Raw genomic sequence first — 244,111 nt, forward strand, 5'->3', positions numbered from 1 at the left:
GCATCTTGACTTTTTAGCATTCCAAGTTTCTGTTTCTGTGACTTTCCTCAGCAATATTCAGAGGCCCAAGTGTAGCAGGTGATCTGGTATCTGGGACTGAGGCCAGAGGCTTCAGGGCAGGAGAGGGTGGGATGAAGTCTGAGAGGGTGGTAGGGCTTAGAGGAAGGCAAAACCCAGGCCAGGGACTGGCAGTGGAGGCTCATAGAGGGTGGGGTGAGAGAGGTCCACTCCAGCTGCAGGCCATAAGGGGGCGCACTGTCTGTGGAGAACATAAAAACGTAAGAAAACCAAAAGTCAGTCTTCTGTTTACTATTATGCTGTACAAGCAATTTAAAACACCAACAGCAGTAAAATACTATTCTCTGAAAAAGTCTTGGTCTAGGACCTAAACAATTGCCTGAAACTGGGTACACTTACACCACTGAGAGGCAGATAAAGAGATTAAGATTGAGGGAGTAGGGCAGGGCTTGCAATGGTGCCGGCCAGGATGTGGCTGAGGGGGTGTGGGTGCCTGCCATGGGTGCTAGGGTAGAAGACGACTGTATTAACTGGGTGTCTGTAAGCAGCACCCAAGTCAGTGCCTTTCATCTTCTACAACCTAGACATTGCCTGGAATCCTAAATCCTTTTCTTCACTTAACAAACGTCTCCTCTGCTCAAAGCTGCAACTGCTTTGATATCACACTGCCTTTTTCACCCCTCTATTATAGATGGCATTTATTTACTTACATATTTTTTCCCCACTAGACTATACTCCTTGAGAACAGCAATTGTGTCTTATTTATTTCTGAATCGCCAATTCAGAAAGGCATGCAAACACTTGTTGAACCAATGCACAAATATATTTTGCTCTTCTTTGTAGATTCCTCTGGCCTCAGATGACCAGGCACCACTAGATACAGCATACTGCACTTTCCTTCTCCAAGGTAAAGGAATAAATATATGTTCCCCTTCATGAAGTGTCACCCTTGGGCCCTTATGCCATCCTGAAACCACCAGGATGTGGAACCAGATCAGGGAGGTCCACAGTTACAACCTCTTGTATCTGTTAAGACGATCAGGACATTATCTACAGAGTCCTGCTGCAGGGCCCCAAATGAGGACAGCATTTTGCTGCTTTGTAGCGTGAGCAATGGTGTAACAGCAACGCATGGATGTTCCTCTGGTGTCCTGAAAGAATTTAGGTGCTTCTTGAAAGCTCTCTGCAACTTATTAATTGGGAGTGATTATGCAATGGAGAAAAAAGAGTCCCTCAGCCCCCGACTCTTCCCTGGGAAATCACAAGAGGGCTGATAGCTCTCGGTGAGGTGAACCGTTTCTAGAATCCCCACCGTCTCGTCCTGTTCTTCCACCCACCCAGTTCCTCAAGATAGCCCCTGTGGGCTTCTGATGAGGTCACCACACCACTGGCTAATGAAGTAGATAAACCAGAACAGTTTGGTTTAACATTTAAGGTCAGAAACAGGAACTTTCTAGAGGAGAAATCAAAAAAGCAAAAGAAGTATAAGGGCAGCCCTCCAACCAGTCAGAATACCGTGACCACCTGAGAGGCCCAGGGCCCAGCAAACACGGACGCATGTCGACTCCGGAGCAGGTATCTTCAGCGCAGCATCTGACCTGGGAGCACAGCCACACACCCTCATTCCTAAACAGCAGATTGACTACTGGAACCGCACACAGTCTCCAGGCAATGTGGAGACATGTCTAATATTTAGTCAACATAACCCAGGGTGCCACAGTCTTCACAACCGTCGTGAGCGCTTGAGGATGCTCCGTTTGAAGATAGGAATTTGCCCTCAAGCATCTGGGGTTTGGGTACAGAATAGCGCTTCCCCCGCCACCACCTGCTAATTTTATAAAATGTACATTCAAAAAAAATCCTGCCTGTAAGAAGGAATTAAGCCACCCATTAAATATAACAGCTGCCTGTGCAATCTACTGCTGCTCTTTATAGGAAATGCTTAAATAATTGAGATACTTAATTGGGTTAAAGAGATCCCGAGCACATAGATGTTCTATAAATAAAAGAACGAGTAAATAATCTAGTAACCTTCCTTTTCATGTCCTTCACTTAAAGCGATCATTCTGTTTTGTTTGCACCAATGAGATCACTGCTAGAGGACTCCAGAAAGGTTTGATTGCAGGTGGGGTGGGGCTTTCCCAAGGAAATCCCTTTTCATTTGTTTCAGGTGTTTTGCCACCTTTTTCTCTGGCTCTTTCACTAAAAATGAATAATTTGTTGATCTTTGCTGTAAGTAGGTAGGCACCTGGGCTTTGCTTTTGCAACTGGAGTCAAAGAAGTCAAGTTATCAGTCTGACCTTGCCTTACTATCTAGAATCAGAAAGGTTTAAGTAGCCCAGGGACTACTTAAAGACAGCTGGAGGAGAAAGGGAGAAAGAAAAATGCTTATAAAGAGGTGGGTAAAAGAGCGGGACCTTGTCTCAAAAAAAAAAAAAAAAAAAAAAAAGAGGAAGTGGTAGGAGGTGTCTGAATTTCAGTGTGACCTGTTCTGTCAGGTGATTTTTGGTGGGGCGGGGACATGAAAAAAAAAGTTAAAATGTCCTTATAAAGACAAAATCTTTTTCTTTCCTGGCTGATGATTTGTCATTCTAGTCACTTCCTGCCTTGTGACCACACACCCGGGCTTGACAAAGCTGTTCTGCAGATCAGAAAGAAGGGGTTCCTGGTCATACACCAGTACTACCAAGGACAGCTTTTTTCCTACAAGGTAAATTTTCTTCATGTGTTTTTGTTTGTTTTAAGTGCTTGTGATGTCCTTCGGCACTGTTTCTGTGGATTGTGGGTTTTGCCTTCAGGGGACCAGACATCTGAACAGGTCACCTGAGAACTCTGTGATTCCTGCCTCTGTCTAACTGGCCAGGACATCTGCTGCCACCTCGTGTGGCCATCCAAGATGGAGCACCTCTGCTCTCTGGGCTGAGTTCTTCTCAACTTATCTGCAGTTATCACCCCTGCCCAAAATTAAGGTTTCTTTTTCCTTTTAAAACTAAACCATGTTGCGGTTTATGTCTATTCCTCTATTTCAGGAAGGCTATTTACTGTGATTTTATCTTCTTTAAAATGTTTTCAGGAAAAGCGTACATTGATAATTTAGATTGTACTGCTTATTGGCCTAATGGGGGTAGTTTAATTTTAGTTCCTGCAGTTCTGTTTTTCTTAAAAACTTCTTTACAGTACTTTAGTGGATATATTAATATCTTGAGTCATATGTTACTGAATGTGATACTGGCTATTTGAGTGATTTTTGGCGCCAAGGGTTTTTAATGGGTGTGCTGTATAACCACATGGAATTAGAGGTTTTCTCTTTTCCATTTGTTCTCTAAAAATAAAAGCAATTTGTGTAATGCTTAATTGTAGTGTTTCTGTAGGATTATCTGAATTGTTATGCTTATGACCATACCAATGAATATTCACTCAAATTCTGGGAGAAAGGCTTTTTATCTACAATAGAAATTTTGATACAGTTGATATAGGATATTTATTGCAGAAACTTTGCCCATAGACACTTCAAATTTTGTAGTATAAGCTTTTACTTAATTACCGCTATCATATAACACTAAGAACCGTTGACAAATGATAATCATAAAAGCCATTCAGACTGGAAATGGAAACATTAATCAGGATATTTCCCAAAACCGAACTTTTCTTTAACATAGCAACTTGTTTTCTAAAATTACTCTGTCAGGACTATCAGTAAACAAATAAAGGTGGCTTATTCACACACATCTTGATTTTGAATTGACATACATTTGTCATATGTTTCTATTTGGTTTCCATTAAGAATAATTGTTTAAAGAATGTCTGTGTAGACAAATTTGAATGGAATTAATCATTTACCTATAAATGTGAATTTCTGGAAACTGCAAAATGTGACCACCAATGTTACGTTGCACATCTCACCTGAATAGTTTCAAATAAGCAAAAATGTGAAATTGAGAGAAGAGGGACTTGAACCCCAGGAAAGAACAGACTAAAAATATGCTGTGTCTTATTTTAAGTAAAACTATTAGTGAGAATAAAATAAATTAGAATGCAAAGGAATGTCAGTATTTTTCTTATATTTAAGAAGGAATAAAAAGGACTACGAGAAAGTTAATTCAAAATAAAAAGGTCTCCTGTTTAAAATTAAGTTTACATTGCTAAAGCATCAATCCCATATGTTACGAAGATATTCCTCTTCATTCTAGCTCACCCCCAGGAACATGAGGGGAAAAATCTTCTAGGTCTTGCCCTTTGAACAAGCACTGCTGTGGTGGGATGGAGCTGTGCCTAGAAGGACATTTCCTTAGCAATCCCAGAGATGCTTTTCTTTGTAGCATTTAAATTTTCGACTCTTTTGTAAATTATGCCTTGGAACAATCGGTAATTTGGGAAACAATTTCGGTGCGTTAACTTCATTTATAATTCTATCTCTGAACCCTTTGGGGAAGGAAAGACCAACAAGTAGTCTCATTTGAATGTAACCATTTAACTTGGAGAGGACGGGAAATTAATAATAGCACTCAATAATTATAAGCATGTAGTGTAAGCAGCTATTCTTTATGCATCACCTCGTTTAATCCTCTCAACTACCTTTAGAGATAACGAATGGGCTAGACGGTTGAAGGAACTGGCCATAGGTCACTGGGCAGTTAAGGTGGGGGCAGTAGATGGTCAGGACTTCAGGCTCCTACTGACTGTGTCTATTACAGATCCTGCCTTCCAGGCCAGCATATTTTTCTCAGAGTTAGGTGTTTGTAGACTTTCCTTGTTGAATCTGGCTAACAAGATCTTGGCACTCACAGTTTTAAGAGAGAGAGGATAAAAGAGAGAGAGCAAGAGAAAGAGAGAAAAGAGAGAGAGAGAAGAAAAACTTTGTAATAAATTTACAAACATTTTTATTTTTCTAAATAAGAGGTATCATTGCAGGTTTTATATAATAATGGGATGAATAACTATTTTTAAATTAATGCATAATTTTACTAAAGAATTGTGTGCCTTTACAAACTTGCCTCAACCCACTTCCCCAATCTTATTTCTTGTCACTTCCTTCTGTTCAACCTCCCACTACCCCATCCCCTCCCCCACCACTGCTAACCCACATTTTGGTGCACCAGACCACAAGCCACCAGAAAGTTCCATTCTCTTTCACCCTTTTTCACTCCAACTGTTTCTTTAATTGCATTCTTCTTTATTTTTAAAACTTCTGATCATTTTTCAAGGCTGACTTCAAGAAACATACCTTTTGGAGGCCTTCCCATCTTCTCCCTGCCCCCACTAAATGTTTCTTGGGTGTGCATTTGCTTAATGCTCTGATCTCAGCGTAAGTGTAGTATTAATCATATTGTCTTAGTTTCAAGTCCTTATTTGCTGACAGACCTGAGCTCCTTCTCTATCTTTTCTGGCACATAGTAGATACTAATGGTATTTACTGAATTGAAAACTTGTCACAAGTATTTTTTCTCAGCTTCTTACATATGCATGAAAGACTTTGATTGCACTTATTAACTTAATATTTACTGAGTTTCCATTTATTGCTATGAATGAAGATACAACAATAATTTAATATTTTGCATTCTAGCATGCTTCAGCTTTGCCAAAGCCCTAGTCTCATTTTAGCTTCAAAGTATCATATAGACATTGACCTCAAGAAATTTTAAAAAATGTACAATGACTAGCAAACAGGCAAAATTATAATCTCATTATTTTAGTATAAATACATTGGTTGGGCAAAAACTTAGCTACCCTTGCCAAAACTATATGCCCGATAATGGACTTATTTGATGACAAAGAACACAAGAGCAGTTGTTAACTTTTACTTAGTCACTTTGGATTATTCTCAGCAAATTCTCAAGTCAACTTCTCCTTGTTACCTAAAGAGTACAGGTCCTTTTGTGTATATGGGAGAGATGACAAGCAAATTTTAAAATCAGGTTAGGTAAAATAAAATTAAGATATCTGCTTATAAGGTTATATTTATGAAGAGTCAAATACTTATAAAGTAAGACTATGAAGGCTTGGATTTTATGACTAATAGTAGATTTTATAGCAGAGTGACATTATTTCAGTTAATCTAATTTTCTTCCTAGTGTTTTTTTATCTGCTAGTTTCCCAACTTACAGATATCAAATGAAATGATACTATTTCATCTGTATATTGAACATTGCAGAAATAAAAATTAGAATTAGAACCCATCAAAATATAAAACTAATCAGTGTCCGCAGATATGAAGAGTTTCAAGCGTTCCTATTTTGCCAGGTGGAAACGCACTTCTTAAAAACGTGTGATGTTCCACAGTGTCTTCATTTTGAGGCTCTCGGAAGTCACCTCCTGATTGGATGTTGGTTTCCTAGGGATATCTCCCTACAGCCGCTGTGGCCATGGTGATCCCCACATGGCACCTCCTTGTTGCTTTCCTCAGTTCCCTTCTGATCCAACTTCCTGCCTTATACTATTGACTGTTCCTGTTGTTTTGGTTTGTCAGTTTCAATGCTTACATCAGTCTGCCCAGAAATTTCATAACTGCTCCATCTTGTAAGACATTGGTGTGGGGGGAGTGGGAGAAGTTTCAATTAATCATCCTAATAATAACAGCTAATACTTACATTGAATCAGGTGTTTTTCCAAGTGCTTTAACCCTATGAAAGCATCTGGTTGTCATACAGACCTGTGAGGTAGTTTCTGGTGCCTTTACATATTTGAAGGCACGTTCATTCATTCACGTGTTTTATTTATTTTCTACAATTGGATCAATTTTGTCTTAACTGTTGAATTTCAAGGCAACTTCCTGAGATAAACGGAGCAAACCATGGTGCTTATTTGTACCTAAGCCCTCAAGTTGAGCCCAAATAATCATAATCCCCCCAAATAAATGCATCTATATGATAAGTGATTTTATTAAACAGACTATTCTGTGTCATCACAGCAGCAGCAGCAGCAGCAGTATCTGTAGTCAGCGCCTCTGTACACTTGACTGAGTAGTAGTTGGTTGTTAACAATTATAGGCCTCTGCATGGGTCACAGAACATGATCTCCACCCTCAAAAACTTTAAAAGGTTCTTAGTCTTTTTGTTTGTTTGTTTGTTTTGAGACAGAGTCTCGCTGTGTCGCCCAGGCTGGAGTGCAGTGGCGCAATCTTGGCTCACTGAAACCTCCCCCTCCTGGGTTCAAGCGATTCTCCCGCCTGAGCCTCCCAAGTACCTGGGACTAGAGGCGCCTGCCACCATGCCTGGCTAATTTTTTGTAGTTTTAGTAGAGACAGGTTTCACCGTGTTAGCCAGGATGGTCTCAATCTCCTGACCTCATGATCTGCCTGCCTCGGCCTCCCAAAGTGCTGGGATTACAGGCGTGAGCCACCATGCCTGGCCTTTAAAGTTTAGAATAATTTTAGCCGAGTGGCATTCACATTTTCTAGTCTGTTGTGACTCATAGACATGAATAGATTAAACATTCCAGTTTTTATACCCAAGCATACATATCTATGATTGTATAGTAATGGCCAAATATAGGTGTCCTAAAAACTGAGAAAGAATGAAACATTGTTTTAAATGTTAGTGGAAGAAGAGAGGTAAAAGCGATCCACTTACTGGGTTTAAGTAAGTTTTGCTCAACTTTAGAGCCACGGCTGTGTCAGCCCCACTTACAAGTACAAGGAGCCTGTTTCTCAAAGATGGTCAGTTGTTCTTTCTGGCGGAAGGAAAAGCTATGTTAAATTGGGGAACTAGCAAACCCACAGTTCTGTGGTTGCAGCATTGATTCTTGTTTCAGCATCAGTTGCATGGACAGAAGGGAGGGTCTCCCTCTCTCTCTCTTTCTCTCTCACACACACACACACAGACACACAGAAACACACACACACACTCACTCACACTCCTTCTTGACTGGATAAGCTAAAGTGGAAAAGAGATTATGTTCTCCATAGCAGAAAAGCTGACACCAGATTCAGCAGGCAGATTAATTATGCATGTGAATTGCAATCTCCTGGATAATTTGCTTTCCTTCTTTTTCTGGTTGCACTTTCTAGAGGGAAGTGAATTAATGGAACAATTACCTTGTATTTAAATAATACCCTGCATTTTGTTTCCTCAGTCTAGTAGTAGTCACTAAAATTTATCCAAGCTGTGTATCCAAATGTATGAAGTAAAAGGATACACAAATGTTATTTGTATAAAATTTGCATGTTTTCCCTATTCAGCATTCCTTAGGCAAAGTTTAAAATTAGAAGTAATCTTTATTAACCTCAGGTGCAACTTTTTTTTTCCATAAAAACCTTTTTATAATAATTCATGAGACTATAATAGATGTGAGTGCATTCAATATAGCTTCCATCCTGAAAATGTTTTTAAAGTTTTTATTTATTTTTAAATTGACATATAATAATTGTATATATTTATGGGGTAGCTAGTAATGTTTCAATACATACAATGTCTAGTGATGACATCAGGGTAATGAGGATATCCATCATCTCAAACATTTTTTACTTCTTGTGCTGGAAACATTCAATAGCCTCTCTTCTAGCTATTTTTTTTTTTTTTTTTTTTGAGACGGAGTCTCACTCTGTTGCCCAGGCTGGAGAGCAGTGGCGCGATCTCAGCTCACTGCAAGCTCCGCCTCCGGGGTTCACGCCATTCTCCTGCCTCAGCCTCCCGAGTAGCTGGGACTACAGGCGCCCGCCACCGAGCCCGTCTAGGTTTTTTTTTTTTTTTGTATTTTTTAGTAGAGACGGGGTTTCACCGTGTTAGTCAGGATGGTCTCGATCTTCTGACCTCGTGATCCTCCCAAAGTGCTGGGATTACAGGCTTGAGCCACCGCGCCCGGCCTCTTCTAGCTATTTTAAAACTATGTACTGTTAACTGTAGTCATCCTGTGGTGCTATAGAACATGAGAGCTTATCCCTCCTGTCTAGCTGTAATTTTGTATCTAAACAAATCTCTCCTGTCCTCCACCTTCCCCCTACCCTTCCCAGCCTCTAGTAATCTCAGGTGTAACATTGAAAAAGTAGATCCTTTGTACCTCCTTGACATCATCAGCTCGTATCACCCTCACCAGAAAGGCCAGCTTGAACAAAGAGTGGGATACAAATTCTTTATAGAGAAAGCTAGGTAATACGTGCAAAGTGAGAGTAAGGACAAAAGAGAAGATCATGCATGCAGTTTTGCACTGTTGAGCACCCTTTCCTCGTTTTAAAATAGCGAACTGAACTTCCCCCACTGTTTCTAATGCTTAATAAATAGTGTTAAAGTTTCCCCTTTGGAAGGATGGAATATATGGTAGGCACCTTGGAGAACTTTTTGGATTTTTTCCTTTTCTTGTTGTCATTCATGTTGGGACTGTTCCTCAAAATATCATGAATTCTGTTTCTTTTCTGTGACCACTGAGAATGACGGTTGTGATACTTCATCCACCTGGTGATGTTCACACAGTTTTTCTCCTCCCTCTGTACCCACCCTACTGGTCACTGCACGCCGTTCTTCCTCCAGAATCGTATCTCCAGCACCAGTTCTTTAAAGCTGAGTGTCTGCAGCTCCCAGGCACAAAAGAGGCAAATGTGGTATAAAGAAACGGGAGCAAAGGTAGAGACGGATTTGGATTTATATTCTGGCCTCTTAGGAAATGTGGAGCCTGAGCAGGTCTCTGGAGCCTCTGAAGTTCAGTTTCATCCTCTATAAAATCAGGCAAGTGCTACCTACTCGCTAGGTGTGATGTGGGTTATTTTTCCCTTCTGTTTTCCCATGTTGTCGCCTATGTAGACATGGAGCATATCTACTCCACCCAGCATCACCACTGACTTACTGAGCCCCTAATATTTACTAGGCATCATGCCAAGCACTTGAAAGATAATTACTCTTTTATTTTCATAAATAGCTAGGTAAAGCTGTTATTATTTATATCCTTATTCCGGATGACCAAGCTGAGGTTCAGGGAGGGTTAAGTGACTTGTCTGGGGTCACAGAACCAGTAACTGCCAGAGTCAAGATTCACACCTTTCCTGTCTCTCATTTTGTTAGCAGTTTCTTAAAGGAATGATCCATGTCTATTTAAACTGTTTTGTATCTTCTATCTGGATCCACTAGTTGCTTCCTGATAATATGTCTATATACCTTTTTGTGATTCCATGATTATGGAATGATTATTTCTAACTCCACATTTTCTTTTTCTTTCTTTCTTTTTTTTCTGAAGATGGAGTTTTCGCTCTTGTTGCCCAGGCACAATCTTAGCTCACTGCAACCTCCGCCTACTGGGTTTAAGAGATTCTCCTGCCTCAGCCTCCCGAGTAGCTGGGATTACAGGCATACACCACCACACTTAGCTAATTTTTTTTTTTGTATTTTTAGTAGAGACAGGGTTTCACCATGTTGGCCAGGCTGGTCTTGAATTCCTGAACTCAGGGATCCCCCCACTTCCCTCCCAAAATGTTGGGATTACAGGCATAAGCCACTGCACCCGTCCTGTAATTCCACATTTTCTATCAGGAAGACATCCCAAGTCTCCTTTTGTTAGGTCTGCTGGTATACCAAACATATTTGAGAAATAAATATAAATGCTTGAGGATTTTATGGTGGCAAGTCTTTAAAATAATAGCTATGAAGATATTAGATTAGGCTATTTGGCCACTTAAAATTTTGATAAAAGAAATGTTACACATATTCCATTGTACGTTGGCAATAGTAAATATTTACCAACTAAACTGTAGCTTTCAAAAAAAAAGAAGATAAAGAGAGCCCATCAAATTAATACAAATTTCCTGCCTCAATTTATCTGTAACTCCTCCTTTTGTTTTTTTCTGCAAATCAGCTTGTCATTAGAGATTCCAAAATAACAGCTCCAAGGAGCCTATTGAGAATGAGGTCACATTATTAAAAATAAATAGAAGTTTCTGTTATCGTTGCTTGTATACAAATGTCTGCTGTACATTGTCTCACTGTTTTTCAGCTCAAACTACAATGGTGAAAATGCCTGGAGAATTAGAGAGTGGAGAAGCAGGTAGAGAGTAGTGCAGGGTAACGGAATCAGTTCTGAGCATTGGTGCATCTGACAGGGAGGAGATGGTGCTCAGTGGTCCTCATTACAGACGCCCAGAGATCTCTTTTCTTTTCATGGCACATGTGTATGCGGTTGGGCTTTTCTTAAGATTGCTGTACATTTTCCCACTCTGGCCACACTTCCTCAACTGTAAGAAGGTACTTTCCACTGCCAGCATCTCAGGCAAGGCAAAGCCCAGAGCCCCTTCGCCACTCAGGATGAGCTAATACCAATGCTGTCTGGCTTTGGGTTGGTATCATCTGCCAGTTCCACAATACCTGACTGCAAGGACTCTGAATAAGAAATGTGGTACCAAAGCCAAAATAAGCCAGACTGAGAACATTAAAACATAGAGCATGGATGTGAGATCTAGATTTACGTCCACACAAAAACACATAACATACACACAACTAAGCGTTGCTTTTAAGTTGTGACTTGACAATATTTCCTACAATTTATACTAGAAATTGGGGTTTGTTTTCCAAGATAATTTTGCAAAAGTTCTAGTTCTTGTACATTTTCTTTTAACTTCCTCTGTTCCTTCCCTCTTCCTTCTTTCTTCCTTTCCTCCCTTACTCTCTTCCTCCCTTCAGTCACCAGGCACTGCTGTATATATTTTCAACAGTCTGTCTCACCCAATCCTAACACTGCCCTATGAAGTGAATGGTGTGGTTGCATTATTAGCACTCCTTCTTTAAAGATGAAGAAACTGAGGCTCAGAAAATTTAAATAACACATTCAAAGACACACAGCAAAAAAATAGTTGAGTCAGAAAATTCAGCATTTCACCATACCATGTCACTGCCTAGTTGGTTCATTTTTAAAACAATATATAATGATCCTAATTTCATAAAGGAAGCGAGGAGCATTCATAGATGTATCCCTGTATCCTAGATCCACACATCTAAGAAGTAAAGCACATTTCACAGACCATGCATCTCAAGGGTTTTTTAAATAAAACTTTAGGTTATTAAAATGCCAACTGACTTGTGTTTTTTCCACCCATTGGTTAGACCAAACTAAGACTCCGGAGGTTCCACTTACTTCTCTTTTTGGACCAGTCACTGACTCACTTTGAGACTTTGGGGAGTGATTTCACCCTCCATGGCCCCTATTTTCCCATTCTAACATGTTCAGTTCCCTCTTGTCTTTGCAGTGTTTTCTAAATGGGAGACAGTGACTTAAGGAGAAAGCTATGCACACACAAACAAACCAAAATGGTTTCCGGGCAGAATTATTATGTTGTTTGCATTCACATTACCTGTGGTGGGCGGAGTATAGCCTGCATCACCGAGGTTTTGCCTCTAGAAACAAGCTAGTGAGAAGGAGCAGCACGTTGATACCACCTCACCAGCCTCTCATCCTGGAGGTCTCCTCCTGCATCCCTGGCTTTAGCCATATCCAACCTGCCACAGTTTCCTCTGTGTGCTTTTGCTTTGCACTTTGTAGAGCCATTTTCTTCCTTCCCTTCCTTCCTTCCTTCCTTCCTTCCTTCCTTCCTTCCTTCCTTCCTTCCTTCCTTCCTTCCTTCCTTCCTTCCTTTCTTTCTTTCTTTCTTTCTTTCTTTCTTTCTTTCTTTCTTTCTTTCTTTCTTTCTTTCTTTCTTTCTTTCTTTCTTTCTTTCTTTCTTTCTTTCTCTCTCTCTTTCCCTCCCTCCATCCCTTCCTTCCTTCCTTCCTTCCTTCCTTCCTTCCTTTCTTTTCTTTTTTTGGTAATGGCCCTCCCTCCTTGCCTTCCTTCCTTCCTTTCTTTTTCTTTTTTTTTGTAACGGAGTCTCGCTCTGTGGCCCAGACTGGAGCGCAATGGCGCGATCTCGGCTCACTGCAACCTCCGCCTCCTGGGCTCAAGCAATTTTCCTTCCTCAGCCTCCTGAGTAGCTGGGATTACAGGCATCCATCACCATACCTGACTAATTTTTGTATTTTTAGTAGAGATGGGTTTTCACCATGTTGACCAGGCTGGTCTCGAACTCCTGACCTCAGGTGATCCACCCATCTCAGCCTCCCAAAGTGCAGGGATGACAGGCGAGAACCACCACGCCCGACCCTGCAGCGCTATTTTCTCTGCCTGGAATGCCCTTTTCTATTTTGTCTGTTTGGAAAACTACTGGGTCCCTAAAACTTAGCTCAGTGGGCATCATCACCTTCTCTGGAAAACCTTCTCTTCCCTTCCCAGGCAGAGTTCAATACAGTCGTTTCATGGTATCCACAGGGCGATGGTTCCAGGAACCCCCTCGGTACTAAAATCCATACATACTCAAGTCCTGCAGTCAGCCCTGTGGTACCTGCATGTACCAAAAGTCGGTCCTTGGTCTCCCTGAGTTTCGCATTCTGTGAATACTTGTATTTTCCATCCACATTTGGTTACAGATGCTGAACCTGAGGACAGTGAGATCTGACTGTATTGAAGAAAGCTGCATATATTTAGACCCACACCATTCAAACCTGTGTTATTCATGGGCCCACTGTACTTCCTTCTCTGTGCTCCTGTAGCTCCATGCAAATAATATCTTTAAAATATTCATATTAGTGTAGTCTTGCATTTGCATGACTATTTCGTTTACTGGACTGTGTGCCCCTCAGGAGCAGGGATTCTCTGCTGTTCATCTTGGTGTCTCTAGTACCTAGGACAAGGTCTGTGCTTTATGAAATGTGAGTGGATGACTGAGGTGCGGAGGCCACTGGCAAAGAGGACACTTTTCTCCCCCAGTGGCAGGGGGGACACAGGCAGAAAAGATCAAGCCTGGTTGTGTTCTTGCTCTTCTTAATACTTCCTTTAAAGATGTTGAGAAACTGAAGAGAAGACACATTTAGAACTTCCCCAAAGAGCCTAGGTAGGGCCCCAGTCCTAAGTAAAATCTTGCAAAAAGATGTGCTTCCCTAATTAACATGAGGTCAGAACTTTGACCTTCAAGGGTTTCTTTTTGTGTAACCCCAAAAGATGACAGGAATCCCATAGCCAGAAATGACAGGAAAGGCAGGAGGCCACTCCAGTTTATAGCTGTGTGACCCTGGGCCAGTTATTTAAACCTCAGTTTCCTCATCTATAAAGTGGGAATCATAGTAATATCCTATAGGATTGTGATGAAAATTAAATGTGAATGCGTATAAAACATTTGGCACTGAGTTAACCACTCATTAACGTTAATGGCTATTATTATTGACCAACTGGTCTTCTCATTTGTTCTGGTCTTCTCATTTGTTCTTTAGCTATTTGCCCTTTCTCTGACTCCAAATAGGTAGACTTTCTATAGAGAGAACATGGAGTAATACTCTCAGATGAATGAAGAAAAAAATAGACTGACTTTTAAGCATCTCCTACTCCTCTGTTGAAATCTAGGTCAAATGTCACTTCCTCTAGGGGGCCGCCTTTGGCTCTCCAGGGGAGAGCTATTTTTTCCCTCTTCCTGTGGACCTAAAACGTTCCCCTGTATTCTAGTTACTGTGTCTCTCTCTCCTGCTCAACAGGCCAGAGCCACATCTCTGTGTTCTCAGCATCTAACACAGGACCTGGCATATAGTAGGTGTTTGGCAGATGTCTACTGAAGGAAGAAATTTACAAATGCATGAATTTGTTTAGTGACAGACATTTAGAATTCCTGGAGGATGAATTTCATAGTTCAGAGAGTGAGACTCAAATTACATGCAGGTAAATGCTAGCACCTATATTTCCAGCGTTCTCCTTGGTACACCACACATGTCCATCCCAGATGGGTTTGCCCCGCGTTCAGTCACTGCTCTGTCTCCACAGTTCCTTTCCCTCCCACCTCAGCAGCACTCAGCTTACAAGCAGGCCCTACAGAGTTGGATAGAGACCCACTGCCAAGCATTACCGGCAGCCAGCAGGGTTTACAGCAACAGCGCCAAGAAGCCCAGTCTCAGGATCTGTGATCTCAGACACAAACGCTTTTGTGTCTGGCAAGGCAGGGCTGGGGAGCAGGTACAGGTGCCACTTCACAGACTACCTCGGGCCAGCAGCTGCCCTTTAGACACCAAATTAACTCACCAAAGTTGTCTTTGCAGCAAAGTGGGTTAATGTGAATTTGAAGCATTTATTAGCCTTGTTTTAGGTGTCTGTACCTTTCAGTGGATGGGATTGTCTAAGTGTATACACAAGAATATTGCAGGTGATAGGGGACTTTTCAAGTCCTGTAGACCATTAGTTTATAGATTGTTTTGTTCAGGTATACAGCTCAGTTACTGAGTACCTCACATGTGCCAGACACTAATCTGCTAGGAGAGATGAGTGGAAACAGGGGCCACACTGCAGAGATCTGGACCAAAGCTCCAAGGAAGAAGGGCTCACTGATTCTCCCCAGCCTCCAGAACAGGATGCCTGAAACCGTGATGATTGTTGTGATAAGTCTGAGGTGTCATTTTAGTATTGATCTATGAATTTGGCTGTCTTGTCTTTTGAACATTTCATCTCGTGGTGAGTTGTTTTAATTGAGTTTGCTCTTTGGTTGCTAAGGAAATTTGGAGGGCCTTAGTGCCAGGTCAAGAATCAATGTACAAGGTGTGGTGGTGCATGCCTGTGGTCCTAGCTACTCGGGAGGCTGAGGCAGGAGGATGGCTTGAGTCCAGGAGTTCTGGGCTGTAGTGTGCCATGTCAACTGGGTGTCAGCACTAAGTTTGGCATCAATATGGGAGCAGGGCACCACCAGGTTGTTTAAGGAGGAGTGGGTGTGCTGGCTCACATCAGAAATGGAGCAGATCAAAACTCCTGTGCTGATCAGTCGTGGGATCACACCTGTGAGAGCCACTGCACTCCTGCCTGGGCAACATCGTGAGATCTGTCTCTTTAAGGACAAAAAAATAGAATAAATGTAGAGACAAATGCAGGGAGGGAAGAGTCATCGTGACCTGAAAGATGCCAGTGTACACAGTATTTGTATGTGATTTGGCACATGTTAATTGCAGCCTAAACTTGAACAGTGCCTTTGCCATACCTAGATACATTCCCCTTCGTGTACAAGAAACATACATGACATTATATTCGTAAGACATTTGAAATCTTGGGGGATTGTTCTTACTCATGTGGAGAAGGTCTTAATTAAAGAGAAGAGTCCTATCTTAGGGTTTAAAACTTATTAAAGCGGAAAGGAGAGAAATAAGGAGACCTGGACTCTGGTCCCAGCCACACCTCCATAAGCTCTGTGATGTTGGGCATGTCCTTTAACGTGGGTGTCATTTCATGCCTCTGTGACAGGGGTGTGGCCAGATAGATCATCTCTAAGATCCCTCCACCTCTACGTTCTATGACTGCTATTCTTACTACATTCATTCTGTAAGGAAGTTGGCGTAGACCCAGAAGATAGCAAAGAAAATATGAAAGATTTGGAGAATAAGCCCTAAAAAAGCAGGTTACAAGAATCTGAAGAGACCAAGGCATGTGATGGAATGTTTATGAATTGAACAGCTCCTGTTATTTCCTCTGAGAATAACCCAAGAAAGAGAGACCTTTGATCGTATCAGAAAAGATTTAGGTTACAAAAGTAGGGATATGAGACACCAGCGAGGTTGTAGGATTTCCTTATTTGGATATTTTTTAACAAAATAGTAGATGGCTCTCTTTCTGGGACAGTTTGCGTACCGTCTTGCCTAGAAGCTAGGAGTGAACTGGATCAACGTGTCTTAAGCTGTGTGTGGTGACATCCCATAAAACAGGTCTCACGTGCTGCTCTGGTAACTTCCCTGTTCTGTGTGGGGCAGTCCAGCAGCTAGGGAGCTGAGTAGCGGGCGTCTGCCTGGGGCCAGTGAGGAGAATGCATCTAGACAGAGCTTTACGTGCTGCTGAGGTAAGAGCTGGAACACAGCCCCCCAGCCCCCAGGAGCCAGGCTGGGCTGGGAGCTACCTACTCCCTCACTTGCTCCATTTCCCAGGAGTCACCTCCAGGTCAAAGCTGCAGCTGCTGATGGCGCCAGCACCTATTTCTCAGCCCATTTGCAATACTTTCTAATCTAGCTCTAATTTGTATGTATACTTGTCAGCTACCGCATAGAATTTTGGAAGTTTTAACATAGAAGGGACTCTGCTTCTCAGTTTACGAATGAGAAAACTGAGTCCCATAGGGGCAAGATGGAGCCTGAAGTTACACAGATAGGAAGCAGCCTAGGTCTCCTGACTGCCAAGCTTGGCACTTTCTTCCATTTCCTGCCAGTTATTTCCATTTTGATTTCTTTGGAGATGTTCAAGTATATTAATTATTTCAATATCTTAATTGCCTGGGCTGATTTTGGTATTTCATATTTTTATTTTTTTGATAAGCCTCTGTGCCAATTTCTTACACTTATCTAGTTTTGTTTTTCCTTCAGAGTCCTATGTTTAACCTTTTCGCTTGTTTGTTTTTGATAGTCAGAGCTCTTTTCATTGCGTTAACCCTTTCACAGTAAATTAGCTGTAATCCATGTGCTGCATTTGAAACTTGACATTTGACTGTGGGCTTCATGAAGCTCCAGTCTTTGTATAACTCATGCCTGCAGCCCCTCTCCAACCCCCTAGCCAGGACAGTACTTCGCATATAGACACATATATGGAGTGGAAGAATGAATGGATGACATTTGATATCAAGGTAATAGTGCAATCATGGTTAAACAGCTAGCCCATAATATTCAACTTATTGAAAAGATGCATTTGGGGTACTCTGAACTTTCAGTAGGGGAAGGTCTGGATCTTAAAGTGCTTCTAGTAAAATGTGGGCTAAAGGGTAGCTGTAGAATTTAAAGATGTTAGTACCACGAGCATCACTCTCTATAGCTCAGGGAAGGCGAGAGATGCTAAGGCAGAGAAAGGCCTCCCGAAGCCCCAGCCTGGAGTATCCCCTTTTCCTGCAGGAGGCTTGTTCTTGTGTGACACTCTTAATGGGATTGGGCAACATGGTAGAAAACAGAGGTATCAGGAATGTACTAAGGGAGAGAAGGCAAGAATGAGAACTCCTTAGATGGTGACAGAGCCAGGCTCTGTAAGATGGGCTACGCAGCTTCAGAAGCCCCTCAATGTAGTGGTCAAACCAGAGGCACCCAGAGCAATATGAGGCTGATGAAGTTTGGAGTCATCTGGCTTGCTAGCTTCCCATGACTGTTTATGTGGCCTGAGATAACAGTGTCAGAGGAGAGCCGCTGAGTCTATGCTGTGAATAGCCTTCCCCCTACCTTCCACCCTATGACATTTACATCAGAGCCTGCAGAGAGAAGAATTCTGTACTCTGGAGCAGGCTTTGAGGGAATCCATGTATCCACAGGGAGAAAAAGGACAATCTGGAGGAGATTCTGACTTGACAAAAAGATTCACAAGAGTCCCTTTAACTGGCCATCTGTATTTAAGGCCATTTATAATTATTTGGTTTCTCAAAAACAAGTCATTTTAAAATTATATTTTCTGAATCATCCTTTATGTAAAAGTCAGGCATACCTGTATCCATAGAGATATAATATCCCAAGAATATACAGTAAATTCCATATATTCTCAAAGTAAGATCTCCTATAGTGGTCTACTTTATAAAATGAAGGGGACAGGATGAAGTAAAAGCAATGTTTTTCCTTAAATAGATTAATCTTGATGGCTTTTAAAAAATGTATGGGTATTTTATTTTGCTTCAGAGTCCTACATATTTTATTTTTCGTTTCTTTAGTTGTCACAGTCTAATGCTAAAGCTTACAATATGAATGTTCTTCTAGATGATGTGTTGTTTTGGATTACTGATTGTTCTTGAGATGTTTGGAAGTAGTATGATTTCTCCTCTGAAAATGTACTGAAATTATTGAGGCAGAGCTTGGAACTTGAGTCCTGAGTGTCCAGTTTTACTTTAACTACTGAATCAAGTTGCAGGAAAAGTGGGGCACATTCAAAAGAGTCCTTTGGCAAGGTGATACCGGGTCACCAATGCCTCCCTGATCCTGTCAGGTTGTATGATTCGGCATCAGTATATTGAATCAAAATACCGACTAGCCCAGCACTACCATATTTCAGAAATGATTCCAGCCCGTGAGCCTCTCTCTCTAGACAGGTCACCGTTTCCAACCTTTCTGCTTCTTTTAATGATCAGTTATGAAACTCCTCAGAGAAAATTCCATCTACATTTTTACATTTACTTTAGAGGATGTTTTTTCTTCTGTAAATTCTGCAGCACTGTGTTCAAGAGAAAACCCCCACAAATTGTTTCTGTATGCAGACTTCAGAGAACTTAAGTGCAGGTACTTTTATGATAACTCATCCTCAGAAATTCCCTTCGCTACTGACTTGGGAAATACCAGCACCATTTAAACAGAAGCTCAAAACTCACTGACTTAAAGAAATGAGTGGCTTTTGCAGTTTGGGGTGGGGCTATTTTTTTTTTCTTATGGTTTAAAAAATAATAACAGTTTTAAAAAATGAACAACCAATGCTTTTTTTGTTTTGACCAATGTCTTGAGATTCTACAACTATTGATTTAATAAATGTAAGTGCTCTCACACGCACAAACACACACAAAAAACTAGCAGCTCAGACATGACCTTGATGAATGGTTTGTCTTCTTGTCATAGATTTTTGATTTGGGCAGTAATTCAGGAGGGGAGTTCCCAAATTGACCACGGATTTGCAAAAGACCTGAAAATGGTTTGTGGCGGGGCATGTTTAGACGACGTAGTTATTAAAAAGGACCGTACTCAATGCAGGAGCACTTGGGTAGAGCTGAAGATAGCACTCATTTATGCCTCAGAAGATACATGCTTTCTTTAGCCCCTCCTTTTAAGCTGCAGATGCCTCAGCATGCCCATTATGGCAGCAATGGCCCTATAGTTTGCTGCCTATAAGGTGCCAGTAATTTGCAAACTAAAGCCATCACCAGTTAATCTTACTTATATTACTTATTAATCTTACTAATATTATCATAACCCATCTTTTCAAATATGCATGAATAAAAATGGGTGCATTTTTTTCCAGGAAAACACATTCGTGAACTATGTAAAGTACCCAATATTTGATTCCAACACCATTGGTGTCTTTTGTTTTGTTTTGTTTTGTGTTTTTGAGATGGACTCTCGCTCCGTCACCCAGGTTGGAGTGCAGTGGTGTAATCTCAGTTCACTTCCACCTCTGCTTCCCGGGTTCAAGTGATCCTCCCACCTCAGCCTCCCGAGTAGCTGGGATCACAGGCATGCACCACCACACCTGGATAATTTTTGCATTTTTTGGTAGAGATGGGGTTTCACTGTGTTGCCCAGGTTGGTCTTGAACACTTGAGCTCAAAGCAATCCACGCACCTCGGCCTCCCAATATGCTGGGATCACAGGCATGAGCCACTGCACCTGGCTCAATGTCTTTCTTAAAAATGATCTGGTCTGCCTGTTTTTACATTAATTATGTCCTCTTCCTGCTGCTTTGCTTTGCAAAATTGCTGCTATTTGCGTATTCAGTTTAATTACTTAAAAGTCTCTGCTCAGTTATGGACCTTAGGGGCCCTTCTAATGGTAACTCCATCCTTTCCCTGCTCTGCTCATCAGCACCTGCATTTACAAGCTCTAGCTTGGCACTGCCTTGAGAATCTGTACATGGATAAAATATTTGTTCTCATTGGACCTTCAGTTTCCTTATTTATAAAATGAGGACATTATAATAAATTATTTATGAGGTTCCTTCTGTCTCCAGAAGTTAGGTTGTGTTTCTAGGATATGCTGCTCATGCTGATGGTAAAAGGGACTCTCTCCTGATATCTATTCATGTTTCTGCCCAGCACCGACACACGGTATCACAGCAATGTCAGTTGCTGATTATCCCTTCCCCACTTTACCTTTTAAACGAAGTCAATCCACTTCTCTTTTGCATTTGCTGTTAAATCACTGAAGGGTTTTGGGTTTTTTAAATTTAAAGGTGTTCTCGCTGTTTGGCTTCTCAGAATTGATCCTCTCCAGTCATAAATCTCGTAGAAAAATATTGTTACAGATGCTCAAGGCTTTTCATCTTGACCTGCCTGCTGTGGTTTAACAATCATATGATTTTAAAATAATGCGTACTTTCTATGTCTTTTAAATGAAGGCGCCGTTGCAATTTTTATGGTAATAAAATTACCCATTATACCGTGATCTTTGGATATTCTTTAGATTTTCTTCCTTTACCCAACACTATAATTGTTTTGCTTCTTCGTTGGCCCTACTTGTGACACTTAGAATGCAATCTTGTTCTCTGCTTCTACTTATGTTTATCACTAGCTACTGGTAGTGCTCTGAAATCTAACATTCTTGTGTCAAGGGGTAGGGCCAGGTTTAGAGTCAGAGATCTTGTTTGTCCTCCTTACCTTTGACATTGTTCCATGCTTTCAGGGTAACTAACTGGGTCAATATAGACGTACTTACCTAAAATGAAGAACAGCGCCTGGCTTATAGTAGGCATTCATAAAATATTGGTTAAATGAATGAATTTATCTTATAATCCCATAAACATCCATGAACCAAGAGGTCTTAAGACATTTAAAAACATGAAGGGCTGGCCAGCCGGAGAGCTGGAGAGCCTTCTATTCATGCACATGTGGATATGGTAGAAGGTATAAATGAGACCCAAGCCAAATTAGTCACAAGGATTTGGCAAAGTATATTAATACAAAGTTATATACTAATTCTTTAAAACAGAAGCCTTGATTTCTTAACACAGGAAAGCAAAAGTTTTCTACTAGAATGCCTGGACAAGCTCACTATATTGTAGTTTTAAAAATCTCCCGTGGGGCTATCTATAGTCCATATACTTAATAACCCATTGCTGAGTGAATAAATGGATGGATGGGATGTGTGTCTAACAGGAACATGAAGGCAGAGAACCTGAGTAGACAGCCTGGGAGAGGAGAAAGGACTTGAGGATTAGAGTCTTGGCTGCTTCTCTACCCAGCTGTGTGATTTGAGATCTGTATCTTAACTTCTCTGAGCTTCTGTTTTCTGATCTATACAATGAGAATATATATACCTATGCCATCAGCCTACACTGAAGGTCATTGTAAGAAACACAAAACCTATGTTTACCCCATTCCACAAATGGCCTCTTCTTAAAGCCTGTGTGAAGATTTTGCTGTCAGACATCAGATCTGCTGCCCTAAGAAAATTGGTTTGTCTCATAGATAGTGAATTGTATAACCAATGATACTTCCCTTTTTGCCTTAGCTTCTAGAGAACTTGGAGTTAGATTTTCAGCCTACTTGTAGCAAAACACGCAGGGTCTTAGGCATGTATTTTAAGTATTAGAGTTCCTCCCAACCATCATCCTATTTCAGTTACATTTTCTTTCTTATCAATGACATCATTTAGTTGGTTTAACTCTTAGGTTTGGATATATCTTTGTAACTTAGCACAAATTATTTTTGGAAAAAGGCATTCTGAAAAAGTAGAAAGAGAAAGGAAGGAAGGAAGGTAGGAAAGAAGGAAGGAAGAAGGAAAGAAGAAAGGAAGAGAGGGAGGGAGAGAAAGAGAAGACAAGAAAACCAGATAGCCAGTGCCTGTCTCTTAGGATTACTGTGATGTGTAAGTGAGATTGTATTTTTAATACAATTAACCCCTCAACAGTTTCTGTTATCCTTTAAAAGATCCAATGTGCCAATACTTTCTTAGATATGTAAGACAAATAATAATAAAATAAAATTGTTATTAATATCAAAAATATATTTTTAATGAATACATTCAAATTTAAATGAATACATATATAATTCTATGATTTTAAAATCATGCTCCCTGGAGTTCCCACAGATGAAGGTGACAAGGAGATAAGATACCAGGGGCAGGGGGACATTTGGGTTTTTTCAGCCAAAGACTCTCAGAGTTGTTAATTTTATTTGTTTGCTTACATGTAAGGTTTCTGTCAACAAAGCGTTGCTTGATGAAACGAAAGTTTGAAACCACTGATATATGTATGTGGCAGGATGGTAATTTGGTGGATAATGGATATGGATTTACAAAATTGATTGTAATGCATTTTTGGCCTACAGGTTTCGACGTTAAGACTGTTTTCTGTTGGGTGTGGTTGTTGGTTGCCAGCAAGAACAAATACAGCACTATAGAATAATATGAAAATATAAAAAAGAAATCTATTGAAAACAACATCCTGTCACAAATGTATTTTTTAAAATCGATAACTTCCCTGAACCATCCAAAATATAACTATGCTTAGAAACACCCCAACCCCCACACTCCCACTCAGCGTATCCCCTCTGGGCCAGTAAGTTCAGCGAGCTTCAGTGGGTCTCCGATTTTTTTTGTTTTTCTTTTTTTTGAGACCGCCCAGGCTGGAGTGCAGTGGCCGGGATCTCTGCTCACTGCAAGCTCTGCCTCCCGGGTCCACGCCATTCTCCTGCCTCAGCCTCCCGAGTAGCTGGGACTATAGGCGCCCACCACTATGCCCGGCTAATTTTTTGTATTTTTAGTAGAGACGGGGTTTCACCGTGTTAGCCAGGATGGTCTTGATCTCCTGACCTCGTGATCCGCCCGCCTCAGCCTCCCAAAGTGCTGGGATTACAGGCGTGAGCCACCGCGCCCGGCCGGGTCTCTGATTTGAAACATGCTCGTGTGGATTAATTAGGGGCATGGAGATTATCATCCATTTTGTTTTATTTTCTTCTCACCCACTAGAGGGCAGCAGTAATGCACAGGAAAAGGGAAATTACTCAAGCGCTGTGTCTCAGCAAGACTGTCGCTTTTCTGAGAACACCTTGAAAGCGCCTCAGATTCCCATAGCTGAATTATAAGAGGGTCAGCTTCCTTTTGTTCATCCCTAAATAATATGGAGAATTTTGATTAACTTCCTTTGAAGTTATAAACTGTATCTGTTTGCTTGGTCAAATACTAATTTTAAATATGAACATGAAGATACCTCTTTAAAAAGACATTTATGTAAAAGTTAAGTGTTTTAGTTGCCTATCGCTGTGTAACTACTCTAAAACGTAGTGATTTCAGACATCACTCGTTTTGTCTTCTCTGTTCTTTTGGCTGACTGAGCACAGCTGGGCGATTCTGCTTAATGTGATGTTGGCTGGGAATGTGGTCATCTAGGAGCTCAAATGGGCCAGAAAGCCCAAAATGGTCCTCTCAGGTTGCTGGCATTGATGCTGGCTGTCAAATGGGATCTCAGCAGGGTTGTTAACCAGAGCACCCAGTTCTCCTTCATTGGTTTCTTTATGTGGCTTGAATGGCTCATGTCATGGCAATTGGGTACCAAGGGGGAGCTTCTTGAGAATAAGCATTCTAAAAAGAAGGAGGCAGAAGTTTCCAGCCTCAGACATCATTTTACCACCCTGTAATGGTCAAAGCAGTTAAAAAACCAGCCCAGATTCTAGGGGAGGGAAATAAGCTCCACCTCTTAATGTGAGGAGCAGTCTGTATAGACTGGGAGGGAAGAAATTGTTGAGAGCCATCCTTGGAGACCACCACATGGAGGATTGAGAAAAAGCATATTTCTGACTTACATTTTGGAAAGATAGTTCTAAATCATGGGGGATGCAGAAGAATATTTCTTCATGTAATAAATGGGAATTGCTTCTTAATGTGGTATTTTAAAAATTCAGATGCACAAAAGTTATCCCTTACGTTCTTCTTCTCTCCAGATCTGTTACCTAAAGCAATAAAAAATGGCCAGAGGATCAGTGTCCGATGAGGAAATGATGGAGCTCAGAGAAGCTTTTGCCAAAGTTGGTGAGTAGACCTGGTACCCCAAATTGCATCATTCTCTTCTTCACTGAGTAGCTTCAGGGTAGATTCAATGAAATGGGAACATGAACAAAATTACAGAGGTGACAAGAAACCAGTAGTGTTCGTTTAGAGGAGCTGGGAGAACTTATTTTTGAAAGATGTGCTTCAAGAAAATTACTTTCTCTATGAAAACATGGAATTTGGACTCTACTCTTACATAGTTTGTTCCTAGAAATGGTTCCTAAGTCTCATCTTTTATATCTTGTCTTTTTTGCTGTTTCCTTGATTTTAATACCATCACATACTTTCTCTTGCTCTTTAGCACTAAACCTGTGGTTTCCTTAAGAGTTTCTATAAGAGTTCTTTGTGGAAACAGAGGTACCTCATAGATGACTCTTTTACTGTGGATGTTGAAAGTAATGCCAGTGCCCCTATTCAATAGTAACAGGCGTCTTGTGAGATTCTGACTCTTCCATGGGATCATGCCTCAATGCCTGAATGATAGCCTCTCTCATCCATTCACCTTCCATCTAGTCTTCCCTCACCTCTCTCTCAAAGTTGTTGCCTGAATTGTCCTGCAGCTTCAGTGTATTGTGTACATTACAGATACTGATGGCAATGGATACATCAGCTTCAATGAGTTGAATGACTTGTTCAAGGCTGCTTGCTTGCCTTTGCCTGGGTACAGAGTAAGAGAAATTACAGAAAACCTGATGGCTACAGGTGATCTGGACCAAGATGGAAGGATCAGCTTTGATGAGTTTATCAAGGTGAGTACCATGTAGAATATCAGGAGACACATTTGAAACTCTTGGAACTTGAATTCCATTTTTAAAAATATCCAGAAAGACATTCCTTCCCTCCTTGCTTCAACATTACATATTCTTTCCTTTGTGATTTTCTTGATCACTGCTTGAGTTTCTAAAGATACGTTATATTTTTGCAGATTTTCCATGGCCTAAAAAGCACAGATGTTGCCAAGACCTTTAGAAAAGCAATCAATAAGAAGGAAGGGATTTGTGCGATCGGTGGTACTTCAGAGCAGTCTAGTGTTGGCACCCAACACTCCTATTCAGGTAGGCTTACCTCCTGGGTGGGAGCAGGATTTCAGGATTACAGATTCTAAACTTCATATTCAAACCTAAGGGATGTAAACAAAGACAGAAGCAAACACAACTTTATGGATGACTCCCGATCTTCTTGTGACTAAGTGGGTCAGTTCCAGGTACATAATACGGGAGCAGTCCTAGCTCTGGGTAGGGTCCAATACAAAATGATTTGATCAGCATTTAAACAATCATTAAAGGCTGCCCAAATTCCTTTCTAAATCTTATGGACAAAATTAGCTACTCAAGCTTCTATCTTTAAACTTCATGATAATTTTTAACACCTGCTAAGTGATCAAAAAATTATGTTTTCATTGATTTGGAATAAATGTGTATATTTATTCTGAAGGCTGCCATCCGACAGCCATAATGGAAACTTCCAACAGGCCAAACAGTATAGTTATTGCAACATTTCCAAAACTGAGTTCTTCAAAACGCTAGTTGATCTTAAAGATAAGCTCATGAGGCCGGGCGCGGTGACTCACACCTGTAATCCCAGCACTTTGGGAGGCCAAGGCGGGTGGATCACCTGAGGTCAGGAGTTGAAGACTAGCCTAGGCAGCACGGTGAAACCCCGTCTTTACTGGGTGCGGTGGCATATGCCTGTAATCCCAGCTACTCGGGAAGCTGAGGCAGGAGAATCGCTTGAGCCTGGGAGGCAGAGGTTGCAGTGAGCCAAGATTGCACCATTGCACTCCAGCCTGGCGACGGAGCAAGACTCTGTCTCAAAAAAAAAAAAAAAGAAAAAAGATAAGTTCATAATTAAATACCATCTATAGTTGCTAAGAGAATGTTTGGCCTTTTGTTTTTAAATACAGGAATTTTCAGAACCTTTGCTGGGGCAAAGGTGCATAAGGCAGAGACACACTACACAGCGTTTCCCGAACTTTTATGACTCAAGATTTCTCTGAGGGACACCACTGTTTTCAAAGACAGTTTGGGAAACACAGTGCTAGGCTATGAAGACATAACTTGAGCTTTTATTAAAACATCTAAAAATCACTTTCTAGCAGCTTTACTGATAGGAAAAGAAGAGTACATCCAAATGATTTTGTTTTATAGCAATTTAATTATAATTGTATCAAGAAACTCAGAAATACAATGAGGATTGTCCACAGTGATCCAGCATTTAAACCAGCAGAGCAAAAAGAGGAATCCTGAGTTTTGTCCTGTAAGAATTAGATCACATTTGTATTTATATGTGCATGTATACATATATATACACACATATAAATAAAATATTTTTTATTATTTATGTATTTATATATAGAAAATAAACATATGTATATATTTGCTTCTAAATATAAATATATATCTGGATTATGCATATATATAGAAATAGAGAGATAGTTTTGGCCGGTGCGGCCTGCAATCCCAGCACTTTGGGAGGCTGAGGTGGGTGGATAACGAGGTCAGGAGATCAAGACTGTCCTGGCTAATACGGTGAAACCCCGTCTCTACTAAAAATACAAAAAATTAGCCGGGCATTGTGGCGGGCACCTGTAGTCCCAGCTACTGAGGAAGCTGAGGTAGGAGAATGGCGTGAACCCGGGAAGCGGAGCTTGCAGTGAGCTGAGCTCGCGCCACTGCACTCCAGTCTGGGCAACAGTGCGAGACTTCATCTCAAAAAAAAAAAGGAATAGAGAGTTTTTAAATCTGTTTGCTTTATGTTTTATGACTTGGAGTAAACATAGACTCAATGCCTATTTCCCAAGTGCTCTGAGATTTTTAAATGTTAATAAATATGAGATGATAAGATAATGGACTGAATAAACTCACATCTTTCTGCTGGGAATGAGAATTTAAGATCCACATCATAATTTTGTTTATAATAGAGTTTCACTTTGCAAATGAGCCAGTTTAATCATTTACTTGCAGAGGAAGAAAAGTATGCCTTTGTCAACTGGATAAACAAAGCCCTGGAAAATGATCCTGACTGTCGGCATGTCATCCCGATGAATCCAAACACGAATGATCTCTTTAATGCTGTTGGAGATGGCATTGTCCTTTGGTAAATAATACTTCTTTCTTGGTTGCCAAAGAGTTGCCCGTTTTCTAGACCATCAACAATTAATTGTATTTATCCCAGGCCAACGTTGTTTGGTGCTCAGCTGCACCTAGAAGGCTTTTCTACACTTTCACTTGGCCAGGTCCAGGATGGCAAACGAAATTCAAAAACAATTTATAATGAGAAATGTAAAATTGCTACTGCTTGAGTGGAGGGGAGGGATACACATTATAGAGATAAACATGGAAGGTATAGTAACACCAAGCCAAAAGCATTAGATGTCTAATCAATGTATTAGATAATTAAGTGGGGGAAATTTGTAAAGTACTGATTAAATAATGACTATAGAAGGACATTAAAAAGTTTATCTGATGACAAGTTAAAAGTATAAAGGTGGATCAGGCATCAAATAGAAATGTTGACATTATACAAGCTCAGAAGTACATAGATAGTCTTTTATATAATGAGGACAATTTTCCTGGTTATATATTTTTGGAATATATGCTGCTTGCTTCATCTGAGCATGGCTCACCATGAAAGCAGATAGAATTGATAACAGCAGCAGGATGATGGAAGGAGTCCTTAAACTGTGGTCCTTAAGCAAAAAAACCTTTGAGTGGGGCACAGAAATCCACAACTCAAACATTGAGGACACCTGGAAAAGGGGGAATGCATCCTATCCACAGGAGGCCTCTAAATACGGTGCTGGTCAATGCAGCATGACGTCTTTGAAAATCCCTCTGTAGCTCTTGCTTCAGCAGGTTCTCTGTCTTCACAGGCCATGCTGTAAGTAAGATGACTTGAGGTGCTCAATATGTGGGAGACTCAGGACTTAAAGGAAACAATGGGTGGGCAAGACATTGAACTTTCTCCTCTGCTCTGACCAGAGCAATTCTACTTTTGATATTTTATTTATCAGAGTTTGTCCTGATAATTCATTTTTAAAAGGTTCAATTGCTATTTTTAAAAAATGAAAATTCTAGTTTTTAGGTTGCTATCCAAGGCCCCCCATGGTCTTCCCTCAATCTCCTAGTTTTACCTTCTAAGACCCCTGTGACTCATTGGTAGTCAGCCTAGGGCACTGAGAAGAATATAAAAATGTTATAACATGATTAACTGAAGATATAAAGTTTGGTCTGGTGTCAAATAGAAATGTAGGTATTATATAAGCTCAGAATTTTATAGATAGTCTTTTATATAATGTGGACAATTTTCATGGCTAAGAAAATAAAGTATTTATGGTAGAATTACTTTGGTTATCCACCCAGAATTTCCTAATGTGCTAAGAAAATCAGGATAATTTTGCAGCTGTTTAGGTGAGAGAATGAAGCGGGGTCCTCATTTCCAACCTCAATATATTAATATGGCTTCAGTAGTATTCACCTTTCCCGCAGATAGTTTGAGTCTAGTCAAATGGCATAACTGATTTTATGTCTAAACATCACAGAGTCTGTTGCTGTCTTCTTTGATTATGGTCTTGCTAGAATTTAAATTCAATATTACTGGGCTCTGTTATTCAGAAGACAGCTTTCTTTAATTTAAGTGTTTCTCTTTCAGTAAAATGATCAATCTGTCAGTGCCAGACACAATTGATGAAAGAACAATCAACAAAAAGAAGCTCACCCCTTTCACCATTCAGGTATGTCTTCCCACCATTACCGTAATACAGGATTTGTTTGGCATCAGTGAGCATCATAACTGCTGAGTCAGCCTTTTTCAGGGGCTAAGACATCATTCGCAAAACCTGGGCTTTGGGCTGGTGACTAGTCATACTTCAGGGATAAAGGGATACATTTCTGAGAAGCAAGGAAGGGAGACTGGTGGAGTGGTAGCAGCTGGGGCTTTGTATGTTTTGTTTTGGCCACTTAGGAATAAAATTCACTTTGGCTAAAGTTTTAACTCAAGCTTTTCTTAGCAATTTATCTTTGATTTGATGCCAAATAAATAGCATTTCAGCTGAAAACATAAGCCTTTCTAAGAAGCAAGGGGTGAAAAATGGGAAGTACTCTGGCAGCCTTCATAGCAATATTGGCCACAGCCACAAGTATAATAGATATAACTTGCTTTTATTCCATCAATTTGTTGATTAACTGGAATAGTAACCAGCAGTAAGTGTATTTCTGTGTAGTGTTCCAATATTTTAACATTATTGTAATTCTCTTGCTAAGAAACCATATCTAACTTCTTAAATCATCAACAATACATTATCTCCTGTGTGGATTTAAGCAACCTTGTGTACTTTAAAAATGGAAATGAACCAAATTGAGAACAATGATTAAACACGTATGAATGCATTTAATGTTAAATTTACTCATAATCTTGACCATATATAGAAACAGTATTTTTCACTCATCATTTGAGCACTAGAACAAGGACCCACTTTTCTTCCGATACTTATTTTCCTAATTCACTGGTAGCCTTTGCTTTGTTTTTAATTTGTCAATTAAAATAATTTCTATACATCTCTGACACTGATATCTCTTCCTTTTTAAACCCAAGAATAGTACATAGAGAGTCTGGACTGAAAACTTCCTTGACTCTGTCCCGACTATATGTGAGTTACATTACCTGCATTGTTGTTACTCATAAGAACATAGACTCTATGAGTGTGTGTGTGTATACTCGGGTTCCCTCGTTATTACGGATACTCAACAAATCGACCTAGTAAAAACCACTCCCATCTTTTCCAGGAATTTTAATTGTATCTATTTTTCATTTTCATTTTCTTTTTTCTTTTTTTTTTTTTTTTGAGATAGAGTTTCACTCTTGTCGCCCAGGCTGGAGTGCAATGACGCGATCTCGGCTCACTGCAACTTCTGCCTCCTGGGTTCAAGAGATTCTCCTGCCTCAGCCTCCTGAGTAGCTGGAATTATAGGCACCCGCCACCACACCCAGCTGATTTTTGTATTTTTAGTAGAAATGGGGTTTCACCATGTTGGTCAGACTGGTCTCAAACTACTGACCTTAGTTGATCCACCCGCCTTGACCTCTCAAAGTGCTGGGATTACAGGTATGAGCCATCGTGCCCGGCCTTTTTCATTTTCTTAACACCCAATCTGCAAGTCAAAAACCTCTTCTGCTACTCTCTTTTATGATCTTGATTTACATCAACAATCATCTTGTTCATGATGGCCAGTGACAGGACAATGACTTCCTCAAAGGTGCCCCTTTATTGTTGGCTGGTAGAGATGTTGTGTGTGTCAGCTTCATCACAGAGCAAGATGGAAAAATATAGGCCTCATTAGTCTCATGCCAACCAGAATGGGCCTTCAAGTTACAGTGCTGGTTTGATTGAATGGACCACTGCAGGAGCTCGGTGTCTGGGTTACTGGATTTTTTCTTCTGGTTATGAGTCATTGTTTTTTTCTCAATGTTAAAATGAGTGAAGACCATGACTCTAAACCTGTGACCTTCACAGAAGGAAAACATTGTTGCTGTTGCCATCAGTATTGTTTGACATCTACAAAGTAATAGAACAAAAACTTGCATACTTTTTCTCCCTCAGGAAAATCTGAACTTGGCTCTGAACTCTGCCTCAGCCATTGGGTGCCATGTGGTCAACATAGGGGCTGAGGACCTGAAGGAGGGGAAGCCTTATCTGGTCCTGGGACTTCTGTGGCAAGTCATCAAGATTGGGTTATTTGCTGACATTGAACTCAGCAGAAATGAAGGTAAGAGCAAGTCCCAAAGGTCATGACACAGCTTTCTAATAACTTATGCGTTGGGGACTGTAGGAGGAAGATGTCAGAAATTCTCAAGTTTTGAAAACTACACGGTTATATTGATTCCGTGGTGTTCATGTAACAGATTCTAGACACACAGACCAGACATTTGTTAATGATAGAGCAAAAGCTTTTTAAGACCACAGACTAACAATAATGCTTGTTTGGAGCATAGGGCTCAGTCTTGAATATTTGGCACTGTAACCTCAAGAGGTTTCTTCAGAGCTCACTTTGCCTTTAGATACTTTGTAACAAATAAGAGGACTTTTAACTTGCATTTTGTGAAGCAAGCAACTCACGTTCATATGCTATAGCGATGGTACCAGATTAGGAGGAACTTGGTCTATTTCTTATCAAAACTATAGAGGAAGGTATAGGTCAAAGGGTTCAAGGTTGCAATTATATGGGATGAATAAGTAGAAATCTAAACAGCGTGAGGGCTATAGTTAATAATATTGTGCTGTATACTGGTAATTTGCCAAGAAAGTAGATTTCAGGTACTCTTCCTACAAAAAAAAAAAGAAAGGGAAGGGAGGGAGGGAGGGAGGGAAGGAAGGAAGGAAGGAACGAACGAAGGAAAGAAGGAAGGAAGGAAGGAAGGAAGGAAGGAAGGAAGGGAGGAAGGAAGGAAGGAAGGAAGGAAGGAAACGATATGAGATGTGGGTATGTTAATTTCCTTGACCAACAGTAACCACCTTACTATGTATGTGTCTACCAAGATAAGTATACCAAAACATCACGTTATACACCTTAAATCTATACAGGATAGAATAAAAAATTTTTAAAGACTGTAGAAAATTCCATTTAGGGTTTCAGAGTTCTCAACTAAATATGTAGCTATCAATCTTATTGTGTCTTCTCTCAGCATCTTATCTGTGTTTAAACAGTGACAGCCCCATGGCTTAGACAGAGGTAGCCAACCTTGGTAAGTATCATACAAAACACAATGTTATCTTTTAGTTTTCAGGTAGGAATCCTACCAATATGAAATCTGTAGCCAAGTTCTAGTCTTTAGTTACACATACTTTTTATTTGCATGTCCAAATCACAATAACCAATGAAGAATCCTAAAATATTATTTAAAAACCAGTGTATTAAAAATAATATAAAGAAGGCGGGGGAGAGGAAATAGGGATCTTAGAACCTCTGAGAAAGAATATTGATCTTCAAATAATGACCTCAGCTAAATTTAAACCTTCTAGCTAAGCAAAAAATATTTACTTGTCTGGGAAAACATAGAGGAGAGTTGATTACATTAGAGAGTTGCTATAATTAGGCAGGTAAGCACTTGAAATATAAAACACCTATGGGAATAGACAAGAGAACATTGTTATTATTACAAAATTGATCTCTTAAAAGCCAGAGTGTTGTAATATTGTGGAATGTGGTTTGACAGACCCAGCAAAACATCCGAGCCACAGCCTTGGTTACTTTTATGGCTCTGCCCAAATGTTCTTAAACATAGCATTGAGATTCACTGTGCCTTGTTTTCTCCATCTGAAAAATGGGGACAATAAATAAGCTCACAATAGCTTACACCTCTTTTAAGGGAATAATAATAAAATATTTAATCCTTGGGAAAGGCTACAAGAACCTTTACCCCAAAGAGGTAACGTTGCTATCTTTAGCTTTTTAGCAGAGCTCAATGAAAGTTACAACCAAGCTAAGCTGGGAGCAGTGGCTCATGCCTGTAATCCCAGCACTTTGGGAGGCCGAGGTGGGCGGATCATGAGGTCAGGAGATCGAGACCATCCTGGCTAACACAGTGAAACCCTGTCTCTACTAAAAATACAAAAAATTAGCTGGGCGTGGTGGCAGGTGCCTGTAGTCCCAGCTACTCTGCAGGCTGAGGCAGGAGAATGGCGTGAACCCGGGAGGCAGAACTTGCAGTGAGCCGAGATCACACCACTGCACTCCAGCCTGGGCAACAGAGCAAGACTCCATCACAAAAAAAAAAAAAAAAGAAAGCTATAACCAAGCCCTCCCTCCCTCAACATCACTGCATTTATTTTTCTTTGTTTTTTTGTGCTTCTTTAGCTCTGATTGCTCTTTTGAGAGAAGGTGAGAGCCTGGAAGATTTGATGAAACTCTCCCCTGAAGAGCTGTTGCTGAGGTGGGCTAATTACCACCTGGAAAATGCAGGCTGCAACAAAATTGGCAACTTCAGTACTGACATCAAGGTAGGAGGAGCGTTGTTTGAACATGACTCTTTGCAGCAGTGAAGGGGAATTCGGGCATTAATAAAGACAAAGATTTGGGGCTTCGTCTCTTCAGAAGCTCCAGGGTTAGTCTGGTGCGGTTTTGGAGGTGCTCACTGTCCTTAAGGGCCCATCTGCTGCTCTAGTCCTGGGCCACACACAGATCTGCCCGGAGTCCTAGTGCAGCGTCTCAATTGGAGTTTCCATATTAGAAAGTAGAGGGACAAAGGTGAGCTAGAGGAAGAGCAAGAGAACAGTCTGCTGTCCAAGTAAAGGGAATATATGTAGGTCTGTAATGTCTCTGGTTTCATAAATGGGAGCAGCAGATGGGAATTCATTTTAAAAAATTAAATGAAGATGACTCTTCTAGTTACACTAATAATAGCAAACATGGTGTCTGCAACATGCCAGGCACTGTTCCAACTGATTTATATGTGTATTCTCTTACTGAATCCTTACAACAACCCCATGAGGTAAGGGTTATCATCCTCTCATTTTACAGATAAAGAGACAAAGAGGTCCATAGGGGAAAGGCTGAGGCAGGAATACACTGTGGTTTTCAAGTATATGAAAAGTTCCATGTCAAGGTGAAAGAAAACAGCTCTTGGCCATGATGACAGATGGATGAAGATAGAAAGTGGTTAAGGAGTAGAAAGGAGTGGAAAGCGGTCCCTAGAAGGAAAGAGAGGAGATGCTGGGATGCAACACCAGGAAAATACTTCAGTCTCCACTTTCTCAAAAGTTAAATAACTTTTCCCCATAGAGGAAGAGTCAGAGGAAAGTTCACATGACTCAACAGGAGTACACCTAGGCTTGTAATTCTCTGAGTAACAGTTTCCCACTGCCACACGACGTGCATTCAGTGGCATTTAGAACTCAGGGTGTGTCAGGCACCATGCCAGTCAGAGTCAAGCTTCTAGATGGAAAGCCCCCATTTCTTAGGATCTAAGCTAAATCCGTCTTTCTAACTATGCATCTTTCGTGGGTTATTAACATTTTTCTAGCACCACCAACCAAACTGGGGTTTAACAGGAGCTGGCTATCATGATCTCCCTTGGTGGTCAACAGTTAAGCTCTACAGTTGTAAAACATTTCAGCCAAAATGAGGCTGTCTGATCTCAGCTGTAAATTTACTTAATTTCCTATCATTAAATGGCTGTATTCTCTAGAACAACCGTTTTGTGCTTTGGGAAGTGTCTGTATGAGATGGGAACTGGCCAGATGAGCACTTACTTATGCAGTGTTGTGCCTGTTCTCTGGCAGCAGCTGCATGGCGACTGACCGCACTGTCATGTGTATGGCTGAGTAGCCAGCAACCTTGGGTGATGTCTTTAAATCATGTAGAATTGGCAAAGGTGAGAACACCCAGGCTAGAGCGAGTGAGAAAGGCTCATAAGAGTCAGGTGAAATGAGGTTACTCTTAGCCAAAATAAAAAGACGTAACCCGGGGTAAGCAGATGGTATTGGTGCCTACCACCTGTATGTGACTGTCACTGACTTCAAAAGAGCTACAGTGAAATGTCAGAGAAGGGAGGGTAGAAAGAAGAGAGATGAAGATCAGTTTTCCCAGGTGCAACATCAATGGCTCACACTCTGGTTCTCATCTTTCTGATGCCAAAAGTGGGGAGCATACCTCTCCTCTGCCCATGCCTTTCCTACCCTAACCAGTTGTAGAAAAAAAACAAAAGCAGCTGATTTTTCAATGTTTAAGAGAAATTGAGATACTATTAAATGATTTAAATAAACTACCTGAAAATCTGTATGCTTTCATTGACTAAAAATAAATTTGTATTTCAAGACTATAATTCTGAGAATTCTTTTTGCCAATAACCATATTTTCAGAATCTAAGAAAACTTGAGAATTTAATACCTGTATCTAATCTGCTGTAACTAAATTGAACCATTTTTCTAGCTTCTAGATAAACATGAAATGCACTTATCTTAATATTTCTCCTTTTACATAAAGATTGCTTGTTAATGCTTCAGTCTTCTGTCTTTGACATCTTTGTTTTTCTCTTGCTGATTGTTCATTTAAATGTATTTTTAAACTCTGCTTTAAACTTCTGCTTCCTTTTTCTGTCACTTTTTTTTTAATTAAACCTTAGCTGACTGACTTCTACAGCAATATAAAGGTATATATATATTTTCCTGTATACAATTTAATACATGTAAATAAGTTGTTTTTCTCCCCTAAAGACAACAGAATAATATCCACTTCTTTAGGGTGACTTTTGCGCATATCTTGTCTATTTTATTGTTACACTCCTTTTAAAAAGAAAAACAAATGTGATATGTAAAGAGACACATAGAACATTCAAATTAGTGAATGTTTCTAGCTTTGTTAATTAAGTTACATTCTTGAATGATAGCTGAATATGAAATAAAATGTTTACTTTTGGGAAATCATTGTTGTGCTAAGTATGTAATTAGCTGTGCTATTTTGAAATTGGAATTTCTTAATTTCTCACAGGACTCAAAAGCTTATTACCACCTGCTTGAGCAGGTGGCTCCAAAAGGAGATGAAGAAGGCATTCCTGCTGTTGTTATTGACATGTCAGGATTGCGGGTAAGGCCAGGTCCCGGTTGTGTTTGGAGAACATGATGCTGCTTTCACGTTGGCAGTTCCATTGCCCTGTGTGGCCCTGACTCTGGAGTTCCATGACTGGGCATTTCTGCCTAAAGCCCTGTTAAAACTGTAAAACTGGGCAGTTTGGGATAATAATTGATGAAAACTGAATCTGGAAATACAACATTAAAGAAAGAAACCAATAGTAATTAAACGCCATCCAGCATGCTAGGCAATTCTGTATACGTTCATCTTTTAGTAGACTCTATAACCCCACATGGGTCTGAATGTTATGATGAAACCTCTGTTTTGCCGCCACTTTAGTATTGATCTTGAGAAGTCACTTTGCCTGTTTGTGTGCCTCATTTAATATCATTGGAGTTAGATCCAATGAGTTCATACTGAAGTCAACTGATTCCTAATGAGAAGTAGAGTCAAAGTAAATGAGAAGTGAAGCTCATAGAATGCATAATGTGTAGTGTTATCTAGTAAAGTGTCATTTTTAAAAATTTTTTATTTTTAGACAGTCTCGCTCTGTCGCCCAGGCTAGAGTGCGGTGGCAAGATCTTGGCTCACTGCCAGCTCTGCCTCCCGGGTTCACGCCATTCTGCCATTCTCCTGGCTCAGCCGCATGAGTAGCTGAGACTATAGGCGCCTGCCACCATGCCCGGCTAATTTTTTGTATTTTTAGTAGAGACAGGGTTTCACCGTGTTAGCCAGGATGGTCTCGATCTCCTGATCTCGTGATCTGCCCGCCTCGGCCCCCCAAAGTGCTGGGATTACAGACATGAACCACCGAGCCCAGCCTAGTAAAGTGTCATATTGAGAAATAATCCTAATTTAAAGTTTTGTTTTCTGAAAATTGGTGGTTTCATATACTTTAAGGACAGTGGGCCATATTTCAACAAAATTTTAGTGTTTTCAGAGTCACTTACAAATGGCTGGAGGTTCTGTAAAATTATTTGAGCACATTGAGTGGTTCAAAATCTGAAGTCTGCAAAAATAAAATTGACATTATATATTTATCAATAACAATATGTAGGTTAACTGATAAAATTTATTTTGTTTGGGTTGCAAGTATACCAACTCAATGTGGAGACGGTGGTTATGCTAATCACATGCTCTTATTGGCAAGTGTAAATATCTTTTGTGAACTGGTTATGGGAATATATAAATAAAATTTTTTGATAGACAATCTCATGACATCTGTGGAAGAAAAAAATAAAAAGGAATCTTAATGGTTGGAAATAATTAAGATAAACTCAAATGATAAATTTTCGGAATCTACTGCATCTCTTTTGAAACAGGGCAACCAACCATTCCTCTGAAATAGTTTGATAATGGAGATGAGAGACCTTCATTACTTAACCTCTGAGATTCCTTTTACTTGTGACTTTCTGATTTTGGTGCAGGTGCGTGTAGGTAACAATGTGCTGTTATTAAGTGTTTGCCTGAGACTAATGGTTTCAGTAAGATTCCCATTTCTTTTCACATTATGCAATCTGCTTTGTGCATGGAGAGTCTTGACCCAGCCCTGAGACATCCTTTTGCATTGCAGGAGAAGGATGACATCCAGAGGGCAGAATGCATGTTGCAGCAGGCGGAGAGGCTGGGCTGCCGGCAGTTTGTCACAGCCACAGATGTTGTCCGAGGGAACCCCAAGTTGAACTTGGCTTTTATTGCCAACCTCTTTAACAGATACCCTGCCCTGCACAAACCAGAGAACCAGGACATTGACTGGGGGGCTCTTGAAGGTAACTAACTGCAAACTACTTGCTTAAGATGGGGAAAGGCACTCACAATTCTAATTCAATGGCAATTCAAACTCACTTCCTAAGCAAATATAAACTATTTGCACGTGCAAACAGGCCATTAATTCTCTGGTATGCAACAAAGAGAATAAATAGATTCATCAAGTCAATTTCAGCAAAGCAGGAGTAATTAAATACCATTATATCATGTCCATTATACAAAGACTTCATCCATTATCAGAATTAAATGTTTTAGGAAAGATAATACATTTAATTATTAGATGAAATAAATCTGGAGTTTCAAAAAGATAATTTATGTACTTAATAGACTGTGTTGATTCCTAGGGCAAGAAACTGCCACCATTCATTATCAAAAAATGATATTTAATGTATGCTGGGATATGCTTACTGAGTTTTGGTTTGTTTTGTTTCTTATGGGAGGTACAGAAAAGAATTTTGAGGCAGAATCCCTAACAGTTGTATTTTTCAGGTTAATGCTCTAAGATTCAACAAAAAGTATATAGCTTTAATTATATTCTACCAGCTAGAGGCGCCAGAGATGTTTACTTGATTTTTTTTAAAAAGTCATGAACTAGTCCCAATATTGAGACAAAAAGGTCAATTAATATTAAATGAATGTCATGCAAGCAAGGAGATTCAGATCTGAAGTCTGAGTTGATCCTTTTCCACAGCACTTTACTCTCACTAGAAATGCAGCATAATCGTGCTTCCATACTCCTGCATTTGTGTCATTTGCTGAATTATGGTCAGGGGGTTGTGTGCATTTTGTTGACTCCCAAATCTATATATCCAGCCCACTAATCACCCATTTCAACTGCTTCTAGAATATTTCTGTTTGGGTCCTTGGCTACCATTTGAGGTGCAGCATATGCAAAACGGAATTGATTGTTTTCCCTCCCACCCACAACCATTGCCTTTCCAGCCCACCTCCCATCCCATTTGCCCTCTTTTAGAAATGCTCCATTTCCATTAATCATACCATTTTTTTTTCTTTAGTCACGAAAACTAAAGACCTTGGATCCTACTGTATCTTCCTATCCTTCATCCCTACATCCACTAAATCAGCAAATACTAATAATTCTTCCTTTGGAACATTTTCTCAATTGTTACATTTCTTTTCTGCTCTTCCAAACTCATTACCTCATACGCCAATTATTTTAATGGATCTTGGAGCCTCCATTTATCAAATGCTTGAGTGTATCCCACATGCTAATGTCAAACACTCTGCCCTCTGCTGTGTTTAATTCAAATGCATATCGCCTTTCAGTGATTCTACACACTGCTGCCAGGCACATCCCAGTACTGATTTTATTATATCTCTGCCTTGCTCAAGAATGTATTGTAGTAATTTTACAAAGCCATAATGACTGCCATTGTCTAATATGTCAACTAAAATGTGCTACCTGGTATCCAAAGATTGAAATCCTGTCTCTCCAAAAAAATACAAAAAATTAGCCGGGCGTGGTGGCGGGCGCCTGTAGTCCCAGCTACTTGGGAGGCTGAGGCAGGAGAATGGCGTGAACCCAGGAGGCAGAGCTTGCAGTGAGCCAAGATCGCACCACTGCACTCCAGCCTGGGAGACAGTGAGACTCTGTCTCAAAAAACATAAATAAATAAATAAATAAATAAAATCTCCAATTCTGACTCCTTCTTCCAGATAGGGTTACCTCATTGGACTGCACAATACAGACCCCTGACCAAACCAGTTCCTGATGTTCTTAACAGAGACCTTGCCTGTTGCTCCCTTTGTATGCATGTTTATACTGTCTTCTACTCCCACCCCTTGCTATCTCCCGAAATCCTCTACTCTTTCCTTTTTCTGATCCAGATTTTGCTAGTTATCCAAGGGCAAGTTCAAATTCCACCCCCTCCAAATTCAGTCTATACTGTTCTTTTCCCTGTCTCAGCTCAAATAACAGATATATCTATCTCCTAAGTGAGTTCTGTAGCTTGTATGATCTCTGTTTGATGCCTAAAAGTCCTGTTTTTTCCAGCCAGAAGGTAAGCCTTTGAGAGCCAACTGAACAGCTACCCCACACAGGATTCCACACACTACTAATAGATGCTATAGAAAAACATGTGGAATTGAAATGGAAAAGAAAAATTAACACTGTATGAGAACCCTCATCCAAATCCAATAGGGTTTATTTTATTTCTTTCTTTCATTCTACTTTCAGTTTTTATTGCATCCTCTTTAGTTAAACTTTGGTCATAAAAAAAGGCATGTTTTCTTCAATCCCAAAAGATAACCCGTCTTCCTTCATCCAGGTGAGACGAGAGAAGAGCGGACATTTAGAAACTGGATGAACTCCCTGGGTGTTAACCCTCGAGTCAATCATTTGTACAGGTAGGAATATTGGGAAACTCATTCTAATGTAAGATAGAGACCTTGAAAGAGCCATAGGATTCCAAATACCACCATGATGTGCATTCTCTTCACAAAATGTGCATACCTTGATGGAAGGGGAAAAGTGCCAAGTTGAGCTTCAGATGTTGGCTATTCAGCTGAAAAACTCACCTACATACATCAGTCTCACTGTGTGCTCAATACATAAATCATACCTCAACAAAATGAAACATTTACTCTACGTCATAAGTGATCATACGTCTAATCTGCTCACAAGCAGGCAAAACAACAGATGGTAAGTTTGTGGCGAAGCGTCTCCTACGCCACTTGTTAAAGCCGTCTTTGTTTTGCTTTTTTAACATTTCTTTTACATTTACTTAGTTTTACAATTTTTAAACCTTTAGGTACAGGGGTACATGTGCAGGTTTGCTATACAGGTGAATTGCGTGTTGCAGGGGTTTGGTGTACAGATGATTTCATCACCAGAGTGCTCTTTCTTTTCCTGAGGCAGCATATGTTGGATGGAAGGGCACAGCTGGTCACACCTGGGAAGAGTGAGTCCCCCAGTCTCTCTGAGTCGTGGTTTCTTCACTTCTATAGATGGAGCTACGACTACCAGTGTGCGGGGTTGTTGTGAATATTCTCTGAACTAATATGTAAGAAAGTGTCTGGCCCATTGTAGGCCCTGAATAAATGTGGGATATCTGAGAATCCTTTTGTGTTTGTTTTGTTCAGTGACTTATCAGATGCCCTGGTCATCTTCCAGCTCTATGAAAAGATTAAAGTTCCTGTTGACTGGAACAGAGTAAACAAACCGCCATACCCCAAACTGGGAGGCAATATGAAGAAGGTAAACAATGATGGTTCTGATGTTCCAGCAGCCAGGCAAAGTCATAGCCTGCAAGAGCACTCTAAATACTTTATAAGGCAGCCAAACAATGTTTATCCAGAAATTAAATTCTAGTACAGCAATCAGAAACCTGAATAGGTTTATTAAAGTGTGTGCATTATTTCAGTCGATTACGTATTTATAATTCCATGTTGGATGTCTTCAAACATTATCATGCAAAAATTCTAATTAAGATAATTAGAGCAAGCAGAGAGCCACAGGGATTTTTCCCTCAGCAGGATCTTTATTCTAATTTCTAAAGAATTGGAGCTTTGTACTGACAGCTTGACTTGTTCAAATAGTTTGTTGACTGTCAACACAGTGGGAACATTGTTTTGAAACAACAGGGTTGACACAGCCATTTCTCAGCATTTCTTATTGCTGTGGCTGTTAATGATCCATGCGTAGCTGCAGGAATATCTGTTCACATGTCCGTTTGCTATGTGTGCAGAGGATGGAGACTCCAAATTTTCCATGTCAATCTCTGTGTATTCACCTATTTTAGAAATATTACATGTAGGTAACTAAGGATGGCTCTCAATTTATGCAGTGTGATATAGCGGTGAACATATTCATAATAATGAATTCATTTCGGTTTTCCACATTATGAATTTTTTTTATGAAAGTGAGGGGTTTCTAAGGAAAGATGAAAAATTCTTTACTTTTGAATCCTAGAATGGCAGAACCAGTTGAGACTTGAGAAGTCATTCAGTCTGACCATATTTATTTCATTTTTTATCTTTATTTTTATTATTTATCTGGTATTTATCATAATACTGACGTTCAATCGTTTTCCTTTCTGCTCGTTCAGCTTGAGAATTGTAACTATGCGGTAGAATTGGGGAAGAATCAAGCGAAGTTCTCCCTGGTTGGCATCGGTGGACAAGATCTCAATGAAGGAAACCGCACTCTCACATTGGCCTTGATTTGGCAGCTAATGAGAAGGTAGCATAGCTTATGGAAGTGGCTTTTTCTTGAATGCATTATTTACCTGGAAAAATATTAGCACATTTTTAACAGTATGAGTTAATTCAGTAAAAGTATGTTTGAAGCTAATCTTAATAACCAGAGAAGCACTTTTTACCTTTCTGCTTTTTGTTTCAGTTCTGTCAGTTTTTGTTTCAAGTATCGTGAAACTCTGTGATTAGGTTCATAAACAGTTTAGATTGTTGTTTCACTCTGATTTAATCATCCCTTTGTCCTTATGAAGTAGTCTTCTTTATGCCTACTAATATTCTTTTCTCTGAAATCTATTGTTTCTGACATTAATAGATAATAGCTACTATTGCTTCTACAGGCTTCCTATTGATTAGTGGTTAGCATGGCATATCTTTTTACCATCCTTTTACTTCAACTGATCTGTGTAAATAACAATTACTTTTAAAGGGACTTTTAAAATAAAGGTGAAATTATGCTATATTTATCTACATATTTACTATTTCTAGTGCTCTTCCTACTATTTTATAGATTAAGATTTCCATTTGATATCATTTTCTGTCTACCTAAAATATTTCTAATAGCGCAAGTCTGCTGGTGATGAATGATTTCAGCTTCTGTATGTCTGAAAATGTCTATTTCATTTTCAAAAGATTTTTTTCTCTGAGTGCAGAATTCTAAGTTGATAGGTTTTTCTTTCAGTACTTTAAAGATAGTTTCACTGTCTTCTGGCCCACATTGTTTCCAAGAGGAAATCTATTGTCATTCTTATCTTTGTTCCCTTGTATGTAGTATTTCTCTTCTGGCTTAAGATTTCTCTCTATTACAGGTTTTAGGTAATTTTATTATGATGTGTATGTATATATATATATATATATATATTTTTTTTTTTTTTTTTTTTTTTTTTGAGACAGAGTCTTGCTCTGTCACCCAGGCTGGAGTGCAGTAATGTAATCTCTGCTCACTGCAATCTCCACCTCCTGGGTTCAAGTGATTCTCCTGCCTCAGCCTCCTGAGTAGCTGGCTACAGGTCCACACTACCATGCCCAGCTAATTTTTGTATTTTTAGTAGAGACGGGGTTTCACCATGTTGGACAGGCTGGTCTCAAACTCCTGACCTAATGATCTGCCCACCTTGGCCTTCCAAAGGGCTGGGATTATAGGCGTGCCACCCCACCGTGCCCAGTCCCATTGTTGTTTCTTATGCTTGAGGTTTGTTAACTTATAGGATCTATGGATTTATACTTTCCATCAAATTTGGAAAACTTAACTCTCATCTCTTCAAATATATCTTCTGTACCCACCAACCCTGGTTCTGGGGGATTCCAAGTGCGTGTATATTTGATCATTCAAAGTTGTCCCTAAGCTCACTGATGCTTTATTTATTTATTTTCTCTATGTTTCATTTTGGATAACTTGTATTGCTATGTTTTCAAGTTCACTAATCTCTTTTGTGTGTGTGTGTGTGTGTGTGTGTGTGTGTCTAATGTTCCATTAACTCCATCCAGTGTACATGTTTTTTAACCTGGATCATCTCCAGTATGGAAATTTTGAGTCATTTTTATATCTCCCATATCTGTCCTTTCCTTTACCTTCTTGAACATATGGAAAATAATTACAGTAACTTATTTTGGGATCTGTTTCTACTAATTTATTTTCATCTTCATTATGAGTCATATTTTTTGGCTTCTTTGGATGCTGCTAATTTTTTAATTATATGTCGGCTATCACGAATTTGACCTTGCTGTGTACTGGATATTTCTGTATTCCTTTAAACATTCTTAAATTTTATCCTGGGATAGACTTAAGTTACTTAAATACAGTTTGGTCCATTTGAGGCTTACTTTTAAACTTAATTAATCTAGAGCTCATTTTGCTTGTTAGTAATGAGAAAATAGTCTTCTGAGTACTTTACTTGATGCTCATGTATTATGAAATTTTTCCACTCCAGCTGGTAGGAACAAATTATCACCAGCCTTGTGTGAGCCCCAAGGATTGCTCTACCAGCTCATTTCTGGTGGGTTTTTCCCCACAGCCTCTAGTAGTTTCTTCACACATGTGCACTGAGCGGTCCTCAGCTGAAGACTGAGGGAAACCCTCTGAAGGCCGCTGAAGCTTTCTTTCTGAATGACTCTCTTCTCTCTATACAGGTCTCACCGCTCTGGTAGTCTTCCCCCTAAATCCTAGGCACCTGGGCTTCCTTCATTTCTCATTCCTGTTTCCTCCACTCAAGAGGATGGCCATGCTCTGTTTGGGTTTTCTCCTCCTCTGCTGCAGCTTGGAAACTTCTTCCGTGCTGGGAAAATCTTAAGGCTCACTTTGTTTTCTTCTTTTCAGGGGCCACTGTCCCGCACTTCCTATTGTCTGATGTCTGAACAACATTGTTTCGTATGTTTTTCCCTGTATTAGAGGTGTTTAAATGTGGTTCCTGTTATTCCATCATGGCCAGAAACGGAAGTTCCTTTCATAGAGAACTTTAGAAACACTTTGGAACTGAATATAAGCTTGACTAATGTGAGAATTATAGGGTGATAATAGTTAAACAAAAATAGAATATAAGAAGATACGCAAACAGAAAATAAATTATAAGAAAAAGAAACAATTTTGGTACAAAATCATAAGCTTGGGAAGACTTTTAGATAGGAATTCTGTAAGTAATAAAATGATTTACTTGTAAATGCTTCAGTCTTTCCCCTTGTACTAATAGCTCTGACAAAGCAGGAATTTTACATCCCCTCATTAGAGCCTATGTTAGTGTGACATAATTCATTTTCCTACCTGGAAGGAAGCCCCAGAAACTGCATGTCACATTACATTCCATCTGGCAAGATAATGGCAAAGGCAAGGTTTGTGGTGTGCCTAGGCACTGCGGCTTTAGTTACAAGCCACTGTCTGCAGATCCTAATAATGGCCGGCTCTGGATGTAATTGTGGCAGTATTTCGAGATAAGGTAGGATAATCGGAAGTGATCATAAAAGATTTCACTCCCTGATTCACATTTACTTTACTGAGTATAGAGCTCCATTACCCATTTCTAAACTGGGGTCCTTTTAATGATGGAGGTGGATGTCATAAGGCTCCCCTATTGCATAAAACTCCAGAGCTGAAGAATCTCCAACTCTATCTTTTAGTTTACTGCATGTATCCAGAACATCATTGAAAACTGCTTAGGGCTGTTCTCACCAGTGTATTTCCAGATGCTCTTTCCAAGCTATCTTTATTATCTTCCACAAGTTTTAAATTTTTAACAGATTAGCAATTCATACTGATTGCTTTAAAACCAAAGCAAAAGTCCTTTTAGTAGCAACAGTTAAACTGACTCATGGGTTTCAATATTAAATAATCTTTAATATATTCTTTTTTGATGATTAAAAAGCTCAGGGCAGCTGGGTGCAGTGGCTCATGCTGTAATCCCAGTACTTTGGGAGGCTGAGGCAGGTGGATCACCTCAGGTCAGGAGTTCGAGACCAGCCTGGCCAACATGGTGAAACCCCATCTCTACTAAAAATACAAAAGTTAGCCAGTCATGGTGGTGTGTGCCTGTAGTTCCAGCTACTCAGGAGGCTGAGGCAGGAGAATTGCTTGAACCTGGCAGGTGGAGGTTGCAGTGAGCCAAGATCGTGCCACTGCACTCCAACCTAGGTAATGGAGCAAGACTCCATGTCAAAAATAAAAAATAAAAAAACTCAGGCCAGCTCTATTCTGTGTTAAATTTGATAATATCTGAAAAACATCTTGCAATATGATCTTTGGATGTTTTATAAAAATGTGGCTCAAAACCCTATTTAATGGCTGGCACATACACAATAAGGTCTACTCTGCTATTGCTATCTCCACCTGGTTAAAAAGTCGTATTTCTCATGAGTGTTTACTACACAAGAATTGTGCATTTAAGAAAGTAGACAGAGAAATATATTACTGTGGAAGGAGAAGAAACGACTGATAATTATATAAATGGCACCAGAAGGGATTTTTTTTCCTTGCATGCCATATATTAAAAGATCTATTAAATTTACAGCCAGTTCTAGCTGGAATGTATTTCATTGAATTGTGCTGATGTGTTAATTTGGTCATTTATCTGGACAATAAATAGCTTGTCATTTTTTCCCATGAGAGCAAATGAGAGATATGTACTTAAACTTCCCTTTCCCCTTCAGTAGCTTGGAAATCATTCTCAGGGTGGACAGTTGGCAAACAGCGTATGCATAAACTTGCAGATAAAACCCTTGAAGCAAGCAGGCTGCCAGCACATGGCAATGATAGCTCTACTCAAACAAATGAACAAAGAATCTGAAGCAGACAAATGGGAAGCTCTCCCCAAGTCAAACAGGCTGTGGATGGTGAAGTCAGGATGGGTCCTTCAAAAACAAAACACCACGGTTTGTTCCTCTGTGCCAAATAGTAAATAAATAAAACAAGTGTTGGAAGGCAGGAAAGTAAGCAGGTAATAATCACATCCCTCTGGTGTCTCACATCCAAACCTCATCAATCCTCTTGTTGAAGGAAGAACTGGCTAAAGCTGGAGCTCATAATGCTGTTTCATTTTGACAAAGAGCTTTTCAGCACAGCACATTTTGCAAACACTGGTAATACTGAGATCGTGTCTGGAGGGCTCCATTTAACAGCACAGTCATCCCAAAGCAGGTTTGATGATATGCAGTAATTATCTCAAAAGGAAAAATCTAGAAAGACACAGACCAAATTAGTTTTTGTTTTACATTTTGAATTTTTATTTAGATGAGCAATTGCTTAGTGTACTATCTAGAATGGAGGCTCCAGCCTAATTTTTTTTTTTTTTTTTTTTTTGAGACAGTTTTGCTCTTGTTGCCCAGGTTGGAGTACAATGGTGTGATCTCAGCTCACTGCAACCTCCACCCTCCGGGTTCAAGCAATTTTCCTGCATCCGCCTCCAGAATAGCTGGGATTACAGGCATGTGCCACCACACCTGGCTAATTTTCTACTTTTAGTAGAGACAAGGTTTCTCCATGTTGGTCAGGCTGGTCTCAAACTCCCGACCTCAGGTGATCTGCCTGCCTCAGCCTCCCAAAGTGCTCAGATTACAGGCATGAGCCACCGTGCCGGGCCCAGCCTAATTCTATTCTTTCTTCCCTTTGTGGTTTTTTTTTTTCCTTTTTTTTTTTTTTTTATCATTGTACTTACAAGTGGGTGTCTGATTCCATTTCAAACCTCTGCATCTCATTTGAGGTGGTAGAAAGACCGCCTTGTGTTCACTGGAACTCTGTGCCACTGTGAGAGGCTGTTCTCAAACCCCAGAATGCAGTAAGTTGCCTCCACAATTTGCCATACGTCTATAAGGTTCCCTGTTCCTTAGTAGCTTTTTACTCTTGCAGATGGACTTTAGTGTAAAGGTGGGCTTCTCCTCTGCACCATTTAGTTCCCAGGCTTAGCAGGTGGGTCAAGAACACCAATGCTGTTTATATGAGCATGTGGACAATGCAGGGCTGCAACTCCTGATGAAGGGAAGTGAGAACTAGGTCCTGGGACAAGAGAAGCTACCAGAAGATTAAACTTAGTTTGTTCCATCAGGTTATATATGGAGAGGACCTAATGAAGCAAGCACTAACCTACCGTTTTTTTATTCAGACATTCATTAGGCAGAAATTCTTAGATGTTACAGTAAATGCTAATAACTTAATATGCATGCTATCTAGAAATAAGAAGCCAGTTATGCCATAAAATGTAACCTTTATGAACAGATTGAAAGTAGGATCTTTTCCAAACTAGAAATATTTTGAAAATCTATCTGCACTTATCCCATTTCTACTCATGATTTCTCAGCAATTTGTTCCCATCTCTGGGCCCAGACTAAACATCTTTATTATCCCCTTGCTTTCCCTGGGAGAAAGTCACTCCATTTATTTCACCCGCCACTCTGTGCCTTCATTTACTAGATGCCCAGTAGTGCTAGGCAGTCTGCTAAGCTCTGATAAACAGGGCACATGGACCCTGTCTGAGGGCACACAGTGGATGCCAATGCCATCAAAAGTTCCGGGAAACAGGTTTCAAGCAAGTGTACCAATACTGATTAATACACTGTGTAAGCTGGAAAAGTGATACTTGAGCTGAGGATTGTTCAAAAGATTAGGAATTCACTAGAAGGGAAGAGGGCCCAGGCAGTGAGTACAGCTGAGTCCCAGAAGCAGGAGGCAGAAGGAGGATGGAGGTGTGGCCGGGAAGCTGCTGGTGGCTCTGTGTGGTTGAAATGTGTATAGGTCTTTGTGTGTGTGTGTGTGTGTGTGTGTGTGTGTGTGTGTGTGTAGGACACGATGAGCAAGGAAGCAGGGAGGGAAGAAGGAAATCACAGATGTGCTGGAAAAGAACACTAGAGCCAAATTGTAAAGGGTCTTGTGTGCTGTATGCTGGAGCTTAACCTGTATTCTTTGGGCCATGTCGAGTCACTTTAAATGACGTGACCAAGCATGAACAGTGGCATGTGTCTGTCGTCCATCCCATACTGAGGACGCTGAGGTGGGAGGACTGCTTGAGCCCAGGAGTTCGGGGACGCAGTGAGCAATGACCATACCTGTGAATATCCACTGCACTCCAGCCTGGGCCATGGGCCGCATACTGAGACCCCATCTCCAAAAAAAAGACCAGAACTGTACTTCAGAAAGGAAATTCTGTGAGATGGAGAAACAGAAGGAAGAGGAGCTAATTGATTTGAGGGAGACTTGGGAGGTGTAATTGATAGGACATCACTTAAATGTGAATTTTGATAAAGAAAAGTTACAGAAGCCATTTTCTTTCCTTTCTTCAATAATGGGAAGGTGCTTTAACCTAGAGGAAGCAAGGCAATGCTCTTATTTCAGGGACTAAATTTGAAAACCATCTGGAAAGTCATGGGAGAACTGTACTGTCCATAGGAGCAGTAACTAGAGGAAGATACCCAAAGGATTATGTAAGCAAAATCCTAGAGCACCCAAGTGGAGGGTGACCTGAATTTAGGTAGACTGGTCAGATGAGATTCAGTCACAGGATTCTTGAGTTTCACTTTGGGAAGCACACACTGCAGTTCTAGCCCTGAAGGTCTTTCGTGTGTAATTTGATCCCCTCCTGCCAACCTGAACCTTGAAGTCGACAAGCCCATGTGTTCCTGGACTCTGGGCTTTCCCCCCTGTATTTCCCTTTCAGAAGGGAGTAGCTTTAGGGAGTGGTGGTTTTTCTCTGCTCCAGAGAATGTTTGGGTTGTTTGATTTTTGTTTTTTTGTTTCTTTTCTTTTTGAGACAGAGTCTTACTCTGTCACCCAGGCTGGAGTGCAGTGGCACTATCTCAACTCACTGTAACCTCTGCCTCCCAGACTCAAGCAATACTCCTGCCTCAGCCTCCCTAGCAGCTGGGACTACAGACAAACGCTGCCATGTCCAGCTAATTTTGTGTGTGTGTTTTTGGTAGAGACCGGGTTTCGTTATGTTTCCTAGGCAGGTCTGGAACTCCTGAGTGCAAGCGAACTGCTCACCTCGGCCTCCTAAAGTGCTGAGATTACTGGCGCCTGGCCTACTCTATAGAATTTTAAGAGGTTAAAACATCTTCTTAATAAATGTCCCCCAACCCCTCCAAAACAACAAACAAACCAATTCTGACAACAGTAGGTATCTAAGGTAATTCTTACCTTCAGACTAAAGATTACCCTTGTCAGCATATTTCTGACATTTTTACTTATACAAGGAAAAAAATATTTTATACTTTTTCTTTATCATGTAGGCTATTCAGACTTTTCCAATGTTGAATTATTTCTTGATTTTAATTATTTTTTTCAATTGTCACAGGTTGAAATCTTTTCCTTCATTTGCCTTTCCTTGCATTTTTTTCCCTTTGCCTTTTTCTTTTTGCTCAGAGCAATGATCGTGCTTAGAAGGAGGTATTTGCTTTACATTTCATTATAATAGCCATCAAGTCACATCTTAAGTTATTCTAAAAGGAGCTAATGTTGTTATTTATTCTTTTTTTCTCTCAAATGTAATGGTGTCTAGACTGTCCTCTGTGACATACCTGAAAAAAAACTTCCATCCTTAGCTACTTTCTGTTTGTATTAAATTCTTTAGCCACTGTTCTCCAGAAAGCGTTCTTTATTTTGTTCAGGTATACACTGAATATCCTCGAAGAAATTGGTGGTGGTCAGAAGGTCAATGATGACATTATTGTCAACTGGGTGAATGAAACGTTGAGGGAAGCACAGAAAAGTTCATCCATCTCTAGTTTCAAGGTAAATGTCTTTGTCTTCTGCTAGAGGCCATCTGAGCTCTATGTGTTCAAGTGACCTTCAGTGTTAGGTATTAGCGCCTCCGCCTCCCATTTCCATTCTGCTTAAATGACTCGTTGTTGTTTTGATGTTCATCAGCCATTTCGTTGATGAATTTCTCAATACTTCCCCCTTAATAGTTAATCATAAAAGCCCATCATTAAAAAAAATTTCAACTTTTATTTTAGATTTAGGGGGTACATGTGCAGATTTGTTACATGGGTATATTGAGTGATGCTGAGGTTTGGGGTAGAAATAAATCCACCACCTGGGCACGGAGCATTGCACCCAGCGGGCAGTTTTTCTAGCCCTTGTCCTCCCCGCTCCCTCCCCATTTGCGTAGTTTCTACTGTCTATTTTTAATTTTTATTTTTATATTTTAAATTTTAATTTATTTTTTAATTTTACTTTTTATATCTGTTTTTTGTGACAGGGTCTCACTCTGTCACCCAGGCTGGGGTACAGTGGCATGATCGTGGCTCACTGTGGCCTCAACCTCCTGGGCTCAAGTGACCCTCCTGCCTCAGCCTCCCGAGTAGCTGGGACTACAGGTGCACACTACCATACCCAGCAATTTTTTTTTTCGGAAATGAGGTCTCACTGTGTTGCCCAGGCTGGTCTCAAATTCCTGGCCTCCAGAGATCCTCCTGCTTCAGCCTCCCAAAGTGCTTTGGGACTACAGGCGTGAGCCACCATGCCTGGCCTATTCCCATCTTTATGTTCATGTGTACTCAGTGCTTAGTTCCCACTTAAAATCCATGATTTTAGAAGCAAGATTTTAGGTATTGTTCTTTCAAAGTAATATAAACTATGATAGTATTCGTAAAATATGGGCACCTCCATGATTCAGATTAACATTATAATGGTGACATATAAAACGCTCAAAGATCTCCCTTGTGATTTTTTTTTTTGTAAAAAAGCAGTTGTGTACTTCTATCTAAATCCCATTTTTATTAATAGCAGCATTTCATTAAATGTCTTGACTCATGTTTCATACATTAACTGGATTCCTCCTCAAGGGACCTGTGCACTCGATCCACATCACCATAATGCCTGGGCCGTCTTAACTACATTTTTCCAGCTTGAAGGTCAGGATTAGGGGGAGGAACCCCTTCAGACTTGTATTAACAGGGTTGGTGAGGCGGTTCATCATGATATCCATCCTGCGTTTCAAAATCAAGAAAAAATGCAAATCTCTTTCCACAAGCAGTAGCAGAAGATATTGTCAGGGCAGGGCTGTCGCAGGGGTGTCCACCTGCTGTGAGCTCATCACCGTCACCTCTGCTCCATCTCCAGCCTACTGTTCAGTCTGGAGAGCTGAGCAGTCAGGAGTGGATGCTGGTCACTGATGCAAGCAGATTCTTCCAGAAGGAGATTTGGAAAGGCAGTAAAGAAAAGCAAAGTCGAAAGGAGCTCTAAATATTGAATGTGCTCTGGCTACCAGGGGCTCCTTGTTCATGTCTCAGGGTGTCTTCACTGACATTGTAAAGCTGGCTTTACTGTTTTCCTCATTTTATAGGTGAGGACATCAACGCTTGAGTAACTTCCTGAGAGTATGGTTAGTAATTGTATGTGATGATCCACAAATGGGAGGAAAATGCCTTTTACCTGTTGGGGTGAGGCTGTAGAGTGTAGTGTATCTATAGGCAGCTTAGCTGTTAATATGAAGTGGCCAGTTACATAGCCCAGGGGTGCTTCTCTTCCTAAAATAACTGCTGCTCCAGCCCATTACATTAGGCTGTGGCTTCTGGGGTGTTGTTATGGGGACAAGATTTGGTAAGCCATGCTGGGGTTCACTCTCAGACAGGTTTGGCAATTCTTTTGCTCCTTGTAACACTTGGGGCTCATTTTCTCCTGTCTTCGTAGTAAGTCATTGCAGAATTGGTTAAGTAAAAGAGGCCACATAGTGTACTGAAAGAAATGTCATACTAGCCCCACATTCCTTTTATGTGAAGCCCTTTAAAAAATGAACACAACCCATTCTTTAAAAAAAAAATCGATTCAGAGAGTACATCTGCAGGTTTGTTGCAAGGGTATATTGTGTGATGCTGAGGTTTGGGCTTCTATTGAACCAGTCACCCAAATAGTGAGCGTAGTGCTGAACTGCTGAACAGGTAGTTTTTCACCTTTAACCCACTTCCACCCTCCCACTGCTTTTATTCATCAGTGTCTATTTTTCCTACCTTTATGTCCATATATACCCAGTGTTTAGCTTCCTCTTATAAGTGAATAGATGCAGTATTTGGTTTTCTGTTACTGTATTAATTCACTTAGGATAATGGCCTCCAGTTGCATCCATGTTGCTGCAAATGACATGATTTTATTCTTTTTTATGGCTTCATATTTTATCCTTTGTTATGGCTCCATAGTATTCCGTGATGTATATGCACCACATTTTCTCTATCTAGTCCATCGTTGATGGGCACCTAGGTTGATTCCATATCTTTGCTATTATGAATAGTGCTGTGATGAACATGAGCATGCAGGTGTCTTTTTGGAAGAATAATTTATTTTCCTTTGAGTATGTACCCAATATTGGGATTGCTGGTTCAAATGGTAATTTTATTTTTGGTTCTTTGAGAAATCTCCAAACTGCTTTCCACAGGGGCTGAACTAATTTACATTCCCACCAACAGTGTATAATCATTCACAACCTCACGATATCTGTTATTTTTTGACTTTTTAGTAATAGCCCTTCTGAATGGTGTGCAGTGGTATCTCATTGTGGTTTTGGTCCTCATTTCTGTAATGATTAGTGATGCCGAGCATTTTTTCACATGGTTGACACAATCCACTCTTTTTAACTTTATGTCTTTCTCTAGTTGTGCTAACTTCCTTCCATTTATTATTTGAGAACGACTACCGGCTGTTGGTAGACAGTGGGTTTTCTGGGAAGTTACTGATGCCCCTACAGAAACTACAGTTTATATGAAACGCTGTGCGGAATACTGCTGCATTTCCCAGACCAGGCTGTGTATAGTGCTTATTTAAGAAGAAAAAGCCACCCACTTCCTTTGAGCTGAATGGGAGTAACTTTGGGACACGCTGATGAACCCTCCCTTTCTCTCTGTGTAGGACCCGAAGATTAGTACAAGTCTGCCCGTTCTGGACCTCATCGATGCCATCCAACCAGGTTCCATTAACTATGACCTTCTGAAGACAGAAAATCTGAATGATGATGAGAAACTCAACAATGCAAAGTACGTAAATGGAAATAAACCTAAGATCGGGAGGGAAGGACCCAACTGGCAGCTGGATGGTTGTGAAGTCTAATGCTCATGCCTTTATGCAAACATTTCGTTTTCACTATCCATGCCTTTCCTTCTCAGGACTTACTGTAGTCTCATCATCACTATTTTGGATATGGTACAATAGTAGTTTTAAGCTCCTAGTGCCAGAATGGAAGCAAGACAAAAAAAAATAATAATAATAAGAGTATGCTTGTCATTGATAAGCAAGCCTATAGTTCCATAAAACCAATTTCCTAACCAAATGCCCCATTCATGAATATTCATGGATAAGAATGCCCAGGGCTAGGGTTCCACAGCAGAGCCTTTGCCAGTGTGAGAGCCACTGTCTTGTCCTTTACCATTCAGGTCATCTGCCAAATGATTCCTCTAGAGTGAGTGTCAGCATATTACAGTTTCTGAGCCAGATCTGCCCTGTTGTCTGCTTTTCTAAATAAAGTTTTATTGAAACACAGCCTATTCCTTTACATCTTGTCTAGAGCTGCTTCCCTGCTACAACAGCAGAGTTGCGTAGTTACAACGAAGCCTAAGATGTTTACTATCTAGTCTTCTGCAAAAAAAGCTGATGAACTTCTGCTCCAGACAGATGCTTTTCTCAGATCAGGTTCTGTTAGTTTCCTTGCACTGCCACAACAAAGTACTAGACAAACCGGGTGGCAGAAGTGTCTTCTGTCACAGTTATAGGAGCTAAAGGTTTGCAATCCAGATGTTGGCAGGATTGGTTTCTTCTGAGGGAGAATCTGCCCCATGCCAGTCTCTGCCTCCGTCTTCACATGGCATTCTTCCTGCGTGTCTGTGACTTCACACGGCTGTCTTCCCCCTTTGCGTTTCTCTGTGATGCTTCTTTTCTTAGAAAGACACCAGTCCTATTGGATTAAGGTCCCACCCAACTCCAGCATGACCTCATCTTAACTATTTACAACTGCAGCAACCCTCTGTCCAAACAGGGTCACACTCTGAGGTGCTAGGAATTAAGACTCCAGCCTATGAATTTCGAAGAGACACAATTCAGCTCATAGCACAGGTCTAGAAGTGACAAGGATCTGGTGCCCAGCATCCCTGCTTTATAGTCTCAACAGAGCCCTTCTTTCTGTTTCCAGTTTGGGAAAGTGGGAACCTGTGCTCCCGGGATGCCGACGTTTAACACAATCTAACGGAGAGAAATAAATAAACTGAAATCACAATAGATTGTGATGAGAGGTGTGGAAGGGACAGTATGAGGCATCCCTGAAGGGACAGGAAGGGGACTATAGCTCTTTAGAGCAAATAGCAGCTCAGCTGAGCTCAATTGAAAAAGACAAGTAGGAAGGAAGTAGACAGGTGAAGGAGCGAGGAAGACTGTTCCGGGCAGAAGGAAAAACACATATGAAGACCCAGAAATTGTAAAAAGCCTTCAGCCCAGATGTTCAAGGGGAATGTGATTAGGTTTAAGAAACTTGCCAAGGCCATACAATTTTTCAGTTGTGCAGCTGAGATTCAAAGTCCAACTTCAGAGCCCGGACTCGTAAGCACTCTCCTGTGAGGGCAAGATACAAAATTATTTAGGAAAAGGGGTGAAAGAAATTACACAAAATGTGAAGAACGGTTATGTTATGGTGGCAAGATTGTGTGTGATTTTGTTTGAAGCTCCTTTCTAGTTTTCAGACAATTTTCCTTCTGTGTTTTACAATGGGGAAGAATTAATTTTACTTCATTAATAATTAATATAGAAGAAGTTATTGAGAGATAGACAAGGAGAAAAAATGGGTCTACTTCTGCCTGATGCTCTTAATTTAATTTGATCAATAAAGTAAAAGTAAAGTAATTTGAGGAGAGCAGGAGGTAGTAAACGTGGGTTTGGGTACAGTGAAGTGTCTGGTGTAACCACAGTAAGAGGTCACTAGATAATAAATGAGGTGAATAAAAGAACTGCCAGGTAGTAGTGTGAGCTCATTTGAAAATAGATTATAATTAATAAAATTTATCTTCATATATCTACAAACAGAGCAAAAACGTTCTGATGCAGCTATCATCATTCTATGTGAAAATATGGAATATATGTCTCTGGCTACTCTACATTGCAGTGCCATAAATAAGTACAAATATATGTTGGCAAGAATTGGAATGGAACAAAGAATAAAAAAATTGATGTGGAAGGCCAGGAGTTTTTTTCTTTGTTTGTTTGTTGTTGTTGTTGTTGTTGTTGTTTTGAGACGGAGTCTCGCTCTGTCGTCAGGCTGGAGTGCAGTGGCACGATCTCGGCTCACTGCAGCCTCCACCTCCCAGGTTCAAGCGATTCTCCTGCCTCAGCCTCCAGAGTAGCTGGGACTAAAGGCACATGCCAACACACCTGGCTAATTTTTTGTATTTTTAGTAGAGATGAGGTTTCACCATGTTAACCAGGATGGTCTTGATCTCCTGACCTCATGATCCACCCACCTCAGCTACCCAAAGTGTTGGGATTACAGGCGTGAGCCACCACGCCCGGCCAAGGTCACGATATTATACACACATTTTTCCTCTTTTGTTCCTTGTAAAAATGTTACTGTAGTTGAAATGTAGTCTGCAAACTTTTCCTGGCACACATTTTAATTAGTTCTGTGACTCTTTCTGCCATGCTGCTATGCAGCCCAAGAGAATACTCCTGGTGTGAGTATCAAAAGTGGCAGCATGTGCCAGGTGTAGTGGCTCACGCCTGTAATCCCAGTGCTTTGGGAGGCTGAGGCAAGAGGTTCTGTTGAGGCCAGGAGTTCAAGCCCAGCCTGGGCAACATAGTGAGATCCCTATCTCTACAAAAAAAAAAAAAAAAACTTAAAAAAAAAAAAGGCAGGAGCTGAAGAGGTCTCCAAGGACAAATAATACACTTGATAGTGATCACGAGACTAGCCAGCAAGTCTGATGCTTTGTCAGAAGCTTTGGTTGAGCCAAAATTTGTCCACAAAAGTGTGAGGATGCTGGTGACTGACTCCAGCCACTGCAGGAGTGAGTTCTGTCCTGAGTATGGAGCGACTGTGACTGTGACCCTCCAGGGTCCCATTCATGCTGTGCTTCTTAGGCTCTCCTTATTTTTCCTCTTTTCTCCCTTTTAGGTATGCCATCTCTATGGCCCGAAAAATTGGAGCAAGAGTGTATGCCCTACCAGAAGACCTGGTTGAAGTGAACCCCAAAATGGTCATGACCGTGTTTGCCTGCCTTATGGGGAAAGGAATGAAGAGGGTGTGAGGCCCGGTGGGGCCGGGTGGGAGGCGGTGCACTCACTCCTGACTGCCCAGCACAGATGCTCCGGGATGATTCAAGCCATTCCAAAGTTCACCTTGGTGACATTCTACAAGATTCCAAAAAGCACATATTAGGGCAGCCAAGTAGCCTCTCCTGTATTTAACAAAAAGTGCTTCATTCTTTGCAGGAGGCGCAACCTCCTATATATAGGTTTCTATTTTTGATTTTTTTGCTGCTTCGAAAATCTAGAGGAAAAGAAAGAAGTTATTTTCCAAGTACCCTTCTCGCTTTTGCCATTAGTCGAGGATAGAAGCTGCAGTGATATTAATTTTGATGTAATCTTTCAAACCCGCTTCATGTGGCTTCCCTTTTCTTTGTTCAAGATGAGGGCCAGGAGGGGAGTCATCACACCTGCTCTAAACCCTGTTCCTGGAGGTCAGCCTTTGATCTGTTGCAAGCCCCTCTTTCTGTCCCTTCTTCGTACCCTGCCTCCCATGACTTTACTCCTCATGCACTTGGAACCATGCCTTCTGGAGGCCCCATCTCTTCTGGCCATCCTTGTCTCTGGGCCACTTGGAGCGTCTGATAAATCAGTCAAGCTGTTGAAGTCTCAGGAGTCTCTGGTAGCCTGCAGAAGTAAGCCTTATCATCAGAACCTTTCCTCAAAACTGGAGTCCCAGATGTCATCAGGTTTTGTTTTTTTTTCAGCCACTAAGAACCCCTCTGTTTTTAACTCTAGAATTTGGGCTTGGACTAGATCTAACATCTTGAAAATACTTTGCCCTCTAGAGCCTTAACTCTTAATGGAAGGTTGGATCCAAGGAGGGTGTAATGGAGCATCAAGCCACTCGGGGGCAGCATGGAGCTGTAACTAAGCATCCTTTACGGTGCTGCCTCTCCAGGCATTCAGCCCTCACATTAGATTCTAGTTACTGTGGTATGGCTAGTATCTGTCCACATTTGGAAGCAATCCTGCCTTGCTTTAGCTTCTAGAGCTTAGCATATCTGGTTGTTGTCAGGCCATATTATCAATGTTTACTTTTTTGGTACTATAAAAGCTTTCTGCCACCCCTAAACTCCAGAGGGGACAATATGTGCCAATGAATAGCACCCCTATGCACATACACACACACCTGGCCAGCTGTCAAGGGTAGAATGAATCTATGCTGGATAAGAAATGGCGGGATTGTGTTATGAAGAGCTAATTTACTGGACAAAGAATTCCAAAGCAAAACAAGAACAATATGAATTTGAGCAACTCTCATAGGTTAAGCAATTTCCCCCTAAACCAACTGAAGGCTAAAACGCAACAGGCCATTGTGAACCAGCACTAGACTCCCTCTATCATGGTGAAAGGCTTCATCAATGAGGTATCTTCTTTAGTAGTGGTATGTAATGGAACTTAGCCATTTTTCAAAGCAATTGAAACGCATTGCTCTGGATCTGTTCCTTGGCAGTGGACTCAGAAAGCCAACATATGGCTCCTCCCAGCCCATCACCAGGATTTTTGCTGCTTCTGAATGCAAAGTGGTTGGTTTTGACTTCAGATTGGACTTACTGTAGCCTCAAATGATTTCCCCCATCCACCTCCGGGAAAAAAGAATGTTACTGCCTTAATAAAAAATGAAAAGAGAATGATGCTCAAAATCTTTCCAAATAAAATGTTCCCTATATTAGGTGTCTCTGGATGTTTCCTTTTGAAAGTTTGCGAACGGTGTGCTATAAATCATTCATTCATTCATTCCACCAACATGTTCAAGTGCCTAATATGTGCTAGGCATGGTGCAAGGTTTTAGCAATGTGCCTATGAATTAAACAGGCACCGTGTTCAACTGTTGCCTGTCTTTGGAAAGACAGAAGTTAAACAATTAAAATAACAGATGTGACAAGTGATAAAAAGAAGGGCAGGGTGAGACATGAATTTATGACAGGAAACAGTCTGAGGAGAAATAGTTTAGCTAAAAACTGAAGAATAAACTTCCATTAGGTAAAGCAGGGAATAAAATTAAAGCTGAGAGCCAAACTCAGAAATACACTGAACTTGTAGGAGTGTAGAGGTGTGATACCTTTCCTCACCTATCATAATAATCACGGCCAATACTACGACGAAAGATCAGTTAACAAGAGAAAAGGATAACAAATTTCTTTCATCAAAGTTTTACGTGACATAGGAGCTTTTAGAAATGAAACCCAAAGATCCAAAGAAAACTGTTCATTTTTGTGCTTAGACTTAATGCAGAATGAACGGCCATGCAGAAACGTGATTGGGCAAAAGGCTGTGATCCAAGGCTAATAAATGGAAGGGGAAGCCCAGCAAGGCTTGTCTGTTCTAATTCTTCTTGGCCGCAGTCTGTAGCATTTTTTCCTCCAGGGATCAGGGCAGGACCCCCCTGGAATGAGGGTCTTATTATCTACTATCAGGCAAGGTGGGCCAGAGAATTTCTTTACCGCCACTGCCACTGTCTACACAGAAAGGGAGGGAAAGGTTAGAGCAATTTTTCTAAGGTTTTATGACTTGCTTTGGGGAAAAGGGGTTCTAGTTTCTATGACCCTCCTTGAGAAAGAGGAATTCTGCTTTCCATGGGTTGCTTCAGGGGAGAAAGAAGGGCAGGAGACAGGAGGGCAGGAGAAGGTCAGAGAGGGAGACCTTGTTTCTGAGGTTACCTTGGAGGCTTTCCAGTCTCCTTTAGTTCGAAGTCCTCTGCATACCAAAGTGCCACACCGTGGGGTTTCGTTTTTTTCTGGGCCCCAACCCAATCATAAAAAAAAGTCAGACTTAGAGATTGGTGCAAAACAATGTCTAGACTGAGTTGAGGTGGAATCTTTGGAATTAGCAGTGCCCGAGGTCTCCTCTCCAGCTTGGTGGGGCCTTACTTGGGAGGAAGTGGGGTGGCAGTGGGGGGGAAGCAGAGGAGTTCTGCTGCAGCCAACTTCCTCAGTTGGGCTGCTATGACAGAGAAGTTGGCTATCGATTTGGCATGGTCACACTTGGACCTGCAGAGGTCCCACCCACCCACCCACACAGCAACTAGGAAGCTGGGCTTTTGTGCCTAAGCTCTGTGTCCAGGTTTTACCAGCAACTTCTTCTTGGAGGTAGCTCTTTCCTGGCCTAAAGACTCCTGCATCTGCACCTTCTATACTTAGGAGGTCACTGTCTTCCCAACACATCAAGAGGCTATAGATATTGTTTTTTTCTATTTGTACTAGACGGCACTGAAATTTCCATCCTAATCAGCAACCACTGTTACCAAGTTCTTTTGTATCCTAGAAATATTCTGTGCACATATCACACCCATACATCTGTTTTATAACAAATATTAGCGTACCATAACCATCACTCTGTATTCCATTTTTTTAACTTAATACCGTGTCTTGAAGGTTGTTTCACATTGGTACATACAGACCCGCTTCAATCTTTCCAACAGGTACACGGTCTTCTACTATATAGGCATAGCAAACTCCGTTGAACCAGTGGCCTCTAAATAGATATTTAAGTCGTTTTATCTTTTGTCCCCAAAATAAGGCCACAATGAATAATATTATACCCACTTCTTGAGCACATTCTGTTAATTTTAATTCAACAGGTACTTATCAAGTTCCTGCTTTAGCAAAAATATTGCACATTGGGTAGTCAGACATGGATCCTCTTAAGTTTCCTCAAATTATTTTATTAAAAACCGTAAGCTGGGACAGATGCTCTAGCCAATCCCAACTTCTCTGTTTTATGTCTAAAGAAGCATGTTAACCAGCATGCAGGCACACATAAACCATAATAAAAAGCAGAATGTGATCAATGCAATACATTTCTAAATTAAATATCACAGGAGCTCAGGGAAAGAATGAATTCAAGTGAAGAATCAACAAAAGTTTTTGGAAGAACTCAGTTGTGATGAATGAGAAGTGAGCAGGGACAGGGCCTTACTCAAGTAGATGTTTCCTAGAGAGCCAGGCACATTTCTAGATTTTTAATAAGAGCTTCATAGCTTTAAAAAAAATTGATTTATAGTCATCATAAACAAATGTTTCCTGAACGTAGGAAATGCTGAACAGAAAGAGGTAATTATGAGATAAGTTGTGAAATAGACTTACCTGCAGAGTATTTAGAACAGAATGGATTCCTGTCTGTCTGGAAATTATGACATCAGGGCTGGTCTGATGCAATGCATTGGATTAAATGACCTTTCAAAGTCTCAGTCACCTTAGTGATTTTGTTCACCTAGACTCACATTCACACACACACACACACACACACACACACACACACACAGCCCTAGTCTGTCCCTGGGAGCACAGTTGTGATCTCCATTATAAAGACTGGGTAAACTCTCAGCCTGCCTTAGACCAACCTATTTCAGACTGAGGCTTAAAGCACGAGACATTTCCATGTGCTCTCAGTCCTTGGGATGAGCCCTGGGCCCACCTTCCTTACATTTACTATACCTATTGTCACTGACCTCTGTTCTTTGTCACACCCAGTGTGCAGATGGGCTTGCAGTAAACGCCAGCAGTGCTATCTTGGCGAACTCAGCATTGTTTTGCCCAGTATGTTCATGCCAATTTCATGATCCAGAAAGCAGAGCTGATGCTCAGAACAAGTTAGAGGCATTGACCGATCCTCTTATGAAATCTAGTTACTGTGACAGTTTCCTAATAAAATTCCTGTAATTAAATTTTAAGCTGTCAAAGAGGGCTTCTTACTCAGTATGCTTTCTCCCTATTTCTGAAAGACAGAGTTTACCAACTGAGCCTGTGGATGGGTGACAAAAACAAAACTGTGTAAATGTTTTCTCATGTTCCTAACATCTACACACATTTAATAACCCACCTTAGGTCAGGGACAAAAACAGATAACCTAGTCAATGTTGCAGGTCATCATTAGCAACTCAGAGACAGGTCAGTAAAATGACAGGAATTTTTTATGTTATTTGGCAAGTTGGAATTGGAGAGTTCCATTTAAACATATATTTTGGTTAGTGGAACTCTTATCATACATCATGTAGAGAATTAGAATGCACACAAACACTTAATTCTAAAGGTATGTGGAAGCTAACATAAAAACTGATGATTCAGCCGTCATTTCTGGACTTGTCTACATCATGGCTCCACTGTTATAAGTCCCATTGTTCAAACCTCCTTGCTCTAAGTGTAGTGCTCAGACCAGGGGCATCTAGGAGCCAGTCAGAAGTGCTGAATCTCAGCCCTTACCCCAGACGTAGTGAATCAGAATCTGCATTTTAATAATATTCCTACATACATTAAAGCTTGAGAAACACTGTCCTAGAAGAATAGAGGTCTCGTTAAAGATCTACAGTTGATGGAAGGCTAAATTAGACTCCTTTAGATTAAATTACACTTTCTCACTCACACTGGACTCAAGAGAGTGAATTAACTTTCCACGAACGTTTCCCCATCATCAGTATTCACTTGAGGTGGCCAGAGTGGCTCTTCCCTCTGAGCACATCTTTCCACCACCCAGCTCTGCCCTTTGCTGTGCCCCTTCCCTTGGTTTCCCTCTTCCAGGTGGCCCTCGCTCTGAGAATCTGATCTTCTGGTCCTGCTGGCACCTGCATGGTGTCTCTTGACATGATCTCTTGCCAGCTGCCCAGGGCTGCCTTGTTAATGGATCTGACCCAGTTTGTGCCACGTCACTCAAGTCTTCCCTCTTATCCCTCACATTCGCCTATGTGAAACTGGTTTTTCTCTCACCGTCCCTGGAGCAATCTCTCTATGACTTCCAGTGACAGTTAGGGAACTTATTAAATAGGAAACCATTACTATCCCAAGGCCCTCCAGTGTCTACTCTTAACTCCCAAAACATGTACCTTGCAATGACTTACTGGGGTTACAATATCATCATTGTTGACTCTGCCAAATGCCTAATAACAAGGAGAAAGAGGAAAACGTCTTCCAAGTAGAGCGACTATCATATGCAATGATCCTGAGGACGAATGAAACTTGATATCTCTGAGGAACTGAAAGACTAGGATAACTGATGGGAAGCAAGAATGGCCATATCATAAGAAGCATAAGAAGCAGGGGGACAAGCAAAAAGCTTAGGAATCACTGGGGGAGCTTATTAAAACACATTGTCCAGATCCCACCTTGAGACTCAGGGCCTATAGGGCTGGTGAACCCAGCAATCTGCGTTTTCCACAAACATCTGAGGAGATTCTGCAGCTGTGACTTACAGACCATACTTCAAGAGGAACTGGTGTAGACCAGCTGTTCTCAATCCTGACTGCACATTGGAATGATCTCAGGAGCTTCCATCAAGGCTGATGCTTATACTCCTCCCTACCAGAGTCTGCTCTAATTGATCAGATGTGCAGCCAAGGCAGCCGGAGTTTTAAAAGATCCCCAGATGACTCCAATGTGCGGCCAGGTTTGAGAAATGTTGGTCTCTAGCCTGGAGTACTGCGCCAAAGAGCAGGCACAGGTGGGATATCTTAACAGTTGGGCAGAACAATAAAAGGCACTGTTGATTCAGGAAGTAGGAATCAAGGTATGGACACGTTGCACAGGTAAGCTTTGCTTTCTTCACCATTTAACCATCCAATCAACAGGCATTTGCCCGTCTGGGTACCCGGTAACCCTCTTAGTGCCACAGGCCTCAGGCTCAGTCTTGCTAGCCAAAGCAAGGTCATTAGTACCCGGGACTGAGTTCTCTGCGTTCAGGCCTCAAATCCCCTTTTTAAATGGCTTCTGGGATAGCCCCATCTTTCCTGCCCCTTAGAAGTACAGGAGGTCAGGTACCCCAAGACACGGCTTAAATTCTAAGACTGGTTCACTTTTCATGAATGAACATGAGAGATCATGTGTGAAGGGGAAAAACATTGACCAATTATGTGTCTTCAAAACCTTCCAAGATTATGCAGCTTTAATGTCTGAATGATTTTGAAAGAAAAACTTGTAAATGGAGCTGCACCTGAACTCATAATAAAAAGGCATTAAATTAATTCACTCTCAGAGCTTCCCTAACAATAAGTCTGACCTGCCTATCCAAGTTGGGCCGGCCAAGGCCAAGATGGCATTTGCCCTTAGTCTCAGGCTGCTCCAGTTTGACAGAAAGTCAAGACAGGCCACTCCTCACAGGGTAGACTAATAAGGACAGAGGGTTAGGGCTCTTCAAGAAATACTTGCCATATTATTTTTGCTACTCATCCTTCTAAACTGGCTGGAGAACAAGTTAGCTGAGTCCCAGGGTCCACAATTCAATCAGATAGATCTGCCAGAACTAGATGGCCTTTTGAGGAGGAGACTCATCACCTAACTCTCAGAATGCAGCAGAGGAACACTAACTGTTCCCAAGGTCCTGATGAACTAGATAAGCCTCCTGCAGAGAACACAGTAGTCTCTGCCAACTCCCTTCCTGGTTCGTCTTTTTCATGTGAATTTTCATATATCGAGCACCTGCTTTTGCCAGTTAGTTTAAATGTTACCCCATTCAATCCTCACAACAGCCCTCTGAGGTAGGTTACAGAAGAAGCTGCAGTTCCGGAGGCTAAGAGATTTGCCTGATTACACAGCTAGGCGTGGGATCCCTCAGCTCCAACTTCTGTATTCTTTTCGCTACCTAGTAGGGGTGCCGGGATCCACAGAGAGGCATCTCAAAGAGGGATAAAGAATGAGAAGAACTTTGTCTTTCCCTCCCTTCCTTTCTTCCTCCCTCCCGCCCTTTCTTCCTTCCTTTCCTCATTCTTTTGTTCTTCCATTCTTTATTTTTACATACAATAAAATTACAACTTTTAAGTGTTAAATTTGAGGAATTTTAGCAGTTTTGTAACTGCTAAGTAATTTTAACAGTTGTGTAACTACCACCACAATCAAAATATAGAATATTTCCACCACTCCAAATCAATTCTGCTTTACCTTTTCAGAGGTTAATCCTCTTTCACCAGCTCTACCCTCTGGCAAAAACCAACCTATTTTCTGTCTCCGTCATTTTGCCTTTTGTAGGGTGTCATGTAGATGGAACCATACAATATAAATCTTTTAGCACCAGCTAGTTTTATTGGCATCATGCTTTTGAGGTTTTTCCACCTTGAGGTTTTTTCCACCTTGTTGCATGTATCCGTGGTCTTGTCCTTTTCACTCTTGAGTAGCATGTCATTGAATGCACCACAATTTGTTCATCCACTCCCCAGTTAATGGTCATTTGGATTGTTTCAAATTTTTTTATTGTTATGAATAAAGTTGCCGTAAACATTCAGCTTATTGAGCATTCAGCTGCTATGACACTCAGGTCTTTCTGTAGACAAATGTTTTTATATTAGGTAAATATCTAGAAAGAGAATTACTGGGATATATGGTAAGTGCATGTTTAACTTCATGAGAAATTGACAGACTGTTTTTCGAAGTGGTTGGTTGTACCATTTTGCAACCCCACAAGCAATATATGAGCATTCGAGTTGCTCCATATTCTCACCACCACTACATAGTCTCAGACTTTTTCATTTTAGTTATTCCAGGAATGTGTAGTAGCAAATCGTGGTTTTAATTTGCATTTTCCCTAACAGCTAATGATGTTGAACATGTGCTTACTGGTCATTTGATTATTTGGTAAAATATCTGTATAATCTTCTGCATACCTTATATTGGGTTATTTGTCTTCTTATTCTTAATTTATAGGTGTTCTTTATATATTTTGGATACAATCCCTTAACTGATAAGTGTTTTGCAATTATTTTCTCCCATCCCATGGCTCATACACTCATTTTCTTAACAGTGTCTTTTAAAGAACAAGATACTTTTAAGGGTAAATTCCAATTTTTCAATTTTTCACCTGTGATTTGTGCTTTTTGTGTCCTACCTAAAAATTTTTGCCTAACTCAAGGTCACAAAAATTTTCTGTTTTCTTCTAGAAATTTTATTGTTTTAGCTCTTACCATTAGGTCTGAGATCCATCTTGAATTATTTATAAGGTTTAAAGTCTAGCTCCAGATGATTTCTTTTGCACATGGATATCATATGTTTTTGGTACCATTTGCTAAAAATATCCTTTCCCCCATTGAATTATCTTGATAACATTGTTGAAAATCAGTTAATTTTATATGTATGGGCCTATTTCTGGACTCTCTATTCTGTCCCATTGATTGCTATTTCTGGACTCTATTCTCATGCCAATGCCATATTGTCTTAATTATTATAGCTTTATAACCAGAATATTCAAGTGCTTCAACTTAAAAAAAATTTCAGCTACTTTAGGAACTTTGAATTAACTGTTGTGCCAGGGATTTGATTTTACTCTATTTGGAAGCTAACAAGTTAGTCTATTACTACTGTTTCATGGATGCTGCCAAAAAACCAAACCAAACCAAAACAGAAACCTCAAGAATCCTAGGTCTATGGCAAAGAACTCTATTACCCATGACATGGTAAGCATTATGAGCATTATCCACATCAGTTTCCCTTGCTCCCCATCCCCAGGACCCATGGGGTGATGTGACATGGGCCCAGATGGATGCCTGTACATGCAATTGGTTGCATTGCAGGAGAGGAACACTGGACGTGGGGAATTCATCTCTTTTATATCAAGGTGTAAGAAAGCCTGTTCTTTGTCCCAGAGTGAAACATTGTCTCATACCTCAAAGTTGCTCTCTGCAAACGTAACTGTAAGAAACAAACATGATAAGAAATGGTCAGGGCCTGGCTTCTGAGCCTTCTAAGTAAGATGTGTAGCAAGCAGTACAAGAGACACATGGAGGACAGTTTCCCAAAAAAAATTTAGAATAAGCTTTCAAATTTCTATAAAGATGCTCATTTGAATTTTGATTAGGATTATGTTGAGTCTATAGATCAATGTGGGGAGAATTGTCATCCTAACAAAATTGTCTTCTGATCGATGAAAATGGTATATTTCTCCTTTTACTTAGATCTTAATTTCTCTCAGCCAGTTTTTCTCTTATACTTTTAAAAATATTCCCCCTAAAAAGTTCACATTTTTGATGGCATTTTAATCTTTACTTTCCTTTGATTATTGTTATTATATGACAATACAACCAATCAACTGATTTTTGCATATTGCTCTTGTCTCCTGCAAATTTGCTAAACTCATTAGTTTTGCCCTACTAACTTTTCTGGGGTATTCCTTGAGATTTTCTCTGTAAGTGATACTGTCATTTGTGATTAAAAGACAGGTTTACTTATTTCTCTCCAGTCTAGATACCTTTATTTCTTGCCATTGTGCACTGGCTAAGATCTTCAATTTAATGTTAAATAGAAGTAGTGAGAGTGGGCACATTTGCTTTGTTAGTGACCTTTCAGAAAAAGCATTTAGCCTCTCCCCATTAAGTTTGATGATGGCTGTAAGCTTTTCATAGATGCTTCCTTTCAGACTGACGAATTTCCCTACTATTTCTGACTTGCTGAGGGGTTTTATTGTAAATGAATATTGAATTTTGTTAAATTATTTTAATTCAGATGGGCTTTTAAATTTAATCTGCTAACATGGTGAATTGCATTAATTGATTTTTCAATATTAAACAAACATTGCATTCTTGTGAAAAATCCTACTTGACCATAATGTATTATTCTTTTGCTATATTACTAAATTAAGTTTGCTAAAATGTTGTTAAGCATTTTTGCATGTATATATATGAGGGACATTAGTTTATAGTTTTCTTCTTTAGATGTCTTTATCAAACTTTGGTGTTGTACCAGGGTAATGTAGACCTCATCAAATGAGTTGATAAATGCTTCCTCTTTTTTCATTTTTTGAGAAGATTTTGTGTGGAATTAGCTTTCTTACTTTCTTTCTTGTCTTTTTCTTTCTTTCTTTCTTTTTTTTTTTTTTTTTTTTTTTTGACAGAGTCTTGTTCTGTCACCCAGGCTGGAGTGCAGTGGCATGATATCAGCTCACTGCAACCTCCACCTCCCGGGTTTAAGCAATTCTGCCTCAGCCTCCTGAGTAGCTGGGATTACAGGAGCCTGCCACCACACCAGACTAATTTTTGTATTTTCAGTAGAGATAGGGTTTCATCATGTTGGCCAGGCTGGTCTCAAACTCCTGACCTCAGGTGATCTGTCTGCCTCAGCCTCCCAAAGTGCTGGGATTGCAGGTGTGAGCCACCGGGTCTGGCCACATTGTTTCTTTCTTCAATGTCTGGTAAAATTCACCAGAGAAGCCATCTAGTCTGGAATTTATTGGAAAGGAGATCTTAAACTATGCATTCAATTACTCTAATAGATACAGGGCTATTCAGGTTATCGATTTCATTTTGAGTGACCTTTGACAGTTAGAATCATTCGGAGAATCTGTACTTTTCACCTAGGTAATCAAATTTATAAGCATAAATTGTTTATAATATTTTCTTATTGTATTTTAGTGTCCGTAGGATTTGTAGGGATGTACCTACAAATTCATTCCTGATGTTGGTAGTGTGTATATTATTTCTTTTGTTCTTGATAAGTCTGACCAGAGGCCTATATCAATACTATTGCTATTTTCAAATAACCAGTTTTTTTGTTTCATTGGTTGTATCTATAATTCCCTTTTTTCGCCAGGCGCGGTGGCTCACGCTTGTAATCCCAGCACTTTGGGAGGCCAAGGTGGGCGGATCACGAGGTCAGGAGATCGAGACCACAGTGAAACCCCGTCTCTACTAAAAATACAAAAAATTAGCTGGGCGTGGTGGCAGGCGCCTGTAGTCCCAGCTACTCAGGAGGCTGAGGCAGGAGAATGGCGTGAACCCGGAAGGCGGAGCTTGCAGTGAGCCGAAGTTGAGATCGCGCCACTGCACTCCAGCCTGGGCAACAGAGCAAGACTCCGTCACAAAAGAAAAAAAAAATTCCCTTTTTTCTACTATATTGATTTCTAATCTTATTTTTATTGTTCCCTTACTTGTTTTGGATTTACTTTGCTTGCTTTTTTTTTTTTTTAAGTTGCTTGAGGCAGAAGCAGCTTAGGACATTGGTTTAACATCTACTTTTTAAGTATCTAATCCCATATATTTTTCAGTAGGCACTGCTTTAGCTGCATCTCACAAATTTTGATATGTTGTGTTTTAATTTTCAATCAGTTCAAAGTATGTTCTAATTTTTCTAATTATTTTTCTTTGTGTCCCATGGACTTTAAAAGAGTATGTTATCTAATTTCTATACCTCTATAGAAAAACTGTAATTAACCATAATATATTGTGTAGTTTCAAATAGCTAGAAGATAATATTGAAGATTCCCTACACAAAAAATGATAAATGTCTGGGATGACTGATATGCTAATTACCATGATCTGATCATTATACATTATATGTATTGAAACAACACTATGTACTCCACAAATATATACAATTAGTTTTCATCGATTAAAAAATACAATTTTAAAAAATAAAAAATAAAAATTTCCAAATATTTGAGGATTTCCTATATAATTTTTTGTTTTCTATTTCTAGCTTAATTCCACTGTGGTCAGAGAGCATGCTTTCTGTAATTTTAATCCTTTTAAATTTCTCAGTGTTTTTGTACATGGCCCATAATACGATCTGCCTTGGTGAATGTTCCATCTACACTTGAAAAAGTATGTATTCTGCCTTTGCTGCATGGGATGGTCTATTAATGTCAGTTAGGTGATGCTGGTTCATAGTGTCCAAATATGTTACATCCTTTCTCATTTTAGGGGGAGTGACGCTATGTAATTTCCATGCTTAGAGCATAAGAGATGAACCTTGCTTGCTAGAATACTTGTTCTTGGAAGCATCAACCCCTAAACGGTTCACATACCCTGAGGTTACCACGCTCTGAGGAAGCCTAAATTAGCTCACATGGAGAAGTCTCAAAGCCAGATAAAACAAAAGCGACATCTGACCAATCCCTAGATTCTCTAAGCCCTCTGTGGTTCTGGCTGCAGCCACTGATCACAACCATATGGGAGACCTTGAGTCAGAATCATTCACCACCTTATCCTCAAATTTCTGACCCAGAGAAACTGTGAGAGATAAAAGATAATTATTGTTATTTCAAGCCACTATGTTTTAGGTATTACACCGTAATTAATAGTAGTAGTATTGATGATGTGTTACCCTGTAGTAGCAACGGCACCACCACGTTCCTCCTTACTCCATATAGATAAGCTCATCTCTTCCTTACCTAAGAAACTAGAGGTTATCAGCACTAACTTATTCAATGTCACGACTTCCTCAACTATAAATATATCTGCCTCCATATGCCTTTATATGCATCTGTATGTCCGTCTTTCTCAGGTCAGCAAAAGAGTACTTGGATTCTCTCCTACACTACTTGTCATCACCCGGTTTTCCTTGCAAGCTCATCTTTCTTCACTTGTGGCTTAACTTTCTGTGCTCCTCAGAGTTTCCCTTTTCTCTTCTCTTCTCAAACTCCATATTCTTCCAGGCCCATCTCTTCCTATCCTTCTCTCCTTTGTTAGTTTATAGCATAACCATCTACTCAGCTGCCCATGCCAGAAATCAGGAAATCATCTTTCCTTCACTATATTCCTCATTGCCTATATCCAGTCAATCACAAAGTCCCATCACTGCTAACTCCTTCTTCATTACTCTCATATCCATATATGTCTTTTCATTCATGGAGCTAGTATTTTAGTTTGTTCCACCAATCATTTCTTGCCTGCTTTGTGATCAAAGAATTTAACCTAGAAAATTTTTACAGTTAGGAATTTATCGTATTTTTAAATTGTAGCCTTATAGTTTGTGATCAAATTTTGCAATAATTTCACAGAAAATTGGAAAAATTATACATACTCTAAAAACTAAGTTCAATACATGTCTATTAATTTAACTTTGTTATTTATATCATTCAATTTCTGAATTCTTTGAGTTCATCCACGGGAAGCTCAAGCAAGAGAACAAAGGAAGGGAAGAAAATGAGGTGAGGATTTTTATTCTCCCAGCTCTCTTCCTGCAGAATTAATAGAAACTGCCTGAGGACTGGGTGCGGTGGCTCATGCCTATAGTCCCAGCACTTTGGGAGGCCACAGCAGGAAGATTGCCAGGACTTTGAGATCAGACTGGGCAACCTGGTAAGAACCTGTCTATAGAAATACAAAAATTAGCCAGGTATGGTGGTGTGTGCTGAGGGTGCTGTGAGTCATGATCACACCACTGCATGGCAACCTAGATGATGGAGCAAGACCCTGTCTAAAGAAAAAAAAGAACTGCCTGAGTCCTTCGATGGTAAGTCACAGCTCCAGCCAGGCAGCCCTGCCCTGTGGCTCTGTCGGTCACCAGGTTCTGGTCACTCATTCTTTTCCTTTCCCTATCTTTTCAGTGCCCCATGTTACTATTCTTGGGACACTGCACTATACTTGTAATTTCCCTATACCCTTCCCACATCAATATAAACAATACTTTTATTAAACTCCCCACAAATTAATGAAATTGAGTATGCCACGTTGCAATGCTCACCAGGGAATCTTCTTAGGTTCAACCTGGCATTCAAACTCACAAGACTTCCAAGAGCCTCATTTGGCAACAGTTTATTCAGAGGTATGTAAGGTAGAAATCAAAGCTTGATGGCAAGGCACTGTTGGGAGCTCCTCTCCCGGGGGAGTAGTTCTTGGAGCAGCCATGCAGTAGCCACACTGCTTCCCAGTGTTCCTCAAATGATGTTTCAGGTGTGAAGCAACAAGATCCACATCAGGCCAGTGTAAGAATCACCCTGGCCTAGCAGCTCCATGTACCACGGTGGCCAATATCTTGTAATAACTTCGTAGATACAACTTTCAGGCTCCCTATGGAGGCACATGGAGTTACAGGAATCACCACATTCAGGGGAACCAAAAGCTCTGATGTCCCAATCAGATATGATATCCCAAATAATTGTCCCAATCATTTATGGTTATCCCGAGTCCAGATGCAATTTATCCAATAGGAGTTATTCTACTAAAAGTAATGTTGCCTAGAGACGTGGTTGACATTTTCCCTTTATCAAGTTCTTAGAGAAACACAGTAAGGAAGATAAGTGAAGGTCAAATGTTTATGCAGAAAGAGGCATCTATTTCCCATTGAGACATGGGCTATATATTCCCATCGTCTCATTTTGTCTAAGTCATCCTAGACAAATGGGAGAGTGCTACAGTCTCCTCCTATGTTTTTATTTATTTCTCCTTGATATTTCTATCATGTGTTGCTTTATATGATAATGGTATTTGGTTTTTTTCTTTTTTTTCACTCTGTCTTATGGTGCTGAGGTATTTTTCAACTCATAAAGTTTAATGACTGTTGTGTATTAATTATGTCTGTTGTCAATTCCAATTGAACTTTGTCACACTTTTTGCATTGCATAGCTTAATTTTGCTTTGTCTGATTTTAACCGTGCCATGTTTTTGTTTGTGTTGTTTCATTAATAGACAGCAGCTTTAGATTTACAGAAAAATTGATTGGAAGAGAGAATTCCCACATGTCCCCTCACTCCCCTACACTCACCCACCCCCAACACACATACGGTTTCTCCTATTATTCACATCTTGTATTAGTGTGACACATTTATAATACTTGCTAAACCAATATTGATACATTATGATTAACCAAAGTCCATAGTTTGACTAGGATTCACTGTTTTTTTTGGTTTCTTTTTGATGGGGTCTCACTATGTTGTCCAGGTTGGCCGCCAATTTCCGGGGTCCAGAGATCCTCCCATCTCAGTCTCCCAAGTATCTGGGACTACAGGCACACACTACCATGCCTGGCCAGGATTCACTCTTTGCATTGCACATTCTTCGGGTTTCAACAAATGTAGGATGACATGTGTTCATCATTACTATGTCATACAGTGAGGTTTCACTGCTTTAAAAATCCTGTGTGGTCCACCTACTGAGTCCTCCCTCCCTCCCACCTGAATCCCTTTTTGAGAATGTCATATAATTAAAATCATACTATATGTAGCCTTTTCAGATGGGCTTCTTTCACTTAGCAATGTGCAGTTAAGTTTCCTCCAGGTCTTTCCCTGGCTTGATAGCTCATTTCTTTTTGTTTCTTTACCCCAGCATTTGTTTCATTGATATCTTCTTCTACATATCTACTATTTTTAACTTCTGTGGATCATTTTATTTTAGTATAAGTCGTAAAAAGCATAGAGTGGAGTAAAAAGTTATTTGAGAGTTTGACTTTTAGTGGGAGGGTTCAAATTATTTTTCCTTGCACATATTCTTGTCTTATGTATCATGTCTAGTCTTTCTCTTTGGAAAGTGAAGCACCAGAGGTGAGGCTTGGAGCCAAGAAATAATCACTAGAATGAGCAGAGCAAGAGAGAGGAGAGACAGATAGAGGATAGCAAAAGCAAGGAGAGAGCAAAACTCAGACCTAAAATGAAGGCAAGTAATTAAGGTCACTTAGACGGTGAATGACTTGGGAAGTGGATTGGAAATCTTGTCAGATTTACACCAATGCCATCTCTTTGTCTCGTTCTCTGGAGGGACATTTTGGAGAAGGAGCTCAAATGCTAGCCCCACCTCTTCCACTCACCACCAAAATGATTTCATTTCCTCCAAAGCATAATTGGACAAATGTATTTTATATCTTAATATAAAAGATTAATTTAATGTGTTAAATATTAAGATTTAATATTATTTTATATTAAGATTAATATAAAAATGTGAAGGTAGAAATAAACTAGGAAAAGAGAGAGAAATACAAGCTAAAGCACCAGAAAGTAAAAGCAATTGAAGATGGACACAGAGAAAAACAAACTACAGGAATACAAATAAAAATATAGAAGAAAAGAACTATCCTATTTACTCTAATGAAGAGATCCATAGACAAATGCAGGGAGGGTGATTTCCAAGTCAAGACGACTCGAAGAGATTTGAGGTTTAATGAGACTTTCCCCACCTCTCCCCAATCACACAAAATTGGAGGAAAAGATATAAAAGGACAAAACCCCAAAGACAGCAAATGAGAGACAATCTCAGATGTAAGAAATGGAAAGTAAATGCAGAGTGGTGGCAGATGTTGATGGCATGAGACAGGCAGTGGTGGCCACTGTACGTCATAGAGACATACTAGGGTGCTACGGGCAAGCTGACTGCTCAGAGCCAGGGACCAAGTACATTCTTCCCAGCTTGTGGAATAAAAGAGCAATAGGCTGGGCATAGTGGCTCACGCCTATAATCCCAGCACTTCGGGAGGCTGAGGTGAGCAGATCACCTGAGGTCGGGAGTTCGAGACCAGCCTGACCAACATGGAGAAATCTCATCTCTACTAAAAATACAAAATTAGCCAGGCATGGTGGCACATGCTTGTAATCCCAACTATTCAGGAGGCTGAGGCAGGAGAATCACTTGAACCCTGGAGGCAGAGGTCACAGTGAGCTGAGATTGTGCCATTATACTCCAGCCTGGGCAACAAGAGTGAAACTCCGTCTCAAAAAAAAAAAAAAAAAAAAAAAGCAATAAAAGTTGTGCCAGACTTTTGCTTCCATTTAGGATACAGGAAGTTGCAGACAAATGTTCCTACCTTAGTAAGAACAAGCTGGACAACCTCCAAAATCATAATTTTTGCAGCTCATCAGAGAGCTGATGCTGCAAAGGAAACTAATGAACCAAAATTGAGGGAGGGACAGGAGAGCAGAAAACGCCCTGTCTGAGGCACGGACATGCTGGTCTGCCAAAGTCTGACAGCAGAACAGGGACATTGGAAGCAACTCTGTATTAGTCTAGGTTATCCAGAGAAAGAGAACCAATAGGAGATATATGTATGTATAAACATGTGTGTGTGTGTGTATACATGTACATAAAGAGATTCATTATAAGAAGTTGGCTCACATGGTTATGAAGCTGAGAATGCCCAGAAACAGCAGGCGACAAGTTGGAGACCCGGAAAAGCAGATGGTCTAAGTTCCAGTTTGAGTGTAAGTCTGAAGGCATAAGAATGATATCCCAGCTCAAAGTCAGCCAGATGGAGAGAAGAAATCTTTCTTACTCAGCCTGTTTTCCTATTCAGGCTTTCAATGGATTAGATGAAGTCTACCCTCTTTGCGCCTGTTTTATAATCAACTGATTGAAATGCTAATATCATCTTGAAACACTCTCACAGACACATTCAGAGATAATGCTTAACGAATATCTGGGCACCCCATGGCCCAGTCAAATTCATGCATACAATTAACCACTGCAAATCCCAAAGCACTCTGAGCCCCAGACTGAGAACAAGACAGTGGTCATCTGCACTGGGGAAGAGTCAAGAGATCGGAGAGAGATGACCTCTTTGAAGCTCAGAGCCTGCTGACGTTTGAGGTTAGGGCAGGAAAACAGAGAGAAAACCCACAATGAACTCAGCCTTATGCTGCATAGGAGGCAGCAGCTGCCTGTGGTTACTGGTGGGGAAGAGGAGAGCAGGAGAGCAGGAGAGCTGGGCCTGGCGATGGGTGCAGGCAGGGCAGGAGAAGTAAGACAAACCCTCCAGGCACTCAGATCTCAATCCCGACTAGAGGAAATAATATGATCTTGCTATAATAATATAACAAATAAAATTTAATGAAAATAACAGCAAAGCCTGGACCCAGCTCAACTGCAGCCTAGATTGGCTCCAATCCTTCACACTGGTGGCATGAAAGAAGAAGATATATGACCTATTCTGGGCTTATCTGCTAGTTACTTTAGTCTATACCATCCTTTTATACATAACATCTGTGATTCAATAAAAAATTACAAGTATATGAAAAAGCATAAAAAGTGACCCATCTTCAAAAGAGAAAATGGTCAAAAGAACTGGATGCAGAGATTGCTCAAAGACAATCTTTGTTCATACATATGTGAACAAATGGGAAATGCAGCAGTGAAAAGTAAACTCTAAAAAAATAAAATTCAAATAGAAGTGTCAGAAATGAAAAATATATCAGAAATAAAGACTTCTTTCTATGGACTTATCAGCAAACTGGAACTGCTGGTAAAAGAATAAGTGAACTTGAAGCCAGATCGATAGAAAATATCCAAATTGGAGCATAAGGAGAAAAAAGACGTAAGAAATAAAACAAAAGCACTCCAGTTATTATTGTTGTGGGGAAAAAAAATCACTGCAAACTTATAGATGTAGACTCACATGTACAGAGCCAACGGATTTTTTCCCAAAGATGGCAAAGAAATCCCATGGGAGAAAGAGAGCTGTTTTCAGGAAATGATGCTAAAACAATTGAATATCTATACGGAAAATTAAAGAACCTCAATCCCTCCCTCACAATATACACAAAAATTAATTTGAGATGAATCATAAACCTAAAAGAAGTCAAAACTATAAAGCTTCAAGAAGAATATTTGCATGATATTGAGTTAGACAAAGCTCCTTAGACAAGACCAAGAAAGCACTAACCATTAAAGAAAAATTGATAAATTGAACTCGGCAAAATTAAAAACTTCTGCTCTGCAAAAGACATCAATAAAAAATGGGAGAGCCACAAAGTGTCAGAAAATATTGACAATGTATATGTCTGACAGAGGAATTGTATCCTGAATATATAAATAACTCTCACAAGTTAATAGTAAAATGACAAAAAACTAAATTTTCCAAAATGGTCAAAAGACTTTAATAGGCACTTCTCAAAGGAAGATATATTTACAATACAGATATCTGACAAAGAACTGATGTCTAGAAAATGTGAATAACTCCTACAAATCAGTAATAAGACGAACTATCAAATTAACCAGGCAAATGATCTGAACAAACACTTCACTATATATATATATATAAAATCTAACTGTATGCTTATGATCTGTGCATTTCAATGCATGTACCTTAATACAAAGGAAAAAAATGCTGCTCACTTTTCCATAGGACTGGGGAGTAGCTGCTAGTAAGTATAAGACAGACAGGTAACTACACCAGGAGTAACCAAGCCAGTAATTAAGTCAAGTCATTGCTGTTTGGTGACTGAATCTTTGAAATCTGCTCCAAAAACCAGTATAAGACAGGGCTCTGGACTGGAAGCACAGGGACTTCTTGGAGGCATGTGCCAAGCAGAGGGAAGTAAGCATAGAGGAAGAGAGAAGGAAATGAAAGACTTCCTACTCGAAGGAAGACTTGCTACTCAAAATGAGCCTGCAGAGTTCCAAATCACAGAAGAATTCAAATACCAATAAAGGCAGCTAACAAAATCAATACTCAGAACATAAATTTACCCAAATATAATTAACCTCGTAAAGTAGTGCAACACCAACTTTAAAATAAGTATTCTGAGGATTCTCAATGAGAGATCTAAAGGAATCATATCCACTAAAAAATTGAAAAAAATCTTAAATGATATTTTAAAATACTGGTATAAAAACAAAATCGGTAAACATGCAAAAGAACCAGCTGTAAATGATTTATACAGTCATCGAGATAATTATTTAAAACACCTCAATTGACTATGTAGTCTATATTAGACTCAAAGAACGAATTAGTGGATTTGAAGACAGTGCTGAGAAACTCACCCAGAATACAGCATAAAGAGACAAAGATGATGAGTTTTTAAAACATGAAAGGACAGTTACAAGACATGAAAGATAGACCAAGAAGCTCCAACAGGAGCCCCTACAGGGCACTAGCAGAGATACAATAGCTGAAAAAATAATAAAATGATTTTCCAAGACTGAAGAAATGTCTGAATCCTCAGATCAAAAGTACATTCTGTGTACTGAGCAAGATAATAAAACATAAATCCACATCTAGACCAGAGTACTGGATCTGAGAAGCACCAAGGATAAAGATAATCCCTTAAAAGTCACCAAGGAGAAAGGACAGCTAAACTGCAAGGGAACAACAATTACCTGCCTAGGCAGTAGATTCCTACCATGCAACAGGAAACGCCAAACAGCAATGGCGCATCCGTCACACTTGAATATTACATTCAGCTAAACTAGTACTTGAAGGTGAGGGCAAAAGAAAGCTATCATTAAAGACACAGAGCATAAAAGATTTTATCACCTGTAGACTTTTGCTATAGGAACTTTTAAGAGATTGCTTCAGTAATAAGAATTGTAATTTAAAATTTATTATTTTTTGTGCAGTCCATTTCTTTTGTATCCTGTGTTTCTGTTTCCCCAGAGAGGAAACAGGATAAAATAAAGAAGAAACACAGGTACAAAATAATTAGCACAAAAATTGATAGAATTTACTACCGTATTTAACTATTTTGACTGTTTAAAGTTACTTTTTATGTTAAAAAGATAAGGTAAAAGTTACTTGGGTTTTTCTCTCTCTCCTTCGGTGTGATTATGTTATTCATTTGAAACACAGGTTCATTTGTTTTTATTTGTATTCTTTTTAAAAATTTGTTTGCTTGTTTTAAGTACATGTGTGAAAACAACATGGTTCTAAAACTCAGAGTAGTTCTAAAGTTCAGAACTATTCAAAAAGCTTCACCCAAAGAAGCGACCCTCCCCATCTCTTCTACCCTGTATTTTCCACTCTGTTTCCACTCACCCCCTTTGGATAACCAATCTCATTGATTTCTAGTCTATCCTTCCTGTGTTTCTTTCTCCACAAATAAGCGGACACACACACGTATTTTCTTATTTCTTCTTCTTTCTTATACAAAAAGTGGTTACAGTGGAGGTCACCTGAATTCATTAAATATTCAATAGCTTTGAATCTCAAAAGGAAAAGTTTGAAATCTCAATCATTTTCTTCTGGCCGGGCGCGCTGGCTCATGCCTGTAATCCCAGCACTTTGGAAGGCAGAGGCGGGTGGAACTCTTGAGCTCAGGAGTTTGAGACCACCCAGGGCAACATGGTGTAACCCTGTCTCTACTAAAAATACAAAAAAAATTAACCGGGTGTGGTGGGGCAAGACTCTGGTCCCAGCTACTTGGGAGGCTGAGGCGGGAGAATTGCTTGAGTCCCAGAGGTGAAGATTGCAGTGAGCCAAGATCGCACCTCTGCACTCCAGCTTGGGCTACAGAGTGAGACTCTGTCTCAAAAACAAAAACAAAAACAAAACAAAACAAAACAAACAAACAAAATCATTTTCTTTTTAGAAGTTAATTGTGGGCAGGCTGATTTATTTTGCAAATTTGCCAATCCTGACTTCAAGAACATTCAAATGCATTAACCAATGGGAATGTAGGGAAAGAGGGCTCCACCCACTTACAGAGGGTAGGATATGGCCTCATACTAGACAAAATGTTATTCGATGCTACTTTCAAGATTATAGGGGATGGGCCTGGATTTAGTTGATGGCTATTATGGTGACCTTTAAATAAATGAGATTCAAAGTGACCTGATATCTTATATTGCTTGAACCAGCTTTCATGAAATAGTATTCTTATCAGGGGTGGGCCCATCATTCCATATGATCAAGGAAACATCGTTTTGAACAGAGATCCTGTCATCATCCTTACAAACTGCACTTCAACATTGGATTGGATTAGCCGCATTTGAGGATCTCACTTTTTATGTCTTCATAAATTTAAAATGTTGAAAAAGTCAGAGGCAAGGGAAGACATTTATACTACTTCACAGTAGACCTCCCTCAACATGGGCTATGTATCCATTAGTAAATATTCTATCGCTATTGTTCTGCAACAAACCAGACAAGATCCTACAGTCTTACTATCCTTCTATTCTTGGCCCTATCTTCCCCAAGGAGTTACACATATTCTAGATAGTCTAAATTAAGAGCAACTCTCATCATACTCTTTTTGAGTGTTTAATTATCAAGCAACAGTCTAACTAAGCCAAAAGTATTTCTCTTTTTGGGAGTGGAAATGGAAGCTAAGTTGATTGACCCACAGGAACAAGAGGGAACATGCCATTATATTTTAACCAGTGTGTAAAGAAGGCTGTTATGCGATCAATGATCTGGGTCTTTCTCTTCAGAGAAATTTGTTGTCCAGAAAATTGCTGTTGGGATGAAGCTTTGCAGTCTTGCAGTCCTTGTACCCATTGTTCTCTTCTGTGGGCAGCATGTCTTCGCGTTTCAGAGGTAACCCAGTAGAATCCTAGACTGCGGTGGGCCACTCTCCTCACTGGTTTGCCACAGGTCGTGTTAAGTCAGTGCACTGAGCTGGTGGGCAAAATGGTAAACTTTGAAGGCCAGGTCTTTGAGAACTTTCCAAGTTGCCCTGACAAATAAGTAGACTTTAGCATAATGGGCTATCACGAAAGAGAGGGTCTTTTTTCTTTCCTGGCTCTGGTTTTATTATTGGGAGAACGTTGGATGATATGCATATCCAGTGACTATGAAGATTCAAGAAATTAAATCTTTTATAAACATAATTATTTATATTCTAACTTGATGTATGATTCATATTCTTCCTGTCTTCACATTAAAAAAAATTAACTATGGATCATTTATTTTCTCCTTGTACATGGAACACAGGAGGAAGAAGAGGGTGAAGTGTTAAATAGGAAGTTTGGATCATGCATGATTATTTAGCATGGACTATGAAAGGAAGAAGAGTTGTGTGATAAAGAACTATTATCTAATTCTTATTTTGCTTAGTAGACTCCCTCAGGATAAACTATCTAGAAGAACACAAATGAGCTCATGCAATGCATAGAGCGAATAGTTCCAGGGTACATGTAAGGTAATTTATTAAGTAGTCAGTTTTTAGTCTTTAAAACATTGATATTGTTTCCTTTGGAATTATCTTATTTTTCCCCTTTGTTTTGGTTCTATGATCGCTTTCTCCTTCAATTATCTTTGAGACAGATCCCTCTCCTCATGTTAGTAAATGACAAAGAAAGAAGAGACATAGGGCAAAGGAATGTACCAGGGACACTTTTTCTACCACCAAAAAAAAAGTTTGTAGTAATAAATAACCATAGGACAGCAGTTTGGAAAATAGATCTTACCTTGTGAGCCTGAAGCTGTGTTTTTACATGATCCCTGAACTGTTTATAGTTGATTGATCTTCTTTTGTTCAATATGATTGTCAAATGTCAAGCAACAAATTCTGTCATAAAATAATGGTTGTTATTTAATCGACATGGGGGTCAAGATTGCTGCATTGATCAGAAATGTCTTTCTCTGTATTGTATTGGTGAATCATATGGTCAGGATTTCTAAGGTTCCTGTTAGTTCTAATATTCTATAACTTGATGATTGGCTTCAATTAAGGGAAAGGGGGAGAAGAGAAAAATTGGTATCAACATGTCCAACTTGGCTATTGTACACACTGGCAGTACCATTGACAGTGAGGGGAAAGGGAGGAAACCTCTGCTTATTTAGTGCCCGTGTTTGTGCCAGGCACTCAGCTAGTCACTTAGAAATGTTATCTCTTTAAATGCACAAAATCCTACATGCTAGGAATCTTTACTGACATTTTACAAAGGAGGACACTGAGCCTCAGGAAGAATAAATCATTGGCCCAAGATCAAACAGTAAGTGTAGAGCTTGGATTCAAACCCACTTGAGCCTCATTTCAACTCTGTGCACTGCACAGCAGTGCCTCTATAAAATCTGGAAAGTAGGAAGAGAGCCAGTTTGAAGGGAGGTCAGATTTAGTCAAAGAGAGTTGGAGGCAACAGTTGGTTTGGAATGTAGCTTGGAAGAGAGGTTCAGGATTGGAGATCCAGTTTCATGGTCCTCACCCCCTACCAGATCTAATTATGGCCTCAGCGTCAGCCCAGTGCAAGTATCCTCAGCTGGCTGTTGCAGAGGTTGGCGGGCAGGTGGACTCACTGCAGACCGCCATCTTGATCATAGAGTAACCCAAACTCTTAGATCGGATAATCAATAGCAAAACACACCAAAAGCTTTAGCACATCTCTTCAAATGAGTACGTGTATAGCAGCTTAGTGACACTAAATATAATGCAAATAAAAGAAGTAGCCAAAAATAAAATAGTGAAAAAACGAGTGAGAAAATATCTTCATGCATGGGTTTTCTTACTATTTGTTGCTTCAGCTTATACTCTGAAATCTGACTGATACATATGCTTGAAGAAAGGAACGAGAATGTGACTATATTTTAACCAAAGAATATCACACTAAAAATATCTAATACTTTTGTATACTGCGAGGGTCCCTTTGTAGGGTAGGGGAGGTAGGAGGACCTCGGTATTGTAGACAGATGAATATCTGAATCCTGGTTCCCATCCCTTCACTAGAAATAACACTGCAAATTATTCTTTCTGTGAGTAAAAATAAATTTTTGTAGCAAATGTTTCTGAGCTCCACTTTTCCAGGAATGGCTTATTCCTGAAGCTAAAAAGGAAATCTAATTTCACTCAGAGCAACAGACTTTGACAAATTATTGCTGGTGTTGAGAATATAAACCCTTCTAAAAAAAAAAAAAAAAAAAAAAAAAAAACTCTGGCTTTTTCTTAAACCTGTTCTTTGTTATAATTTTTTTTCCGTGATCATTTTCCTAATAACAGTTTTTATTCATGTAGTCTCTTAGTGGCTGATTTGTAGGTTCATTTTGATCAATTTCATCAGCGAAATGCCCTGGAACAACAACAACAGGTTTTAAAGGCATAAATGTCATATGCCAAAGACAAAGGCAGCCAAAAAATCATGACTCCCTATTCATTTGCTTTTAAAAACCAAACACCATAAAGGGTGAAAATAAAATACCAGCAAGAATCTTGTAAACAGAGTCAGTAATTGTATTGTGCAGTGATTACCTAAATGCAGCCTGCCAGCCCAGGCTATTTGGAAAGAGGAAGTAAGAGAAACTAGGAAGAAAGAATTAGAGAGTGGAAGAGGATTGACGATAAAGGGCTTTTGAATTATTAATAGACCACAGCAAGTTTTCCTTCTGTTGACTTCACGTACTATCTGGGTACCTGGAGACCAGTTTACTCTCTTTCACTTAGCTCCTACTAATGTATTGTTTTCATCTCAAAGAACAGGCCACCAGTGGCCTTAGAACACTGTAATGTGTATAACCAAATTGTAGCCTTGGGCTATGTTCCATTGTTCATAGACATCTTGCCAGCTTTTTAAATTCAAAATAATCTTTCAGAACATGAAAATGTGAACCCTCCCCTGTAAACCACAGTAGGGAATACACCCCAATGAACATAATCGCATTCTCAGAAGGGAAGGAACAGAGGAAGTGTTGCATAGGTATTAAAAGCTCAGGATCTAGACTCGAGCCCCAGATCTGCTACTTACCACCAGTGCAGCCTTGGGCAATTTGCTCATCCCCTTTGAGCCTCATTTTACTTTTTGTGTAAAGTGACCTGTTACTTCATTGTGCTTGTACTTCTCATTCTGTTTTTGGTGTAAGGCTGTTCTTTTTTCTCAAGTGGTTATTGTGTAAGTGCTATAATTGTATCATTCAGAGACGCAATTGAAACACAGCTGTATTTTTGTCTCCCTTAGCCCCATGACATTTTGCGTAGTGGGGTTATCTATCACTGCTCTTGCATGGAAAGTTAGAAAATTCCAAGGCTTTTTAGCCTGCTCTTAAGCGACAGTCCTTGGGTCCTGCTAAAAATACAAATAGCCTCAATTTAGAAATTAGAATGTCAGTTCCATCTTTGTTGTTAAAAGAAAATCTTTAAACGAATTATATTTAGCAAAGTTTAATTGAACAAAGAACAATTTTCTAATCAAGTAACCCTCAAAAACGCAAGAAGTTCAGAGAGTTCTGCTCAGCTAGGTGGGCAGGCAGCGTTTACAAACAGCAAATGGAAATGAGGTCCAGAAGCAGCTTGAGTAGTTACAGGTGAGCAGTTGTCTTACTGGGCAAGGGCTGATCAGTTGGCCACATGGGATTGGCTGTAGCTTGGCTGCTGTGATTGGCTGAGGCTCACCTCGTTAGTACAAAAAAAAAAAAAAAAAAAAATACTCCTAAGTTAGGTTGCAGTTTGTTATGTAGACACTCAAGTTACGAGGCATCCTCAGACCAAATTTAGTTTAATTTAACATTATTTACAGGAAAACAACTGCCTCACCTCTTCCACACACACACACACACCTTACTCTTTTTCTCGTTAGTCTTTTTCTCAAGTTCTAACTTCTTAGAGTTGTGTGAGACATCTTTATTGGGGAAGCCTCTGGACCAGGACAGATGCTTCCTTGTCCAGGTGTTTACTTGTGACTCCATCCTTCACCCCTACGAGTCTTATTTCTACCTCTGGGCTCTTGCCGCTGAGAACCTTCCATCCCTGTAGGTGGTCCTATTGGACGGCATCTAACATTAAGTGTTTCTTTCCATTTTAACAACTACTATCTAGCCAACTAGAGACCAGCCACATGCAGGTTTAGCTTTATCAGGAGAAGTCAGGCACCAGTCTTTGCGTCTGTAAATTGAGGAAACATTAAACTCTCTCATTCTCTCCTGGAAGTCCCCCTACTAGGCTGAGGTGAAGGGAGTACACCCCGAAACTTCATCCCTTTGGGAGGGTGGTTTATTACAGAACCATAACAACTTGCTAGAAAAAAAAAATTCACAAATCCTCTCCCTCTTTCCACTCTAACAGCTTTTTATATAGCCTGTCTATGACTAAGTAAGGGGAAGCAGTCATGAAACCAGTTTCCAAAAATAGAGTGATCTGACCCTCATCCCATTACCTAACTCTGTTGTGTTAGCACTTTGCTCAAATTCCGCATAAGAAGAGTCTGTTCACTACAAGCTGAACTTGGACATATCAATACATTTTTGGTGAATTTTTAACTTCATAATTTTACTCACTATTTCCTAACTTATTTTTTGAATTTCCTTAATTTTTTCTTCTTAAGAAAGAGGCCTCATTTGGATAATATACATTTTTACCTTTATATTTTCTTTCTTTCTCTGCTTGTTGACTACTTTTTGGACTTTTCTCCTTCTTTAATACATTAGGATTTTTTTTTTTTTTTTTAGTTTAATACTGTCTACTCAGCATGTTTTCCTTCCTTCCTTTCTTCCTTCCTTCCTTCCTCTCTCTCTCCCTCTCTCTCTCTCTCTTTCTCTCTTTCTCTCTTTCTCTCTCTCTGTCTTTCTTTCTTTCTTTCTTGACCTAGTCATACTCTGTTGCCCAGGCTGGAGTCCAATGGTGTGATTTTGGCTCACTGTAACTTCCACCTCTGGGGTTCAAGTGATTCTCATGCTTTAGCCTCCCAAATAGCTGGGACTACAGGTGTGAGTTACTACACCAAGCTTATTTTTGTATTTTTAGTAAACACAGGGTTTCACCATGTTGGTCAGGCTAGTCTTGAACTCCCGACCTCAGCTGATCCACCCGCCTCGGCCTCCTAAAGTGCTGGGATTACAGACGTGAGCCACCATGCCGGGCCCATTATTTTCAATATAATAGATTATCTACCATACTGCCTTGTGAGGATTAAATAAGAATACCTGTAAAGCACTTAGCAAAATATCCAAGTTAGTAAATATCAGTAAAAAAGAAGAAAAGTCCCTCCAAACATCTTATATTCTAGTCAACACAAGACTTCCTCTACATGGACTTGAAATTTAGCTTCTGTTTAGATAATGGAGAGCTCATTGCTTGATAAGTTGTCCTATCTCATGGTTAGCTCAAATTGTTAGGAAGTTCACACTGAAATTACAGTGATTTAATCCTATGAACCTCCACTTCTCCATACTTTCCATGAAAAGGAAGCTTTGAGTTTGCCACATCTTTTGTTAAAACTCCCAGAATCATGCCCAACCAACTTGTAAGTAAAGGCCATAATCTTGACCCCAGCATTTAAGACCCTCAACAATCAGGTCCTACCCTGCCATTTGTCCTGGCTTTATTTCCTGGTATATCTCGATATAGGCCCCATGTTTCCCCCCAGCTGGATCACTTCCCCTTCCTTGAGCTCTGATTTTACTTTTCTACTTGTGCACCTGCACTTACGATGTTTCATCTCCAATTCATTTAGCAAAATTCTGCCTATGTTAGTCTTATGCCATCTCATCTCCACTTCACCTATCAAATCCCACTATCTCAGAAGTCCAACTCAGAATATCTCCATTCTCTGACTACCTAAGCCAAAAAAGATATTTGACTTTGTATTCCTGTAGCAGAATATTTATACCACTCGCATTGCACTTTTAGTGTTTTATCTCACAGAACAGGCATTTGTATCAGTTGCAGGTTAGTTTCCCCAGGAAATAGACTCTGCGATGAAGATTGCATGGAGGAAGTTTACTGGAAAGGAGTCTCAGGATCAACATCTGTGGAGGAATGAAGGAAGGAGGCTTGGGCAGAGGAGAAATTGAACTGTGATGTAGTCACAACTATGGCCTCACCTGTTCCTGCAGAGAGCCTTGAGGCTGGGTTGGCCTGGTAAAGTTGTCCCAAACTGGGGCAAGCAGGCATGCCTTTGTAACCCCTGTTTATTAATCACTGGGTGTGGATTGTACCTTGGAGGAGGCATCATGTTGGGCAACACAGCTCTCTTCAGACAAGGGCAAGTCCTAGAAAAGTACTCAGGTGAGAATGGCAGCTGCCAACCCTCCCAGAAGCTGAGGACATAAAGAAGCTGAGGAAATGAAGAAGCTGAGGAAATGAAGAAGCTGAGGAAATGAAGGTGCATCCCTGGATGGAGATCTAGGCAGCAAAACATGACATCTACTACAATCCAACCCTTTGTGTCACTCAGGTCAATTTTCTTCATAAAATAAGCTTTGAGATCAGCTCTTCTGGGATTCTGCTTGGTCTCTCTTCCTAAAGAAAACATACAAGGGGAAAGTTAGTGAAATAAACTACAACCTTCACAGTTATAGCTAGTCTTGAGGCTGTAACCAATACTTGTCATTCCTCTTCTCCCCTGCCCAGTCTGTTTCCCCCTCACCCTTTGCTAGCACCTCTTCTACTCTAGGTGGTTTACCTGGTGAGACAACCCAGAGCCTCAGCCTTCAGGATCTGAGTCATAGTCACTGGGCCCTCTTGGGCCATGGCTGCTGCAATTGTCTGTATACATCAAATTTGGACGAGGAAATATTACAGAATGCCTAAGCTGGATGCCACATTCAGTATGTAAGTGCAGCCTTCAATGTCCTTCTGACTACTGGAGTCAAATACCCTTCCTGCATGGCTAGAAAACCCCGGTAACTCCTCTCCTTCCTGATAATCGATCAACATGAGGAAACTGAAATGACTCGACAGGAACAACAGCTTTCAGTTTAAAGGAACTCTTCCTATGCTTTCTGGAAGCCAGAACTTTTAAAAGTACAGAGTCCATATTTGTAGATTTAAAGTACTAATTCTCCAAGTGGGTTACCTGGAGTGATGGTAAATGGAAACACTCCAACTTGGTTCCTGGAATCATGTATACTAACTAGTAGGGACACAGCACCATATGAGTATTCATTTAAAGTGTGTACTGGAGGATGTTGCCTTCCAAGTTAGCACCTCAATTGATCCTTCAACAAACCATTTGTATTGCAGTATCAGGCTAGCAGCAAGTTGGTATTGTGGTAGGTGAGAGGCTAAGTGGATTCCATGGTAATGGACCCATTTCTGTAATTTCCTTGTTGTAAAGTGCAGCCCGTGATCTGATAGGATGTTATGTGAGCTCTTGTATCAGTGGGTCAAACTCTCTGCAAGCCCTTGTATGGTGATGCTTGCCTGAGGCCCTGCGGGCAGAAGAGACAAACCCATACCCAGAGTGGAAGAGGACAGATGTAGTCAACTTACCACCAAGTGACTAGCTGGTCTCTTTGAGGAATGGTGCTGATTCTGGGGCTCAACTTTGGTCTCTGTTGCTGGCAAGTTAGACATGGGGCAGCAACAGTAGCTAGATCAGCCTTAATGAGAGGAGTCCGTGCTGCTGGAGCCATGCACATATCATCTCTGCCATCAGGCTATTCTGTGCAAGTGCCCTTTGTGCCAGCATTGGGGTGGCTGTTGACACAGGCTGACTGACATCAACTGGCTGAGTCATTTTGTTTATGCAGTTGTTTAATGTCTATTCTGTTGTGGGTGCTCCTGGTTAGGCATTAATAAGTGATACAAAGACCTTCACACTTTCTGCCTACTCCCATAGTTCCATTCACATCCCCCTTTCTCCAATCTGTCAATATTTCTTCTTCCAGGTTCTTGAGGGGTTTTCCAGTCATGTCACTTGCTACTATCCATGAATTCCTGCATATTCTAACACTGGAAACACCTTTTCCACACAAGGTGTATGATGAGATGTAACACTGAAGCTCTGCCTATTTGGGACGATTGCCCTCTCTGCTATCTTTCCGTCACCCGAGTGAGTCCATAATGCAGAACCCCTTACATTTTTTTTTTTCTTTTTTGAGATGGAGTCTCCCTCTGTCGCCCATGCTAGAGTGCAGTGGCGCAGTATCAGCTCACTGAAACCTCTGCCTCCTGGGTTCAAGCAATTCTCCTGCCTCAGCCTCCCAAGTAGCTGGCATTACAGGTGCCCGCCACCACGCCCAGCTAATTTTTTGTATTTTTAGTAGAGATGGGATTTCACCATGTTCACCAGGCTGGTCTTGAACTCCTGACCTCAGGTGATCCACTCACCTCAGCCTTCCAAAGTGCTGGGATTACAAGCGTGAGCCACCGTGCCCAGTCCACTTCATTTTTTACTTGCACCCATGCACTATCAACTTGACTGTATCAGACTTCCTCTTCCTACTTGTGTCAGTTATGATCCTCTGAGAAGCAGACACCAAGATGGTATTAGCTGTGCAAGAGGTGTGTTGGGGAAAATGCTTAGGTGCAAGAAATGGGGAGAGGGCTGGAGGAGGCTGGGAGAGCCATGAGACTGCAATGCAAGCTTAACCCCTGTGGAGGAGAGAGGAAAGGAAGGAAGTGGGTAGGGAATATTTCAGGTCGTAGTGCAGTTCTAAGAAAGTTTTGGCAAAACCAACAAAGAGCTCTGGCCAGGCACAGTGGCTCACGCCTGTAATCCCAGCACTTTGAGAGGCTGAGGTGGGTGGATTACCTGGGGTCAGGAGTTCGAGACCAGCCTGACCAATATGCTGAATCCCTATTTTTACTAAAAATACGAAAATTAGCCGGGCATGATGGTGCGTGCCTGTAATCCCAGTTACTCAAGAGGCTGAGGCAGGAGAATCGCTTGAACCCACGAGGCGGACGTTGTAGTGAGCCGGGATTGCTCCGTTGTACTCCAGCCTGGGTGACAAGAGCACAACTCTGTCTCAAAAAAAAAAAAAAAAAAAAAAAAAAAAGGTCCTATAGCCAAAGTAACTCATCAGAAGAGTTTCCAGTTTTGCAGAAAGAGCCTCCCTTAGTATCCCCACCATACTCAGTTATTAGCTGCAAGCAGCCAGTGGAAAATGTGGTATTAGCACTAACACGGGGACAGATTTCAGAGCACAGTGGTTGGGGGCTTATATCAAGTACACATCTTGCAGCTGGAGAGTAAGAAAGTTAATTAAAGCTGAGGCAAGACTGTAAATATACACTGGTGTCTGTCCCAAGTGGATGTGAACTGTTCTGGTGCTTTTTCTGACTGGCATATCCAGCGCAATAGCTGAATACCATATGCCTGAGACTCTACCCCGGCAAAGATGCCACATCAAGCACTATGGCTGCAATTGAGAATCCTGCTTGGTTGAGTTTGATTGTTTGCTGTCGTTTTCCGGGATCCAGATGGCAAATTAAATGTGGATTTGATGGGATCTACCATCCCTGCGTCTTTTAGGTCTTTAAGGGTGGTACTGATATTTGTCATTTCCCCCCAAAGATGAATTTTTTTTTTTTAATTTTGATATCTGACTGGGAGGTTGGGCAATTTCAGAGGTTTCCTTTTGGCTTTTCCCACTATGATAGCTCTTGTCTCACAGTCAAGGAAACAATGTGGAGGTTCTGCCAACTATCTAGTATGTTCGTGTCAATTATACATTTGGTGACCAGGGAAATAATCATGGGGGAATCCATTGACATGGTGCACCCCCTATAAGCTAGACTTAGGCTAGGACTCCAGATACCCAGGTTTCAAAATCAGCTTGGACATTGACCCTGCATCCAACTGACCTGAAAATATTTGAGTATTACCCTTTCCCCAGTGTGCAGACTTACCTGAGGAAATTTCCATAGGTCTCTTTGGGAAAGGACTAAAGGAGTCACAATCTTTTTAGATTCTTTTTTAATACAGTTGCAGGGTCTTTCCTTGTGGGGACCTGACTCCTCCTTCAGGCAAGAAATTCTGGGTCTAAGAACAGCTCAGATCTGGAAAAAGGCAATGGATTATGACTTTTGATTAGGATAGCTGTCCTCAGCCTCTCTCATTATCCAGCTTTGATTTATTTTTATTGTAAAGACTGAGCAATCCTTTTGTTGGCTGCTTCTCTATCTTGCGCCTAAGAACTCTGTGTTCTCCTAACCAACTCGACAATTTTCTGAGGGTCATGGTCCTCTGGCTGCCACTCTGACCTTACTGCTCATTGTAATAACTGTGCCCAACTTGTTACTGGTGGTTAAGCCCTCCTGCCTGGCTTCTCTATATAGGGATCTTAACATCCCCATTGCTATCAAAGAGCTCAGTTCTGTAATGGCATGTCCTATAGTTAGCCCTTAGGATCTATTCCCAGCTCCCCTCCTGGCCTCCAAGCCAGTAACTTAGGGTAGTCACAACTTACACTGGCTGTGGAAGTGCTGGGCATGTTAGCAAAGGAAAGGGACTATACCCCAAAGGAGGTGCACTCACCCATGCTGCAGAATTTAACATTCTAGTTAGTTCCTTAAGAGGTGGCACAAACATGCTGCTAGGATGGTTTTTGGAAGCTTGGAGAAAGCATGGCCCTCACCACCTGAACTAGAAATGTCAGAGCGAATGTGGCAGATGGTGAAAAAAGAGATGGAGCACACTAGAATAAAAATGCTATGTAAGGCTAGAAAACCCACTGGGTGACTATGCTCCTCTAAGGGCCCAGAGAACATTCTGTTTATGAAAACAATAAGGAATGTGCTGGTGAGATGAGAGGGTTACCAGCATCGCTGAGAAGCTTGTTAGTGGCTTTTTCACAGTCAAAGGAGATTTTTCTTTAAATTTAATTTTCTTGAATAAATATAAGAATAAGAGTTCTTTTGGGTTTAAAAAGTAAATAATACAGAAAATCATAAAATCAGGGAGAAAAACACTGAAATTTCACCATCCTGGGAAAATATGAACATTTTTGTGATCATCCTTTCATGCATTTCTCTATGCAGTTATACATCCCCATGTATAATTGTACATTCGTTGAATGTCGTATCTCCTATTGGTACTATAGGAACCTTTCTTTTAAAAAGAATCTCATTTGTTCTTCCCCTGTCACTTACTGAAGCTTTCAATTGCCATTTCTCACCCTCCAAATCAAAGCTAACAATGTGTTGTTTATTTGTGTATAATTTTCTCTTGCTTTTAACACATACAATTTTTCTTTACCTTTTAACTTATTTTTTCCAAAAATAGGATCATATTTCATAAAGTTTTCCACATCTTGCTTCTCTCCCTTAATATGTCATTTAAAGCCCCCAAGTTAACTTTTATAAATCAAACTCATATTTTATAATGACTGAAAAGCATTCTAGAATGCGGAGACACTACCAACATTCGACAGTTCTGTTACTGCTAAGCATTCACATGGTTTTTAGGTTTTGTTACTATGAATAATGCCGTAATACATATCCTTGAACATATGTCTTTAATCACTGGTTTAATAGTTTATGCTAAACTTGTACCAGAGATTGATATAAAATTTCTCAGTCTAGCTATTTTTCCCCTCTTCTGATGATCAAGTCTCCATAGGCTTATTTCCAGAATTCAGAATATTTTACTAAGGATTTCCAAAATAAAGCCACCCTCCACCCTTGTTAAAGTTATCCTTGGTGGGTGTGGTGGCTCATGCTTGTAATCCCAGCACTTTGGGAGGCTGAGGTGGATGGATCACCTGAGATCAGGAGTTCAAGACCAGCCGGGCCAACATGGTGAAACCCCATCTCAACTAAAAATACAAAAATTAGCCGGGCATGGTGATGCATGCCTGTAATCCCAGCTACTCGGGAGGCTGAGGCAGGAGAATCGCTTGAACCCAGGAGGTGGAGGTTGCAGTGAGCCGAGATCGCGCCATTGCACTCCAGCCTGGGTGACGGAGCGAGACTCCATCTCAAAAACAAACAAACAAACAAACAACAACAAAAAAACAAATAAAGTTATTCTTATAAATCACAGCTCAAATGTTACCCTTCTAACTTCTAATTGCCTACAAAATAAAGTCCAAATTTCTCAAAATGCATCCAAGACCTTCTCTAGGGGAGGACGAACATAACTTCCCACACTCATTTCTGTTTAGCTACCCTTCTTCTCTTGCTTTAAACACCTGTATCCTATACTTGGCAACAATGAACAAGAGCCATTTTCCCAACAATGCCCTTTATCTCTTGCTATTGTGCCTTTACCCACTCTTAGACATTCTTATGCACCCAGACATCCCTTCTATGAAGCCTTTGCTAATAAAGACAAACAGAAGTTATCATAACCTCTTTTGTGCTTCCAGAGCTCTTGGTACATGGTTTTCTTAAATAAGATGATTTATTTGGAATATTTTTGGATTTATAGAAAAGTTGCCGATTGTAATACAACTGTAAACCCCTCACCCAGTATACCCTAATGTTAACATCTTATATTATCATGATATATTTGTAAAAACTGAGAAATCAACATTGTTATATTACTATTAACTAAACTCCAGACTTTTTTGGATTTCGCCAGTTTTCCCACTAATGCCCTTTTTCTGTTCCGAGATCCAATCCAGAACACGTGTTGCATTTAGTCGTCATGTTGCTGTGGTGTAATGTCTTGAGTGCCGTTGTTCCATGCATTTTATCCAGGTTTTTAGTTATTTCATAAAGGAGGGTATAACTGGAAGCAAAGTCTAAGATTAGCTTTAAATAAAGCAAGAGGAAAGCATTTTTTTTCTAATTTAAAATATATCATCATATTTCAAGGGCAATATCTGTTTGAAAATAAAAGAAAAATCTTGTTCAGTTAAAAAAAATGGGGTCCCAGCTGGCAAATGCCACCAACATAGCTTAATTTTAATTTAAATAAAATAGTTCTTTGAGGTTACTCAGTGGTATACTGGAAACCTAAGAATGCCATTGCCATTAACAGAGTCCACAATCCCTCACCTCACTGCTTCCTTTCTCTCCTTATCACTTACCTATGAAACTGGATGGAGAACTGCAGAGATGAGGACATTTACTAAGAAATTCTTTCCTAAGTGGTATGTGAAAAGAAAGTAAATTCATGTTGAGTCACATTAATCTATTGCCTTGGCTGTGTAAGAATCACTAAGAATTCTCACAACCTTAGCAAGAGTTGCAAAATAGAAATACAACAAAGCAAAGGTGAGAAAACAAACCACGTGTCTGCTTTTTAAACAATCTCTTGATACAATTCACCACATTAAGAGATTAAGCCAGAACACCCATATGCTCATCTTACAGAAAGCATTTAAAATCCACACCTATTCATCATAAAAACTCATAACAAAGAGCGAGGAGTTTTTTTAAACTGATAAAAGGCATCTACCAAAAATCTAAAACAAGCATTCTAATGGTAAAATATTATAAAGTTTTTCTTAAAAATTATGAATCATGCATTTTATCTCCATTTCTATTCAATGTTGTACTAAAGTCCTAGGCAACACAGCAAGACAAAAAGGAAGGGGAAAAAGGGCTCTATAAACATTGAAATTAAAGAAGCAGAATGTATTAGAAGTACATTAAATACATTAAAAGTAATGGCAAACAGCGCACTTACTTTTGCACCAACCTAATAGTATGCGTAGATGTAATGATTAATTGCAAAGAGAAAAATCGCCCCAAATATCTACACTAAAATTATCAAAACTATCAAGGGAGCTGAATAGAAAATCAACACCAAAAATCAATTTTATTTCTATATCTCAGCAAAAAAGAGCTTAGAGGCGGCATATTAAAAGTTATCATTTACTAATGAAAAGGCAAATTTGTTAGAAGAAAACATAATTTAAAAATGTGCGGCCGAGCACGGTGGCTCACGACTGTAATCCCAGCACTTTGGAAGACCGAGGCGGGCGGATCACAAGGTCAGGAGATTAAGACCAGCCTGACCTATATGGTGAAACCCCATCTCTACTAAAAATACAAAAAATTAGCTGGGCTTGGTGGCATGCACCTGTAATCCCAGCTACTCAGGAGGCTGAGTCAGGAGAATTGCTTAAACCAGGGAGGTGGAGGTTGCAGTGAGCCGAGAATGCACCACTGCACTCCAGCCTGGGCGACAGAGCAAGACTCTGTTTAAAAAAAAAAAAAAAATTATATGGATAAAATTATAAAACTTTTGGAAAGGCATTAAAGAATAGACAGACAGGCCGGGTGCAGTGACTCACGCCTATAATCCCAGCACTTTGGGAGGCAGAGGTGGGTGGATCACAAGGTCAGGAGTTTGAGATTGGCCTGACCAACATGGTGAAACCTCATCTCAACTAAAAAATACAAAAATCAGCCGGGCATGGTGGTGTGCACCTGTAATCACAGCTACTCAGGAGGCTGAGTCAGGAGAATCGCTTGAACCTGTGAGGCAGAGGTTGCAGTGAGCCAAGATTGCACCATTGCACTACAGCCTGGGTGACAGAGCAAGACTCCATCTCAAAAAAAAAAAAAAAAAAAAAAAAAAAGAATAGACAAATAAACAAATTCCCTATATTTACTGATAAATGACACTCAGTATCATAAGTATATCTGTTCTCTCCGAATTATTAATCTATTGATCCAATATAATTCTAATGAAAATACCATTTTTTTCATGAAACATAACCAGCTGATTTTTTAAAATTATGTGAAAAAGCAAAGGATCAAGGCAAGAGGCTTGTGAAAAAAGAATTGGGCAGGGCAGAGGGGAAGCAAGAGTTTGTTCTCTAAGGTATTATGATGTAATATGAAGCTACTATCACTAAGACGAGTGATATTGGCTCATGGGTAGACAAATATATCAACATAATAGAGAACATAATAGAGAACTAAGAAATAGAGCACATTATATTAGCAAGGGTAACCCTTGCATAATCAAGGGTAATCCTTGATTATGCTACAATCACTAATAAAACCTGAAATAGCTTTACTTAACACAATAAAGGGTTATTTCTGTCCATTTGGGCAGTTATAACAAAAACTGCCTTAAATGGTGTAGCTTATAAACAACAGAAATTTATTGCTCACAGTTCTGGAGGCTGGAAAGTTCAGGACAAAGCACCAGCTAATTCTTGTGTTTGTGGAGGGGCCATCTTCTGCACAGACAGCACCTTCCTGCTATATATGCACGTGGTGGAAGGGGGAGGGGGTCTCTTTTTTAAGGTCACTAATCCCATTCATGAAGCCTCTCCCCTTATGACCTAATTGTCTCCCAAAACCCTCACCTCCTAATACCTTGGAGGTTAGGATTTCTACATATGAATTATGGGGGGAAACAAACATTCAGATCAGAGTAATTTCTCACTCATAATACTAATTGATGAAGGTCATAGAACTCTCCCTGGTGCTCTCCTCCAACTTGGAGACCTTGGCTGCTTCCATTATGCAACTCCACATTAGGGGCTCTTCACTTCTGGCCGCAGGATGAGAGGGAGCATATGCACATGAAGACACACCTACTCTTAGGCACCTATGACACTCCCACACATTCCCATTGGCAGACGCTCAGGCACCAGCTCTCAACACAACCACACGGAAGGCTGGGTAATGAAGTTTTCTGTGTGCAGGAAGAGGCAGTGGTGTTGATGTGCCAGCATTTTCTCTGCCAAACAGGATGGAAAGTTGATATATGACCAAATTGACATAGTGGATCCCTGGGGAAAATATCGATGATGTAAAAAATCATAATAATATACGATGCTAAGAAGAAAACAAAAGTCTATTTCTTCTTTACACTGCACACAACCAAATAATTTTCAATTGAATTTAAAATTTAAATAGGAAGGACAGAAGAAATATAAGAGAATATCTTTATATCCCAGATATCTAGAAAGACAAACCACACAAACCTGGAAGGAAATGATTAAAAAATAAAAAAGCTGGGCGGAGCAAGATGGCCGAATAGGAACAGCTCCAGTCTCCAACTCCCAGCGCGAGCGACACAGAAGACCGGTGATTTCTGCATTTTCAACTGAGGTACTGGGTTCATCTCACTGGGGAGTGCCAGACGATCGGTGCTGGTCAGCTGCGGCAGCCCGACCAGCGAGAGCTGAAGCAGGGCGAGGCATTGCCTCACCTGGGAAGCGCAAGGGGGAAGGGAATCCCTTTTCCTAGCCAGGGGAACTGAGACACACAACACCTGGAAAATCGGGTAACTCCCACCCCAATACTGTGCTTTAAGCAAACAGGCACACCAGGAGATCATATCCCACACCTGGCCGGGAGGGTCCCATGCCCATGGAGCCTCCCTCATTGCTAGCACAGCAGTCTGTGATCTACCGGCAAGGCAGCAGCGAGGCTGGGGGAGGGGCGCCCGCCATTGCTGAGGCTTAAGTAGGTAAACAAAGCTGCTGGGAAGCTCGAATCGGGTGGAGCTCACAGCAGCTCAAGGAAACCTGCCTGTCTCTGTAGACTCCACCTCTGGGGACAGGGCACAGTAAACAATAACAAACGTAGCAGAAACCTCTGCAGATGCAAACGACTCTGTCTGACAGCTTTGAAGAGAGCAGTGGATCTCCCAACACGGAGGTTGAGATCTGAGAAGGGACAGACTCCCTGCTCAAGTGGGTCCCTGACCCCTGAGTAGCCTAACTGGGAGACATCCCCCACTAGGGGCAGTCTGACACCCCACACCTCACAGGGTGGAGTACACCCCTGAGAGGAAGCTTCCAAAGCAAGAATCAGACAGGTACACTCGCTGTTCAGAAATATTCTATCTTCTGCAGCCTCTGCTGCTGATACCCAGGCAAACAGGGTCTGGAGTGGACCTCAAGCAATCTCCAGCAGACCTACAGCTGAGGGTCCTGACTGTTAGAAGGAAAACTATCAAACAGGAAGGACACCTACACCAAAACCCCATCAGTACATCACCATCATCAAAGACCAGAGGCAGATAAAACCACAAAGATGGGGAAAAAGCAGGGCAGAAAAGCTGGAAATTCAAAATATAAGAGTGCATCTCCCCCGGCAAAGGAGCGCAGCTCATCGCCAGCAACGGATCAAAGCTGGACGGAGAATGACTTTGACGAGATGAGAGAAGAAGGCTTCAGTCCATCAAATTTCTCAGAGCTGAAGGAGGAATTACGTGCCCAGCGCAAAGAAACTAAAAATCTTGAAAAAAAAGTGGAAGAATTGATGGCTAGAGTAATTAATGCAGAGAAGGTCCTAAATGAAATGAAAGAGATGAAAACCATGACACGAGAAATACGTGACAAATGCACAAGCTTCAGTAACCGACTCGATCAACTGGAAGAAAGAGTATCAGCGATTGAGGATCAAATGAATGAAATGAAGCGAGAAGAGAAACCAAAAGAAAAAAGAAGAAAAAGAAATGAACAAAGCCTGCAAGAAGTATGGGATTATGTAAAAAGACCAAATCTACGTCTGATTGGGGTGCCTGAAAGTGAGGGGGAAAATGGAACCAAGTTGGAAAACACTCTTCAGGATATCATCCAGGAGAACTTCCCCAACCTAGTAGGGCAGGCCAACATTCAAATCCAGGAAATACAGAGAACGCCACAAAGATACTCCTCGAGAAGAGCAACTCCAAGACACATAATTGCCAGATTCACCAAAGTTGAAATGAAGGAAAAAATCTTAAGGGCAGCCAGAGAGAAAGGTCGGGTTACCCACAAAGGGAAGCCCATCAGACTAACAGCAGATCTCTTGGCAGAAACTCTCCAAGCCAGAAGAGAGTGGGGGCCAATATTCAACATTCTTAAAGAAAAGAATTTTCAACCCAGAATTTCATATCCAGCCAAACTAAGTTTCATAAGTGAAGGAGAAATGAAATCCTTTATGGATAAGCAAATGCTTAGAGATTTTGTCACCACTAGGCCTGCCTTACAAGAGACCCTGAAGGAAGCACTAAACATGGAAAGGAACAACCGGTACCAGCCATTGCAAAAACATGCCAAAATGTAAAGACCATCGAGGCTAGGAAGAAACTGCATCAACTAACGTGCAAAATAACCAGTTAATATCATAATGGCAGGATCAAGTTCACACATAACAATCTTAACCTTAAATGTAAATGGACTAAATGCTCCAATTAAAAGACACAGACTGGCAAACTGGATAAAGAGTCAAGACCCATCAGTCTGCTGTATTCAGGAGACCCATCTCACACGCAGAGACATACATAGGCTCAAAATAAAGGGATGGAGGAAGATTTACCAAGCAAATGGAGAACAAAAAAAAGCAGGGGTTGCAATACTAGTCTCTGATAAAACAGACTTTAAACCATCAAAGATCAAAAGAGACAAAGAAGGCCATTACATAATGGTAAAGGGATCAATTCAACAGGAAGAGCTAACTATCCTAAATATATATGCACCCAATACAGGAGCACCCAGATTCATAAAGCAAGTCCTTAGAGACTTACAAAGAGACTTAGACTCCCATACAATAATAATGGGAGACTTCAACTCTCCACTGTCAACATTAGACAGATCAACGAGACAGAAAGTTAACAAGGATATCCAGGAATTGAACTCATCTCTGCAGCAAGCAGACCTAATAGACATCTATAGAACTCTCCACCCCAAATCAACAGAATATACATTCTTCTCAGCACCACATCGTACTTACTCCAAAATTGACCACGTAATTGGAAGTAAAGCACTCCTCAGCAAATGTACAAGAACAGAAATTATAACAAACTGTCTCTCAGACCACAGTGCAATCAAACTAGAACTCAGGACTAAGAAATGCAATCAAAACCGCTCAACTATATGGAAACTGAACAACCTGCTCCTGAATGACTACTGGGTACATAACGAAATGAAGGCAGAAATAAAGATGTTCTTTGAAACCAATGAGAACAAAGATACAACATACCAGAATCTCTGGGACACATTTAAAGCAGTGTGTAGAGGGAAATTTATAGCACTAAATGCCCACAAGAGAAAGCAGGAAAGATCTAAAATTGACACTTTAACATCGCAATTAAAAGAACTAGAGAAGCAAGAGCAAACACATTCAAAAGCTAGCAGAAGGCAAGAAATAACTAAGATCAGAGCAGATCTGAAGGAGATAGAGACACAAAAAACCCTCCAAAAAATCAATGAATCCAGGAGTTGGTTTTTTGAAAAGATCAACAAAATTGACAGACCACTAGCAAGACTAATAAAGAAGAAAAGAGAGAAGAATCAAATCGACGCAATTAAAAATGATAAAGGGGATATCACCACCGACCCCACAGAAATACAAACTACCATCAGAGAATACTATAAACACCTCTACACAAATAAACTGGAAAATCTAGAAGAAATGGATAATTTCCTGGACACTTACACTCTTCCAAGACTAAACCAGGAAGAAGTTGAATCCCTGAATAGACCAATAGCAGGCTCTGAAATTGAGGCAATAATTAATAGCCTACCAACCAAAAAAAGTCCAGGACCAGATGGATTCACAGCTGAATTCTACCAGAGGTACAGGGAGGAGTTGGTACCATTCCTTCTGAAACTATTCCAATCAATAGAAAAAGAGGGAATCCTCCCTAACTCATTTTATGAGGCCAACATCATCCTGATACCAAAGCCTGGCAGAGACACAACAAAAAAAGAGAATTTTAGACCAATATCCCTGATGAACATCGATGCAAAAATCCTCAATAAAATACTGGCAAACCGGATTCAGCAACACATCAAAAAGTTTATCCACCATGATCAAGTGGGCTTCATCCCTGGGATGCAAGGCTGGTTCAACATTCACAAATCAATAAACATAATCCAGCATATAAACAGAACCAAAGACAAGAACCACATGATTATCTCAATAGATGCAGAAAAGGCTTTTGACAAAATTCAACAGCCCTTCATGCTAAAAACGCTCAATAAATTCGGTATTGATGGAACGTACCTCAAAATAATAACAGCTATTTATGACAAACCCACAGCCAATATCATACTGAATGGGCAAAAACTGGAAAAATTCCCTTTGAAAACTGGCACAAGACAGGGATGCCCTCTCTCACCACTCCTATTCAACATAGTGTTGGAAGTTCTGGCTAGGGCAATTAGGCAAGAGAAAGAAATCAAGGGTATTCAGTTAGGAAAAGAAGAAGTCAAACTGTCCCTGTTTGCAGACGACATGATTGTATATTTAGAAAACCCCATTGTCGCAGCCCAAAATCTCCTTAAGCTGATAAGCAACTTCAGCAAAGTCTCAGGATACAAAATTAATGTGCAAAAATCACAAGCATTCTTATACACCAGTAACAGACAAACAGAGAGCCAAATCAGGAATGAACTTCCATTCACAATTGCTTCAAAGAGAATAAAATACCTAGGAATCCAACTTACAAGGGATGTAAAGGACCTCTTCAAGGAGAACTACAAACCACTGCTCAGTGAAATCAAAGAGGACACAAACAAATGGAAGAACATACCATGCTCATGGATAGGAAGAATCAATATCGTGAAAATGGCCATACTGCCCAAGGTAATTTATAGATTCAATGCCATCCCCATCAAGCTACCAATGAGTTTCTTCACAGAATTGGAAAAAACTGCTTTAAAGTTCATATGGAACCAAAAAAGAGCCCGCATCTCCAAGACAATCCTAAGTCAAAAGAACAAAGCTGGAGGCATCACGCTACCTGACTTCAAACTATACTACAAGGCTACAGTAGCCAAAACAGCATGGTACTGGTACCAAAACAGAGATATAGACCAATGGAACAGAACAGAGTCCTCAGAAATAATACCACACATCTACAGCCATCTGATCTTTGACAAACCTGAGAGAAACAAGAAATGGGGAAAGGATTCCCTATTTAATAAATGGTGCTGGGAAAATTGGCTAGCCATAAGTAGAAAGCTGAAACTGGATCCTTTCCTTACTCCTTATGCGAAAATTAATTCAAGATGGATTAGAGACTTAAATGTTAGACCTAATACCATAAAAATCCTAGAGGAAAACCTAGGTAGTACCATTCAGGACATAGGTATGGGCAAAGACTTCATGTCTAAAACACCAAAAGCAACAGCAGCAAAAGCCAAAATTGACAAATGGGATCTAATTAAACTAAAGAGCTTCTGCACAGCAAAAGAAACTACCATCAGAGTGAACAGGCAACCTACAGAATGGGAGAAAATTTTTGCAATCTACTCATCTGACAAAGGGCTAATATCCAGAACCTACAAAGAACTCAAACAAATTTACAAGAAAAAAACAAACAACCCCATCAAAAAGTGGGCAAAGGATATGAACAGACATTTCTCAAAAGAGGACATTCATACAGCCAACAGACACATGAAAAAATGCTCATCATCACTGGCCGTCAGAGAAATGCAAATCAAAACCACAATGAGATACCATCTCACACCAGTTAGAATGGCGATCATTAAAAAGTCAGGAAACAACAGGTGCTGGAGAGGATGTGGAGAAATAGGAACACTTTTACACTGTTGGTGGGATTGTAAACTAGTTCAACCATTATGGAAAACAGTATGGCGATTCCTCAAGGATCTAGAACTAGATGTACCATATGACCCAGCCATCCCATTACTGGGTATATACCCAAAGGATTATATATTATGCTGCTATAAAGACACATGCACACGTATGTTTATTGCGGCACTATTCACAATAGCAAAGACTTGGAATCAACCCAAATGTCCATCAGTGACAGATTGGATTAAGAAAATGTGGCACATATACACCATGGAATACTATGCAGCCATAAAAAAGGATGAGTTTGTGTCCTTTGTAGGGACATGGATGCAGCTGGAAACCATCATTCTTAGCAAACTATCACAAGAACAGAAAACCAAACACCACATGTTCTCACTCATAGGTGGGAACTGAACAATGAGATCACTTGGACTCAGGAAGGGGAACATCACACACCGGGGCCTATCATGGGGAGGGGGGAAGGGGGAGGGATTGCATTGGGAGTTATACCTGATGTAAATGATGAGTTGATGGGTGCAGCACACCAACATGGCACAAGTATACATATGTAACAAACCTGCACATTATGCACATGTACCCTACAACTTAAAGTATAATAATAATAAATTAATTAAAAAAATAAATAAAATAAAAAAATAAATAAAAAAGCACATCATCAAGAAAGAGAAAAGACAAATTATAAACTACTAAAAGATATTTGCAATACATATAACTGACAAGAAATTAGTATTTAGAATATATAAAGAAATTATACAAATTAACTATTACAAAAATACAAGTAAATTAGAAAAAAATGGGCAGATGGTCTGAATAAACATAACACACAAGCAAAAATATGAATGGCCAATAATCAAATATAAACAACTCTACTTCATTAGTAAGTCAGAAAATCAAAATCAAAATCATGAGAAGATTTCATTTCATAAAAATTTGATTGGAAAAGTCGCAAAGTCAGAGAGCATCAGGTATTGGCAAGGAGGAAGAACAATAGGAAATCTTTTCCACTGCTACTGACAATATAAATTGATACAAAAAACTTGGGGACTGATATGACACTATCCTGTGAAATTAAAACTGTGCATATCCCATGAAATGGCAATTCCACTTGTAGGAAAATGCTTTCACGTGTGAACTATGGCTAGATACTTCAACACAGATGATAATCTTGAGAATACAATACTGAGAGAAAAAAAACAAGATTCAGAAGAATACATATGGTATACCATTTTTATAAAGTTGAACCAGGAAAATCTAAGGGTACTGTTTCAGAATTCACACATACATGTGTTTAAAAATCTATGCTATAAAGAAAAACAAGGGAATGAGCAAAAGTCAAAATTTAAGGTGGAGGATACCTTTGACGATGTGGCAAGGGGGTGGGGCAGAGAGGAGTACACAAGGATCTTCAGGATGTCAAGGAAGTTGGACTTTTAAGTGGGGTGATGGGTTCAGAGGCATTCATTTTATTATGTAATAAACCAGGATCGGCATAAATATTACCTTATGCATCAAATATTTAATTTTTAAAATTAAAACACACATGCATGCACAAGAAAAAAGAAGTAAGTACTCTGTAAACTGACCTCCCAGTCAAGAGAGCTGTTGATTTTGCAATTGCCTAGGAGCATAAAGACTGAGAGTATACGTTCTCTTTTTACACTGAGTCTATAGTGAGATACTCTGTCCTAATAACATTTTAAATTTTGTTTCCCTTTTGCAATTACCTAAAAACTCCTCACAGTATAATGTATTCCATCTTTACTCTTTATTTAATATCAAAATCCTCTTTTATTTTTTTCTCTAGTGGCCAGGTTCTAGCTGCTCTTCCTAGAACCTCTAGGCAAGTTCAAGTGCTACAGAATCTTACTACAACATATGAGGTAATTTCTCCCTAATTTATGTCTATATTGGTTTCATTTTGTATAAGCACTGGGTGTTGAGTTTCCTCCTGTATGTTGTCTGGTTTATATGTATCTGGTATGAACTCTTCTTCTCATAGCCTTCTCTCCCTTCTCACAATCACATGACTTTGTTGGTTCCCCAGATCAAAACTTCTTCACTTGTGCTATTGGCTTTCCAGCCAATTTCATAATAGTACCTTGGGATTTAATGTGTGCACTTACAAAGATGCTACAATAACAGAAATTAAAATATTTAGAAATAAAAGCTTTACTCATAAAACAATGGTTCTTAACCAAAGATGTACCAAAAACACAGAGTACATTTATTAAAATTCTCACCCAGGGACCCATCTCGACCTAATGTCTAAGATGTAGAAAATTGACAAGATGTATAAAATTACAGAATATTAATGGCAGTGGTGACCATTGGGGGAGGCATGGCCAGTTGTAGTGGGGGAGGCACGACTGGGGCCGTGTGTTCCACGGAGCCAGCAGAAGTCAGGAAGAGGTGAAAGTCCCGCCCCCTTCTGTGATAGCAGGGCGGGAGCCTCATGCTCTCCTGGCGCAGCTACAGCTGCCCAGCTGCAGCTACAGACCTGGACATCCCTGTGCTCTTGGGGGCCAGGAGCAGGCAGGAGCCCTGCCCTCCTGGGCGCAGCTGCAGCTGCCCAGCTGGGGTTGCGGACCCAGGCATTTCTGCCCTCTCACTGTTTCTGAGAAGACCCCCCATTCTCCTACAGGCTCGGAAGTGCCTGCTCCCGCTGTCTGGCCTCTCCGAGTTCCTGGTGCTCACTCCAATCTTGGAGCAAAATTGAGGCTGAACCTAGGTGCTGTCACAACCTGGCTGGCTGTGTGCATCTCAGGGCAGCACTGACATGCTAGCCTCCTGGGTACTGACGAGCACAGGAGGGAAGCCAAGGGGGTTGCTGAGGGCATCTCAGCACTGGCCTGCAGGCCCCCTCAGCTGGAAAAGTCTGGGTGCCATAAATAGCTGTAGGAGGCAGACAGGCTCCTAGGCAGAAAAGGGCGGGTCCCTGGTGAAGCCCCACCTTCAAGCCCAGGAAGGTTGCCAGTCCTGTGGACCACAGTGGGAGCTACTGGTGCTTTTTCCACACCTGCCCATGGCCATCCATGAACCAATCAGCACCCACTTCCTCCCATCTGAAGCCCATAAAAACCCCCAGACTCAGCCAGAGTCTCTGGAGAGACATCAGGGACCAGCTGTAGAGAAGAGCCACCCGCTCCAGGGTCTCCTCTCTGCTGAGAGCTAACACTCCTCAGGACACCCTGGCTGCAGAGAGGAGCTACCCACTGCGAGTCTCCTCTGAGCTGTTCTATCACTCAGTAAAGCTCCTCTTCACCTCGCTCACCCTCCGCTTGTCCACGTACCTCATTGTTCCTGGGCACTGGACAAGAACTTGGAACCTGCCAAATGGTGGAGCTGAAAAAGCTCTAACACAAACAGGGCTAAAACACGCCCCTTGTTTGCCACATTGTGGGTGACAAGGAGGAGAGAAGAGCTGCAGCCTTTTGGGGAGCTCAGACCTAAGAGCTCCCCGAGGCAGGACTATGATACCCTCTTTAGGGCTCTGTGGTTCCTGACGTCTCCAAACTTCTGAGTGCCACCACCTTCCCTGGTGCCAGCCATGGAAGCTGCTTGCGGGACACCTGGTCCAGCCACAGCCTTGCAGGGAGCCAGAAGATGCCCACCCTGCCGCAGCCAGCATGCCTCGCTGTGTGCAGTAGCTGGACCCCACACCTGCTGGCTCACACACCCCTCACCGCTCAGCTTGCCCTTGGCAGAAATGGGACCCAAGTCAGTAGCACGAGATGAGCACAGCCTGCCAGGCCAAGTGGGCTTAGTGGACCCGAGCAAAACTTAGGCAAAAGCGCCACTGACCAGAGGTTTCTGCTGGTAAAGCGACCCCAGGGATCCCGTAAAAATACCATGGTAGAAAATTAATAGCTCCTTGTTTGTTAGTGTTTTCCAAGAAGCAGAGGTAAAGACCAGACTGGAGGAGCAAGTGATGAGGGGAATGCTGTTGGAGGATAGAGGATGGAGCTGAAGAAGGCAGGGAGCATCATCAGACCATATTGTAGCTCTGACACCTCTGCAGAAGGGAGCATTTTGTGTGGAGAATCTCAGACGGTAGGGCAGTTCCAAGGAAGGCTGGGCTAGGTCAGTCTCAGTGGTGAGTCCTTCAGCCAGTCACCTGTTATGGGAACCCCATATCTGGCAAGAAGGGGCCTGCATTAACACTTCCACAGGTCTCAGTTATTGGCTGGCTGCAGCCCTGAAACCACATGGCCTCAGCTTCTAGTGGGTCACCAGGGCAGCCACTGAAAACACCAGCCAACTGTGCTTCTCCCAACCGAAGAGCTGAGTGGTGCATATTCAGGACCACCACATCATGGTAAAGAGGAAATACTACAAGAGGCAGCATCAGAGGTTTAGAATTCGAGTTCTTGTTCTGTCACTTCTAGCTGTACGATTTTAGATGTTAGGTATGAACCTTAATTTCTTCACCTGAACAATGCAAATAATAACACCTGCCTAGTCTATATCAAAGTGTTATAATTATCAAAGGAAATGAGTATGAAAGTGCCTTGAAAAAGCACATTAAGGGCTGGGCGCGGTGGCTCAAGCCTGTAATCCCAGCACTTTGGGAGGCTGAGACGGGCGGATCACGAGGTCAGGAGATCGAGACCATCCTGGCTCACACGGTGAAACCCTGTCTCTACTAAAAATACAAAAAATTAGCTGGGTGTGGTGGCGGGTGCCTCTGGTCCCAGCTACTCGGGAGGCTAAGGCAGGAGAATCGCGTGAACCCGGGAGGCGGAGCTTGCAGTAAGCCGAGATCCCGCCACTGCATTCCAGCCTGGGAGACAGTGAGACTCCGTCTAAAAAAAAAAAAAAAAAAAAAAATACATTAAGAGAGAAAAAATAAAGTCCATAATTAGATATATATATATATTTTATTACATACTTTTTAAAATTATACTTCAAGTTCTAGGGTATATGTGCACAACGTGCAGGTTTGTTACATATGTATACATGTGTCATGTTGGTGTGCTGCACCCATTAACTCATCATTTACATTAGGTATATCTCCTAATGCTATCCCTCCCCTCTCCCCCCACCCACAGTAGGACCCGGTGTGTGATGTTCCCCTTCCTGTATCCAAGTGATCTCATTGTTCAGTTCCCACCTATGAGTGAGAACTTGCAGTATTTGGTTTTCTGTTCTTGCCATAGTTTGCTGAGAATGATGGTTTCCAGCTGCATCTATGTCCCTACAAAGGACACGAACTCATCCTTTTTTATGGCTGCATAGTATTCCATGGTGTATATGTTCTTAAAAAGGAACAATGACATGATAATTACAAGAACACGAAATTTTTATTTAAAAAATCAATGTTTAATCAACTTTCTAGACAAAATTTTGTTTCCTTTCAAATATCTGATGTACACATGCAATTTTACAGTTAAGTCATGAATATAGTCATTCATCAATGTCTCATCAAATATTTATGGATTATCTTACATGTTCCAGGCTTTTTTTTTTTTTTTTTTTTTTTTTTGCAACTAGAGTTATGGAAAGGAATTTTTAAAAGCTCACTGCAAAATAAATGTTTATATTACCGTGTGTGGATGGGGACCAGCACCAGGTAGTGTCCTTTTCATGCTCCTTATAGATAAAACTGTCATGGCTGTAGCTACAGATGAGAATGATGTGAACAACTCTTTTTTAATTTTATCAATTTTGCCCCTTAAACTGTAGATTGTTCTCTGGCAGCCGGTAACATCTGACCTTATTGAGAAGAAAAAACAAGTCCATTTTTTTGTAAATTCATCTGATGTCGACATTGTGAAAGCCCATTTAAATGTGAGCGGAATTCCATGCAGGTAGGCACTATTCAATGCATATTGAGTAGCTATTATAAACACCTACTACGCACTTGACTAGGGTATGGTATAATTGCTTCCTGGAACAATAAAATGTATTAACCATGACAGCATAGAAGTCTCTGACTGGACCGAATGGACTGGTGATAAAGCCTAAGGTCCAGCTCTGTGATCTTGGATAAGTGGTTCAACTCCTCATGTCCTTGGTCCCTTATCTAAAATGCAGGTTAGACTCAATGATTGGTAAAGCCTCTCATAGTTCTTTTTTCTCTGGCGACTCTGTACCCAGACTCAGGGAGCAAAATTGTCATTTGCCTTGGTAGGCTTTGTGGTATCTCCTGAAAAAGCAGCTGTGGGAGGGGATTTAGCTTCTGCTAATTCTTCTTCACAAAGACAGTGACCATTTCTGAATGTCTGGCTTTAAAAAGTGTAACAGGTGGTTGGACTCTGCAGAGATCTCGGGTTAGTCTGGCACTGCCCCTTACCACCTACATGACCCGGGGGAATTATTCACCTCTCTGTTCCCAAGTTTTGTATATTAAGGGTAAAAACAGCACCTACCATGTGGATTAGAAATGATTTCCTTTTCTTAAAAAGTGTATCAGGTGCAATTTCTGCTTAGAGTCTAGCCTTCTTCCTATGGAGTCTCCTGTCTAATATCTCCTCTCCATATCCACTGCCCAACTGCCAGTACCTTCCTGGTGGCCTGGCCCCTTCCTTGAGACCATGCTCTCTTCTGTGTATCAATGGGTGCCCCCTGGATAATATGCTATGTTAATTATTAGTAATATATTATAGGTGTGTACTGTTTTCCAGGAACTGTGTGCTGAACCTTCCTATTAATTGACATTGTGTCTATTAATCTTTACTTAACCCCAAATAGTAGATGCAATCCCCATTATATAGATGAAAAAATATCCTTACTTATAAAGGAATGTTTCAGGGTAAATCAGAAAGAACATGGCAGAGTTAGGAGTCAAACTTAGACCTTTCTGATGTCGATGCTGCGGCTTTTATTTATTGGCCCAAATAAAAGTAAAGAACCTTTTATTAATATGACAGGTAACTTTCAACTTGTTCATCTTAGGTGATAGAATGCCTGAATTCAGTTAAAATATTTGCCTGGTTAACAAATGTGGTGCTCTGAAGAGAACTTGAACGAGATGCCTTTCCTGTACTTCCCTTTTCCTGTTCTATTTCTTTGGCTCTGCAGAACATCTGGTGCAGGTCAATGGGGAAAAAATAAGAAAAAAAAAGAAAAGGCTTTTCTGCTTCTTCTTCCTCTTTAACTGAAAACGGCATAATACAGTGATATTCTGGATTGAAGAAAGGTACATCAATCCATATGCTCATATAAAAGTCACTGAAGAATCACCATTGAGTAATGTTGGTAATGGTGGGAAAGGGTGGTTTTTATGGAGGTTCTGAAAATATACCTAATAGGAGCTACTTTTTCTCTAGTGCCCATGTAGGCTCTACGGAAAGGGTTTGTCGATCAGTTTATCACAATGTGAGATATCGTGCTTTTACCTTGATGAAATGCTTATTAGGTTTCTTAGTGATTTTTTTCTTCGTGCTCACCTGCTGTGCCTGCAATGCGCCATGTGGGAAGATCTACCCTCTGCTTGGAAACTAGCTTACTCTCTGTTTCATCACCTAGTGTCCTGCTGGCAGATGTGGAAGATCTTATTCAACAGCAGATTTCCAATGACACAGTCAGCCCCCGAGCCTCCGCATCGTACTATGAACAGTATCACTCACTAAATGAAGTAAGCCATCACACAGCTCTTCAAAGCTACTATTTTCATTTAACCAGCATTGCTATTTCAACCAGGGGAATATCCAAGGATCATAACTGGTAGAAGATGGTAAAACACAAACACACACACACACACACACACACACACACACACACACACTCTTAGGTTAATTACATGGTGGTCATCTTCCCTGAGAAGATTGCATCATATCTGGTAAACTGCAGGATGTTTGTCTACAGCTAAGAATATCTCTAACTGCTGGGAGTAACACTTTATTCTATGGAACAACAGAAATTAAACAATAGGGGCTTTAATTAAAACTGCCACCAAAAAATCACCAGTCCAATTAATCATGTCTCTTTGGACCATCACCCTAATTTTACTAATTACCAGATTAGCTCGCTGAATTAAAGAAATATATTCATTTACATTTAATACACTATAACTAATTGCATTTTATTCATTAGAAGGAAGCTATTAAAACTAATAATAATAATAATGCCTTTGTTCTAATCTTTAAGAAATTGGATTTTTTTATGTCAGTACTTACAGGTTCCACTCCTTTTAGAGGGAACTTCAGTAAGGTGTTGATGTGTAGGTGAGACCTCAGCAAGCTTTCACATAATCCACTAAAAGCCATTTCCCTATATTTGTTAGTTGAAAGAATAAATTCGCAGGAGGACTTTCTTTTTTATATGGTATTCTCCAAGTAGTAAAAAATACCTTGATGCCTTTTTATAAGAGTATGCCCCTATATTGCCTAATATAACTATTTTTGTCATCTTTGACTAGGTGCCCAGAAACTATTAGGGACCATATCCATATTTTTAAGACATCTAAGACTTAGGTAATGAGAATCAATTTTATGTGTATACTCTTTAAAAGCATCTGCTCCTTCCCAGTTAATTAAGCAAGAAGTCAGTATGCTTCTAGAATGTGTGCCTGGTTGATTGACGGGGTCTTACAATTGCACCCCCCCACTTTTTTTTTTTTAATCTCTCCTACATCTATCCAACTTAGACCACCTCTCTCCAGCATCCATCAGCAGGACTGCATGAGCAAACTCGATGCAGAGAGGTTTCGTAGGTGGGATTTGCAAAATACGGAAAGTGAAACTGTCACTGCTGTGATGAGTTTGGTGGGGAGAGGGGGATGCCATACACAGAAGTCTTTTAAAATATTTGTCAAAACATATTTTAATTATTTTGTTCAAAAAAGTTATATTTTCTTACCATATCTTCAGGAAAGAGTTGGAATGACACACGAGGAAAAAATAAGCTCACGGCTCTATTAGTTTGTTAGGGCTGCAGTCATAAAATACCACAGACTGTGTAGCTGAAATCACAGAAATTTATTTTCTCCTGATTCTAGAGGCTAGAAGATCCAGATGTCAGTAGGTTTGGTTTCTACTGAGGCCTCCTTCCTCAGCTTGCAGGTAGTTGTGATCTCACATTGTTCTTCCTCATATGGCCTTTTCTTTCCTTTTTTTTTTTTTTTTTTTTGAGACAGAGTCTCTCTCTGTCGCCCAGGCTGGGGTGCAATGGTGCAATTTGGGCTCACTGCAACCTCCGCCTCTCGGGTTCAAGCGATTCTCCTGCCTCAGCCTCCAGAGTAGCTAGGACTAGCACACCACCACGCCCAGCTAATTTTTTGTAGTTTTAGTAGAGATGGGATTTCACCACCTTGGCCAGGCTGGTCTCGAACTCTTGAGCTCAAGTGATCTGCCCGCCTTGGCCTCCCAAAGTTCTAGGATTACAGGCGTGAGCCACCATGCCCAGCCTCTTATGGCCTTTTGTTTGTGCACATGCATCCCTGGTGTCTCTCTATGTATATCTTAATCTCCTCTTCATATAAGGACACCAGCCAGATTGGATTTGTGCCCAGTCTAGGGGCCTCATGTTGACTTGATCATCTCTTTAAAGGCCCTATCTCCAAATACAGCCACTTTCTAACCTACTGGGAGTTAGGGATTCAACATATGAATTGGAGAAGGGGGTGTAACATTTAGTCCTTAACTATGACATTCTAGAAAATATCTTGTACTTCTCTTTCCACTCCCGCCCCTATTATTTTCTAAGAGGTTCATAGGAACCATAACAATTTTGCTCCCAGAAAATTCCTCTAAGTACTTCTTTCCCTTTGATCAGTGGTCTCTTGATCAGCCCTCTCTACAAGATGGCCTGGTGGGTAGCACAGGTTATTTTGTCATTGACTCACACCAGGAGATCTTAGATGATCCAGTGTAGGGAGAAAGAAACAAATGGCCAAAAATTACTTCTTAGAATGGCGAGAGAAAAGAGTTATTCGAAGAATGTTGCATTACTACCTGAGCTTAGTTTGAGAAATGTATAAAGTATGTCGGTTAAACTGCCTTCAGATTACACAGCCTCTCGTGTTAGAGGAAACCTACTGAAGTATCAATGAATAAATTAATTTTTTTGTGGTAGCTTTCTCAGGTGTATTTATGCCTAGAGGAGTAACACGGGAAATGGAGTTTCAACTAGGAAATTGCTGATGGTTACATTTCTGACACCCCAGACACTGACAGGATCAGTACTTGGTGGCAGGTGGGCAGGACCCCTTAATTCTTGGCATGGGGACAACCACTCACACCTACCACTCATGCTGGGTATGCGATCTCAGAGAACCCAGGGATAAATGGTGCTCCAGTTTTTACCAGCTAGGATTGCTATTTGAAATCACCTCTAGAAAAGTTCCCAGAGATAAAGCCAGGATTTGACTGTTTCCATTTCAGAAGGCATCAGAGTTTAAGAATGGACCCTCGAAAGTTGGTCCACATTAAAACATAACCCAGTTCAATCCCAGCAATCTCAAAGCAGACAATAATGCAATGCTTGCTTTGAAGTGGGTGCCAGCCCTAAAGTCAGCTTTTTTTTTTCTTTTTCCTTCCCCTATTATCTTGACAGAACCTCAAAAACAACTGGACTTCCACCCAAGAGAGAGGTCCAGAATCTGGGATAACTGAGTTAGTTTGTTTGTTTTTCCTCCAGATTGTCCCCACCTTTGCCTCTCATCATTCTGCCAATCTCACTGTGCTTGCACAGGTCTTTAGTGGGAAACAGCGATGCTTCCCTTTATCCTGCTTTGTAAAGACGGTGCTCAGGGCTCCCTTCATCTTGAAAAGTGCATTGTTAAGTCCCATATAAAAGCGAACTTTTGAATGAATGATAACAAGAATTTGTTATCATTGTGATGACTTTAAACATAACTTTCAGGGGCCATAGTTTAAAGATTAACTTTTCCTACCTCGTTATAAGTATCTTAGCACTTTTTCACTCTTTCCCAAAACCTTGACACTTATGAAAACTGTAATTTTATTAATTTCCCTAAACATCAGAAGAAAGCCCCCGCCATCAGTGCTTTAGGTCCTCATGCATTCCACATACAGAGGTTTTCCTTTCTCTGAAGAAGTTAGCTGATTCCTTTGGTCAGGGAAATGCTTTGAACTTGCTTCGTGACTAACCTCTGGTTTCCATTTTGCTAGATCTATTCTTGGATAGAACTTATAACTGAGAAGTATCCTGATATGCTTACAAAAATCCACATTGGATCCTCCTATGAGAAGCACCCACTTTATGTTTTAAAGGTATGTTGTGGGGAAAGTCGTTGATCTTTCCATGTGAGGGGAGGGATTCATTCTCCAGTGGTGTTTGTTAAAACTTGAGTTTCTTTTCTTGAGTTCTGAAAATATTTGCATTACAGGTGTTCCTCAACTTTAATACCTGGCTATTTAGGGGTTGGCTATTTTTCCCATTAATAATACAGTCTTGTCCTGGTCTGTATGTCCTAATCTCTTCCCACAAGGACACCAGTCAGTCTGGATTAGTACCCACCCTAAGGGCCTCATGTTCATCACCTCTTTAAAGGCCCTATCTCCAAATACAGTCTCTTGGGGGTTAAGGCTTCAGTTCTAGATGAAACCCAGTTCTAGAATTAACTCTGTTTCTGTTTATGTGACATTAGATAAGCCATTATAACATTTCCATGAAATGAAGGAAGTGGTGTTTATTGTTTTCAAGTCCTGGTTTTATTTTCTGTTATCCAGTAACAGAAAATAAAACCAGGACTTGAAAAAAATAAAATTAAAAATTAAAAAAGTGGTGCAGCTTTTTGATGCTAATTTTTAAAAATTGATACATAATAATTGTACATGTTTTTGGGGTACATGTGATTTTTTTTCTCCCCCTCTCCCCACATGTGATGTTTTGATACATGCATACAATGTGTAAATCAGGGTATTTGAGATATCCATCATCTCAAACATTTATCATTTCTTTGTGTTGGGAACATTTTAAGTTTGTCTTCTAGCGATTTTGAAATATACAATAAATTATTGTTGATTCTAGTCACCCTACTGTGCTACTACACACTAGAACTTATTCCTTCTAACTACTTTGTCCCCACTAATCAACCTCTCTGTATCCTCTTTTCTCAGACTCTGGTAGTCACCATTCTACTCTCTACCTCTATGAGATCAACTTTTTCCACTCCCCATGTCAGTGAGAACATGTGGTATTTGTCTTTCCCTGCATAGCTTATTTCACTTAACATAATGACCTCCAGTTCCATTCATGTTGCTGCAAATGATAGGATTTTATTCTTTTTAATGCCTGAATAATATTCCATTTGTGTATATGTACCACATTTTCTTTATCCATTCATATGTTGAAGAACACTTAGGTTGATTCTATGTCTTGACTATTGTGAATGGTGCTGTAATAAACATAGGAGTGCAGGTATCTTTTCGATATACTGATTTCCTTTCTTTTGGATACATACCCAATAGTAGGACTGCTGGCTTACATGGTAGTTCCATTTTTAGTTTTTTGAGGAACCTCCACACTGTTTTTCATAGTGGCTATACTAATTTACATTCCCACCAACAGTGTACAAGGGTTCCCCTTTCTCCACATCCTCTCCAGCATTTGTAATTGTCTGTCTTTTGGATTAAAGCCATTTTAACTGGGATGAGATGATACTGCATTGTGGTTTTAATTCACATTTCTCTGATGATTAGTGATGTTGAGGATTTTTTCATATACCTGTTGGCCATTTGTGTGTCTTCTTTTGAGAAATGTCTGTTCAGATTCCTTTCTCATTTTAAAAATTGGATTATTTATGTTTTCCTTTTGAATTGAGTTCCTTATATATTCTGATTATTAAATAGCTTGCACATATTTTCTCCCATGTTTTTCTTTTCACTCTGTTATTTCCTTTGCTGTGCAGAAGCAAGTTTTCAGTTTGATGTAATCCCCTTTATCTATTTTTGCTTCTGTTGACTGTGCTTTTGAGATCTTACCCCAAAAAAATCCTTGCTGAGACCAAAGTCCTGAATTGTTTTCCCAATGTTTCCTTCTAGTAGTTTTATAGTTTCAGCTCTTACATTTACGTCCAATCTGTTTTTAGTTGATTTTATATATATAGTGAGGGACAGGGATTTAGTTTGAATTTTATGAATAAAATTTTTCCCAATACCATTTATTGACAATACTGTCCTTTTCCCAATGTATGTTCTTGGTGGCTTTGTTGAAAACGAGTTGACTGTAAATCTGTGGATTTATTTCTGGGTTCTCTATTGTAATCCATTGGTCCATGTGTCTGTTTTTATGCCAGTACCATGCTGTTTTAGTACTCCAGCTTTGCTCTTTCTGTTCAGCATTACTTTGGATTTTCAAGATCTCTTGTGGCTCCATAAGAATTTTAGATTTTTTTTTTCTCTTTCTATGAAGAGTGTGTTGGTGTCCACAGGGACTGCATTGAATCTGTAGGCTCCATTGGGTAGTATGGATATTTTAACAATATTAATTCTTAAGCCCGTAAGCATGAGGTATCTTTAGGTATCTTTTCATTTTTTTGTGTGTTCTCTTCAGTTTCTTTCATCAGTGTTCTATGATCTTAATTGTAGGTCTTTCACTTCTTTGGTTAGATTTATTACAGGTCTTTTTTTTTTTTTGGTCATTGTAAATGGTATTTCTTTCTTGATTTTTCTTTTAGGTTGTCTGCTATTGTTGTATATAAATGCTACTGATTTTGTGTGTTGATTTTATAACCTGCAATTTAGTTTTTTGGTGGAGGCTAGGTTTTTCTAAATATAAGATTGTGTCATCTACAACCAAGGATAATTTGATTTTTCCCTTCCCATTTAGATGCCTTTTATTTCTTTCTCTTACCTGTTTGCTCTGGTTAGTACTTCCTGGTACAACTTTTGAAACTAAAGTAAGACCAGGACAACAAATCCCAGCAAGGGACGAACAGCAGGAAAAGGCTGAAGTCCTTTGCAGTAGGGTTATTATGATGGTTTCTACTCCAATTGCCACCCATTTGGTTATATATTTTCAGTTGCAAAATGTTATGGAAGAGAAGTTGATTAACCTATCTTGGATTGGATGTCTTCTCTCTTGAATAAATTGACCTTAGTAAAGGTCAGTGAACATAGCCACAGCCAATTGCTTTCAGAACTAGGAAACAACTCTATGGTTCTGTTTTCTACCTCTTTCTCTTAAAGTCCTTTTTAAAAAGCTCTGGAAAATAATGTAGTCACTAAAAATGTACATTTAATTTAGTAACATATAATTTATGCACAGTATCCCAACATTATCTAAATTGTGATAGGTGAGCTTCCGGTTATTCAAAGATGAGACTTTGGGTTAGGACTTCTCAGTTTTAATCTGTCGTTTACAAGTACTTGCAATGCAGACTCAAGGCAGACATATGAAATGTTGGATCCCCTTGGTCACTGAGTTGGTCAATCAGATTGGATCCATGTATCATGGCATATCCACCCATGACATTTGCTTTCAGCCATGCTGTGTGTAGTCCTTGGAACATGCTTATCTGGAACCTGTACATGTTGAAAAATCATACATTCTGGATGGTTTGGTCCTACTCTTACTTGATCAAGGATGTGCATATAATGTGAGTCTCTGGGATTTTGCCAACCTTTCGGTGCCAGAACCAGTGCCAAGAAAATTGGCCCAGGACTTAGAAAGGTCAAGTAGACAACTTAAGATTTTCTTTACATTGAGTAGAATAAGCTAGGTAGTTCTCTTTGACTATACAATTTGACGATTAGTGGCCAATGCCATTGGGCTTTCTTGTTAAATATTGTTAAATATTTTGTTAAATCTTGTTAAATATTTACTATCTTGTTAAATATTGCTAGCTCTAAGTTAGGAAAAAACCTCCTGGAGTGGTTCAAATGACAATCTAAATATCTAACTCTTTCTTTTTCTTGTTTTGGAATTGCAAGTCTACATATTTGTTTGATTTTACAACACTCTTCTTCCTTCCCTTTATACCAGTGGTCCTCAACCCCTGGGCTGCAGACAGGTACCAGTCCATGGCCTGTTAGGAATGAGGCCACACAACTGGAGATGAATAGCCAGTGAACAAGCATTACTGCCTGAGCAATGCCTCCTGTCAGATCAGCAGCAGCATTAGATTCTCATAGAAGCACAAACCCTGCTGTGAACGGTGCATGCAAAGGATCGAGGTTGCACGCTCCTTATGAGAATCTAAGGCCTGATGATCTGAGGTGGAACAGTTTTATCCCCAAACCATCCCAACCCCCGATTCCACCCCACCTCTGCCCCATCCATGGAAAAACTGTCTTCCATGAAACTGGTCCCTGGTGCCAAAAAGGTTGGGGACCACTGCTCTATACCCTAAATTGTGTTGTAGCTCACTTTTAAAGGCAAATACAGTATGATTAATTTTGGAGGTGTTCTTGATAATTCTTCTAAAGACATCAAAGGCTATCATTGAGAAAAGGTTGACAATTCTTATTCCAGAGTTAGCAGCTTGTATTAGTCCATCATACTGGGAACACAGCCTCTGTCCCTAGATTTATTTGCTGGTAATCAGTTCATGAGAAGTTAGATGTATGCTTCTTTTTGTATGAAATAAAGAAATAATCCACACCAAAAAAAAAAAAATTGCACTCAGAGGAAAATCTTGAGTGAGTTTCTGCTCCTGGTGTGTCTCTACACCTCCCAGGGAAGATTGCCATCCAACTCACACCCATTTACCTCTAAATGAAGCATGAAAGTACAGCCCAAATCATTAGTTCTCTGGTCTCCTCTTCTAAACTTCCACATGCAGCTCTGACATGACTGCATAATTGTGGGAGGATAAAAAGTTTGAAATCAGAGTCCTGGCTTCAAACTTCAGTTTCAATTCATACCAGCTTTGCTACCTTAACTAGTGTCACTTAATCTCACCAGTGTTTAAATTTCCCTTGAGAATTTTCAAAGAAATGCAGAACAATTCATATCTCAGAGATTTGCTGAAACTATTAAATAGAAGCACTATATAAATGAAAGTTATTATCCTGAAGCTTATTGTTATTGTTTTTGCTACTTTTGGGGTTTCTTTGAGCAGGTTTCTGGAAAAGAACAAACAGCCAAAAATGCCATGTGGATTGACTGTGGAATCCATGCCAGAGAATGGATCTCCCCTGCTTTCTGCTTGTGGTTCATAGGCCATGTAAGTATTCACATTCTCTTAACCATATTTCTCAATATGGTGCCCAAGATCACCTGTGTCAGATTCAACTGGGCTGTTTATTAAAATGCATTTTCCTAGGTCACATCATGAAGCTTGGGAATCTACAATTTTCACAAGTTTCCCAGGTGACTTTTATGCATTAATGAGTTGAAGAACATGACTTCAAGCATTTAAATCACCCAAAATATTGTTGGTCTTTTTACATTTCTGCCTGGAGCTAAACAGTGAAAAATGATTAAGAAATAGTATATTGATTATAATATGTTGACCTAAGTAGAGGAAAGGACTGAAGGAATTATCTAAGTTGGGGCCCAATTAATTTATTTCTCTTTTGGTTTTAATTATCCAGACATCTTTTGCCACTTTTACCCTTGGAAATTGAACATAAGCACAACATTACAGAGGTGAAACAGAGTATGTTTTCTCATATGTCATAATAGGGAATTTTGTCCCTGAAGAAGGGTTTTGCATCAAAAAAGTCATATATAAGACAAATCGTATGTTGGAAAGGTAAAAGATATAATGACTATTAACTTCCGTGATAAATGAAAACACTAAAAATTATGCTTCAAATCCTATAAAATGGGCATATATGTTCTCTACATTGATTTCTATAAAGAATCATTGCCACTGGAAAAATAACTCAAAATATGTGTCTTTCTGATAATGATTTTTGTAGTCTTTGCATTCACAGATACATAGTAACAGAATAAATGAGTTAGGAAATTAAGATATTGGCACTTATTAAGTACATCAAGATAAAACTGTTTCTGCCTTTGCTGGACCTTGACAAATGCAACATCTCTATTTGCCTTCATTCACTGTGAATCTTCCATCCTCCATCCCCCATGGATGGGAGCTGCAATCTCCCTGAGTCTACTGGAAATTCCCAAACACCATTGGTACTATCTTGGCCAAAACAGGATGATTCCAACTGATCAGACCCTTAACATAGCCCAGTCACATCATGATCTGGAACCTTCCCCAAGTTAAGTAGTTTGGTTATTTTAGGTAGTGAAGGGAACAGCAGTTAATAAACAGAGAAGGGTTCAAAGTAGGAGAGTAAGAACATTTATTTTCCATTCCATCACTGAACATGAGAAGGGCCAAGAAGAAACTTCCATTCATATTGGCTCTAATTTATATTGGTGAGGTTGTTCCTAATTACTGCCCTTGTGCTCCTGACACCTCTGCCCTCCTATTAGATATCCTACCCTCTACCCAAGCCGCTTGCTGAATCTTTGTAAGATTAAATTATTTAACCCACAAATATTTATAAATTGCCTATGATGTTTCAGATCTGGAAATACAAGGATGAACAAAATATAGCCCAAGGATCTTATAGCTGAGTATTTTGCTCCAACAATGTGAACCTGATTTGTGTAGCCCAAAGAAACATAATCAATAAGGTCTTTCAAAATGGACATTTAAACTCCATTCTCGCCTGCCTAAAACTAATTCAGATCATCTGACTCTCTCAGTGCTTCAAAGCACTGGAGGAGGGAAAGTAAAATAAAATATTTATCTTTCAACAATTGTGAAGGTAGGTTTTATATTCAAAAACTAAAGCATCCAAAGGCAAAGTAAAATCTTAGCTTTTAAGTCTCTCACTCTTTTCTGCAACTCAATAAGGATTTCAAAAATCTTATAGTCTAGTTTCAGCAGAAATCCACTACACTACCCTTTGAGAAGCTTGAGGCCAGTCATTTCTTTCTAAGCTTCTCATTCACATACTCTCAGGAGGCAAATTTAGATCCTTCTCTTTTTGCAAAGGCAGAGCTGAGACCAATTTCTGCATGGCTGCATCACCAAGCCAAAATCCAGCACCGGGGCTGGCACATCGTAGGACTTAGTGAATATATGTTAACCATCACAACTCGCCAAGAACTTTTTCTGCCAAATGGCTTTTCTCACTGCTGACCTCCTGCCAAACCTCTGCCCTAGAAAACTCTCGTCTAATTGCACACAAAGTTAGAGCTCTACCACCTCAGGGCCTTCACAGAATTCTCTCTGTCCCTCCTCACCACGGGTGACACATAACCTAAGGACACTGCTCCCTGGTGGCTCCTTCAAGTAGAGGGGCTGCTCTTTCTTTCACATCACCATGTGCTGAGAGGCCTGGTGGAGTGGATCAGCATTCTCCTGTCTTGACACTACCAATGATTCTTCTCTTCTCAGAAACTTACATAATCTGGCTGTACTCTTATTTTATTGCTATCCTGCACTGACCTTCAGATAATTTCCTGGTACCTGGTTCATGATTCTTTTTTCTCCTCCAACTCTTGCCATCATTCTGAGTGAATTCAAAGTCCATATGTGAGAGTCACCTAACAACGTATCTTCACAGTTCCTTGTTCTCTCTTCCGCTAAACCTCATCTCAACTCCTCTTTAGCAAATTTCTCCTGTAGCCATCCTCTGGATCTCAGAAGTAATGTTTTGCTGTTCCTTAGACCCAGAATATGGCCATGGACAGCAACAAGGAAGGTTAGAAGAAGCCATCTAGCAATATAACTTCTTAATTTCCTGTCTTCTCTCATTTCTCACCCCTACTATGACTGCTTTTTTTCCCCCAACTTTAGTAGATTTGTAGTTCCTACATAGATGTACATCCTTTTAATTTATCAGTCCCTTTCCAGGAATACTTGCTTCACTAACTAATTGGTCCCATCATAAATTCACCCCAACCCTCAATTTCTTGCCCCCTGACCTGCTCTTCAGGAGTTCCAACCCCAAACACTCCACAGAATTAACCATCCTTTTTCTGAGCCACCTTGTACATCTTGCCATTGTTTATTATCATACTTATATCAATAGCATTGAATTGCTGCTTTTCCAACTTATCACTTCTATTAGCTTTTTGAAGGCAGAGACCAGCTCTAAAGTAATTTTTTTGCTCCCCATAACCTGGTATATTGTTTGGTCAACATAATTGGTGCTCAATATCCCCTTGTGGAATTTGAAATTTAAATTAATGTTGCAGGTTTAGGCTGACATACAATTTTGGGTTCCAGAGAGTATCTAAACAGTACCTACTGTTGGGATAAATATTTTATTGTCATTGGCTATGGTTCAAACTATACATACATATATAGAGATTGGAGTAAAAACTGAGACAGATAGCTCTCTGATATATTTGTAATGGTAACATTTTGTTACCATTACATTTTAATAGATGCAAATCATGCTGCATCTATTAAAAGTTTAGGCCATGTTGTAGAAATGACTGTATCTCAGTCCTTACTCACTCCTTCTGTCTGGAGTCCTACCTATTAGATAAAGAAATAGGTAACATTGTTCTGGGCCTAACATTGGTCATCTCTCAGAGCATAACTTTTTGTGGAAAGATTTCCATCCAACCGGACAGAGGTAAAGGTAGGAAGGAAATTTTAAAAGTGAAGCATAAAAAGAAACTCATCATGCTGCATCTATTAAAAGTTTAGGCCATGTTGTAGAAATGAAAATGAGAAATGCTTTATTATTTTGAAAGGAACAGGCTCTCCTAATATTTTTCTAATAATGAATGCTACATGATTACTGAAAAGTGATGCTAACATAAATTTATAAATTTGTAGCATAAAAATATATTTAACTGGTTGCTCAACTATTTAAAACATGGCTTCCCTGGAAACCATCATTCTCAGCAAATTAACACAAGAGCAGAAAACCAAACACCGCATGTTCTCACTCATAAGTGGGAGTTGGACAATGAGAACACATGGACACAGGGAGGGGAACATCACACACCGGGGCCTGTCGGGGGTTGGAGGCTGGGGCGTTAGGGGTTGGGGGCTACATTAGGAGAAATACCTAATGTAGATGACAAGTTGATGGGTGCAGCAAACCACCATGGCACACGTACACCTGTGTAACAAACCTACACGTTCTGCACATGTATCCCAGAGCTTAAAGTATAATAAACAAACAAACAAAACAAAACATGGCTTCCTTCATTCTACAAATTTTGCTTCCTTTTCATTAACCTTTTGTTTCTGACTTACAGTAGATTTTAAAATAACATTTTTCTTTCCTTTCTCTCTGATTTCATAAGTATTTCTTCATGGCAAAGAACTTTAATGTGACTCTTGTGATTGTTCTAGGGAAATATGAATATAATATTTTAAACATTTAAAGGGAAAATAGTAAAGTTTATAAAAGGCTTGTTTTTATTTTGTCAATAATAATAAAAAAGACATTTCTTAACAATGCCATGAGTATACTTTAAGGCAATTTAAATATTTATTGAATTGTAAGCCAAATTAAATATTTAATGTAATTAATTGTGAATTAAATTAAAATACAGCAATGTTGCCACAAATTAAGATTTTAAACCAAAAGCTTTGTCCTAGGTGAAATGATTTGACCAGCTAAAATTTGTCTTTATAGTTCTCCTGCCTGTACATTTTGGCATTTTGGGGTAAATTTCTCAGCCACCAAATTTGGAGGCCATTGGATCACATTGTAATATGTGCCGCTAAGCTGGATGACTCTAAAGTAGAGAGGAACAAGTTTGAGATGATGTCTGTCAGGAATTCATAGCCAGTACCTAGGAGAAGCTACCCCAATTCTAAAGCTAGATGATCAAATGCTTGGGAAACACACTCAATTCTAGCAAAACTTGAGCTCCACAAGTTCTAAGGACAATGTAGCAAATATCAGGTAATCACCTCTGGGGATAAAATATGGTAGGTAGTTTAAGCTCTGATGAACATGAATTACGGAAAAAGGAGCTACACTAGATCTACTTTTTTGTTTCCTTAAATCTTTGTAGTGGGCTCTATGGCTTCAATAAAGAGTTAATATTATTTCTTAAGGAAAATTTAGGAAGTTTATGGTTCGATTTTCTGCCTTCATTAATTAGGAAGACTGCACCATGTGTAAGGCATTTATCACCACTTTGTAGCAGAGTACCCTAAGTTCAGTTCTTTTGAGGAATTAGCACTCTCTGAAAGTTAAATCTGCAAATCTAAACATGCCAAATGACAAACTAAGAAAAAACACACACACACTAAGTTTAGAAGAACTTAAAACAGATCTAATTAAATATTCTTCATTTAATTTGCAGATAACTGAACACTATGGGATAATAGGGGAATATACCAATCTTCTGAGGCATGTGGATTTCTATGTTATGCCAGTGGTTAATGTGGATGGTTATGACTACTCATGGAAAAAGGTAGGAGAAAAGGCAAAGAAGACAAATCATGCTCTCCTTGGAGATATAGGATATATAGGTTGAATTATTCAGAGAAGTTTGGATCTAAGCACAATGGCTTTATTATTACATTTTTAAACTTTTATTGTGGAAAATGTCAAATATATATAAGTTCACATAATTGTGTAGTAAACTTCTATCTACCCATCACAGAGCTTCAACAATAATTAACTCATGGCCAGTCTTGTTTCATCTGAATTCTCTCTACCCACTTCTACCTTACTCATTTTATTTTGAAGTAAATCCTAGGTACCATATCACTTCATCAATAAATATTTCAGTATGCATTTCTAAAAAAAAGAACTCTGAAAAAAATAATTACAGTATAATTATACCTTGAAAATTAACCATTTCTGAATACCATAAAATATTGCCAGTATTTTCAATTGTATCATAACTATTTTTTCTTTTTGAGATGGCGTCTCGCTCTGTTGCCCAGGCTGGAGTGCAGTGGCACGATCTCGGCTCACTGCAACCTCCACCTCCTGTGTTCAAGAGATTTTTCTGACTCAGCTTCCTGAGTAGCTGAGACTACAGGTGCCTGCCACCACACCTGGCTTTTTTTTTTTGTATTTTTAGTAGAGACGGGGTTTCACCATATTGGCCAGGGGGCCTCAAACTCCTGACTTTGTGATCCGCCTGCCTTGGCCTCCCAAAGTGCTGGGATTACAGGCATGAGCCACCTCGCCCGGCCTCATAACTTTTTAAAAAGTATGTTTCTTTGATTCCGGATCCAAATAAGGCTCTTACATTATGATTGGTTTATAGGTCTTTTAATTCTATTTTAATCCACGGACTCCCATTCCATCTTTTGCTCTTTCTGTTTTTTGTTTTTTGTTTTTCCTTGCAATTTATTTGTCAAAGAAAAGAGTTTCCCCTTATCAGGATTTGCTAATTGCATTACCATCTTGTAGTTTAACATACTCTTCGATCTGTATTTTCTGGTTAATCAACATAGTGATTCATGTAAAATTACTCAAGCAATATGAAATACTATGCTTTCTAATTTTTTTTTTTTTTTTTTTTTTTTTTTTTTTTTTTTTTTTTTTGAGACGGAGTCTCGCTCTGCCGCCCAGGCTGGAGTGCAGTGGCCGGATCTCAGCTCACTGCAAGCTCCGCCTCCCGGGTTCACGCCATTCTCCTGCCTCAGCCTCCCGAGTAGCTGGGATTACAGGCGCCCGCCACCTCGCCCGGCTAGTTTTTTGTATTTTTTAGTAGAGACGGGGTTTCACCGTGTCAGCCAGGATGGTCTCGATCTCCTGACCTCGTGATCCGCCCGTCTCGGCCTCCCAAAGTGCTGGGATTACAGGCTTGAGCCACCGCGCCTGGCCTATGCTTTCTAATTTAAAGGGGCACATAGAAACATAACTAGGTATATATAAGTTTAGAAAACCCTATTTGAGTAGCACATATAAATACTAAGAGGAAGAAGATTAGTTGGCGTGATTGGAAACATACGGAATTACACATGAATTATTTCATATAGGAGGTAATTTATGCAGAAGAGATAGACATGGCACAGGAGACTGAGGAAAAAGTCATCTCTGGTGAGAGGAATACTGTAACTGAAAATTTTGTAGGTGGAGGTGGGCAAATGCCAAACTAAGTAATTGAGAATTACCTAGCATAATGCCTAACACAAATTTGGTGTCCAATAAATGGTCATATCTGTAAACTGATAATAAAGTATATTTACACCTTAACCTGAATCACAGTGGAATTCAGTCACCCTTTAGATTTCCAACTTCCCAACTGTTCTTTGTATCATTACCCTATTATTAATTCCCACAGTTTGAGAACTTGATATCCCCAGGGTCTACTGTTGCCACTGAACCACAGGCTTGGGAGTGGTAACAGGCTGGAAGGCTTGGCAGAGGGTTGGTGAGAGTAGGAGAAAAGGGTGCTACATCATCCCAAACTCAGAACTTAAACAAAGTCTGTGCAACTCTTTACATGACCAAACTTTCCTGGTTTGCCCCAATAACCCAATAGGGAATTTGCTTTATATTTAAAAACCAGAGCCAAATCAGTACAATTGAAGAAGTCATCAGATTAGAGGTGTCTTCACATCTCCACCTTTTCTAGCTTTGAAAGAGGAGTGGTGAATTCAACCTAAAGACAGCATTTTAACTTATGACTCAGTGTTGAGTTGAGACACAAAGATATTTTGCTTTTCTTCGAAGGAGCTCAAAATGACCCTGTGCATAAAATTAATGTAAAGGAAACAAGACTAAACAAGAAGGCTAATAAGCAGCCTAGTGGAATGAAATGAAATCTTTATTTTTATCAGTCAAAATTGATCAAATATTACCATTTTGTTTGGTTCAACTAAAATAGTCTGAGTGGATGTGATTGAAACCCGGATAGCAATAGGGGCCATGCAAAGGAATATTACAACGACAGCAATGTGATGAAGCCATGCAAGGTATGGGGTTGAAGGAGAGAAAGGCAACTCTGGTTTCATGGACTTTCACATGCGTGTTTTTCCTTGGGCCCTGAACGTGGCCACCCAGGTTGTCTGTATTTTGTTTATGTAGAATCGAATGTGGAGAAAGAACCGTTCTTTCTATGCGAACAATCGTTGCATCGGAACAGACCTGAACAGGAACTTTGCGTCCAAACACTGGTGTGGTAGGTTGTTGGCTTTATTTCTTGCAATATCTCTTCACTGAAAGGGTGATTGTCACAGAGAAAGGCCCATGAATTCAAATTAAATACAGAGCTAGCCTGTCTGAATCAGGGAATAATTTAAATGATAAACGCTTAGGTAAATGTAATGCTACGAATGTTGGCCAGAGTCAGAAAATCACTTTGGCCTCTCCTCTCTCCTGTTTTCCTATCTTCAAAATAAGAAAGTTGAATCAGTTCTTTAAGATTCCTTCTAGCTTCAAAATTCTAAAATCTGTTATCCTGGAATAATAAAGAAGTGACAGTTAAAGATCCTATTTTAATAAACAAAAACATTCATCATTAGAATATCAAAGACCTGAGATGGGGGGAGGACCTCTCTTTTTTCTTTTTTTTTGAGACAGTCTTGCTCTGTTGACCAGGCTGGAGTGCAGTGGCACAATCTTGGCTTACTGCAGCCTCTGCCTCCTAGGTTCAAGGATTCTCCTGCCTCAGCCTCCCGAGTAGCTGGGACTATAGGCATATGCCACCATGCCTGGCTAATTTTTGTATTTCTTTTTAGTACAGATGGGATTTCAACATGTTGGCCAGTCTAGTCTCAAACTCCTGGCCTCAAGTGATCCGCCCACCTCGGCCTCCCAAAGTGGCTCACAGGAGTGAGTCACTGTGCCTGGCCTGGACCCCTCATTTTTTAATTGCACAAGTAAATGTTTACTTCTATAGTGTTTGAAGACATTTTTTTCACTATTCACTTTCTTAATTTCTTTAATAAATAATATAAAGAAAATATAAAAATAATATTAAAAACAGTATAAAAAGAAGCACAGTGGGAATTTATTATTTCTTAATTTGAGTTAAGGCATTAGATGATGTTGAGTTATGCATTTAAGAACAGTCTGCTTTCAGGAGTTTGAAGATTTTTCAAAGAACTAAAAGTAGAATTACTGTTCGACTCTGCAATCTCATCACTGGGTATATACTCAAAGGAAAATGAATCGATCTACCCGAAAGACACATGCAATGGGATGTTCATTGTAGCACTATTCACAATAGCGAAGACATGGAATCAATCTAGGTGTCTGTCAATGGCGGATTGGATAAAGAAAATGTGGTACATACATACCATGGAATACTACACAGTCATAAAAAAGAACAAAATTATGTCCTTTACAGCAACATGGATGCAGCTGGAAGCCATTGTCCTAAGTAAATTAACACAGTAACAGAAAATCAAATACTGTATCGTCTCACTTATAAGTAAAAGCTAAACACTGGGTATACACACACATAAAGATGGGAACAATAGACACTGGGGACTCAAAAAAGGAGCAGGGAAGGAGAGAGGGGGAAAGGGTTGAAAAAGTACCTACGTGGTACTGTGTTCACTATTTGGTGATGGGTTCAATATAATCCCAAACCTCAGCATCACACAATATATCCATGGAACAAACCTGTACATGTACTCCCTGAACCTGAAAACAAAGAAGTTTGCTTTTAGGAGGGTAGGTGTTACTTCACTCTTTCTTCCCACCCACTCAACATTATTTTTCATAGTACTACATTTCAGAAACAGCTATGAAAGTAAACTAACCTAACAAGGAGTATGCAACATCTGTATTTTTGGGCTCTATGGAGCCCATAAGAGAGAGAAGCTACTGTACCCACAGAAACATCCTCTTCCTCCCAGACCTGGATCCTATACAATCCTATGCACATAATTTTGCCTATTTCCTTTAAAAAATGTAAAATTTCATGATTTTAAACATTTTATCAAAACCCCAGAATACCTATTAAAACCTCACAACATTCAGCCCGGGAAAGCTGATTGCCAAAACAAAAGAAAACCAAACCTCACAACAAAGTACTTACCTTATTTCCTTATTTTTTTCCCTGTCTAGGTTTGAAACTCCATGCGAACAGAAATCAATACCCATTACCTAGTGCAGTGCCTGGCACTAGGAGGGTCCTCATAAAATATTAACTAAATGAGTCCATGAATGAATTAGTTGCTCTAAGAGCTACAGATTTGGTAGGAACTCAGAGGAAGAGGTAGTTCATCCTGACTTAGGTTCCAGGGAATCATTTAGTGGTTTCTCCCTAAGAAACCACTCGTGTCCCCAGAGGCCCAAAGTTGCAGTGGCACTAATAGTGGGCCAGGGGCTCCCAGGAACAGCAGCGATGTAAAAAGAATCTGAATAAATAGAGCTGACAGTTACTCAGTGCTGAGCCACTGACATAGTTCATCTCCCAGATTTCATTATCTACGAATCATAGATGGAGAAACCCAGGCTGAAAACAGTTAAGTCCCTTTCTCAAGGGCACGTAGCAAGTACGCGCAAGTACGTGACAGAGCTGGGATATAAACCCAGGTTATCAGTTCCTTTTTGGAACTTTTTATTTATCTTTGAGCTCTTTTGGTGCTTGATTTTACCTAATACGTTTCTTGGTGAAGTCAGTGTTATTTAATTTGGATAGCCAAGTAGTCAAAATATATTCTGTTATTGTCATCAAGAAATGTCTCAGTCCCCTCTTAGGCATGGTGCTATATTGTTAAGTATCACAAGAGTGAAAAACAGAAACAGAAGCAGCAAGCATATGGGTTTTTAATTTTAAAAAACCCCAAAATAAAAAATAATTGTAAGGAACTCCTTTTATTACCAACTGTTCCAGTATGTATTCTGTATTATGTAAGCAAGACAGTGAGAAAAAAGAATTTAATCTTATCTTTCTCATCCCTACAACTAGAATGTGCCCCTACGATTCTTTATATAAAGGATCTAAAAACCACCTCACTTATTAACAGGAAGTGACATATCAAACCTACTTACTCATTTTATGCTCCTCTGTATTACAATTTTGCGTGTGTGTATTGGAGAGGAGAGTGGAGGGTAGGTTGTAGGGGTGTCTTTGTCTTCTCAGGCTGCTACAACAAAACACCATAGGTTGGGTGGCTTAAACAACAGAAATTTATTTTCTCACCGTTGAGGATTGGAAGTCCAAAATCAAGGTGCCAACAGAGTGAGCTCTTCCCAAGGATTTTCTCATTGGTTTGTAGACAGCTGCCTTCTCTCTGTGCCCTTACATGGCCTTGTCTTTCTACACAAACCTCCCTGGTGTCTCTCTTTATTCCTATAAGGGCACCAGTCACATTGGATTATGACTTCATTTCACCTTATCTCCTTAAAGGCCTTGTCTTTAAATACAGTCACACTGGGGCTTAGGGCTTCAACACAGGAATTTCTGGAGGATGCAATTCAGTTGATAACGGGAGCACATTATGAGAACCTTTGGTCTCAAACTACCTAAGACAGCCCTACACGTTTTCTAAAACACGGAGTTCAACTACAAAGTTTTTGCAACTGGCTTGAATGGAAAATCCTTTACTTCTTTTTCTAGGAGACTATAGTGTTTTTTAAAATTATTTTTTATTATGATAAAATACATGTAATATAAAATTTGCCGTTTTAACCATTTTTAATTGTACAATTCAGTGGCATTAAGTACATTCACAATTACTACTATCTATTCCTAAAATTTTTTGTCACAAAGAGAGATTTTTGCCTATTGTTACCAGTAGGCAATATCTCCTCATCCCTACCTTCTCCCCAGCCCTTGGTAACATCTTATCTACTTTCTGTCTCTATGAATTTGCCTATTATAGATATTTCACAGTGTGCTTGGTTCCATGTCTATAGATGAAATAATGCTTGAACTTGGAGGGATCCAGTGGCCCAAGTTCCTTCGTGGTACAGATGAGGCCCCTGAGGCTGAGATGGATGAAGTAGTTGCCCAAATTAACATGACTGCTTAATGGTAAAGCAGAGTTTCAACCTCAAGTTTCCTGCCTCTTCAAGGCTCTTTCCACTAAATGGCTTGAAATCTCTAGGATGACAGTCATAGAATGAGAATCCGAGGCTGTCCAGGACAGTAGCCACTAACCACATGTGGCTATCCAGTGCTTAAAATTTAGCTTGTCTGAATTGAGACATACACTGAGTGTTAAATACACACTAAAATTTGAAGACCTAGTATGAAAAAAGTAACATAAAATATTTCAACGATAATTTTTATATTGGTTACATTTGAAATGATACTTTGTACATATTTGGTTAAATAAATTATAATATTGAATTAATCTCACATATTTCTTTTTGTGTATGTGTGGCAGGGTCTCGTTCTGTCATCCAGGCTGAAGTGCAGTGGCACGATCTCAGCTCACAGCAACGTCTGCCTCCCAGGTTCAAGTGATTTTTATGCCTCAGCCTCCCAAGTAGCTGGGATTACAGGTGTGCACCACCATGCCTGGCTATTTTTTTTTTTTTTTTTTTTTGTATTTTTGGTGGAGACAGGGCTTCACCATGTTGGCCAGGCTGTTTTCAAACTCCTGATCTCAACTGATCTGCCCGCCTCAGCCTCCCAAAGTGCTGGGATTATAGGCATAAGCCACCGTGCCTGGCCTTTTTATTTTTCTTAAAGTAGTAACTGGAAAATTTAAAGTAAATATGTGACTTGCATTATATTTCTATTAAACAACCCTGGTCTGAGGATTCATATTAGGGCACCACCTCTCTATTCAATGGTTATGTCTTCCCCGACCTCCATATCCAATACATAATCTCTATTCTCTAGAATTATATACCACATAAAAGGGCAGGAATATTCAAAGGTGACCAAACTATGAAAAATGGTTTATCCAATCACCTTATTGGTTAAAAATGAAATACTTCAGAAGACCTAAGATGTTCAGCACATTTCCTCTCAGGGAAACAATTTTTTAACAAATATTAATGTTATGCCTGTATAATAACAGGAAGAAAGCAGAATGAACTTAAATAAGAAAAGCAGGCTCTGTAAGGATAGTAAGTGGCCCATGGAACCCTGAGGCAGGGATGCAGCTGGACTCAGAAACAGAAGGGAACTGGGCCTGGAGCCCTAGAGACGCTCAGTGAATCCTTTCTCTCCCCTTTTCATCTCTGTGATGCACACTGGCTTCCTTCAGGTCTCAGTCCACATGATGATGATGATGATGATGATAAACAGCAACAGTTATGAAATGCATACTACATGCCAGGCACTGTGCAAAGCACTTTGTATGAACTAACTCATTTAATCCTCATTCAATCAGCATTTAATGTGTAATTTTTCCATTTTGCAGATAAGGAAATGGAGATACAGATAGATTTTTAAACATTTACCCAAGGCCATATAGCTAATAAATGGTAAAATCAAGATTTAGAATCCAGTAATTGGGTGCTTAACAATATGCTGTATAGCCTCTTATTTTGAAGAATGGTTATCACCAAGAATATCCAGATTGCATCTCCTAAAATAACAGTATTTACTTCATCAGGCTGCTGTAAGAATAAATTTTTGCCACAAATCCTAGCAGAGTTCCTGACGTATAGCATGTGCTCCACAGGCGTCAGCTGGTAGTATTACTATTTTTAGTGTCTGTTCAAGACAGCAGCTAGACTGAGATGAGACTCTTAGTATTGATTTCAAGTTATCTTTGAAGGGATTCAGATTGGCAAAGCACAAGAGTCAGACCCAATCCTGAGCCCTCAACTGTTTGCAGGAAGGGATAATCTCTTGTGTCAGATGCAGCATGCTGGAGCTTCACCCTTGTGAATTAGGGACAGGGGGAGAAGTATTGGAAGGCAGGGTACCATCTGAAGTGATGCAAATTATAATCTATTAAAGGAACGAATGAACGTTGGTCTGGCAACAAATACCATCATCCCATTTTATTTACTAAACCACTTTAGCAAGTTAAAAGTAGCACTGAAGGCGGACTTACATATTCTGAGTTGTGAAGCGAGGCTTTTCTTTTATGGGCTATATTAATGGTAGCTTTAAAACTACAAATATCAGAAAAACTAAATTTACAGTGGATTAAGGAAAATGGGGTTTATTTTTTCTCACATATCCAGAAGTCTGGAGATAGGGCTGGTATCTCTGAGACTCTCTTAGCCACTTTCTTAAGGTTCGCAAGGGAGACAGGTGCTGGGAATGACTGTTAGAAGGTCAGCTGCGTGAGCAGATAAGTATCTGACTTCAAAAAAAACGTAAACAACACTTAGTGGAAATATGTTCTTTGCAGAGCCCTACCTAATCCATTCATCTAAAAATGTTGCAACATAGATAGGAGAATACGTTGTCTGGAAAACCACAAATTACAGAACTATGTGCATCCCCTCATAATTTCACCTTATCAATTTCACTGCAGAGGAAGGTGCATCCAGTTTCTCATGCTCGGAAACCTACTGTGGACTTTATCCTGAGTCAGAACCAGAAGCGAAGGCGGTGGCTAATTTCTTGAGAAGAAATATCAACCACATTAAAGCATACATCAGCATGCATTCATACTCCCAGCATATAGTGTTTCCATATTCCTATACTCGAAGCAAAAGCAAAGACCACGAGGAATTGGTAAGTGCTACTTAATTATTTTTCTCATTAGCATTTTGGAAATAAAATAACACTTAGTTGAAGAATCAAAAACTGCGAAAATTTTTGTCCTCTAGAAGGCAAATGATAGATGTTTTAAATCATGGTGTGATCCTGTTGAGAGTCACCCTGGGTCAGTGTTCATTAAGGGAATGTAAAGAACATGCCTTACCCTAACAACATGCACTTTATTCTAGCACATGGGCTTCCTAAGAAAATGTCAGACAAATTCCTTGAAGGTTAGGAAGGAACTATTCCACTTGACCTGATCTGTATGTGAAGCCATATAAGCAAGGATGAGTATGGAATCATGCGACAGCTTTGTGGTCACTAGCTTCCTGCAACAGCGAACCACAGATTCAGTCTCAACACAACACTCATTGTTTTGGGATTAGCAGCAGGAATTGTTCATGCCCTGACTTCTCGAACCCTCAAGGTTTTGGTCCCATTAAAGTACCCCCAATTTTAGCACTGAGGCAAGAGTGTTTTTTTGGAACATAATGGACAATACAGGAAGTTCAAAGAGGACTCATACAATTTGATACTCCCTGAGCACTTTTTGGCCCAAGATACTGTATGTTTGGGTTGATGGCAAAAGATGCAAGGATTCTTGAAGGATTGTAGCTAGGCTTCGACAAATCCTCATTGCAGATGCTCTCCAGACAGTGGAAGTGTTACATCAACAGCCCCATTCTTGGGAAGGGACTAATTTTTAGGTAGTAGCTTGTTTCTTAGTGACACATTTTTTTTTCTGGCTCTCTTAACAGAATAAAATATAGTCACATTACAGGAGCTAGCAATTGCTGATGACAAATATAAGATTGTTTGCGTTTTCTGAAAGTAGCCCATTTAGAACATAAACATACTTGATACTTGAGCTTTTTACTTCTCAAGGGAAAACTCTTAAGGAAAGCACCTTTTAAAATATTATCTTTGAAGAAATAAAAGGAAATTTATCATGATTTGGGAAATAGAATTAGTCTAATTATGCTTTTTTTTTTTTTTTTTTTTGCATTACTGTCAGCACACATATATGTTGAGAGCCATTACGTGTAAAATACCTTGTCAATGGATGTTTAAAGAAGCATTAGGTAAAATCTTGCCTTTTAAGAGAATGTGTTATGGTTAGGGAGCTCAACCACTAGCAGATGTTACAAACAGCTGTACTCTAAGGTGACACAGAGTAACTACTAAATAAGTGGCACAGACAGTACAACTCCCAACTAGAATATCAAGGGATGACTTCATTAATGCATTCAGAGGGAAATGCTGAGATAAGTGAGGAGATAAAGTAGTTACTGTCCTTGAGAAATTTACAATCTATTAAGGGGGAAAAAAACCCATAAACAATAAAGTGCTGTTGATGTCAAAGATCAGCTACATTTTAGACAGGCATTGAAAGAGGATTTCTATAGGCAGACAGGGAAGGGAGGACCTTCCAAGCAGAGAAGTGGGTGTTCCCCGTAAGACGATGCAAAAGTGGAGGGTGATACCATCAGAAAGTAGATTAGGTTAGCTTCTGATAAGCTTATGATAAGGGGTGTGACTGTCAGATGAACTTGTATTTCATTCTGTAGACAATGAGGTTCCATTAAAACTTATGTTTTGAACAAAGAGATGGCATAAAATAATATCCACTGATAAATCTCTGAGTTTTTCAAGAAGATGACAGTGTATACCATGATGCTAGTTCCAATTTCAGAAAAGTTCCAGATAAGTGAGAACTTCAGAATAGATTTTTACAAGCTAGAACAAAATGAAGTCAAATGGGGGTCTTAGTTATTGTCCTGCTCCATACCAGAGGCATAATCTTTTTTGATTTGATGAATCTGTGGAAGTCATTAGACATTTTACACAAGAAGAAAATAGAAGTTGTGAGAAGGATAAGAAGTGAATCATGCATGCATTAGGTGTATGTGTGTGTTTAGAGAGGTTGGATTTAAAGTTTGGTGATAATTTTGTTCAGAAATGGAGTACCTCTAAGCCTTTGAAATGTAGTTATACTTCATTTTCCATAATAAATGAATTCCCAAAAAGGCATACGATTTTTTTCTGCAAATTAATATTTCAATATATTGAAATAGTTTATGTTTAAAGCCACCCAATTGTGATTGCCATAAAGTGCACATTTTTAATTTGTTTATCTTATTTATTTGCCTTTTAGATGAATCTAGATTTTCTACATGTACATTTTGATTAAATTAATGTATGATTGTTTTTTGGAAACTTCTACTTGTCATGTTTCAAAGTTGCACATTAACTGAAATTCCATATGTTATTGCTTCCAGTCTCTAGTAGCCAGTGAAGCAGTTCGTGCTATTCAGAAAACCAGTAAAAATATCAGGTATACACATGGCCGTGGCTCAGAAACCTTATGTAAGTATTTTTTCTTATGATCTTAGGGAACTTTGAGCTACTAAAGAAATCTGTGTGATCTGTTTTTCTTTGTGTATTTAATTTTTCCAAATTAAATAGGGTCACATGTAATACAACTGAATTGTAATAATTAGGAACAGAAGCATAATAGCTATGACAATGCTAAACAAAGCTATATTAATAAATGAGTTCCTAAAAAGAAGCCAAAATGCTATTTAAGTAATTATATTTATCGCAATAGAGTAGGAATTACAGAATTGGCATCATAATAGTTGAGTGAAGCAGAAACTAGTTCATAAAACTTTTGTATGATCCCCAGGGCCACCATGGAAGGTTGTGCAGGTTGTACCCTACAGTAATCTAGTGCATACCATTTGCATCAAGTGTTTTTTAGTGTTAGCCTGCCCCCAAGAGTATTAGCTCATAACACATTACAGTTGATTGTCTTTAACATATATTACACATACAAGAGCTTGTGACACTCTTAACAAAAAGTTTTGATTAATTTTTGCTGAAAGATATTTTGTGAGCAACTCCTATCTACACACAGTGGGAGGACACACTGATTTTGCCCTTTTGAAGTTTGAAGGGAGATGGGAAAAGAGGATCAGAAAAATCAACCTGTAACCAGGCATCAGAAAATGACAGCCTGAAGGCCAAATTCAGGTTTTTCCTTTTTTTTTTTTTAATGATTAGAAAAAAAACAAAAAGAGGCAAGGTGTGGTGGCTCATGCCTGTAATACTAGCACTTCCGGAGGCCCAGGTGGGAGGATCGCCTGAGGTCAGGAGTTCGAGACCAGCCTGGCCAACATGGTGAAACCCCATCTCTACTAAAAATACAAAAATTATCTGGGCACGGTGGCGGGCGCCTGTAATGCCAGCTAATCGGTTGGCTAATGCATAAGAATCACTTGAACCTGAGAGGTGGAGGTGGCAGTGAGCCGAGATTGTGCCACTGCACTCTAGCCTGGGTGACAGAGCAAGACTCCATCTCAAAAAAGGTTAAAACTGTATTTAGCATGAACATTAAAATGTGTACACATTTTAGTTAACATGCATTAAACTGCAACAAGTCTTCTGGCAATTGTAGCTTTCATGTGATGCTCCCCAAACTGTACTAGATAGATGCTAAAATTATAAATTAAAATTTTGGGTCAGACTTTGCCATAACCCTGGACTCAATTTAGCACTCAAAAAAAAAAAAAAAAAAAAAAAAAAGAATGTCAGATTATTCAATTAATGGGGTTGGAAAACCTAACAAGTTACCTAGAAAAAAAATTAATTGGATTATTAATATGCCTTTCACCAAAGTAAATTCCAGGTACAGCATATATTTTCATATGAAAACCCCGCATAAACTAAGTTGAAAGCTCAGTAAGGAGAAAAAATTCCTTATGAAAGGAGAAATGAATGAAAGGAGAAAAAAAGGTCTACATGCCAAACAAAACTGATAACATTAATGTTGTTTTTATAAGCAATTGATAAAATGAACCAAGTAGACAAATGAGTAAGGACAATTGATAGGAAATATAAAGATAACCAATAAATATGCCAAACAAAATGTGCAACTAACTGATAATCAAAAAAACATAAATTAAGACAGTTGGATATTATTTTTCACCCATAAAATTATCAGAATTCATAATTCCTATTGATGGTATGGGAAGGGGAAGCGGGCAAATTCATACCCTGCTTGTGGAGGTATAAATTAATTCAGTTCTTTTAATGTCCATTTGGGAACATGTCGTAATTGCAAAAAGTGCAAAGCCTTAGACTAGCAAATCTATTCTAGGGAAAAATATTCTAAAGAGACAAAGCAGCAATTATGTATAAACAAGGGTACTCATTGTAAAATTGTTTATATTAATTAAAAACTGAAAAAAAATCTAAAGGTATCCAAACAAACATTTAAATCAAACAATTCCCAGTTTGTTAATTAATTTGAAAAATCTGTATTTCAGAAATTTCTTTCTTCTTCTTTTAGACCTAGCTCCTGGAGGTGCGGACGATTGGATCTATGATTTGGGCATCAAATATTCGTTTACAATTGAACTTCGAGATACGGGCAAATACGGATTCTTGCTGCCAGAGCGTTACATCAAACCCACTTGTAAAGACGCTTTTGCCGCTGTCTCTAAAATAGCTTGGCATGTCATTAGGAATGTTTAATGCCCTTGATTTTATCATTCTGCTTTCGTATTTTAATTTACTGATTCCAGCAAGACCAAATCATTGTATCAGATTATTTTTAAGTTTTATCCGTAGTTTCGATAAAAGATTTTCCCATACCTTGGTTTTGTCAGAGAACCTAATAAGTGCTACTTTGACATTAAGGCAGACAAGGGTTCATGTCTTTTTACCTTTCAAAAAAAAACTGTAAAAGTCTAGCTACCTACTTTTTCTTTGATTTCCGACGTCTGATTAGCCATCTCAAGCAAGTTTAATAACAAGTTTCATGCTGATCATTGGATCCTACTCAATAAAAGGAAGGGTGGTCAGAAGTACATTAAAGATTTCTGCTCCAAATTTTCAATAAATTTCTGCTTGTGCCTTCAGAAATACAACCATGCATTCCGTTTGCTCCACGGTAATTAGGCGATGGCCCGGGAAGGGGAGGGGTGTCAAAAACGACAAACATAGCCTCTCATTCTAGCTCAGCTGCTCCATAAACACTGTTGAACAAATGAATGAATGGCTCTAGGTACTGTCAACAACAAACGCCGCATTTTGCGCATTTACAACAGCAGTTTATGGCAAGGAATTATGTAATAAAAAGAGAAAACTCACTTAAATTCACTTTTAATTGGGAATTTTAATTCTCCCGGGCTCCCAGTTTCCTCTCCCAGCATCTCTCACAGAGTACGGATTCTATTTCCACGTCCCGCCGCACTCTCACTCCTCGCCTGGGATATTACGCCTAGAGGGCGTGTCCACGGAGGGCGGTGTCTGCGCACTGACGACTAATCAGACGGCCGGAAGCTGCCTGGGCCTGTAGAGGAACAGGGCAAACCTCTGACTTCCGGCGGCGTTTTGAGGCGGTCCTCCTAGCGGCCTGGTAGTGTTTTTGTTGCCTTTTCTTAATCTACAGTCTCTTCGTTGTTTTTCTTCCTACAACCGAGTTTCGCTTGACCCTGGCGAGGCGGCGGGCGGGTTCTGCTTCTGAGCCATCCTGGGGGCCACTCGCTAGCCGAGGGCCGGTTCCCGGGAGCCGCGCGCGCACCGCTTTCTCCTCGTCGTCGTCCTCCTGGGTCCAGGCGCGGGGACAGAGAGTCGCCTCCCCCGCTCCTCGGAGCGGCGGCGGCGGTGGTGCCTCCGGATTGCACTTGCGAAGGGAGCTTGGGGAGGAAGTAAGCGTTCTGTGAATTGGTGTGGGTATCTGGGGAAAGGCATTGGGCGGACCCGGAATGTGGAGGCCCAGTTACCCCCATCTTCGCTTGAGTCACTGGGATTTTGAGCTTTCCTTGAGCATCCCACCCTTAACTCTGCAATAGCCCCGGGTGCTCAGATATAATTTCTCGCTCTGTTTATGATTCTGGCATTTGTCTAAGGGGGATAGGTAGACTCAGACAATAGGCTGTGCCCTTCGTTACCATTTGATGTAAGCACGGGAACCTTTGTGCGGTATTCGTATGTGTGTGCGATGGAAGAGTGCAGCAATTTGCGCTTAAATTTAGATCTTCCTCTATACGCATTCCAGATCTGTTAGAGCAAAACGTCTTACTTGTGATTGGTCTTTTTTTTTTTTTCCTCAGCAGTGATAACGATTTAGGTCCTGGGAATTGAGTGCTACTTTTTCTTCATATGCTTTAGGTAGGTAGTTTTGGCAACTGTCAGAAACGGGGGAAAGTGCAATGAAAGGAGAGAGTCTGGCGGCATTATCTCTCTATAATAGGCTAACGCAATTTATGTGGTTTGAAAATTATACAGAGTTGGTAATACTTGAATTATATTGGTGGGATCTTGTTAATGAAGGGTAGTCTTAAGGTATTTGGTTATACTATGGGGCTTTCAGGTAATTCGAACTACTTTGGGAGTATGAAGTCTAAGATTTTTGGATTTTTAAAGTAGTTTAAAAAGTTTGGAAAATATCTTTACACCTCAGGGTTTCAAAGTCCGCGATACCGTTGGAGAATATTTAATGCAGTTCAGTCTATGGGTATATGGTGCCAGTTAGCGGGGTCTAGTTCTGTAACATTTGAAATTGCTGGCTTTAGTACAATATATTGGAGCTTTTTGTGAATACAATCTATAGGTTTTCAAATAATTTCTATTTTCTTAATGAACTATGTAGATTGTAACAGATGTCAGTTTCAACTAGAGACTAGCAAAGTTGATGCAAGCTTGTAACAATTTGTGGCTTTAAAAATAGTTGCACTGTGAAACTAAGGCTTTCACTGTGTGCATCTGGTAGGATTCAGTTTTATCAAATGTGTGCCTCTTACTGGCTTCCTGATTACTGGTCATTCTAAATGAACATTGCATATTTTGAGATTTGCAAGCTTATATGATTTTCATATTTGTCATATGAATTCAACATACTAAAATCCAGCAAGTGGATGTATCTTAACATCTATACAAATTATTAAAATTGTAATAAGTCATCAGTGTTTATTTATAATATGCATTGGCATTTACATAGAGTAAACACATTGTTTAACTTACATTTACTTAGAGAGTTGATTTTCAGTGGATGTTAGTCTTCCCATCTCCTCATCTCTCCCAACTCCATCTCATATAGAGGTGGAGCTGTTTCTTCAGCTGTTAGTAGTAGTTGAAACATTCACTGCTGTTGATATCCAGAGTCTTTCATTCATTTTTTTTTTTTTTGTATTTTTGTATGTTTGCAGTTCTTTTTAGTTCACTTTAGAGTAGCTACCAGCCTGGGATGTCCTCTGTGCATAGTCTTTTTAACAAATTATTTTTTCTGCGTAGTGCTACAGTGTTGCTTTGCTAATTCCTATGTAGTCAGCTTAGTTCTGTCAGTTGTGTTTGGAATTTTCGTTTGGAATTGTTTTACTATTAAATTTACGGAAGCAATCCGAAAGTTCGTTTTAGAAAGTTCTTTTTAAAAAGTTCTCTCAAACTGCACATCAAATAAACTTAATTTTTTCTTTCTAAAAATAAGAAGTATAAATGTGAAGATATCTTATTTTTAGTATCACCTTTTTAATCTTAGAAATGCAGAATATAGGGATTTATCCTACTAGTTAGTACATTCGTGTGGTTTTAATTGCCTAATTATTTGAAAATTTCCTAATATTATGCCACTACTCATCCAGATTAACGTGTTATGCTTTCACTTATGCTTCCAGTAGATGAGACATGAAAAAGATAATTAATTATGGATTGAAGTGAAGATACTAGAATGGATATGTGTTTATTGACAAGATTTTAGTAATTGAGCTCCTGGAGGCATTATTCAAGAAGAGACCCTTTTGTATGCTTCCCCTTTCTCAGCCATAATTATAATGTGAACCTCTGAGTACAGTGTTAGAAATTCTAAGTTTCCCGGGAAGGGAGCAGTTCCCATTTAAGACCCTCTTTTGTTGTGTCTTTATTAATAGACTCAAACTTTGTGTCCCAGATTTTCTTTTTCTTTTTCCATTTTCTTTTTTAATTGAAAAGAGATTATAAATACTAAAGATATTCATTTACTCTGCAAATGGAGAGGAGAAATAGGAAAATAACGGAATAGACTTTCACTAGTGCCACTGTCTTTGATAATGCTCATGTTTGGGAAAGACTTGATGGTGTGGGCAGAAGTGTGATGGCAACTTAAACCAAATAATAATTTGAAAACAAAAATGGAGGAAAACCTTCATAGAAGAGTAAATTAGTAAGTTATTTGTATGACCTCGATTTCTGTTCTCTATGATAGGAAGGACTTTAGTGTTTACATTTTTATCTTATTGTTTCTAATTTTTCTCATATACTTTGAAGCATTTACTTCTCATGTTCAGGCCTGTTCAGACATAATTTGAAAAAGTTTTCCCCTGCTTAAAATCTATATTTTAACTGTTGTGGTGTTCATTTTCCTTTATGGGCCCAAAGTTTTAAATAGGATTGAAAATTCTAATTGTCACGTTAGTTGGTAACGTTTAGTTTTAATATATGAAAAAGGAAATGTTTTTCTGTTGTAGATAATGTGTATATTTTTAGACAAATGGGATTTTTAAAGTTATGTTCTTTGCAAGCATGAAGCATTTTGTTTATTCAACCTCATGAATGTCTCATTAGTAATATTTAAGTGACATTTTATTGTTGACTACTTGTGGAAGTTTTTACATGGATAATCAGAAGAATTCTTTCAGTTAGAAATCTTCAGTTTCTACTTTTTTCACCAGATGTTTTACCCCCACACACATATATATCACATTAAAGAACATTTTATTAAGAATATATGTGTGTGTGTTTGTGTATTATTGTTGTTATTATTATTCTAGTTTTAAATGTTCTGTCCAGGACCTTGCTGTAAACCAGACCTTGTACTCCGATGCAGTGCTACTTCAGGGCAAAGTCTGGTACTCTTGGACTCTGAGAAAAAGGAGAGAACATCTTCTTTATTTATTTATTTATTTATTTATTTAATTTTTTTGAGACAGTCTCACACTGTGGCCAGGCTGGAGTGCAGGGATGTGATCTCAGCTCGCAGCAACTTCCGCCTCCCGGGTTCAAGTGATTCTCCTGCCTCAGCTTCCCGAATAGCTGGGATTACAGGTGTGTGCCACCACACACAGCTAATTTTTGTATTTTTTAGAGACGGGGTTTCACCATGGTGGCCAGGATGGTCTCGATATGTTGGCCAGGAATGGTCTGGATCTCATGACCTCGTGATCCGCCCACCTTGACCTCCCAAAGTGCTGGGATTAGAGGCGTGAGCCGCCGCGCTCGGCCACATTTTGGTTTTTTTTGTGTTTTTTTTTTTTTGCCACATTTTTACTTAATTTCATTTCTTCCCTAAATTGGAAGACTCAGTACAGTAGTAGCTGGAAGTGAAATTCCTGGGATAATTACTATGTAGATGAGTCTTGAATAGTTCTTGATGTCACTGGTAAAAGCAATTTTGTCTCTGCAAAGAATATGGGGGTAGGGTGACGGAGGTGAGGAGGTGGATCATTAGTCTTCACTCAAGTCTTTGGTAGCAAGTCCAAACCCTTGAAGTCTTCAGAGTTTGTGTTAGGGAGTCTAGGATTGGAGAGAAGCTCTCAGACCAGCAAAGCAGTAGGTCAAGGGAGGAGAGTAGTGCTAAATCAAGCAACAGAGGACAGAGCAGGAAAAGAAACTGTAGAGTTAATACCTGGAACCCTCAAAAAATAAAAAGAAAGGAGATGATAGATGACCAATGTTTTAAGTATACTAAGTACAATAATAAATAGCCTGTTGTCCTAACTGGAAACCATTACCATTGAAATTTTTGAGGAAGACTGTGCTGGGAGTGGAGGCATGTTGGGGGTAGTAGAGATGTTAGGGGCAGAACTAACTCATTTCCAGTGACAGTGGAGGGAAAAATAAAAAATTAATGTTAATGCACTTGAGGCGGTGTGGTGGGATGGTGTGCCTGTTTTTAACTTTAAGGAAATTTTGGAACCTATTCAATTTTGTTTATTAAGAAATGTTTTAAAAATTGAATTAATGGTTGAGGATTACACTGTATATTTGTATATTAATATAGCAATATATAATGAAACTTTATGTTTTTCTGAAACTTCTTATACATTGTGTGATACATTTACTTATTATTGAATCATGCTTGGATATATGTTGTTAAAAAAGTGTTTTTCTCAGTTAATGAAAGCTCTACATTTTCTAGATCTTTCTCAGCTCCACTTCTCTTAGCTTTCAGTTTTTTTATGCTCAGTAAATCAAATAGACATAGGAAATTTTACCAGCTTCTCTGTATGTTCACATTTCGACTGAGAATGAGTCTAAGAAAAATTAAATCAAAGATTGTCTTATAATGCTAACACCAGTATGTAGGAATGGTGTCTAGTTCCTTACTTGGAGAACAATTAATATGTAAGTGATTTTGTGTTGCAGCCGATTATTGTTTATATGATGCTCTCCACTGATTCTTAAATTTATAATTACTGTGACATAATTCTCTTTTTAAAATCATTAAAAATTAATTGCTATTATATCAAAAGAATTATTACATTTTATATTAAGAAGAATATAGATTTTCTAGTTTAAAATCACCATATATTATTTCATATTTTCCTTCCTTGATGCACCACCTTTTATTTATCAAATGTTGTTCTTATTCTTTGGATTCTTTTAAAAATTGAGCTGAAGTACCTCATTGAACCAAACATTGTTTATAATTTTTTATTGCTGTTTCAATTAGGTACTACCATGATTTAATTTCCTTTAAAGTAATATGTCTTTATTTTGAAACCACATTAAAGAACATTTGTGATCTTTATAGAGACTAAATGAAACTTTTTTAGCTACTATGGTTCATTCTAGTAACTTTTGATGATTGATAGGATTTCAACTAATATTTAGTTTGTATAAAGTGAGATATAGTATGGTGTTTTTTTTCCTTTCCCTTGCGAGGCAGTTTCTACCCTCTTCCCACAGTAGTGTGTGCTCTGGATTGTATCTTGGTCTAGAATTTAATATTGTTTTCTAATGTCATAATATCATACTATCATTATCTGATAGCATCACTAGTTGAATTACCCAATTATGTCATTGGATTAGATTTTTACTATAGTTTCAGTTTTTGAATGTGTTATTTACATATATATGTATATATACACATATATAAAAATATATATACATATACAAAATACATATACATGTGTATATATACCTATATAAAATATATACATGTGTATATATACATATATAAAAATATATATACGTATGTATATATACATATATAAATATATATACACATATGTATATATACATATAAAATATATACATATGTATGCATACATATATACACATATAAAAATATGTATACATATATACACATATATAAAAAATATACACACATATATACACACACACATATATATATTTTTCTTGAGGCGGAGTCTTGCTCTGTCGCCCAGGTTGGAGTGCAGTGGTGTGATCTTGGCTCACTGCAAGCTCTGCCTCCTGGGTTCATGCCATTCTCCTGCCTCAGCCTCCCAACAGGCGCCCACCACCACCATGCCCAGCTAATTTTCTTTTCTTCTTCTTTTTTTTTTTTTTTGTATTTTTAGTAGAGATGGAGTTTCACCGTGTTAGCCACGATGGTCTCAGTCTCCTGACCTCATGATCCGCCCACCTTGACCTCCCAAAGTGCTGGGATTACAGGCATGAGCCACTGTGCCTGGACCTTACAAAATATTTTTATGTTTACATCAAATCTAACAGACCTTAAACATAACATAAAATAAAAATATTTTTACAATTTGTCTTTTTTCTTATTACTAATAGTGGTAAAATAGTCTATTAATTACTTTTAACACCTTTGAATTTTATGTCAGTATAGTATAGATTATAGAAATATCTTGACTTTTTCTAGTTCTACAATCTGTCCTGTTTTGAAAGTTGTTTTTATCAACATTGAGTTTTGTTTTGGTTTGGTTTTGTGTTACTGGAAAATAAATATGCTTGATCAGATTGCTTTGACTTCTTTTTTTTTTTTTTTTTTTTTTTTTTTTGAGACAGAGTCTCGCTCTGTCACCCAGGCTGGAGTGCAGTGGCGCGATCTCGGCTCACTGCAACCTTCACCTCCCAGGTTCAAGCGATTCTCCTGCCTCAGCCTCCTGATTGGCTGGGACTACGGGCACGTACCACCACACCCGGCTACTTTTTTGTATTTTTAGTAGAGATGGGGTTTCACCGTGTAAGGCAGGATGGTCTCGATCTCCTGACCTTGTGATCCGCCCACCTTGGCCTCCCAAAGTGCTGGGATTACAGACGTGAGCCACCACGCCCGGCCGCTTTGACTTCTGTAAGTCAAAGAAAATACTAAAATATCGTTCATTTTTCTCAACCTGATTTTTGGAACATAACTATTGTCACTTACATTATGAAAAATAATTTCTGCTGTCAAAAATTTTACCGAATTTTTTTTTCCATTTTCAATAACATAACTTTTTCAGTTAACCAGTTGATGGTTAACAACTTTTTCTTAAAGGATAGAGTTACTAAATTTTGAAGCAATTTTTGTAAGTAACTTTTATAAAGTAAACGTTTTATACTATATCTTCTGAGGTTGATTGTACTATGAAAACTTCACTGTGTGAGATCATATTCATTCACTCCCCAGAAGAGGTGCAATTGTAGCCAACAAATCTCACAGCTGTTATAAATTCACCAGTAAGGCATGCTTTAGAAGATACTATCTCGGTTTACCTGTGACCTCTCCTATGCCTTTTTTTTTTTTATCTCCCAAGGAAAATCTCCTGTAATTTTACACTGTTACCTATAGTTTTATCTACTTGTAAGCTGTGGGCTCAGTTATTTAAAACTGAAGAATTTTACAGTTTTGCCTCTTTCTTTTTTGGTTAAAGTAGTACAAAATGTCAAAAATTAGAAGGAAGGTCACAGTGGAAAATACCAAGACCATATCTGATAGCACATCCCGAAGACCCAGTGTATTTGAGAGGCTTGGACCCAGCACTGGCAGTACAGCAGAGGTGAGTTGTCACTAGCATAGTCACAGGGGGGGTTCTCTTAGAATTCTATTATTGAAATGCTCATTTGTATCATAAAGGTGAACAGGTTGTTTTATTGTAGGAATGTTGGTTCAGTAAATTTTTTAAAGTGTGTTTTATAAAAAAGAGTGAAAAAGGTGATAAGGTTATGGGTTTTTCATATATTTGTCCTGAAGTTTTTATTATTTGGGGAGTAATATATCACAGTTAGCTGGAATTTTGGTAACATTTGTTTTAATTTTGTCCTGCTAGCACTTTTTTTCTAGAAATCAATATGAAATTTACATAGTAATATCTGTCTCTTAGACACAGTGCCGTAACTGGCTGAAGACTGGCAACTGCCTCTATGGAAACACATGTAGATTCGTACATGGCCCTTCACCTCGTGGTAAAGGTTATAGCAGCAATTATAGAAGGTAAACTGAGAACTTTGAATTGTTCATGTACTATTAGAAGATGACTTTTGTAATTTCTCTAGTGTAAAAATCTGAAATACAACCATATATTTGGTCAGATTTTCTATATTGGTGTTAGTCTTACCAGTGATCGAAGACTGACAAGATCTTTTTGTTACTATTTTCAAGATTAATAAAATGTTTGCTTTAAAATTAACTTATTTGTTCATTATTTATTTGTTTTGACAATAGGTCTTTTTGTAATATGTGTATGGCTTACTTTTTTCCCCCAATTATGTATTAAATTGCTGCTTAAGACAGCAGAATTCCATGGTATCTGAATTTCTTTTTAGTGAGGCTATTTTTAACTCTTAAAATAGTAAAATTCAAATAGGGTATAATTTTAGCTGTTTAAGATGTCCTGAATTCAAATTTTGCACAAATTCCGTGGGTTAAAATGCATTTGCCAAATCCCTTATCACAGTATGTTAATGAAAATATGTATTTATATGTGGATAAGTGTACTCCATATTTCAAACATTGTTTTGCCTTTAATAAAGGCTTGGCTAGATTAAACTTGCTTAATAAAGACTTTTTATTTTTCTTTTGGCTCCCTCATGATGATGATTTTAGGGTGTTTAAAGATGTAATATACATAGAGTTTGTCACAGAAACAGTTTTAACTTGATTGGTAAACAAATAATTTACCTAGTTCCAAAATTGGTTATGCTGATTGTTTTGGCTATAGCATAGCAACACTATAAAAACTGAACATTAGCAATTGGAAATTTTTTTTTTTTTTTTTTAGTTGGGTGATTTTTTTTGGGTAGTGTATGGGTAGATTTTGTTTAGGAGAATTTAAAATTCAAACCCTCAACATTAGCCAACTTCCTTTTCACGTAAACATTGTACATTTTAGTTTATTTGTGATTCTGAATACTGTTTTATTTGTATTTAGATTGTCATTTGTCACTTCTGTTAATGTGGGAAAATTAGTGTTTGTAGTATATGTGTGATTAATTGTATATATACATGTAGATACATACCTGGTGAAACTATTTCAATAATTTTATTGTTTTGCTTTCAATAATACTGTACTTTTAATACATTTTAAAATGTATCTTTGAATTTTATTAGCTGACTCAGAATTTTTATTTAAGCAATCATTTTGAGAAAAATGGTCAGAGAAATTTGTCTAAAATGGGAAAAAGTAATGTCATTACTAGACTTAGAATAAAGGATATTTATTATAATTTTGCTATTTTGTGTGTGTTTTTCCATCTGATAATTTCTTTAGTATTTGTGCTTTTTTTTGTCGGGAGGAAAAACATAGTTCATAATGTGAGTCAAAGATGAGAAGAAAAGCAGTGTATTTTACAAAATGCTTATTTATATGTTTATATTACAAGACTTTTAAGTAATTCATTGAGAATTCGCTGTGTGTAGAACATTCACTCTGATGGGTGCTGTTTAGGATAGAAACAAGTTCATACTAAACTGTTTCATTATATAAAGGAAACCGGGGCACATAGGATTTACATGTACATCATAATTATAATTTAGAGCACTTAAGTACTGGTTCTTAATAAGAGATTCCAGTTTCAAGTTTAGCTTTAACTATTAAAACATTTAATATAAATCTATTAAATATGCATGTAAACATCAATGAGATCCTTTAAAGTGAATTAACTCAAATTATTTCTATACTAACCTTATGATTTGTATTCATATAATCAAGGAATTGATTTGATTGCTCAATGACTGCTTGAAATAGATGTGAATATTTATGTGATTTGTTTATATCTTTTTTATATATAGTACTTTTTGGTAGTCAAAGAGGAACAGAGCATTCCTTAACTTCTTTTGCCCTCTTTTAAAGGTGTTCTAGAAATAGTCTTTCAAGGCAGTGTGTTTTCCATCTCTCCTTTGTTTTTTCCCCACTGATAGTAAAAATAATTGCATAGCCATATACTGTCAGATTTATAGTATAAATAATAAAGCCTCACCACTGTTGAGTTTAGATATGTATTTTTCCTTTAGTTAAAAAATTTACAGCAGAATATGAAAATCACTGTTGTAAAATTGCTTTGAATCCTTTATTCTGAAATAATTTAAAATTTAAGAAAAATTATAAAGCTCCTATATTTGCTTTGATTCTTAAAGTACATAAATTATTTTCTCAGTTGTTGATGTTACATCCAACCACATGCATGTATATACAAGTAACTTATTTCTTGTAATACTTATTATGTCTTTCATGTATAGATGATAATGCTGCTACCTGTAGATTAATTTTGCAACTTTGTAGTTTAAAACATTGTGTTACTACTATATTTTGCTCCTACATGTAACTAATATATTTATGTGATTAACAGGTAAACAAGTCAAGCTATTAGTTCCTTTTTATCAGTTCACATATAATTTCTTATTCACATCACCAGTACCTGCCACTTCATGGAATTTAACATATAAATTTTAATGTTATTGGGAGAAAAACTATAAGTGTTGCTCATGTTTTGCATATTAATATTTAAGGTGAAATTATTTTTCAGAAATTTAGGAGTCAAGTTCAGTTAGAAAAAGTGTATTGAGATTTGTGAGGTTATTTCTGTAAATACATTCTTATAAAATGTTATTAATATATAAATATAGATTTCTGTTGTTTTGTTTTGTTTTTTGTTTTGTTTCTCTGTTTTGGTTCAAAGGTCACCAGAAAGACCTACAGGGGATCTTAGAGAAAGAATGAAGAACAAGCGCCAAGACGTGGACGCTGAGCCCCAGAAACGAAATACAGAGGAGTCATCCTCACCTGTTAGGGTAGGATTGAATTTCCCAAAACCAAGTTAAACTTCAGTAGTAATTTGTTAATTTAAGTTTCATTTTAAATATTATTTGTGTGCTAAATATATGGTAAATGTGTAATATGGCATTATAATGTTCTATATGGATAATGTAATTTAGAGGGGAAGAGTCCCCTGGGAAAACTGTGATTGGTTCAGTTCTTTATGGTAGTTAAGATAAAAGGGATTATTTGGCAGAACTCAAGCTGAACTTAGTAGGAATTTTATACCTTGATGAGGATCGTGAGTATCTTTAAGTTTCCGGAATTCAGCCAGCCATCACATCTGCTCCAAGAAAGGTTGAAGTGGCTTGCAGTAGAATGCTTACACAAATTAAAACAATGAAAGCAAAACACGTGGGGTTAACAAACTGAACTAGAAAGTTGAGATAAAAGAAAGCAAATATGACCACAAATTTTAGCTGTGAATTTGTTGGCAGTGAAGCCAAGATAAATAAAATTTATAATGTAGTTCATTGAGTAAAAGAAAACAATTGTTTGTCAGGAATGGAAATCTTTCCCAGAGCTAATTGTTTTCTAGAAATTTATCATACCATATTTCACATACCATACAGTTCACTCACTAAAAGTGTACTCCTCAGTGGTTTTTAGTGTATTATTAGAGTTGTGAAACCATCACCATAGTCAATTTTAGAATATTTTCATTGCTCCATAAAGAAATGCCAAACTTTTCAGCAGACGCCCTCCTAGCCACCAGCCCTAGGCAACTGCTAAATCCTCTTTCTCTTTCTAGAGATTTGCCTATATATTTCATATAAATGGAATAATAAAATGTGATCTTTTGTGACTAGCTTTTTTCACTTAGCATAGTTTTTCAAGGTTCATGAAACAGTATGGGATGCATCAGTATTTTGTTCCTGATTTTTGTCAGATAATATTACATTGTATTAATAATATCACATTTTGTTTATCCACTTGTCAGTGATGGATATTTGGGCTTTTTCTACTTTTTGACTCTTGTGTGTAATGCTGCTGTGAACATTTATGTACAAGTTTTTGTATGGAAATGTTTTTATTTCTATTGGGTTTATATTGAAGAGTGAAATTGCCGAGTTCTACAGTAACTCTGTGTTTAACCTTTTAAGGAACTGCCAGACTAAGTGGCTGTATCATTTCACATTTTTGACAGCATATGAAAGTTCTAGTTTCTGCACATCATCATCAACACTTTTGTTATCTAACTTTTTGATTATAGCCATCTTGGTGGGTGTGAAATGATAATCTAATTGTGGTTTTTATTTGCATTTTGGATTCTAATTATGTTGAGCATCTTTTTGTGTACTTATTGGCTGTTTGTATATTTTGTTTGGAGATCCTTTTCCCATTTTAAAAATTGGGTTGTCTTTTTATTATAGAGTTATAAGTGCTCTCTTTATTTTGGATACAAGTCCCTTATCGTATATATAACTTGCAGATCTTTTCTCCCATTCTGTATGTTGGCATCACATTCTTGATGGTGTCCTTTAAAACATATACATCTTTAATTTGATGAAATCTGACTTACCTGTTTTTGTTTTTATTGTTATTGTTGCTTGTTTGTGCTTTTGATGTCATCTAAGAAACTATTTTTTAGTCCAGGGTCACAAAGATTTACATCTATGTTTTCTTTGAAGCATATTATGGTTTTAGCTCTTATATTTAAGTCTTTGAAACATTTTGAGCTAATTTTTATTTATGACGTGGTAAAGGTTCAGCCTTATTCTTTTGCATGTGGATATCCAATTGTCTTCTATTATAGTCTTTTTATGAAAGTTACTGAACTGTATAAGCAACAACTTCTTTGATAAGGTATGTAGAAGCTTTCTACGGCTGTTTTTGACCCATGATAAAAAAGCCCTGACAGTATTATAATTTGTGAAACTTATTTCTTATAATATAGTTTTAAGTATTTAGTTTTCTAATGTCTAATGTGATACAGTGATATAATCTTAAAAATCTTAAGTAGTTCTCAGCTGGAGGTTTTTATCAAAATTCCTTTTTTAGGGAAGATCTTTTTCAAAATACATATGCCAGTATTCCACTCCTAATCTACTGAATCAGAATTTCTGGGTTGGGGACTAAGCATGTGTATTACATTTTGAAATAACCTATTGATTCAGAGTAAGAGATGCCTCAGTGGTCTGCTGGTAAATGTACAGCTACTGTGAAAAAAAGAAAGCCATGGTTTCTCGGGTTTGCCAGTTCTTTTATGTAAATACTCCCACCATGGTGAGTTTCAAGTTTTCAAAGACATCACTGACAGATGCATAGTTGGGAAGAGATGCTAAGTGACATTATATACAGTGTTCCCATTATGTATATTACAAACACACAAAATGTAAATAACCTCAGGAGTGAATTTACCATGAGTTCTGAGTAATTATTACCTTTGTTTTTAATACAGTTTATTTGTTTAATCATGGCTGTGTTTAACAGTGACTTCCAGAATTCCTAAAAATTTAAATCAGCTCTTATGAGTCAGTACAGACTGACTCTAGCATACTGCTAGATGAATTGTTATTAGTATAAGGAGCAAACATCTGGAATCCATATTTAGAGCATATTACTTTAGGAATTGTTAAACTCTTCTTGTCTCCGTGTCTGTAAAATGGAAATGCTGGCTGTCAGTGTTGCTGTGAAGAAAATACATGTAAATGATTTACTATTCCATGATGACGTGTGCATAATAAATGGTATATACTGGTATTGAAATGGCGCTTAGCATTTTCTAATATAAATTGTCTTTAGGCTCGTATAGAAGATGAACGTCAGCCTTGGAGATGTAGGTTGTTGACAGATAACTGAATGTAAGTGTGGTGTTTATCATAAAGGTTTTTATGTTCATCAAATAAAGTTAGTACAGTCAAGTTGGCATTTTGTTAAGAAATTTAAAGCCTGAATCTTGCTTTCCCTAGATGAGAAAGCCCTCAAAGGCACTGAGCATCGTGTATACTGAAGTGATAGAGTTATAAGTTTCAACAGTGATCAGGTTTTAGGTAATACACTATCTAAACTTAAACAGAACTGTTAATAAACTAGGACACCAGGGTATTAATTATTATTTATTATTATTCTTTGAGACAGAGTCTTACCCTGTCTCCCAAACTGGAGTGCAATGGCGTGATCTCTGCTCACTGCAACCTCTGCCTCCTGGGTTCAAGTGATTCTCCTGCCTCACCCTCCCAAGTAGCTGAGATTACAGGTGTGCACCACCATGCCTAGCTAATTTTTTGTATCTTTAGTAGAGACAGGGTTTCACCATGTTGGCTAGTCTGCACTCGAACTCCTGACCTTGTGATCCACCCGCCTTGGCCTCCCAAAGTGCTGGGATTACAGGCATGAGCCACCGTGCCCAGCTAGTATTATTTTTAGTGTTATATATGACAGGTAACAGATACTGATCATTTTTATTGTGCATTCCTGCTGCAACACGTGACTGTTGATCTTCATGTAATGAATTTCTGTAGGAAGATCAGGCCTATGTTAGGTAAGGGCAACTGTGGAATAGATTACATAGGCATAGCTAAGATAGAATGGGTGTGATTTTCAGCAAATTAGCTGTAATTCCTCTTCTTCTCTGTCACTGATGTCAACTCCAATGTGTCTGAATTATGAGGTTGATAACTGCTGATCTTGTAGTGAGACAGATTCATAAATGGATAACTTGTAATTCTGTAGCATGTGATAGTATGTCAGAAAGATATGAGCAAATGCACAATGGAGAGAGTAAATACCTGGAGAACCAGGGAATGCTTCAGGCAAAATGACACTTGGACTGGTGTTGAAGGAATAGATGGGGTGTCAGAGGGGAGGGAAGAAGAGAAAACCAACACAAGAAATGTAAGGAGTTTTAAAGGACTAATGTGTTTGAGAAACTTGTGAAGCTGTGTGCCTAGGTTATAAAAATGATAACATGTGGATGTGAGATGAAGGCTGAAGTAGATTAGGACCAGATTATCAGTGGTCTTGTGTGCCAAACTCACAGTTTAGCAATAGAGAAAAGAGACTTACATGCTGAGATCTGTTTTGCTCACCAGTTTACCTCCAGACCCTGGAACTAGTAAGTTCACTTATTGAATTAATGGAAAGTGGTTCTGATATGCAGCCGTGATTGAGAACCCCCGCTGATCTAAGGTCTGTGCTGTGTCAAATGTGGGTAGTTTGAATTGAAGTGTGGTATAAATATAAAATACATAGTGAATTTCAGAGACTTAGTATGAAAAAAAAGTAAAATATCTCAAATTTTAAAATGTTGATTTTATGTTGAGAGGACAATAATTTTGGATATGCTGGGTTAAATAATGTTATCAATATTTTAATTTTACCTTTATCTTTTTTCTTTTTAATGTTACAACAAGGAATTGTAAAATTACTTAAGTGCTTGCATCATGTTTCTATTGGAAAGGGCTGGTCTAGGTGATATGAATCAGACTTAATACAGTGGAACTGAAAAGTGAGAGGCTTATTTGAGGTAATCAGTAGCAAATAGTTGCATTTAATCAGTAGAGATTTTCAGATTAAAATGGAATTGTATTTTCATTTTGTATGACAGAGACTTGTTATTTTATGGAATTTGAGCACAAAAGATAAATTAGCTTTGAAAGCAAAATTAGACCCCTAAATATAGTCAGGAAGAATATTCAAGCATTTATTGATGACGGAGACATAAAGGTGTTGTAGAGCGTCCTTATCTCTTAATAGAAGCTTTGTGACTGCATTCAAGAAAGAATTAGATAATTCGCCATCGTGGGAAGATACCTAGTTTAGGAGTTAGAGATGCCCTTGAGTATTGCTTACGTAAGTCTTACGTCAGAGCAAGTGGGCAAGAGCAGTGGTCTGTTTATTTTTCTTTATTGATCTCTGTTTTTATTTTCATTTTTTTAATGTGGTAAAATACACATAAAATTTACTATTTTAACAATTTTTTGATGCACAGTTTATTGACATTAAGTGCATTTACACTGTTATGCTAACGATACCACCATTCATTTCCAGAACTTTTTCAGGATCTTTGTTTTTAAAGTGTTAAGTTTTTTGTTGTTATTTATTCGTCCTCATATACAATATTAAAACAATTGGGATAGCTGGGTGCAGTGGCTCACACCTGTAATCCTAGCACTTTGGGAGGCTGAGGCGGGCAGATCACTTGAGGCCAGGAGTTTGAGACCAGACCGGCCAACATGGCAAAACCCTGTCTCTACTGAAAATGCAAAAATTAGCCAGGTGTGGTGGCGCATGCCTATAATCCCAGCTACTCAGGAGGCTGAGGCAGGAGAATTACTTGAGCCTGGAAGGCGGAGGTTGCAGTGAGCTGAGAATCACACTAGCCTGGATGACAGAGTAAGACTCTGTTTCAAAAAAACAAAACAAAACAAAAATGATAATTGGAATAATATTTTAACTGATGTTAATTTTCTAAATGTTAATTATTTCAACTGGTTAAATACTTTTTCTTAACCTGCTATTTTAATAACTTTCTGGTTCCTGAAAAAGCCATTTTTAGAGGTTTTTTTTTTTTCTTTTCCACCTCGCGGTTTTTCTTTCGAGACTTCACAATGTTGTTCTCTTTCCCTTGTCCACTATTTTTTCAAAGGACCATTTCTGTCATTTGTTTACGTTTCCTACCCCACCCCAACCTAATTGCTTACCTTCAAACAGAAGATTTAGACTTGATACTTATCCTGAATTTATTTAAGATGACTACACTCAAATTACTTTTTTAGATCTCAGTCTATAGGTGGATCTCAAGTCGATTATCCAACTTTAAACCTATTCCAGGTGTCTTATACTGAATTGAAAATGTAATTTTCTAGTATGAAGTTTACTGTCTCTTGAAACTGTGCCTTCTAGAATGTCCATGCAATTATTAGTTTTGTTTCACAGTTGCCTCCTCAGTTCTCTTACTGCCCCCTGATATCCCCTACCTTGTTCTTTTTTTTTTTTTCTTGACACAGGGTCTTGCTCTCCTTCCTGAGCTAAAGTGCAGTGATGCAAACATGATTCACTGAAGCCTCCACCTCCCAGGCTCAAACAATCATCCTTCCTCAGTCTCCATAAATGTTGGGATTACAGTCGTGAGCCACTGCACTTGGCCTTACCTTGTTCTTTTTCTACCTCTTGATATTTCTGGCTAGATGAGAAAAAAAAATGGCACTGACTGTAGGGGAGGGGATAGTACTGTAGCTGTTATAATTAGCAGGACTCCTGCAGTGGAGGACTTTTAAGTTAGAAGGCCTTAACGTTGTTACTAACTATATCTTGAGTAAGTCTCTTGACTTTGTCTTTTAACTTGTAGGATAGATGTACCTGCCCCAGTTTATCACAAGTTATGGTGAGAACCAAGTGAAGAAGTACATATGAAATTCTTTGGAAATAATAAAACATTGTTTAAATGCAGAATAGAAATAGTAGAAAGTCACCAAAGTAAAAATTTAGGAAGCTGATCGCTGTAGGGGTAAACAGATCGAATGAGTGTTGTTTGTTTATTTCAAAAGAAAAGGCTTAGAAGGATAAGAGTATAAATAGAGATATAGTATATCTACCACCTGGTAGAAATTCGGTAATGAATATATAGTACGGAGATAATTATGGTGATTTTCCAACATAGCTATATATTTTCATTTTATATGGAAAAAACTTTTAAGTTTTAGCCTAGTATGATATGCAAATATATTCTTTGATAGCTTTAAGAGTTGTTCCAGTTGCTGTTCCTTGACGTAAAACAACCATTTATTATGTGCTCAAATTCTGTCAGGAATTCAGAAAGGGCACAGCAGGGAAGTCTTTTCTGTTGCTCTCAGCTAACGTACTGGAAGCACTTGAAGGTTTATTCACTCACCTGTCTGGCAGTCGATGCTGGCTGTCACTAGAGGCCTCTGTTTGTCTCTGTGTGGTCTCATCACTTGGGCTTCCTCATGGCCTGATGACTGAATTCCAAGGATGGGTATTCTGAGACACATGCACACTGCCACACACAGCAAGGGAATGAGCATGTGCTTGTGCCCTGGTTTCTTTTATTGTAGAATGGTATTAGTAACCAAACCTGGGCATTAGCTGTGTTTGTGCTACTGGGGTATTGTTTCTTTTAGAACCTCTCAGCTAGCAGAGCAAATAAATATATGCGTGTATACTAACTGGTATATATAAATAGATGCCCCTTCCTTAGCTTGTGGGTGATCTTTGTATTGGATCCAGAGCCTTTTTTTTTCAATTTACTTTATTGAAATATAATTTTCAAACATTGAAATGCACCCATTTGAAGTATACAGTTTGAGTCTTGACAGATGTGCCACCTGTGTAACTACCACCACAATCAAGATACAGAACATACCTGTCAACCCAAAACATATCTTCATGCCTTTCTGTAGTCAGTCCCCTCCCAAACTCACTCCTGATAACCTCTGATCTGTCACTGTAATGAAATCATATATATTCCCATGTCTTGATTCTTTCAGCATAGTACTTCTCAGATTCAGCCACATTGTTGCATATGTCAGTAGTTCATTCCTTTTATTGCTGATTCATGTTCTATTAGATGGATATATCAAAATTTGTTTAGCCATTCACCAGTGGATAGACATTTGGGTTGTTTCTAGTTTTCAGCTATTATGAATAAAGCTGCTCCAGCTATTATGAATAAAGCTGCTGTCAACATGTGCATATATGTTTTTGTGTGGACAAGTTTTCTTTTGGTAAATATATAGGGGTAGAACTGTGTCTTATATGTATTTTTAACTTTATAAGAAACTGCTGAACAGTTTTCTGAAGTGGTTGTTCCATTTTGCATCTCCACTTCACTGAATAAGTTTCTCTCTGTGTTCTTACCAACACTTGGCATTGTTGGTCTTTTTCATGTTAGCCATTCTAGTGGGTATATAGTAGTTTTAATTTTCATTTCTTGATGGTTAGTGATGTTGAACATCTTTTCATATGTTTATTGGCTCTTTTTTATCTTATGTATATCTTGTATTGGCTATTTATTAACATCTTTTGCTTATAAATTAGGCTCTTAGTCTTATTACCAATTTGTAATATTCTGTATACCAATCCTTTGTGAGATATATGTATTGCAAATACATTTCCCCAGTGTGCAGCCTGCCTTTTTGTTTTCTTTGTGGTGTCTTTCAAAATGTCTTTCAACTTGAATGAAGTCCAGTTATATCCTATGTTGTTTTGCCACCACTTTAGTAATCCTCTGTAGTTTCTTTGTTTCTATGAAGATCATGTATTCCCAGCACATTGTGTATTTCATACTGTATATGCGGAATCAGCCATTTTCCTCAAAAAACTTGGTTCCTTTTACTGAGAGTATTTGCAAGGTTTTACCACTAGATTAGTCATTGTCTTTGGGGCTTTTCATTAGGTATATCTAGGAAATTCATATAGATCTTCTTTTTAGAAACAAACAGACATGAATTCAAATAATTCAGATTTGGACTGCAGGACTTTTACTTAACTTTGATTTTATTAGTTGTATGTTTTTTCTCTTCCGCTGAAAATTCTGGTCCCTGTTGACATTATTCATTTGCTTGACCTTACATTACATTTAGTAGCTTCAGAATAACAACTGTATTGTTGTTAATAGTGTTATTACTGAGCTCAACTTAAGGTTTCTAGGTAGTTCTTAAGATATATCCTATTAGGATAATGTTGTTAAATCTGTCTATTAGGAATATATAGTCAAATTAGTATATTTTAAGTTACTTGAAACGGTCTTCTCTATATGGTTAAACTGCCAAATTGATATTTAGTTGGGTTAACCGAAATAATCAGATAATTAAAAGTAATTTTGAAGTTTTTAGATTTCTTTTTTCTTTCATTTTTTAATTATATAAAACATTTACATGATTTCAAAGCTAAATTACAAAACAGTTTTATATTCAGAAAAGTCTAACTTCTGTCCTATGATTACTGTACCCTTTTCCCTATGGGTAACCACATTTATGAGTTTTTGGATAATTCTGCTGTTTTAAAACACACATATAATATATATATATTTAATATTTACATACATTTATATATGCACACACAAATTAGTATATATAATCATCTTTTTTCTCTTTCTTAGATAAAAGGTAGCATTACTATATACATTTTTCTTCACCTTGCTTTTTTAACACTGTACCAGAGATCATTCTATGGCAGTATGTAAAGCTATATCTTAAGCTTTTTCATAATTACGTAGTATTTCATTGTGTGATTGTATGGTACATTATTCAGCCAGTCTTCTATTAGTGGAGATTTTAGGTTATTTCAGTCTTGCCACTAAAAGTAGAGCTACAGGGAATATATGCAATTATTATTTTGTATTTTTGTGTCTGTGTCTTAAGGAAATATAAATCTCCAGAAATGGGATTGCTGTATCAAAAGGTAAATGCCTGTATAATCTTACTACATAATGACATTTACGTTGTTGCCAGCAGCACACAGAGCCAACTGACTTCATCTTTGCTTTGTTAGTATGTGTTTTCAAACTTGTCTTTTTGTCAATTTCATAGAAAAAGTGTTATTTCATTATAGTTTTAATTATGTTTCTCTTATGAGTGAGATTGGGCATCTTCGTGTATTTACAGGTAATTTACTGTATCCCCTGCCCATTTTCTCTCTCTCTTTTTTTTTTTCTTCTCTGTTTTAAAAATTCTGTATTTTAGGGAAAACCTTTTACTTAAGATATCGAGTACAGGTAATTTTATTTGTCACTTTTCTGTTTTTTTTTTTTTTTTTTAAAACCACTATGTTTTATAACAGTTTTAGGATCACAGCAAAAGTTAATGGTAAATACAGAGATTTCCCGTAACTCTCCCCCAGCATATGCAGAACTTGCACCACTATCAGTGTCTCACACCAGTGGTGCATTGTTGCGATCAGTGACCTTACGTGGACACATTATTATTACTCATAGTCCATAGTGTAAAGTGTGGCTATTCTGTTTATTTGTCCATTGACCTACCAAAGGACATATTGGTTGTTTCCAAGTTTTGGCAATTATGAATACAGCTGCTATAAATATCTCTGTGTACCTTTTTGTGTGGACATATGTTTTCAACTTCTTTGGGTAAATAGGAGTGTAATTAATGGATTGTATGATAAGAATATGTTTAGTTTTGTAAAAAACTGCCAACTGTCTTCTAAAGTGGCTATATCATTTTGTATTTCCACCAGCAATGAATGAGAGGTTCTGTTGCTCCACATCCTGCCAGCATTTATTGTTGTCAGTGAATTGAATTTTGACTATTCAGATAGGTGCGTAGTGGTATCTCTTTGTGGTTTTACTTTGTATTTCCCTGTTAGATAAGCTGTTGAGCGTCTTTTCATATACTTATTTGCCATCTGTATATCTTCGGTGAGATTGTTCAGGTCTTTTGCCCATTTTTAAAAATCAGGTTGTTTTCTTATTATTCAGTTTTAAGAGTTCTTTGTATGTTTTTGATAACAGTCCTTATTGAATAAGTCTTCTGTGCTGAGACCAGCTCTGTCGGGGAGACCCTAACCCAGCAGCACTAGAGGAATTAAAGACACACACAAAAATATAGAGGTGTGAAGTGGGAAATCAGGGGTCTCACAGCCTTCAGAGCTGAGAGCCCTGAACAGGTATTGACCCACATGTTTATTAACAGCAAGCCAGTCATTAGCATTGTTTCTGTACATATTAAATTAAGTAAAAATATCCCTTTTGGGAAACGAAGGGATGGGCTGAATTAAAGGAATAGGTTGGGTAGTTAACTGCAGCAGGAGCATGTCCTTAAGGTACAGATCGCTCCTGCTATTGTTTGTGGCTTAAGAATGCCTTTAAGCAGTTTTCTGCCCTGGGCTGACCAGGTGTTCCTTGCCCTTATTCCCCTGAACCCACAACCTTCCAGCGTGAGCATTATGGCCATCATGAACATGTCACAGTGCTGCAGAGATTTTGTTTATGACCAGTTTCGGGGCCAGTTGATGTCCAGATTTTGGGGGGCTTCTTCCCAACACTTCTGAGCTTATTTTACCCAGTCTATGGTTTGTCTTATACTTTTGATGGTTTTTTTTTTTTTTTTTAAATAGAGTAGAAGCTTTTAATTTTAATGAAGTCCAGTTATCGGTTATTTCTTTCATGGATTATAGTTTGATGATGTGTCTAAGATGTCACTGCCATACCCAAGGTCATCTAGATATTCTCTTATGTCACTTTCTAGGAGCTTTATTGTTTTTTGTCTTACGTTAAGATCTAGGATCCATTTTAAGTTAATTTTTGTGAAGGCTGTAAGGTCTATGTCTAGATTCTTTTTGCATTTGGTTGTCCAATTGTTTCAGCACTGTTTGTTGAAAAGACTATCCTTTTTTCATTGAATTGGTTTGTCTTCTTTGTTAAGTATCAGTTGATTATATTTGTGGGAGCCTATTTCTGGGCTCTTATTATTTTCCACTGATCTGTTTTGTCAGTTCTTTGCGCATCCCACACTGTCTTGATTGCTATAGCTTTATAGGAAGTCTTGAAGTCAGGTAGTGTCAGTCTCATGACTTTGTTCTTCAGTATTGTGTTGGCTATTCTGGGTCTCCATATAGAATCAGTATGTCAGTACCTACAAAATAACTTGCTGGGGTTTTTTGGTGAGGATTACATTTAATCTATTGATTTGGGAAGAACCGACATCTTGACAGATATGTAGTCTTCTGTCCAAGAGCATGGAATAACTCTTCATTTATTTAGTTATTTGATTTCTTTAATCAATTTTGTAATTTTCCTCATGTGTGTCTTATACATATTTTGCTAGATTTATCCTTAAGTATTTCATTTTTTTGTATACTGATGAAGATGGTATTGTGTTCTAATTTTAAATTCCACTTACTGTTGTATATAGGAAAGTGATTGGGTTTAAATCAGAACTTTGAGTTTAAAACAAAACTTTGGGTTTTATGTATATTAGCCTTGTATTCTGCAACCTGAACTAATCTATTTGTCAGTTCTTTTGCCTGTCCCACACTGTCTTGATTGCTATTGCTTTATAGGAAGTCTTAAAGTTCTTGAACTTTATAGGAAGATCTTGAAAAAAGAATTAATTCCTGAAGTTCTTTTGTTAGTTCTTTCAGAATTTCAACGTAGATAATCATGTCTTCTGCAGACACTTTTGGTCTTCATTCTTTTTTTTTTTTTTTTTTTTTTTTTTTTTTTTTTTTTTTTTTTTTTGAGACGGAGTCTCGCTCTGTTGCCCAGGCTGGAGTGCAGTGGCCGGATCTCAGCTCACTGCAAGCTCCGCCTCCCGGGTTTACGCTATTCTCCTGCCTCAGCCTCCCGAGTAGCTGGGACTATAGGCGCCAGCCACCTCGCCCGGCTAGTTTTTTGTATTTTTTAGTAGAGACGGGGTTTCACCGTGTTAGCCAGGATGGTCTCGATCTCCTGACCTCGTGATCCGCCCGTCTCGGCCTCCCAAAGTGCTGGGATTACAGGCTTGAGCCACCGCGCCCGGCCGGTCTTCATTCTTAATAATCTGTATTATTTTTATTTCCTTTTCTTGTCTTACTGCATTAGATGAAAGCAGACGTTGTATGATTTCTTTTAAATTTGTTAAGTGTGTTTTATGGCCCAGAATGTCATCTGTCTTGGTGAATGATCTGTATGAGCTTGAGAAATTTCAGTTTGATGAAAAGGAATAGTGAGAGGGTACATCCTTGCCTTGTTTCTCATGTTAGCAGGAAAACTTCTAATATTTCACCATTAGGTGTGATGCTAGCCGTAGGCTTTTTTGTAGATGATCAAGTTGAGGAAATTTGCCTCTGTTTCTAATTTACCAAGAGTTTTTATTATGTCTGAGTGTTGGACTTTATCAAATGCTTTTCCTCTAGCTGCTGATATAATCATGTGAGTTTTCTTTGTTAGTCTCTTGATGTGGTGGGTTACATTAATTGATTTTTGAATGTTGAACCAGCCTTGCATACCAAGGATAAATTCTTCTTGGTTGTGGTACATACATTGTGGGATTTGATTTGCTAACTTTTTATTAAGTTTGACTTTTAAAATTATATCTAATTTGCATAACATGTTATGATACAAATATATATAGTGAAATGATTCCTTCAGTTAAGCAGATTTCCATATCCATCATTTTATATAGTTACTTTTTAATTTGCTAATATTTTTGATAAGGATTTTTTCTGTTATTCATGACAGATATTGGTCTTTAGTTTTTTTGTAATGTCTTTGTCTGGTTTCAGAATTAGGATAATGCTGACCTCATAGAATGAGTTAAGAAGTAGTCCATCTCTTCTATCTCTGAAGAGATTATAGAGGATTGGTATAATTTCTTCCAGAAATATTTGGTAGACTTTACCTGTAAACTATCCGGTGCTTTCTGTTTTGAAAGGTTATTAATTATTGATTCAATTTTTAAAATAGATATATACCTACTTAAATTGCTTGCTTCTGCTTGTGTGAGTTTTGGCACCCTGTATTTTTCAAGAATTGGCGCATTTCATCTAGGTTGTCAAGTTTGTAGTCATGCGTTATTCATAGTATTCCTTTATCATGTTTTTCATGTTCATGGGATTTGTAATGAGATCCCTTCCTTTGTTTCTCTTATTGGTAATTTGTGTCTTTCTTTTTTTCTTAATTAGCCTGGTTAGAAGCTGATTAATTTTATTGTTCTTTTCAAAGAAAACAGCATTTGGTTTTGCTAATTTTTCTGTATTGAATTTCTGTTTTCGATTTCATTGACTTTTTTCATTATAATTTTTAAGTTTATTTTCTTCTGCTTACTTTGGGTTTAATTTGTTCTTGTTTTCTGAAGTGGAAGCTTAAAGTAATGATTTTTGGTTGTCTTTTCTAATATATGCATTCAATGCTATAAACATCTATCTTTTTGGGTACAGTGTTCACTGCATCCAATAAATCGTCATAAGTTATATTTTTATTTTTGTTTAGCTTAAAATACTTTAAAATTTTTTTGCAATTTATTCTTTGACCAATGTGTTTATTAAAATTGTGTTGTTGAAGCATTTGGGGATTTTCGTAATCTTTCTGTTACGGATTTCTAGTTTAATTTCATTGTGGCTGAAAGCAGATGTTGTATGATTTCTTTTAAATTTGTTAAGTGTGTTTTATGGCCCAGAATGTGATCTGTCTTGGTGAATGATCTGTATGAGCTTGAGAAGAATGTGTATTTTGCTGTTGTTAGATAAAGCCATCTATAATCAATTATATCAAGTTTGTTGATGGTGCTGTTGAGTTCAACTATGTTTTTACTGACTTCCTGTTGAATCTTTCCATTTATGATGGAAGGGTGTTAAATCCTCAACCATAATAGTGAATTTCTCTTTGCAGTTTTATCAGTTTTTGCCTCAGGTATTTTGATGCTTTGATGGTAGGGTCATAGACATAAGAATTGTTATGTGTTTTTGGAGAATGGACCTCTGTATCATTGTGCAATGCTCCTCTTTGTCTCTGATAACTTACCTTGCTCTAGAGCTCCTCTTTGTCTCTGATAACTTACCTTGCTCTAGAGTCTACACTGTCTGAAATTAATATACCTACTCCTACTCTTTTTTGATTAGTGTTAGCATAGTATACCTTTCTTCATTCCTTTACTTTTAATCTATTAATATATGTGTTTATATGTGGGTTTCTTGTAGACAACATACCATTGGGTCTTGTTTTTTCATCCACTCTGAGAATATCTATGTTTTAATTGGTATGTTTAGACCATTGATGTTTAAAGTGATTGTTGATGTAGTTGAAGTAATATCTACAAGATTTGTTACTGTTTTCTCTTCATTGCCATTGTTCTTTGTTCCTGTTTTTGTTCTCACTCGTTTTGTGCCTTTTTTGGTTAAAAATTTGTGATTTTAATTGAGCATTTATGTGATTCTTCCTTCATTCTTTTTTAGCATATCAATTATACTTTTTTTTTTCTACTTTTTTTGGTGGTTACCCTAGAGTTTACAATGGACGTTTACAGCTAATTCAGGTCTGCTTTGAAACAGCACTATACTACTTCATCTATAGTACAGATAATAACAAAATATTCCCAGTTCTTTACTCTGGGATATTTTAAGTGCATTTAGATTTTCTGCTCTTTAAAGGATTGGTAAAATTCCCCTGCGAAACCCACTGGGTGTGGTAGTGTTTTATGAAGGAGTTCTTTAACTGACTTTATTTTTTCTTTGAAAAATGATGTAGACTTTTGATTCTGTTAAAGTCAGTTTTGGCAAATAGTATTTTTCTAGAAATTTTATCCGGTTTTTTTCTAAGTTTTCAAACTTGTTTGCATAGAGTTATGTAAAGAAATCTTATCAGACACAGTATCTCACCGGGCACAGTGGCTCATGCCTGTAATCCCAGTATTTTGGGAGGCCAAGGCAGGCAGATTGCTTGAGCTCAGGAATTCAAGATCAGCCTGGGCAACATGGCAAAATCCCATCCCTACAGAACATACAGAAATTAGCCGGGTGTAATGGTGTGTGCCTGTAGTCCCAGCTACCCGGGAGGCTGAGGTGAGAGGATGGCTTGAGCCCAGGAAGCAGAGGTTGCAGTGAGCCAAGATTGCGCCACTGTACCGCAGCCTGGATAACAGAGCTAGACCCTGTCTCAAAAAAAAAAAAAAAAAAAATTAATAAACACCTCATAGTTTTATTTTTTCATTTTGCTTTGTTCTTAGTCATGACTAATTGAGCATTTATGTGATTATTTTACTTCGTCATTTAGGATTTTGAATTTGTGCTTTCTCCCTTTTTTCTTGTTTAGGTTAGCCAGTGGTTTATTTTCAGAGAATCAGCTTTTACATTTGTATATTAGTTCCTTCTTTGTGCTTTCTAACATTTATTTCTGGGTTTTTAAATTCCTTCTTTGGTTGCTTATTTTTTTCTTGTTGTTGAATTTGTTGAACATTTGTTTTCATTTTTATTTATGTTCTTTAATGCTGTAAGTTCTCATCAGATAACTGCTTTAGCTGAATCTCATGGATCTCATATGTCAAACTTTGACAGTTATTTTCAGGAAATTCTCCTCTCTAGATTTGGATTTCAGCCATTATCTAAGAATTGTTTAATGGAATGTTTTAAAATTTTCAGGTTGAAGGGTCTTTTGTTTTTTATGTGTTTATGTGTGTTTTCTTTTGATTTTTAAAAAGTAACTTTCATGTTATTTTTCATATTTTTGAATTTGATGAGATTTTCTTTGTAGCCTAAGACAGTCACTTTTTCTCAGTTTTCCACCCATGCTTTAAAAAAAAGGTATATTTTCTAGTTCTTGGTTTTTAGGTTCTATAAATATATATAAAACATCTATTCTTTGGGCATCTTATATTTTTAAGATCCTTCTCTATTTGATCTATTTTGGTTTGAGAACATTATGTTAAAGTATCTTATTAGTAGGTTTCCGTCTCTTTTACTCCATCTCCTATAGTTTCTGCTCTTCACTACTGTATTATTAGGTACATAGATACAGAAGTATTAATAACTATTTCTTTTTCACTTTAATTCTTTTCATACTTTTTAGAAGTGATATTATTTTGGTTATCTGTATATTTCTTGGTTTTTCTGAGATGAGCTAATTTAATTTATATGAGCACTTCATAAAAAGAATCTCTGATAATCCTATTTGGGTATTTTTCTTTAGTATAAACAAAATAAACTACAGCTTCATTAAGTATAGGACTAAAATACTGTCTTTGTTTCTGTAATATTGAAAGGAACTGGAAATGCAGATCTGTGAATAATTTCAAAATTTCAAAATATTAGGTGTATATATATTCTAAAACTATGTATAGACTGAGCAGGCTGTTGGGCTAACGTTCAGGCCAAAGCACAACAATGGACCATTTTACTAGATTAATAAAGTGTTTTTTTTTTTTAGCTTTAATCAGATGTGTCCAATTATAAAGGTTTGAAAACATTAAGGTGGAAACCCTAATCTTTTTAAAATTAATAGTTGCTTCACTTGTTAATAATTTTGAGATACCACGTGGCACTAAATGACAGAGAAGAAAAATTGGTATTAACATTAATTCTAGAGCTGCCCAAAGAAAATCCAGAAATTCATTGGTAATGTTAGTGTTCTATAACTAAGTTTATTTTTAGAGCAGTAGGATTTGGAATAGCATTATTCTTTTAAAATAAAAGAAGAGGTTAGACCTAGTATCGTGGATCACACCTGTAATCCCAGTACTTTGGGAGAGTGAGGTAGGAGGATTGGTTGAGCCCAGGAGTTCAAGACCAGCTTGGGCAACATAGAGAGACCCTGTCTCTACAAATAAAAAAATTTTTTTAATTAGCTGGGCATAATGGTATGTACCAGTAGTTCCAGCTATGGGAGGCTGAGGCGGGAGGATTTCTTGAGCCCAAGAGGTCAAGACTACAGTGAGCCATGATTGCGCCACTGCTCTTCAGCCTGGGTCATAGAACAAGACCCTGTCTCAAGTAGATAGATGGATAGATAGGATAGATAGATAAGATCAATAAGATAGGTAGATAGATGGATGATAGGAGAAGAAAACAAAGTTTTGTGAAAAACATTGAATGTTTAAAATCCTCTGATGTCAATATAATAAATATGGAATTATTACTTGAATGATAACTTTAGTAATAGATAGATTTGTATAGATGTTTATAAGTGAATATTAGTGGCAGATGAGAATGTTATTGACATACAAATAATTGAGTCATTCTTTGACTAAACGTTCTGAGATAATTTTTATATATTAACTTCAAAGGAAATTTCTCCAAGTAATTGTGGAAAGATGTAAGTAAATCCAATATAGGAGGTGTGGTTATATAGGAAGCTCAGAAACTGTTCGGGATAAACGTAGAGTTGATTTTAGGCATAGAAAGTTAATTGCACTGGTATGGAATAGAGTGACTTGACCTGACAATAGTTGCCAGCTGAAGAATTTCTCCAGAATTCGTCACATAAAGAGAAGTTATGGAAAGTATTGACAAGGTTTAAAAACATGGGGGCAATACTTAGAAAATTCAATATGCATCTAATTGGAAACCCAGAAGGAAAACAAAAAAGAATGTTGGAGAAGCAACATTTTAAGAAATAGTAGCTGAGAATTTTCCATAATTGATGAACCATAAATCTACAGATACAAGATGTGCAGTACATCACAGATAGAATATTATAATGAAACTGCAAAACATCAGAGATATAGAGAAAATACTAGAAACCTCTAGATATAGAAAGACAAATCCCCATGCAAAAAAGCAACAGGATGGCATCAGTAACAAATAATGGAAGCTAAAAGGCAGTGAAATAGTATTTTCAAAGTACTGAGATAAACCTGTGAACCGAAAGTATGTACCAGAGTCTGGCTTTCAATAATGAGAATAAAATAAATACCTTTTTCAAATAAAATTGAGAGTGTTTACTACCAACAGATCTTCACAAAATAGAGAATGTTTAAAAGTATATGTTTAAAAGATGGAAAAAGACCCTAGAAGAAGGGTCGGAAATGTGAATAGTAAAGGAGAAATTTTTATTAAGTTGGAAATTCTGTCTTGTTATAGCCGTTGAAGTTATCAAAAGTGTGGCATTGTACCATGAGGAAGTGAAGTGCAGTATGAAGTGTCATGCATATCGCTTTGGATTCCCCAGAACCCGTTCCACCATTTTTTCATTTTGTATCAGCATTGTGATTTGGGGAATTGATCCCACTTTCATGGCTGGGCCTTGATTAGTTAAATCCAGTTATAATAATCCCATTCCCCTTGCTAGTTCAGTTGATTCAGGAAGCAGGCCTAAGCCGTTTATCCCATGGCTATTACCTTGATAGCAATTATTCATACAGAGGTGGCCATGTGACTGAAGTTGGCCTGGTTGCTCTGAAGGAAATAATAATTCTTTGTGCTTGTGGGAGAGATACATTGAGGAGACCCAGATTGCTGCTTCTTATGGTAAGAAATAAACCTTAATGTGAAGTCAACATTAAGAATAGCGGAGCTGTAAGAAATGAAAACAAGAGTGAATATTTGGTCTTTGATGATTTCACTATTAGTAAGTCACTTAGGCCTGAAGTTTACCCTATTTATAGGCTTCATTTTATGTGAAATAATAGTTCAAATTTGTATAGTTTAGGAGATGATAGTTTCTTAGTTGAAGCTCCATTCTTCTCTGCGAAAACAAGTTAGACTTCATTAATACAAGTAGAATTTCAATTCTAAGGGGAGTTGGAAGATGTATGCTTTATGCTGTTCTGACAAGACTAGATTAATTTGGGGTATCATATTTCATTGAAGCACACTGGCAGATTAGTATGCCCAGAGAAGATGAAAGAGTGATGAGGAAAGGTCTAGCACATGAAAGAAGTATTAGATTTGTTTTGCATGATTCCAGAGGTTAGAACTAGTCCCAATCAGTAGAGATTCTAGAGAGGTATAACCTCTAGAGAGGTTAAGAAAGATGGCGCTGGGCATAAGAAATAATTTTCTAATAATTAGAACTGTCTGGAAATGGGACAAAAGGGTGCAAGAGTAGAGAGCCAAGATTTTTGCGCCCAAGAGTCTTCTAACAGAGGGCTTCTATAGCTATACAAATGTTCTGGAAAATTGTTCTGCGTAGAGTAGCAGGTTGGATTATATTACTTACACAGGCTTCTAACCATTTTTAAACTTGGTTACTAATAATGGTTCTGAACTCTCTTAGTCTTGACACTTCCTTTTTATTTCATATTCTTTGTAATGCCTGCTTTTTATCTAAAATTGATGATAAACATAATCTGCCCACACATATAATGTTCAAGAAATAAACGTGCATATAAGAGTGGAAATGAAAGTAATATAAACATCTAAAATCATGTGTTACATTTCTGAAATTCAAGAAACTTAAAACCAAACATTTTTCCTAAGGCACAGACATGTGGGAGCAAGGCCTGGTCTTAATTGAAATAAATTTAATTACGGTTTTTGTAAAAGTGGTGAATTTCTGTGTTTTGCTGCAAAAATGTTAGTATGTTTGGTCACAGGCTACTGTTCCAAACTCCACTGGAACAATAGTACTACTTAATATGCTTTGAAATGCAAAAAAAAAAAAAAAAAAAAAAAAATCTAAACTCTAGAATATCTGGTCCCAAGGGTTTTGGCTAAAATACTGTAGCTCTTCAAGTATTTCAACCCTTTGATGTTCCAGGATGACTAATTTAGAACACATAGTAATCAATAGGTTATACTTTTAATTAATATGTTTGGATTTAAGAGAAGATGAGAAGCCATTCTGTTCAAGAAATACAGCAAGGTGGAATAGTAGACCGTGCTACACTATGTTGGACAAGTAATACTATACCCTCTTTATTTGAATATAAGAGAAAACGGGAAATAACTTTATTTGATAAAAGGAATAACATACCTAAACAAGTATACACATTGTTGAAGTGGAGAAAGTTAAGAAATAAGATGTTTTTTAAATGCGCTAGACCTTCTTAATAAATGTTACCAAAGTAATTTCCTGTATTATGATTTGAAGTAAGAACTTGAAATTCCATCACCTGTTTAAGCGTGCATTCAGTCCCTGGTACCTAATAGAAGTTATATATGATCTCTGGGAGTAGCATCAGAAAACATGATGCTAGTCCATGTTGAAAAACATGGACAATTCAAAAATTTTAATTTTAATGTTTAGGGTAAATATGAAATATTTACATATATCATTATTAATGACATTTATTGATACAACATTTCTGGCTCTAAATCTGATAAAAAATAATGTTACAAATTTATAGATTTATTTTGCAGCACTAGCACTACTGCTGTGGCACCCTTTTTAGCTAGACTTGCAGTTGGATTTCACATACTTTTAAGTGGACAAAAAGCACAGAATATGTTATTTAATAATTTGGAGATAACCTCCTATTAAATATTTTTGGCATAGTTATTCAGTAATGTCTATTTATAGCGAGTTTAATCCATAGAACATTCAAAAATTGTTTGGGATGTAGGATAGTTCTTCACTGATGTTCCACAGAATTTTTTAAGAGTAAAAATAAATTATATTTCTTCCTTTTGTCTTCTGTGCAAGTAAAGGCCCATTTCTATTTTCTTGACTCTTTACCATTTTTTTCACGGCAGGTTTTACTCTCATATAACTTACAAATTATTTTCGTCAGCCTCTGTTGTCTTACCAGCAATCAAATACAAATTTTGTCAGTAATATTTACAATATGACTTCATGCCTAAATATGTAGAATTTAGAGGCAGTTATTTATACTAGAGTTCTTTAAAAAGAAAACTACAAAGAGAAATTAATTTGTGTTTTAAGCAGCCAAATTTTATGATTAGTAATGCTCAGAAAGAAATTTGAGCACTTAATATCCTTGTGTATATGTGTCTTTCATAGTATTTACAATGTTAGTAAAAGTGAGACTTTTACTGTGCTGGAAGATAACAATTACATAACACTGGTTACTTTTATTTTCTCACCACCTAGTAAAATATGATTTGGAGTTCTTATGTAATAGGACATTTAATTGACTTTTATAATCTGAATTAATTTTGTCCTTTTTTGTGAGCTGGTTTTATACCTGGAATAAAATGTAAAACCTGTTTTTTAGCAGCAGTAGTGAGGACTAATTTGCTGACTGTTTTAGGTACCATTTGGTTTCATCAAAATGGGTAAAATATCTTTTTGTAAACCTTTGTAATACTATTAAATGAGTTTGGATTTATCCCTAGGTGTCTAGGAAAATGGCAATTACTTGAATATATGACAAGTCCTAGATCAGTTATTTTTAGAAGTCTGTGATGAATGGCTTATCCCTTTTTTGTCATTTTAAAATATAATCACTTACAAATCCTTCCATTGTATTTTATTCATTTTAAACTGTCTTTTCCCCAGTGATTTTCACATGGAAACTTAGTATGTAGCTGAATGTCACAAGCTTGTTAAAGTATTAGATTTGCATTGCATATTTTCACATCTTAGCTACTCTTTAATATTTAAAGTTTTTGTTCTTCAGTAAAATAGATATAGTGTAGTCTATATCTCTTTTAGTTTTTGTTCTTTAGCAAAGTTTTTGTTCTTTAGTAAAATAGTTGGAGTATAATCTTTTCATTGTGGTGCTCAACTAGAACTTGTCACTTTCTCTACTTAGTAGATAAGTGACTATTTACAAAACTGATTCTTTGATGAAACAGATAAATGAAATTAAAATGTTCTCTATTACAATAAACTACCTCATATAATTTTTAAAAATATAGTAATCTGAATGTATGTATGTACTTTTTTAGAAAGAATCTTCAAGAGGGAGACATAGGGAAAAGGAAGACATAAAAATCACTAAGGAGAGAACTCCGGAAAGTGAAGAAGAAAATGTAGAATGGGAAACTAATAGAGATGGTGAGTTTCAGAATCTTGGTTTAAATGACGAATTCTTGATTATTTACTTTGTAGAGTTTTTGTGGGCTTCAGAACACCTTTCAACTGTGATCTCCCTCTTGTTTCAGAATCATCTTATTGACATGTTTTTATCTTACTGAATTATAAGGCAAAAACTGGCATATAGTAGCTCTACAAAGGCAGGGAAAGTGGTTTGCATTGCATATTTTAATTTTCCCTTCCTAGTTTTTCCTCTAGAACTTTATTGTGCAGCATTACAGCCCTTCAGGATTGTATTGCATATGTAAATTTAAAAATTCCTAACACTAAGCTTAAAAGGAAATCTAAATTTGTTTTACATAAAATATTATAAATGAGATTTTTAAATCTTAAGGACTTAGGAAAGTTATTTCCAAGAAATGTTTGATTTGTATCTTTCAGAAGAAATCAAAATCAGATGGAGACAGAGACCTGGATTTATTAATAAAAAATTACCCAAAATTTTTTTTTCTTGAGGCATGGTCTCACTCTGTCATCCAGGCTGGAGGATGGTGGTATGATCATGGCTCACTGCAGCTTAGCCTCTTGGAGTCAAGCAATCCTCCTGCCTATTATCTCAGCACTTTGGGAGGCTAAGGCTGGAGTACCACTTTAGCCCAGGAGTTTGAGACCAGTGTGGGCAACAAAGACCCCATCTCTACAAAAAAATAACAAAAAAATTAGCCTGACACGGTGGTGCATGCCTGTGATCCCAGCTACTTGGGAAGCTGAGGTGGGAGCAAAGTCATTTTTGAGTCATCATCTTAACAAATAAGCATTTATTTTCCACTCCTTGAATGTTTTCTCCACCTCTTTGATGTTCTGAAAGATGGGTACCATAACGTCGTATTACCAAACACAGAGAAAGAAAACTTGTATTTGTTAAATGCATTGAATGGGGGTGGACAATTTAATGTAATTTATATAATTGTCTTATTATCTCAATAGTTTTGTTACTCTACTTACAGATGACAAAACTAAAGATCTTAAGAATTTAGCGACTTTTTCAGTGAGAAGCTGAAAACTTAGACCAGGGATTAGAAAACTAGAGTGTGTGGGCCAGTCACTGGTTTTTGCACATAAAGTTTTATTGGAACACAGCCATGTCCATCCGTTTGGTTACGTACTGTCTGTGGCTGCTTTTGAGTTACCGGGGCCAAGTCGAGTCCTTATGACAGAGAACTGAGAAGCTACAAGACTAAGATATTAACTACTATATTTCAGAATTAGCTCTAAAGACTTAATAGACTAACACTTGTAAAGTATTATAAATACATTTTTCTGGTAATTGTTACATCAGTACTCAAAGGAAACCTGTTCCATCTTTGGACAGTGCTGTTAAAAAATTGCTTCTAAGAACAAATAGGAAACTTGTTTATGGTTACTCAGGATGTCATAATCCAACGTAATACCACTTCTATAAAATAGCAATAAAGGCAGCTATACTTTCCCATTTTAGTTGACTAATTAGTGTGTGTGTGTGTGTGTGTGTGTGTGTGTGTGTGTATATATATATATATATTTTTTTTTTTTTTTTTTTTTTTTTTTTTTGGAGACAGAGTCTCGCTCTGTCGCCCAGGCTGGAGTGCAGTGGCCGGATCTCAGCTCACAGCAAGCTCCGCCTTCCGGGTTCACGCCATTCTCCGGCCTCAGCCTCCCGAGTAACTGGGACTACAGGCGCCCGCCACCTCACCTGGCTAGTTTTTTGTATTTTTTAGTAGAGACAGGGTTTCACCAACTAATTAGTATATTTAAATAAAATATTATAAACCATAACTGTTCAAGTTTGGAGAGCTAACTTTTCCTAAATACTAAGGGATTACCTCTTAACACAGCCGAGCATCCTTTCTTTTCATTTTACTTTTTTTGCATAAAAAACATTTTAAAATGTATTTGATACTTCTTATCTTTAAGTTTTTTTCTATTGTTGTTACAATAATTAATAATTGTTGAAAATATAAAAGGTTCAGAAAAGCCCAAGTGTGTTATTTTTCTTCATAGTAGGTATGTCAAACCTTCTCCATAAATCTATGCTTTCATTTCTCTTTTTTGCTATCTACTAAGCAGAAATGATGGAAATCTTTAGGAATTCCCTCAACTTCCTCCTACCACACTTTCAAATTAATTTTTTATTCTTGCCTAAACTTTTTTGCTTCCCTCTTATGCTGTGTAAACGGCCTCCTTCCTGCTGTATAAGGTTGATGAATAATTCCTTTGTGTTGTAGATCTAATTTCCTCCCACCTCAGCAATCTTGTTCATTTATGATACACTCCTCCCTATATTACTGTTAGTCGCTATCCTGCTTATCCCCACTTAACAACTAAATTCTTAAAACAGTTCTGTACCTTACTATTTCTACTTGGTACTGTTTCACCTGATACTTATTATTCAGTTTTCTGACCCAACTCTCCACTAAAACTGCTTTTGAAAGTCACTAATGACCTCCTCTTTGCTGAATAAATGGAGAAGTACTTGTTTCTATCTTAAACAACCATTCTACAGCATTTGACACATCAAGAGCTCCTGTTTTCTTGAAAAAGACTCTTTTGGCTTCTATTTACCACTCTTCAGTTTTCTATCTTCCTGTTCAAGCCCTTCAGTCTTACATATTGTATTCTGTCTGCCCCTTAAATGTTGATTCCCAAGGATTTGCACTTAACAGTGATTTTACTTCAAGAGCCTTTTATATAGGAAATTCTTCTAAAAGGTGAGTGTAAATGTCTTTAATAGGAATTTCTTATGCTTTCCCTTGATTGAAATGCACAGGTTTTGACCATTGTGTATCTCTGTGATTTGAAAGTATCTGTTGAGGGAATATTGAAAAGCATTGAGTTAGGTGCCCCAGTCCCCAGATAGTGAGACTAAACTGGAAATTTCATAGACTTACCTTCTGCATTGTCATTCTAACCAGAATAACAGTTTTAGCTGGGTTCAGAAGAAATTGGTATATTTATAAACTTTCTGGTTTTTAGGCCACTTTTATATGCTTTGTCAGAACCCCCAAATAACTTTTGTCTTTGTGTATTTTATGTTTCCATAACTTCATATTATGAACCTGAGAAAATTTTAAAATATTTATTTATTCATTAATTTAACAATGACATATAAAAATCCAATATACGCTATTATGAAAAATAACTATTTTGCAAAGTAAAAAATAATAATTGTGAGGAGGTGGCAGTGTTTTGCATCATTTTGCAAATTGTTTTAATGTCTGGCTTTATAGTTGATAGGTAGATTTTCTTACCTGCTTCTACATTCCACCTGTTAACCACATCACATATTCTGGAAAACTTCACTATCTACTCATGGGAGAATGAGTACACCAGGCAAACAATATAGTGTTATAGGAGTAGTTTGATTTTGTAGAACTCCTGAAATTGTCTCAGGGACCTCCCCACTATCCTCAGACCCCCTCTGAGAATCACTTGTCTATAAGAACAGCTTTGCAAACTTGGTGGTTTTCCTATTGCCTACCTATCTTCTTTTCTCACTTTTAATTTTTTCTTCTAGATGAAATCATGCTCCCAGTGCTTCATTAACATCGTATGTGTAGTGACTCCAAAATCTGGAGCTCTCAATTTAGCATTGACCAACTGGGCATCTCCATCTGAGTTATGTATCTTAAGGGCATCACTTTTCCTACCAGATACCAACAGTCCTGAGAGTCATCACTGACACTCCTTCTTTCCCTCCATGCAGGCGTTTACCAGATAGTTTTATGTACCAAATACCATTGAAAACCATCTGTTTCTCTTGATTTACTACTAACATTCTCGTTCTTAAGGTATTTGTTTATTGTCTATAAATTTATTTTACCAAAATAACCTCCTAATCCCATCCCTTGCTTATAGTTTTGTCTCCTAATTTATGCTCCACTTTAAAGCAAGAATAATCTTTCTTAAAAAGTTTTTTTACTGAAGTATACTATATGTTCAGAGGAATACACATGTGTCCAAACCATTGGATTTTCACAAACTGAACGCATTTGTAAAACCATCACTCAGATCAGTAAGTAGTAAATTACTATTTTCCCATAGTCTCCTTGTGTTTTCTTCTAGTCACTGCTCCTTACCCTCACCTCCCAAAGGTAACTGCTGTCCTGATTTCTAGCACCATTGATTAGTTTTGTCTGTTTGAGCTCTATATAAATAGAATTGACAGCATGTACTCTTTTTGTGCCTACCTTCTTTTGTTAACAGCATTATCTGAGATTGTACTTTATTTCACATATCATTCATTAGTTCTTATTGCTATATAGTGTTTTTTTGTATGAACGTGCCATAATTTAGTCTACTGTTGATGAACATTTAAGTAATTCCCAGTTTGGTGCTATTATGTATAACAAGGTGCTGTTACTATTCTTAAACATATTTTTTGGTAAACATGTACAGACACATACCCATTCCTCTTGAGTTTATGGTTCAAAGTGGAATTTCTGGGCCATTGAGTATGTATCTGTTCCTCTTTAGTAGATAGTTTCAAATCAAAAATGGTTGTACTAGTTACCCATATGGTATTTTTGCCTTTTTCATCGTAGCTATTCTAAAATTTTGTAGTGGTATCTTACTGTGGTTTTAGTTTGCATTTTCCTAATGAAGTTGAAAACTTTTTCACATGTTCACTGACCATCGTACACCCTATTTTGTGAAGTGTCTATTCCAAATGTTTGCCATTCTTCTATTGTGTTACCTGTTTTGTTGTTGTTGTTGTTGTTAATTAGAGGAATCTATGTTTTCTGGATATGAGATTTTTATCAGATATATAAATATATTGTGAGTATTTTCTCCCACTCTATGAATTGCAGAACAGTCTTTTAAAAGATTAAATTGAATGTTCATTTTATTTTCCTGTTTCAAATTCCCTAATTTCCCATTGCCTTAAGGAGCAAGTACAAATTCTAACTATGCCTGTAAAACTTTTGATTATCTGGTTGCTCTCTATATTTCCAGTCCCCACTCCGAAGTCTGTGGTTTTTATTTGGTTCCTTAAACTTCTTGTATTTGCTCAGCATGTGTTCTTAAGGACTAATGAAGTAACATAAAAAGCAGAAGTATCATTGCAGTAGAATGTGTGAAAGTATTTTGGTAATCTTGGAGGTTAGTACATCCTCCTTAAATAGGGCATAAAACCCAGAAGTCACAAACATTTGATTACATAAAACTGGGAGTTTCTGGGTAACAAAATGCAGGAGTTAAAAACAGATGAAAGGCTAAAAGAAAATACTTGACACGTGTAACATGTGTAAGCATTAATAAAGACACTATATAGACATAATGAGTTTCTACAAATACATAAGAAAAAGACAGCCTAGTTAAAAAATGAGTAAAAATATATATGTATCGGATAGGTAACTCACAGGAGAAAAAGAAATGGCCAATAAATGCTCAATCTTACTGCAGGGAAATATTGATGAAAATAAAGAGATAGGATTATTCACCCATCAGTTTGGCAGAAATGAAGAATATTAATGTTTTCAAGTGGGGGTTTACATTGGTAAAGCAGTTTGGAGTACAGTTTGGTGATACTAGAAATAGAAATACAGTTATTTTCAGTCCAGCAATGTAGTCTGAGAAATAATGTCATAGAAAAATACTTGTACTCGAACCAAAGTAGAACCAAAGTATATATCAAAATGTTCATCTAAGTCTTGTTTTTAACATCGAAACATTGAAAACAGTTCATCTGTCTTTAAGAAGGAAACCCTTTAAGTAAGCTATGATAAAGTATGATCATATTAATGAAATGCTTTGCAGGCGTTAAAATGAAGATAGTTGAACTCTATGACTTGGAAAGACCTTGTTTATAAGGCAGTGTTGAATGTTAAAGGGAAAAATGTAAGGCATTATTTTCATGCATATGACACTAAACTGTTAGTAGTGCTATCACTGGAGTAAGGATGGCCGTAGGAGGAATATAAGGGAAATTTCATATTTTACTCTGCGTATTCAGAATTATTTAAGACTTGCTAAAGTAAATGAGAATGTATCATAAAGATAGAAAGTACAAAATATAGAATGAAATTCAAAAACAAGTGTCTGAAATCGGTTAATAAATTTAGAAAACGTCTCAGACAGCTTGAGGTTATTGCTACAATTGCCTTTTAAAAACTGATACGCATAAATGATTCTAATTCATTGGAAAAAGGTTAAATATAATTCGAATGGTATAACAAGGCAATTCACAAATATTTATAGTTTTTAATCCTTACACATAAACCTTTTATATATCTATGATTATTTTTATACAATAAATTACTAGAAGTTGCTGTATTAAAGGCTATTGATGTTCTTAAGTCTTTTACCCATATTGACGAATAATTTTACAAGATAGATGTGCTAGTTTACATTGCTACCACCAGAGAATGAGTATGTCCTTTATTTGTACCTTTACCAACAATTAATATTATAATTAGAAAAAAAGGCTCCTAAATACATGAGAAAATATGTATATACTTTCTTCATTTCTTTCTCTTTGTGAATTGCCTTGTAATATCCTTTGCCTGTTCTGTTAATTAGTAAGAATTCTTTATATAGAAAGAATCTTAACCTTTTCTTTTGTGTTGCATATATTTTTCTGTTGTATATTCTTAAAAATACCTACCTTGCTAAATATACCATTCTAATTATACTTAATATTTTTCTGATGACTTAGAATCATTTATGTGAATCAATTTTTATAAGGCAAAATTTTAATGATAACCTGAAGCTACATGAGATACATTTTCTAAATGTATTAACTTGCTTCAGACTCTTGTTTTTGAATTCCATCCTGGATTTTGTACTTCCTGTTTTTTCTTTCGCTGTCAAAATACTGTCAGTTGCAATGTGCCTGTCTTGTAGTCCATCTCTTACAGGTTAGGAACACATCTGAGTTTTTGTTATATGCATAAAATAAGCACCTTCAGAATAAAGACCTGAGAGCTTTTGTTCTGAGCAAACTATATTAGTTATGTTTACTACATTGACTAGACTTTTTTTTTTTTTTTGAGATGGAGTCTTGCTCTGTCGCCAGGCTGGAGTGCAGTGGCGCAATGTCAGCTCACTGCAACCTCCACCTCCGGGTTCAAGCGATTCTCCTGCCTCTGACTCCTGAGAAGCTGGGACTACAGGCGCACACCAACATGCCCAGCTAATTTTTGTATTTCTAGTAAAGACAGGGTTTCACCATGTTGGCCAGGATGCTCTCGATCTCTTAACCTGATGATCTGCCTTCCTCGGCCTCCCAAAGTGCTGAGATTACAGGCGTGAGCCACTGCGCCCGACTGACTTAGACATATATTTTAACTGCTCAGGCCTCTCCCCCTTGGTTGGATAGTTGAAGATTGAGAACTGAAAGCTGGTTTTTATGTGTTCTGTATTGGTGATATTTCCAGTTGCGAATTATTAGATTGGCAGTGCGTTATTGATAACACAGTACCTTCAGAAACACTGTTATTCATTCTTCTCTATTAACTACTCTTTCCTTTGTTTTACCTGGGCATTTGGTTATGAAATTTTATTGAATTTAAGAACATAATCAAACTAGATCATTGACTCCTATTATTGACTGATGTAAAGTATCTCAATAGAGGACAAAATAATAACTGGAGATAGCTAGTATTCACTTAATTAAATTCAGTATCTTCATTTTATCTAGTGAAAACTACTTGCCCTTAATTATTTAGTAATTGCTTTCTGACTGAAAAACATGATTTAGCCTATTTCATATATTTGCTGAGAAATTGTCATCGTTCTTCAACATAAGATGAGTAGTATATCAAGCTTAGTCACAAAGGGAGTGAATATATATGGTTACCCTCTCAGTCCCCAAGCATGAATGATGAATAGTTGTCATTCTAATGCATTTGAGCAATATATAACAGCAATGTTCATTTTCTTGGGTTTTAAGCAGTCAAGTAGGACTTCTTATGTTTGTTGTTTTTTAGTTCTTCATTTTATTTCTTTACCCAAAGTTAAGACATGATCTAAAGTGCTAGAAGTATAGCTTGAAAAGGCACCTCAGTTTGTGATCAGTCAAATCCAACGTGGTCAATGAAATTCCCACCTCTAGGCTCCTGGGCATTTCTGGCAGATGAGGGTGATGGAGCTGGGTGCTAGTGCCAGTAACTTCTACATATTTTAATGAAATAGATCTACACACCACTCTTCCTTTTTGATTTTTTAACCAATCTTCATAGCTTTTTATCAGAAAATATTAAATGGAAATAGAAATATGGCATCAGATCCATTGAGATGGATGGTTGTGATCTAAGGAAATAGTACAAACTTGTGAAGAAAATGTTATAAATCCTTAAAAATTAGTTTATGTACACATTAGTACTAATATTACTTTAGTTTTTGATGTTAATCAGTTGTCTCACAAATTTTAAAACTGACAAGCCTATAGAAGCAATGTTGCACATGTAATACAACCTCACTTTGAATGATGTATTTTAGTAGTGTGTCTTTAGGAAAATCAAGGAGGTAATGAGTCACATCATATACAGCATGAAATATTGAAGGTTTTGGTATCTTTAAGACTTAGAAATGCAACTGAGCGCCTTTTGTCTTTTAAAATTCCATCTCCTAACAAAAAAACCCAACTTGCAACCAACCCAAAACTGTTTCCAGAAAACCCAGAAACTTTGAAAATATTTGGCTTTTCTTAAAGAAATCAACCATGGTGATTTTAATCCTTTATAGAAATGGTATCTATTTCTTTTATCTTTTAGAAGTATGTCATTCTGATGAAAGACTCTGCCATTTAGATTTGCATAAGAAATTAGTTGAAAAAAGTCTGTATGATTTTTGGCATAGATAATTATGCTAGTTTATAACAGTAATGCAATTTTATTTTAAAGATTCTGACAATGGAGATATTAATTATGATTATGTTCATGAATTATCATTGGAAATGAAGCGTCAGAAGATACAGAGGGAATTAATGAAGCTGGAGCAAGAAAACATGGAGAAGAGAGAAGAAATTATCATTAAAAAGGAGGTATGCTATTTATTGCAATAAATATATTAGTACTTAATAGCAGCATTTGTATTGATCAGATAATGCAGCTTCTTGCTACATCTTAAATTATACTAGCATACTGATATATTGATCAACCCACTGTATATGTACTGCTCCATATATATTCATTTAATCTTCACGTTATTCTGTTAGATAAGTATCAAATATTTGTGTTATTGAATAGGTGAGCAAAGCTGAGAGTTTGTTGCCTAGAGTCACCAGCTAATGTAACATGGGGTTTGAATCTACATAGGTCTGTTTCAGGTCCATGCTATTTCTAGAATACCTTGTTTCTTTTCTGAAAAGTGAAGATACAGTTATTTTAAATATAATTTATGATTTTTCTGAGGAGATTTTGAATTTTTATGATTTTAATTTACTTAATTGAAACTGGTATATGTTAGAACAGTTATATTGCTTAAAATCATGGATTCAGGAGTCAGACTAATATCAACAGATAGTGGCTATTGTAATTTATTATTTTTATTTCAAACTTTTTTTGTAGGGATGAGATCTTTCTCTGTTACCCAGGCTGGAGTGCAGTGGCACTCACTGCAGCCTTGAACTCCTGGGCTCGAGGGATCTGCCCATCTCAGCCTCCCTAATAGCTGTGTCCACAGGCACGTTCCATGCCTGGCTTTTTTTTTTTTGTATAAGAGATAAGGTTTTTTTTATGTTACCCAGGCTGATCTCAAACTCCTCACCTCAAGCAATCCTTTCACCTCAGCCTCCCGAGAAATTGGGATTACAGGTGTGAACCACTGCACCCAGCAATAATATTTAATTTTAATCTGAAGTTTGGTGTGATTCTAAAATACTGTAAGCCTTGTTGTACCATAAGTGGAGGGATTTCTGAATTGACTTACTGAATTTTTTAAAGGTTTCACCAGAAGTGGTTAGATCAAAATTGTCCCCATCACCTTCTCTAAGAAAGTCTAGCAAATCTCCGAAGCGAAAATCAAGCCCGAAATCGTCTTCAGCTAGCAAGAAAGATAGGAAGACATCTGCAGTATCTTCTCCCCTGTTGGACCAGCAGAGGTCAGTAGGATGATAAATAGTATCAGAAGAAAATAGCTTTTTCTGAAATGATACTAAAAAGAATTAGTAGGTTATAGAAGGGTAGTTTTAATACATTTTATATTTAATGTAAGCTTTTTTGTTCTAAAAGGAAGTTTGAAATGTTGCAATTAAAAAGACAGTTATAGAGAACAATAAAACAAGTATTTGTATAACATCCTCATATGCTTCAGAGCTTTTTATTTTTTAAGAAATAAAAATAAAAGATACATTTCCTGTTCCTCTCTTAAATCTGGTGTTTATGATACTTGTGCATGTGTTTATACTTTAATATGTGTTTTGCAATGTATAGTATTGCTTTCATCTATTTAATTGTAATACGGATATATCATAACCTTCTACACATTGCTTTTTCACTTAACATTTTTGTATTTATCTATATTGATACATATAACCTTAGTTCATTCATCTTGGTATTTATATTATAAATTTGTCTACTCTTCTGTTGAACATTTATGTTATTTCCTATTTTTAAACTGCTATAAATTATACACAAAAATTTTTTGTCTCTGCATATGTTATCAAGAGATTGAATTCTTTATAAATTAGAATTACTGTAGAAGCCAGCTGAAGAAGTAAAAATAGAAACGATTATATTCAGGGACTAAGAATAAGGAGAAGATACATTTTCATTTAATGTCACTCTGAACTATTTATATTTTATTTTAATTAAAGTCCATACCCTAGTTTTATCTTATAAAAAAATGAACTAAAAATATCTTCTACCTAATATTTAATCAGTTAACAAGCCCTATCTGAACCTGTAATGAAACTCATATTTATCTCCCTCCTTGTAGTTTCTAGAGACTAACCCTATTTCAGACTCTACTTAACTTTTTGCCTAGATTATTATATCATCCTATTAACTATATTGAGTTTATTTAGTTTCTGCCCCACACACACGTAAACATTCTCATTCAGCTGCCTCAAGCCATTTATTTTATAGATGCTGTCAGAGAAATCTTAAAAGGACAATTCCAATTAATTTATTATACCATTGTAAAACTCAGTGGTTTTTCATTCTGTACAGTGAAATTCGGATTCGTTAGAATGACATTTACACTTTGGTCTTTTCTTTCTTGTCAGTAGTTTTTGTCCAGCTTCCTCCTACCTAACCCCTTCTACTCTCAATTCTTCAATCTCTAGCTCAAATTCTAAGTTTTCCCATTTCTCTTTATGGAACATAAGTTCTGTTCCCTTTATGTACCTATCAGATTTTGCTTGTACCTCCCTGTTGATATTAATTGCCTGTTGCATTATATTTCAGCTGTGACTTATGTTTTACAACCTTTATTAAATTTAAGCTCCTTGAAGATTGGGATCTTGATTGTTCATAGTTCTGTCTTCTCATAGTGCCTACTTGGCATAGAACTTTGCGTTATAATAAGGCACTCAGTAAAGTTGAGTTGATCCTCTTCTTTGTTCATGTAACTCAGTAAATACTGCAAAGGGATATTGAAGAAGTTGAATGAACAGAGAATGATAGCATCCACTCCACTTGCTCTTATTCTCTTGGCTAACCATTTATGTAACTTTCCCTCAATTCTATTCATTTCACTGATAAACTGCAGACTAGAAATACCCTTTTTTCCTTTTCTTATCTGTTCTGTTTATAGAGTATTTGAAACTTAATCTTTTCTTAGAAAGTTTTGATAACTATTTAGACAAAGGGTTAGTTTCATCTTTTACATATAGTCTTTTACTACTTTATTAGTAACTCATCCTATTATAAATATTTGTCATAAATAATCACTCGCACTCTTTTAATTACTGTATTTCTTGTATTCTACTGTGTTGTTGACTTTAAGGTGCACCATTAATTTAATAATAAAAGCAAAAGGACCTGGAAAAACAGTGTATTAAAAATACAAAGAAAATACTGAATTGAGTATAGCATTTCTTTTTTTTTTTTTTTTTTTTTTGAGTATACCATTTCTTTAGCTATGCAATTTACATTGCCTAGAGTGTGTCAAGTAATCATCTTTTAATTTTATTGCTGGATCATGCTATCAACTAAGAACATACTAAGCACATGTAAGGATTAGAATTTCAGTTAAAACTCAGTGGAGTATTTCAACCAGTGTCAGCCACCTGAGGTGTGACAATCAGGTAAACAAACTTCTTGGTCTTACTAGATTATCATATTGAATGGAAAGATATAATTACTGACAAATTAAAACTTACACTTTTCCCTGAAAGCTGGCGCTTTTCTTTGTTTGACATTTATTTTGAGATATAGTCTGATAGGAAGATTTGTCCTGATATGTGAGATACGGTATAATCTAAAATCATAAATATATTACCTGTTCTGTCCATCTGCACTTTTAATCTTAGTTTTTATTAGGTGAATTTTTCTTTATAGCTCTTTGTACAGAGAATATTAAGTATGTCAAAAGCTAATCTAAAACAATAGTTTTGAAGAGAGAAAGGATTAAAAACTGATAAAAGTAGACCGATGGGCTCTTTGCCAGAAGTCGGAAGTAGGCTCTGTGGCACTGGAATAGCAATGAGTTGACTTTTTAAATGTTGAAGATCTTGTTGATTTCAGAATACACAAAACCAGTTTTGGCCTCTTCAGTCGGAAAGCACTATAACGTAATTGTGTTTTCTAACCACATATAATTTTGATGGTAATGTGAAGAAATTCTGTACTTTAGTAAATATATTAGAATAATCTGGGTTGTGATTATAGCTAAGTCCCAAAATGTCAGTGATTTAACACAACAGAAGGTTATTTCTCACATCAAGTCAAAATGAGTGTTCCTTATTGACAGGTGGCTGTCCTATACATGGAGATTGAGTAACCCCGGCTCCTTCTGAGCATGATTCCACTTTCTTGGGTTTTCAAGGAAACCAAAGAATGGAATGTACAAAGAAAAATGGAAACTGAGTAGTACGGTTATTTAGCTCTATAGTTTGCAATTGCCTAGCATATCAGAGTCCTTTGAGATTTGGGCCTGGAAGTGGTGGTATACATCATTTCCACTCACATTCCTTTGGCCAGATCTTGGCCACTTGGCCATGCTTAATTTCAACAAAGTGTAGATAGTATGGTTTACCACTGTGCTCAGAAGAAAAGTTTGGTAAACACTCTGCTAGTCTGTCACAGGTGATAACGTAAAAATAGTTTGTGTCATGAATTCCTTTGTTGTTTAATCATGAATTTTAAAAGATAATTTTGATACAGATGCCAATTATTGATTCGTTTTTATCTTTAAAGTAGAAAAATATCCAGAAATACAAGATATTTATCACATATCTGTTAGGGTACATAAGAAGATTGAGTCATCTCATGAATATGCAATGAGATATGTGACTAATATGGTTGTTGGCAGAAGACAAGGATGAAAAATAGATTTAGTCATCATATTTTAGTAATTTCCTACTTGTTTACATGGTTAACTCTATCAGTGATAATAAGACACAGGGATGAGGACTAAGAAAGCTACATTTTCTGAATGCTCACTATGAGTCAAGTGCTTTTAAAATATTGCCAGCAATTTTGAGGTAGATACTATCGTGTATATATGTATACACGATATATATATATATAAACTAAGAACTCTTCGGACTTGAGAATTCAGCATGATAGGAAATAAGTTCTAGGATTTAGGCTTAGGGTCCTCATTTATAAATATCAGTAGATAGTGAAATTAGTAGATAGTGAAAACTCACCATATGTATGAAAAGGGCTACTTACAAACCTAGTACCAGACTGAACACTCTGAGCAGATGGCTTACATGGAAACGTTAATACAGTAAACAGGAACAAACTCAAAGTATAAATTTGTTTATAAGTTTAGCGCAATTTGTGAGGGTATTGTGTTTAGAGGACAAAAGCAGTTGATCATGGGAAAAAAAACTGAACAACTGTATTTTTATTTTATTTTATATTTTTGCAGAAGACTGGAGTTTCATTATTAAATCAGTCTCCCTGAGCATTCGGTGATCAGAGTTTTAAAGGACAACTTGGTGGCGGGGTGGCAGGGAGACTGGGGGAAGCCAGTGAGCTGGGAGTACTGATTGGTCAAGTCGGAGATGAAATCATAGGGAGTCGAAGCTGTCTTCTTGTGCTGAGTCAGTTCTTCCGTGGGGTCTACCAGATCAGATGAGCCAGTTTATCGATCTGGTTGGTGCCAGGTTGAATAACTTTTTTTTTTTTTTTGAGACAGAGTCTCACTCTGTCACCAGGCTGGTGTGCAGTCGGCTCACTGCAACCTCTGCCTCTCGGGTTCAAGTGGTTCTCCTGCCTCAGCCTCCTGAGTAGCTGGGATTACAGGCTTGTGCCACCACACCTGGCTAATTTTTGTATTTTTAGTAGAGGCGGGTTTCACCATGTTGGTCAGGCTGGTCTCGAACTGCTGACCTCCTCACAATCCGCCTGCTCGGCCTTTCAAAGTGCTGGGATTACAAGCATCAGCCAACACGCCCAGCCTGAACAACAATATTTTAAAAGAGAAAAGAGTTCAAATGGAAAATAACAGAATAGGACAGGTGCAGTGGTCTGAGGTGGGCAGATCACTTGAGCCCAAGAGTTTGAGACCAGCCTGGACAACATGGTGAAACCCTATCTCTACAAAAATACAAAAATTAGCCAGGTGTGGTGGCATGCAACTGTACTCTTAGCTACTCAGGGGGCTAAGGCATGAGGATCACTTGAGCCCTGGAGGTCGAGGCTGCAGTGAGCCATGATCGTGCCATTGCACTCCAGCCTGGGCAACAGAGCGAGACACCGTCTCCAAAAAAAGAGAAGAAATCGAAAAATAGCAGAACAATGAAATTGCCAAATTTAGAATTAGCAAAATGAATACTACATTAAAAATTACTGAATATAAAGACAGAGTTAAGATCCTGGAAAAGCAGGAAAAATGGAAATGACAGAAATCTAACATGGAGGAGAGATCCAAGAGATACAGTAACTGTATAATAAAGAGAACTGCAGAGATTTGGGTCATGAGGAAAAGTTACGAAATGAAAGTAGAAGAAATAGAGTAAAAAGTTTGAAGTTTCAGATTGAAACAGTCCATTTAGTGCTGGAAAAGGTTTTTTAAAAATGCCTGGACTTAGTGAAAATCTTTTTCCAGTGAGTAATTTTCAGGGGATAATGTTCATAAGCATGCCAACAGAAAAACCAGTTTACCTGAATAGTAAAAAATTTTATTTTCTTTGGACTTCTTACCTGCAATGTTAAATGTTACAAAATATTTTAACTAGAGCTCTGAGGTAAAAGGATTTTGACATGAAAATGCTATATTCAATAAAACTGTTGTTAAGAGGCAAAGACAGCCAGTGTTGAATGTGTATGGGATCAAAGTTATACCACTTACTTAAAATTACTTAAATTGCCAAAAAGAGGCACTTAAAGAACAAAGTCTGTACCCAAAAATCAATTACAGATAGATAAAAGACAAATGTGAAAGGCAAAACTACAAAATTTTAGGAGACCATCTTTGTGACCTCAGAGATGGTAAAATTTTCTTAAACAAGATTCAAAGATTTATGATGAATATATACTGACAATGGTTGGTATTTCATTTGTAGATGATGTAATTGTGTTTTTTAAATAATGATGAAAACCTGGAAGCCACCTGAAGAACTATGAAATTGTTTTAAAAAGTTTTGGAGCATTTTTTTCAAGGAAATTCTATATAGTCAATGAAAATGATTATCTAAATCTGCTTTTTAAAAAAAGTTTTATTTTGAGATGGAGTCTCACTCTGTCACCCAGAATAAAGTGTGGTGGTGCAGTCTTGGCTTACTGCAACCTCTGTCTTCTGGGTTCAAGTGATTCTCCTGCCTCAGCCTCCCGAGTAGCTGGGATTACAGGCACCCACCACCATGCCTGGCTAATTTTTGTATTTTTAGTAGAGATAGGATTTCACCATGTTGGCCAGGCTGGTCTCGAACTCCTGACCTCAAGTGATCCACCCCCCCCCGTCCCTCCCCCCTAGCCTCCCAAAGTGATGGGATTACAGGCATGAGCCACCTGACTCTACTCTATGTTACAGAAAGATGCTTGCACTATGTCTATGTTTAGTATTTTAAAATTTTACAAAACATTGTAATAGGATATTCCATGAATGTGTGTAACACACACACACACACACACACACACGTAGAGTTACCCATTTCCAATGTTGAGAGAAAATAGTGGTGACCATATATATATATATATGATTTGCACATATTTTCTCCCATTCTATAAGTTGCCTTTTCACTTTGTTGATTGTGTCCTTTGACATGGAAAAGTTTTAAAATTTGATGTAGTCTCATTTGTCTATTTTTGCTATGTTGTTCCTGTGCCTTTGGTGTCATAGCCAAGAAATCATTGCCAAGTCCAAGGTCATGAAGCTTTTCTTCTATATTTTCTTTTAGGATTTTTATAGTTTTTGCTTTTATGTTTAGGTCTTTATTTTGAGTTAATTTTTGATCTGGTACAATATAAAGGTCTAGCTTCATTCTTTTGCATTTGAATACCCAGTTTTAAATGAGTAGACAGAGAAAGATATATGGCAAAAGTATGTAAACATTCAAGATGTTGAAAATAGTTCTCCTTGAGTAGTAGAATTATAGGTAATTTATGCTTTCTTTGTCTACTTTTCTATGTCTTAAAAAAATAGTTTAAGCGGTCATTGTATTAGTATCTTCTCTGAAAGTGTCTTCCTATTTAACCTCTATCTTTTCTCAGAAACCTCCCCTTTTAAAGTTATATAATAATAAGCAGTGTTAACAAAATAAGTATTAAGTAAATTCTTCACCCATTTCTGTTTTTTTTCTTCTGGATATTGGTTAGTAGAGTACAAAATAATAAAGGGCAAGCAATATAAAGGAACACTGCTGTTTTTAAGAAGGCTTTAAAAAACATCCTTTTGGCATATTTGAACCTCTAATGATAGCTTTGTGTTACCTTCAGAAATTCAAAAAGCAACCAAAGTAAAAAGAAAGGACCACGTACTCCTAGTCCACCCCCTCCTATCCCAGAAGATATTGCTCTGGGGAAAAAATACAAAGAAAAATACAAAGTAAAAGACAGGATAGAAGAAAAAACAAGAGATGGAAAGGACAGAGGACGAGATTTTGAAAGACAAAGAGAAAAGAGAGACAAGCCAAGGTAAGTAGGATTGTATGTTTTTAACAATATTAACTTTTGTAGAATATAGAATATTTACTTTTCAGAAGCTTTTGGGCATTCGCATATTGGATATTTTAGTTTTGTTTACAATAGTGTGTATATTTATTTTAATAATTCCCATAATATCTATTATGAGTCATGGATAATTCAGTAAGCGTTAACTTTTACAATTTATATTTGAATTTTTTTACTGTGGTAAAAAAACATAAAATGTACCATCTTCATCATTTTAAAGTTCATAGTTTATTAGTGTTAAGTATTTTTACATTGTGAAACAATTCTCCAGAACTTTTTTATTTTGCAAATCTGAAACTCTGTATGTATCAAAAAATAACTCCCCCTTTTCACCTTTTTCCAGCTCCTGGTAACTGTCATCCAATTTTGTTTCTGTGAATTTAACTGCTTCAGATACCTCATATAAGTGGAATCATAGTGTTTGTCTTTTTTGACAGGCTTATTTCACTTAGCAGAATGTCCTCAGGGTTCCTTCTTGCTGTGGCATGTGACAGGATTTCCATCCTTTTTAAGGCTGAATAATATTTCATTGTATGTATATGCCACATTTTATTTATCTATTCATCCGTTTGATGGATGCTTGGGTTCTTTGACATCCTGGCTATTGTTGATAGTGCTGCTATGAGAATGAATATGTAAATAATCCCTTTGAGACCCTGCTTTCAGTTCTTTTGTATATATACCCAGAAGCAGAGTTGCTGAATCATATGATAATTCTATTTTTAATTTTTTGAGAAACCTCCATACTGTTTTCCATGGCAGTTGCACTGTTGTACATTCCCAACAGTACACAAGTGTTCCAGTTTCTCCATACCTTCACCAACACTTATTTTCTGTTTTTGTTTGTTTTATAGTCGCTATTCAAATAGGTGTGTTTATCTCATTGAGGTGAGGTGTTATCCCATTGAGGTTTTGATTGGTATTTCTCTGATTAGTCATATTGAACATCCTTTCATGTGCTTGTCGGCCATTTGTATATTATCTTTGGAGAAATGTCTTTCCAATTCTTTGCCCATTTTTTAATTGAGTTATTTGGTTTTTTTTCTGTTAAGTTCTAGGAGTTATATATTCTGGATATTAAACCCTTATTAGAGATAAGATTTTAAAATATTTTTTCCTATTCCATATGTTGCTTTTTTCTTCCACTCTGTTAATTGTTTTTCTTGGCATGCAAGAGAACGGTTAACTAGAGCCTTCACAGTTCTTAAGTATGTTTTTTTAAACTATACTCTATATTTTACTCAATCCAGCAGGTGTGTTTGTGAAAAGTACATGTAAATGTTTTTGGTGATTGACATTCTATCAGTAAAGCCTTTGGTTTTCCCTAATGGTTCTTTGTACTTTTATTTTGGTATTTTGACTAAGAAGTCTCTGAGCAATGGTTCTTAACACCTATTCCTAGGTAGTTTATCATTTAAATGGTAAAAACATTTGTATTATGAGGACTTGAATATTACACAGGCTGATCCTTTATTTTCCAGTTTTTCTCCCTGGGTTATCCCTAAATGGTATGCATAGGACTCACCTATTACTTAGTATGTAGACAAATCTGAACTTGGTGTTTTGTTTTGTTTTGTTTTCATCTAAAGACATGAAACAACAGAGCTAGGGATACTGGAAGATTATATAAATAGCTGATCTGCACGCACTGGAGTTCTGCAGCCGTATGTGACAAGGTTGGAAAAAGACATTTTGGTTTAGGAAGAGTTAATTTAATTACCAAGGTTCTTAGGTGGGGCCATTATTTTCATTTGTCTCTATTACTCTGTCTAAAGAAATTACAGGTGCACCAATTTTATTGAACCTCGCAGATGTTGTGTATTTTTACAGATGGAAGGTTTATGGCATCCCTGAATTAAACAAGCCTATCAGTGCCACTTTTCTAATAATGTGTTCACTTTGTATCTCTGTAATTCTTGAAATATTTCAAGCCTTTTCATCATTATTATATCTGTTATGGTGGACTGTGATCAGTAATTGTCAACATTACCATTGTAATTGTTTTGAGGCATCGTGAACTACACCCGTATAAAACAGTGAACTTTATCTGCAAATGTGTGTGTTCTGACTGCCCTACTGACTGGCTAGTCCCCTGTCTCTCACCATCTCCTTGGGCCTCTCTATTCCCTGACACACAACGATTCCCTCTCAGTTCCCTGAGATGTTATTGAAATTAGGCAACTAATAACCCTACATGTAGTGGCCTCTAAGTGTTCAAGTAAAAAGGAAGAGTCTCTTACTTTAAATCAAGAGCTAGAAGTGATTAAGCTTAGTGAGGAAGGCATATTGAAAACTTAGGTGGCAAGCTAGACCTCTTGTGACAGTCAGCTAAGTTGTGAATGCAAAGGTAAAGTTCTTGAAGGAAATTTAAAGTGCTACTCCAATGAACATATGAATGAGAAGAAAGCAAAACAGCCGTATTGCTGATGTGGAGGAAGTTTGAGTGGGCTGGATAAAAGATCAAAGCAGCCACAATTGAAATCTGCCACAACATTCCTTTAAGCCAGAGTCTAATCCAGAGCAAGGTCCTAACTCTGTTTAATTCTTTCGAGGCTGAAAGAGGTAAGGAAGCTGCAGGAAAAAAAGTTTGAAGTTAGCAGAGTTTACTTCATGACATTTAACAAATGAAGCCATCTCCATAGCTCAAAAGTGCAAGATGAAGCAGCACATACTGATGAAGAAGCAGTGGCAAGTTATCCAGAAGATCTAGATAAGATAATTGATGTTGACCACACTAAACAAATTTTCATTGTAGTTGATACAGCCTTATTGGAAGAAGATGCCATCTAAGATGTTCACAGCTAGAGAGGAGAAGTCAATGCCTGGCTTCAAAGCTCCGAAGGACAGGCTGACTCTCTCATTCGGGGCTAGTGCAGCTGGGGGTTTTAAGGTGAAGCCAGTGCTCATTTACCATCCTGAAAATCCTAGGATTTTAAAGAATTATGCTGAATCTACTCTGCCTGTGCTCTTAAGTGGAACAACAAGCGTGGATGACAGCACATCTGTGTACAACATGGTTTAACTAAATATTTTGAGCCCACTATTGAGACCTATTGCTCAGAAAAAAAGATGTGCCTGTTTACACAGGAGCTCTGACGAAGATGTAAGAAGAGAGTAACAGTTTCATGCCTGCTAAGACAAAAGGCACCCTACAGCCCCTGGATCAAAGACTAATTTTTCCTTTTGAGTCTTATTTTAAAAAAGGCCACAGCTGCTATGGATAGTGATTCCCCTGATGGAGCTGGGCAAAGTAAATTGAAAACTTTATGGAAAGGATTTACTATTCAAGATGCCATTAAGAACATTTGTCATTCACGGGAGGAGGTCAAAATATTAATATTTACAGGAGTTAGAAGAAGTCAATTACAACTTTCATGGATGACTTTGAGGGATTCAAGACTTTATTGAAAGAAGTAACTGCAAATGTGGTGGAAATAGCAAGAAAACTAGAATTAAAAGTAGATCCTGAAGATGTAACTGAATTGCTGCAATCTCAAATCAGACTTGAACGGATGAGGAGTTGCTTCATATGGATGAACAAAGAAAGTGGTTTCTTGAGATGGAATCTACTCCTGGTGAAGATGCTAGAAACATGTTTTAAATGACAGTGACACCAAATAATTTAGAGTGTCACATAAACTTTGTTGACAAAGCAGCAGCAGGGTTTGAGAGCACCAGGTTTGTTTTTTGTGTATGTATGTGCTGTTTTTTTTGTTCTCGCTGTTACCCAGGCTTAAGTGCACCGGCGCAATCTCAGCTCGCTGTGTCTGGCTATTACCCAGGCTTAAATTCACTGGTGCCATCTCAGCTCACTATAGCCTCTGCCTCCCATCAAGTGGTCAAGTGATCCTCCCACCTCAACCTCCCAAGTAGCTGGGCTTACAGGCATGCATCGCCACACTCAGCTAATTTTTAAAATTTTTTTGTAGAGATAAGATCTCGCTATGTTGTCCAGACTGATCTCGAACTCCTGGGCTCAAGTAATCCTCCTGCCTCAGCCTCCCAAAACGTTGTAGTTATAGGCTTGAGCCACCATGCCCAGCTGACTCCAGTTTTGAAAATTCTACTGTGGGTGAAATGCTAGCAAACAGCATCACATGCTACAGATAAATCTTTTCTGAAAGGAGTCAATTGGTGTGACAAACTTCATCATCATCTTATTTTAAGAAATTGCCACAGCCTTCTCAGCCTTTTGCAGCCTCCACCCTCATCAGTCAACAGCCATCAGCATCAAGATAGTACCCTTACCCACAAAATGGTAACAACTCTCTGAAGTCTTAGATGATTGTTAGCATTTTTTAAAATAAAGTATTTTAAAAATTAAGTTATGTACTTTTTTTTTTTTTTTTGAGATGGAGTTTCTTTCTCTCACCCAGGCTGGAGTGCAGTGGCGTGATCTTAGCTCACTGCAAGCTCTGTCTCCCAGATTCATGCCATTCTCCTGCCTCAGCCTCCTGAATAGCTGGGACTACAGGCGCCTGCCACCACGCCCAGCTAATTTTTTTTGTATTTTTAGTAGAGATGGAGTTTCACCGTGTTAGCCGGGATGATCTTGATTTCCTGACCTCGTGATCCACCCATCTCGGACTCCCAAAGTGCTGACAGGTGTGAGCCGCCGCTCCCGGCCTGTACTTTTTTAGATATAAATCTATTGTACACTTAAAAGACTATAGTATAGTGTAAACATAACTTGTGTGTACACTAGGAAACCAAAACATTTGTGTGGCTCACTTTACTGTGATATTTGCTTTATTGTGGGAACCAAACCTACGTTTCTGAGGTGTACCTGTATTAATTTTAAAACTAAACAGTATCTTTGTCACTGTCTTCAGATTAATAAGGAATGTAATTAAATTTTAGTGTCTAAATTCCTTTTGGAAAAAAATGCCCCTTAAAAACACTTTGCATGTTATAATGGGCGTATTAGTGGTGTTTTGTTTACTAGGAGGTGTTGTGCTTAAGTAAAATTGCGAATTCATTCATCCGACAGTACAAGTAGAAGTAATATAGTGATGGGGTATGTGTGTGTGTGTGTCTGTGTGTGTTTGTAAAATAGTGTTTCCAAATATGTGGGTTTTGGCTTTGGTTTTTTTTTTTTTTTGCCCTCCTTCAAGTATGACCCACTAGGCTTACTGGATATATGCGGTTGCTTACATTTCTTAAAGGATGGCTTTCTATTGAGTTACCCATTTACGTGGCATAGGTGTGCATACACATGGCATAGGAGATGCAACAATGCTACACGATCCTCTGACTTTAAATCCTTCTAGCTGTTCTCTGTGACTCAGTTGTCCAAATTCAAAAATAAGTTGTAACAGTTAATGCTTACTGAATTATCCATGACTCATAATAGATAATTGTGTCTCAGTTGTCCAACCTTCTATATCAGGTGCTTCTAACCCAAAGTCCATTGGTGGATTTTAGGGGTCTACAAGCTTCTTGAGTTATGTATAAAACTTTGCCTGTGTATGTGTTTTGGTGAGGGAGAGTGCCCATACCCTTCTAGAAAAGTTTATGATTTTTCCCCTCTCCAAAAAAATGTTAGAATCATGAATCATTCTTGAAGCCTAGGACACTAACCTGATGTCAAGGATTTGAGTACTTTCCTCCCAAACTGTCATTGGCATGTCAAGTTTGTTAAAAATGTACTCTTCCCAGAGTATTTGTAAGTTTAATACAAAATTCTGTCATGTGGTTAATTTTTAATTGAATAATTTGGAGCCTTCAGCTCTTAAATGAATGTTATCAGTGTCTTCCAACTTTACTCAGCTTTGATTTATTTATGCAATGTTGATGAAAACCTGAGTACTAGTCATTTATGCAGAGAAAAAGTCTTATGGATTTATTATTCTGCTTTCAGAAAATATAGCAATTTCCCATAATATTTTTTTTTAAAATAAACTTTCCATGACCTACTCTTTACAGAGAATAGTAAAATACTATTTCTACCCCCCTTATTCTCAGGGAATACATTCCAAGACCCTCAGTAGATGCCAGAAATGGCAGATAGTGCTGAACCTTGTATATACGATGCATGAATTTCTTTTTCTTTATTCATAATTTCATGTATACCTTATTGTAGATTTTTGCAACCTCAGCATACAGTTTTTCTTCCTAAGAACTCAAAGGAAGTACTTTATGGCTTTTTTTTTGTTTTTTTTTTTGGCATATTCAAATTGTCAGCATCACTCCTCTTTGCACTTGGGGCCATTATGAAGTAAAATAAGGGTTACTCGAACTGCATAATTACTGTTGTTGCCAAACTGCAAGTCAATCTGATAACTGAGATGGCTACAAAGTGATCAGTGAGCAAGTGCATACAGCGTGTGGTTACCGGACAAAGGGATGATTCATGTCCAGGTTGGGATAGAGTGGAACAACAGGAGATTTCACTGTGCCACTTAGAAGTGTGTGCAGTTTAAAACATATGAATTGTTTATTTCTGGAAGTTTCCATTAGTATATATGGACTATGATTGACCAGGGAAAACAAAAGAAAAGGTAAGCGGGGCCTACTGTGGTGGGAACCCAACAAACTAAACTAATTCTTTTTTCCTGTAAATTGTTTAGAAGAGATGTAAATCAAAGGGAAATTAAGTTTATTTTAGGTATTTAGTCAGAAAGATAATTTTTGAAGGGAATACTCTGTGTTAATATTCTTAACCTATTATGTCTAGATAATCCTAAACTGAATATTTATGATGATCTTTTGGTAGATCTGTAATACTTGCTTTTATAAGTGTACTCACTTATATTAGTATATATTCTGTATACTTTCCCATGCCAAATCAGGAAAGTAATACATTAGTAGTATTTTAGGAACAAGGGTTTAAACACAAAATCTTCTTGGATAATAATCAGAAAAATCATCTGACAATTGCATGTAGCTCATTCTGCCAGATATTTTGGTTTCAGTATGATTGTACTGACAGGTGATATATTTTAATCATAATGCTAGGTTGTAGGACTTTGTGGCCAAATGAGAAAATAGTACTCAGAGCATAGCTAATTAAAAAACAATCATTCCAACACAATTACCTGAATGTAGAAATCTGCTTATTACTTGATAGTAGTTGTATCAGGTTGTTCTTGTCTTGCTATAAAGAAATACCTGGGACAAGGTAACTTATAAAGAAAAGAAGTTGAATTGGCTCATGGTTCTGCAGGCTGTACATACATGGCTCCAACATCTGCTTCTGGTGAGGCCTCAGAAAGCTTACTAGGAGGAGGTGTGCTGAAGTAAAAGTGCTACTTCATTTATTCATCCAACAGTTACTTGAGTACCTGTTCTAAAGCTGGTATTGCAGCAGTGAGCAAAAATATTTCCAAAAGCTTTGCTAGTACAAGTAGACTAATGTGGTGGGGTGTGGGTGTATGTGTGTGAAATAGTGTTTCCAAATATGTGGGGTTTGTAATATAGCCAAACATGATTATATTGCACACTAAGCTTATGAAAGGCTTATGTTAAGAATGAAATCATTTTATAAACATCAAAACAATTCATTCACAATGGATAAAAAAGAAGCCTTTCACATGTAGTGAAATTAACCAAGGCTTGGACTCTCTTCAGTAGGTATGATGTTGGGAAAATTTGTTGAATTCGGGAGAGCAACTCATATCTAGAAAGAGATTATGACCCTAAATAATTGTACTTTTAGCTTTTGTCCAACATGCTTTGCGAAATCGGAGACTTGAGGAAGGCTGTTCTCAAGTATTTTCAGAGAGGTTTTTAGTAGCAGCTGGTATGGAGTCAATTCTGTAAAGAATGTAGGGCTGTGTTATAATGACATTAATAAAATAGCCCCCACCTGCACTGTCAAAATCCATCCTAATCTGGCTGTGGTTTGGTGCCAGGTTGTTGCATTTTTTTTTTTTTTTTTCCCACTGGTAGTTAAATGACCATGGGAAGAATTTTGGCTTCTGTGACTAGATGGGACTTCCAGGCCATTGGCAGTGATTTCAGAAATCTCCCTTCTTTGGCACCCAGTGGCCTGATCTGGGAAGGTATTATGTCTGGGAAATGCAGATCGGAGACTTCTGCACCTTCCTCTTCCAAAACTGGATTGCCTGCTGTTTCTTGGCCTGGTTTGGTCCTCTGCTTCATATTCTTGCCACCCTACCCTATCCTCAGCAGAAAGTAGTAACTTTAACTGGTTCCACCAAGCAGAAGGAGCCAGTTGTCTTATGCCAGTGTGTGTTGTATTTGGGTTTTATTGTATTTTAAATATTGATGCTGTTATTCTGGGAGCTTAAAAACCATCCACATGTGTGTGGCAGGAATACCAGCTATTTGTCCTTTTCTAACCCTTGATCACATTGGTAGGTACAGTTTTTAGTTCAAGCCATGTTGTTGACTAAGTCTATGTAAGGCTCTTATCTTGAACCGTGTTTCATAAAAGTATTAGTTGTTAAATTATTCTGGATTTGAATAGCATTAAAGGATGGGTTAATTTAAGGGTTATCTTTAACATATTTTATTCTTTAATTGAAACTTGAAATTACAGTTGACCCTTGAACAATGAAGGGGTCAGGAGATCAACCCCCTGTACAGTTAAAAATCCTTGTATAACTTTTGACTCCCCCCAATCTTAACTACTAGTAGCCCACTGTTAACTGGAAACTTTACTGATAACATAAACGTTTGATTAACACATATTTTGTACATTATTTGTATTATATACTGTATTCTTATTACAAAGTAAGCTAGAGAAAAGAAATGTTAAGAAAATCATAAGGAAGAGAAAATATATTTACTATTCATTACATGAAAGTGGATCATTATAAAGATCATCCCTTTGAGGAGGCTCGGAGAAGTGCAAAAAGGAGGGGTTGTTCTTGCTGTCTCAAGGCTGGCAGAGGCAGAGGCAGAAGAAAACTCACGTTAGTGTGACCCTATGTTGTTCAGGAGCCAACCATACTGCATTTGTGCATGCAAAAATGAAATCTAAACAAAATTATTAGTACTTCAGTGAAGATTTTCTTGTGTTGTCTAGAACTTGTATGAGGTTTGTTTTTTTTTTTAATCTAATCTGTGTTACAAGTATCATTGTGGAGTGATCTTTTAAAAGATTCCCACAGACAAGGGTCTTTCTAGTTCTGTAAGATTGTTCAGTTAGAAATGATTCACTTTCCAGGGAGTATTTACCCTGCTGCAAAAGAATAGCAGGCTACTAGGTGTAAAATAAATCACACAGAAGCATTTTCTTTTTTCATCTTACAGATTTATTTAGACAAGTAAGATCTTGTTATATTTTAAATGGCACTTACCTGCCTAACACTCTCCAGTGCTTTCTCTCATGCTTAGAATAAAATCCAGACTTTTACCATGACCTGTGGCCCATATCTGGCTCTGCCTGCTTTCTGATTCTCTCATGAGACTCTATTCTCTCATAAATTGTGGTTCCACTTGGCTTCTTTCTATTCTTATACATCAAGATCCCTCCTGCCTCCTTTGTGCTTATTGATCCTAAAGCTCTTCCCTCAGATCTTCAGCACTTGGCTCAAATATATCCTCCAGTAAAGGTCCTTTCCTTACCAAGCAACCTAAAGTAGTCACCCTGACGTACTTTTTGTGTTTTGTGATCAAGGGTTAGAAAAAGACAAATAGCTGGTATTCCTGCCACACACATGTAGATTGTTTTTAAGCTCCAAGAATAAAAAGCACATACTTTTTGTGGTTGTTTGGACCTAACAGTTCTGTTTTGTTGTCCTTTTTTATAAACTTTGTTACATTAATTAGCAGAAATTGTCTTGCTTTGTCATTGTTGGTTTGCTCCCTCGGCCATATACTCTGTTACTAGAGAGACTGGTTTCCAGTCCTCCCTCAAGGTGTTAGTCAGGGTTTTCCAGAGAAACTGAACCAATAGAAGATATGTCTAGAATGAGATTTACTTAAGGAATTGGCTCATGCAATTATGGAGGCTGTAAAGCCCTATGATCTGACTACAAGCTGGAGACCCAGGAAAGCTGGTGGTGTAATTCAGAAGCGTGAGAGGTAAAAAGCTGACTCCAGTCAGCGTATAAGACCTAATAAGCAAGGGCAGATCAACATTCAGCTCAAGCAGTCAGGCAAACAGAGAATGTAACCTTCCTTCACCTCTTTGTTCTGTTCAGGCCCTCAGTAGATGGGATGATACACACATTGATCAGGGCCATCTGCTTTACTCAGTTTACTGATTCAAATGCCATACTGTTTTAGGAAGCCCTCACAGATGTGCCCAGAAATAATGTTTAGCCAGATAGCTGGGCATTCGATGACCCAGTTAACCCATTTATGCCAGAAGTTGCAAATTTTTTTGTGAAAAATCAGACCTTGGCCATGACCTTGAGCAGTAGGATATAAATAACTCCCACAAGCTTAGTGTTCCAATAATGGAACACTAGGCATAAATGGATTGACACATAAAATTAACCATCGCATTCAATTACCTTATTAGATTGTCATAAAGATTAAGTGAGTTAATATATGACAGGCACTTAAAATAGTGTCATGCACGTAGTAGCAATATATGTTACTTGCTATTATTAATGTCATTACTGTTATCATGTTAGTGATTTTGTTCTTTTCATTTCTGTATCCTCATTGCCAAAAATAATACTTGGAGGTTAGTATGTGCTCACTTAATATTTGTTGAGTGAATTAAAGTGATTTAATAAGTATAAACTTCGTATGTAAAGTAATAGAACCTAAATGTTTCTACTTGTGAAATGTGTATTATGTTGTATTGTATTTTATCACTGAAAACAGAGTTGATTTTGGTAGTGCCCATATTACCTTTGGTTTTTGAAAATGTATACATTTTCCATGATTTTAAAGGTTAAAATAGGAATGTTAGTTGCATTATGTAAGCATATTTTCATATTTGAGAAATAACCATTTTTTGAGAGAAAAATTGGTGTTAATATTTTTAAGTAAGTCTGGGGTAAGCCTATTAGTTTGCAGGTGAAATTACTTGCATCTTGAATGAGAGGAGTTTTTATTTTTAAATTTCTTAATTTTCACATTTTTTCCCACAATGAAATATACCCTGAATATTCTCATTCCACACCACATCATGTCCTAATTATAGCAGCACTAACAAGTGTTTTATTGGAATCTAGTCAGACTAAAGATCAACTTTCCCTGTATACAATAAATCACAGTGCTCTTGTTTACATTATACAGATTTTTGTTTTAAGGTATTAAGCTTCTCTTCATTAAATAAACTTTCTTTTTTTCTTTATTTGAATTTCAAATTTGACTTATTTTTTTCCTCAGATAAGAAACCAGCCAATTATAAATCATATGACTAATTAATCTGAAGTTACTTCTATTCTAAGTGGAAATGTACTTTACTATAGCTCTGTAATACTCTGTAGCCAAAGTACTGTTAATTTTCACCAGATTTCAAGACAGTTTCGTTACTTAGAATCATACCTTTTATATGTGCAGAATGGACATAGGTGAAGGTTGAGTAAGAAGAAAATATGGTTAAAAAGTTGAAGCCATTATTTGACAACACATTAGTGTTCTGACCTTAATATGATAGCTTGATTATCCTAAGTTTGAAGTTTTTTCTTCCATGCTATAGACATCAAGTTAAATAGAAGCATGATTGGATCCTAATGTGTTTTTTAAAGATAGTATATATTAACTGTTTTATCTTTTTAAGTTTTATGAACTAATAACTCAAGGCTATTGTAGACATTCTTGAAACAATTTTAAGTATACCCCAGAAATAAACTCAGAAGTAACCAAAATATCAGTTCAGTGGAGAACCATTCTTTAGTTTTTTAAATTGACGAGAACTGTCAAGCATGGTGGCTCATGCCTATAATGCCAGCACTTTAAAGAGGCTAAGGCAGGATGATTGCTTGAGCCCAGGTGTTTAAGACCAACCAGGGCAGCATAGTGAGACCTCGTCTCTATAAAAATAAAACAAGTTAGCTGAGTGTGGTGGCATGTGCCTGTAGTCCCAGCTGCTCAGGAGGCTGAGGCAGGAGGATCACCTGAGCCCAGGAAGCCAAGAGTGCAGTGAGCCATGATCATGCCACTATACTCTAGCCTGGGTGACAAAGTGAGACCTTGTCCCCCAAAAAATAAAAAATAAAAAAATTTACTAGAACCTAATGAAGCTGAAATTGAAATTGAAAAGCACCAGAAAATACTGACTCTAATTTTTACTCTTGCAGTGATTTTTCTGTTCAGTAGGATGCATTTAAATGGGCATTGATCATAAATGGTTTTCCAAATTTGACTAAGACCCATTGAGTATTTCCACTCATGTTATCTGTTAAGTTAATAAATTTCTATTTAGAGTCAATTAAATTTTAGTGGCTTATGGCTTACCTTTTTATGTTAGAAAGAAATCACTATTTTATTAAAAGCATAAAGCTTTAATCAAGTCACAGAAAACTTGATGTTTAGGTGAGTGTAGTGTTCTAGTTAGCAGACTTTTTATTTCAGTCAACTGTTACCCAAAGGTATTTTTATTTGCCTAAATTCTTTTCTGCAAATTCTTCCTAATATATTAGATCGGTTTCCTGACTTACTCAGTTTACTGATTCAAATGCCAGACTCTTGTAGGAATCCCTCACAGATGTGCCCAGAAATAACATTTAGCCAGATATTCCATGACCCCGTTAACCCATTTATGCCAGAAGTTATAAATTTTTTTGTGAAAAATCAGACCTTGGCCATGACCTTGAGTAGTAGGATATAAATAACTATAAACTATAAGTAGTTTATAGATTGAAACCTTTTTTTGATGGAAGGTTTACTAAGGCATCATTTATAAACAACATAGTTTAAGGTAATGGTTCTCAACTGGAGGTGATTTTGCCTGGTAGAGGACATTTGTCAATGTCTGGAGTAATTTTTTATTGTCATACCTTGGAATGGGAGAGCTGCTACTGGCATCTAGTGAGTTAAGGCCAGGGATGCTGTTAAACATCCTATATGTCTTGTGCAAGACACTCCGCTTCCTCCAAAGAGTTACCCAGTACAAAATGTCAGTAGTGCTAGGGTTGAGAAACTGGTTTAGAATTAGTAATGATTTGTGCCATCATTGTACATACTAAAATAATATTTATCATAGACACTGAAGATAATTACAGAAGTGCTTTGACTAAAAAAGTCAGAATTTTTTTGAATAAACTTTTAGCTCTTGAGATGATTGCTTTGAGGAATATATTTCTCTAGGCATGTCTAGAATGTTTTTTAAACATTATTTGCTGCTGCTTCTTAGTTATTGCACAAAAGTGTGGACAAGACCCAGGCATAATAGACTCTAGGAGTGATTCAGATGCACTTAATGATCACATCTGTTTCATGAGGTTATGTGTTGTTTCTCTGGTAGCAGTGAAAGAAAATGATTTGCAAGGAATAGAGGAGGCGTTAGTTGAACCACGAACTATGAACTAACTCTCAGTTTGTGCTGCCCACAGTGAAGGCAGATTACTTAAGTTAAAGACAGTATATATTTTGTTATCTTTTCCTTAACTCTAGGATTCTTTCATCGTCCTAAATGTCAACCCAAGCAACGTGGACTTTTTGTTTGCCTTAGCTGATGCTAGCTCCCCTTTTCCCATAGCCATGAATTTACAGGCATTCTCACAGCCACTTTCTATCTAGATCTCAGTAGTATGTTTTGCCATAGTTTGTGGGTTTTCTCCCTCCAAGTACGTGTTCACACTGTCAGATTATCAGAGTGAATTCCATACTTTAAGTTAGGGTAGATGGTGTATGTTGGAAAATGCAGTGTACTTTGGCACTAAAGCCTGGGAGAAAAGCACCACGTATCTGTGCTTGAACTGTTGCTTCTGGTTGACTTAAAGTTAAGTCACGTCTTTAAAAAGTGACTGACTTATAATTTTACAGCATCGTGAATTAAAATTTATCCTGGAGTTATTAGCTATACTTTTACATTCACTTTTTTGTTTTTAAAGATTTTCCTTTGGCTAGAAATGAAGTTCTGGAATACATGTTTTATTGTTACTGTTTTTCCTTCTAGGTCTACTTCCCCAGCAGGACAGCATCATTCTCCTATATCTTCTAGACATCACTCATCTTCCTCACAATCAGGATCATCTATTCAAAGACATTCTCCTTCTCCTCGTCGAAAAAGAACTCCTTCACCATCTTATCAGCGGACACTAACTCCACCTTTACGACGCTCTGCCTCTCCTTATCCTTCACATTCTTTGTCGTCTCCTCAGAGAAAGCAGAGTCCTCCAAGGCATCGCTCTCCAATGCGAGAGAAAGGGAGACATGATCATGAACGAACTTCACAGTCTCATGATCGACGTCATGAAAGGAGGGAAGGTGTGTACTTTACTTTGATTTTTTTAATTGAAAAATTGGATATCCAGCTTCATTGTTGTAATAAGAAATGGAGGAGGACTTTGCTATGTTAAGTCTTCTGTAACACACAGACTAGAATTCTTGAGGGCAATAGGAGATGCTTAACAACATGGGAATGTAAGCTGTTAGGTATATACAAGTTGGTATTTACAGCTATGCTAAGCTGGTGCTTTCTTTAGTTGAGATGTTCTAGCCGGGCACGGTGGCTCATGCCTGTAATCCCAACAGTTTGGGAGGCCAAGGTGGGCAGATCACGAGGTCAGGAGATCGAGACCATCCTGGCTAATACAGTGAGACCCCGTACCTACTAAAAAATGCAAAAAATTAGCTGGGCATGGTGGCATGCGCCTGTAGTCCCAGCTACTCGGGAGGCTGAGGCAGGAGAATTGCTTGAACCTGGGAGGCAGAGGTTGCATTCAGCTGAGATTGCACCACCCTACTCCAGCCTGGGCAACAGTGCAAGATTCCAGCTCAAAAATAATAATAATAATAAAAGATATTCTGCTGAGTAAGTACTCTCAAGTTCTGGAAATTTTTGGCCATCTGATCCTTAGAGCATCCATTTCAATTGCTGAGTTAATGTCTTTTGAAAACGAAGTGAAGGGAAGAAAAGCAACAAATCAGGGAGCATAGTTGGAAAGCATCAGAAGTGTTTTGATAAAGGAGTGAAGGCTGGGGGGAATTGCAGAAGGTCATTGCAAACCAACTCGTCAAATTTCTAGGTCATAATAAAGAAGTGAGCAAAGTGGTTTTCCTTTCTGTATCCCTGAGAATTAAGTTAACTTTGGATTTGCTACTCCCTATTCAGGCTGAGATTTTATTGTTACCTGGCAATAAAGCCTGTTTAATAGCTCTCATCTCTTTTTTTTTTTTTTTTTTTTTTTTGAGACAGAGTCTCGCTGTGTCGCCCAGGCTGGAGTGCAATGGCCCGATCTCGGCTCACTGCAAGCTCCGCCTCCCGGGTTCACGCCATTCTCCTACCTCAGCCTCCTGAGTAGCTGGGACTACAGGCGCCAGCCACCGCGCCCGGCTAATTTTTTGTATTTTTAGTAGAGACAGGGTTTCACCGTGGTCTTGATCTCCTGACCTTGTGATCCGCCCGCTTCGGCCTCCCAAAGTGCTGGGATTACAGGCGTGAGCCACCGCGCCTGGCTCATCTCTCTCTTTACTTCTTATCTAAGCTTCTGGTCTTTGTAGATTTAACTTACTAAGTCTGTTTTCTAACTTCTCCTGTGTTCATTTTTTAACATAGTAAGTACTCAGGAAATGCTTACTTGCAACAACATTTATATTTAATTTGCCTTTTAAGCGCCTCTGTGTGAGTGGAGTACAGCAGTCTCCTATGAAACATGTTGAATTTAGTATTCTTTTCCTATCAACAGTGCAAGCAATAATTAATCGGGTTTTTTTGTTCAAGAAAATGGCGGATGAGAATGATATTCAAGAAAATAAGCAGGGACTGGGGAAAGCACCTATGTGATAGAATTTTTTGTGTGTGTGTATGATTTGGGGACTAGGTCAGCACAGCAGTATTTATGGAACATTGGTAAGATGGGAAAATTCTCTTATGTTGTACCTTTCTATAAATTTTAATAAGATATTTAACAACTAGAGTTGACCAGGAATATAGTACATATTTAATGACTTCTTATTGAATGAAAACTCCCTTAACATTATTAAACATACTAATGAAGGGAAAATAGTAAGCAATTGAGTCTCATAGAAATGCTTGTATTAAGGGATTCTTCTCGTAACAAACCGTAATTGTTTTAAGTTCTTTGTAAGTACTTAAAAAATTGTTCCTCTCTATTTAGATATCATTTTCTGAAATACGGATAATTTTGGTGGAAGGATAGGGAGGTAGGTAAAGAACAAAATACAGTACCTAGATGTGTTTGTAAAGACAGATGGGCGCATCATGAGAAAAAGATCTGGCACTAAGTGAACACATTTTCAGGCACAGCTGGTATTGGGGGAGGAGTAGAAGTGAAAGCTATGCACAGAAAGGGATGGAGATATGTCAGATCTTTGCCTCTTGCCTTTGTCCTTAAACGGGATTTGTGGATATGGATATATGGACAAAGGAATTGGTGGGGGAGATAGGTTATTGATGAGGGTCTGAGGGCCTTGTGGTTACAAGATGTTTGGGTCCCTGAGAAAGTCTGTGGGCCTAGCCACTAGACAAAGAGAAAAGGAAGTAAACTTATAATGTTTTGGGCATGAGGCTGCTAGAGTTGCCAAAATAGCCTCAGACTAGGGCAATTCCAGAGTATAAGAGCAACTTGCAGAAGAATCTGATAAAAAGGGCAGTATTTATTCTTTGAGGTTCTCTTGTTAATTCTTTGGCTTCATATCAGATTTGTTATAATCAGTTTATGCCCTTTCTAAATATATGTAAAGAGTGGTTTCTAATCTTTCCAACTATGGGATTGACTAAGCCATTTAAGTTTTGGGTCTCTATTTCTTTATTGTAAAATGACATGGTTTTTTCAGATAGTCAGTGTCGTTCAGTCCAGCTTTTAAAAAGTGAAAGTATTTTTTTTTTCTATGAAATGCTTTTTTGTTTGTTCGTTTTAAAGAGAAAAAGTCTCATCTTACTATGTTGCTCAGGCTGAACTCAAATTCCTGGATTCAAGCGATCCTCCTACCTCAGCCTCCCAAGTAGCTGGCACTGTAGGTACATGCCACCACCCCCAGCTAGAAAGTGCTCTAAGAAAGCTTTAAAGACTTGCACACATGAGTGTTATACCATTAAACAGTGCAGGAAAAGAGAGTGAATAACAGTATCACTTAACCAGCTAGCTTACTCACCATAGGCTACCCTCAAGTACTTAAGTACATTTGAGGAGGTCACATACGGTCTAGTTTAACCTAGCTTAATAGTTGACAGAAAAGATTCAAGTAACTGAAGTGTCTTTGTATTTAAAAGTGGTTTCTAAAAAGTAAGCCATCAATGATAGGAGATCAACTTATTTGTTTCAGTTGTTTAGGATCTGTAAGTATAGGTAAGTCGGGGCAGAGGAAATTCATGTTCAGAGTTTATCTAATGAAGAACATTGTTATCAAGTGTTAATTATCTTTGGGATTTTAGCTTCTTATTTTTTGCAAAGAACATGAATTGTCATTGTAATAAAATTTTTAAAGTTCTGTATTAAATATGTTGTCTAGTTTCCTGAAACTTTGTAAAGGCAGTTACAGTCGATTTCCAAAATTGCATTATAGATACTAGGGGCAAACGAGACAGAGAAAAGGACTCAAGAGAAGAACGAGAGTATGAACAGGATCAGAGCTCTTCTAGAGACCACAGAGATGACAGAGAACCTCGAGATGGTCGGGATCGGAGAGATGCCAGAGATACTAGGGACCGAAGGGAACTAAGAGACTCCAGAGACATTCGGGACTCAAGAGAGATGAGGGATTATAGCAGAGATACCAAAGAGAGCCGTGATCCCAGAGATTCTCGGTCCACTCGTGATGCCCATGACTACAGGGACCGTGAAGGTCGAGATACTCATCGAAAGGAGGATGCATATCCAGAAGAATCCCGGAGTTATGGCCGAAACCATTTGAGAGAAGAAAGTTCTCGTACTGAAATAAGGAATGAGTCCAGAAATGAGTCTCGAAGTGAAATTAGAAATGACCGAATGGGCAGAAGTAGGGGGAGAGTTCCTGAGTTACCTGAAAAGGGTAAGGTTTTTGACTTGTCAATGAACTATATCTTATATAGAAAGTATAACATCTCCTAAGATTTCTAATATGTTGTTTCTTACATTCGTTATCATTTTGTCGCAGTAATTTTTAATTAATTGAATTTATAGTCTTCCTTATAAATTCCTAATTGGAATTACTAGTTAAAATAGCAGAAGGTAAATGGAGCTTGAGCTAGACCCCCCCAATTATATCCAGTCATGCCTGTCATCTTGATTAATGTAGAACACTAAGAAAATAACTATCAGACAAAAAAGTAGAATCACAAGGAAGTTACTTTCTTTTAAATAGGTATAAATATGATAAAATGTTCATTAAATTAAAGTAGAATTAAAGTGGTGGGTTTTCAAAATTGTTGGCATCAGAAATGACTGATTTGTGTATTCTTCAGTATTTGTACTTGCTTCAGACCCTGTCAAACTGCCACATGTCATTATCTTGAGCCATTTTTCTTTTCATAAAAAGTATTTGCCATCACCCAAATGACTTAAATATATTGTAACTATTTCCAAACTGCTGAGACTTAATTACCATGACCTCTCTTTACCTCCACCTGCTTTTCTCCCCTCTCCCCAAACACTGCTGCAGAACTTTGATCACTTTTATTCTTTCCATTGGTCTGTTAGTCAATCCTTGGTCAGTATTTCAGCTTCATATTTGTGTTGAGGGTCCTTTAGCCTCTTTGAGCTGCCTTGTGTTTTCTTGACCCTTTACTTTTTCATGTCAATTTTAGAAAACAGTTTTTAATTTCATAAAAAATTGTTGGATTTTTATTTCAAATGCATCAACTTAATTTATAATATTTCCAATATTTTTTACATTTTTTTTCCTGGGTATCCTCTATTTTTGTTGCCATTATAAATAGTGCTTTTACATTTTGTAAGATAAAAAAATTTTTTAATTATGCATTTACATGGTTCAAAATTTTGAATGTATAAAAGGACATATAGTGAAAAGCCTCCCTTGTACCCTGACCACTCTTTTGCCAGCTTTGTAGGTATTCTTCCCAAAAAACATTTTACGCGAGCAAATAAATATCCATTTGATTTCCCCTCTGGATTTACAAAAATAATTTTTAAAAACAGTGGAAAAATCTATGTACTATTTTATATCCTACTGTTTTCAACCAGTAAAAATATCTTTCATGTCTTTCTTTGTGGTAAACAGCTATTTTCTTCTTTTGGCACATGTTATCTATTGTAGAATATACCATAAAGTCAGCAAGTGCTGCATTACTGGGTATTTTGGTTTTCTAATCTTCATCTCTTTCAGACAATGCTTTAGTGAATAACTGTGTACGTATGTCACTAAATGGTGTCTCTTAAAACATTGCATTTTCTAATGCTTTGTTGGTACATGGAAATGGTAATTGGCATTTGTATATTAATCTTACATTTAAATGATGTTGCTGTATTTTCTTGATCTAATTAGATTGTCTTAACAAATGTTCCTAGGAACAGACTGATTTGGCTCTTTTCTGATTATTAATTTTCTGTCAGTAACCTGCTGAGCATCTTTATCAATACAGTGTTAAATATAAGTAGAATGGGCTTTGCTTTGTTTCAGATTTTAAAGGATTGTTGCTGGCATTTTATTACTAAGTATGGTGTTTGTGGATTTTTTGCAGATGCTTTTTATTGCGTTAAGGATTAAGTTCTCTCACCCCATTTTAGTTGTCAGAAAATACTCTGTTGAAAGTCAGTTCTTTGGGAAATGTATTTGTTAACTCTTATTTTGTGGCTCAGTGGTCTGTTTTTGTAAGTGTTCTACATATGCTTTCAAGGGAGTTGCATTTGTAATGGTTGAATGCAGAGTGTGTCTCTAAGATAAAGTTTGTTTAACTACACTTTCAAATCTACATGTAATTTTTCTTAGTCTACTTGTTCTGTCATTACAGAGAGGTGAGTTAAGTCTTCCACTATCATTGTGGAATTTGTAGATTTGTTCATTTCTTCTTATAGTTTGATCATTTTTTTGTTTGAATACTTTGAGGCTTTGCTCTTAGGTACACATAAGATGAGTTATTTATTTCTTTATTCATTATAGAATGACTGTTTATGCCAGGTTCAGGTTGAGCATCCCTAATCTGAAATTCTCCAAAATCTCAAACTTTTTAATGTATTTTCTTTTTTTTCAACTATTGCCACTAGCAACTCTGACAACAGCCATTTTGAGAGCTGACATAACACTCAGAGGAAATGCTTATTAGAGTATTTTGGATTTCCAATGTTTCAGATTAGGGATGCTGAATCAATATAATGCAAATATTCCAAAATCCAAAACACCTGTAGTCCCAAGCATTTCAGATAAAGAGCATTCAGCCTGTATTTTTCTTGAAGATTGTTTTGCTGGCAGCTGTCTTTTGGTTAGTATTTGTTTGATATATCTTTTTCCATCCTTTCAGGCTTTATTATTATTTTTTTTAATGTAACTCTAAACAACATATAGTTTTAGACACATTAAATCTCCTCATTGTATCTTCTCTCATTCTTAACTTGCAAATTTTTCATCTCTTTATCTGTTTTGCCTCTAGGTCATATTCTCAGGCTTAACTTCTAGTTTACCAGTTTTTTCTTAGCTGCGTCTGATTTGATGGTTAACCCATTCATTCCTAGATGTTATAGGTAGCCTTTTTGTAGTCTTTAAAAATGTTTTACATTTTTTCTTCCTGGTCTTTAATTATTAAAATATTTTTCATATCTATTTTGATTATTAAAATACCCATAGAATCATGCTGTAATTCTTTTAGGTCTCAAAAGCCTGTTACATTTATATTCTTTGTGTTTTTGTTTGTTTTTTAAATCTTGGGGAAGTGCTTTTTGATTCTGACTTTGGGTGGGTTAGTTTGTCATATGTTCTTTTAAGTTTGGAGTGAACTCATCTTTGTCAAGATTGATTTGTGGTAATTCTATGAGGTTAAGGGCAGGGCCCTCAGAGTTTCTGTCTGTTTTTGCCAGATATTCCTAAATTATCACAGCCCCAGTACTGCTTCTTTCTCTACTCCTAACCCTCCCTGCTCAAAAAAGGTTTTTTTGTTTTTTTGTTTTTTTTTAAATTTCATTTTGTTTTGAAGTAATTAGGAATTCACAGGAGATTGCAAATAAATGTACAGGGAAACTTTGTTTATCCTTCTCCCAACTTCTCCAGTGTTAACATCTAACATCCTACCTGTAGTGTAGTATCAAAACCAAATAACTGACATTGGTACAATCCATAGAGTTTATTCAGATTTCACCAGTATACATGCACTTGGGTGTGTGTCTGTATGTAGCTTTATGCAGTTTTATCATATGTGTAGCCCATTTCCATAGTCAAGATACTCATCTGTAACATCCTAAGATTGCCTTTTATTACCCCCTTATAGCCACAACTCTCGCCTGGCCCCCGGCCCCAACCCCTGGCAGCCTCTTACGTGTCCTTTATCCTGTAATTGTCTCATAAATGGAATAATGCTCTATGTATCCTGTTGAGATTGGCTTTTTCACGCAGCATAATTTTTTCTTGGGGTTCATCCAAGTTGTTGCATATATCAGTCATTTATTTTTATTGCCGAATAGTATTCCATGGCATGCATGTGCCACAGTTTGTTTAATTGTTCACCCATTGAAAGACATTAGTGTACTTTGCAGGTTTTGGCTGTTATGAACAAAGCCACTGTGAATGTCTGTTTCCCACATCTGTTAATGAAAATTTTCACATACAATTTAATGTCATTAACCTTGGTGTTCTATGTTGGAATGTTTTCACTGTAAACTGTATTTAAGCAATAATATATACCCATTTTTTTCATTATTTTTATATATCTGTGAATTAGATATGAAGAGATAGGTTTTTTTTTGGCAGGGGGACAGGTTAACTTTAATGAATCTTATAATTTTATCGTATGACTTTTATATAGATAGAGAAAACTGGAACTTTGTCTACTCAGGTCAGTCATTGGACACCTTGGTTGTTCTGATTCATTGCTTGATACTCTTTTCAGGAGGGATTACCACACTTTGGAATATTAAATATATATATGAGTGGTTTTTAGGAGGAAAGATTGTGACTGATGAAATTTGTTGAATAAAGTGTATGGGGTAAACATTTGTGTGACTGTCCTTTGTTTAGGAAGTCGAAGCTCAAGAGGTTCTCAAATTGATAGTCACAGTAGTAATAGCAACTATCATGACAGCTGGGAAACTCGAAGTAGCTATCCTGAAAGAGACCGATATCCTGAAAGAGACAACAGAGATCAAGCAAGGGATTCTTCCTTTGAGAGACGACATGGAGAGCGAGACCGTCGCGACAACAGAGAGAGAGGTTTGTCAAACAGAATTTTATTAAATAGTGAATCATAGCAATTGGGTGAATTGTTTTTTAAAACAGTTACCAATTTACTATTTAATGTAAAATATATTTTAAGGCTTGTGCTTGATGACACACTTGAAACTATTATGTATACTCATATAATCTTTGTTCACATGGTTTGGGAGGGATTATGTCAATAGCTAGTGACCAGTACCTACTGGCAACAAAGTGCAAAAACTTGGGTGCCCTGCTGTGTGTCTCTCATCTTAACCAAATAGCTTACAAACCTTTAAAGTATGTAGATGGTTGGGTTCCATTCCAGGCAATTCTGATTCAAGAAATACCTAAACTTCACATCTGAGTATCCTGGCTACTCACTCATTCGCTGTGATCAATAGAATTTTGTAAGGACTTTCAGAGAGGAGCAATAAAAAAATTAAAAAAAAAAAAAAAACCAATGATAGGGCTAGGGATTGTTTAGAGAAATATTTTATTTGTATTCTATCCTGAGAAGATATGGTATTTGCTTTAGCTAATTTTGCATTCTTATATGTCTTAAGCCAAAACTTTTTCTGTTCATCTATCTGATGATCTCTTAAATCAATTTTGAAGCAAGATTAGGAAGCACTTTTAAGAAGGATGTAAATACTTTCTTTGGCAAGCTTTTGTTTCTGTACTTACTCGGGCCTTTAAACATTAAAAATTTTATGAAGGTCTTACTAACCTTGGCTGAAGTAAGGTTCACTATAATGCCTAGATTAATATAGCATGAAACTTGATGGCCCAGAGAATTGAATATTGATACTTTACTATGGGCTGAATCAAAGAGGTAATATTATATCTTGATTGGTTAGTAGTAGAAGAATAATAAAGTTTCTAAGGCATTGTCTACTTTTGGGAGCATAGATAGGATCAGAAGTAGGAGAATTGATTGGGTTGAGTTTGTATGGTAAGCCTAATGCATTTTGGTTAAAAGATATGTAGAATTTCCTTAGTTACAGATAGGGCTGGAGTTTCTATGTTCTGTTTTGATATCTGAAATTATTTCTTCCCTAGGACTTTTAGAACTGGTGATGCTTTTTTTTTAATCTCTTTTTTCCTTTTTTTCTATTTTCATATCCTTGCTCAGATTTTTCTCATCTCATGCCTGAATTCAGTAGTACCATTTGGTTTCAATCTTATGGTTAGTTCAACCACATGTATTGATCTTCTGCTAGGTGCCAAGAACTCTGATAATTGCTTTACATTTATTCTGACTTAATCTTTACAATATCCTTGTAAGTGTAGGTATGATAAAATAATTCATGTTTTCAGAGTTTTGGGGATTAGATCTAAGAGTAGTAAGATTACAATATTATAGAGAAGTAGGTTCCAGAGCTGGAATTCAAACTCAGGTCTTCTGAGTTCAGTTCTCTATTTTAATTTTACTGTAACTACTTCAATAATTATCAGATGTATGATTGAAATAAAAAAATATTTTGGAGGCTAATGAATATTTTACAAATATTTGTTGAGTACCCATGTTAGGCACTTTGCTAGGCACTTGAGGTACAATAATTCTTATCCTTGTAGAATTTAATGGGGAGAAGGAAGAACTCCCCACCCAAAAAAGCAAAGTAGGATAAATGCTACTACTCTGTATAAAAGTTTTGTGAGAAGACAAAGGAGCAAACTCAATTCTGAGCAATTCCAAGAAAGCTGCCTAAAGAAGTGACATCTGAATTAGGGCCTGAAGGATAAAAGGAAACTATAGAAGGAGCACTTTACAGGGAGAGGGTGCAGCATGTATAGACACCAGGACTGAAAGAAACATGTGCTTCGGAGTAGTAAGGAATTATGTTACAACATTGGAGTCAGAGTATGCTATAATTGGCAAGGTAGAAAAGAAGCCAGAGAAAAGGACTGATGAAAGACTATAGGCCAGGTAGTAAATGACCTAAGTTTAGCCTAGTCAGGCTAAAAATTTGATTTTAATTGCCTTTCACTGCCTACAAGATAACTGCTTTTAAGCAGTTGGAAGAAATAATTTTCATCAAAAACATATTAAGGATGTTGGGAAAGATTGAAAACAAGGATACCAATTAGTTAGACTGTTGATGACATAGGCATCTAAGAAGACCTGATCAAGGTCTGAGTTAATAACTATATCTGTGGGGATAGAGAAAGGAACAAAGAAATATTTTAGAAGTGAAGTTGATGGTACTTGGATATGATGAGACTTAGACAACTCAGAGATTATCAGCTTTAATGAATTGGTATGTCATTTATTAAAATAAGGAAATGTGTAAGTAGAAGCACATCTTTGAATAACACATTTTGGTGGAAAGATAGGGGAAGATAGTTTAGACATATTAAAGTGATGTTCTTATATTCTTTGCATTTTCCTTTGAAGAAAGCATTGATATTTTGGTTGGGAAAATAAAATTATATGTCTCATAAAAGCTTGTCTGAATAGTCTATTTGCTGATATTGCTGTAATTAGAAATTTAAAGTATGATTTGCTATAAGTTATGGTATTGAATTTGTTTCAGGTTATCTTGTAATGATTATGATGTTGGTATGACTCCTTCAAACTAGGAATTCAGACAATACAAAAGATGAGTAGATAGCATTCTAGGAATCCAAAGTATGATACAGAAGAACTACTTTCAGTTGGTTTCATCAAAAGTAAAAGCGTTTAAGAAAACTGACTTCTAATGCATCTACCATCTCTGTGACATTGGAAAGACAACTCTGGAGCATAATTTCTGTTTTTAAATAGAAAGGGGGAGAAGCGACTGTGTAGGATTTCATTTTGATTTCGTTTTAAAATGCTATGATCGTTTGTATCTGGGTCTATAACCTCTAAAATAGTAAAGATAGATAGAACTTGTCTTTTTAATCAGTGATTAGGAAGGGAAATCCAAAATACCATATTGAACCCTTCCTAGAAACATCCTAAAATTATTCTGCTTAATGAGTTGATGTTAAATGTTCCACTTACCAACCTGTTGGCCGTATTATAATATGATCTTTATCGAACAACCAGTAGATATATAGTATGTAAATGGAAACATCACAGTAGCCTAGATCAGACTACAGTAGTTGCTTTGAAAAATGGCTATCTCTTTGAAAAAGTTCATGCCATCCTCGTATACGTTTTTTTATCCCAGACTAATTTTCTGCTCAACGGGGTATTTGGGCAGCATGCATTCATTTACTCTGTTTATGTGATTTGTGTGTACATGGAAAAAAATTTAAATAAAGTGTGATGAGGTTATCAGCTAACATTTTAAGAAAACAGCTCTTCATCTGAGTAGTCATTTATATAATTAAGTAAAGCTTCTAATTTATTAATAATTGGTTATTAATTACAAATATATATCACTAATATGAAACACTTTTTACATTTATTTCAAGATTGCTAGACATCAGTACCCTTGATATTACAGTTCATGATAAGAGATTGATATTGCACCAACAAATTCTGACATATGTTTTGTTCACTATATTTTCCTCACATAATAGCTGCACTTTGATTTGTATATATTTTGGCCTGAAATTAGAGGTGTGACTTACGAGGGAAATTTTTTTTTTCCTTCAGCTCCTATGTTCTACACCTCCTGCTGCCCCTATCCTTTGCCACCAGTGTTCTCAGGTCCTGCTGGGGGGACAGAGAAGATCAGAGGTGAAGGGTAGAGATGGCAGAAAGTGGGGTTGGAGCAGTGGGCTGGAGGTAGGGTAGGGAGCATGCAGAGAAAGATCAAAGGTGGATCAGTGGGAGTGGGGAAGGGGGTTGACGGGGAGCAGGAAACATGGTAGTTAGAGGGCAAATAAAAATTATCTTTAAAAAATTTAAGGTCTAGGGGTGATTGTTACTTGGATATTAAGTTAAAATTAAATATGCTACTTGGTTTGTAATTTGTTGCCAGTGTGACCCTATACACAGATAAAATTTAAGATTTACCATGCTGTCTTACCAATAGGTTATCTGTCAAATTAATCACTGACAAAACTTGATTTTCATTGTAGATCAAAGACCAAGCTCACCAATTCGACATCAGGGAAGGAATGACGAGCTTGAGCGTGATGAAAGAAGAGAGGAACGAAGAGTAGACAGAGTGGATGATAGAAGAGATGAAAGGGCTAGAGAGAGAGATCGGGAACGAGAACGAGACAGGGAGCGGGAGAGAGAGAGGGAACGTGAACGGGATCGGGAAAGAGAAAAAGAGAGAGAACTAGAAAGAGAGCGTGCTAGGGAACGAGAGAGAGAAAGAGAAAAAGAGAGAGATCGTGAAAGGGATAGAGACCGAGACCACGATCGAGAGCGGGAAAGAGAGAGGGAGCGAGACAGGGAAAAAGAACGGGAACGAGAAAGAGAAGAAAGAGAGAGGGAAAGAGAGCGAGAACGGGAGAGAGAGCGAGAGCGAGAACGGGAACGAGAAAGAGCGAGAGAAAGGGATAAAGAACGAGAACGCCAGAGGGATTGGGAAGACAAAGACAAAGGACGAGATGACCGCAGAGAAAAGCGAGAAGAGATCCGAGAAGATAGGAATCCAAGAGATGGACATGATGAAAGAAAATCAAAGTAAGAATAATTATCAGTCAGTTATTATATGTATCTGGTGTTTATTTACCCAGCACTTTTTGGGAGGCCAAGGCGGGCAGATTCCTTGAGGCCAGGAGTGGGCAACATGGCAAACTCCATCTCTACAGAAAATACAAAAATTAGCCGGACATGGTGGCGCATGCCTGTAGTCCTAGCCACTTGAGAGGCTGAGATGGGAGGATTGTTTGAGCCTGAGAGGCAGAGGTTGCAGTGAGCCAAGGTTATGTCGTTGCACTCTAGCCTGGGTGGAGACCTTGTCTCCAAAAAAAAAGTTTTTTCAGTTGTCTAGAAAAAGCAATTTTTAAATTAAGACAGGAATCAGTGAACTTGTATCCCATCACATCACCTAGACTAGTCACCAAGGGATATCACCTGTGCCATTCTGATGATCCTTCATGAATTTTATGTGCTTGTAATTATGGAGTCACTACCCCCAGGCTGCAGGAAGCATTGACAATGTTTTAGAACTGAGGGAATCCTTGTAATCACTGCATGGTTCGAAGATGAGAGAAAAGGAAGTGTCTTCTCTTGTGCTGTGGAGTAGTTCTTTGGGGTCAAAAGATGTGTTCTTGGCATCTCATATATCGAGGTCATTCCCCCCCGCTCACCCCCTTTTAACCAAAAAAGAGCTTACTTGCTCAAATATCTAGGAAGTTGGAGATTAGCTTTTGCTTGTTCTGATGTGGCTATATCCAGATTCTCAAACAAAGCATTAGCAGTTTCCGTCTCTCCAGTTTCCCTCTGTATTAATTTCAGTCTCAGAAAGGTTTTCTCCAAATGATGGCTAAGATGGCCCCAGAGTTGTCCCTGTCAGCTTTGCAGTCCTCTCTGTGTTGGGGCTCTCATTAGTTGATGGGGAGACAGTAATTGACTAAGCTGATCACAGTGTTCATGAGAATTCTAGACTCTGATTGGTCAATTTTGAAGTTCTATGGGTACAAAACAAAACTTACTAGAATTAACTGCTTTTTTGCCTCCAACTGGGATAAACACTGGTTTACCTTGCCAAAACATACTGAGAAAATAATTTATGTATCTTCAGTTTTCTTGCTCCTACCTCCAGCTCGTTTGCCACAGGGTGAATACAGGCTGCCTACTTTAGGCTTTTTTCATCCTCCCTATTGTGGGTTATGGTTAGGGCCAAACAACGCAGCACAGAAGTAGAACCTTCTTCCCTTAGGTCTTGGCTACTCTTTAATTTGCAGCCATGGTTTTCTGTAGTACACCCCCTGGATTACTTTCCTGCTTCCCTCTCCTTACGTTTTGAACAATCTTACCTGAACATAAACTTCAGAGATACCTTTTTTAACACATGGAGGCACAGGTACATATTCCCGCCCTCCCCGTCCCCCACTTTTCTGACCTCTTTATTTTCTAAGATTAAAATTCTGAAATCTTTGTTATTTATCTTTTATTCAGTCCTATGTTTTCATTAATACAGATTGAGCATCCCAAATCCAAAAATTCAGAATTTGAAATGCTCTAAAATCTAGTGCTTTTTAAGTGCTGACATGACACTCAGAGGAAATGCTCATTGGAACATTTCAGATTTTCAGATAAAGGATGCACAACCAGTAAGTACAATGCAAATATTCAAAACCCAAAGCATTTCATGGATAAGGGATACTCAAAGTGTATTTTTTTCATGCTTCTGATATCTGCTTATAATAGCAAAAGTTTTTCTGGTTTTTCATGGTTAGACAATCTAAGAGTTGACAATGACCCCAGAAATTTAGAAGTTGAATAACTCTATAACAGAAACTATGTGAGATTAATATCTTAATCTTTCATTAACTGTATTGTCATCTCAGTAGTTCATTTTATCCAGCACTTTTTTTAACTGCTGTTATGTAGAAGGTTTGCCAAATTGCCGTATTTTATTTTACTCTAATTGTGTTTATTTAGGTATTTCCTTGAAATAACTTTATCTCATGTTTTAAATTTTCACTTTATTCCAGCCTATCAGTTATCTCTTGGTGTGTAACACATCACCACATAAGTTAGTAGCTTAAAACAACAACCATTTATTTGCTCATGATTCTGTGGATTGGCAGTTTTTCTTGGGCTCAACAGAGTGGTTGTTCTGCTGGTCTCACTTGGAGTAACTCATGTATCAACATTCCATCTGACAATGCAGCTGGGCCTGGAGGCCCAGGATTGTCTCACTCATGTGTCTGGCAAATAGGACATCTTGTTTCTCCTTCACTTGACCCCCTGAACTTCAGTAGTCTAAACTCTGCTTTGCATGTGATGGTAGAAACATAGCAAGAGGGCAGAAGCTGAAGCAGCAAGGCCTCCTGAATCCTCTTCACATCTGCACAGTGTCACTTTCACCCCATTCTCTTGTCATAGCATGTCATTAGATATGAAAAATGGGGAAATAGGCCAGTTATTGATGGGAGAGGAGCTTTGGATAAAGTAGTACACAAGCTTGGGCCTGTGAATTGTCATATTACACCTGGGGCCTTCTCCACATGGTTGCTCATCTATATAAAGGAGCTGTCTAGGATATACATGTGTTGCAATGTTTTTGTTTTATTTTTATTTCAATAGTTTTTGGGGTACAAGAGGTTTTTGGTTACCTGGATGAATTCTGAGATTTTAGTGCACCTTTCACCTGAGTAGTGTACATTGTACCAAACATGTGTGTTTTTGTCCCTCACTCTCCTCCCACCCTCCCCGTTATGAGTCTCCAAAACCCATTATATCACTCTGTATGCCTTTGCATACTCATAGCTTAGCTCTCACTTACAAGTGAGAGCAAGTTGCTGCAAAAGACATTATTTTGTTTTGTTTTTTTTTAAGAAAACAAAATGGCTAAGTAATACTCCATTTTTTTATGGCTTTTTATGGCTAAGTAATATTCCATGGTTTCATGGTGTATATATACCACATTTTCTCTATCCACTCATTGGCCAATGGGCACTTAGGTTGGTTCTATATCTTTGCAGTTGTGAATTTTGCTGCTATAAACATACATGTGCATGTGTTTTTTTCATAGGATGACTTCTTGTCCTTTGGGTAGATACCCAGTAGTGGGATTGCTGGATCAAACATCTCCTTTTAGTTCTCTAAGGAATCTCTATACTGTTTTTCATAGAGGTTGTACTTATTTACATTTCCACCAGCAGTGAATAAGCATTCCCTTTTCATCATGTCTATGCTAACATTTACTGTTGTTTTTTACTTTTTAATGGCCATTTTTGTAGAAGTAAGGTGGCATCTCATTGTGGTTTTAATTTGTATTTCCCTGGATGAGTGATTTTGAGCGTTTTTTTATAAGTTTGTTGGCTGTTTGTATGTCTTCTTTTGAGAAGTGTCTATTTATGTCCTTTGTCTACTTTTTGATGGGATTGTTTATGTTTTTCTTGCTGATTTGTTTGACTTTCTGATAGATTCTGGATACTAGTCCTTTATTGGATGCATAGTTTGCAAGTATTTTCTCCCATTCTATGGGTTTTCTTTGTTATTTATTTTGCTGTGCAGAAGCTTTTTAGTTTAATTAGGTTCCATTTATTTCTTTTTGGTTTCGTTGCATTTGCTTTTAGAATCTTGGTCATGAAGTCTTTGCCTAGGCCATTGTCCAAAAGAGTTTTCCCAGTGTTAATTTCTAGAATTTTAATGGTTTCAGGTCTTAGATTTAAGTCTTTGATCCATCTTGAGCTGATTTTTGTTTGAGGTGAGAGAGATACAGTTTCATTCTTTTACATGTGACTTGCCAGTTTTCCCACCACCATTTAGTAAATAGGGTGTCCTTTCCCCATTACGTCTTGTATGGTTTGTTGAAGATCATTTGGCTTTATTTCTGAGTTTTCTATTCTGTTCCATTGGTCCGTGTATACAGTATATTTCTTAACTTTCGACCATAGTATTTGTAAACAAACAATATTAATGAAAAAACAGGTAGTCAAATTTTGATGAAAATGGCAGAAAACACTAGAATAAGTACCCAAGAGATATAAAACGCTACTCATTTAAAGCTCAACTAAGAAGGGAAAAGGAACTGATTTTACAGTATACCCACAACATATCTGGCTCTGGGTTTATGACATAACTAATTTATTCCTCACTGCAGTTTTATGAGATGGACTCTCATTTCCCACCCACCCAGCCCCACCCCCCCATTTTCAGATGAGGAAACTAAAGTTCAGTGACTTCAAGGAACCTTCTAAAGGCTGCATAATAACTAATGTAGTTGTAAATTGAACTCATAGCTTTTTTACTTCAAAGCCAATATTAGGTTTTCTCATTCAGCTCTGCAGCGTAAGGCATTTTTGTATCATAAGAATGCAAAATTGCTGAATGTTTGTATTAGAGGGTACATTAATATATTGATTTCTGTGCTGCATGTTACCGCCTTGCAGTATTTAAATCTGGCAATTTTCACTTGAGTATTCTACATGTATAATGAAGAAGAAGAAGAAATGTCGTGTATTTTAAGTTCACAATTCTTAGCAAATGAAGTAAAGAATTTTTATTAAAGGCACTGAATATCCTTTGTATGATACACCTCTGGCAATATTGCTTTTCTACAATTATATGTTCCAGTTATAGTAAAGAGATACTAGTAAAAACAAAGAAATCTCTTTTTGCCCCCTAGAATTTTATAAGTTGTGTTTGCTTGCCCAATTTAGGAAGCGCTATAGAAATGAAGGGAGTCCCAGCCCTAGACAGTCCCCGAAGCGCCGGCGTGAACATTCTCCGGACAGTGATGCCTACAACAGTGGAGATGATAAAAGTAAGCAGACTCTGTTTTCTCTCTCTCTATATTCATATTCGTTTGAAACCATGAAACCATCCTTTCATACTAGTAGGAACTGATGAATTAAGATTTTTAAAAAGTTGTCTTGCTTTGCTGTCTCTAAATATCTCCTTTTGTGACTAAAGTGTGTGTTAGAGTACTGTCATTTTCTACTGTTTATAGTAAAGCCATATTTTTATTTTGGCTAAAATTATTGTCATTTTAAAAGTTTTAAAATGATCTTGATCTCTTGACCTCGTGATCCACCTGCCTCAGCCTCCCAAAGTCCTAGGATTATAGGTGTGAGGAGAGATTGGCTTATTATAATTTATCTGTACCATGCAGTGGTTATTAACCTGGTGAGAGTGTGATTGCTTTTATCTTTTATATAGATGAAAAGCACAGACTCTTGAGCCAAGTTGTACGACCTCAAGAATCTCGTTCTCTTAGTCCCTCGCACCTCACAGAAGACAGACAGGGTAGATGGAAAGAGGAAGATCGTAAACCAGAAAGGAAAGAGAGTTCAAGGCGCTACGAAGAACAGGAACTCAAGGAGAAAGTTTCTTCTGTAGATAAACAGAGAGAACAGACAGAAATCCTGGAAAGCTCAAGAATGCGTGCACAGGACATTATAGGACACCACCAGTCTGAAGATCGAGAGACATCTGATCGAGCTCATGATGAAAACAAGAAGAAAGCAAAAATTCAAAAGAAACCAATTAAGAAAAAGAAAGATGATGATATTGGAATAGAGAGGGTTAACATAGAGACAACGTCTGAAGATGGTCAAGTATTTTCACCAAAAAAAGGACAGAAAAAGAAAAGCATTGAAAAAAAACGTAAAAAATCCAAAGGTGATTCTGATATTTCTGATGAAGAAGCAGCCCAGCAAAGTAAGAAGAAAAGAGGCCCACGGACTCCCCCTATAACAACTAAAGAGGAATTGGTTGAAATGTGCAATGGTAAGAATGGTATTCTAGAGGACTCCCAGAAAAAAGAAGATACAGCATTCAGTGACTGGTCTGATGAGGATGTGCCTGACCGTACAGAGGTGACAGAAGCAGAGCATAGTGCCACCGCCGCTACTCCTGGTAGTACCCCTTCTCCTCTATCTTCTCTTCTTCCTCCTCCACCGCCTGTGGCTACTGCCACTGCTACAACTGCGCCTGCAACTCTTGCTTCCACTACTGCTGCTGCCACCACCTCTTTCAGCACATCTTCCATCACCATTTCCACCTCTGCCACCCCCACCAGTACCACCAATAATACTTTTGCCAATGAAGACTCACACAGAAAATGCCACAGAACACGAATGGAAAAAGTAGAGACACCTCATGTGACTATAGAAGATGCACCACATCGCAAACCTGTGGATCAAAAGAGGAGCAGCAGCCTTGGGAGCAATCGAAGTAACCGTAGTCATACATCTGGTCGTCTTCGCTCCCCATCCAATGATTCTGCCCATCGAAGTGGAGATGACCAAAGTGGTCGAAAGAGAGTACTGCACAGTGGCTCAAGAGATAGAGAAAAAACAAAAAGCCTGGAAATCACAGGAGAGAGAAAATCTAGGATTGATCAGTTAAAGCGTGGAGAACCCAGTCGAAGTACTTCTTCAGGTAATAAAATTGAATTATGATCTAGTCACTGTTTCATAGGTTAGTATATTTTATACGTATTTTAATTCTAAAGTAATGCTAAATTGGTTACTTTTCATGTTGCCTTAAATTTTATGGAACTTTTTAAAGAAAAGCTTAGCTGCCCCATCGAAATGTTACCTGTTATCACATTAATACCAACATTATAATAGAAATACATACAATAGTGTTAATCAGTTTAGTATCAGAATTTTAGTAGTATGTCTTGGTGGAAGGGTTTATGTGTTCAAGTCCCTTATCAGTGCCTATGATTTTAACCTTCCTGCTATTTTTCATGCAGTCAAGGCTGCCTCTTTTGACCATAGAAAATAAGATAGGGGAGTAGGAAGAGATCAAATAATGGAGTGATTAGTTCTATTAATGCCTAATCATTTTATGTACTTCTTGGAAGATATTTTATGGTTATAGTGGAAATAGACAAGGAAACTTTTTTTAAATTTATTAGAACTTTGAGAGAGGAATTTTTCTTAGAATGACTTATATGGATATTTATATAGAGAAATATATATGTAGAATATAGAAATATATAGAACATATAGAGATAATATGGAATATAGAAAATTATATAGAATATGGAAAAAGGTAAATTATGTTTTAAAGGATCCTGAAATGAAGCATTTTGTTTCTATTTTATTGTGTGCTAATAACTCTTTGTACATGGTATATTTATTTTAGATCGCCAGGATTCAAGAAGCCATAGTTCAAGAAGAAGTTCTCCAGAGTCAGATCGACAGGTCCATTCAAGATCTGGGTCATTTGATAGCAGAGACAGGCTTCAAGAGCGAGATCGATATGAACACGATAGAGAGCGCGAGAGAGAGAGGAGAGATACAAGGCAGAGAGAATGGGACCGAGATGCTGATAAAGATTGGCCACGCAACAGGGATCGAGATAGATTGCGAGAACGAGAACGAGAGAGAGAAAGAGACAAAAGGAGAGACTTGGATAGGGAAAGAGAGAGACTAATTTCTGATTCTGTTGAAAGGGACAGGGACAGAGACAGAGACAGAACTTTTGAGAGTTCTCAAATAGAGTCTGTGAAACGCTGTGAAGCAAAACTGGAAGGTGAACATGAAAGGGATCTAGAAAGCATTTCGCGAGACTCTGTAGCCGTGGATAAAGAGAGAATGGATAAAGATCTGGGATCTGTGCAGGGATTTGAAGACATAAATAAATCCGAGAGAACTGAGAGTCTGGAAGGTGAGTGCTACCTCTTTTTTGGTGATACTGCTTTCTTTCTTTTCAGATTTCATGGGAAACAACTATTTTCTTTTGAAAGGGCATCCACTAATAGGCACATTGACTTCATTCTCCATTCTTTTATAGGGGAAGTAGATATCAGAAGGAAAAGGCCTATGAGATACAGACATATATATATATATATTTTTTTTTTAATGTGGTCCCCTCTACTACCATTAAGGCAGATTTGGTTCACATAAACCTAAATGAAATAAAAGATTGTTTAGATGCAGTGCGTATAGATGTTGAAGAATAACCATCACATCCTTTTCTTAGATGTTAAAAAAATAAGATTACAAAAATTGAAATGACTTCTTAGTTCAGAGAGGGATTCAGATAATTATTAGTGAATCCCTATTTTCTAGGGCAGTTTAGAACAAATATATAAAACAATAACACTACCTGAAACTGTATTTAATGTCGGATTGACTAGAATCCCACTGGTACTCCCCAGTCCTAGAATAGGAACGCTAAGTCCATGTCAACCTTTTGGCCCACTCAGAGCCAGCCCCAGCTGTGTGAAACCTCACTCTCCATGCTTCTACTCTTTACCCTTCAGCCCCCATTTACTAGACAAGCTGACTTGTGCCTTTCCATTCTCTGCCCTTCTTTGTACCACTCATACCATTGCCTGATAGACCTTTTTCTTTTATCTCATCTTTGTTACTCAAACTTCAAGTCCCAATTTATACATTATTTTCTCGATGAAGCCTTCTCTGCTCGAGGCACTTACTGTTTCAAATTCATCTCTTCATATTACATTTTCATCTCAATTTTGAGTATAAATAGCATCAAATCATGAAGCGTGGTACAACCCTGGGATATAATTGAATATAATTGAATTAATCATTATCAGCTCTCTGTGATTAAAGTCAGTATCCCTCATCTCTAAAATATATAATTTGCTAGTTATGATCACAGACAATATAGCATAGAAATGTATAACTGAATCCCTTGCTATGTGACGTAAAGTTTTTACTCACTTAAAGTAGGAAAATGAGTTGGATCACCTTGAAAAATGAAAAATCCTATTATGTGCCTTTATGTTTAGATGTATGTTTATATGACGAAGTTACTAAAATTGGTTACCTTAGAAGTGACTTAGTGAGAATATGGGGAGATTACTATAGAATTTAATAACATGGAAAATCACTAGAATGACTAGAAATGTCTTATAACTTCTTATATTTTATTTGCTGCAAATTCATACCCATAAAGCATACGGTTACATTTTGAAACTTAGTATTGTAGATTCAGTGAAATGTATGGTTAGCTAGTGATTATAAACGTTAAGTGTATTCTGTAATTTTAGGATTAAGTTCACAACTAACTCACCAAGAGACAAAGTTTAGCATAGGTGGTTGAAAAAAGTTGGTAAAATAAAAAAAAAAAACATACACTAGTGGTACTCACAAAGTTATTTTTAATTGTATTAAAGCATTCTTCTAAAAATTGTGTTCGTCAGTGAATAAGATCATTGAGATAGGGAGGAGGAATTGAGATGTAGAGAGAGAATTAATGGCACTTCTTGTATTTTTACCTCACTGCTGTAAAGTTTATATAATGAGCTAAATAATATGAACTAAGATTTAAGCTTCAAGTAAATTTTTGAAATAAGTTTGCAAGTTTTTAAATTACTTTAGATAAATTGTGAAAATTTGAAAATGTAACTTCAAAATCTTTTGAAGTTAGATTTGTCTGAGTTTTAAAGTTTTAAATTATCAAAAATTAACACAACACACAATCAACATTAGTATGTTAGTAGTAGCTTTTATTTGTCATAATTGTGATCTTATAACCTGTTGTGATAATTGCTGTCCAGATTGTATTCTTGCTGTTAAAATTTAATTTACCTAACTAAATTTTATTTATGTTTTCTTTTGATATTGTCAAGTATTTGAATAATTAAGAGATGTAGTTTTCTGATGAAAAAGATGTTTTTTGCATTGTTATAATGTGTGTACCCTCTACCTTTTGGTTTGATTTAGTCATCCCCTCCCTTTAACATTGCCTTTGATCTGAAATTAATTTGTCTATTTAGCAGGAGATGACGAGTCCAAGTTAGATGATACACATTCATTAGGCTCTGGTGCTGGAGAAGGATACGAGCCAATCAGTGATGATGAACTAGATGAAATTCTGGCAGGTGATGCAGAAAAGAGGGAGGACCAACAGGATGAGGAGAAGATGCCAGGTAACTTTGCAGAGGTGGTTAAACATGAAAGTTACCTGTTATATGGTATTAGAGTATTCTTACCTTCTACTCTGTAAAAATTGACCTAGGGCGCTTATAATTTTTCCCTTTATATTTTACTTAAGGTTGAAAGGCCAATAAAATGAAAATTACAGCCCATATGCCTGCTTATTTTTAAGTAGGCGTTGTCTGTGAATTACAAAGGCCCTCATTTAAAATAGCAAAATTCTAAAGTTTATTTTCCAGAATTTAAGAATCATATTATATGACTTGGAATCTAAACAAATACTGATTGTCTAGCAATGTTCTTTCTACATGGTAGGTATATGGTACAAAGCTTCACAACTGTGGTGACATAAGCCAACTTTTTAAACAACCTGTCAAAAATTTACAGTAGTTGAAATTGTATTTGAACACTATATACCTCTATCAATTTTCTAAATTTGGTAATTATTTTGACTCACAGTACTTTGCGTGTTACCAGAACTCACTCTAATGATTATGCCATGAAGCAACATCCCTTAACATTCCTCTTGAATCATTCCAATTAGCTTCTGATCGTTACTAACAGTTTTTTTAAATCACAGTGAGGATCTTTTCTTTGATTATATAAAATATGAAATTTTTATTTTAATTTGCTCTTATGTTTTGCAATTTTTTCTACTGATGTAGAAGGTATGTATGATTGTTATCTTTGTTATTTTCTGGTATTAGGTATTTCTAAGTAGAACATTATTTCTTCAACTGTTCCTTCTCAGTGGATGGATTATTTGCTCTCAGTGTTAATAATAGTCACACTCTGACTCTTAAAGAGATTTCATAATGAAATAGTTGTTTTTAAAAATTAAAATGTATGTGTACTCACACTGCAAACACATGTACTCCTAGATTTAACCCTTAAAAGGATTCTGGTACCAAGTTTCAAAAGATTAGACCTAATCTGAGTGAAGTCAGTAGAGTTCTTTCATTGGGGATCTCCCATAGAGTTAAAATGAGTTACTCGTTTGGGTGGGTTGGGTCACCTGTTTTCTTTTGGTGGGAAGGTTTTTTATTTGTCAGAGTCCTTAGATTCTGAATATTATATGGGAAGGCTTTTATTTTAAGAATAGGACATTTTTGGTTTCAAGTACTTTTCATTTAATGTTTTCTGTGTTTTCCTTGATTTATATAAATTTCTATGTAGATAACAAGACTGCTATTTCTTGGTGTAAAACAAATCTTACTTTTTAACTTTTTACAGATCCCTTAGATGTGATAGATGTGGATTGGTCTGGTCTTATGCCAAAGCATCCAAAAGAACCACGAGAGCCTGGGGCTGCACTCTTAAAATTCACACCTGGAGCTGTTATGCTAAGAGTTGGGATTTCTAAAAAGTTGGCAGGTTCTGAACTCTTTGCCAAAGTCAAAGAAACATGTCAGAGACTTCTAGAAAAACCGAAAGGTAGTTTCATTTTACTTTAACTATATGCTGTCTGTTAACCATTTAAGGTGCCATCTAAAGAGGATTGTGATCTGTTCTAATGTAGCACTTAACACTGTATAGAAACTGTTTTTTGAGAAATCATTTATAGTCATTATTTAACCCTCATGGTCAAAGTTTCTCTTTAAAATTTATTTTGAGAAGAGTTATCCCACAGAAAAGTTGGAAAAAGAGTACAATGAACTTTTTGTATTAAAATTACTTATTAACAGGCCAGGCGTGGTGTAGCATGTCTGTAGTCACAGCTGCTTAGGGAGGTTGAGGCAGCAGGAATGCTCCAGCCCAGGAAATTGAGGCTGCAGTGAGCCATGATTGAGCCACCACACTCCAACCTAAGTGACAGAGCAAGACCCTGTCTCAAAATAAAATAAAATAAATAACCAATAAATTACAATATCAAAGTGCTCAGTGGTTTGCCCTTGGCTAAATGAAATAGAGCCAGGAAAAAAGACTACATATTTTTCATGTCTAAAGAAATTGGGTATTTTGGCAGCCCTTTCCCCCTAGACACCTACCCAAATGCAGGTGTGTAGGTTGAGTCTTTAACAAAGTGGTTAAGAGCTTGGTCTGTAAGGCTGGATGATCTGGATTTCGGTAGGCACACCACTTACTAGCTCTTACTTAATCTGTGTGTTAGTGTCATCATCTGTAAGTTAGGAATAATCATACCACCAACTTCCTATGGTCATTAGGAGCAAATCGGTTATTACAGGCAAAACACTTAGAACAGTTCCTGGCATATAGTAATACCCAATAAATATTAACTGCTACTTTGAAAATATCATACTGATTTTTGACCTTACTGCAACAATTTTCAGTTATTCCAGATTATCTAGTTTATGGATTCTGGTGGTGGGGGTTGTTTCGTTTTGGTTTTTGCAGTCTCTGTCTCATCTAGTACCTACCTTAGTTTATTTTGCAACTTACTAATAGTTTATTAATGGGGAGGGACGAGCAGATGGTAAAAAGAAGGAAAAAGGGTAAAAGGTAAAAGCAACAACATTAACAATTTTATATCATGTCCCTGGGCATAAAAGTTTAGTTAGTATTAAATTTTATCAAAAAAAATTGTGTTACGAGTTTTATGAATTCATGCCCTTCCTTTCATCTATTAGCATAGGCAGTAAATTTTTTTATTTTAATATAGCCCAGTAAACCTAGAGTATACATGTACAAAATACATATAAATTATAATTGTGAACGTGTATTAACCGAAAAATGACCCAAGACTTAGTTCTTGCCCTACTCTGTTTGTCTTGTTTGGTTGGTTCTGTGACCTTAAGCAAGTAACTCCTGTGAGCCTCAATTTAATTTGTAAAGTGATGGAATAAAACCCCTGAAATCTTACCCACCTCTAAAGATATTTGTTTCTGTGACTTTTGCTAGTGGCATTTCAAGTTAAAATCTGGTTTGATTTTGCTACCCATGAAATACAGTTTGGCCCTTACTTAATGATGACTTAACCTAAACAAGGAAAATATACACTGTAAAGGGTGGGGTGATGTGGCTTGACAATCAGACCTCTTCTATTTTTTGCTGCTATGGTGGTTATATTAGAGAACTGAATCTTGATTAAAGACTTTGTCTTGTTTGCTGCCGTATCCAGGGTCTAATTATCTATCTATATTTTCTGCTATTGCCCAGAAAAGTGCCTGACATACATAGTAGGTATTCAGTAAATATTTATGAAATAACTGATAATGATTTTTCTATTCCATTTGGTCTATTCAAGTGTACCAACATGAAAGAAAACATAATCATACTTCACATATAATTTTTAAAAGAAACAACTAAAGCTTAAAGCAGAAAACTTACAAGTGTACTGAAATTGAAATTGCTTTTGTCTAAGTTTTCTAATTGCACTAAGGTTAAGTTCTATTTTTAATTTTTAATTTTTATGGGTACATAGTAGGTGTGTATATCTTTGTAGGGTACATGAGATACTTTGATACAGCCATGCAATGTGTTAATAATCATGTCATGGAAAATTGAGTATTTGTTCCCTCAAGCATTTATCCTTTGTGTTACAGACAATCCAGTTACTCTTTTAGTTATTTTTAAATGTACAATTAAATTGTTATTGACAATAACAGTTTTTACAACAGGGTGTTATAGTCACCCTGTTGTATTATCAAATACTAAGTCTTATTCATTCTTTTTTTTTTTTTTTTGACCCATTAACCATCCCCCCAACTTCCCACCCCTACTACCCTTCCCAGCCTCTATTAATCTTCTACTCTCTGTTGGTTAAGTTCTTTTGAGCTAAACTGTTAAGAATGCATTTAGTCTGTTTCTTGAGTAATTTGGTGCTGCTCAGTTCACAACTATGAAGAGACTAGAAATTTAGCCATGTTATATACTCCCTGAGGAGGTTTGCAGGTGTGTGTTTTGTAATCTACTATTTTGAAAGCCAAAAATAAGGATCCCAATAAACAGAAATGTGTGCTAATGAACAATTTTCAAGGAAGGGTGTAGGCTCAGTGCATTTCTTTTATATTATATCTGTAGTGGAATGGTACTTAATGTTTTCGTTTTTGTTTTTAGTCATGTGCATATATGACTATATGATTGGTTGGTACAAACATTGGTATTTCTGAATCATCTGAAAAACTGCCCCTTTTTTCCCTTAAGGTATTCTAGTCCAACTATGGTGATTCTCATTCTGCAAATCTGGTGGTAGAGCCTAGGAAATGTTTTTAAAACAGCTCCTCAGCTGGTCCTGATAGACTCCAGTGTTTGAGAACTAGTTTCGAGCTTTTCTATTTATTTACACCTTTCTTAGGTTACATACCTATTGACTAGGTGTATTACGTAAGACTGGTTTCTTGTTAATTATCTAATCTCAATACTTACACTTTGCAGCCCAGAAAATTGAAATCAGCTATGTAATGCAGCTCCATTTTGTTCTCAGTAAAATGTGTCTTTTGTTTTTACCCAAGTGTCTACTGCTTTTCTTTGTGGGTTCTAAAAATAACCTGCTTGATCGTGTTGTATGAATAGAGGCAATACCTGCTGTCTTTCGTACTCTTGGCCGACTCTTACTTATTTGGATTACTGACTGGTCCTGTTCTGTTATTTTGATTTCCTTTGTGTCTATTTTTAACCCAACCTCTTTATATTTTATTATATCTTTCCTTAATTCTTCTTCTGGGTTTTTTTTTTTTTTTTTTTGTATGTTCAGTGTTTTCTCCCCTACCTTGCATGTTGTGACTTAAAACTAAGTGATTTTATTTAATATATTGTCCTAAGTTTTTATGGTGACCAAATCTAGGACAAAATTTGCAGGTTGTCTGACTAACACTTAATCACTTTCTTAACTATTTTTTTTAGAGGTCACAGACTTGAATATTGTTATAACATTTGAATCTTGCTATAATAAAGTCTTGAAATCTAGAACTCTAAATAGTAGTTGATGGTAAGCAGTATACTGAATTAGAGTTCAGTGATTCTTGAACGTCTCTTTAAAACATCCTTTAAAAACATTCTTTAAATAAATTCCCTGGTGCTGGGGGCAGTGGTTCATGCCTGCAATCCCAGCACTTTGGGAGGCCAAGGCAGGCAGATCACTTGAGGTCAGGAGTTCAAGACCAGCCTGGCCAATATGGTAAAACCCCATCTCACTAAAAATAAAAAATAAAAAAATTAGCCAGGCGTGGTGGTGTATGCCTGTAATCCCAGCTACTCGGGAAGCTGAGGCAGGAGAATCGCTTGAACCCGGGAGGCGGAGGTTTCAGTGAGCCGAGATTGTGCCATTGTACTCCAGCCTGGGCAACAGAGAGATACTTTGCCTCAAAAAATAAATAAATAAATAAATTTTAAAAAATTAAAAAAAATTCCCTGGGCTCTACCTCGAGATCTACATACAGTCTGCTTTTCTTATATTTTAAGTAAATTTAAAGTGGCTATCAGAATATTTATTCTTGTTTGAGACTACCAACATAACTACATATTGAAGGTGCTTCACAGAGAATATATTGCCTTTAATATGAAATAATTTTCACCAATGTTGCTAACTTTAATAAAGTATAGAATTTGTAGAATATTCAGTTAAGTAGTGGGTAACCCTTTTCTATTTTAGTAAAACTTAATGCATGTTTATTTTTTTTTGAAAGACGCAGACAATCTCTTTGAACATGAATTGGGGGCTCTCAATATGGCCGCATTACTACGAAAAGAAGAAAGAGCAAGTCTTCTTAGTAATCTTGGGCCATGTTGTAAGGCGTTATGCTTCAGACGGGATTCTGCAATTCGAAAGCAGCTTGTTAAAAATGAGAAGGTACTGTTATTTCCTTGGAAAAAATACAAAGTGAATAGTGCGAATTTTTCATTTGGTTGTTTTATTTTTCATTTGGTTGTTTTAAATTGAGATTGCAATCCTATGTTTTTATGAGTTTAGTTTCCTAATCTTTTACACATGTAAAAGGAAGCATGCCATTAAAAAGTATAATACACTTTATTTTACTTCAATAGTATTAATGAATATTTGTTTTAATAAAGTTTAAGATATTCTATTTCTGTTAAACGTTTTTTGTGAAAAGTTTTCAACAAGCAAACATATTACAAAAATTTATTTAAATTGAAACTCAAGGAAAAAAATTTCTTAGAGCGGTGAGGATATTTATGAGAGTAGTATTTATGAGAATGTACAAAGTTGGAAGAAAGGGAAGTAAAGTGACCCTATATAAGTATTTGAGAGGAATAAAGAGATTGAGAAGTAAAAGAAATAGAAATTAGATTTGGAAGAGATCTGTTAATGAAATCTGGTAAACCCAAGATGAAAACATTTTAGACTCTTTGAAGCTAAGAAACTGGGATTTTTGGCCGGGCGCAGTGACTCACGCCTGTAATCCCAGCACTTTGGGAGGCCAAGGCAGGCAGATCACAAGATCAGGAGATCGAGACCATCTTGGCTAACACGGTGAAACCCTGTCTCCACTAAAAATACAAAAAATTAGCCAGACATGGTGGCGGGTGCCTGTAGTCACAGCTACTTGGGAGGCTGAGGCAGGAGAATGGCGTGAACCCGGGAGGCGGAGCTTGCAGTGAGCCGAGATCACGCCACTGCACTCCAGCCTGGCAACAGAGCAAGACTCCGCCTCAAAAAAAAAAAAACAAAAGAAACTGGGATTTGTATCTGGGGTAGTGGATGAGTGGGCATAGGTAGTACAGACTGAGTATCCCTAATCTGAAACTTTCTGAGGATCAACATGACCTTCAAAGGAAATGCTCTTTGGAGCATTTCAGATTTTGGATTCTTAGATAGGGATGCTCAACTGGGTACATAAATGTAATACAAATATTCCAGAATTCAAAAGAATTTCAAAATCTGAAACATTTCTGGTCCAAAGCATTTAAGTTGAGGAATACTCAACCTGGATGACAAAAAGAGAGTTGGTGTGATTCTTTGCTTAGAAAGTTTAGAGTAATGATAAAATGGTTAACTTCACTAGCTTTTTACTTAGGGGCAGTTAGGAAAACAGAATTATCTTTGACTATGTAACTTTCCTAAAGAGAAGTTTCATTAAAGAAAAATACTCAGATTTAGGGCCGTGGGTAGGCGGGATTCAATTTTTAAAAAACAGAAGAATGAGTTTATCTCCAAAGATTAAAATGGAAACAAATATGAGGAACAGGCGATTTTTAAAACACGTATTGACTATATAATCAAGTTTTCCTCACTTAAAGGTCTGGTTCAAGATTACTTTTGACAGAATCACTACAGTCATTCCCCTTTGCCCTCTGATTTCAGTATGCACTTTTCTTTGTTTCGTATTTTGTAACATTCCCTGGTCCCTTCTCTGTGACAATAACTTTCCAAAAAATGCTAATGTAACTTTAAGTCACAATAATATAGATACACATTTTAGTATAAGGGAGGTAGTAGTTCTTCAGCATACTGCATGATTAGCTGTCTTCTAAAGGATTTATTCAGTTCTCGAGCTCACTTTTTATGGGACATTGAAAGATTGGTAAGGAATATAGAATAGAATGTTGGGCTTACAGAAGGAAAAACTATGTGAGGAAGGAACTCATGACACTTATCTTCGTAGAACGGAAGGATTGTCAAGTAGAGGTAAGATTGAATTACAGTGTAGCACCATAGAAGAGCTTTCATTTCATCACATGGAAGAAATAGTGCCATTCAACAACAGAATGTGCAGTGTGTTTTTTGTTTGTTTTGTCATTGGAAATGATGATGTAAAAACTGGTTGATTACCTGTCAGAAATTGTTGAGAGGATCCTACTTTAAGCAAGGGGTTAAACTAGGTGCCCTCTAAAAGTTTGTTTTCAAAGATTCATTGAGCCCAAACACATTTTCTGATTTTGCTTTGAAATCCAATAAAGCTGATTTAATTTAATATCCAAAATGAAATACTCTTATAACTTTGATATTTTGGGTAGAGGTTAATCTTTCCTATTGTCAACTAATAATGTACATCTTTTTTAAAGTTTGTTTTTGTTTTCTTCAAATAGGGCACCATAAAACAAGCTTACACGAATGCCCCAATGGTAGACAATGAATTACTTCGATTGAGTCTTCGGTTATTTAAGCGGAAGACTACTTGCCATGCCCCAGGAAATGAAAAGACTGAAGATAATAAACTTTCACAGTCCAGTATCCAGCAGGAACTGTGTGTGTCTTAAGACCGAAGTTCAATATGGTATTTTTGGTACTGTCTTCCTTCAGCAGTGCATATTCTTTTGCAAAGTTTTTTGGTTTGACAAGCATTAGTGACAAAGGCAGAAAAGATTTATCAGCCGTGCTAAAAGAGCGAAGAATTCTGATCTTTAGAGACACTCGTTTTGGCTAACTTAAGATTTTACGTTAATTTTTACATAGTCCTTGACACTCATGCAAAATAATGTGAAAACATCTAGATTTAGTAGTTTATGCTGCGCCTTTTGTTAAAACTGAAGATTTTGGGAAATGGTTGTCACTGCTCTTCCAGCCTATGAATATTTTTGTGAAATGGAACCATGGATTTATGTCTGGATCATCCATACAGAACCAACAGTTGTATTCAAAAACAATGTGTTCATCAAAGTAATTGCTCACATTGTGCAGTATGTGAGCACATGTATGTGTACAGTATGTGAGTATGTGTACAGACCATGTGAAAGGGAATGCTGGTCTAGCTAACATGGTATGTTTGTAGGCGAATCTCTAGCAGAAGGAAGCCAAAATATTTTTTTTCTTTTGAAAGTTTTTAAAAAATTATTTCATGGATCTTTTTTTTAATTAATACGTGTGCATTGTTACAATGTATGTTGGATGTCTTTTGACTCTAAATGCTTTTTTTGTCATCAGAGATTGTGTACTATTTTTATTTTTAATAAATGTAACTTCCCTTTCCTTGTTTTAGATTTACTTTGCTCTTCATTAATCTTATTCCTGATGTTCTAAAACATCAGTCATCAACATTACATGTTTCATGCTTCACATATTTTACTGCTTGTGTCCTTATTGTTGGATAGCTTTAAACAGAGTTGATGTACTTCAAATGTAGCTTGTTGATACTTAAGGCATCTTCTTGGAATGTGACTTTTGAAGAAAAAAATTACTCAAAGCAAACCAAGAGTTAACAAACCTAACATAACCTGAGGTTTAATATTGTACTGTCATATTTTTTAGAGCTATAACTTTTGATTATATTAAACTGCCTCCAGCTGTACTATGTAAAACAGATTTACTTTTCAAAATTACAGTATACCTGCTTTGTTCTGTATGTATATGTTTAACTTATGAAGTGGACTCTTAGAAGGATTTGAAATGGACTCTGGCCACAGAATTTGTGAGCAGACAGTAGCAGTGATAATAATAAAAGAAGGCAATCAAAATTTAATTTTATCATGCCCTCTCACAGGTTTTTGTTATAATTGTAAGCCTATATTACTTGTGTTAGTAGTTTTGTCTCTATAGGTAACATAATGACAGTGGTGCAGAGTTTCTGTTCAAGAAACATATGTTGTAAAGTTAATTTATACAAGATAGCCGCCAAAGGAAATGGTCTTACTTGCAAATGACTTTGAAAGCATGCATAATTGCACACAGAGCAGGAGAAAACTTTAATCAGAATTTCCTTGTGTCCTTTTCCTTTACTAAGTGTTTTGAATTAAAAAAAAAAAAAGTATGACCTCAGAGAATGAATACTATTTAGGAAGCCACTTCCTGATTTTAGTGGATAATACTGTTCTCTGTAGCACAAAGATTTAAAGTCCTAGAATTTCTAATCCTAGTTCTCAGAATTGGAGAATATGACAAAAATAATGGTTTCCCCATTTGTCCACTGACTTCAGGGATATTTCACAAGCTATTTATTTATAGAATGAAAACTATGTAGTTAAATCTGTCATTCAGTTAAACATGTTGTCTTTCAGTTTGAAATCTTTGTTATGTTGCAAAAGAAAATTTAGAACTATTCCTTTGTTCACTCAGTCACAGCATTCAGAGCTTTATGTTTCCCGTGGAAATGTACTGTTCAGTCTCATTTTCTTTTAATTCAGCCATTCTCAGTATTAGTAACATACACCTGTAAAATTTTTATAAAGCAAAATTTTTAATTGAATTTCTCATAAAAGCTCTTGGACCATAATTAAAGTCTCAGTTAAACTAGTATTCCCAAAAAACAGTCTCCCAGTCTATAAATTGTTTGCTAGTACAGTTAAAAGGTCATCTATCTCATAACTGATGGCTCAAGTCTGTCCAGTTGCCATAATTGCACAATTGGATTCCAGCTGCTGGTAATAAGGAATTGTCTAGATAGATAAAGGGCAAGAGTATGTCTGCAATCCAAAATAAATGAGAGTTAACACATAATTAGCTGTTTGATTTTTTTGGTAGCTATCCTCACGATTTAGTAAAGGGTCTACTAACAATACCCAACTTTATGTAAGAAACTTTTGTAAGCATACCTAAGTAGTAACTTGATATGCTAAAAAATCTGACCTGTCACTTCACTTCACTCTGACCAGTAATTGCAGATTGTCTTCACCATCCTAACCCATGACTGCATTAGGATTTTATGACTTACTAACTTGAAAATATGTGGCATTGGTAGAGTATCCCACTTTACTCCTCACTGTCCAATTGTGTAAAGATTAAGATACATACTATTGTTGATGATGCTTTTACACCTCAACTTGCTATTTTAAAAGGTTATATGAACCCCTCCCACTTTTAAGGATATTCCCTTTTACTGATTTTCCTAGCTAAAATTATATAGCCATCTTTCTAAATATTTTATTTAAATCTGATCTAGGACTTGCCTTATTTTATCATTTTTCTTTAATAAACTCCAATAAACTTTGTTTATTCATTAATTTTGTTGATCTTTCCATTTGAGTATTTTGAATGACACTCTGGAGAATCCAAGTTTAAATGGTGAAATATTTGTATTAAATAACTTTCTACATGCATCTGTAAACATAATTTCTCAACTTTATTGCGCTGTTTCTTTCAGATGTTTTTCTTTTCTAAATTATTTTTATAGAGATGCGGTCTCGCCTAGGCTGGTCTCAAACTCCTGGCCTCAAAGCCATCCTCCCTCCTTGGCCTCCCAAAGTGCTGGGATTACAAGCATGAGCCACCATGCCCAGCCCTTCTTTTTTTTTTTTTTCAGAGGCAGGGTCTTTCTCTGACCCCCAGGCTGGAGTGCAGTGGTGGGATCATAACTCACTGCAGCCTCCAACTCCAGGGCTCAAGGGATCCTCCCACCTCAGCCTCCCGAGTAGCTGGGACTACAGGTGTGCATCATCATAACTGGCTAATTAAAAAACAAAAAAAACACTTTGGTAGGCCAAGGCCGGGAGGATTGCTTGAGCCCAAGAGTTCAAAACCAGCCTGGGCAACAAAGTGGGATACCATCTGTGCAAAAAATACAAAAATTAGCCAGGTTTGGTGGCGCATGCCTATAGTCTTAGCTACTCGGGGAGGCTGAAGCAGGAGAATTGCTTGAGCCCAAGAGGTTGAGGCTGCAGCGAGCTGTGATGGCGCCACTCCATTCTAGCCTAGGCAACAGAATGATACCCTGTCTCAAGTTACAAAAAATAGCGGGGGAATAGTGGGGAGCGGTGGTCTTGCTATGTTGCCCAGGTGATCCTGAACTTCTGGCCTCAGACAATCCTTCCATCTCAGTCTCCCAGAGTGTTCAGATTACAACCAATAGCCACCACCTGGTTATACTGTGATAGAAGTACAATTGGAGTAGCTTAGGTAAAAACGGGAAGTAAACAGACATGAATAAAATGTAAATTGCAGTGATTGCAATTAAAGAAAAAACCAAATGGCAGAGATGAGAAATAAGTGTAGCCATTGGGAGTTGGGTACTACTTCAGATTATCAAGAAGGTCTTACGTATGAGATGAGTCCTAAAAAATGAAAAGTAGCTAGCAAAGAGCAAAAGGGGGAGGAGTATATTTCAGGCAGAGCGATGGGGGTATGCAAAGGCCTAGGAAAAGAGTTTTGGTGAATTCCAAGATGAAAATACTAGTGTGGCTTAGCATTGGGTGGAGGGGGTGGGGGTTGCTAGAGAGAAGGTATAGAACAGTGCTATTCAACAGAATGTTCTACAATGATGGAAATATTCTGTAAGTGTGCTGCCCCCCAAAAAATGGCCAATACAAACTTCACGTGGCTTGTATTAAACACTTGAAATGTAGCCAGTGTGACAGAAACTGAGTTTTAAAATTTTGTCATTACTTTTAAATAGCTGTATGTGGCTAGTGGCTACCGTTTGGGGTGGTGTAGGTATATATCTTGGCAAAGCCTTGTGGAATATGGAAGTGGTTCCCACAGTAGAGTATAAAACAAATTCTTCTGTACGTTCTAGTTACTTTCCATGGCAAGTGGTACTGATTGTTTTAGTTTACTGTGGCAATATAACATTTCCTTTTAGAACAAATGTTAATAACTAAACAAATTAAGTAGTCAGGTAGTGTGGAAATAGGACAGAAATTACTGGTGCTCAGATAATTGAAGTTTAGAATATGCAGGCAATGTATGAAGTTGGAATTTCATTTGAAAGCAAAAGTAATAAGGAATAATGAAAGGAAAAAAGGCATTCAATAACCTCAAAACAGGCAAGCAGAAGAGAAAAAAGCAATTTAGAACAGGTGAGACAAATAGAAAACATGAATGTAAGCCCAAATGTATTCACAAATTATGTTAAATGAAAACAGATTCAGTATCCAATTAAAAGACAAAGGTTATCAAACTGCAGAAAAACAACTACATGTTGCTTATGAGACTGACCTAAAACATAGCGAGCTTTAAAAGTAAAAGGATGGAAAAAAGACACACCATGTAAACATCAAGAGAAAATGATGTTAATGTTAATCAATTATCCCTATGTATTTCATATGTATTGCTGTAGTGCTTGCCAAATGCTGGTTTTCTAATTCCACTGTTTTTCTACACTTACTGGAATTCCCTTATCCATTTTTTTCTACTTTATTCACTTATTTATGTCAGTATAAATTCAAGGATTCCTATTTTATTTCATGGGTTATAACTCATTATTGCTCAAAATGTCCAAGTTTTAGACTTGTTAATGAACTTCTGTGTGTATGTATGACAATTCCAATATTTAATGCCAATTCAGAATCTGTTTCTATTGTGTGTTGTTTCTGTTGGCTCATTTTCATGTTTTCTTCTCTACTCTTACGCCTGGTTGTCTTTCACTATATGCCAAAATAGTGTTTGCAAAATTGTTTGTAGAAAAAAAGTTGAGGTCTAAGATGCTATTGTCCAGACACAAGTTTTGTTTGCTTCTGGGATCACTGTCAGACTGAAAACATCTTAATCCAGTTTTAGGAACTAAGACGATCTGAGTCCCCCAGATGACCGCGTCTTGACTGCAGTTTATGTATGGGCACTTGTAGCTCACTGTCATTCCCAGGGTTCAGCCTTTGGGGTCTAGATCCAAAGTACAAGGGTTCATAAGAGCCTCCATTCTTGGTGAATCCCATGTGCCAATGTTTTCTGCCTTCCCCAAGAGGACATCGTAACTTACGAACAGTTCCTCCGTCTCTTTTCCAGATTTTTAAATGGCACCTGGGCAAAATTGACCCCAAATGTCAGGTTCACCCCTGGGTATCTATCTCCTGAATTTTGGCCCAAGAATTTTTCATCATCTTACTGACTTACAGTGTTCAAGAAGAATTTTTTAAATAAATGTTTTGTCCAGCTTCTCCAGTTCTTAGCGTGAAGTTGTTCTGAATTATCTAGTCTCCCATTACCAAAACAGTTTAATTTTTTTCTTTACTTCCATTTCATTGCTTTAGTATTTCTCCATTTTATTACCTGTACGTCATTTGGTTTCCTACAGTGTGTATTTTTCTTTTTCTATAACTCCTTTCCTGAGCTCATATTTTTTCTTTCTGTGATTTCATCATCTCTTCCTTCTTGCTTCTTGTTTTGTGTACTTTCTTCATGGAGGCAATTGAATCACTAGATTTTAATATTCATGTTGAATTTTTTTTTTTTTTTTTTAAGACAGCATCTGTGTTGCGTAGGCTGGAGTGTAGTGGCACGATCATGGCTGACTACAGCCTCCACCTTCCAGGCTCAGGAGTCTTCCCACTTCAGCCTTCCAGGTAGCTGGGAACACAGGCACATGCCACCACATCCAGCTAATTTTTTTTTTAACATTTTTGTGTAGACAGGGTCTCCCTATGTTGCCCAGGCTGGTCTGAAACTCCTGACCTCAAGCAATCCTTGACTCGTCCTCCCAAAATGTTAGGATTACAGGTGTGAGCCACCATGCCCAGCCTATTCATGGTGAAATGTCACAGAACAATACTCATCTCTTCTGTGAAATTTTTCAGATGGTGAATATTGTTTATCTGTTAATTTTTGCTAATTTCTCTTAGTTTTTTAATAGAGTATCTTTGTATCAGTCTTATGGCAGTTCCTTCTTCTTACTTAATACTGAATGACTTGTAATATACCATTGTTTGCAGGAAATCAGCCATGGTAGCCTTCCAGACATCACACACATGCTTCATCTTTTCTGCTGATGTCATAGAAGCATGCTGGCTCTTGTAAATAGGGTTCCTTGTGATTGCTTGTGTAGGTGGCCCTTCTTCCTCTCCTCCCCTGAACCAAACCAGGTCCAGGAGGACCTCCACAGCCAATCTTGCTCTTCTCTGCTCCTAATTGATTGTTCCAAACAAGGGACATAGCTTTTGCCTTTCAAGGGGAACCCTCACATTCAAAAGCAGTATTTTTTGCTGAGATTTGCTACTACCTGGTCCCTCTCAACTCTTACTGCACCTCCTCCTTTCACTGTCTCCTCATACTACTTCTGCTAAATCTCAGCTGTTTTGGCAGCCCTTATGTCTTTTTTGACATCTGAAGATTGTATCTTATCTCCTAGATTCACTGGAAATAAACTTTATGGAGATTTTTACAGTCTTTTTGTTGCTTTTATACAAGTTATAGAAGAAAAACAGACATATGCAGCATGTTCCTACTGAAGTTCTTTCCAAGCTAAAATTCAATCCAAAGGTCACTTTAATCCTCAGGTTGGATAGTTCCATCAGGATGCATTCTTAGATGAACACCTATAATGGGTTAATACTTGGGATTATGGTATCAATATAAACCAAACACATAAATGTGATTTATGAAATAAAGTTATATGATGTTATCCTGGTAGGTAGGAATCATATTCTCTCTTTAGTCACATTTCCTTTACAAATCATATTCTCTCTTTAGTCACATTTCCTTTACAATTACTATCACATTGCTACCTCTAAAAGTGAAGGAGGCTGGCAAATTGAGCATTTCGCTTTTGTAGCCCCCTTATTAGAAATGACCAGAAGGGATGAGGGTTGAGTTATAGGTGTTAGCTTTGCCAACCAACCAATAGTGTCTTCCATAACTTCAGGAGAAACGTAAGTAAGGAGAAACAATGGTACCAGTTAAGGCCTGTTGATGCCAACTTCATAAAACTAAATAGTAGTCCAGAATCCAGAACGAGTTCTGATTCTAATTCTGCCACAAACTGGCAGAATGACTCGGTCAAGCCTTTGTACTTTGGCTCCCTCATCTCTCAAGTAAGCAGGTGGTAGAGAATCCTAGGATTTAAACAGAAAGCTGACATACAATAGCTCAGCGACATGCCAAAGATGTGTTTGTTTCCTTGTCAGGAGCTGAGAACACCATTTAGAGTACAGGGTAGGAAAAGGTCTCATTGTTTAATAGCAAGAGGAATAGGGCAGTATTTTGACTAAGGAAATCCTCTAATTGCTTCTCAAACCCTTCTGCATCACAGACAGATTTTAATGCAGGGTAGGATTTCTGGGTCAGGATTTTCTCCTGATACTAATGTAGAGCGTATGTGTGGGTACATAAAATTATGGGCCCCTCTCCTTGAATGTGGATTGAACTTGACCAACTTCTAACGAGTAGAAATGGTAGAGGTGAAAGCATGTGGCCTGAGAGCCTAGGTGGTGGCTTGTTTCTTGGAATATTCATTCTGGGGAATGCCCAGATGCTAGGTCATGAAAACATTTCAAGCCACCCTGAGGAGTTCATGTAGTGAGAGGCCCAAGGCCTCCTGCCAACAGTCGTGTGAATTGGCTGTCTTGGATCCTCCAGCCCCAGTTAGGCCTTCTTTAGCTTAGTTTTCATTTTTTGTTGTTGTTGTTGTTGTTGTTGTTTTGTTTTTAACTGGATTTGTTCCTTTACCGGAAAAGGTAAGGAATATATATATATTTTTTTTGAGACCGAATCTCGCTCTGTTCCAGGCTGGAGTACGGTGACACTATCTTGGCTCATTGCAACCTCCGCCTCCTGGGTTCAAGTGATTCTCCCACCTCAGCATCCCAAGTAGCTGGGACTACAGGCGTCCACCACCATGCCCAGCTAATTTTAGTATTTTTAGTAGAGATGGGGTTTCACCATGTTGGCCAGACTGGTCTCGAACTCCTGACCTCAGGTGATCCGCCCGCTTTGGCCTCCCAAAGTGCTGGGATTACAGGTGTGAGCCACTGCACCCGGCCTAGATATGACATTTAAATCACACTTTTTTTTTACATTTGTCTGTTTATGTAGATGCTTTAAAATAAGCTGAATCTGAAGGATAGCTGGGACCTGAAGCCTCCTGGACTATAACTTGAGCATCTCCCATTGCGCGCATCCCTCGATCACCCTATATAAACTCTAACTGGCAGCAGAATTCTATATCCAAGAAAACTGAGTCAAATAACAAAAATCTACTCAAATGACATAAACATGAAAATTGCTGTGTAAACTGTGAAGTACTATATAATGCAAGATATCTGTGGCCATCATTTCCATCTTACCAGTTCTTTGTAGAGAAGTAGTATGGGCTGAATTGTGCCCCCCAAATTCATTTGTTAAAGTCCTAATCCTTATGTCAGAAGTTAACTGTATTTGGAGGCAAAGTCTTTGAAGAAGTGACTAAGTTAAAATGAGTCCATTAGGGTGGACCCTAATGAATGTGACTGGTGTCCTAATAAGAAAAGGAAGAGATATGAGGAGCACGCTGTGCACCGAGGGATGAGCACATGAAGAAGGAGCAGCAAGAGGGCTGCTACCTACAAGCCAAGAAGAGAGGCCTCAGAAGAAACCAACCCTGCTGAGACCTTGATCTTGGACTTCCAGCCTCCAGAACTGTGAGAAAATAAATGTCTGTTGTTTAAGCCACCTGGTCTGTGGTATCTTGTTAGGGAAGCTCTAGCAAACTAATCCAGTCAGCTTCCAGTGCTGTCACTTCACCAATTTGTATATTCCCACAGACACAGTTCAAGTATAGGTTTGCATCATTTTCTTTTAAACATTCCCAAAATGAGATTTTCATTAAGCATTATAAATTGCATTCAGTTGCCTTTAACTATATGACCACAATCTATCTACAATTAATTTAACCCAGCACTAGTTCATTCTTGCATGACAAAAGAGTTAGGGCAAAACGCCCTTCCATTTTTACAGGATACCTCCTTAGCACATGCAGGCAGGAAGCAGGGAATTACACCTTATTTCTGATCCCTAAAGTGTGATAAAAAGCCTCGGAATTGTATGAAACGAATATGAACGATAATTCTAATTGTAAAGTACATTGAGTTTGGAAACTAATAAAAGGCATCAAAATGATAAAAAAAAATCGGTTAATACTGAAGATATGGATGAATAGATAGATGATGATTGATAGATAGATGATTGTAGATAGATAGATAGATAGATAGACAGACAGACAGACAGATAGATAGAGCTCGTCATTTCTTCATTTGGACCATTCAGCAGTCGCTTAGCTGTTGCTTACTTCTTGGACACTTTCAGCCCCTTCTTCCTAATTTGTTTTCTACCCTGCACCCAGAATAACATCTGTAAATTATCCGAAAATACAGATATGATCGACCTGGTTTCTGGCTGCGGCCCTGCCACTATCAAGTTATATACACTTAAGGCAATCAACCTCTGTGAGTGTCACTTTCCCAATTTATAAAGTAAGACGGTTGGGCTGTATCTTAAGTTTCCATGACTTTCTCTGTCACTCCTCTCAAGATACATTCTTGGCACTTTTTCAATGAAACCTTTCTCTTCCCATTCCAAATTAACTGTTCTCTCCACACTTTGTTTTTGTCTGTTATAACACGCCTCTACAGTACATTGGACTATTACAGTCTCTACGACATCACATCTCCTAAATTAGGACTTTTGTTGGTTGTATAGGTGTCAGCTTATTTTCCATATTATTGGTAAAAGATAAGCATTAGCATATTAAAATTTAGTGTTTATTTGAGCAAACAGTGATTCCTGAATCAGGCAGTTCCACACCAGAAGTGGTTGGGGCACCACCTGAGGTGGTTGCAATGAAAGCTTCTAGAGGGCCAGTGCAGACGCTGAGCAAAGACACATTTTGATTGGTTAAGTTTGAGCAATTACCTTATTGGAACTATCCCAGTGGGAGGTTCAAGACAATGTAACTAAATGCCAGTTAGCTGTCTGTGATTGGCGGAACCTACATTTCATCTCCTTTTAAATTCTGAGTTAGAGGCTGGGAGTGGTGGCTTATGCCTGTAATCCCAGCACTTTGGGAGACCAAGGCAGGTGAATCACCTGAGGTCAAGAGTTCGAGACCAGCCTGGCCAACATGGCTAAACCCCGTCTCTACTAAAAATACATAAAATTGTCGGGCATGGTGGCAGGTACCTGTAATCCCAGCTACTTGAGAGGCTGAGGCCGGAGAATTGCTTGAACCCAGGACGGGGAGGTTGTAGTGAGCCGAGATTTTGCCATGGCACTCCAGCGTGGGAGACAGAGCAAAACTCTGTCTCAGGAAAAAAAAAAAAATCTGAGTTAGGTTTCAGGTTTCAGTTTGCTCACTTAGGAACCGAGGGCACTGGAGCCACCTTAGTCTAACAGCCTCCCATGTAGTTATTTGCACAGGGCAATCCACTTGAATTCAGGGGCCGTTTCTAATTGATCTTTTTAGTCCCCTCTCCTACGCTGTTCCAGTGAACAGCTTTTTCACTTGAAAATGGGGAACGCTCAAATGTTCCCTAAATCAAGCTGTGAATGAAGTAAAATTTGTCTACTATGTCATAGAATTTACGGCATATTTTTTTCTTTGGATTTATTCCTTTAACTAAGGGCAGAGGAAGTTTGTGATGGAATTATTAAAATTGATCAGGTTCTAGCTGAATCCACTTCAAGCTTTCATTCTTTCAGGATAGCTATTTTTTCATATTAAGATGTAAATATAGGTATTAAAAATTTCTTAGGCCTCATTAATTTTTACTTTCTTATTCCTAGACTTCAGTTCTCTGCATCATTTTCCATGACAATTAAGTTTCATCTGTAGTGATGGGGAAAAAAAGAACAAAATAATTAAAAACAAAAAAATTATTTTTAAATTAAAACTATAATACAGTTTTTACATATGTGGCTGTGATCATAGCTCGACTGTTAGCTGCTTTCTTGCTCTGTTTCATATCCTCCACAGATACACACCAATTGTTTTCCTGTGCACTGCTGTCTCCAGCACAATATTTATGAATTTATTACAATCGTTACAAATCACGGCCAATTGAAGGCAGCAATCAGCTTTGTCAAAATGTTTACTATGGTTAACCAGCTGCCTGGGACGTTCACAAACACAGGCTGAGATTCAGAAAGTTAACTGGCAAACCTGTTAACCACTGATAAGCAGTGCTAGAAAGATGATTGCTTAATTAATCTGTGTATTGTGCTAATGAGGATGTTAAATGGGTTCATCCCTGAATTTGATTGTTCACAAAGAATGTGAATTCCCTAAAGGGCAAATATAGACAGGTTTCCTATTAAAATGAACCATCCAACCAAGAAGCTTTTTTAGTCATTTTGAGGTTTAAAAGGGTAGCTGATAATTTCAAAAT

General features: G+C 37.9%; 3 protein-coding genes and 2 long non-coding RNA genes across 19 annotated transcripts; 3 read left to right on the top strand and 2 right to left on the bottom strand.

Moving 5' to 3' along the window:
* Nucleotides 1–2,598: 2,598 nt before the first annotated feature.
* On the top strand, nucleotides 2,599–58,587 carry LOC105490673 (lymphocyte cytosolic protein 1). 2 transcript variants are annotated; one of them, XM_011756538.2, is made up of 16 exons: nucleotides 2,599–2,728; nucleotides 24,578–24,665; nucleotides 25,269–25,432; nucleotides 25,609–25,738; nucleotides 27,647–27,779; nucleotides 29,334–29,415; nucleotides 31,282–31,447; nucleotides 33,536–33,678; nucleotides 36,167–36,262; nucleotides 37,821–38,016; nucleotides 40,303–40,381; nucleotides 41,117–41,231; nucleotides 42,082–42,215; nucleotides 50,309–50,432; nucleotides 53,544–53,668; nucleotides 56,785–58,587. In XM_011756538.2, exons 2-16 carry the CDS (start codon nucleotides 24,602–24,604, stop codon nucleotides 56,915–56,917), a joined length of 1,884 nt encoding a protein of 627 aa, XP_011754840.1. In that variant the 5' UTR covers nucleotides 2,599–2,728; nucleotides 24,578–24,601; the 3' UTR covers nucleotides 56,918–58,587. The 2 variants fall into 2 exon arrangements, with proteins under 2 accessions (XP_011754840.1, XP_011754844.1); XM_011756542.2 differs by lacking the exon at nucleotides 2,599–2,728 and adding an exon at nucleotides 16,746–16,819.
* On the bottom strand, nucleotides 4,705–30,805 carry LOC139359113 (uncharacterized). The gene is made up of 3 exons (XR_011614808.1): nucleotides 30,740–30,805; nucleotides 25,749–25,803; nucleotides 4,705–4,798 (listed from the first exon to the last, which is right to left on the bottom strand). It is a non-coding gene; the product is annotated as an uncharacterized lncRNA (long non-coding RNA).
* Nucleotides 58,588–79,661: 21,074 nt separating the features above from the next.
* LOC105490665 (carboxypeptidase B2) lies at nucleotides 79,662–136,229 on the top strand. Its single transcript, XM_011756511.2, has 11 exons — nucleotides 79,662–79,780; nucleotides 103,108–103,183; nucleotides 106,986–107,110; nucleotides 108,771–108,879; nucleotides 112,376–112,477; nucleotides 117,271–117,375; nucleotides 122,460–122,570; nucleotides 125,147–125,240; nucleotides 131,464–131,666; nucleotides 133,973–134,060; nucleotides 136,045–136,229. The coding sequence occupies exons 1-11, from the start codon at nucleotides 79,707–79,709 to the stop codon at nucleotides 136,227–136,229; spliced, it is 1,272 nt and encodes a 423-aa protein (XP_011754813.2). The 5' UTR covers nucleotides 79,662–79,706.
* Nucleotides 124,869–138,856, bottom strand: LOC105490666 (uncharacterized). 3 transcript variants are annotated; one of them, XR_011614811.1, is made up of 5 exons: nucleotides 138,723–138,856; nucleotides 128,217–136,532; nucleotides 126,608–126,709; nucleotides 126,361–126,439; nucleotides 124,869–125,519 (listed from the first exon to the last, which is right to left on the bottom strand). It is a non-coding gene; the product is annotated as an uncharacterized lncRNA (long non-coding RNA). The 3 variants fall into 3 exon arrangements; XR_011614812.1 differs by having other exon boundaries at nucleotides 138,729–138,813; XR_011614810.1 differs by lacking the exon at nucleotides 138,723–138,856 and adding an exon at nucleotides 136,848–136,981.
* Nucleotides 137,033–235,048, top strand: LOC105490668 (zinc finger CCCH-type containing 13). Of its 12 annotated transcripts, none has more exons than XM_011756514.3 (21): nucleotides 137,100–137,115; nucleotides 137,813–137,870; nucleotides 144,575–144,700; nucleotides 145,025–145,134; nucleotides 147,819–147,930; nucleotides 170,138–170,246; nucleotides 179,108–179,247; nucleotides 180,149–180,306; nucleotides 187,259–187,456; nucleotides 201,483–201,793; nucleotides 205,055–205,519; nucleotides 209,651–209,842; nucleotides 213,414–213,497; nucleotides 213,842–214,397; nucleotides 219,053–219,156; nucleotides 219,552–220,775; nucleotides 221,490–222,014; nucleotides 224,095–224,247; nucleotides 225,488–225,688; nucleotides 229,840–230,003; nucleotides 232,202–235,048. In XM_011756514.3, exons 3-21 carry the CDS (start codon nucleotides 144,584–144,586, stop codon nucleotides 232,370–232,372), a joined length of 5,094 nt encoding a protein of 1,697 aa, XP_011754816.1. In that variant the 5' UTR covers nucleotides 137,100–137,115; nucleotides 137,813–137,870; nucleotides 144,575–144,583; the 3' UTR covers nucleotides 232,373–235,048. The 12 variants fall into 12 exon arrangements, with proteins under 12 accessions (XP_011754820.1, XP_011754817.1, XP_024651476.1 ...); XM_011756513.2 differs by lacking the exon at nucleotides 137,100–137,115 and adding an exon at nucleotides 137,270–137,407; XM_071081345.1 differs by lacking the exon at nucleotides 137,100–137,115 and adding an exon at nucleotides 137,270–137,407 and having other exon boundaries at nucleotides 224,098–224,247.
* The last annotated feature ends 9,063 nt before the right edge of the window (nucleotides 235,049–244,111 follow it).

This window comes from Macaca nemestrina, chromosome 16, assembly GCF_043159975.1.
Source record: "Macaca nemestrina isolate mMacNem1 chromosome 16, mMacNem.hap1, whole genome shotgun sequence".
Classification (NCBI taxonomy): domain Eukaryota; kingdom Metazoa; phylum Chordata; class Mammalia; order Primates; family Cercopithecidae; genus Macaca; species Macaca nemestrina.

Bases quoted from the DNA above. Each gene is read 5' to 3' on its own strand.
- LOC105490673 (XM_011756538.2), top strand. From the start codon at position 24,602: ATGGCCAGAGGATCAGTGTCCGATGAGGAAATGATGGAGCTCAGAGAA. The intron at 25,433-25,608 runs GTGAGTACCATG...ATATTTTTGCAG, and splicing joins GCTTTGATGAGTTTATCAAG to ATTTTCCATGGCCTAAAAAG. The intron at 31,448-33,535 runs GTAAGAGCAAGT...GTGCTTCTTTAG, and splicing joins TGAACTCAGCAGAAATGAAG to CTCTGATTGCTCTTTTGAGA.
- LOC105490665 (XM_011756511.2), top strand. From the start codon at position 79,707: ATGAAGCTTTGCAGTCTTGCAGTCCTTGTACCCATTGTTCTCTTCTGT. The intron at 122,571-125,146 runs GTAGGAGAAAAG...TTGTTTATGTAG, and splicing joins ATGACTACTCATGGAAAAAG to AATCGAATGTGGAGAAAGAA. The intron at 134,061-136,044 runs GTAAGTATTTTT...TTCTTCTTTTAG, and splicing joins CCGTGGCTCAGAAACCTTAT to ACCTAGCTCCTGGAGGTGCG.
- LOC105490668 (XM_011756518.3), top strand. From the start codon at position 144,584: ATGTCAAAAATTAGAAGGAAGGTCACAGTGGAAAATACCAAGACCATA. The intron at 219,157-219,551 runs GTAAGCAGACTC...TCTTTTATATAG, and splicing joins CAACAGTGGAGATGATAAAA to ATGAAAAGCACAGACTCTTG. The intron at 230,004-232,201 runs GTACTGTTATTT...TTCTTCAAATAG, and splicing joins AGCTTGTTAAAAATGAGAAG to GGCACCATAAAACAAGCTTA.